The sequence below is a fragment of the Schistocerca cancellata genome, chromosome 1 (assembly GCF_023864275.1).
Source record: "Schistocerca cancellata isolate TAMUIC-IGC-003103 chromosome 1, iqSchCanc2.1, whole genome shotgun sequence".
Lineage (NCBI taxonomy): Eukaryota > Metazoa > Arthropoda > Insecta > Orthoptera > Acrididae > Schistocerca > Schistocerca cancellata.
This window is the reverse complement of record NC_064626.1, coordinates 1103347786-1103636143: the sequence shown is the minus strand read 5'-3', so window position 1 is coordinate 1103636143 and position 288358 is coordinate 1103347786.

Genomic DNA, 288358 nt, shown 5'->3' with positions numbered 1-288358 from the left:
TGGTAAATAAATAATGAGGTAAGAAATGTGTGAACAGAATACAGAAAGCATGCTTGGATAGAATTTTTTGGCTGGAGCAAATGTCGAAATAAGAGGAACGATCTATGGAATGAAGTTTTGGGTTGGACTGCAGTAGCAAATGTTACACTGAAAACAAACCCTGTCCTTTCCTTTTGTGTTATCCCACTATGTCTTTGTGTACCCTTATGTATTTGTTTTCTTCCTGTCTCTGTGTAGTTTCATAGAATTTCTTCTTCTTCTAATACTAAGCTACATTCACTATGATGAGGAATACTGTTATCCTCAAATATAATTTGCATTAATAATATGTTATTTTCTTTGTAAAGATGTTTAGACATTATTTATTCTGTTTTGTTTTAATGCTCATGTGTGAAGTTGATGTTTCAATAATTATTCTGATCTTTTATATATTTACTTATGTCATAATTCCTGTAACACTGATGTATATGTCTATTTCTATTCTTTTATAAAGCCTGTTTTACTACAAATGTTATCTGTATTGTTATGTTCTTTAATGATGTGTTTCGTACCTTTGTTATTGTATTCTTATGTTATAAAATTGGAATTGACACCAGTTCATCAAATTAAGTAAATTGTAAGTTACATTTCACTACACACATTTCTGTTGGTCATAGTACATGGACAATATGTGAGAAGTAGGGACTGATAGTGTTTGCACGTGTGTTAATAATTCAGCAAGGGACTGGATAACAGCATTGCTGGTTCAAAGGACATTTCAAAAAAAAAAAATTTGTGAGTGCACAGGTGGTGGTTATGGACTTGCTATATTATCCGCAAGACTCGTCGATGGTGATTTTGCACCTGCAAAGTCACAGCAGATGGCTGCTGGCCAACTCTACAAGGACTACAGTGGGTCTGCATCTTTGATGACCCACCAATACCATTATTTCTATAAGGACTGCAGTGGGTCTGCACCTCTGGTGGCCCACCAATACCGTAATCTCTACCAGGACTACAGTGGGTGTACTCTGTGATGATCTATCTACCAATATTCTTCAAAACGTCGAATGACTCTGCTGTGGGTTTGCTCTGTTGTGGCCCATTACCTATCAGCATGTCAAGAGTCAGCACTGTCTTTCACTTGGAAGGACAACACTACTTCTTCAAGACTGCATGGAAATCCACTACTTCTGTGTGCATTGTCTTTTACTGCTCAGACTTTGAGAAAAGAAACGGCAGTTTTACTGTGATGAATGATCAGGACTGTCTTTATGGACTGTGAGAAAATTTTAGCTTTTGACCAACACTGTATCGATAAGTGTGTGCATTTGATATCTTTCTTACTGTAATTATGAAAAATTTTTTTCGAATCTGTATTGACCAGTGCCCAAAACAATTTGTAAAATTTTTTGTGGGGAGCATGGGGGCTATGTAAGTAGGCTGTTTAGGTTCTTATATTGGTAACGCCGCCGCCACGTAGCGCTCTCTGTATGAAAATCACTGGCTGTGCTGTGTGCAGTCTGTGGCTAGTTTGCATTGTTGTCTGCTATTGTAGTGTTGGGCAGCTGGACGTGAACAGCGCGTAGCGTTGCGCAGTTGGAGGTGAGCCGCCAGCAGTGGTGGATGTGGGGAGAGAGATGGCGGAGTTTTGAAATTTGTAAAAATGGATGTCATGAACTACTGTATATATTATGACTTTTGATGACTATTAAGGTAAATACATTGTTTGTTCTCTATTAAAATCTTTCATTTGCTAACTATCCCTATCAGTAGTTAGTGACTTCCGTAGTTTGAATCTTTTATTTAGCTGGCAGTAGTGGCGCTCGCTGTATTGCAGTAGTTCGAGTAACGAAGATTTTTGGTGAGGTAAGTGATTTGTGAAAGGTACAGGTTAATGTTAGTCAGGGCCACTCCTTTGTAGGGATTTCTGAAAGATTGCGTTGCGCTAAAAATATTGTGTGTCAGTTTAAGCACAGTCGTATACAATTCTTCATAAGGGGACGTTTCAGACGTTACAAAAAATGTCGCCCATAACATGGGGCTCGATCACGAAGAAACCGTTACAATTGACGCATTAAACGCGAGGCTAGATCAAGAAGACACCTACAAGCGTCCTGTTACAAAAACCTGACGTCTGAAGCAGATTAAACTACAACGCAAGACAGGCGTAGGCGCCTGTTTTGCGCCCCATTCTCCACCGACGCAAAACTTTGAGTCGACGTCGCAGGACGCAGCCCGTCCCAACCTACAGCGACGCGCCGACTATGAGAGCGACGACGTGCGATGCCGTGAAGTCAACTCTTGTTTTGTGTGTGGTGTAGTATTGGAATCTTTGTACCATTGAGTATTGGCAGGATATTTTGTGCACCTACATAGACAACTGAATAAGTATTAGTAGATAAATAGGTTTTGTAAACTGGCATTTGTCGAGTATTATTGAAGATGTCTAAGAGAACCAAGAAAAGTAGATTAGAACCTGACAAAGAGGAATTCGATATTAGAGAAAACCCAGTGGAAGTCATAAATCAAAATGTACAAAACATTCCTTCTGTAGACCCTGAATTGAGTCAGTAGAACGAATGAATGAACTGAACATGCCCACAACTTCCAATGATGAAACTGAGAAAATTCCGGACGTTGTTGAAGCGCAGGTAACAGTAATATACGAACCAAGAGAAGCTTCTGGGGTGGCCGATGCTTCTCCCGCGCAGCACTTCCATATGAATATATTATTTAGTTCCATGTCGAAGTTGGAGGAAGATACACTCCTGGAAATTGAAATAAGAACACCGTGAATTCATTGTCCCAGGAAGGGGAAACTTAATTGACACATTCCTGGGGTCAGATACATCACATGATCACACTGACAGAACCACAGGCACATAGACACAGGCAACAGAGCATGCACAATGTCGGCACTAGGACAGTGTATATCCACCTTCCGCAGCAATGCAGGCTGCTATTCTCCCATGGAGACGATCGTAGAGATGCTGGATGTAGTCCTGTGGAACGGCTTGCCATGCCATTTCCACCTGGCGCCTCAGTTGGACCAGCGATCGTGCTGGATGTGCAGACCGCGTGAGACGACGCTTCATCCAGTCCCAAACATGCTCAATGGGGGACAGATCCGGAGATCTTGCTGGCCAGGGTAGTTGACTTACACCTTCTAGAGCACGTTGGGTGGCACGGGATACATGCGGACGTGCATTGTCCTGTTGGAACAGCAAGTTCCCTTGCCGGTCTAGGAATGGTAGAACGATGGGTTCGATGACGGTTTGGATGTACCGTGCACTATTCAGTGTCCCCTCGACGATCACCAGTGGTGTACGGCCAGTGTAGGAGATCGCTCCCCACACCATGATGCCGGGTGTTGGCCCTGTGTGCCTCGGTCGTATGCAGTCCTGATTGTGGCGCTCACCTGCACGGCGCCAAACACGCATACGACCATCATTGGCACCAAGGCAGAAGCGACTCTCATCGCTGAAGACGACACGTCTCCATTCGTCCCTCCATTCACGCCTGTCGCGACACCACTGGAGGCGGGCTGCACGATGTTGGGGCGTGAGCGGAAGACGGCCTAGCGGTGTGCGGGACCGTAGCCCAGCTTCATGGAGACGGTTGCGAATGGTCCTCGCCGATACCCCAGGAGCAACAGTGTCCCTAATTTGCTGGGAAGTGGCGGTGCGGTCCCCTACGGCACTGCGTAGGATCCTACGGTCTTGGCGTGCATCCGTGCGTCGCTGCGGTCCGGTCCCAGGTCGACGGGCACGTGCACCTTCCGCCGACCACTGGCGACAACATCGATGTACTGTGGAGACCTCACGCCCCACGTGTTGAGCAATTCGGCGGTACATCCACCCGGCCTCCCGCATGCCCACTATACGCCCTCGCTCAAAGTCCGTCAACTGCACATACGGTTCACGTCCACGCTGTCGCGGCATGCTACCAGTGTTAAAGACTGCGATGGAGCTCCGTATGCGACGGCAAACTGGCTGACACTGACGGCGGCGGTGCACAAATGCTGCGCAGCTAGCGCCATTCGACGGCCAACACCGCGGTTCCTGGTGTGTCCGCTGTGCCGTGCGTGTGATCATTGCTTGTACAGCCCTCTCGCAGTGTCTGGAGCAAGTATGGTGGGTCTGACACACCGGTGTCAATGTGTTCTTTTTTCCATTTCCAGGAGTGTATAAAACGGAGAGAATTAGAAAGCGAGGAAAATAGAAAGTTTAGGCTAGAAATGTTTGAATTACAATGAATTGGGCTCTTAAGTACAACCAAACGATAGAAAAGGTACAGAATGAGGTTAATAACTTAGCTAGTTCTGTTCAAACGCTAGAAGAGAATTTAACAGTAGTAAAGTCTACACAAGATTTAGTAGTGCTTCAAGCTGCGGACCTATCAGAAAAGGTGAACCTATTAGAACTAACTACTAAGCAGAATGTTGATTTGTTCTTAATGGCTCAAATGGCTCTGAGCACAATGGGACTCAACATCTTAGATCATAAGTCCCCTAGAACTTAGAACTACTTAAACCTAACTAACCTAAGGACATCACACACATCCATGCCCGAGGCAGGATTCGAACCTGCGACCATAGCAGCCTCGCGGTTCCGGACTGCAGCGCCAGAACCGCACGGCCACCGCGGCTTCGATTTGTTCTTAGTTAAAAGATCCAGCCAGTGGGCAAAGGAGATGTCCGACTTGATAGACGAGTAATCTGAAGAGATTAAAAAACGGGTGTATGATACGGCAGAACATAGATTAACTTCTATTAGTAATTCTAAATTAATTGTCTCTAATGTTGAAGACTTAGAACAGCTCAAAGAGGAGTTTCGTATTATTAAGAACAGAGGAGTCAACGAAATTCCAATAGAAATGGAGAGTAACGGTCGTTTTGATGCCGTTCTGAACGAAAGTGCAAAGGAGCGTAGCCGAAGCTGGCGGGAAATAGCCAGTAAAAGTCGAAACTATAACGTTTGCCCTGAAAAAAGATTACGTTACGAATCTAAAACAGCAGGAATTGATAGTGAGGAACGATCTTTGCCCGATACAAAATCGTTTACTCAAGGAACTGCATTGTCTTCGATTAAAATTGAAAATACTATGTTTAAAAGCAAACAATTCACAATATTTTCATGTGAAAAGAATACTATTCAGCCTAAGATTTTTATCAATAGTTTTAAGAGAATATTCCCCAAGGTGTGGACGGAATATGATAAGATCCAGTTCATAGTCTCTAAAATGCTCGGAGAGGCTTCACTCTGGGCCAGCGAGATTAGTGAAACTGTCATGAGTTTGAAAAACTGTTTGTAGCTAAGTATTGGTCCACTAGTAAACAGGAACGTTTCACAATCGCAAAAGGGGAACATTACGTTTTTTTATATTTTGAGAAATATATGAATGAAATTCGGTATTGGACGGAGCCGATATCACATCGCGAGGTTATTCGTATTTTGAAGTCAAGACTTCCTATTAATATCCGTGAGATGTTAGTTCATGCTCCGGATGATGACTGAACAATTTCTAGCTACAATAGACTTTATTGACATTGTACAGGAGGATTTCCGTCAGTTAAATAACAGAGAAATGTACAATAAGAATGGTAACAGTAATAATTACATCAATGGTAACCATTCTCAGAATAATACCAACAATCGGTGGAAAACTGATAACAAATATATACAGCGTAGAACTAACTTTAACAACCAAAATTTCCATGATCAAAATTATAATAACCAAAACAATAGAAATAAGTATAATAAGGACCAGCTTCACCGGAGGTGAATGTTACACGTTTTAATGAATCTAATATACAGAATCGAAAAAGAAAATTTAATGGTAGTAGACCGTATATAAGTCAAGAACCGAATAATACTGGAAATCAGAATCAGTCGTTCCAATGGGTTCCGACTCATTCTCGTTGTGTTAACCAAATGAACTCAGGTAATATTCCAAATTCTTCGTGTCAGAACGCTTCTGCGGCCATTCCCTTAGGAAATGGTGCAGCAGAGGTCCGAAATCCTGTGTATAATTCCCAAAACCATAATGTGCATGTTGTAGAGATTGTTGAAGAACCGCGTAGTGAATCTGTGAATCCAACAAACTAGGGCCAGCCAGCCCTAGACTTCCGAGGGTGGCTGGTACGAGCAATGGAGGTCATGACAATCATTGTGTAGGTTTGCTAAGATACGATGCAGGGCTAGATATCAGAGATGAACTGGTGAGTGAGGCAACCACGCAACGTTTGTTACGGGATGTACTGTTTCCGGTGCTTTTGGCCCTCCTGTTAAACTCATTAAAGCTCAAGTGATGGCGGAACTATGTACTCCGGAGGAAAGACTTAAAAATCACCTACCTGATCATTAAGAATTTATCCATACCATGCATTTCGATGTGGGATTATTTGGCCCACAACCGGGCAGTCATCGACATAAAAAAAGGAGTATGTACTTTACACACAGTCAGCGGAAATGTTAAACTGTCTCTATTGAAAGAAATGAGGGTTCCTGATAAATATTGTCAGAATCTATCAGTAGTATGTAATTATAGTAATGTAATATCGTGTGACACCGAGAACGTGGCAGTAGGTAATCCCAATCTAGATCTTGAACAGATTATACGAGATAAAGTAAGTGAATCAGAATCTTTGTCTAGCGTACAACGACAGGAACTATCAGAGTTGTTACATGAATATGCTCCAGTTTCTGATAGTCACCCTGATGTGATTAGAGGATTTAAATATAGAATGCGTGAGAGACCTCCTGACACCTATTGTAAGACAACATATTCTATACCCTGGTCAAAACGTGAAGCGGTTAGGATAGAAATTCAACGGATGTTGGAATGGGGTATCATTGAACCATCCAACTCTGAATACAGTAGTCCACTCTTAGCAGTAATAAAATCTAATGGAGATGTAAGACTGTACTTGTCGCCAGGAATATTAATACCTGCCCAAACAAGGTCAGAAAATCTAGATGAATTGTTACACCGTTTCTATGGTGTAAAGTATCTATCCTCCATAGACATCCGTAGTTAGTTTTGGCAGATCCCTTTAGATGAAGAATCTAGGAAGTATACAGCTTTTATTTTTATGGGTAAGAGTTATCACTTTAAAGTTATGCCTTTTGGTTTGAATACCAGTGGTGGAGTTTTTCATTTCCGCATTTGATACCGTGTTGAGCCCGGATTTGGTTAATGGAGTGACATTGTATGTTGATGATCTCCTAGTGGCTACAGATACATGGGAGCGTCAGTTGGAGTTGTTGCGACGAGTGTTTTGTAGGTTTCAGAATTATGGAGTAACGGTAAACCTTTCCAAATCTGAGTTCGGGGAAGAGAGAGTCAAATTTCTTGGTCATATTATCTCTCCTTTAGGCGTAACTCCAAATCCTAAGAAATTAAAAGCCATAAGTGAATGTCCATACCCTGGTAATCGTAAGCAGTTAAAATCATTTCTTGGACTAGCATCCTTCTTTAGAAAATTTTTGCCAGATCAGGTATTGAACCAGGATTGTTTGTTAAATTTGTTAAGGAAAAACAATTCGTGGCATTGGACACCTGAGTGCTGCGAAGCATTTGAAAAAATACGACACGCGTTATGAAATGCCCAAATACTACATCATCCTCAGATGGATAAGCAATTTTATATAGCTACTGACGCTTCAGACAGGGGTCTAGGGGCAACATTGTTTCAAATGGATATTTCTGAAGATATTAACACCATTAAAATTATGAGCTTCGCAAGTCACACGCTCACCAGTTGTGAAAGAATGTATACCACTACAGAGCTGGAAGTTTTAGCCTTAGCGTGGTCATTAAAAAAATTTAGGTATTTTATTTGCTGAGAGAGAGAGACGTTGATATTTGTCCCATTTCGGGTTATAGATTGTATGGATTTCCGATTCTTTGGGCTTATGAATCTGAAATGACCAACCAGTACCACTTGGATTTCGGATGGACTGAGCGTTTACCTGCATCCTGCGCCAATTTTGTTAGAAGCTTATTTTGTGTAATGTACTTAACCTCGCCTGTAATTTCTTTTCAGAGTCCTGTATAGTCACCTTGCTGTCAGCGAGAAGCATCGTAGGGACAAGGAGTTGACACCAGTAATAGCGATTAACCAGGGAGTGGGCAAAGCTGTAGCGCAGTATATCAGCAACACTGTTCAACACCTACATCGACGACTTCTTCAAGTAATGGATGAAAGAAAGAATACCTCAAGCTATAAGAGTTGAGACAGATACATTTCAAAATTTGTTGTTTCGTTGTCGGTGTATATTAGCGCCATTTTTAAGCGCTCCTGAGTAATAGTAATTTTAAGGATTGTTAAACTTGTAACCTGTATCGGCAGCCTCTTGTGCCATTAGTTGACATATTTTACTCCTTAAGCATTCTTGTGTGTAACCTTATTGCCGCAATTATTGTTCCCTTTTGATGTGTGTTGGCAGAGTAGCTTTGGCGGCAAACCACACATTCCTGTTCCCTGGGCCTGGAGCAGAGGCGTGTTTCCCTTTTGCCGCGGCGGCACTTCCGTCGCCGCACGACGTCTGTGTTGGCCAGCAGTCTGGTGCCCCTACCAGCGGTGTCGTGGGGGCTCGAGTTACGTAAGTTGATCTTTATAGTATGGGGCCCCTCCACGCCCACACCAACGTGGTGACCAAACCAAAAGTTCTACTGTCACCTCCGTATAACATGTTAGTTTTTGAATCAGGAGTCACAGGAGCGGGCTGTGATGTTATCCATGCATCTGGGTAAGATTACTCATTAACATGGTCCATCAGGAGATAGAGAGTGGACGAAAGCGATCGAAGGGTAGCGGTTGTAAGGGCAGAGGAAAAAAAGTGCCAAGGCTAGAGCCAAGGGAAAAAAAAACCTCTGCGACAGTAGGACGGGTAGTAAGGGCAGTAGCGGCTTGCTATCTGCGACAGTGCATGCAAGGTGTGGTTATGTTAGTTCGAGGTATCGTGCATCGTTACCTTTGTCGTTGTTGGAGCTTGTTGCGGCGCTTGCTGCAGTTGCTGCGTCCCTGCAACAGTTCAAGGTCGTTGTAGATTAGTGGGCGATCGGTTATAGATCGGCTCACAGACGGTGTAAGGGGTGTGTGTGGCTGGTTTGCGTGCTGTGTACAGTACGGTTTCCCTGCGGTTGCCTGTTTTTCGGCTGGTCGAACATCTGGGTTTCCAGTAATAACTGTGTTGCAGGGGCTCGCCAGTACTGTCGTGTTAGCGTTCTATGGACCATAGATGTTTAGTTCCTAGCCAGTAATGTCTTTGTTCTGTTATGCTTCCATCTATGGTTGTGGTCGTAGTTACTCAGAGAAAGGATAAACGGGTTGCGCGAGTGTCTCATGTTATTGTACAGTCGTGTGGAGAGTTTTTGGAATACCTGCAATATAGTATCTAGCCGGTATTCCCGGTAAAGGTCCGCGATGCGTGTGTAGCGCGGAGCGTTGCTTATGATTTTGACTACTTTGTTCTGTATGAGCTGCAGACGGCGAAGGCGAGTTGGCGCAGCGTATCCCCAGACAGGGGCTGCGTACGTCATCAGGGGTCTAATAAGTGTCATGTACATGGAACTAGACACCCTCCTGTTCAGTGTGCTACGCCTGTTAAGCATAGGGTAGATTTGTTTGAGCCTCTCGTTATCTTTGTTGGTCACGTGTTGAATGTGGTCCCCCCAGAGTAGTTTCCTGTCCAGTCAGACACCGAGGTATTTGACCTTCTCGCGGAAACGTATTGGGCGTGTGTGTAGTGTTATTGGGTTGCAGTGCTGATGTTTTCGCAGTTGCTTCGGTCTTCTAGTGAACAGAACGTCCTCGCACTTGTCGACGTTTACTCTAACACGCCATTTCACCAGCCAAGGCTCCGCCGTTCTGAGTGCAGTCTGTAGTCGTGAGTTAATGTTAGACGGCTTCCAATCTTGCGCAAGGATGGCGGTGTCATCCGCGTAGATTGCTACCGTCGTGTTGTGTGTAGCTGGGAGGTCGTTAATATAGAGGTTAAACAGTAAGGGCCCTAGGATACTTCCTTGGGTACTCCTGCCTGTATACCATGTCGTGTCGATTGTTTGCCCTGCACGTCGGTGTTGAAACTCCTGTCCGTGAGATATGAGTGTATGGGACGTACGAGCCCGTCGGGGAACCCTGCATCGCTAAGTTTGCGTATTAGGCCGTTGTGCCATAGACGATTGAAAGCCTTTTCGATGTCCAGGAACACCGCCCCAGTTGCTTTGTTTGTGTTGTATCCTTGTGTTATGTATTCAACGACGCGGAGGAGTTGTTGTGTTGTTGAGTGGTGATTCCTGAAACGGAATTGCTCCGGTCTCAGGTTGTCGTTTGTGATACTGTGCCTGGTGAATCGTTTTAATATTACCTTCTCAACGATCTTGCTGAGCGCGCTCAGCGGACTGATGGGTCGGTAATTTTGTGGGAGGGAGTGGTCTTTCCCCGGCTTCCTGAACATCAGGACCTTGGCCGTCTTCCAAAAGGCGGGGAAGTGTTGGTGCTTGAGTATGGCATTCTTGATGTGTGTTAGGTAGTCTACAGCTTTGTCCGTGAACTCCTGGAGGACACGGTTGTGAATGCCATCGTGACCAGGGGCCTTCCTAGCGGTGGTATGCATGATGGCCCATTTGACTTCAGCTGTACTAGCTTGTCGGATGATGTTGCGCGCTGGTTGGGCCAAGATGCGTGTGACCTCCTGGTCCGTAGCAAGTGTGAACGCTGGGTCTGAGGGATCCAGGTTCGGTGTAAATGACGCTGCGAGTGTGAGGGCCATCAGTTCCGCTTTTTCTTCCGCAGAATATGCTGGTCCGTCGGGCCCTTGTAACGTGGGGGTGTACAGTTTCTCCCTGGTGAAGTGTCGGGCTAGCTGCCACATGCCAGGTCGCGTGGTGTCCTGCCCTTCGAGTTTCTGGTCCCACTGTTGTGTCTTAAATGTTTTTATTTTTTCCCGGATTATACCCTGGAGCCTGTTAATGTGCTGTTTGAAGTGCTGGCGCCTGGTACGCTGCCAGTGTCTCCTGAGGCGGTTCCTCATTGAGATTAGGACCAGGATTTCCTGGGGCAGGGCAGTACTGTGTTGTTGTGGCGTGCGGATTGGTATGGTGTCGGCTATTGCGTCCTGGACGGCGCCGGTGAGGGTTTCAACTGCCTCGTCAATTTGGGCTGTCTCGTTAATCGCGTGGGTGGGTAGAATGCGACTGTCAAGCGTTTCCTTGAACTTGGTCCAATTCGCGCGCCTGTAGTCTAACATCCTGCGTTGTTCCATGTGCTGCAGTGTTTCTTCAATGTACAGAATAACGGGTTGGTGATTTGAGGGCAGATCGTTTTCAACGGCAACGTTGAGTGTCGTTGTTATGACCCTGATGAGGGCCATGTCTAACACGTCTGGCCTGTGTCCCCTCCGGTAGGGAATGTGCGTCGGTTCGGTCGGCGCTAGAGTCATGTAGTTTCGTCCTAGTGCGTGTTCGTACAGTTTCTTGCTGTTGGAGTTTCGTATTCGTGAGTTCCAGTCTGGGTGTTTTGCGTTAAGATCTCCAGCGGCTATTACGCGCGGTGATATGTTGAGTATTGTGCTGATGTCGCGTGTTTTAATGTTTTTAGGGCTGTTGTATACTGACACCAGTGTAGTGTAGGCTCCGTTGAACATGCCCCTGAAGGCGGTTGCCTCTAGTTTTTCAAGTTCAGGGTGCACTATGTTTGTGTGTTCTATGTCTTTGTGTATGATGATGGCTGTTCCGCCGTGACCGGAGCCGTCCGGTCGGTCGGTACGATAGACGCAGTAGCCGGTGAAGTTTAGGTGGTTGCGTGGTGTGAGCTTGGTTTCGCTCAGTAGTGCGATAAGGATACCCTTACGCTCCATGAGCGCGGCAATTTCCGCCCTTTTGTTGTTGATCCCGTCTGCATTCCAGAACAGGATCTGTATCAGTGTCTGGTTGTTTGCGATGGGGGCGGGGTGTGGCGTGTTATCCATGTATGGGTGTAAACAGTGTGGTGAACGCTGTTTGTATGGCGGCCCAGTACTACCCAGGTTGAGCAGTCATGAGCCGTGTGACGAGTGTGGTGACGGCCGCCGCGATCTTGTTCAAGATCTGAGCGGTCGTGTGATGGGGGAATATTGTTTCCAATAAACCCTCAAGTGTTGTGTTGGTGTTGTGCGTGTCGGCCTGTGGCTCGGTTGTGGTGTTGGCGGCCGCTGGTGCGGGTGTTGGCGTTATGTGTGGGATGGCGCTTGTGTTGTTGTTATGTGGAACATTTTGAGGTGCCTGTGTGTCAGACGTGGTGGGGGGGTATCACTGGCTTGCTGACTGTGTGTCTGTGTGTCAGTGTTTTGTTGTCGCTGTGTACTTTGTTGTGGTGCACGTGTGTTCCCGCTCCTGTTTCCGCGTGGTCGCCTACGCCTTCTCTTGGTTTTTGGTTCTGGGGTTCCTTGTGTGTGTCTTCCTGTGTGTCGTGTGTAGGTTCGCAGGCAGTGGCTTCAGGGGGTGGGGTTATGTTGTTTTTGGGGGCTGGTGTTGGTACCGGTGTGGTTGTAGTGTTGTGTGTTGGCTGAGACGACTGTGTTGTTGTCGCAGCGGTTGTTAGGTGCGTGTGCTGGGCGCAGAGGTTCCGCGGCCTGCTCCGCTCCTCCAGGGCGTGTAGCCATGGCGAACGACACTCCGTTCCTGACAGGGTTTGGTGCAGGCCTTGGACGTGTTATGACGTTGGGTGGCTTCGACTGTTGATTTTTGCGCCTCTGCTCCTCTTTGTACACGTCGCAGCCCCTGTAGTTGGTCGCATGGCCTTGGCCACAGTTGGCGCAACGGCGTATGTTTTCGTGGGTTAGTGTACATGCGTTGGATGCGTGTTTGCCAGCGCATCCGCGGCAACGGGGTGCCAGGTCGCAGCGGAGGCCCGAATGACCGAACCGCTGGCAGTTGTTATATTGTTGTGGGACCTGTGGCGGTTCGTATATCTCTGCCCTTACGTCCATCCGCAGAAGGCTTTTTATCTCAGGAGGCCGCGGGAGGCGGCCGTGTCGGCCATCTCGACCAGGTAGTGTGGTAGAAGGTGGTGGGAGCGGAAGCCCGTCATCCTGGAAGCACTTTTGCAGTCGAATCCTAGGAAGTTGAGCGCCGCTTGTACTGTGGTGTTCGGGGTACTGGGGTCCACTCCCTTTACCACGTACTGCTGTGTCCGTTCTTCGGCAGTCCTGTACGTATAATGTTCGATCCCCTTTTCTTTGAGGAAGATAAGGAGATCTTTATATTCATTGTTAGTTGATACGTACAGTGAGGCCCTATCCCCAGAGTACTTCGTGTGTAGCGTGCAAGGAGTATGCCTTTCCGCGAATGTTGTGTTGAGGACTCTGAGGTCCCCGTAGTTTTGTATTACGACTGGGGGAAAACCAGTCTTCTGTTGTGCGGGCGTAGCTGCGGTTGGTTCTCGTGTGGTGTTGCTGACCGCAGGTCGGATCGTGTTTGTTGTTGTGTTGGTGTTCCTAACCGGAAGTGCGGGTTTTGGTGTAGGCAGCAACGCCTTTCGGCTACCTTGCGAGTGTGGTTGCTCGCTTGTTTGCGTGATGTTTCTCTGTTTGCGTCGTGGGCCCTCCACCTGCCAGGGCCCAGTGTAGTGTTGTTCTGTGTCCGCATCTGCAGCTGCTGGTTCCGCCGTTAGAGTCAGCTGCCGCAGTGGGACGGTAGTGCATGAGTCACCAGTTGCAGGTGAATGTAGCGTGATGTGGAGGGTAATTGTCCGCGTGGGGGACTCACTTGGGCCGCAGAGGTCGGTTATCAGTCGACGCTGGCTCAGCAGTTCCTTGTCGGCCAACACCTCCTCAACGGCGGCAAGCGGGACGTTGACGTCGACGGGAACAGCCGACTCACGCGCCTCTTTAGCTGCAGCCTTGCTGCGGGTCAGGGTGGGGGAAACACCGGCGGAATCTGCCATCTTAGTGCTTTCAGGAGCTTTATTAGGTGTGGGGTAAGTTGATCGTTAGACGCACGCCACAGCGAGGCGTCGCCAATTAAATGGGAACCAGTAGTTTGAACTCTTAGGTGAATTTAATAAGCTCAGGAGGTTTAAGGTGTGTTTGCCAAGCCCGAAGTTCCTCTTCATTATATCTCTTTAACTAGTCATTTAAACCTTGCACTCGTATTACTATCTCTTAGAGCGTTAAATTTAAGACCTGTTTCTTATCAATATAAACTGTCGAAGTTTACCTTGGTGCACAATCATTAGCTAACTAAACTTATTGTGAAACTCGTTCCGTTGTTAGCTGTGATAGCTGTCTGCTGTAGCTCTCAGCTTACTTCGAATTTGGTCACTTGTATATTTATTAGATGTTATTTTCAACGTTTCTGTATTATTTGGAAGTACATTTCAATTGCATATACTCTCAACTTATTTTGAATTTTGGGCAGTTGTAGTAGGGTCGTTCAATAAGTAATGCCCCGCATTAAAAAAAAAAAAAAGCCACTAACACACATAGACATATATCCTTGTTGATGCTTCACATCTGATGTTTCTTCTGGGCGCCAGTGAAATTTCGAACTGTTCTGGCAGATGGTAGAGCCGTAGTACACCGTCAAAATGGCGTCTTCATACGACTCGCGTTACAAGCAGCGTGCTGTTATTGAATTCTTGTGTGAAACCGTGGTGAACATCCATAAACGTCTGTGTGTAGTTTGTGGCGACGCTGCAGCTGATAGGAGTACAGTTCGGTGATGGGTAAATAGAGTTACAGCCTCAGGAAATGCATAAAGCGAGCTCCGTGATAAGCCATGCTCTGGACGTCCTGTTACAGCCACTGCTCCAGACATGCTGAATCATGCGGATGCCATCATTCGTGCCGACCAGCGCAACATAACTCACAATTGGCTCTACAGTTGTCGGTCAGCACTGGAAGTGTGTATTCAATGATCGAGACTCTCGGGTATTCAAAGAGGTGCTCACGGTGGGTTCCCTGAATGCCCACAGAGGACCACAAGATCCAAAGAAAGGCAGTTTCATCTGGATTGTTGGAGCGTTTTGAGACCAAACGAAGAGGCCTTTCTGACACGGATCGTTACGGGGGACGAAAGCTGGGTGCACCACTTTGTGGCGGAAACAAAAAGGCAGTCCTTGGAGTGGCATCATCCTCATTCACCACAAAAGAAATCATTCCAGAGAACCCCCTCTGCGGGAAATTTCATGGTGACAGTCTTCTGCGATTGTGATGGCGTCATTCTCGTGGATGTGATGCCAAGAGGGTCAACTGTCAATTCAGAGGCATGCGTGAAGACTCTGAATGAACTCATGAACCGTTTCCGACGTGTTAGATCGGACAAGAATCCAGCAGAAATCTTGATCCAACTCGATGACGCATGCCCACACGCAAGTCTGAGAATCTGGGAACACATCGCGAAATTGGGTTGGACAGCATTGCCTCATCCACTGTACAGTCCAGGCGTGGCACCCTTAGACGTCTATATCTTCGGGCCGTTTGAAGATTCTCTATGGGGAACACACCTTGAAAGTGTCAGTCATGCAGTGAAAAGGACAAGAGCTTTTACCAGCGGGAATGCATGCTCTTCCACGAAGCTGGCGTACGGCCATAGAACGTGATGGAGACTACATAGAAAAATAGGACATTGACAGGACATGTTGATGCATATTGTCACCAAATTCTGACTCTTGACAACAAATATGCACTGAGAAAAAAATATGGGGCATTACCTATTGAACGGCTCTCGTTCACTAAGTTACTGTCGACGTTTCTGCTGGTTTGTAACAGTTGGAAGCACGTTTCAGTTGCATGTACTCCCAACTTATCTTGAATTTTGGGCAACTGTGTAACTATTAAAGATCATTTTCTAGGCTTGGTTGGAGTGAACCGGTTGGGATTTATATATAAACTATACCTTCTCAGTTTGTCTGGTTTGACGGACTGTTTATTTTATTGCTTAAGGGATTCTTTTATTAAGTCTTCGTACATCCATATTTAAATTGGGTGATGGTGGGACATCAGCTGGTATAATTTTTAAATTAAAAGTTAAACTCCTCCAGCTATACTTAAGATTTAATATTTATTTGGTTACTAGTTTTATTAAGAGTTGTACATTGCTAAGCGGCCATCCAACAGCTACAGTCAGTGGCGTGACTTGTGATCCTTCCTGTAGTTGGATGAATGTTATTCGATTGCGCAATGGTTACCTAAGATTGCAGATTGTTAGTGCATTTACTGGCTGTCATTATAAATAATTTGGTTAGTAAAATTGTTTGTTGAACCTACTTGCAGCCACGTACAGTTGGTGTGACCTTTTCTTGTTTTTGGAACTGTGTACTTCCGGTTTCAAGCCCTACTCTTAATGATATAGTTGTTAAAATTTGAGCCTATTCAAGTTTTGATTGTGAGAATTATGATTCCTTTAGTAAGTTTTTCTAATAGTAATGATAACATTGTTGTTAAGAAATAAAGTGAGCAACATGAAACAACAAATGACGAAATATGTGGGTCCACCTTTCATGTGTTTTCCTTAAAGCTATTCCAGCCCTAGTTTTGAGATATCAGTCCCATTCCTCCACTCTGACCTCTATACGGTACCTGGTGTGACAGGACGGTTGCCAACTGTTCGTTTTACCATCGCCCACGCATTGTCAGTGCACCCAAGATCTGGATAATTTGGGGCCATTCAGTTCCACTGTTTGTATGCTCCACTGGAGAGGCGTTCACACAATTGTGATGATGGGGGCGTGCATTGTCGTCCATCAGCATGATTCCTGCCCCAGTATGCTCACTCAATAGAGCCACAGTGCGTGCAAGAGTGCCGTCCAGATGCTTCACATTAGTCATCTTCCCATATATTGGCGGAAGGGGTCTCCTGCGACCATACACGATTTGTCCTCAAAACATGACTGGCAGACTATGATATAGCTGGGATGTAAACGTTGTCCTCGTTGCCTGCACCACGAATATCGGTACTGTCAGGGTGGAGGCTGATGCAGGTTTCATCAGAAAAGAGCGTTGTGTCCCACAGCTACCAGCCCACAAACAGTGGTATTGTGCTCATGCGACACGAGCCACTCTCTGAAACCGATTTAGAAGAGGAGCCCTGAGAGGTCTTTTGGCACGTAATCCCTGCTCACAGAACCTATTTTTTATCATTTGTGTTGATACCTGCACTCCTGTAACTGTTTGGAACTGCTACTGCAGACGTGTCGCATTATATTGAGGGTGTCTACTTGTTGTTATACACAAATATCGGTCCTGAAGGTCTATTGTTTTTCTTCCTCGGTCACTTATATGACGATCCTCAACTTGTTCCAAATTCTAGCGACATTACTTTGAGTCACCACTACATACATTACAAAGTCAGCCTATCTCATTCGCTGCCCCTTTTGTGACTACACGGAGCTTTTGGTTGACATTATTGTTGTCCAAACCGTCGCGATGCAACACAAACCTCATGATGATACACAGCAGAAGTACTGCAATGTTTGCGGATGACACGGTTGCCAAATACTGCATATACTGCCCCATGACGGCAGGAATATGGACTGTTTCCGCTATAATTACATGACAAACAAACCTATGCACTGACACCATAAAGCGTTTCTGGACGAAAACGTTCGGTTTCAAAATTTCGGCAATGTGCAACAAATGCAGGGTTATCCTAAATGATGGACCCATTCTGAAAACTTCGTATTTATTCAAGGACAAATCCAAAATGAACAAGCTTTATACCAATGAAAAGAGGAAGTTTCAAAGTAAAGTTAGTAATTTGTACTTAATTAGTTTTAATAATTATTTAATACTTAGAAATGTGATAAATTTATAAATGTTCAATGTGGCCACTGTTGGTTGCACGGCAAACATCGACGTGGTAGCCAAACTCGTCCCACACACGCGAAGCGTATCTGCTGTTACTGAGTGCATGGGAGCAGTGATTTAGTTCCGCAGATCGTTCAGAGTGGTTGGTAGTGGAGGGACGTGAACAGCTTCCTTCAAAGAACCCCATAAGAAATAGTCGCAGGATATGAGATCAGGACATCTCGGCGGCCAGAAGTGCAGAGCGAGGTCCTCAAGTCCCCTGCGACCGACGGAGAGCTGTGGAAGGGAGTCATTTAGAAAGCCTCGTACATCACGGTGTCAATGGGGCGGAGCTCCACCCTGTTGGAAAATGAAGTTCTGGGACTCTTCCATAACTTGAGGAAATAGCCACCGGTTCAACATGTATAGGTACGTGATTCCCGTCACAGTTCTTTCCGGAAAAAAAAAACGTTGCTCCACAAACCTTTGTACGGGATACAGCACGGAACACGTTTATCTTCGGTGAGTCTCTTTCGTTTTGCAATGGTGAATGTGGATTTTCCAAACCCCATATGCAAACACTGTGTCTGTTGACTTCTCCACTAAGGTGGAACGTTGAGTCAACACTAAAAATTACACGCTGTAGAAATGCGTCATCCTCCATCTTTGCTAGCACATTTCCACAAAATGCGTGACGCTTCTCTTTGTCATTGGGGTTGAGAGCCTGCAGAAGTTGTAATCGGTAGGGCTTGCACAGCAAACGCCAACTCAGAACTTTCCATACAGTTGGTTGGGGTATTCCAAGTTCTCGACTGGCTCTATTGGTAGACTTACTAGGACTGCGCGCAAAACTTTCTTGAATCCGTCGGACATCATCCCCTGACACACGCAGTCGGCCTGTGCTTTTTCCTTTGGACACACTCCCAGTCTGTTTAAATTGCTTAAACCAACGGTTAATGCCTTTGCGAGATGGTGGCTGAATACCGAATTTGGTACGAAATGCCCGCTGTACGGCAGTTTGCGACTCACTTTTCGCAAACTCAAGAACGCAGAAAACCTTGTGCTTCACATTCGCCATCTCACTCACAATTGAGAGTGAAACGGAATGACGGCCCTATTGCCGCGCGAACTCTACCGGCCGATTCTGAAACCATCACCGCCCGCCCGCCGCCGCCCGGCAAAATCTTTGAAACTTCCTCCTTTCATTAGTATAAAGCTTGTTCATTTTGGATTTTTACTTGAATACATACCAAGTTTTGAAAATGAGTCCACCATTTAGAATAACTATGTATTTTGACCACTGTATTTCACCAGGTGTGTTGGCTTTTTGTTGATGAAAATTGCTATTTGAACCCCCACTCCTCGTTCAGTTTTACTCCCGTCAGTGAACACTTCTATCAAAATATTATTTCTTTCATAAATGTAAATGTAAATGTCGTGTTACTAGGGCCTCCCGTCGGGTACATCGCTCGCCGGGTGCAAGTCTTTCGATTTTACGCCACTTCGGCGACTTGCTCTTAGATGGAGATGAAAACGATGATAATTAGGACAAGACAACATCCAGTTCCTGAGCACAGAAAACCTCCAATCCAGCCGAGAATCGAACCCAGGCCCTTAGAACTGACATTCTCTCGCGCTGATCACTCAGCTACTGTGCGTGGATATCTCTTTCCTTAAAACGATAATATCAACTGGACGAGACAAGTTTTTAAGTTTGCGCTTGTAATTCGGATATTTCTGTTTTTCTTTCATTTTTTTTTCTGTGCAGATGCACGACAGGCCGTCGAGTAGCTGGCGCCTCCTCTGCTAACAGACAAAAGCATCAGGTGCGCTGTGCGAGGTGGCGCGGGCGCAGAATCTCGTGCAGCGGGCGCGCGGCTGGCCCGCCCAGACTGAGAGGCGGCGCCGCAGATTGGATTTGTTCCGCTGCACAGTTTAAACTCGGGAACCCGCCGCGAGCCGCAGCTGCAGCGGGCCGCTTAGTCCGCCTCCGCAAAAGTTGCCCTCCGTTCGAGTGGGAACGCCCACAGCTCCCGCCAGACGCGTCTCCCGTAAACTTCCTTTGAAATTCGTTCTGCCGGAAAACCAATCACTTATGCATGAGCCCTGGGTCTCTAAGAGCCGCTTCTCAGCAACTGCACAAGTATTTCCTCTCTTTACTACTGCGCGGGACTACTGTTTCTAGACTATGCAGACCATAAAGTATATTTTGCTACCAGGGGAAAAGATTACGACTTCTGAAGTTGCTACTTTTGCTGTGGCCCTATTCATTGATTTCTATAGTGCCGGTACTTCAACAAACTAATAGTAAATGAAATGTGTGTCTTAAGTTGCTGCGACATTTTCGATTTGTTCTTGTCAGGCACCACTGTCTCGGTAAGCTGAATGAATGACTCTATAACCACTAGGACTGTTTACCTGGAGTGAATGCCTTATCCTGCACTACTATCTGGCAACAAATGCACCTGTAAGGCAATCACAAAAACTGTCAAAAGAGTAAATGTCTACAGAATGGAAATGACCGTAGGCCCCTAACATTATAACAAAACACAAACTATGGTATCGTGCAGACATCGCGGTGCCACACCACAGGCGGGCAATATGAATCGATACCACAGACACTATCGAGAGCTCGCTGCAATGGGAGACTCGCTTTACCCCGGAACGTAGAAACCCTCTCGCACTTAGGTCAGTTGAGTGTCGAGCATACAAGAGCTTAGGGCAGTTCGGGACATAGGATACGGCACTCAGCATCAGCGTCGTAGTGAATGACCAACGCGTTGTTACAGTTTCAGAGGAAATTGTACTGTTCTAAATGTCGACTACTGTACCTCAAGATAACAGTTTGCGATTGTATGCATCAGGCGATGCTTTCAGGGACGTTGAGAGTTGTGAATATTCTGCGCTGTACTGTGATAAAGAACAGTCTCAAGTTATGTTGTACCCTCCCCTTAGAAAAATTTATGAATTACTGTGCTGGTAAAATCCTTACGTTATTTGGTTGCCAAACAGCTGAGCAAAACAGAACGTACTCAGACATTTCTCTCTTTACTTATTCAGATCATCAATAAACTGACACACAATATTTTCAGTGCAACGCAATCTGACTTTCACTAATCCCTACAAAAGAATCGCCCTGACTAACAATAACCTATACCTTTCATGAATCAATTACCTCACAAAAATCTTCGTTACTCGAACTACTGCAATACAGCGAGCGCCAATACTGCCACCTAAATAAAAGATTCAAACTACTGAAGGCACTAACTACCGATAGTCATACTTAGCAAATGAAAGATTTTGATAGAGAACAAACAATGTATTTACCTTAATAGTTTTCAAAAATCATTATATATATCAGTTCATGACATCCAGTCTTACAAATATCCTTTTTCTGACGGACACACGTCCAGATCGTCCACTCTCAAAACTCTGCCATCTCTCTTCCCACATCCACCACTGCTGGTGGCTCACCTCCAACTGCGCAACGCTACGCGCTGTTCACATCCAACAGTCCAACACTACAATAGCAAATTTTCCAACAATGCAAACCAGCCACAGACTTCACACAGCACAGTCAGTGATTTTCTTATAGAGCATAAAAACCTAAACAGCCTACTTACATAGCCCCCATGCTCCCCACAAAAACTTTACAAATTGTTTTGGGCAGTGGCCAATACAGATTTGAAAAATTTTTCATAATTACAATAACAAAGATATCAAATGCACACACTTATTGAGACAATGTTGGTCAAAAGGAAAAATTTTCTCACAGTCCATAAAGACAGTTCTGATTATTCATCACAGTAGTAACTGCAGTTTTTTTTTCTCAATGTCTGAGCAGTAAAAGCACACAGAAGAAGTGGATTTCCATGCAGTCTTGAAGAAATAGTGTTGTCCTTCAAACGGAAAGACAGTGTTGACTCTTGACATACAGACAGGTAATGGGCCACAACAGAGCAAACCCACAGCAGAGTCAGTCGAAGTTTTGAAGAATATTGGTAGGTAGGTCATCACAGAGCAGACCCACTGTAGTCCTGGTAGAGACTATGGTAGTGGTGGGCCATCAAAGGTGCAGACCCACTGCAGTCCTTGTAGAGACGGCCACCAGCCATCCGTTGCGACTGTGCAGGTGCACAATCACCATCGAAGAGTCTTGCGGCAATATAGCAAGTCTACAAACCACCACTTGTGCACTCACAAAGTTTTTGGTATTGTCCTTATAACCAGCAATGCTGTTAACCAGTCCCTTGCTGAATTATCAACACACATGCAAACAGTAACGGTCCCAACTTCACATATATTGTGCATATACTATGACCAACAGCAATGTGTGCACTGAAATGAATGCTTACAAGTTACTTAATTTGATGACCTGGTGTCAATTACAATTTTATAACGTGAGAGTACAATTACAAAGGTGCAGAAAACATCATTAAAAACATAATAAATACACATAATATTTGTAGTAATACAGGCTTTACAAAAGAATAGAAATAAACATATACATCAGTGTTACAAGAATTATGACATAAGTAAATACGTAAAAGATCAGAATAGCTTTCGAAAATAATGTCTAAACGTCTTTACAAAGTAAATAACATATTATTAGAAAAACTCTACAGCATAACTCTTATCATATAAACACATAAAGACAGGAAAAACACAAATACACAAGGGTACACAAACACATAGCGGAATACCACAGAAGGAAAGGACAGAGTTTGTTTTACTGCAGTATTTTGCAAACAAAACTTTCTTTACTTCTTGGACCTCTCCCTTCGTTTATCATTACCCCCCAAAAGTCCTATCTATACCGGATTTCTCTATTCTATTCATATCCTGTTTCAAAATAATTATTCTTCATTGTACAGTACCTTTTTTTTACAAACTTTTTTCGTATAATTTCTCAATGCATTTCTTCCAATTCATTGCAACTCATTCTCTTATACAGCCTACCCCTCTTAAGTTAACTTAAATCTACTGAGCTCAGATATATATACTAAGGGACGACACAATGGAGCAGCCAAAAACAATTAACACAAACAGCAATAATAAAAAAAATGCAAATTGGCAAAGCAAGCAGCAGTATATCTAAATTAGCAAAGCAAATGCAATATTACAACTAATATAAGGCAATGTGCAGCAAACAAGAAAAATAAATCAGTAGTAAGACTGGCTTAACACAATAATACAAAGTGAAATTCAGTAGCACTATGCCTGGCAAACAACAGCAGCAAATGCAATGACTTATATCTAAACATGACAAACCCACAAGCAGAAAAAATAGTACACTAAAGATAACGATGCAGATAAGGGAAATGTATATTCACATCTTAATGTCTATATCAACAACAACTTATTCTACAAAAATTACCAAGTACTTGAAAAGAAAATTGTGGCGTCACCGCCAGACACCACACTTGCTAGGTGGTAGCCTTTAAATCGGCCGCGGTCCGCTAGTATACGTCGGACCCGCGTGTCGCCACTGTCAGTGACTGCAGTCCGAGCGCCGCCACACGGCAGGTCTAGTGAGACGTCCTAGCACTCGCCCCAGTTGTACAGACGACTTTGCTAGCGAAGCTACACTGACAAATACGCTCTCATTTGCCGAGACGATAGTTAGCATAGCCTTCAGCTACGTCATTTGCTACGACCTAGCAAGGCGCCATTACCAGTTTATATTGAGATTATATAATGTATCAATGAACCATGGACCTTGCCGCTGGTGGGGAGGCTTGCGTGCCTCAGCGATACAGATGGCCGTACCGTAGGTGCAACCACAACGGAGGGGTATCTGTTGAGAGGCCAGACAAACATGTGGTTCCTGAAGAGGGGCAGCAGCCTTTTCAGTAGTTGCAGGGGCAACAGTCTGGATGATTGACTGATCTGGCCTTGTAACATTAACCAAAACGGCCTTGCTGTACTGGTACTGCGAACGGCTGAAAGCAAGGGGAAACTACAGCCGTAATTTTTCCCGAGGACATGCAGCTCTACTGTATGATTAAATGATGATGGCGTCCTCTTGGGTAAAATATTCCGGAGGTAAAATAGTCCCCCATTCGGATCTCCGGGCGGGGACTACTCAGGAGGACGTCGTTATCAGGAGAAAGAAAACTGGCGTTCTACGGATCGGAGCGTGGAATGTCAGATCCCTTAATCGGGCAGGTAGGTTAGAAAATTTAAAAAGGGAAATGGATAGGTTAAAGTTAGATATAGTGGGAATTAGTGAAGTTCGGTGGCAGGAGGAACAAGACTTTTGGTCAGGTGATTACAGGGTTATAAATACAAAATCAAATAGGGGTAATGCAGGAGTAGGTTTAATAATGAATAAAAAAATAGGAGTGCGGGTTAGCTACTACAAACAGCATAGTGAACGCATTATTGTAGCCAAGATAGACACAAAGCCCATGCCTACTACAGTAGTACAAGTTTATATGCCAACTACCTCTGCAGATGATGAAGAAATAGATGAAATGTATGACGAGATAAAAGAAATTATTCAGGTAGTGAAAGGAGACGAAAATTTAATAGTCATGGGTGACTGGAATTCGTCAGTAGGAAAAGGGAGAGAAGGAAACATAGTAGGTGAATATGGATTGGGGGGAAGGAATGAAAGAGGAAGCCGCCTTGTAGAATTTTGCACAGAGCATAATTTAATCATAGCCAACACTTGGTTCAAGAATCATAAAAGAAGGTTGTATACCTGGAAGAATCCTGGAGATACTAGTAGGTATCAGATAGATTATATAATGGTAAGACAGAGATTTAGGAACCAGGTTTTAAATTGTAAGACATTTCCTGGGGCAGATGTGGATTCTGACCACAATCTATTGGTTATGAACTGCAGATTGAAACTGAAGAAACTGCAAAAAGGTGGGAATTTAAGGAGATGGGACCTGGATAAACTGAAAGAACCAGAGGTTGTAGAGAGTTTCAGGGAGAGCATAAGGGAACAATTGACAGGAATGGGGGAAAGAAATACAGTAGAAGAAGAATGGGTAGCTCTGAGGGATGAAGTAGTGAAGGCAGCAGAGGATCAAGTAGGTAAAAAGACGAGGGCTAATAGAAATCCTTGGGTAACAGAAGAAATATTGAATTTAATTGATGAAAGAAGAAAATACAAAAATGCAGTAAATGAAGCAGGCAAAAAGGAATACAGACGTCTCAAAAATGATATCGACAGGAAGTGCAAAATGGCTAAGCAGGGATGGCTAGAGGACAAATGTAAGGATGTAGAGGCTTGTCTCACTAGGGGTAAGATAGATACTGCCTACAGGAAAATTAAAGAGACCTTTGGAGAGAAGAGAACCACTTGTATGAATATCAAGAGCTCAGATGGCAACCCAGTTCTAAGCAAAGAAGGGAAGGCAGAAAGGTGGAAGGAGTATATAGAGGGTTTATACAAGGGCGATGTACTTGAGGACAATATTATGGAAATGGAAGAGGATGTAGATGAAGACGAAATGGGAGATAAGATACTGCGTGAAGAGTTTGACAGAGCACTGAAAGACCTGAGTCGAAACAAGGCCCCGGGAGTAGACAACATTCCAGTTGAACTACTGATGGCCTCGGGAGAGCCAGTCATGACAAAACTCTACCATCTGGTGAGCACGATGTATGAGACAGGCGAAATACCCTCAGACTTCAAGAAGAATATAATAATTCCAATCCCAAAGAAAGCAGGTGTTGACAGATGTGAAAATTACCGAACTATCAGTTTAATAAGTCACAGCTGCAAAATACTAACGCGAATTCTTTACAGACGAATGGAAAAACTGGTAGAAGCCGACCTCGGGGAAGATCAGTTTGGATTCCGTAGAAATGTTGGAACATGTGAGGCAATACTGACCTTACGACTTATCTTAGAAGAAAGATTAAGAAAAGGCAAACCTACGTTTCTAGCATTTGTAGACTTAGAGAAAGCTTTTGACAATGTTAACTGGAATACTCTCTTTCAAATTCTGAAGGTGGCAGGGGTAAAATACAGGGAGCGAAAGGCTATTTACAGTTTGTACAGAAACCAGATGGCAGTTATAAGAGTCGAGGGGCATCAAAGGGAAGCAGTGGTTGGGAAAGGAGTAAGACAGGGTTGTAGCCTCTCCCCGATGTTATTCAATCTGTATATTGAGCAAGCAGTAAAGGAAACAAAAGAAAAATTCGGAGTAGGTATTAAAATTCATGGAGAAGAAGTAAAAACTTTGAGGTTCGCCGATGACATTGTAATTCTGTCAGAGACAGCAAAGGACTTGGAACAGCAGTTGAATGGAATGGACAGTGTCTTGAAAGGAGGATATAAGATGAACATCAACAAAATCAAAACGAGGATAATGGAATGTAGTCATATTAAGTCGGGTGATGCTGAGGGAATTAGATTAGGAAATGAGACACTTAAAGTAGTAAAGGAGTTTTGCTATTTAGGGAGTAAAATAACCGATGATGGTAGAAGTAGAGAGGATATAAAATGTAGACTGGCAATGGCAAGGAAAGCGTTTCTCAAGAAGAGGAATTTGTTAACATCGAGTATAGATTTAAGTGTCAGGAAGTCGTTTCTGAAAGTATTTGTATGGAGTGTAGCCATGTATGGAAGTGAAACCTGGACGATAACTAGTTTGGACAAGAAGAGAATAGAAGCTTTCGAAATGTGGTGCTACAGAAGAATGCTGAAGATAAGGTGGGTAGATCACGTAACTAATGAGGAGGTATTGAATAGGATTGGGGAGAAGAGAAGTTTGTGGCACAACTTGACTAGAAGAAGGGATCGGTTGGTAGGACATGTTTTGAGGCATCAAGGGATCACAAATTTAGCATTGGAGGGCAGTGTGGAGGGTAAAAATCGTAGAGGGAGACCAAGAGATGAATACACTAAGCAGATTCAGAAGGATGTAGGTTGCAGTAGATACTGGGAGATGAAGAAGCTAGCACAGGATAGAGTAGCATGGAGAGCTGCATCAAACCAGTCTCAGGACTGAAGACCACAACAACAACAACAACAACAATGTATCAACAAGAGCGATGTTCACCAATTATGAAATAAAGTTAAGTATTACTTCAACTACGTACTTTATTTGCTATATTAATTACATTGTAATGTTCCAGACCTCACGCCAGTCTGCGGGAGCTTAACGCGTGCCTTTCGGCATCCTCGCATTGTGACTTGGCTGTCTTGCCAAGTCACAACAAAAATAATGTATGCAGTTACTGTTATTAGTCCCTTCTTATTGTTCTTTCCTATCCAAGTGCTCCTTTTTTGAAGAATTTGGATCATAAAATTATTATTTAACAGATCTGTTGACAGAAGTGTTCACATTAGCAAATGTATTTAATTTTATTTTATAAAACCAATGCTGCAACACAGCTGGAAAACAGATATCAAATGAAATAAGCAACTATGTACAAAGAAAAGCATAAAAACATCATTCAATAGCCATGTGGCATTTCATAAGTCAGTAGAAATTCTCTCAACTCCCATAGAAAGACACTTGTAATAATCAGGTATGCAGATGTAAGAATATTTCCCATCAGTTCATAAGCATTTCAGTTAGTAGCACAAAGTATGAGCTCCAAAGTGTAATCATATGTTTCCAAGTAATGAGCGTGTCGTATTTGTGATACTTTCTACAAAGGAATGTCAATAGCGAGGTTAATGGCCTCTTTTTTCTCCACTTGATGGCTTTTTTACCAGGCGACTGGCGCAGCTGGGCGTCCACAACGCATTACATCAAGGTCACTTAGCTTTCTTAGCGAAATATTTACGACAGCAGTTAGTGCTACAGTGACAGTCTCATATAAAAATATTTCACTGGTCGATAATTTGCGTTACAAATGTGTAGAAACAAAATCCTATAAAAATAACAGTGTCCAAAAAATTTTCGGCAGCATTATGATAGATTCACGCATGTACACACATTCCGTAACTCTTAAAGTACGTTTCTTGGTTTACAACATCCTTTTTCACAAATCAGAGTCCCTAACCACTACTCATTATTCCTTACCTTATTACAAATATACATATTTGTGGACACTTATTCAATATTTCATTATAATAAATATGTAGCATAATCAAATTCCTCATATAGCATCAGCTTATTGATCATAAACATACCTCAACAGCATAATACACATTGTCGTCGTAATAATAGCATCGTCACGGATCAATCACATCTCAAAATCGTCACAGCTTCTTTCAATAATTTCAAAACCTTGAATAAAGTCTTCTACCTCAAATGTACTTTAAAAATCATGATCCCTTACCAAATACAGCATTCAAAGCTCTCATAGTGTCACAATGGTTCTGAAAAAATATGAACAGTTCACAAAGTACAGACAAAATACAATTTCATAAGTGGGAAGTTATCCAACTGTGTAACTGCATAAACATCTGTCACTGACATAGTAAAAAAAATGTTTGTTTCTCTGTTAAATAATCAGAAAGCTGTGTAATTCTGTGTTGGTGAAATATGGTAGCGATGTGTAAAGTTGTATAAGCAAATACCACATTAGCTAGGGCTCCTAGCGATAACCACACGCTTAGCACAGAAAGCAGGCGTGTACCCCCTGAGGATTAATGTAATTATACCCTCAGGTGTCACAGATTACAGCAATGGAAGGAAATGTATCATGGAAAACCTTTGTATCTTTGTAATTCAAAAATCTTTAAAAATAAATGTTTTAAGTACAAAATTAATCACTCAAATGCGTCTCCTGTAGCGCTAAATATGCGTCTTGCTGTAAGATAATCTCTGTCGTTACTTAAGGGTAAAAATGTGCCAAGTGTCGTAATCATCGTCGTCCGTAAGCAAATTTCTGTAGAAGTCAATGTACTTACCTCATCATAAACAAAAGTGAAATGGTTTGCGTATAGATATCGTAGTTATTACGATTATTAATGTGATGAAGAACGTACTGTACTGCAACGTATTGTTGTGCTACAGAAGAGGCGGTCTCATTGTAGCTATACCACAAAAGTTATTACTAAAACATGTTTTACTTTCCGGAATAATTCAGAAAAACTGTGCAAACATGACACAGATACAGCTCAAAAGCAATAACATACATTGTGTCACTCATTAGTAGCATCGTGATATAATCGTGTAAAATAAAAATAAACTGTCAAATAAACTAGCCACTGTGTCATCTGATATCTCTCGGAAAGTACTTTAAATCCAGAACGTATTTTCAAGTAAACCAAAATGTTGCATTAAAATCTCATTAGCAGTACTGGTAAACGTTCTAAGTATGTGAGCCTTATAGTCGTTGCATGATCGTGCAACTAACAAACAAGAATGTACAAACACAATAACACTGTGTTGTCTGTTAACTATAACAATGCATTCGTAATTATTGTCTAAAGAAGTTACCTAAGTTCTTGACTGGATAGTTAACTTCAAACATTGTTGTATGTTAACAGTTTCTAAGTGTGACAAAGAGTACTAGTAACATGAAGTGAAAAATTTTATATCAAAGACTAAGTTAAAAAGAAGATTATCTCTCAATAAACGGTTTTACATGTGAAATGTGGTGCAGTCCTTTACCCTTCCTAGTATGCAGAGTTTCAACTTCAAAGCAATTATTATGTTGTAGACGTCGGTAAGGAATGCTAAAATTTTTCTCAAGGTTAGTGTCTATGTTATTTTTTTCTGGGCCAGCCGGCGCACATGACTGCCTGAGGTGCGAGTCATTGTCTGTCTCTTTGTTGGCGCGCATTGTCATTAGGATTAGGAGACCTAACTTCTACAAATTCACCTTCTCAAGAGGGCCCTGCCCTGGTTTAACCCCGCCAGTTCTGATTAAATTCTGGTCTTTTGTTAAGATTATATCAGCTCTCATCATGTTGGTAGTTTCTGTAATGTCATTCTTCTCGGTCACGTGGTGGAGAATTTCTCCCTGAATCGTAACTGCGCGCTGAACTGTTGCGTCTGAAGTTATTCTGTCTCCCTTGATAATAATTGTTTTGGTTCCCATATTGTCTATTTCTATGGTTATCTCTGTCATATTCATTATTACGGAAATGTAATGTTTCTCTGTAACTACTATTCTGCCAATGGTTGTCATATGGGTGGTGTCTGTTTTGGTCACGATTTGCGTTGTAAGAATAGCCTTGTTGTGTCCAGTTATTACTTCTGTCATTGCGGAATTGTGACGGATGTGACCTGTAACTTTTGTGTTCCTGTTTTCATGTCCCGTGATTATCAGTGTCAATTTCCAATTCTTGTAACAGTCCCTGAAAAGCTTAATTGTCGCCTTTGCAATTTACTGCCAAAATAATATGTCGTAAATGTTCAGGCAACTTGATTAAGCAAATGCGGATGAGTTCTGAGGGGCTGTATGGGTTTGACAGATACTGATTCTTATGCAACAGGTCTTCAAAATGTTTCACAAGAATGGAAAATTAAGATTGTTCGAAATGTTTCATCATTACGATGCTATCTTTTACGCGATCTTGAGTATCTTGAGACCAGTATGCTGAGAGGAAGGCATGATAAAGTTCTCCTTGACTGTGACAATCGTGAATGACCGATCGCATTCTTACAGTTGGTTCATTCTCTAAATAGCCACACATAAATTCTAATCTGTGCTCTAATGACCAGTTGGGAGGAAAGCAATGAGAGAATTGATGAAGTCACGCTTGTGGATGAATATCGTGACCAGAATTCTTAAATGTTTTGAATTTACGTGTTGTAATGAAAAGCTTATAGTCAAAATCATCGTTTTGGCGAGTCGCATATCGTTCACAGTTACGTCGCGTCGGCAGTTCCATCTCAAACTTCGGTGCACCTTGCCAATTACTTTCATACTTTCCAAAATGCCCTGTGTTATTATTTTGTGGCTTTTCCGTATTTCTAAGTCCCTCTTCCCGTGTTGAAGCGCGAGTGTCCTCTGAAATATGTAATTCTTGTATTACTTGTGCCAACTGATCTTGTACTCCCCGGATTTCTCTTTTGTGTTGCGTATTAATTTGATTTTGATTTTGTTTAAATTTCTTAATTTGTTCATACTCTTCTGTGTCAGTGAAGGCTACGGGTCTTGTGTCTTTCAGATCATCATCTACCTTTGTAGATAAGTTAATGAACTGATCCGAAAGTTCGGCTACTTTCTTCGATAATGAACTGATTTCCTCAGTGTGTTTTTCTGAACCAAGTTTCAGAGTGCCCATTTGTGTTGAAAACGTATCTACTGTGTCCTTTAAGTTTTCCTGAGTTTTTGCAAGTTTCATAACCGAATCGGTAGATGCAACTCAGTCAGTTTTAGCTTGCAAGGTGTCGTGATTTTCATGAACAATAGTTTGCAGCTCCTTTATGGCTCCTTCGTGATGCTGCAATGCATTTTCATGATGCACAAAAATAGGTTGGAAATGCTCACAAATTTGTGTTTTTACATCATTACAGACTTTTTGACATTTCGATTCGATTTTAAGTAACTCAGCAGTTAAGCCTTTACGTGTTTGTTCAAGTGTGGTCTCTCACTTTTGAAGCTGTTGCTGTGTTTGTCTCTGGTGTTGTTCCATTGTGTCTAACTTTTGAAGCTTTTGTCCCATTTCTTGCATTAATTGTAATAACAATGCACCGGTGCGTGAAACATGTTCTTCAGTGCTATTTGGCAGTGCATTTGAACCGGCAATATTCGCATTCTGAAAAGCAGAAAATGTGGCTTGACTTATTTGAGAAAACGGTGAGGAGGACGCAAAACCTGAATCTACAGTATTTGCAAGATTGTGTCCTGTCATTTCTGATTCCTGAGGGTGAGCTGTTGCCGCCTGATCGATCGATAATGCTTCCCTGTTCAGTAATTGTTTCACTGTCTACACCTTTATTTGCCGCCTGGTCCATTTCCCTATGCACAATTACCAAATAACAATGTTGAACATTAGTTAATTCATTACACAGTGGCGCTGACACACTACTCTCGTCTTCACTGTTTTTTCTCATTTTACTTTGGAGCCTAGTATTACGTTTTTCACATGCCATAATTGTCACAATATTACACACGGTAACACAGAAAAGCACAATTTGAAGAATAAAGTAAGAGAACACATTAAAATAGCACTGAAAATAATATCTAATTAATTGCAAGCACAGCTGTGAAATACTTGGTGCAAATCTACATGCATGCCACATCTGTTTTACTGTACAACTGTGAAAAACTACAACTACAAAGGAAATTCTCTCCACAATTATGCTCTAGCAATTAACAATAGCTATACTAATTACACAAACTACAAGAAAAAATAAGAAGATTCCAGTGAGGTATCCTGACAGGGTCGCCATATGTAACCTCCCCTTCGAAAAATTTGTGAATTACTGTGCTGGTAAACCCCTTACGTTATATGATTTTCAAACAGCTGAGCAAAACAGAACATACTCAGACATTTCTCTCTTTACATATTCTGATCATGAATAAACTGACACACAATATTTTTAGTGCAGCGCAATCTGACTTTCAATAATACCTACAAAAGAATGGCCCTGACTAACAATAACCTATACCTTTCATGAATCACTTACCTCACAAAAATCTTCGTTAATCGAACTACTGCAATACAGCGAGCGCCAATACTGCCAGCTAAATAAAAGATTCTAACTACTGAAGGCACTAACTACCAATAGGCATACTTAGCAAATGAAAGATTTGGTAGAGAACAAACAATGTATTTACCTTAATAGTGTTCAAAAATCATAATATATATATCAGTTCATGGCATCCAGTCTTACAAATATCCTTTTTCTGACGGACACACGTCCAGATCGTCCACTCTCAAAACTCTGCCATCTCTCTTCCCACATCCACCACTGATGGTGGCTCACCTCCAACTGCGCAACGCTACGCGCTGTTCACATCCAACTGCCGAACGCTACAATAGCAAATATTTCAACAATGCAGACCAGCCACAGACTTCACACAGCACAGTCAGTGATTTTCATATAGAGCGCTACGTGGCGTTACCAACATAGAAACCTAAACAGCCTACTTGCAATGTAAATGTTTTTAAGTGAATTAACTTTTCATCTGTCGTAGTTAAAAATGTCTCAGAGCACTGAAAGAACCCGCAGTTGTGGCTGGACGATTAAAATTTCGTCTGGTCACTAGATAAACAGTGCTTGTGGACACATGTTTACTCAAAAAATAGCATCCTGAAGTAAAGCGATGTGTCATATTCATGCAGAGGTAGACACAGAATATACCTTCGCAACCATTGTATTTACATTATGACATTACTGTTTCCTCTGAAAATTTTTAATAAGCGTTAAACTTTAGAGTTAAAATAGTCCATTTCGTTTCTGAACACGGAATTACCATTGGTAATTATCGCTGGAATGTCTTAAACTACCAATTGTAATCCAAGCGTGTTATTTACTAGCTGGTGTTCGTAATTCCGCACATTTGACTTTTGTGGTCAAAGTCCTTTTGAAAAATTTTCATTAAAAATGGTGCTCAGCGCATAAAATAATTTATTTTCTTTGTTTTAAAAGGTGATCGCTCCTCACACAAATCGAAAGCGATCACCTTTTGAAATTGAAAAAAAAATATGCGTTCAATTTAATTTTAATTAAAAACTTAAAATTTTTTATTAGTGTTTTCCGACTGCTGCTGTTTCCAAGAACTATACTTCAAAAAAATTTTAAGAGCCTTTATTAGTTTTTTTTTACATTTTCCCAGTCTTAATAGAGCACACACATAATCTGAGATGGAAGATCTCTAAACACACTATTACAGCCCACGACTTAAAGGCACAGCTTCATACAACGAATTACTCATCGCTGTAGCAAGTCAGAACAACTCCCTAACCCTTGAGTTAAAGCATACTTTCGTGCAATGCCTTAACAATAACATCAGTTGTTTTTGCGAATTATGCAGTTATCCGCTATGAAGTACTGACAGAAATGCTGGACATATACTTAGCCAGACCATGATAACATTTCAGAATGGTGTCAAGATCACCAACCTCATTTAAATGTTGAGAAGAGAAGCTTTGAGGACGGGGCGTGTCTCGTGCTTGTGTAGCTCAGATGGCAGAGCACTTGCCCGTGAAAGGAAAAGGTCCCTAGCTCGAGTCTCGGTCCGGCACACAGTTCTAATCTGCCAGGAAGTTTCATATCAGCGCACACTCCGCTGCGGAGTGAAAATCTCATTTTTCAGAAATGTACATCTGGGCACTTCACAAAAGGAAAACAGATAGTTTCTATGACTATAATACCAGTAAATCACAACTGGAATCGATCAACTCGTATAAATACCTGGGTATAACGATTTGTGTAGACAAGAAATGGAATGATCATACACATTGTCATAGAAAAAAACAAGTGGCAGATTTGAGTTTATTGGAAGAATACCGGGAAAACGTTATGAGTCAACAAATAACATTGCTCCTGGAATGAACGTAAGAATAGTTGCCACTGGACGCAAATAATTTGATTTGTGACTAGTTTCGTTCGTCAGACGCGAGCATCCTAGAACAGTGGTCAAGTCTGTGGGACCCATTGGAAATACGACTGACTAACGATATTGGACGTATACGTAAAATGGTCACAGTTTGTTTGACCCTCGGGAGAGACGCACCAAGGTAGTGTTAAACCTGAACTGGCAGACAGTTGAAAATGGGCTGACAATCCCGCGAAAGCCCAGTTACAGAGTTTAGAGAACCAGCACTAGGAATATGCTAGTGGCCCCTATGAATCGCTCCTGTAGGGACTGCAAAAACAGCATTAGACGAAGTACAAGTCGCATAGTACACGGAAGAGCCAAAGAAACTGGTACACTTCCTTACTATGGTGTAGGGCCGCCGTGAGCACACTGAAGTGCCGCAACAAGAGGTTTCATGGACTCGACTAATGTCTGATATAGTGCTGAAGGGAACTGACAAGATGAGTCCTGCAGGGTTGTCCATAAATCCATAAGAGTAAGATGGGGTAGAGGTCTCCTCTGAACAGCACGTTGCAAGGCATCTCAAATATGCTCAATAATGTTCCTGTCTGGGGACTTTGGTGGCCAGCGGAAGGGTTTAAACTCGGAAGAGTGTTCCTGAAGCCACTCTCTAGCAATTCTGGACCCGTGGGAAGTCACATTGTCATGCTGGAATTGCCCAAGTCTGTCGGAATGCACAATGGACACGGATGGATGCAAGTGATCAGACAGGATGCTTTACGTACGTGTCACTGGTCAGAGTCATATCTAGACGCATCAGGGGTCCCATACAGCTCCAACTGCACACGCCCCATACCACTACAGAACCTCCACCGGCTTGAACAGTCCCCTACTGACATTCAGGATCCATGGATTCATTAGGTTGTCTCCATACCCGTACACATCCATCCGGTCGATACAATTTGAAACTAGACTCGCCCGACCAGGCAACATGCTTCCAGTCATCACCAGTCCATTGTCGGTGTTGACGGGCCCAGGCATGCGTAAACCTTTGTGTCGTGCAGTCATCAACGGTACACGAATGGGCTTTCGGCTTCGAAAGACCATGTCGATGACGTTTCGTTGAAAGGTTCGAACGCTGACATTTGTTGATGGCCCTGCACTGAAACCTGCAGCAATCTGCGGACGGGTTGCGCTTCTGTTACGTCAAAAGATTCTCTTCAGACGTCGTTGGTGCCTTTCTTGCAGGATCTTTTTCCGGCCGCGGCGATGTTGAAGATTTGATGTTATACCGGAAACTTGATATTCACGGTACACCCGTGAAATTGTCGCACGGGAAAATCGCCACTTCATCGCTACCTCGGAGATGCTGTGGCCCTTTGCTCGAGCGCCGACTATAACACCACGTTCAACCTCACTTAAATCTTGATAACCTGTCATTGTAGCAGCAGTAATCGATGTGACAATTACGCCAGACACTTGCTGTCTTATAGAGGCTCTGCCGACCGCAGCACCGTATTCTGTCTCTTTACGTAGCTATGAATTTGAATACGCATGTCTATACCAATTTCTTTCGCGTTCTAGTGTATCATTTAAGCATTCTCTGTTCCCGCAATCCATACGTCAATGAAACGCGAGGGATGCTTACTACGTGGCGCTGCGGAAAGCTGCCTCTGCTACCCAGTTCCAGTGATTTGGAAAGTAGAGAGTAGATGTCTGCGTCCGGTCTATATAACAAAATTCAGATCCAAAGGAAATTGCTGCACGAAAGAGATGTGAAGCAATGTGTCGATTTCACTTTGTGATGTTAATGAACGATAGAAGTACTACCGAGAATACTCCACTCTAAGGTAGTTTTGAAGTTACGAAAGAGCTCTGTTTGATAATTGAATCATTATCTACTACTGTACGGAAATGGCCAACGCAACCCGTCACGTAATTTTGCTAATTACTTAGTCAATCTGGAAACGGACATTGAAGTGGTTGAAGTGTTCCACTCGAGACGAGTAATCTACAAGTGTTATCATTATTTGGTGCTCTCTTCAGTAGCTCGCACTTCAGAAATGGAAATTAAATATGGTAAGAGTCCTATGTAAATGTTTCACTTTCTGTTTCCATTTATTCGACTTAAAAGTGTGTTTCTGATGTAGAAAATGGATGTGAAACTGTGGCACAAAAGATGCAACATGTGTAAGACATGTGATAACCTCTTAGAGCAATACAATAAATTCAGTAGAGTTCTTTACGATTACTGGTTGAGCTCTGTTGGAGGTGAAGATTCTTCTTCCAAGGACCTGCTAGCAGCAACATGTCTCTTCAGAGTATATTAAGCATGTTCTGTAGGGTTTATATTGGAAAATCAAGTTGTAGAATCCATGTCAAAGCCATTATGAAGCTCTACAGGCGATCGACATTATCACTATAGGTGAGTGAGGAATTGATGTATAAAATTATCCACGTGCCAAATTGTTTGGCGTTGATGATATATGCATAAATATATTAACTTATAAAGACAGATAAGGTTCTTCCTTCTTCCAAGGACCTGCTAGCAGCAACATGTCTCTTCAGAGTATATTAAGCATGTTCTGTAGGGTTTATATTGGAAAATCAAGTTGTAGAATCCATGTCAAAGCCATTATGAAGCTCTACAGGCGATCGACATTATCACTATAGGTGAGTGAGGAATTGATGTATAAAATTATCCACGTGCCAAATTGTTTGGCGTTGATGATATATCCATAAATATATTAACTTATAAAGACAGATAAGGTTCTTCCTTCTTCCAAGGACCTGCTAGCAGCAACATGTCTCTTCAGAGTATATTAAGCATGTTCTGTAGGGTTTATATTGGAAAATCAAGTTGTAGAATCCATGTCAAAGCCATTATGAAGCTCTACAGGCGATCGACATTATCACTATAGGTGAGTGAGGAATTGATGTATAAAATTATCCACGTGCCAAATTGTTTGGCCTTGATGATATATCCATAAATATATTAACTTGTAAAGACAGATAAGGTTCGTTACAAACAGTTTTCTGCTCGCAGCGTGTGAGGTGTCTGGTCACACCATGCGGACATCCTTTTATTTACATATGAATAAATTAAACAAAGGAAACATTTTTATGGGTTAGGGAGAATAACAGTGTTAAATCAGTATACCTTGGCATGATTACGCCACGACCACTCCTGATAAGACAGACAGTTGTATAAAGGGCAGTCAAATGAAAACGAGACAGATGGACAATGTAAGTAAACTGTTTATTATTTCAAACGTAATCGGCATAAACGTTAATAAATTTATCCTACTGTGAGACAAGACGGTTAATGCCTGCATGGTAAAACGTCTGCGGTTGCCTATGGAACCATGATTGTACCCAGCAGTGCACCTCTTCGTCCGAAGCAAATCGACGGCCACGAATATCCCTGTTCAGGGCTTCAAAAATATGGAAATCAGACGGGGAGAAATCAGGACTGTGTGGAGGATGTGCAAGGGCTTGCCAGCGAAACCTCTGCAATATGTGGGCTACGACTATGATACAGAAGTTTCTCTGCATATCCTCCACACAGTCCCGATTTCTCCCCGTGTGACTTCCGTATTTTTGAAGCCCTGAACAAGGATATTCGTGGCCGTCGATTTGCTTCGGACGAAGAGGTGCACTGCTGGGTACAGTCGTCATTCCCTAGGAAACCGCAACCATTTTTCCTTGAAGCCAGCAACCGTCTTGTCTCACAATGGGATAAACGTATTATCAGTTACGACGATTACTTTTGAAATAATAAAGAATTTACTTACTTTTTTTCTATCTGTCTCGTTTTCATCTGGCTGCCCTTTATACTTGAGGCATGTGGATGTCTCACAGATGAGCGAGAAACCTGGCTTTCAGGTGCGTGGCAAAGCAATGGTTCTACATATTACATCCAATTCGGTCAGATAATTTACAATAAACATTAACAATAGTATACAGTTCAGTTGTTGACGCGCTGCACTGTATCTAGGCTTCACGTCTTATTTTGTTTTGATGATGACTATGACGGAAACACGCCATAACGAATCATAAATCCACTGCAGCATAGACAAATTCTGTGTGCGCCAAGATTGACCGCAAGCGTTTATTAAGATCTTCTATCCTGAGTTATGAAAATCTCCACTGACTGAGCCAAGCTGAACATCGGAGACAGAGTGGAATTCTTGATGACCAAACTATGTAACTGGAACGGCTTTCACTAACGAAGACATAACAGGGGCGTATGATTTGTTTCATCCAAGTACTACCGGCTGCCGTATAAAGACTGAAACCTGTGTATGGTCTAGGGGTGGAGGTTTTCAGTAGTAACTACAACGTGTTGAGTGCTAGATTCGATCCTAGTCACTCCTTATATCAGAAAGTTTCAATTCTATGGCCATGAAGTCTAAAATCGGCATGACAATCAGCAAAATCGCCGTGAGCATTGAGGGAATCATACCTCCGATGCAACAGGTTGAAGATAGCCGTTTGGTAAAACACCGTGTCGTGCTGCATGAACAAGTCCGTAACTGCCTGATGCACTTCCTCGTCCGACAGGAATAGTCGACCTTTTAAGGCTTTTTTAACGAACCATAGGCGTGATTAACGCATGGATAGATATCAGGACTACAGGGCGGTTGCTCAAGGTCTCCCACTTCTGAGAAACTCCCAGATCGACTGGCGCCTTGTGTCCAATCGCGACGAGCACGGAACCTGGCTCACCATTCCACAACGGTGGTTTTCGATAGACATGCTGCTCCATACACATTCTTCACTCTCCGATTGACGTCTACCGGTGTTTGTTCTTTGGCAGCCAGGAAGAGAATAACAGAATGTTGGTCCTGTGTGGACGCATTCGCTAACAACGTCGCCACAGTACACGTTTCCGCAATTAATGCACGCACGTTGGAAAAACACACACGCCACAAATCCCTTTCCTACATATTGGTGCTTATATGCCAGCGTCGGAGTAGCGCTACATTGCATACAAGCTGCAGCAACGCCCTCAAAAGGAAACTTTTTGTTCGTTCCTTACATTTTGAACAAAAATGATCAGCAATGGCGGCCGAAGACTTGCATATAAAGAATGAATATGTGAAACATGCATCCATCGAAATTGGCGCCCAACCAGAAATCTGTTAAGTTTGCGCCCAGTATTCCAGGAAACCACCTGCTCCCTCCGTCATGGCCTACCTTCGCCCCAAGTACTCGTCCGCCCGAAAAATGGTTCAAATGGCTCTGAGCACTATGGGACTTGACATCTGTGGTCATCAGTCCCCTAGAACTTAGAACTACTTAAACCTAACTAACCTAACGACATCACACACATCAATGCCCGAGGCAGGATTCGAACCTACGACCGTAGTGGTCGCGCGGTTCCAGACTGTAGCGCCTAGAACCACTCGGCCACCTCGGCCGGCCGTCCGCCCGACACAGTCCTCGTCCTCCCGAAAGTCTCATTATGCCCCAGTGATTGCGTTGTGCCGCCATGTCTGCCGGAAGAAGAGCAAGAGCGCCACCAATTCATAAGATTCTAAAATATATGTAAACTGAAGGTGGAGGGGGGAGAAAGATAAGGAAAGGGAAGAGATTATTAATGTCAGCTGGATCGGGACATTACGCGGATTCCGCGGGGCGTGTATTCTTACAGACATATCCGAAGCTCAAGGACGAAGTCTGCATACAAATTCATGACGTTCCCAGACGATTTTAAACAACGTATTTTTGCAAAATATGCGGCAACAGTCAAGGGATCTGTGGATGCTATTCATTTTTTGGCTTCGTTACTTGTTATACTACTTACGCCATTGCTAAGCACCTATAATTATGAATCTGCAATTGCCATTCATTGTGTGAATTTGTTACTTGGAACACTATTGACACGATTGTTAAGTACGTATAATTTCTACTCTGCATTCTGCGGGCTAATTATTTTGTAATGTATTGATTATGACATGACGTCCGCTGGAAATCAATAGAGAGACGAGAGGTATTTAGACCCGCCAGGGTAGCCGAGAGCGCTAACGCGCTCCTTCCTCCCCGGATCGAATCCGCCCGGCGGACTAACGACGAGAGCCGGTGTGCCAGCCAGTCTGGATGTGGTTTTTAGGCGGTTTTCCACGTCCTGCTAGGTGAATATCGGGCTGGTATCCACGTTCCGCCTCAGTTACACGGCTCGCAGGCATCCGAACACATTCACACTATTTCATGGATTCCACTAGACGCAGACAGTTGGGGTACACTGATTTCGTTCTGGGGGGTACGGGGTGGCGGCAGGAAGGGCATCCGGCCACCCGTTAAATTAACATGCCAATTCCGATTAACCATGGCCGACCCTGCGTAACCGCGTGGACAAGGCGCCAGTGATAGAATAGACGAGAGGTATTTAATAAGTAATGAAACACATTCTTCTCTTGCCCAGTTTCAGTTGCAAAAATGCGGAATTTGTTGTGGGACATCATGGAATATTCGCACTTCGCCCTATTGTTTCATGAGGTTCCGATAGGCGCTGGCGCTATACGTAGCCTTCAAAATGGGGTCTGTAACGGAGATGCTGTCCAAGCAGAGAGCTGGCATTTCATATCTTTTGGCGGAAAATCTGAGCATTGCAGATATTAAAGGCGCTTGCAGAATGTCTACAGAGACGTGTCAGTGAACAAAAGCAAGGTGAGTCGTTGGGCGAGGCTTCCGTCATCATCACGCAGTACGTGGATGGTGGGGACTACATTGATACAGCAAGACGTTGGCTTCGACGGCCATCAGTAGACTGGTACCATGCGGACGTACAGGCCCTCCCAGTAAGGTAGTGTCAACCTGTTGCATTGAACGGAGATTATGTTGAAAAATGTGTTTTGTAGCCAAGAGAGTGGGGAATAATATGGTGTACTAGAATTCAACCAACTTGCTTTCAGAAACAAAATACGTTGCATTACTTATTTAAAGCCTGTCATACATTCATTCTAATCTGCTACCGACTAAGTCCGCCCTGCGTTTTGTTCTCAACTATTGCTTGAATCACAGACATTAGCAAATATGCTGTTTTGTGAAGAGTAAGGATACATCGTAGGACCCTATGTTGGCGATATTATTGTGATCCATTGTTTTTCGTATGTATTTTGATTAATCACGAGACACAAATATTTATTTCGTCATTTTTCGTCTTCGCATTAAATATGTGCCTGGATGTACCCATTACAGCTTTATATAGGGCGAAATTAATACCTTGTATAATTTATTGTTCTGCATCTCTTTTTAATCTCTTTTTATTCAGTCTCCCGTGTACCTGAAACGCATTAATATGACCAGCCATTATGAGGTACGAAATGTCACGTCTTTGTCTCAAACGAGCGAATGTGCAAATAAAAGTACTCCGCGATTGTAAATACACTCCTGGAAATTGAAATAAGAACACCGTGAATTCATTGTCCCAGGAAGGGGAAACTTTATTGACACATTCCTGGGGTCACATACATCACATGATCACACTGACAGAACCACAGGCACATAGACACAGGCAACAGAGCATGCACAATGTCGGCACTAGTACAGTGTATATCCACCTTTCGCAGCAATGCAGGCTGCTATTCTCCCATGGAGACGATCGTAGAGATGCTGGATGTAGTCCTGTGGAACGGTTTGCCATGCCATTTCCACCTGGCGCCTCAGTTGGACCAGCGTTCATGCTGGACGTGCAGACCGCGTGAGACGACGCTTCATCCAGTCCCAAACATGCTCAATGGGGGACAGATCCGGAGATCTTGCTGGCCAGGGTAGTTGACTTACACCTTCTAGAGCACGTTGGGTGGCACGGGATACATGCGGACGTGCATTGTCCTGTTGGAACAGCAAGTTCCCTTGCCGGTCTAGGAATGGTAGAACGATGGGTTCGATGACGGTTTGGATGTACCGTGCACTATTCAGTGTCCCCTCGACGATCACCAGTGGTGTACGGCCAGTGTAGGAGATCGCTCCCCACACCATGATGCCGGGTGTTGGCCCTGTGTGCCTCGGTCGTATGCAGTCCTGATTGTGGCGCTCACCTGCACGGCGCCAAACACGCATACGACCATCATTGGCACCAAGGCAGAAGCGACTCTTATCGCTGAAGACGACACGTCTCCATTCGTCCCTCCATTCACGCCTGTCGCGACACCACTGGAGGCGGGCTGCACGATGTTGGGGCGTGAGCGGAAGACGGCCTAACGGTGTGCGGGACCGTAGCCCAGCTTCATGGAGACGGTTGCGAATGGTCCTCGCCGATACCCCAGGAGCAACAGTGTCCCTAATTTGCTGGGAAGTGGCGGTGCGGTCCCCTACGGCACTGCGTAGGATCCTACGGTCTTGGCGTGCATCCGTGCGTCGCTGCGGTCCGGTCCCAGGTCGACGGGCACGTGCACCTTCCGCCGACCACTGGCGACAACATCGATGTACTGTGGAGACCTCACGCCCCACGTGTTGAGCAATTCGGCGGTACGTCCACCCGGCCTCCCGGATGCCCACTATACGCCCTCGCTCAAAGTCCGTCAACTGCACATACGGTTCACGTCCACGCTGTCGCGGCATGCTACCAGTGTTAAAGACTGCGATGGAGCTCCGTATGCCACGGCAAACTGGCTGACACTGACGGCGGCGGTGCACAAATGCTGCGCAGCTAGCGCCATTCGACGGCCAACACCGCGGTTCCTGGTGTGTCCGCTGTGCCGTGCGTGTGATCATTGCTTGTACAGCCCTCTCGCAGTGTCCGGAGCAAGTATGGTGGGTCTGACACACCGGTGTCAATGTGTTCTTTTTTCCATTTCCAGGAGTGTATAAGCAATTGACTGAAGCTACAAATGCATGCCATTATAATCATTAATTAATAAATTAAATTAAAATATGCGGGAAGATACGGATGGCTAGTTTACATCTGTACACATACATAGATCTAAGCTGAAATACTCTTTGAAGGAACCTCATCCCTTATCTCAAAATACAGTATTTACTAGGTAATAGCTATTCACTATATACTTTCCGTGTTCTTTCATGGTATCACCACAAGAAAACCTCGCAGGAAGCTCTCGTTATAATTTTAAAACTAAAGAAAAGAAGCTTAGGGCTCCGTTCCTCTTTGTGAAGCTAATGAAGGTCTAGCGACCTTTCGCGGAAAGTTTCTGATTCATTAGCTGCAAGCTACAGAACTGCAATCGTTGGATCCTCTATAATACCACTTACCCCTCTCTCTTTCCGTTTCTTTTGAGTTTATTTAAATGTCGGGCATATAGGTTCGTTCACAAGCTATAATATAAGGTCGAAATTCAAATATTAAGTACTGAAACAGGAACTCAGATTACACTATTACTTAAAAAATTACTCACCGATTTATTCAAAGAATGTTGCGCACAATTCTAATATGGTCTGTTAGCGACTATTTCCGTCGAATTGATATTGTCGTGAAGGCCATATACCGATTGCGAGAATCGTACGTTCCATGCTAAGAACGCATCTCTGTGTCTTACGGAACCAAAGATTTGTTTTGGGGAATCTTTGTGAAGGAAATGGAGAGATCGGACGTGTGAGAGGAGGAGAGAGATTGTGTTGTTGTGAGACGCCACTAGGGTATATAGTAAATGTTCAAATAGTTTTTTTGCACAAAATGAAATCCAATAAGTAACATCAACTGTTCAAGGTGTGTATATCTCCATACGGAAACTAATTAAGTATCACGGTACAGATATTACGAGACGTAGAATACCCAGAGGTGAAGTTTGGAACGGTAGTGCGAACCTGCATTTTTCACGGTCAGAATTCGTCGAGAGACTATCTCCAAATTAATAAACCTTAACTTGCTAAATTGTGCCGAACGATCTGCGTAGTGAGTAAAGGTTTTAGAGATTTCAGGTGGAGCAGATAACGACGAGGAAATTCTGCTATATCGCCGCTGCGGAATACACCTCTTGCTCTCCTGCGGTATTTAAAACGAAATATTTATATTTTCCAGGTTTTCAGGGAAGTAAAAATAAAAGGAAATAAGGAACTAAGCTTGAAAGGTCTCTGTTGGATTCCTTCATGTTAATTTCTTAAATCAGTTGTCATTTACGGCATAAATTCCTCTTCTAAATTTACTGTGGTGTTTCTGACTATCTGGGAGGAGACTGAGCAGTGAAACGTGTTACTTTTACACATAAACAAGAACGATCTGTCACACTACTACACTTTAAATTCATGTCACACAGTCTCATACGGAACCTACATCCGCTTTCTTTTATATACTGTATATGATAAGATACTGTCATCCCCCTTTCCTTCTGTGTGAGAGGATGAATGAGCAAATGTATTTCTAGTTGCATGCTTGATGGTAGCAGACAAGCCTGTCTGCTAGAGAACAGTAGGACCAACGTCGGAACAGGTAGCTATGCTTTCTAGAAGCAAAGAGGTTTCTATCCTTAGTATGGTCCTGTCCGTCCCTTGTCATGTTGGTATAGGAAGCTGCCCCTCTGGCCACTTCCATTTGTATTTGTGAACCACCCTCAGGAAGGGACCACGGCAGTCTGTCCGCGGCGAGCGTCTTAAGTGGTAAGATCTCCGGCTAAGCGCGTGTCTGCTAAGTCCGTAGGACAATGGATTTCTTAAGATCAGCCTAACTGAAAATTTAATCACCTTTATTTAAGTTTAGCTCTAAAATATCTAATGTTATCTTAAATTGCAATGCAGTGTAATTCGAGTGTGAAGTTCAGAATATATTCCGGTAGTTGCTTTGTCACTACTTTGTGAGTAAAGTGGAACCACGTGTTGATAGTAACTCTAACTAAGATCATCAATCTAAAATTCGAATGTGCGTGAGATTATAACGTCTCGTCTTGACAATATTTTTCAATATAGCAACTTTTCTTTATGTTCAACCCACGTGGGGTGTACTTTGTGAGACCAGTACCACATGCTTATACAATTGTTTGACCCATCAGGTTAATAGTAAGACAATAGTAACCAGTTCGAGGTTTTTCTTTTGTAAATTGCTTTTCGATCTAATTTATTTTAATTATCAAAATTATTGTGGAGTTACACTCTTTGTAAAACCAAGTTGAGAACGTGAAGCATGTGGTGTAATCATCAAAGTAGCCCTTAGCTATTCTTTTCGGGAAGATTTCACAGAGAGTTAGTATGAATTTAGTATACCAGTGTGTGGTAATTACATGACGGACAGGATTGCGCTAAGAACGTAACTTCTTTGGGTGAAAATTGAATCGGCTGGTTGTGGTTAATTTCCTCTTGTATATGTTTCAACGTTCTTCGTGTGTTTTTTATGAATGCAGTGTTGTATGCAGTCTCCCAATCTTGACTCCATATTTGATGTGTTCCATAAGATTACAATCTCACATTTTCACAATCCTAAATAAGGCACCAGTTTAGTTATGAATCAAGTTTAATATGCTGAAATTTCAATGATCAATGTTAAAATAAATTTCCAAATATAAACTGATTTATTTCTTTTTATTTAAATTCTCTTTTTTGTATATATATATTACCGGTTGTCGTATGACTATTAAAAGATTATAATTAATGTTAGTCTGGTTGGGAATTTGGTAAGCTGGACTGGATACCTGGTGAAACAGTTGCGCAGTAATGCAAGGTTAACTTTCTCAGATAGCTCACAGCTTTTAACCCGCTTTTATTGAATATGAGCACCGCTTACACCTCAAATTAATGCAACGACATTACAAGCTGAAGCAACTAAAATCAATAACTAAATCAACAATTAAAATAAAAGCACACCTAAAAATATTTTTTATAATAATAAGTAAGTATGTGACTGTAGGCTTTCCCGGCATAAACTATTGATGAAGGTTTCTCGGGTCTCCAGCCGGGTGGTAGCGTTGATATCTCGCGACGTTTCGGGAAGTGGTCATCCGCCCACGTCAGGGAGCCGAAAGCAAGATCGACCTTCCTAGCTTCCTCAAGACACGGCATGGGTGCTTGCACTCCAGAAGATGGTGGGCAGCATCTGTCCTGCATCTCGGCATCCGATTTTGCCACTGTAGATATATGTGGTTTGTCCTCAGTTTCGTTCGATGGTGCCACACTGCAGCAAATGGCGGCTGCCTCTGTGGTAGCGTCGTCATTGAAGGTGGAATCGTCATCCTCTGGAGGCTGTGTCGCATCCCGTTCGGAAGTTGCTCTACGCCTCCGCTTCGCCAGAAGATGGGTAGTATGACACTTCCCGAAACGTTGCGAGATATCAACGCTACCATCCGGCTGGAGGCCCGAGAAACCTTCATCAATAAATAAGTAAATAATATTTTTAATTAACCAACCAAATAATAAAATATTAAGACACACAAACACACACGTTGTTACGAGGGCTCTTGGGTGTGTAAGGGGCGTGAAAAGCGTCAGTTGTTGAGTGACCACTATGAAGGAGACAGAGATGCCACAGATTAGTGTGAGACAGCATTCTCATCATCTGACCGAGTTTGAGAGAAGCCTCATTTCTCTTCTCCATTTAGCCGGGTGATTGAATCGTACCATATCCAGATTTGTGGAGCAATCTGATGTGACGGTGGTCATATATAAGACTACATGGGAACGTGAGCGGAGGCATACTCGTCATCAAGTTTCTGGTCGACCACGTTTGACCATATCAAGGGGTGGGGGTGGGGGGTGTTGCCTTATTGTGCAGCAAGCATATCGTAACCCCTCCCCATCTGTGCCTGCCATCCGAGAACAAGTAATGTGTACTCCCTGTAGCTTTTTGTGTCAAAAATGGTTCAAATGGCTCTAAGCACTATGGGACTTAACATCTGAGGTCATGTCCCCTAGACTTAGAACTACTTAAACGTGACTGACCTAAGGACACCACACACATCCATGCCCGAGGCAGGTTTCGAACCTGCGACCGTAACAGCAGCGCAGATCGGGACTGAATCGCCTAGAACCGCTCGGCCACAGCGGCCGGCTATTCTGTGTCATCTCGCATCTTTGGTCAGAGACTAGTCGCAACCCAAGTGAGGAATTAACGTCCCATGCGTAGGGTGTCGTTAAGTCGCTTCACAAACCCCTTCGTTTGCAGTGATGGGGTGACCGGGAAGCGTCGACTGTTGACGCATGGCGTGGCAATGTGTCCAGCGATGAATCGTGCTTCAGCAATATAGTCTGTTGATCATAAGAATAAAGCTGATGTAAACATTGCACTATGTATTCTTCCGCGTTTGCTGGAGCCTCATTGGGTTTCCGTTTGACTTGGGACTGCAGACAAGCTGTCTCGAGTACTGCCAAGTACGATAATAAGGGTACGTTTTGTGCTGTGCGTTACTCGCACTTCAACTTAGCGACAATACAGGACAACAGCTATGCCGGCACATTTAACTTGGACAGTACTGGCCGGTCAGCTGATACAGCTAGCCTATAGTGACGTGGCCGGCTGTAGTTCACACTTAAAAATAGACGAGGAGAGGAGCAATATAACTTCGAATGTCATTTAATTTTTAGGCAGAATGAAATAATACACTGATAATCTCCCACAATACGCTCCTTAGACGACTAAACGAAAACCGCAACACGTTATCGGTTTTAGCTAACGTACTATTGCAATTAAAGACAAGAATTATGTAAATTCCTGTCTTCACCACAGGGTAATTTTTCCACATAAGCTGTGTGTAACGTAAGAGAATACTGAAGGATTTCACCGTATAATTAAATACTGAAGCCACTGAAGTATTACTTACAGTCAGTCGTCTGGTAATCTCTTAGCTCCTTCCTTATCCGAATCCGAGAAATACATTTCAGTTCTGGAAGTGTCACCTGCAACGTTGATAACGAGCCTATCAACAACAGAATCCACGAAGCCAGCCAGGTCCAGAATTTTCTCTTCGCAGTGACGTGTGAAAAACCTGCGTGCTTTAGTACCAGTACGTCTCGCAGTTTAACAGTGTTGTTACTTCTCGGGCCGAATCCCGCAGTTTGGCTTCAGATCAGTTCTGTTGGGCTCATATTGTAATGGTAAAGTAGCAAATGTAAAAATGCAGCATTTGTATGATGTGCTCACTGGTCGGAGTGGCCGTGCGGTTCTAGGCGCTACAGTCTGGAACCGAGCGACCGCTACGGTCGCAGGTTCGAATCCTGCCTCGATCATGGATGTGTGTGATGTCCTTAGGTTGGTTAGGTTTAATTAGTTCTAAGTTCTAGGCGACTGATGACCTCAGAAGTTAAGTCGCATAGTGCTCAGAGCCATTTGAACCATTTTTATGATGAGCTCGATGCTGTGAATATGAATGTTTTTCATGTTTTTACGATACTTATCTACTTCTATGGAACAAACCGAAAGAGAATTTGGTTTATTTTTGCCTTAAAAATTAAATTGTTGTGTTTTCTTAATTTAAACAACTTTTGTCAACAGTCTTCCATAAAACATCGATAATTAAGATTATGTATTTGAAATGGAAACAGGTTCGCGTCCAATATGCAATTAGAAACAAAAAGACGTACATTATTCATAAAAAATGATGGTGAGTTTTATAATTACGAGATGTAGGTATTTCAAATCGAACGAGGAAAAAAAATAGTGTGAAGATTTGAGCCAACGCACTAATATCCGGGGGAGGTACACAGTCCTTTACGCTACCGGCTGTGCCACACGTGTTTTGTATTCGTCATAGTTATCTTCATTTTATACAGCAGTGGGAAGACTTCAGAGTCGATTATTCCGGTACATTTATGAAAAATATCAAGAACAGCTTGTTTCTCGGCACATTTTAACAGTGTTCCACACTCGTGTTTCACTATGGACCAGAAAGCAGCCTAAGCCATTGTCACACTGCGCATTAACAGCGATACAACGATAGCACAACGACGCAAAGGCTGTGACCGTACACTATTTTTGAAATAAAAACTACGTAGTTAAAGCGTGATTAAGAAAAATGTTTATGGCTGTTAATACATTTGAATATGTTAAAGATTCATTTAACGTAATTTAGTAGTAAGTTATCTAATACATAAGTAGGACCTACTTCCAAGCGCGTAACAACACGAGTGTACGTATGCTACGGCTTCTGACCAATCATCGCGTTTGTGTTTGTTTACATCAGGTTTATTCTTATGATGAACGCATTATACCACCGATGACTATCGTCGGCGAGTACCGCGGCGACATGGGGAGATGTCCAATTTTCCCAAAAGTTATGGAGAAGTACAGCGGTGTCATGTTATGTCAGCCATCAACTGGGAGTGACAAAGGGAACTCTGACTGGACAGCAGAATGTTACCTCACGGACATCCTGTTCCTCGTGTTACCTCTCACACAACAGTATCGTGTTGACATTTTTCAGCAGGGCAGTGCTTGTTACACATGACACGTATCTCTAAGAACTGTCTACGTAACGTTACACAATCTCGTGGCCAGAAAACTCCCTGGCTCTGTCACTCATAGAATATGTGTGGTACTTGCTCAGACGTCAACTCCGTGCTACTGTTAGTAGCCAAGGCATCAAGTACCATTTACAACAGCTGTGGACCAGCTTGCAGTAGGTGACTATACAACGGCTTCACGACATTCTTGAGCAAACCAAATTTAGGTCCTCCTTCCCAACCGAATCAGTGGCTGCATCCAGGCCGGTTCGGTGCAGCGGCATGATGATACGTGGGCTCATACTGCCACATTCTTGGTAAATTTGACTCGATTTTGTAGTCACTGCAACAACGTCGCATATGCTTTTAGTACGTGAAGTTTCATTTAGTTTCCTCCTCCCTTTCTGGGAGCTGTACTTGTTTTGTTAGGCAGTGTATGGAGAATGACAACATTTCAAAGTCAAAGACAATTCCGTGTTTGCGAGCTTCAACTTTCTCCAGCGTTGTGCGTGATTCCTACCATTTGATGATACTGGTCTTATTACAAATAACAGACTGCATTCATATTCCATCTCATCTAAGTTTATTCTTGCCTCTGTGTCGTGTCAACCATGTGTCTTTTCTGAGTATTTGGGAGCCCGAGAGTATATATATATATATATATATATATATATATGTGTGTGTGTGTGTGTGTGTGTGTGTAAATTTGCACATACTCTCGGGCTCCCAAATACTCAGAAAGAGTATATATAATTAAACAAATTGCTTGTTTACTCTTGGCATATTTGATTTTTTATGAGTTTTTGCAGGGAATAAATTGTCTTTCGTTTTTAATTCATAAATCTCGTAAATTGTGAACCAGTCGTGTCCTGAACTTAACTTCTGGTGTCCTTGGTTATATTCATCTTCTTCCGCCATAAGTATTTATGTGTTGACTGTGTCTATAACAGTTCTTAATCGGGCTTCTTCTTCCGACACTGAGATGATGCGCGGAAGAAAGGAAAACTTGCGTGGTTTTGCACAAATAATAATTATTATTCAAACAACACAAATGGCTACCACACACATCTTACAAAAATACGTCTTCTCCACTCGAGAACTAAAGACAGAGTGTCTCTATTAATTGACAAAAAAATTGAATGAGGTTTCCCCCAATTGTTACCACCTTCCATCATAGTAAAATACATCTTTTGCTGACGCGTAGAACGGTAGCGCTAATGTTTTTGTCACTGATTTTCTTACGTACCAATACAAGTAGTTCAAGAATATGAGACGTTTATTGCGTCTTTTTTCCACATTATGGATGTGGACAGAATAGGAATGTAAAACTGAGCAAAACATGACACGTAGCCACGCAAATGGATGTTAGACGGAACAAAGAATTTTGTGAATTCGAGGACACAAGGAAAAACCGAGACGACGACCTGCTGGAAGATGACATTAGAAAACACGCAAAAGCAATATGATTGCGTGTGACTGAACAACGTATTGCGGAAAGATATTACAAGCTGACCTTATTCAGCAGCGAATGTGAGACGGGAGATGACGAAGATTAAATACCTACTCGTCAGCTATAGAGAGAGCATCTCACTACCGTTAGGTTAAGCAAGCAAGCAGTACCTATGTACGACTACGTTTTACGCAAAGAAATAATCAAAACAGCCACGTAAAACATGCCACCGAGCAAAACAATAATTGCAGGCTTAGTTAAGTAATTTTCCGTTCAGCTGTTTCAGGAATACGGACTATTTCAGTGCCCCTTACTTTGTGGTTCCTTCCTTTCGTCCAGTATTCGATCAACTGTGTGATTTTTTTCTTTCCACTTCGAACCAGCTGTTCCAGTTTCCCTCTGCTTCCAACTTGCAATTCTTCTATTTTACTGACAGTAATACTTTGTATTACTTCCATTTGTCTTCTATTGTTTCTTTACTGCTTCAGTTCAAGTTGCTCTTCAGTCCGGAACCGCGCGACTGCTACGGTCGCAGGTTCGAATCCTGCCTCGGGCATGGATGTGTTTGATGTCCTTAGGTTAGTTAGGTTTAAGTAGTTCTAAGTTCTAGAGGACTGATGACCTCAGATGTTAAGTCCCATAGTGCTCAGAGCCATAAGAACTATTTTTTTCAAGTTGCTGCATTCTTCCTATAAAAATTTTAAAATTTGTCTGGTCAGTTTGTTGATAACCGTTTTACACAGATATGTATATATCAACCGTCTCTTCCATATTCTTTTATATTCGTATGACAACTTTATTTTCGGCTGCAAATTATTAAGTTTCACCAACACAGTTTCATTTACGAACAGTTTATTGACATAAACACAAAACTAAACTATTCAGTAACGGAGGGAATTACAAGTACATAAAAGAGGATATTTTACCGTTACAACGGGATCGCACTTTACAGCGGACACTGAAACATTTTTCCTTTATTACAACACTTTGTCCAAAAGGAAATTTCAGCCAAATAAACAAAGAATATTTGGCATTGTGCACGCCGGTCACTGCGCATAACGAATTAAATCGAACTAGTTCAAATGGCTTCGTCAGAAGGTGAGCCAACTGATTCTTGCCATCTATATGTTCCATTATGATTTCACCACTCGCAAATCTTTAAGGAGCCTCCATATGTTTTGATTGTATATGATATGCAGGGGTTTTGTTAGTTTTCATGCACTGGCATTATCAATGTAAAGTGACATTTCTACTAATTCACTTAGAAATTGACGCTACCAAATTAATTCTTTGCCTCTTTCACTTACTAATATTATTTCTGTTTCATTTGTAGACGTAGCTACTAACTTCTACAACTGACTTGTCCGTGATAGATGCTCCACCTGATTATTTTGCCTCAATGCTAGTTGTTGAACGCCTTGTCTTTTTGTTCCTGGCAAATCAGCATCACTGTGAATTCTCAAATCTTCTTCTCTGTCATAAATAATACCGTAGCTTAAGGTGCCTTTCAGATATCGGAATGTGCGTATCGCGCGATTCCATTCCTCAGTAGCTGGTTTTTATTCAGAGAAAAAGTTATGTCTTGACGAGATTGAAAGATACGTGACATACCTAATCTCCTCCCAATACGAGACGGAGAACAGAACTGCATCAGTCTGAGTGTTCGCTTCACGTCCAGTGGGTGCTGATATCGTACTGGATTTTACCATTAGAAATCTTTACAATATTTGTTTCGTGTTTCTTTCTTGACATCATAATCGCTCCATCTCCGTTTTGATTTATTTTTATGCTACGGAAACCATCAACGAAACCAACTGTTATAACAAATTCATGTTCTAAAGTGTTTAGAAAAGCTGTAATTTCTTCCTTGTCGCTGCTGCTCAGAACTGGGCTATCATCATCGTAAATTGCTAGACATAGTCTATGTTATGTTTGCGATAAAACAAGGATCTGCAGCACTATTTTGAAAAACCGCTTTCTCCGTGAAACGTTTATTCCAGCAACGTAGTGCTTGGTTGAGTCCACATAAATTTCGTTGCAAGACACACACTCGCTCTGTATCATGTTAGAACACTAGCAAAGCTCGAATGGTGCCATAACGCGCACCAAGATGCATCTTCAGAATCAATTCTTGTTTCCTGAACTTCCCCTTTAGCAACTAATGTCTTTGAAGCGAGTACTTCCATCAGTTGCAACTTTTAGACGTAGAACAGAGCGATTCTGCAGTATTTTGGCATTCGTAGGACAGTCAAATTACCACCCACATATTAAGTGGTTCAGTATCTTCATTAGTAGCTTGCATCCATGCTCCCTTCTCCTTTCAGTGTGATCCTTCCGAAAGAGAGTTTGGATCTTTATGTTCTTCAGTACCAAATTTCAGTATCATCAAGAATTCACCACTTTCCATCCACGTTGGTTTCCTCAATTATTGACAGTATTCTACGCATCTTTCCTAACGCACAACCAACACAACATTCATCCTTACAATCTCCTCTATTGATATTAGTTTCCTTCTACGTGTTCTTGATTTAGATAACCGAATTTTTCATAGCATACATCCAATCTTGAAGGGTGTCCGTTGATCAACTCGATCACTCTTACTTGGTTTGACAACACGTATAATACAGGAAGTGTTGTTTTTCTTTCTTTTTTTTTTATACTTCACAACACAGCATCACCGATCTATTGCGGTCTAACTGTGTTGGTGAGGCAGTAAATTTATCCACAGGGCAGTACTGCGTCACTGCAATTCACTTTGGAGGTGTTGCGGTTGGATTTGTAGTTCCGTACCACCTTCTGACGGTGACAGTACTACATCAGTCGGCAGAAAAATTTAGCCTAACGTGGGCAGGTAGAGGGTGGGAAAGTATTGGACGTAGAATGGGGGCTAGTCCCGCCAAAGGATGCATCCGTGGTGGGCGTGCCAGGCCTATCGTTAGCCATGGTCGAAATCCGTTTCCTCTAGGATGGTTAGGGGAACCGGATGTCGCTACCAGCGGCGTGGAAGTGTGGTCCCAACGTGGCGTAACCCATGGAAAGTGTCCCGCAAGCCATCCACTTTCTCATAGAGCCGCCGCGCGTTGTTGCGTATGGTCGTCTTTAGAGGGACGATATCTACATCTACATCTACATGATTACTCTGCAATTCACATTTAAGTGCTTGGCAGAGTGTTCATCGAACCACAATCATACTATCTGTCTACCATCCCACTCCCGAACAACGCGCGGGAAAAACGAACACCTAAACCTTTCTGTTCGAGCTCTGATTTCTCTTATTTTATTTTGATGGTCATTCCTACCTATGTAGGTTGGCCTCAACAAAATATTTTCGCATTCGGAAGAGAAAGTTGGTGACTGAAATTTCGTAAATAGATCTCGCCGCGACGATAAACGTCTTTGCTTTAATGACTTCCATCCCAACTCGCGTGTCATATCTGCCACACTCTCTCCCCTATTACGTGATAATACAAAACGAGCTGCCATTTTTTGCACCCTTTCGATGTCCTCCGTCAATTCCACCTGGTAAGGATCCCACACCGCGCAGCAATATTCTAACAGAGGACGAACGAGTGTAGTCTAAGCTGTCTTTTTAGTGGGCTTGTTAATCTTCTAAGTGTCCTGCCAATGAAACGCAACCTTTGGCTCGCCTTCCCTACAATATTATCTATGTGGTCTTTCCAACTGAAGTTGTTCGTAATTTTAACACCCAGGTACTTAGTTGAATTGACAGCTTTGAGAATTGTACTATTCACGGAGTAATCGAATTCCAACGGATTTCTTTTGGAACTCATGTGGATCACCTCACACTTTTTGTTATTTAGCGTCAACTGCCACCTGCCACACCATACAGAAATCTTTTCTAAATCGCTTTGCAACTGATGCTGGTCTTCGGATGACCTTCCTAGACGGTAAATTACATCATCATCAAATGCGAACAACCTAAGAGAACTGCTCAGATTGTCACCCAGGTCATTTATATAGATCAGGAACAGCAGAGGTCCCAGGACGCTTCCCTGGGGAACACCTGATATCACTCCAATTTTACTCGATGATTTGCCGTCTATTACTACGAACTGCGACCTTCCTGACAGGAAATCACGAATCCAGTCGCACAACTGAGACGATACCCCATAGGCCCGCAGCTTGATTAGAAGTCGCTTGTGAGGAACGGTGTCAAAAGCTTTCCGGAAATCTAGAAATGGAATCAACTTGAGATCCCCTGTCGACAGCGGCCATTACTTCGTGCAAATAAAGAGCTAGCTGCGTTGCACAAGAACGATGTTTTCTGAAACCATGTTGATTACATAGCAATAGATCGTTCCCTTCGAGGTGATTCATAGTGTTTGAATACAATATATGCTCCAAAACCGTACTGCAAACCGACGTCAATGATATAGGTCTGTAGTTCGATGGATTACTCCTACTAGCTTTCTTAAACACTGGTGCGACCTGCGCAATTTTCCAATCTGTAAGTACAGATCTATCGGTGAGCGAGCGGTTGTATATGATTGCTAAGTAGGAAGCTATTGCATCAGCGTAATCTGAAAGGAATCTAATCGGTATACAATCTGGACCTGAAGACTTGCCCGTATCAAGCGATTTGAGTTGCTTCGCAACCCCTAAGGTATCTACTTCTAAGAAACTCATGCTAGCAGCTGTTCGTATTTCAAATTCTGGAATGTTCCATTCGTCTTCCCTGATGAATGAATTTCGGAAAACTGCGTTCAATAACTCCGCTTTAGCGGTACAGTCTTCGGTAACAGTACCATCGGCACTGCGCAGCGAAGGTATTGACTGCGTCTTGCCGCTAGTGTACTTTAGATACGACCAGAATTTCTTCGGATTTTCTACCAAATTTCGAGACAATGTTTCGTTGTGGAACCTATTAAAGGCATCTCGCATAAGTCCGTGCCAAATTTCGCGCGCCTGTAAATTTTAGCCAATCTTCCGAATTTCGCGTTCTTCTGAATTTCGCATGCTTTTTCCGTTGCCTCTGAAACAGTGTTCGGACCTGCTTTGTGTACCATGGGGGATCAGTTCCATCTCTTACCAATTTATGAGGTATGAATCTCTCAATTGCTGTTGCTACTATATCTTTGAATTTGAGCCACATCTGCCGGCCGCGGTGGTCTAGCGGTTCTGGCGCTGCAGTCCGGAACCGCAGGACTGCTACGGTCGCAGGTTCGAATCCTGCCTCGGGCATGGGTGTGTGTGATGTCCTTAGGTTTAAGTAGTTCTAAGTTCTAGGGGACTTATGACCTAAGATGTTGAGTCCCATAGTGCTCAGAGCCATTTGAACCATTTTTTGAGCCACATCTCGTCTACATTTGCATAGTCAGTTCGGAAGGAATGGAGATTGTCTCTTAGGAAGGGTTCTAGTGACACTTTATCCGCTTTTTTAAATAAAATTATTTTGCGTTTGTTTCTGGTGGATTTGGAAGAAACGGTATTGAGCCTAGCTACAACGATCTTGTGATCACTAATCCCTGTATCAGTCATGATGCTCTCTATTAGCTCTGGATTGTTTGTGGCTAAGAGGTCAAGTGTGTTTTCGCAACCATTTACAATTCGCGTGAGTTCGTGGACTAACTGCTCGAAATAATTTTCGGAGAAAGCATTTAGGACAATCTCTGAAGATGTTTTCTGCCTACCACCGATTTTGAACAAGTATTTTTGCCAACATATCGAGGGAAGGTTGAAGTCCCCACCAACGATAACCGTATGAGTGGGGTATTTATTTGTTACGAGACTCAAATTTTCTCTGAACTGTTCAGCAACTATATCATCGGAGTCTGGGGGTCGGTAGAAGGAGCCAATTATTAACTTAGTTCGGCTGTTAAGTATAACCTCCACCCATACCAATTCACACGGAGTATCTACTTCGACTTCACTACAAGATAAACCACTACTGACAGACACAAACACTCCACCACCAATTCTGCCTAATCTATCTTTCCTGAACACCGTCTGAGACTTCGTAAAAATTTCTGCAGAACTTATTTCAGGCTTTAGCCAGTTTTCTGTACATATAACGATTTCAGCTTCTGTGCTTTCTATTAGCGCTTGAAGCTCAGGGACTTTCCCAGCACAACTACAACAATTTACAACTACAATTCCGACTGTTCCTTGATCCAAGCACGTCCTGTATTTGCCATGCACCCTTTGAGATTGCAGCCCACCCCGTACTTTCCCGAGGCCTTCTAACCTAAAAAACCACCCAGTCCACGCCACACAGCCTCCGCTACCCGTGTAGCCGCCAGCTAAGTGTAGTGAACTCCTGACCTATTCAGCGGAACCCGAAACCCCACCACCCTATGGCGCAAGTCAAGGAATCTGCAGCCAACACGGTCGCAAAACCGTCTGAGCCTCTGATTCAGACCCTCCACCCGGCTCTGCACCAAAGGTCTGCAGTCAGTTCTGTCAACGATGCTGCAGATGGTGAGCTCTGCCTTCATCTCGTAAGCAAGACCGGCAGCCTTCACCAGATCAGATAGCCGCTGGAAGAGAGAATTTCCTCAGATCCAAAGCGACACACGTCATTAGTGAAGACATGTGCCACCACCTGCAGCTTGCTTCACCCTGTGCTCTTCATGGCATCCGGAAGGACCCTTTCCACATCAGGAATGACTCCACCCGGAAAGCACACGGAGTGTACACTGGATTTCTTCCCCTCCTTAGCCGCCATATCCCTAAGGGGCCTCATTACGCGCCTAACATTGGAGCTCCCAACTACCAATAAGCCCACCCTCTGCGATTGCCCAGACCTTGAAGGCTGAGAATCATTCTCTGAAACAGGGCAGGCAGCTGAATCTGGCTCAGCCAGAGACAGTACCTGAAACCTGTTTGTTAGACGCACCGGGGAGGCTTTCTGATCAGCTTCCGGGGACGTCTTTCGCTGCCTGCCACGCCTTGGAATGACCTCCCAATCAACCACAGGCGAGGGCTCAGCCCCACTGCAGGCTGGTGGAGAGTGACAATTCTCGTGAATGGCGGGGCGTGCGGGCTCCACCTGAGCATCTTGTTCTGCAGGTGCTGCAACGTCCGCATCCTGGTGACTTTAATCGTGGCCCATGCAGCAGTTCCATACGTGAGGGCAGGCAGGATAACTGTTTGGTAAATGCAGAGCTTGGTATGCAGGTTAAGTTCCCTACTGCGGGAGAGTGGGTACAAAGCACTGGTTAGCTTATGCCCCTTGTTGGTGACATACTCCGCATGACAGAGGAAGAGCAACTTGTGGTCCATCTGGACCCCGAGATAGGTGGTTGCCTTGTACCAGGGCACCTACACGTCTGCAATCAAAATATTGAGGCGGAGGACTGGGCGCCGTTTCATGAAGTAGACTGCCATAGTTTTGGCGGAATTGAGAGCTATTTTGTTTGTCTAGCACCAGGTGATGGTGGCGTCCACCTGTCGCTGGAGGCGGGCGACGACGGCGTCAGTAGGGTATAGTCTGTGTCGTCAGCATATTGTGCAAGGTGGCACTCGGGGATGACCGGCATATCATTTACATAGATATTAAAGAGGATGGTTGATAGCACCAATCCTTGTGGAGTGCCTGCCGACAATTGGCGAATGCCAGAACGCATTCCCCGTTGAGCCACTAGGAAAGTCCTACCACGGAGGAAGTCATCCACGACCTTGATTTACATATCTGGTATAGGGGTCTGTATCAGCATCTTGTGTACGAGGTTGTCTTGCCAGATCTTGTCGTAGGCATTTTGCAAGTCCAGAAAAACGGCAGCTGTCGACTTGGCGGTGTTGAAGCCTTAGCAGATGTGTTCAGTGATCCGTAGGACCTGAAGTTCGGCAGAGAGGTGTGAAGTGAATCCAAACTGTTCAGGATGGATCGTCCCAGCTGCCGCAAGAGGTGTGGAAAGTCAGTGAAGGATCACAGATTCAAGGACCTTCGCCATAGTATTTAGGAGGCTGATGGGCCTGTTGTTGGTGGGGATGGTAGGGTCCTTGAACCTCTTGGGGATCGCAGTCAGCTTGGCTTGTTTCCACTGAGGGGGGAAAAGGCCAGACATGAGACAACAGTTTAAAATCTTGGTGAACAAGATGAGTGGTGTGTGGGGAAGGCGGCAAAGATCTCCATTTAAAATTCCGTCCAATCCAGGGGCTGACCGGCCACATTTCCGTCGAAGGATGCGTTGAATATCTGACATGGACGTAAGAAGGGGAGCAGACTGGGGTGGACGGTTGCGGAAAGCACCAACAGCCTTCGGGACTTCACGTTCTTCCTGTAGTTTGTTCGGAGAATGGTCCTAGACAAGAGGGCGGTTTTGGGCCTCGAACGCATCTGCCAGCGTTTCCACAATTTGGAGGGTATCATACAACAAGCCTGCTGCCGTGCGAATAGGATGGGCAATCGCTGGCATAGAACGCCGCAGGGTGCGATTGACAGCCCAGTCAGATTTTTTGTGGAGTAGGAAAGCGGACATTCTGTCCTCCCATTGTTTGGACCTCCAGTCGGCGAGCCGGTGGCAGAATTCGCGCAGGAGGCGTATCATTTGGCGTTTATCCTGAGGGTCACGAAACTGCTTCCACCGCCGGCGGTAGCGGTTCTTTTGCAGCTTCCGCTCTCGTAACAAAGGGGGCAAGTCGTCCAGGGGGGGTTAAATTCCGAGGTGGAGTGGAGGTGGAGAGTTTCACTAGTGTTTTGGCGGTAAGGTAATCCTCAGCACAGACTATATTGGCTGGTGTTGTCAAATCGAGGTCCTGTCGAGTGGTGTTATTAAGTACCCTGGCAAACTTGTCCCAACTGATGAGAGTGACAGTGGAATGAACATCAAATGAAAGGGCAGCATTTTAGAGGCGCAAGAGTACTGGTTCATGGTCAGAAGCCAGTTCATAAGGGACGTGGGGACCATAGACCAATAGTGCTAAAGTATCCTACTGGTCAAGGAGGAGCCAGCCTTTGGGGTTAGAGACACGAGAATGCCAAGCTGGGTGCTTGGCATTGAGATCTGCCCCAATGATGGGCCTGTCGAAGGATGACAATGTGCGGAGGTCTGTTTCTAGCAGTGGCTTGTTTGGGCTCAAATACGCTGCTGCAAAGGTAATGGCACCAAGGTGTGCCTCTATGTGTTCCATTGGTGGAGAGTCTCTTGGGTATGGACAAGAGCTTTGTTGAGGAACACAGCTGTGCCTCCACCACGGCGGTCGAGGCGGTCAGAGCGGTAACACACCATGTTGCGAAGGGGAAATCGTCTGCTGGTCATGGAGGAAGGTGTTCAATTCCGTCTTCACCCGTTTTATGCCATTGACATTAAAAATGCAGGTGACAAGATCCCAAGGGGGCTGGTGGTGGTGTGGAGGTCCATTCGCCATTACAACAATATTTGGCTAAGCCCTTCCACTAGGGCGATGACCTTGGAGAGCCCGTCCTCCGACCGACGGATTTTTTGTGCAGTGTCACGAATAACAGACCGAATGTGGGGTTTCGTGAAAAAGGAGATGACCTGGAGGATTTCGCGTATGTCTGCCTGAAAGGACGCATCAGTCTCCACCACTGGGGGAGGGTCTCATGTGGTCTGCTTGCCCCTACGGCGAGCAGGTGCATATGTAGTAGTAGGCAGAGTGGGGGTAGGGGCAGAGGGCTGGGATAGAGCCACAGATGGACTGGAGGTAGCTGCAGCTGGCTCCTGTAGTTGGTGAGCAGTGGGAGCAGTCACAGAAGATGGACAATGAGGAGGAGACCGGGCTGTAGCAGCAAAGGATGTCGTGGGAGTCTGGGCAGGAAGGGGCACAGGTGCCACCGAACCATCTGGTGCCTGAGTGGCTGATACCAGAATGGCTGCTGAGGACAGTGCACCAGGCTGACCCTGCAAAACAGGATAGTTGGTCATGTCCCGTAGTGGTGGGGGAGGTCGATTTGTTCTCGGTTTCTTTTTGGAAGTACGAGACGACTTCAGTGCCTTCTGGTAAACAGGGCACCCCCTCCAGGATGCCATGTGGTGGGGATCGTGAGTTGTTCCCAAACATCTGGCACAGGTAGGTTTCTCCAAAGCAGGGAGTGTGCATTTCTCCACTAAATGTGGGCCAGCACACTTAACACACCACAACGGCAGGGAGCAGTAATTCCCAGTATGTCGTAAACGCTGGCATTTGGGACAGATGGCTGGCCCGTTGCGGCCCTCGTAAGATTCAATCCGGACTTTCGTGTACAGAAGATACCGGATTTGGTAAATCCGCTCTATGTCCTCCCTCTGGGAAAGGGAGACGATGTGGGTAGGGCAGGGGATCAATGCCCTGGTCTCAGGATCCCTTTTGCTATATTGGTGGACCAAAGGATCTTCGAAATCGAGTCGAAGCAGTTCCTCCTTGACCTCCTCTGCCGTAACCTCTGGTGGCAAGTCCTTGATCACGATTTTGGTGCGGCGATTACCCGACGTCTGGTGGGTAAAGTAAGGCATCGCCTTTGATTTTACGAAATCGAGAATGGTAAGGTAGTCTTCCCAGCTGTCAAGCAGGTATTTCACATGACCTTTTTGGTAAACAGATCTCAATTGGCCGACGATGAGCCGCTGGAACTCAGTGTTCAGTTTCGTATAATTAGTGACATTATGTACCACAATGGGGGGTATCTTCTCTTTCGTCACAGGGCTTGACGGGATCTCTTGAGAAGGAGGGTCGGCAGCATGAGCCATTTCCTCATCCACAGGACCATCCTGTGCGGCGTCCCCCGGCAGGGGGGTATTGGAACACGATCCGCTGCCACACAGCCCGCGTGGGCGGAGGAGCGTCTGGAGCGATGGTCAGAGTACTTTATGACTGGGTCAGGGTGTCCAGAAAACTCGCCACGGTGGCGGGACGGCGTAGAAAGAGGTGCGGGAACAGCCAGGTGGTGGTTAGACAGAGCCGATGAGTTCGCCGCCTCACTACGAGAAAGATCAATTACTAGGCGATCAGGTGAATCGTCGGACGGTGACGACGACACGGATGAACGGACCCTGACACGCGACGGTGGAGAATCTTCATGATGATCGGTTTCAGTGCCGGTGGTATCCATCGGCGATTTGTGGCGGATGGCGCGATTCAAGCGATCCTTCGCCCGTTGCGAGGTGGGCGGAGCATTATGCGCGACGGGAGGCCGGGACGGGCGGTGTTTCCGACGCGGCTCTCCCCGAAAGGCGGCGCTACAAGAGTCGGAGGGTCGCGAGGGCTGCTCCGCGAGCCTCTCCATGGTGGACGCGGGTCCGCCTGATATAGCCAAGGGCCCGGCACGAGAGGACTACGCACACCAAAAGCTTCCCAGCTATCCGGGTGATAACTTCTAAGATACCAACGCCAAAGTAGCAGGTATACCAACGCTAATATGTGGTGTATAACTACTGCGATACGACTCGGAAACGCACTCGTATTAGAAAACACAATCAGGGATCCAACCTGAATCACAACTGACATTTCTATTTTATTTTGTGATGTGCTACAATACAGCATCATCGGTCTGATTGCAAGTGTTTGTGCGACGAATTGATATTGTGGTGAACTGCATAGTCCGACTGCGAGAATCGGACGTTCCGTGCTACGAACGTCTCTCTTTGTCTTACCGAACCAAAGAGTTTGTTTTACAGACTCTTCGTGAAGAAACTGAAGAGATCAGACGTGTGAGAGGAGTAGGGAGATGGTATTGTTGTGGAACGACATTACGGTATATAGTATGTGTTCAAATAGTTTTTTTTTGCAAAAAATAAAATCAAGTAACTAACATCAAGTAATCAAGGTGTGTATATCTCTATACCGAAATCAGTTAATTATCACGGCACAGATATTTCGAGACGTAGATCTCTCGGAGATGAAGTTTGCAACGATAGCGCGAATTTTAGTTTTCCACGGTCGGAGATACCAGGTATTACAGAAGTGAGAGAGGTAGCTTTTCATGAAAATGAATCGCACTCGGAAAAACTAATACCGATCGAATCGTAGGAGCGGTCGATGAAAGGCATAGGGACTATGGGCAGAGACTTCGTTTGATGAGACATAAGAGGGAAAGTTATTGGAAGAGGAGCTTTGTGCTGATACAACCAAATGCACAGAAGAATACTTATCAGAACCCATATCTGCAATTGAAGTTATAATAGAGGGTATTCCAGTGACAGTAGTTTTGGATACGGGTGCACCGGTAAATGTTGTACCTATGAACCTATTTAATAAATTATTGAAGAAGACCCAATTACCGACTTTTCCTGCACAATATTGCAAAATACTACCAGCGTTTGGCACGCCATCCCGACCCGTGAGGATGCAGATGATGCTAAAACTGAATCTAGGAAATGCAGCGCTAATATGTGCGTTCCTAGTAGTTGATAAATTAATAGTCGACTGTGTTCCTGGATTAGAGAATCCGGGAGAAGGACGCAGAAGTAGACTTCTCTACCGGGGAGGTAAATCTCTGTATCGACGGAGCCCGAGCCCTGGCAGACATGCTAAGGAAAGAGGGAGAACATGGAATATACTGCCGAGGGGAAAGTTACAATTAATAATAAAAGAGCACCGCCAATTCAAAACAAGTTCGATTAGAATAATGGAAGTAGCAGAAGTATCCAAGCAGATACAACAATAGTTAAGTGAGCCAGAGCACCTTAAGGAAGAGCAAAGGACACTATTGTCTGCTCTATTATGCAGGTATATGAGAGTATTCGAAGAGCAACCAGGTATCATCAAGGGTTGTACATGTCGTCTGAACGTCAAGCTACATAGAACATACTGCCATAGTTTCTATCCCGTTCCTTGGAAACAGCGCAATGCAGTGGACCAAGAAATATAGGGGATGTTAGACTGGAATCTGACTGCACCTTCAAACAGTCTTTGCTGCAGTCCACCGCTCGTTGTGCCAAAACCAAGTGGAAAAGTACGTCTAACACTCGATGCTCATGAAATTAATACAATTATTGTACCAGTATGTCCTCACCCAGAAAATATAGATGATCTGATTCAAAAGTTCAATAGAGTGAAGTATTTTACAACAATTGATTTACATGCTTCACACTGGCAAGATAAGATTAGAACAGCATTAGTAAATCGCACCGAAAAGGCAAGGAAAAGGAAGATAGATTTTGACAAGAGGATATTACGAAGACAGTCCTTTTACATTGGGGATAGAGTATTGCTACGTACACATCCACGTGCATCATTACTAAACAAAACAAATAAGAAATGGCACTTATGTATGAAGGACCATTTGAGGTAATTAGGATACCTAACCCATGAGCATATCTATTAGTGCATCCTGAAACAAGAAATATAAAGGGATTATGTTCCCATTACGATTTGAAAAAGATTTATTCCTGAAGGAACGGGAGACAAAGAAAATAATTTTAACTAAGAATTATATAAGCAATTTTTTTTATAATTTCAGATAAGCTTATGTTAATTCAGTAGACATGCACAAGAGATGATTCATAGTGATTATTTAAATATACAGGGTGTTTCAAAAATGACCGGTATATTTGAAACGGCAATAAAAACTAAACGAGCAGCGATAGAAATACACCGTTTGTTGCAATATGCTTGGGACAACAGTACATTTTCAGGCAGACAAACTTTCGAAATTACAATAGTTACAATTTTCAACAACAGATGGCGCTGCGGTCTGGGAAACTCTATAGTACGATATTTTCCACATATCCACCATGCGTAGCAATAATATGGCGTAGTCTCTGAATGAAATCACCCGGAACCTTTGACAACGTGTCTGGCGGAATGGCTTCACATGCAGATGAGATGTACTGCTTCAGCTGTTCAATTGTTTCTGGATTCTGGCGGTACACCTGGTCTTTCAAGTGTCCCCACAGAAAGAAGTCACAGGGGTTCATGTCTGGCGAATAGGGAGGCCAATCCACGCCGCCTCCTGTATATTTCGGATAGCCCAAAGCAATCACACGATCATCGAAATATTCATTCAGGAAATTAAAGACGTCGGCCGTGCGATGTGGCCGGGCACCATCTTGCATAAACCACGAGGTGTTCGCAGTGTCGTCTAAGGCAGTTTGTACCGCCACAAATTCACGAAGAATGTCCAGATAGCGTGATGCAGTAATCGTTTCGGATCTGAAAAATGGGCCAATGATTCCTTTGGAAGAAATGGCGGCCCAGACCAGTACTTTTTGAGGATGCAGGGACGATGGGACTGCAACATGGGGCTTTTCGGTTCCCCATATGCGCCAGTTCTGTTTATTGACGAAGCCGTCCAGGTAAAAATAAGCTTCGTCAGTAAACCAAATGCTGCCCACATGCATATCGCCGTCATAAATCCTGTGCACTATATCGTTAGTGAATGTCTCTCGTGCAGCAATGGTAGCGGCGCTGAGGGGCTTCCGCGTTTGAATTTTGTATGGATGGAGGTGTAAACTCTGGCGCATGAGACGACACGTGGACGTTGGGGTCATTTGGACCGCAGCTGCAACACGGCGAACGGAAACCCGAGGCCGCTGTTGGATCACCTGCTGCACTAGCTGCGCGTTGCCCTCTGTGGTTGCCGTACGCGGTCGCCCTACCTTTCCAGCACGTTCATCCGTCACGTTCCCAGTCCGTTGAAATTTTTCAAACAGATCCTTTATTGTATCGCTTTTCGGTCCTTTGGTTACATTAAACCTCCGTTGAAAACTTCGTCTTGTTGCAACAACACTGTGTTCTAGGCGGTGGAATTCCAACACCAGAAATATCCTCTGTTCTAAGGAATAAACCATGTTGTCTACAGCACACTTGCACGTTGTGAACAGCACACGTTTACAGCAGAAAGACGAGGTACAGAATGGCGCACCCACAGACTGCGTTGTCTTCTATATCTTTCACATCACTTGCAGCGCCATCTGTTGTTGAAAATTGTAACTACTGTAATTTCGAAAGTTTGTCCGCCTGAAAATGTACTGTTGTCCCAAGCATATTGTAACAAACGGTGTATTTCTATCGCTGCTCGTTTAGTTTTTATTGCCGTTTCAAATATACCAGTCATTTTTGAAACACCCTGTATGTGTTTTGTTTCTGCAACATGATTTTTAGTTTTTATTAAGGAAAAGTTAATTATGATGTTTCTTAATTTCAGTTAGTGGGTATGAAAATGTTAATATTAGGTTGGTGAGAATACACATTATGATCAGTAGCGAGTGATTATGATAGTGCTTCATCAAACAGAATTTACACCCAGCAGGAGTAATATCATATTTCATCGTGTGAGAATCAAAGGATTTTTTTTTTTTTTTTTTATATGTTACAATACAGCATCACCGGTCTATTGCGGTCTAACTGTGTTGGTGAGGCAGTAAATTTATCCACAGGGCAGTGACTGCGTCACTGCAATTCACTTTGGAGGTGTGGCGGTGGGACTTGTAGTCCCGTACCACCCTCTGACGGTGACAGTACTACATGAGTCAGGCAGAAAAATTTAGCTTAACATGGGCCAGTATGATTGGAAAGTATTGGACGTAGAATGGGGGCTAGTCCCGCCAAATGATGCGTCCGTGGTGGGCGTGCCAGACCTATCGTTAGCCATGGTCGGAATCCGATTCCTCTAGGATGGTTAGGGGAACCGGATGTCGATGCCAGCGGCGTGGAAGTGTGGTCCCAACGTGGCGTAACCTATGGACAGTGTCCCGCAAGGCATCCACTTTCTCATAGAGCCGCCGCGCGTTGTTGCGTATGGTCGTCTTTAGGGGGACGATATGAGCTTCCTCGTGGAGAGTGACAATTCTCGTGAGTGGCGGGGCGTGCAGACTCCACCTGAGCACCTTGTTCTGTAGGCGCTGCAATGTCCGCATCCTGGTGACACTAATCGTGGCCCATACAGCAGATCCATACGTGAGGGCAGGCAGGATAACTGTTCGGTAAATGCGGAGCTTGGTATGCAGGTTAAGTTCCCTACTGCGTAAGAGCGGGTACAAAGCCCTGGTTAGCTTTTGCCCCTTGTTGGTGACATACTCCGCATGACAGTGGAAGAGCAACTTGTGGTCCATCTGGACCCCGAGATAGGTGGTTGTCGGGGACCAGGGCACCTGCACACCTGCAATCGAGATATTGCGGCGGAGGACTGGGCGCCGTTTCGTGAAGTAAACTGCCGTAGTTTTGGCGGCATTGAGAGCTATTTTGTTTGTCCGGCACCAGGTGATAGTGGCGTCCACCTGTCGCTGGAGGCGGGCGACGATGGCCTCAGTAATGCGGCCAGTGGTGTATAGTGCTGTGTCGTCAGCGTATTGTGCAAGGTGGCACTCGGGGATGACTGGCATATCATAGACATAGATATTAAAAGGATGGGAGATAGCACCGATCCTTGTGGAGTGTCTGCCGACAATTGGCGAATGCCAGAACGCATTCCCCGTTGAGCCACTAGGACTGTCCTGCCACGGAGGAAGTCATCAACGATCTTGACATAAATATCCGGTATAGGGGTCTGTGTCAGCATCTTGTGTACGAGGTTGTCTTGCCAGATTTTGTCGTAGGCGTTTTGCAAGTCCAGAAAAACGGCAGCTGTCGACTTGGCAGTGTTGAAGCCTTTACTGATATGTTGAGTGATCCGTAGGACCTGAAGTTCAGCAGAGAGGTGCGAAGTGAATCCAAACTGTTCAGGACGGATCGTCCCAGCTGCTGCAAGAGGTTGGGAAAGTCGGTGAAGGATCACAGATTCAAGGACCTTCGCCATAGTGTTTAGGAGGCTGATGGGCCTGTTGTTGGTGGGGACTGTAGGGTCCTTGAACCTCTTGGGGATCGCAATTAGCTTGGCTTGTTTCCACTGAGGGGGGAAAAGGCCAGATGTGAGACAACAGTTTAAAATCTTGGTGAACAAGATGAGTGGTGTGCGGGGAAGGTGGCAAAGATGTTCATTTAAAATTCCGTCCAATCCAGGGGCCGACCGGCCACGTTTCCGTCGAAGGATGCGCTGAATTTCTGCCATGGACGTAAGACGGGGAGCAGACTGGGGTGGGTGGTTGCGGAAAGCAGCAACAGCTGTCAGGACTTCATGTTCTTCCTGTAGCTCGTTCGGAGAAAGGTCCTAGACCAGAGGGCGGTTTTGGGCCTCGAACGCATCTGCCAGCATTTCCACAATTTGCAGGGTATCATAAGACAAGCCCGCTGCTGTGCGAATAGGATGGGCAGTCGCTGGCTTAGAACGCAGCAGGGTGCGAATGACAGCCCAGTCAGATTTTTGGTGGAGTAGGAAAGTGGACATCCTGTCCTCCCACTGTTCAGACCTCCATTCGGCGAGCCGGTGGCTGAATTCGCGTTGGAGGCGTCTCATTTGGCGTTTATCCTGAGGGTCACGAAACTGCTTCCACCTCCGGCGGTAGCGGTTCTTCTGCACCTTCAGCTCTCGTAACAGAGGGGGCAAGTCCTCCAGGGGTGTTAAATTTCGAGGTGCAGTGGAGGTGGAGAGTTTCACTGCTTTCTGTATTTTGGCAGTAAGGTAGTCCACAGCACGGACTATATTGGCCGGTGTTGTCAAATTGAGGTCGTGTCGAGTGGTGTTATTTAGTACCCTGGCAAACTTGTCCCAATTGGTGAGGGTCGCAGTGGAACGAACATCAAATGAAAGGGAAGCATTGGTGAGGTGCAAGAGTACTGGCTCATGGTCAGAGGCCAGTTCGTGGAGAACTTCCAGTGAAAACTGAGCGGTGATGTTTTTGAAGATGGCCACATCCAGAACGTCTGGCTGGCAGTTAGTACGGACTGGGATATGGGTAGGTTCGTGGGGGCCATAGACTGATAGTGCTAAAGTATCCTCCAGGTCAAGGAGGAGCCGGCCTTTGGGGTTAGACATGCGAGAATGCCAAGCTGGGTGCTTGGCATTGAGATCTGCCCCAATGATGAGCCTGTCGAAGGATGACAATGTGCGGAGGTCTGCTTCCAGCAGCGGCTTGTTTGGGTACAAATACGCTGCTGCAAAGGTAATGGCACCAAGGCGTGTGGAGATGGTAACTGCTGTGGCCTCTATGTGTTCCATTGGCTGGAGGGGCTCTTGGGTATGGACAAGAGCTTTGTTGAGGAATACAGCTGTGCCTCCACCACGGCGGTCGTGGCGGTCAGAGCGGTAACATACCATGTTGCGAAGGCGGAAATCGTCTGCCGGTTTCAGGTGTGTTTCTGTGACCAGTAAAACATCCACACGATAGTCATGGAGGAAGATGTTCAATTCCGTCTTCATATGTTTTATGCCATTGGCATTAAAAATGCAAGTGACAAGATCCCGAGGGGGCTGGTGGTGGTGTGGAGGTCCATTCGCCATTACAACAATATTTGACTAAGCCCTTCCACTAGGGCGATTACCTTGGAGAGCCAGTCCTCCGACTGACGGATTTTTTGTGCAGTGTCACGAATAACAGCCCGGATGTGGGGTTTCGTGACAAAGGAGATGACCTGGAGGATTTCGCGCATGTCCGCCCGAAAAGACGCATCAGTCTCCACCACTGGGGGAGAGTCCCAGGTGGTCTGCTTGCCCCTACGGCGCGCAGGTTCAGGTGTAGTAGTAGGCAGAGTGGAGGTAGGGGCCGAGGGCTGAGATAGAGCCACAGATGGACTGGAGGGAGCTGCAGCTCGCTCCTGTAGTTGGTGAGCAGTGGGAGCTGTCACGGAAGACAGACAATGAGGAGGAGACCGGGCTGCAGCAGCAAAGGATGTCGTGGCAGTCCGGGCAGGAAGCGGCACAGGAGCCACCGAGCCATCTGGTGCCTGAGTGGCTGGTACCAGAATGGCTGCTGAGGACAGTGCACCAGGCTGACCCCGCAAAACAGGATAGTTGGTCATGTCCCGTAGCGGTGGGGGAGGTCGATTTGTTCTCGGTTTCTTTTTGGGCGGACGAGAAGACTTCAGTGCCTTCTGGTAAACAGGGCACCCCCTCCAGGATGCCATGTGGTGGGGATCGTGCGTCGTTCCCAAACATCTGGCACAGGTAGGTTTCTCCAAAGCAGGGAGTGTGCAGTTCTCCACTAAATGTGGGCCAGCACACTTAACACACCGCAACGGCAGGGAGCAGTAATTCCCAGTATGTCGTAAACGTTGGCATTTGCGACAGATGGCTGGCCCGTTGCGGCCCTCGTACGATTCAATCCGGACTTTCGTGTATAGAAGATACCGGATTTGGTAAATCCGCTCTATGTCCTCCCTCCGGGAAAGGGAGACGACGTGGGTAGGGCAGGGGATCAATGCCCTGGTCTCAGGATTCCTCTTGCTATACTGGTGGACCAAAGGATCTTCGAAATCGAGTCGAAGCAGTTCCTCCTTGACCTCCTCAGCCGTAACCTCTGGTGGCAAGTCCTTGATCACGTTTTTGGTGCGGCGATTACCCGACGTCTGGTGGGTAAAGTAAGGCATCGCCTTTGATTTTACGAAATCGAGAATGGTAAGATAGTCGTCCCTACTGTCAAGCAGGTATTTCACATGATCTTTTTGGTAAACAGCTCTCAATTGGCCGACAATGAGCCGCTGGAGCTCAGTGTCCAGTTTCGTATAATTAGTGACATTATATACCACAATGGGGGGTATCTTCTCTTTCTTCAGAGAGCTTGACGGGATCTCTTGAGAAGGACGGTCGTTAGCATGAGCCATTTCCTCATCCACAGGACTATCCGGTGCGGCGTCCCCCGGCATGGGGGTATCGGAACACGATCCGCTGCCACACAGCCCGCGTGGGCGGAGGGGCGTCTGGAGCGACGGCCAGAGGACTTTCCGACTGGGTCAGGGTGACCAGAGGACTCGCCACAGTGGCGGGACGGCGTAGAGCGAGGTGCAGGTACAGCCGGGTGGTGGTCAGACAGAGCTGATGTGTTCGCCGCCTCACTACGTGAGAGGTCAATTACTAGGCGGTCAGATGAATCGTCGGACGACGACGACGACGCGGATGAACGGATCCTGACACGCGACGGAGGACAGTCTTCATGATGATCGGTTTCAGTGCCGGTGGTATCAACCGGCGATTTGTGGCGGTTGGCGCGATTCAAGCGATCCTTCGCGCGTTGTGAAGTGGGCGGAGCATTGTGCGCGACGGGAGGCCGGGACGAGCGGCGTATCCGACGCGTTTCTCCCCGAAGAGCGGCGGTACAGGAGTCGGAGGGTCACGAAGGCTGCTCCGCGAGCCTCTCCATAGTAGACTCGGGTCCGCCTGGCATGGCCAGGGGCCCGGCACGAGAGGACTACGCACACCAAAAATTTCCCAGCTATCCTGGGATAATAACTACTAAGACACCAACGCCGAAATGTCAAATATACCAACGCTGTTACGCGGTGTAAAACTGTAACGATACGACACGGCAACGCACTCGTATTAAATAACACTTTCAGGGATCCAACCTGAAGCATATGTCAAAGAAGTTGGGTGCGACGAATTGATATTGTAATGAACGGCATAGAACGACTGCGAGAATCGGACTTACCGTACTAAGAACTTCATATATTCAAGGCAATGGCATATGTCTACAGAGGATTGAATATTTTAAAGACAAAAGTCAGTTCACTTGGTGGAGGTTTTACATTTGCTTGAGATAGATTATTAACGAGGATATTAGGAAGGACAATGCTGGAACAGGTTTAGCGAGATATGTGTGATGGTTGTAGGGTGTTTGAAATTAAATTGTCAGTATTTAAAGTAAGAGTTATGACAACAAATTAAGAGAACCGACTGGGCTGAATTTATGTAGATTCGGGGTTAGTAAATAAATTTGTAACTGAATTTAGTAGAAGTTAGAATCAGTTTTGAAGACTGACAGAAGTGCGGATTAGTGACGTATACTGTGAAAAACAACGAACTTCCAATGAAGTGTTGTGTGTTATTAGGTGCGAAATAAGTTACGAAGACGTGCTAGTGCAGTGTCATAAAAATAAACTAGTGAAGAGACGCAAAAGTGATTATCTAAGTGCTAAAGAGCAAATATATACTCAAGTTCGGCATTTACGGTAACGATTATTTTGCTTCATTAAAATAATATGTGAAGACACTAAAGTGATTTATCACCAGAGTTTACCACGGACAACGTGAGTGTGTTGATATGGTACCCTGACATTCATAAGTGACTATATAAAGCCAAAAATTGGTAGATGTGACGAAACATTACCCGAATTCTGAGTAATAATTCTTCCGAATCTCCGAATTCAGACCAGTAGCGTGAGAATGAAAAGTATATGTACTAAACCTTTCTCTGAAAGCGCTTTTCCATCAGTAATGATTAGTTTTGATACTTGTTGCGGGGTATGTTACATGTTCACACATCACCACCCTGTGAATGGCGATATGAGATCTGATGCAGCTCTTTTTCTACCTGAAGGCCAACCCTGTTCCTGTCCATCCTACACAGAGTAGCAAGAGGATCATCCTCCGTCTCTCCCCACCATTAATACACTTTTAGATCTGTCAGTTTGAATTTTAAATAAATTTTGTAAATTATTGGGTGGAACGTCATGTTAAATTAGTCTTGATGCAGATTTCCCATGGTTTCCCTTAGGAACACTCGCCCGAATGGCAAGGCAATTCTGATCGGAAGTCCATGGCCACATTGGCCGTTAACGAGTTGCTTTAAAAGTTCATATCAAACTATTTAACATTATGTTCAGTAGTGAGTGATTAAGATTGGCCTTCAAGAATTAGAATTCGCACCCGGTAGGGGTAATATCATATTTCATAGCATGAAATATCACTTATGTTGGGTGCGACGAATTGATATTGTAGTGAACGGCATAGACCGACTGCGAGAATCGGACTTTACGTGCTACGAACGCATCTTTGTGTCTTAGAGAACTAAAGAGTTTGTTTTAGAGACTCTTTGTGAAGGAAATGGAGAAATCGGACGTGTGAGAGGAGGAGAAAGATTGTATTGTTGTGACACGCCATTAGGGTATATAGTAAATGTTCAAATAGTTTTTTGCACAAAATGACATCCAATATACACTCCTGGAAATGGAAAAAAGAACACATTGACACCGGTGTGTCAGACCCACCATACTTGCTCCGGACACTGCGAGAGGGCTGTACAAGCAATGATCACACGCACGGCACAGCGGACACACCAGGAACCGCGGTGTTGGCCGTCGAATGGCGCTAGCTGCGCAGCATTTGTGCACCGCCGCCGTCAGTGTCAGCCAGTTTGCCGTGGCATACGGAGCTCCATCGCAGTCTTTAACACTGGTAGCATGCCGCGACAGCGTGGACGTGAACCGTATGTGCAGTTGACGGACTTTGAGCGAGGGCGTATAGTGGGCATGCGGGAGGCCGGGTGGACGTACCGCCGAATTGCTCAACACGTGGGGCGTGAGGTCTCCACAGTACATCGATGTTGTCGCCGGTGGTCGGCGGAAGGTGCACGTGCCCGTCGACCTGGGACCGGACCGCAGCGACGCACGGATGCACGCCAAGACCATAGGATCCTACGCAGTGCCGTAGGGGACCGCACCGCCACTTCCCAGCAAATTAGGGACACTGTTGCTCCTGGGGTATCGGCGAGGGCCATTCGCAACCGTCTCCATGAAGCTGGGCTACGGTCCCGCACACCGTTAGGCCGTCTTCCGCTCACGCCCCAACATCGTGCAGCCCGCCTCCAGTGGTGTCGCGACAGGCGTGAATGGAGGGACGAATGGAGACGTGTCGTCTTCAGCGATGAGAGTCGCTTCTGCCTTGGTGCCAATGATGGTCGTATGCGTGTTTGGCGCCGTGCCGGTGAGCGCCACAATCAGGACTGCATACGACCGAGGCACACAAGGCCAACACCCGGCATCATGGTGTTGGGAGCGATCTCCTACACTGGCCGTACACCACTGGTGATCGTCGAGGGGACACTGAATAGTGCACGGTACATCCAAACCGTCATCGAACCCATCGTTCTACCTTTCCTAACCGGCAAGGGAACTTGCTGTTCCAACAGGACAATGCACGTCCGCATGTATCCCGTGCCACCCAACGTGCTCTAGAAGGTGTAAGTCAACTACCCTGGCCAGCAAGATCTCCGGATCTGTCCCCCATTGAGCATGTTTGGGACTGGATGAAGCGTCGTCTCACGCGATCTGCACGTCCAGCACGAACGCTGGTCCAGCTGAGGCGCCAGGTGGAAATGGCATGGCAAGCCGTTCCACAGGACTACATCCAGCATCTCTACGATCGTCTCCATGGGAGAACAGCAGCCTGCATTGCTGCGAAAGGTGGATATACACTGTACTAGTGCCGACATTGTGCATGCTCTGTTGCCTGTGTCTATGTGCCTGTGGTTCTGTCAGTGTGATCATGTGATGTATCTGACCCCAGGAATGTGTCAATAAAGTTTCCCCTTCCTGGGACAATGAATTCACGGTGTTCTTATTTCAATTTCCAGGAGTGTATAACACCAAGTATTCAAGAGTGTATATCTCCATACGGAAATTAGTTAATTATCACGGTACAGATATTACGAGACGTAGATTACTCTGAGCTGAAGTTTGGAACGGTAGTGCAAACCTGCATTTTCCACGGGCAGAATTCGTCGAGAGGTTATCTCCGAATTAATAAAGTTTAACTTGCTAAATTGTTGGACCTATGATCCAGACTCCCCAAACAACACAGCACACAGTTTTGCCGAACGATCTGCGTAGCGGGTAAAGGTTTTAGTGATATCAGGTGGAGCAGATATCTACCAGAAATTTCCGCGCCGCTGCGGAATACATCTCTTACTCTCCTGTGGTATTTAAAACGAAATATTTATATTTTACAGGTTTTCAGGAAAAGGAACTAAGCGAAACCAACTGAAACCAATAATTAAAATAAAAGCACACATAAAGATTAGTTATTTAAAGTAATAAATAAATTAAGAATATTTTTAATTAACTAACCAACAATAATTCCATTGTATTCTACTCACGCGATTCAGTGGCAGATAGCTTTCCAATAAGTAAATTCAGACTCTGATTTTCTAATGGTGTTGTGTGGCAGAGATCTCTAAAATTATGGTATTTTTTTCCCAGTGTAGATAAAATTCGACCATTTAATGTTCTTTCAGACAAAGTAGTCTCTTTATGTTTGGTTAATTCTTGACTGAGATCCACAAATAACTTGTGCAGCTTAGCTACACGTGGACTAATACATTGACAGAAAGAGTCGCAGCACGAAAAAATAATTAGCGTAGTGTAGGTCCAGCGTGTCTAGCGTGCAGACAGGCCCTCAACTGGCCTCCACCCTGTCCGCCAAAGAGCTCACTTTTGACACCACTGAGGCTCTGTTCATCCACTGCTTTCATGGGACAGCGGTAGTCAAGTATTTAACAATGAAAATCGCCAACAGCTTTGGAGTTGAGACGTTATTTTATTTTATTTTTACTACTAGTTTGTGCATTCCATTACGCCATCTTGGGGCCCCATATGCCCCTCTCAAAACTAAACGCTGTTTGCATACTGGGCCATATGTTCTTGCAAGTCATGAATTCTAAAAGGTATCCCAAATGCTTCCTTCGAAGACCTGATTGCAACTCGGTTTGTGTCTGAAGATGGCATAATGGAACGGCGAAACTGATAGTGAAAATAAAATATCAGCTCAACTGTACGGCTGTTGGCGAATTTCATTGTTAAATGACATCACTGAAGACGCAAATCAGCGGTTTGGGGTAAGTGGAATGCACGCTACAGATCGTCTGGCTCGGAGCAGTCCTTGAAGTAACCTATTTGTAACAGTTCTTGTATCATTGCGGTGGCAACCGCCGCTAAAATTGATGTTTGAGATGCTGTACGATGCCCCAGAGCCACACACCAAACACGATGGTCTTCCCTCTCTGCAGTGCCACGTGGCCGGCCAGAGGTCATACATTGTCGTGACCACCGCTGCCAGCAACCCTGTGCAGTGGTTACATTCCTGCCAAGTCTTTCAGAAATATCGCAGAAGGAACATGCAGCTCCTCGTAGCCCTATTACACAACGTCGTTCAAACTCAGTGAGGTGTTAGAAATGGCGTCTTTGTCGCCTTAGGCATTCTTGACTAACATCAACTTACCACGACCAATCTCAAAGGTAACTAACGCTCACGACCATTATCGCGTGTATTTAAAGCAAACCTGATTTGGATCTTCATAGTGGTGCTACTGGCGCAAAATTTGAATAGACATCGTCTTACAGATGTAGACACACGCCGACCAATTTTGCTTTATATCGCAGAACTCCTTTTTGGTGTTGTGGTTTTTGTTCCGTCAGTGTTTCAGATAACGTGTTTGAACGATGTGTGCTTCTGCGTTCAACTCGTGCACGTAGTTTGTCCCATACTTTTCTATCATTTTTGCACATCAGCACAAGTTCAGCAACTGGTTTGCTTCGCGCGCTCGATGGCAGACTTGCTGCTTTCGCATCTTTGCCTACGCTGCCTTTTGTTCACTTGCCTGTGCGTTCGCGCCTACCGTTAATAATATCTTCGATTTCATAAGAACGAAACTGCATAGAGATGTGCCATTTGCAATCGTCAGGACCTCCAAGCTTATCGGTATGCACTTTATAATAGCTGTTGGTAGCCATGTTGTTATGGAAGGTTCCCGTTATTGTACGATTTGTTTTAGGGAGAAAATTTTTTCTAGTAGGACTCACTGGGCTGAATCAGTCTTCTTCTAAAACTACGTATTGTTTATTTTGACGTGGTCAGGCCTACAAGCTGTTGTAAATTAATAAATTCAACCAACGCAGTTTTCATCTTGATTAATCGGGTTTCTGCCGACAATCGGAAAACTGAACTTCTAGCACTGCTTGGACGCCATTCACAACTTAATTCAGCTGTATTGACAACGGATAATAACCACATAGTACGTGTACAGCGTTCGGAACAGCCGTGGCTAGAAGAAAATGCTGCAGCCGTTGTTATTGGTCGGCGCACACCACGGACAGAGCGCCAAACACGGCGCGGACCGCAGAGGGAACGCCTAGCACAGCCTAGCCATAAATACCGGACTCGTTCCACACAGGAATCAGAATCAGACAGCACCTGAGTCACGCAGTTGAAATATCGCGCAGGAAAGACGCGAATAACCGGCAGAAACCCGATTAGTCAAGGTGACTACGCCTCACCGGGAAAGCTTGAAGAATTACAACGCAGTTTTATTTACGAACGGTTTATTCACAGGATACAAAATTGAACTAATCAGTATCAGATGAATCAGAAAGAGTTTTAAAAGAAAGCAAGGATATTTAAAAAATACTACAGAATAGCACCCTCAAACATTTTTCCTTTTACACAGCATTTTTTAATTTCAGGAGTTTTACTGTCGTTAATACATGTAATAGATTGCTTACAATGTTCTTCCAAATTTAACTACCTTCGGAACTAGATTTTCGTTTATAAATACTGTTATTGTGATGTTTTAACTTAAGGTCTTTAAAACAGCGTCTTTTTCTGGACATATCCCTAGTTATCCCATACATACATCTCTAACCCGATATCTTGAATTATTTCTCTCAAATGTTCAGAGTAATTTACCTTCTGTAGACGACCTATTACAATGGAGCGTGTTTTAAATTCGCAATGAGCTTGGATATCTTTGCATACATAATTAAGTCAGTTTCTTTCCAAAAGAGTAATTTATAGCAGATTCGGAAGAATGGCTCTCCACAGTCTACTCATTTCGCTAAAACTGTCTTACACATTACTACACATATGGTTAACCATATTAAATAGTTTCATCCCAGCAGTTTCCTTAGCCATTCATCAAAGCGTTATGAGGATTAAGGTCTGCCTATTATGCAAACAGCTGTTCTTCGAATGCCCAAAAATGTTTCAGCACATTTGTACCATCAGCCGTGAGTTGGTTTACTCAGTTTTTATTTTTCTACCTCTACGTCAATACTCCGCAAGCACTTGACGGTGTGTGGTGGAGGGTACTTCTGATACCACTAACCGACCTCCCCTTCGCCGTTCCACTAGCGAATGACGCGTGGGAAGAATGATTGTCGGTAAGCCTCAGTATCGGGTCTAATTTCTCGAATTTTCTCGTAGTAGTCATTTCGCGAGATGTATGCGGGAAGAAGTAATATGATGTCCAACTCTTACCGCGAAGCACTCTCTCAAAGTTTCAATAGTAAACCTCTCCGGGATTCATAACGCCTCTTTTGTAGCGTCTGCCACTAGAGTTTGTTGAGTATGTTGAGTTGTAACGGTCTCGCACCGACCAAACGATCTCGTGACGAAACCCGCCTATCTTCCTTGGATGTTTTCTATAAGTCCTAGCTGATAAGAGTCTCAGAGTGACGAAGATACACTACAATCGGTCTAACAAGCCATTTCCGTCATGGATAAGTTACATTCCCTTAAGATTCTTCCTATGAATCTCAGTCTGCCACCTGCTTTTCCTGCTATTTGTTTTATGTGGTCATTCCAATGAAGGTCGCTTTTACGGTAGATATTGTTTCCAGCAAGTTGGCAGCAGTAGCTTAATTGTACTGTAGTTTTTAGAAGATTATGTTCCGCATGGCCTTCTTTAAACTGCTGTGTGGGTATTTTTTTCCTGATTTGCATGCTCATCTGTCGCGCAAATAAGAAGAAACACATTACATGTTTTTGAAAATCATCACTTGCAAGTTACAAATCTGAATTTTGCGAAACACATTGTTTATGTTGCTGCTTGTATAATAAATTTATTGATGTCCGCTCAGTTATGAGAGATGATTATTCGGAAAGGTTATTACTTATATGGACACAGTTTCTCTACAAATGATGCTCTTTTTATAGTTATAATAGATGCACATATCCCTGTTATTAAGTTTTATGGAAACAATGTAATTATACCTGATGTTAACAGACTGTCGGATATGTTCATAGTCGTGGTAGCAAAATAAGTTCGTCATTTAATGTTCAATTCAAATTAGATGAAAATTCACGTCAACATTTGCAGTAGCGACCTAATCTCCATGATAATGGTATTGTTTGCAACTTCCACGTGGTATCTTCAGCTTAATTTTAACAATTTTAGCAAAACAGCGAGGTCATCGGTCCCAAAATCTTTCTTTCAGCTACAAGGAAAGCCTAAGTCTGAGTAAAATTTTTAAGTGTTCTCATAAAATTGTACCAATTACTTAATATTTACGAAATTTTCACTTTTAACATTTATATATTGTAGTTGTATAGCTTTTTAACATTAATGATATCTTCAATACAATAAGCTTACACTGGAAATTTAGGTCAAATAATAAGAAATAATTACTTTATCTAATATAATGCCTGATCCTTCTACTGTGATTAGTAAATTGTCTTCAGTGCTAATTGCACTGAACACCAAAAAATATTTTTTCAGTTACAGCAATATACAATGTTTCAGGAAGATAATTCGCCCCTGAATCCAGATCTATTTTCAAAATTCCTGCAGCGGACTCAGTTTTCACACAATAACACCATTTATAAATCCTCACAGCAACCTATGCGTTATATGTACTAGTACGTGGCAGAACGACACTCTCTCGCGACGAAACTTCCAAATGCAAACAGAAAAAAAACCTTTCAGCACACAAAGGAGTCAAAGGATGAATAAGATAAGAATAAGAAAAGCTATATAAGCTAAAAATATTTCCTTCTCGATTACCTGCAGTGCTTTTTCTCAGGGCCGTCGTTTTGTAAGAACCGTCAGAAGTCGGACTACACTACACCGTTTGCCTTGATAACACTTTTCCATTTGAGGAACTTCTAAATGTCCGTTATTAACGGTTCCCAGAATTATCCGGGAAGGATTTTAAATTATCATTCAAGAAACGTAGTTTAAGTGATACTTTATATCCCATAAAATGATCTCAGCAGTTCTTGTACAATGTCGGGACAGTTCTCTGTCGTACAATCGTCTAAAAGAGCCTCGCAGAAACTTGTGAAACACTTGACATTCGTTCAACAACTCAAGGAAATGTTCATCGGACATTAATGCCTTAGTTTTCAGTCTTACAAATATTCCTTCCTTTGTTTTTATTTCACTGATCCTTAGAAACTTCTCTCCTGGAATTTTGCCCATGGGTTGCACAAAACTCTCGACGACCCTCAGTTTAATTTGCAGGAGAGATGGATATACATTTTTTTGTTCGACAAAAGAAATATTCAGCATTTTTTTCTGTCCAGACAATCTTTCATTCCGAGCAAGCCATTTTTTAATAGAGATTTTTTCCCTGTCTTTGATATCCCACTTGAAAAAAAAAGGAGCTGTGTTTTTACTACCCGAGCTGCATGGCTAGAGAAACTGCAATGAGGTTGAGATCTCTACACATACACTATTTATAATTCTCACACTGGGTAAGTATGAGTAGCAGTTTCAAGTTCCCGTAAGTCTCCTTCAAATCAATTGCAGGAGCAACCACAACACAATGAAATTTGTTCCCAACTTGTTCTGCTTTCAGACTAACTTTGCTGAAATCATGACCAAGGATCCTTTTAACCGACTAGACATAATTTCCATCTTTCCTTGGAGAAAAATTCAAAGACACACAAACCTTCACGAACTTGGAACAAAAAGAAGTCACATCCAACAATAGTCAGTGTTCTCAACGGAGAGGTGCAAGTGGCAAAATAGAAAACATGATCCTGTGTGTTCAAGCATGTCTCATAGGTCAGTAACAGCTTAAAGTCGAAATGGTTCAAATGGCTCTGAGCACTATGGGACTTAACTTCTGAGGTCATCAGTCCCCTAGAACTTAGAACTACTTAAACCTAACTAACCTAAGGACATCACACACATCCATGCCCGAGGCAGGATTCGAACCTGCGACCGTAGCAGTCGCGCGGCTCCGGGCTGAAGCGCTTAGAACAGCTCGGCCACCGTGGCCGGCGCTTAAAGTCGACTTTTTGACATTGTCTCCATTTTTTTTCTCGTCATTGTATTCCAGTGTAAATCCTACTGTGTTGGAGTACGACCTTTGAACAAAACCAGTCACTTACTAAAGCACACTTTTAATTGCATCTTACAGAGCTAAACGACGGCAGTTTTGGTAACTGAATAAGTTCGACTAGAAATTGTAGAATGTCCTGAACATTCGGAAATGAATCCCTGAGACAGAAATATTTATCTTGGAGCAGTAATTGCGTGTGTGACAAGCTGATTGCTCTTGAGGGATTTCTTGGAGAGTACAGGAGTGTTTTTGCTCGTTAGGGGGGAGCGTGGTGGGCGTGGTTCGCGGTGAGGACAAAGCGGCTGGCCTCATGTGTGTGCTGTGACGTATGGCTTCCGGTGGGTGTGTCTGCGAAGCCTTTCCGCTGTCCGGCGTGAACCATGTAACACCCGCGTCACATCCACACATGATCATCAAACTGAACGAGTGACTGCGCAGTTCGCGGTTCCCTGCTATTTAACAACCTGCCGTTCATAGGGTCAGCACTGCTCTCGTATTGATTGTTTTCCTGAATGCAAAAAAGTATCATTGTTAGACGACTGAAAGGGACTGAAGAATGACTTGGTCTTAGTAGTAGTAGTAGTAGTAGTAGTAGCAGCTTTATTCATCCGTAGATCCCTTTTTACAAGGATATAGGACATGTCAAAGTATTTACAACTTTAGACCAATTTAAAATAAGCTAATTCGTATACACATATAATTACAGGCTTCTAGTTAGAGGCAATCATTAGACTTACTCCTGGTATACAATACTTTTTTTTACAAATAACTTATTTAATAACGTAATGCCACACTGTTCACTCATATCTCACCATCAGTCACTGCACGAACTATACCCACATTGTTTCATAACACTTCACTCACTACACAAACACACACACACACACACACACACATTGGTGATGTCTGGGCCATTTTCTGTACCGCAACTTCCCATTTGCTATCCCGAAAAACTCCATAATGAGTGAGGTGTTGAGCTCAGAAAGAGGAAGAAGTGTTAGTATTGTACTATGCATAGCTTGGGGGTAAGTATTTCTAGGAAGGAAAAAAAGAAGGAAAAAAACATACAGTGAAGGAGTTACAAGAAATCACATTCCTGTGTAGGCTTTTATTTGGAAACTAGCTTTTTGCCTGCAGCTTCACCTGCGTACGCGTATGTTTTATAGTAGATTGACCACCATTTCGTTTGAGATGTATCACCAATTATTCTCTTGTCCGTTCGACAAAAAGGACTGTTGTTAGTAATTGTAGGACTGGACAAACGATACTCGCAATCGACCGTGAATTCTCGATTCGCTGTAGAGTTCGATACGACATCGAACCTGCTCGAAGAATCGCGTCGCATGGCCTGAGTGAAACTGATGCGAAAGAACAGAAAAGAAAAGATCAGAGCACAAGAAGACTTACACCTCGTCTTAAAAATTCGTGAAACACAGGCGGAAACAGAATTAAAGCATTAAGTCGTACACCCATACAAACTTGTGTCGTGTTTGAACAAATTTGCAGAAAGAGTTCTCACACAGTATTGGTGGATACATAAATTTTTTTAAGTAAAGGTGAAAAAATTAGCATTTTGAACACATTTCTTGACTCTGAAACCAGTACAATATTTTATATGGTTATCAGAGGCTACGATGATTTTCCAAGTGAGTTGCATATGACCATTACAGTTTCTGTTCGCATGTAAGAACAATGGAGAAAAGTTACTAGCTTAAAGGAGTTTGAAAACAGTATGTTAACATAAAACTAGCTCGCTGGGTATAGTGGGACAGCAGCTTATTTTTAGATTCTGATGCAAATAGAGACAGCGACAGTTGCAATGAAAGCCGATCACCGACCAAATAAACATCCATTTTAGTTGCAACTCTGGCTGTCTCTTTTTGCATCACAGTACGGTAACACTTGTCCGCGAAAGGCAAAGGTTCCGATTTTTAGTTTCGATACGGCACACATTTCTAATCAGTCAGGAAGTTGCACATCAGTGCACATTTCGCTGTAGAGCGAAAATTTTATTCTGTAAACATTACCCCGGCTGTGGGGAAGCCATGTCTCTGCAGCAGCCTTTCTTCCAGAAATTGTAGTTCAAGTGTTGCAGGAGAGCTTCTATTAAGTTTGGAAGGCAGGAAATGAGGTGCTGGGGGAAGTGTAACTGCATATATTGGTGCAGTTTCTGTATTTCGAAGTACCTGTATAGTTCTGTGTAACGATCCTTAGGGCATGAATGCATGTCCGAAGGAAGAGACGCTCCCGACGATCGATAGCTGTGTTAAATCATGAGGTGCATTTGCAAATTGCGGATCCGGTACCGCAACAGCTATACAGTTTACTGAAAACACACGAAAGTTTGTGTTGGAACGGGACTCGAACTCGAAATTCCTGCTGGCGCTTGTCGCGAGCGGCCGCCTTAACTACTTCGGCTATCCGTGCACGCTTGGAGGAACACCCCCAACTCTCCATGCGTACCATGCCTGTCTGAAGGAAAACTGCATCGAACTATACAGACACTGCCAAATACAGACACTGCACTAATGTATTTCATGCCAAAGCCAAGGCAACCTGACGAGAAAAATAAATGTGTCTACCTGTGAGGGACCCACTTAATTGGGCGAGCGCTAACGAAGAAGACACTGGAACATATGGAGATTGGGGCCAGTCGTCGAACCGTGCTCAAATAGCCGAAGTAGTTAAGCCAACCTCTCGCGACAAGCGAAAGCGGGATATCCGGCTTCGAGTCCTAATCCGGCACAAATTTTCGTATGTTTCCAGTAAATTGTATAGCTGTTGTCGTACCGGATTCGCGATTTGCGAATGCATTTCAGGAAGTGAAGCAGTGAGAGCGGGTCTTGAGTCGTCCTTGGACAGTTCAGTAAGCTATGGGACCGCTAGATTTACATATGAACATAAGTATAGGATGATGAGAAGCTTTCAACATCAAAACGGTCTGCCACGCATACGCAGATGATGTAACGTTCTTGTCAACACGAACCAAGAGATCGAAACAATTCGTGATATTATTACGGCTTACGCCATCGCCTGCGGTGTGGAGTTAAATGAAAAAAAAAATCAAAGATTTTGACCATAGGAGTCACCACTGATGATATGAAAACATCTTGGCTAAATAGTATTGACAAAGTGAACCAGTTCGGAATGAACTTCACATCGATTACACATGACTTGCTTACGTTAAACTACGAGCATACACTGAGGTGACAAAAGTCATGGGTTTAACTCCTAATATCGTGTCGGCCCTCCTTTTGCCCGGGGTAGTGCAGCAACTCGACGTGGCATGGACTCAACAAGTCCCTTGCAGAAATATTGAGCCATGTTTCCAATATCAACTCAATTTAGAAAGTGTTGACAGTGCAGGCTTTTGCGCACGAACTGACCGCTCGATTATGTTCCATAGTTGTTCGACGGGACTCATATTGAGCGATCAAGGTGGCCAAATCAGTTGCTTGAATTGTCCAGAATGTTTTAAAAACCAAACGCGAACATTTGTGATCCGATTACGAGACATCGCTGTTTGGGAACTTGAGGTCCATGAATGCCAGCAAAAGGTCTCCAAGTAGCCGAACATAGCCATTTCCAGCCAATGATCGGTTTAGTTGGACGAGAGGACCCAGTCCGTTTCATGTAAAGGACAGCAATGCCATCATGGAGCCACCACGAGTTTGGGTCCATGGCTTAGTAGGGTCTGCGTCACACTCGAACCCTACCATCAGCTCTTATCAACTGAAATCGGAACTCACCTGTCTAGGCATCGGTTTTCCAGTCGTCTAGAGTGCAACCGATATGGTCACGAGCCCAGCGCTGCAGGTGATATCGTACAGTTAGTAAAGGCAGTCGCGTCGGTTAACCACTGTAGACCATTAACACCAAATTTAGCAGCACTGTCCTAAGATATATGTCCTTCGTACCGGCTACATTGATTTCGGCAGTTATTTCACACAGTGTTGCTTGTCTGTTAGCACTGACAACTCTACGCTAACGTCGCTGCTCTCGGTCGTTGAGTGAATGACGTTGGCCACTGCGTTGTCCGTGGTCAAAGGCAAATTTGATGTTCTCGGCACACTCTTGATACTGTGGATCTCGGAATATTGAATTCCCGATCGATTTTCAAAATGGAATGTCCCATATGTTTAGCTCCAACTACCATCCCGCGTTCAGTGTGATAACTCCCGTAGTGCGGACATAATCACGTCGGAAACCTTTTCACATGAATCGCCTGTGTACAAATGACCGTTCCGCCAATGCTCTGCCCTTTTATAAGCTCAGTGCGTTAAGAGCCACGCTAAAAGACAACAGAAACTGGTCACTAAATCGTTTGTAAAGAGCCCTGTTGATCAATACTTACATTCTCTGCAAGACGTACCACTAGACAGTTGGGCTACCAATTTCCTTTGAGACTGTACAAAAAATTTTGACGGCCTTATGCTGGTATTTGTGGAGAGGCAACATATTCAAACGCTCGCTTCGTACGATGACTTTGGCTCGCACTGAGAACAGTTTAGGTGTTTTTAGGACGTCCATTCAGAGTGTACTACAATGCATATAAAAAAACTTCTAAAATGATGCAGAACAACCAAAGTGGTATGACCGTACTGTGGTCTTAGCGAATCCCTTTTCAACCACAGGCACCAGTAATACATGAGACACATTAATGGAGAACTGGCGCTTGTTTGTAAATATCATACGAAACTGAGTTGTCTACAAGAAGACCTCACCAGTATACTACTTCGCAGTTATACAGCTTGCTGATAAATACAAATCCCTATAGAGATGAAATATGCAACTGAAAACCGGAAAAATATCTGGAAGAACATAAATAACAATATCCTCAGGTCAGTTGTGATATCTCTATGGTATGACATTGTCAATGAGGAAACTGTAAGGGTAGAAAAGCTGAACAAGATTAAATCTGTAGCCTGGCCTAAAAAGTGACCACTGCCTTCTGGTAGACAAACTAGCATATAACTTTGTTTGCAGAGATCTCATTAAGATCTGGAACTGGAAACGAAAAAAACTAGCAGTTATCAAGAGGACATCGGAAACTACAATATCTATACAGGAAGTTCTCTGTGCAGACTGGGTTTTATACACCATCACAAAGCACCGTTTCATGTAAAGGACAGCAATGCCATCATGGAGCCACCACGAGTTTGGGTCCATGGCTTAGTAGGGTCTGCGTCACACTCGAACCCTACCATCAGCTCTTATCAACTGAAATCGGAACTCACCTGTCTAGGCATCGGTTTTCCAGTCGTCTAGAGTGCAACCGATATGGTCACGAGCCCAGCGCTGCAGGTGATATCGTACAGTTAGTAAAGGCAGTCGCGTCGGTTAACCACTGTAGACCATTAACACCAAATTTAGCAGCACTGTCCTAAGATATATGTCCTTCGTACCGGCTACATTGATTTCGGCAGTTATTTCACACAGTGTTGCTTGTCTGTTAGCACTGACAACTCTACGCTAACGTCGCTGCTCTCGGTCGTTGAGTGAATGACGTTGGCCACTGCGTTGTCCGTGGTCAAAGGCAAATTTGATGTTCTCGGCACACTCTTGATACTGTGGATCTCGGAATATTGAATTCCCGATCGATTTTCAAAATGGAATGTCCCATATGTTTAGCTCCAACTACCATCCCGCGTTCAGTGTGATAACTCCCGTAGTGCGGACATAATCACGTCGGAAACCTTTTCACATGAATCGCCTGTGTACAAATGACCGTTCCGCCAATGCTCTGCCCTTTTATAAGCTCAGTGCGTTAAGAGCCACGCTAAAAGACAACAGAAACTGGTCACTAAATCGTTTGTAAAGAGCCCTGTTGATCAATACTTACATTCTCTGCAAGACGTACCACTAGACAGTTGGGCTACCAATTTCCTTTGAGACTGTACAAAAAATTTTGACGGCCTTATGCTGGTATTTGTGGAGAGGCAACATATTCAAACGCTCGCTTCGTACGATGACTTTGGCTCGCACTGAGAACAGTTTAGGTGTTTTTAGGACGTCCATTCAGAGTGTACTACAATGCATATAAAAAAACTTCTAAAATGATGCAGAACAACCAAAGTGGTATGACCGTACTGTGGTCTTAGCGAATCCCTTTTCAACCACAGGCACCAGTAATACATGAGACACATTAATGGAGAACTGGCGCTTGTTTGTAAATATCATACGAAACTGAGTTGTCTACAAGAAGACCTCACCAGTATACTACTTCGCAGTTATACAGCTTGCTGATAAATACAAATCCCTATAGAGATGAAATATGCAACTGAAAACCGGAAAAATATCTGGAAGAACATAAATAACAATATCCTCAGGTCAGTTGTGATATCTCTATGGTATGACATTGTCAATGAGGAAACTGTAAGGGTAGAAAAGCTGAACAAGATTAAATCTGTAGCCTGGCCTAAAAAGTGACCACTGCCTTCTGGTAGACAAACTAGCATATAACTTTGTTTGCAGAGATCTCATTAAGATCTGGAACTGGAAACGAAAAAAACTAGCAGTTATCAAGAGGACATCGGAAACTACAATATCTATACAGGAAGTTCTCTGTGCAGACTGGGTTTTATACACCATCACAAAGCACAGCAGCTTTGCTGATTGAAAAATTTGCGGACTGTGTCATTAGAAACAAAGTTTCAACATTAGAAGATTTTGTGTTTTATATGGCAGAACAACACTTTAAGTTAAAGTAATTTTATAAATACAAAGTGTTTTCAAAACTTCCTTCTTTATACTTTGCCATGAGAATGTGAATGAGTCGCAATGACTTGGGATAGCAGAAGCATGTTAAACTTGTATTCATAAATTTTACTTTAGTAATACCGTCACCTGGTTTGTCTCCAGGAGTATAGGAAGACACGTCCAACAAAAAAATAATACTTTATTGTTGTACTTTTCTTGAGAAGAACTCAGCTACGTTCAAGAAACTGATGAGAGTCTCACAGAAGTAGATGTAGACAGGGCTCAACAAGCTTTCAGAAACAAATTGAATAAGAATGTAGGGAAGTCTGCAAAGAGAAAGAAAGTCTTGTAGCTAGGTAGTTCGCATGCTAGGGGTGTGGGCCAACTTTTGCAGGATGAATTAGGGTTAGAATACCAGGTCACAAGTTTTTTCAAACCTAGTGCTGGACTGGGGCAGGTTACAGAGGATTTAGGTTCACTATGTAGAGGCTTTACTAAGGAAGATACCATGGTTATTGTGGGTGGGCTGGTCAACAGTATTGACAGAGATCTGGGGTACAGCATAGAGTGTGACCTGGCAAAGATTGCATCAACATCGAGTCATACTAGTGTTGGGTTTGTGTCGGATCAGTGTCCAGTGAGAAACTCAGCCAGGCAAGTACTAAAGATGTAAAAGAAGATCAAAATACTCACAAAAGTAAAGTGAAAAATAATGTTAGTGTATGTCATCGAAATATTGGGGGGTTGAAGAATAAAATTGATGAGCTTCTGCTTTGTTTAGAAGATATAGAAACTGAGAATGTAATAGTTGTACTATGCCTGTCTGAGCATCACATTGTCACTGATATGCAAAAGGTTAGCATCAATGGGTACAAATTAGCTGCACAAGTAAGTAGAGATAATATGATGAGAGGAGGAGTTGCCATATATGTCAAAAGCTTCCACAGTGTAAAAGATTTAGAAACTAAAAAAATTTGTGTGGAGCAACATATGGAAGCATGTGCCACTGAACTTATTCTAAATGATGGCACTTTCGTAAATGTAACAGTGTATATGTCCCCCTCAGGGAATTTCCAGCTTTTTCTAGAAAACCTGGATGCTTTGTTGTGCTATCTGTCAGACAGGGAGAAGCAAATTATCATTTGTGGGGATTTCAATGTTGATTCCCTGAAAGAGTATAATAGGAAGAATGACCTTGTAGTATTACTCAGTTCCTTCACTTTGAGCTCCATCATTGATTTTCCTACTTGGATAACAAAGAACAGCAGTACATTGATAGATAACTTTTTTATAGACCAAGACAAGTTTAAGGACATAAATGCTTATCCTGTTGAGAATGGTCTTTCAGATCATGGTGCACAGCTAGTTACAGGACATGACATAGCTCCATGCAGTATACCAAATCAGACCTTCAAAGCAGTACGTTCAATTAACAATATAAATATTGCAAACTTTAGGGAAAGCCTACAGCAGCTAGACTGGGATGAAGTGTATAAGGAACCCGATGCAAACTTAAAATATAACTTATTTCACGATACATTTTTAAGGGTATTTGAAAATTGTTTTCCCAAGAAAATAGTTAAACATAATTCCAAGAAAACATATAAAAAACCTTGGATAACTAAAGGAATAAGAATATCTTGCACCATAAAAGAGAACTGTAGCTAACAGCAAGAGGGAGTACTGACCCCGAAATTGTTCAATATTATAAAAACTATTGTGAGGTACTAAGAAAAGTTATTAAAAAGTCCAGAAGCATGTGTATCATGTCTGAGATCAGTAACTCTGATAATAAAATTAAAGCAATTTGGAATATTATTGAAAGGGAAACAGGGCAACCAAGAGCACAGGAAGACTTTAGTGCCATAAAACTGAATGACAAGTGTACTAACAAGCAATCAGAAATTGAAAATATTTTTAATAATCATTTTTTTAAATGTTGTGGAGAAAATAGGATCTAGATCTTCACTAGAAGAGGCAAGGCTACTAATAGAAGAGGCCATAGCTGTGCAGTTTGAAACAACTGTAATTCCACCAACCTCTCCTTCTGAAATCAGTAAAATAATAAACTCACTGATAAGTAAAAGCTCTTACAGAATTGATGGCATTTCCAGCAAGGTACTTACAGCTTGCTCCCCACAGATAAGTAGGATTATCTGCCACATATGTAATAGCTCTTTGGAGCATGGTGTTTTCCCCGATAGACTGAAATATGCCATTGTAAAACCATTGCATAAAAAGGGGGATACGTTGGATGTCAACAACTACCGCCCAATCTCTCTTCTGACAGCTCTATCAAAAATGTTTGAGAAAGTAATGTATTCAAGAGTAGCCTCCCATATTTGTAAAAATAAAATACTAGCAAAATGTCAGTTTGGTTTTCAGAAAGGCTTTTCAACAGAAAATGCTATATATGCTTTCACTGATCAAATATTAAATGCTCTGATAACCGGACATCTCCCATTGGTGTTTTTTGTGATCTCTCAAAGGCCTTTGATTGTGTAAATCATGGAATTCTTTTAGATAAGCTAAATCATTATGGTTTGAGTGGGGCAGTGCACAAATGGTTTAATTCATACTTAACTGGAAGAGTGCAGAAAGTTGAAATAAGTGGTTCATGTAATGATAAAACAACAGCTGATTCCTCAAATTGGGGGCCTAACAAGTACAGGGTCCCACAGGGTTCGGTCTTAGGTCCTTTACTGTTCTTGATATACATTAATGACTTACCATTCCACATTGATGAAGATGCAAAGTTAGTTCTTTTTGCTGATGATTCAAGTATAGTAATAACATTCAAAAACCAAGAACTAAGTGATGTAATTGCAAATTATGTTTTTCACAAAATTATTAAGTGGTTCTCAGCAAATGGACTCTTTTTAAATTTTGATAAAACACAGTATATACAGTTCCGTACAGTAAATGGCACAACTCCAGTAATAAATATAGACTTTGAACAGAGCTAAGGTTGAATTTTCAAAATTTTTAGGTGTGTCCATTGATGAGAGGTTAAACTAGAAGCAACACCTTGATGGTCTGCTGAAACGTCTGAGTTCAGCTATGTATGCTATTAGGGTTATTGCAAATTTTGGTGATAAGAATCTCAGTATATTAGCTTACTATGCCTACTTTCATTCACTGCTTTTGTATGACATCATATTCTGGGGTAATTCATCGTTGAGTAGAAAAGTATTCATTGCTCAAAAACGTGTAATCCGAATAATTGCTGGAGCCTGCCCACGGTCATCCTGCAGACATCTATTTAAGGATCTAGGGATCCTCACAGTAACCTCACAGTATGTATATTCACTTATGAAATTTGTTGTTAATAATCCAACCCAGTTCAAAAGTAATGGCAGTGTGCATAGCTATAACACCAGGAGAAAGGATGATCTTCACTATACAGGGTTAAATCTGACTTTGGCACAGAAAGGGGTAAATTATGCTGCCACAAAAGTCTTTGGTCACCTACCAAACAGCATCAAAAGCCTGACAGATAGCCAACTAACATTTAAAAATAAATTGAAAGAATTTCTAGATGACAACTCCTTCTACTCATTGGCTGAATTTTTAGATATAAATTAAGGGAAAAAAACCAACTTAAACATTAGTGTCCTGCAATATTTTGTGTAATGTAATATCTTGTACAGACATCTTTTATTAACCTGACATGTTCCACATCATTATGAAGTGTCGCATTCATGATCTATGGAACAAATATTAATCTGATCTAATCTAAGACTAATTCATTAATTTATTTGTATTCCAGTCTGTCTACTACTTCTTGCCACATCTGAACGACACACTGGCAAAATAACTGCACGTCACTTACAAAACGGAAAAAAAGACTGGTAAAGAATGTTGAGTTCTTAAATTCGGTTATTACAATAAGAATATTATCTCTAGAATTTGAATTATGAATGAGAATTTCCATTTCTTCCATGGTAGCCATTCTTCGATTTTAAATGTGTGTCCTGGGGGTGCCTGCAAAGTGTGTTTCCACTGCTGATTTGTTACATTTATCCAGTCTGCAGCAGTCTAAATTTTTTTTAACTCAAATTATGAAATTTATGCCTGTGTGATGTATATAATATTTGTTATATTGGTTGCAGGTAATTTTGTAAATGCCAGATGTGTCAAGATTTGTATCTGACGCTTTTGTGTTGGGAATGAGCTTTCTGCTTAGGTTTTTGTTGGTGCTGAAGGTTATTTCTACATCTTTGTTTTTCAATAGCCTTACTAATTTGTCAGACACTATAGAAAGATACAGCATTTTTATATGTTTAACAGCTGGGGCGTTGTCAGTTGTGTGTATAGTTTGAAGTTGTTTGTTTCATTCATTTTTATCTGTTGTGACATTGTATGAATGATCATATATTGTTTACTGCAGTATATATTATGGTTTCTGTTTCTTGTTGAAGTTCTTTGTGTTGAAGTGGAAATTTGTATGCTCTTTATAGCATTGATTTATATGCAGCTTTTTATGAGATACGGGATGTGTGGGGCAGTTTGGTGTGTTGGTGTCTGTACCACTGCAGGGGCAAAAAAGCAATCAGTGGTGGTGGGGAGTCGTAGCACCTTGCACAGCAAACCAAAAACACTTTGCCAAGCTCTGTCAGCTAGATGTAATATACTTGACATTTTTTGCGATGTTAAAGGAGCCTTATTTGTAAATTTCATGAAACGGGGAATGACGATGAACTTGAACCATATAATGAAACTAAGAAAACTGAGAAGAGAAATACCAAAGAGGGAACACAGTCTGTCGGTTACTGGTGTTACGTTTTTGCACGAAAATGCTCGGCCACACCCTGTCCTACGACTGTGATGGGTGCCTGATGAAGGCTGATTGCAGCAGCACCCGAAACATCTCTCAAATACTAGGAAGGATCTTACTGAAACAATATTTCCTAGAGGTATGTTCCATCTGTGTGACTAAATGAAAGGCAGTTTGCTTTTTACCATACACTTTGCGCTTCTTTTGATTATGAAGCATCTTCAGTGGCCTGTAAATACATGATTGTTTTTATGTATATGATAATGCATTATGCAGCAGTTACAAGTATGTCACTATGTTACGTTTTCTCATGTTATTCTTTGTTTTCCAGGTCAGAAACAATGTTAACAGCACAGGTTTCATGAGGTTTAATTATCGTTTGGTGTTACTTATGATTTACAACGTTGATGGTCCATGTGTGTCGTCCTGGAGATGTGTTTCCTTGGTCTCCATACTCCAGATGGCTAAATTTCGGCGTTTTTCACCTACAGTGATTATATCACTTCACTTGCACTTTTAGTTGTGTGTTGAACATGTGTGTGTGTCTAAAGTATGTAGTGTTGCTGACTGCCACTGTGTGTTTAGGGTGTATTTATCTTTCATCTTTCGTTTGTGTTGTACATGTATGGTAGGATATTTGTTCCTTTATTTGTGTTTTGTTATGTGTGAATGTGTTATTCAATGTGTACATGTGTGTGTGTTTGAGAGAGAGAGAGGTTTTTAATTACTTATTCTGGTTGTATGTTACTTTCCGTATGTTATTGGTTTAGTAGCCAATGTGAGCAATGAGTTATTGCTGATGTTGATTTGGTCATCAACTACTTTCTTCTTCAAAGCAAAGGCTCTTTTTGCATGAAAGTTTTCCCACAATGTCAGGAGATTTTTGTTGTAATTGTTCTCTCTAATAAGTTTCATTTCTTGTTCATGTTGAATGGTTGATATCTATGTTTTATCAAGTGTTCAGCAAAGATAGAATGGCTGTTTAAATAATTCCAGGTGCTTGTATGTTATGTATACCTAGTTTTGAAATTCCTGCCTCTTACTCCCAGATACACTGATTCACAGTCTTGTCATTCTAACTGGTATATAGTTGCTTACTGGAATTTATCAGAATTGTCTATTGTTGTTCATAAATATGACTGGAGTACTGTAAGCAATGTGTAATGCTTGTTTCTGTAGTACATTTGCTGTTCTGTTTGTTAATTTGTGTTTTTTACATTTACATGTAAAATTTCTTTGTCTTAGTCATGTGATGAGTTGTACTGTTTTATGTTTCTTTGTTTCTGTATTGTTTGTTGGGTTCTTTAGTGTTTGTATTCTCTGCTTGTTTTGATTTTTCTTTAGTTCTCTTTTTATTTTATGGTTGAGTCTTTGTGCTATATGGGTGTTATAGCCATCGTTTATGGCTATGAGTTTTGTCGTTTGTAATTCTTTTTCATGGTTTTCTTTGCTGAGTGGGATAAGTTTTAGTGTCTGTGACATGTGTTGCAGACCGCTAATTATAGATTTTGTAGGTGGTTGGACGTGGCATATGCAATTGTGTCTGTGTCTGTTGGCTGAACACCTGATAAACCATGGACATGAACCATTTAACATAGATCAGGACATGAAAATTATTAGAGTGAGCAGTCACAACAAAAAACGTCTGACTTCACAGGAAAACTTTCTTGTACAAAGAGTCTTTGAAATGAAAAGCAAAGTAATTACTGAGCAAATCAATGCAAACAATAACTCATTGATTATCATCAATAGCAAACAGAAATGTAAAACACAACCAGAATTAAAAAATAATCATCACTTTCACATCCCCCCCCTCTCTCTCTTTCTCTCTCTTACACACACACAACAAGGAACTAATAGGAAACCACACAGACATAACATTAAGAAAGGACGAGAGATAAACATACAGAAACAGTTAGCAACACAAATATGTTCTACACACAGCCAAAAGTACCAGTAAAGCGTTGTAATCAATGTGGTTAAAAATAGGAGAAAATCGGTCGTCTGGAGTATGGAGACCGAGTAAACACATCTCCTGGACGACATACGTGGACTAGCAACACTGGAAATCATGAATAACACCAAATGATAACTTAATCTCAAAACGTGTGCTGCAAAAGTTGTTTCTAACCTGGAAAACAAAGAATAAAATGAGAGAACGAAACAGAGTAATATGCTCATAACTAGCACATAATGCATTATCGTACATATAAGAATACCTCTTTGAATTATGAAGTAACTAAGGAATGACGGAAAACGGAATAAAATTTAAGGTTAACTATTAGTAACTTTACGTGCACCACCGTAGCGCAGAGGTAGTGTTACTGTCTACCACGCAATGGGGCCTGGGTTCGATTCCCGGCAGGGAACTGGATGTTGTGTGTCCTTCTGTTAGGAGATTATAGTCCGTGTAGATCACACTTATTTTTATTACTGGTCCCGACTCTCGCAGAATGTCATTTTCGGTTCGAAAAGGTCACTGCAAAATGTAGTTCGCTGGAAAGTTTAATACTTTATGGCATACATAGAAATACAGTAAACTCCAGATTATCCGGCTTGCAGATTGCTCGTGTGTAGTTCATAGAAGCCGTAAACGTCTGCGGGTTATTAAAGAGCGACGCCTGTGAACCAGGATTTGATCATCTAAGTGACGAAAATACGGTGGAAGACTGCGAGGATGAAGGTACCGGGTAACTCGGAAGCTGTTCATCATGCACAGTTAGGAATTGAAATACGAAGGTCTGTAATGAGATTATGAAGGACGAAATCCGTTTGATTATATCGATGATTAGACTTTCCAGAAAATGAGAACCGTTGGCAAAATTACTGAGAAACAGAAGCCGAAAGGAAAGAATGTCTATCGTCCGAAGGTGAATGAAAGAAAGTGTAATTTTACTTACACTTTGTCAGTTTCCGGCGAGTAACGGGGAAGTAATTCAGTGCGTTTTCAGATTTGACAAGCAGCTCGCTTTGTGGATACAGTAAATGGCAGATTTCCAAACAACTTGTGTATTTTGGATTAGCCGTATTTGTCGGTTATTTGAGCAGTCTCGGGTCTGTGCTAACCCAGATAATTCTGAAGATGATTCTATTTGATAGTTGAAACACGTGTTCAGTAACATTGTTGTGTTACCAAGATAATCATCCTATAATAAATTCCGGTATGGCTATGATTTGCCAACACCACCACATCATATAAAAGAATTTATCATTTACTGCTTCCAGGGCATAGTTATTGTTCTGTGACGATTTGGAAAATTGACAAAAATGCTTTGAATACCTAATTATATTGGTGTTGTATGACAAAATATCCTAAAAATACGAAGCAGTAAGTGCTTAAGTAGTTATCACAACAGCTAATGCGTTTAAGACTGAAAAATGGAACGCAGCGGTGCTTTAAAAGACTACATAAATCATGCTTTTTACGCTATTGGCGTAAATGTCTGAGTGGGGCCTTTACGAGGAAGGCTGGTAAAGTTCTTAACGAGCTTCCAGGGGCGATGCAGAAGCAGTTTATTCCATGTGAAGTTACCGGGAGGCCTGCTTTGAACACAGTTACCAGCACACGGCACAGAATATCACGAGCAAAGCGAATGTGGCGTCGGATGGCGCCTCTGCAGCTGAAAATTTGACTTTTAGTGCACATATGCTTTGCCCGAAGCACAGTTGTACAGAGAATCGACTGAGTTATCGGATACAGGTAATAACACAAACTATGTTGTTTCTGTACCTTGTTACTTTTTTTTAGATATGTGGTGATTTATCTTGCTGCTATGTGTGCCCCCCTTGGTCTTACATGATGTCTCTTCTATGGTAAGGTAAATACGAGCATATATAAATAATCACCAGTCAGTTGCATAAAAGAAATTTAATTTCTTAACCAGTCTTAGGCACTTAATCCCTTACCTCAGAGGGTTATAACTATCGCATTATCTGCGGGTGTCATCAGAAAGATACATGCAGCATATTGCTGTGATCACGTGCATGCACCATTTTTGTACAGGCGCTACGAATTACATGACCACAGCAATATACTGTATGCATTTTATTCTTGAGATTTGCAAGTAATACGATAGTTATAACTTTCTGAAGAAGGGCACTAAGAGCTTGAAACCGGTTAAGAAATTAAATTTCTTTTATGCAACTAGGTGCTGATTATTTCGATATGTGCAGCTACAATTGATGAAGATGGATAAACTACTAAGCTAGGTAATCAGTCTCTTACTTGCACAGCTTTATTATGCATCTACAGGATGGGCAAGAAGTCCCCATACCCCCGTAGCATCAAATGCTAATTGATTTGATTTGCTTTAGCACAATTACTTACGCATTTAGTGTGCAGCATATTGGTATGTTCCCCATCATGCTGTAAACACGTTTCCATACCCCTCAATGTTCATCTTGACATATTTTTTAGCATGTGTGGTGTTATAGTGGGAAATGTATCCTCAACAGCATTGCGCAGTTCTTTGTTTGTAGCACCCAATGACGTGTAGATACATGCGCCTTAATGACTCCCCATAATGAGTTGCCAGGTGTGCCAAGGTCAGAATTCCATGGTGGTCGTTATAAGAAAGTTGTTTTTGCCGATAACCTCGACCTATCCACCGTCCTGGAAAGCGTTTGTTTAGGAACAGGTCCCTTTCTAATACAAGTGTATAATGAAGAATCTGTTTGGTCCAAGCGACAATAATTCTAGCACGTGAGTTGCGCTAAATGGCACATTCATCAGGCAAGATAATCTTGATACGGTTCACTGCATTTGGAAATTGAGTAGGCAAAGCATGGCATGCTCGTTCCGATTTGTATCCGACAACCCGTTTACTAACGTTGGTCGAAAGGGTCTGTCTGACCTTAAGGTCTTTTTCATGTGATCTCGCATTGTTGTCCTCGGTATACCGAGTTCCGATGCACGCATACGTGTCGATTTCGTAGGAGACTGTTCGATCGAAGCAGAGACTGTGGACCATGTTTTTTTTGTGGTAACATTGCCAAAACCAAAAGCACGTCTTACCCAATCCAGAAGGGTTGCTTTTCGCTGTGGAGAATTATTAAATCGTTCCTGGTATGCTCCCGTAATATGTCTCATCGTCTGCTCTGTATGTTGTCGCCCGTGCACCCACACACTTGTCACTAAGTGCTCCTCAGTAGTGTAACTATGACCAATCAGATGTGCAATGGTTACAAATAAAAACCCGTCTGTGGCTGAGAAAACGTGTCACCATGAATTACAACCATGGATTCCTACAATGGATAAGAAGTAACACTACTACCATCCTGTGGAATGGCAAATCCGGGCGTGCTACCTTACTGGGTAATAAACCAGGGAGAAGGAAGGGTTGGTCCAAGGTATACAGGATGATGATATAAACCACCCAGGTTAGCCGAGAGCATTAATGTGCTGATTCGTTGGCTCAGGTAGATGCTTCAGCCTCGGATCGAATCCACGCGGCAGATTACCGATGAGGGCCGGTGTGCCAGGCAGCCTGGTTGTGAGTTTTAGGCAGTTATCCACATCTCACTAGGTGAATACTGGGCTGATCCCCACGTCCACCTCAATTACATGAATTGCAGACATATGAAAATGTTCACACTATTTCATGGCTTACACTAGATGCAGACAGCTGGGGTACACTAATTCTGTCCCAGGGGGTACAGGGTGGCGACAGGAAAGGCATCTGGCCATCCTCTGACACTAAGATCGCCAGATCCATAGTAACAATGCCGACCCCACGTTGAAGTGGAAAAAGGCCCAAATAAAATGATATACATGGTGATAATAACTAAAGTTAAGCTTTCAAAACGCTGTAGAAATAACACCACTGGTCACAGTGACATCAAATTGCAACAGAATATTATCGGAGAAGGGGGAAAACGCATGGTAGAAGAAAAAAATAGTGTGAAAATTGATCGATAGATGGCGCTGTATGTGTCAGAATACATAAATGAAAACGTCTGTCATGTGCACAACCTATTGAAGTTGGTATAAACGCACCTGGTACATGGGTTTTCCTCCTTTTGGGTCTGCAGCGTTCGCCTTGAGTGTCTCAATGCAGGATCGCACTCTGCTTGTAAAGCTATATTACAAGAATGATGACTGTGCACATGTTGTTATGCAGAAGTTCTGGACACTGAAGGATTTGAAAAAAGGCGTAGGTCCAATTACTGCCGTGAGTCTGGAGAAAATGATTTGGAACTTCGAAAAGACGGGTTCTTTTGGTGTGCAACCTGGTAGAGGGAGAAAACGAATTGATTCAAATTAGTGGAAGCATTGGCCACAGCAGTGCCGGAGGAGACAAGCGGTAGTATGCAAATTTGTAGAACATGGAGAATCGCTCGAGCATTGGATATACCAGTGACCACAGTGCATAAAATCCTACAAAACATCCTTCTTTACTGTCCATTCAACGTTACCCACATACACGAGTTACTTCCTGTTGACTTGCCAGCAAGAGAGACCCTTGCTTTAGACTTTCTTGGTCGCATGGATGTGGACAATGATTGGCTGTGGAAGATTTTGTGGACAGACGAAGCCCACTTCCATCTGACTAGATGTGTCAATACACAGAATTGTCGAATAGGGGCAGCAGAAAATCCGTACGCATATAAACCAGAACCATTTGATCCTGAAAAGGTCACTGTGTGGCACGGGTTGACGGCATCATTTACCATAGGGCCATATTTTTTCGAAGAGACAGATGCTTCCGGTCCTGTTACCCCCTTTTTTTAGGGGGTGGTGCTTCCACCCAAATGCCAGCAGTGGCGCCGCAACGCCCCCTAATCTAGCAGCAACAGTTACAAAACTTAACACAACATTGACAAATTGGGATGACAAGGACGAAAATTCAAACACGAATGATCCATCACGACTCAACCTGCATAGTAACATTTGATAATAGACAGGGGTTTCAGGGGTATGGAGACTTCTCGCCCATGGTGCTTCACTAGCGTGTTAGTACTTACACATGATCATCGAAATAGTGGTAACACAATGTCTGTGTGATGTGCTAAAATTCGACAGTCATTTGTCATTAGAATTGTGCAAGTTAGTCTGCTGCCTGGATGGCTTCCTGTTGTTTCCTTATCTTCCTAGTGCATCGAGGCTGAGTAGTTACTATGTAGCAAAGCGAACTGAAGACTTGGCTCAGGTGGCAGTATCACCATGGTTACGCCAGGAAAGTGGGGAGAGGGTGGGGAAGGGGCTAGTAATATTGTGCACTGCAGTTTTTTTTACGAAGGGAGAGTTGTTACAGGCTGTTAATCTTAAATTTATCATCTAGAAGTAATAAAACTTTTTCACCATATTTAATTGGTAAAATTTCAGCTTTTGAAAGGATGTAAGATTTATGTTTTTTTCAGCTCTGATAATTTAGTGAACACTTCTGCAGAACTCTTACAATAATCATTAAGTTCAGTTAACAGATTTTCACCACTTCAATTCATATAAATTTTGTTTTGTTTTTATTTATACTGAATAAAATTTTAAGTTTTCATTTCAATTTTTCAAAAATTAAAACATTTAATGGGTGGATCATTTTCCTTAAATGTTTTAATTTTTGAAAATCTGAAGTTTTCAGTTTTTATCATCTATAGTTTCTTGAGAATGTTAGAAAAGGAAATGAAAACATGAATTTAAAAGCATTCTATTTGTGAATCAAAGTCAAATTTTTTTACCATTCATAATAACATATGTAGTCATATCATTTGGTCTATTTTCCCTTCAAGACTGCACATAATTTCATTGTTGTTTTTGCGTAGTTACAAATTTATTCTTCTTGACGTATTTATGTCACAGGTAGGATAATTTTGTATAAAATTAGATGGACTTACAGTCAGATCATTATTTAATTAAGTTATTCCAATAAAGTCTCTAAAAGCATTGTAAGATTTAAGAAGGTATTTGGTGGATCAAGATTCCATAATTCTTCAGAAAGAATTTGATTTCTTGTGCTTTGTCATAAATATTTCGTATTTATACATAATCAAATAAAGAAGATTTGTTTAGCTGATAATGGTTTTAAAACTATTAAGTATGAATTATAAGTTATATGACATTTTAAATTTAATAAATGAACATTTTTGGAAACAAGTTATATTTAATCTCAATAGTGATTTAAAAAAAAGAGTGATATTCATTCATTAACCTAAAGAGCAAGTGCAGTTTTTCACTGCTACTTCAAAATTTTCAATCTAAATTCGAGAATATTCGATTATAAGTAGGCTCAAAAAATCATATAGTTAAAGAATTACCGAAAACAATTAAGTTCCATTTGTAAAGTAACTTGATGCTATATTGCTTTTAAAAGTAAAGGAATGGGAATATAAACTATCCAATAGATGAAAAAGATGTAGTGAACAAACAGTATTTAGATAATGAGTTAATAAATCTTGTTACAAAACCTGTATGCAGCAAGTTTACCACTGAATTAAAGCAAAGAAAGGGATAAATGAGAGTATCATGGAACATCATAATAAAGAAATAAATAACACATAAGCAAGTCCCTATCAGGCACTAGACAAAATAGTTCTACTAGAAAGTAAACTTAAGTTATTGGATTCAAAAATTAATAATTTAGACATGAAAATTGATAAAGGTTTACAAGTACTGTAGACTTAAGAATCAAACAATTACAAGGAAATTAATAAATTCTCATTGTATATAAATCAAGAATGATAATCACATTTACTGTATGAAGTTCACAAAATTTGCAGTAACACATCATCCTCATAGATAAATAACTAAAAATGGAAGACTAGAATGGAAAGTCTTTATGCAATATGTAGAAGAGAAAAGAGTAAATTAATTAAAATCATTTTGTAGGTGATAGTCTAAATATCTGTGCGTAAATTATGTAAAACTCTCTCTCTCTCCCCCCCCCATAGGGTTGGGTTTGAGAGAGAGGAATTAAGAGTTTTACAAATGTTGACCCAAATATTTTATCTATAGTTAGGGAGTGGGTTAGTCTTTTCCTCAGTTAGTCTTTTACTTTGTTTACTCTGTGAGTTAATGAGTTCACTCATTAGTAAGTAGTATATTTCATTAGTTAGTTAACTAGTCATATGATTTTTTTGAAAATTAAAAGTTTGTGGCCTCATGAGCACGAAACAAACAAAACTTATCCAAATCTGTGGAAAACATTAATATTTGAGTTAACATTTGTAAAACTCTAATTCGTCTCTCTCAAACCCCACCCTATGGGGAATGAGGTAGAGTTTTAGTATTAGCAATTCAAAGTAAATAAGTATTTTTTATTTATCCATAACTATTTTCCATGCAAAAATGAGAACGGATTTTCTCATATTACAGCGCCAACTACCAAGAATCAAAATAAATGTTTAAGACAAAATGTGCATATCTTTTTATGAAGAACCTGATTCTGCAATAAAACATGGGGGGTTCCCACATGCAATTTAAAGTTGCCTCCTGGTCCACCCCTAGGGGACTGAGGTGGCTGGCTACTTTTAGCACCAGCAGATGTCAACCTTGAAAATAATCAACTTTGGATTCTACACATTTTTCGAGTAATTCTGGTTTCTCAACTTAAAATTTACACGCTGTATACAATCAATACAATCTGTTTTTGAAAGCACATTCTGTTCTGTTATTTTAATTTATTTTTAGATTTCTTTTTTTATTGCACAATGGACAAATCAGTTGTTTCATTTTCCATTTATAAAGAAAAATAAATTTGATTAAAAAAATTTGTTAAATTTTATTATATACAATTGGAGTTTTAAAACAAAAAATGTAGCTCCAATTTTACAATATAAAGACTCAGAACAAGCTGTTAGAAAAAAATGTTGACAAAGATGATTCAATGTTATTAGAAAATTTTAAAAATCCCCCTAAAAAAGAAATGAAAAATCCGCCATAGAATGTAGAGAAATAAAATATGACATATAAAAGAACTTGTTAATGAATGGCATAATAAAACATTTACTTGTGAAAAATTTAAGAAGAAGTTAAAAATTCTTCTAGATGTATTCATTATTGTGGCCTTTATTTCTCGAAAACATAAAGATAGAGATTATCAAAAAGTTAAACTTTTAGTGGAAAATTTTTTTGTAAAATGTGTTTGGAAACACATCGAAAATTTCCATTTCATGAAACAATATTATGAACTGGCCAAAAATTTATTTTATTTAATCTTCTATGCAGTTATTTAAATCTCATAAGAAATAATTTTTATCATAATTTATACAGCTGTTTAATTCACATATGAAATTATTTTTGTTATTTTCCATACCACTATGTAATTCTCATAAGAAATCATAGCTATCATGTTTTATTTTATTTGGGTTTAATTTATAATGACCACATGGTAATTGTTTAATTCTATCTTCAGATTTTTTGTCTTCTTTAGTGGCAGCTTTATAAGAATACTTTTTTGATCTTAAACTGATGCACTGTAACAATTTTCTCCAATTTTCATGTTTCATTTTCCTAAGACTTCCTATTTATTTGCTGAATTCCATAAATGTCTTGGATGGTCGTTTGTGTCAAATTCGTTTGTCATTGATATCATAACTTTATAGAATTCTTTAGTTCTTATATCATGAATGAAAGAATCAGTATCCATATAATATAAATCAACAATTTCACCATATTTTTGTTTCATAACATTATAATGAAATCACACATTTTTATTTTTAAAACATCTAGAATACTCATTCCTATGTAAATTTGTTTATTGAAATTATTTTCACATGAATTGCTGCTAGATTTTCTGAAAATAATCTTTGTTTTAAAACAAAACTCATATATTTTTCACAAATCTGTTATTATTTGATTATTTTGACTATTTCTAATTTTTCTATTCTTTTTCCAAGTACTAAATTATTCATTACTTGTAAAATCATTTTCAAAATCATTACTTTCCTTTTTTCCAATTTCTGTATTAAAATCAACGTATTTATTCAACCAATCTGATAGTTTAAATGATGATTCTATGAATTTCCTTTGATTTTAATCCAAAATTATAGGTTGTTTAAGGTTTCTGGAATGTAAAATATGTTTTTCATTATTTTTTAATGTTGTTAATACAGCACTAATAGTAAATCTTTATGAACGTCATATAATTTTTTTAGATATTCTAAATCAATATCTAAAATAGAACTATCAAATATTTTAAGAATTTTTTTGAAAGTAAAAGATTTTCTTTCTAATCAACTGAAATCTTTAAATGGTAAAAACTGAGACGTTGGCGACCATATCAATTATCTGCGTTTAAATATGCATATAATTCGATTTTTTTTGGCATAAAATTTTTTATATATTTTTTAATTGATTTAGGTTATGTTTTAATACTTTGAGACTTTCCATCTCGAATCCCTTTCTCAAGAAATAAAACTATATCATGATTGTTCATTGAATCTAATCCAGCTTATGAAATTTTTAATACGGAATTCCAAGTTAATCTCTGATCTGTAAAATAGCAACATGGATTGAGTTAATACATATATCCCTAAAACTTTCCAAAATATCTGCCTAAATTAAAACATCAGATTTATTATTTTATTTTGTATATTCATATAAATTTTTAATATTCAATTTTTTCAAACTCATTTTGCATTATAATAGAAGTATTATCTTTATTAAGTCTTGAATAAAAAAATTCATTCTTAGATAATTTAGTTTCTTGATTTTCTTCAGAACCCATATAGTCATAAGGATGAACTCGTTTTGTAATTATTATATCAAATTGTTCATCCAGAAAATTTTTTGCTGTTTCTCTAGATTTTTCTTTTATGATTTTAGATGATTATTTATCAGTACTAGAAGCCATCAACTTAAGCATATAAAAAATCTTTATTTTAATACATCTTCAACATACTTTCTAACTGAAATATATTTGTGTTGATTAATTGGAACAGCATCAGTAACTTTATTACCTGTTGCTGATTCTCTGATAAAAAAATGACAAGCATAATTTGTTAAATTATGAATTTAAACTGGAATATATTTAGGATTGTGATAGTTAAGATTGCAATTTTCATGTGCAGATCTTCGATATTTTCCTGTTGAATGCCTGTGATACCTTACTTTCTTTTCCCCTTTAGTAAATTTCTTTTCACAATTGTAACAAGTTATTAAATTTATATAATTTATTTTAATTTCATTTGTCATTATCATTGGAATATTTCATCCATATATTTCAGCACTTTCCCTTGATTCTTCTTTTAATTTGCCACTGCATCTTCACCAATTTATGTAACAGGGTTTTTATAATCTCCATTAGAATATTTAACATTATAATGAATGAAATGTTTAAATGTTATTGGCATTTATTAATATTTGGATTTTCAGAATTTGGTTGACTAGTTTGAATACCTTTTAATAAACAGTCTAAATCTGCACAGATTACAATAGGTACCGTACTTGAATGAATGTAAATTTCAAATTCAATTTTTTGACCTCTTACAGGAATATATACTTTTACTTCTTTGTGTTCTTTGCAATCATTTCGATGACTGTCTAATTCTTTTTGTGAATAAAAACGTCTTAAACATCGATGACATAGATAAATTTGACGGGGATTTCAGTTGCTTGTGAATTAATTAATCTTTATATTATTGAACAATAAAGTGAATTAAATTAAAAGAAGATTCTTTGATAATATTTTGAATCTTAAAGAGGACATTCAGTAATTGGTCCTTCTTTATCATTATTTTCAAATGCATGAACTTTGAATGCAATACCTGACTTCTTTTCAAATTTTGGAATATGTGTTATCTGAACAGGAAAAATTAATTTTCTCTTTTTCTAAACTTACATCTAATAGGAATCCAGTATTTTTATAATTATTAACTCCTTCTGAATGTTTACATATAATATATAATGCAGATTTTTTAGCTGCAGAAAACATTTTTGATCTGTGTTTTTTTACATTAATCACAGTTTTTTATCTTTAATACCTGTTGGTAAAACGATAACTGAAGAACCAAATTTGGCTTGTGTCTACTATCACTTAATTCCAAACTACATGCATAAAATAACGACCAACCAGATTATTTCCTTTTCATTTCTTCAGTTTCAGTTAATAGTTTATTTGTTCACTTTTTGATAATAACGTTCTAAATCAGTTGTTCTTAATAAACCTTGAGTACTTGTTTTAAAATTAAATTCTTGTATTTCATTTTGTCTTTTAAAATTACAGTAAAATTGGATGTTAGTTTTCTTTGTATTAAAACATTCTTTAATTTTGGGATTATTTATTCTTTCATTTGATTAAAAATTATTTTGGGTCAGCAACATAATTATTATTATTAGTTCCATAAGTAATTATTCTTGATTTAAAAGCAGAAGCTTTTCTATAAATTCGTTTAGGATATCTAAAAATTCACCATAATATAGAAAATAAATTTTTCTAATAATTTTTTGTTTATTTTTTATATTTATTTACTAGAAGCTTTTGAAAATATTTCTCACTATCGATTTTGTCAATTTTACTACTCAGATCTATTGATAAGATCAAGTAACTGTTGTTTACTAAGATTAGAATAAATTTTTCAGTTATTCATTTTACACATTTTATGAAGAACATCTAAATATTTTTTACTCGTATCATTATTATTTTTAATTTATCCTTCAGATCGTTTGATAAGGGCGATTAATTGCCTTTTTCAAGTTTAGAATAATTCTTTATTTTTTCGTTTAACAGATTGCATGAAGACCTTTTACAGATTTTTTCTTCAATGCGTTATTGTCAATAGGACTTACAATGAGATCGATTAATTCTTTTATGAAGTTTGGAATAATTCTTTCAATTTTCTGTTTTGCAAATTAAATAAAATTCCTTTTTTATTCTTATACCTTAGTTCTCTAATCTTCATTTCTTTCTTATTCAAATAATCAATAAATTCCATTCAATCTTTTTTTTAAATTATTGTAAGTTAAGCCATATGTTCCTTTACTATACTTTTACTAGTTTTGAAATAGCTCAGTTTTGGTGTTCGTTTTGTTTCAGATTCATTTATAAAGAAAAAATATAAATTTTCAAAATTAAAATGTTGATGGTTGAAATGTACCTATGACTTTTTAATTTTAAATTTAAATCGATGTTATAGATAGACAAGGTTTAACAGATTGTATTTATAAATAATTTATTAGATTTTTATTTTTTAAATAAACCACAATTTGTCTGGTGGGTGGAGATAGATGAGGTTCGATGTGTCTTATTTGTAAAGAATAAAATTTATTAGATTTTTAAATTTTAAATGAGAATTTTGTTTTTGTGCATGGATAGATGTGGTTTGGTGGCTATTGTTTATAAATAATAAATTTTATCAGATTTTTAAATTTTAAATAAGAATTTGATTGTTTCAATGAAGATATATTTTGGGATAGGGATACTGAAAAATTAGAAACTTGATTTATATCCTCTACTTTTCAATCAAATATGCTCTTTGAGCCAGAATCAGCATTCATATACTATGGCTGAGGTTTGGAAAAGTTTGAAAAATAATAGAGCACAGCCTTAAAACTCAGCAGTGTCTTTACAGCACCTACACAGATGTCGGATATATGCCACCAGTTATTTTTTCGGTGAAGAGTACTACCCCTTTATATACAATAGCCAATAATGTTGAGATGCCACTAATGAAGCTGAGTCTGAGTCGTAGTGGTGTGCCAATCAGAAGACTGTATAAATAAAATAAAATGCGTGATCCATACTGCATTGTCTTGACACTTCATTCGGCGCCAATTTCTCGGCCACAACCCCTCCCTTAGATGTTGACCTCAATGCTCACTGAACCCTTCTGTCCATATATCTGTATGCAGAGCACCCCACTGACACTCGTCTACCTTTTGAGAATGCCTCAAGGACCGGTTACAGGGGATAGCAGCATGTGAGCTTTTTCCCTTCAAGCAGGGATTCGTAATGAAACTGGTTAAGATGATTTCCATAGATCCTACATAACGTAGCTAAACAATTTCCCAGGCCAGTCAACGCGTAGGGCTCTACAGAGAATTATAACACATTCTTTTTGGCATTTGTCGTCATGATACATCTGTGTTATGAAATATTTTCATCGCCGTGCGCCAGTTAGCATGTGTCCAGTCACCATGCATCAGGAGCTGTATGAGGAGTAGTTTTCAAGCCATCTATATACTGGATAATTCTGTGATTATGTTACAAACTTTCAGGGGGTGGAGAGAGCAGATGTATCAATTTAAAGCTAGGGATCCTGCTCTGTAAATGACCGAGTCGACAGTTACAAGCAGGAAATCGTTCTGATATCTCTGGCAGTAGAGCTCTTCTACTGCAAGCTCTTTGTTTTTATATTTTTGGAGGTGGTAGTATAGACAAAAACAAGAAAAAGGTCCAGTAAAATACGAGCTCTAAAATGTATACCTTAAGAGCTGTGGGCACTTCTGTAATGGAGGAGATGCATTTCACAGAGCCGAAAATGAACTAACGCCCGTAGCCTTTAAGGATGAATTTGAGAGCCTATGATTCCTAGACAGTTTCTTCCTTGTTTTGGTCCATGCTACCATAGCTGAAAGTTGCCTACCTTACAGTCTAGCTGCATGAGTATCAGTACAGCTATTCCACTGTCAGATTTACCACAACGATTTCCGCTCATAACTTTTGACTTGATCATTTCCGGACGAGGGTTCCTTACCTCAGATTAATACATGTACCCTTCTCCATCGTCCCTGAAAGTTTTTAATATCATCACGGCATTACCCTATATACTGTGAAGAGCAATGATCGTATATTTCGCCGGGCAAAATCCAAGGAATTGTCATAAAATCATAATGTAAACGATCTAATGGATAATGTCGGAAGCTCCATGAGGCTTTTCGCGGATGCTGATGTTGTACACAGAGAATCTGCAACGCTAGAAAATTGCAGCGATATGAAAGAAGGCCTGCTCAGGAACAACGCGTGGGGCACGGATTGGCATTTGATCCATAAAATGTAAACAAGTATACAAAACAAAAGTGTAACATATGCTCATAAGTAGGCAGAAAGACCCAATATTGGATGATTACGCGATTGTACAACAATCGATGAAAGGAGTCACATCCATAAAACATTTAGAAGTAGCGGTTTAAAGCGGAATAACCACATGAAACTAATCGCAGGTAAGGCAGATGTCAGAGTGAGATTAATTGGAAGAATCCTCAGCACATGCAGACTGAAGTGACGAATGGAAATTTGTACCAATGCCAGAGTTCGATTCCGGTCCTGCTAAGTTGGCAGATGCGCTGCCCATTACGTATTCCTGGCACAGTGGCTTTAGACAACTGCATGAACTATTCTCACACACCTCCCTCCTCACTACAAATTCTCATTCACGCCTCAGTCCTCTTGGTATTCCTCCTAAACCCGAAAAACACTGCAGAGGCTCTCCAGCTGTGTAATAGTACCTCAGCATCGAACGAAACGGGGAATTCCGCCTGAAACTAAGGCATAGGTGCTTTAGTCAAATAGAACTACATGGTTTCAGAGACATTTTCAAGTCCAAAACATTTATGATATTTGTGTACGCCTCCCCGGCACAGTGGTTTTGCATAACTAAATCGACTACTCTAGCACAGCTCGCTCCTCAGTCAAAATTCCTTGGTACAAATTTTCGTTCCTCGCTTTTGTCTGCATATATAACTGTACATCATATATTGTCTCGTTTGACCTATACTTCAGTATCGCTCATTAGTCTCTGATCTGTAATAGATAGGACTAACTGAGAAAATAGAGATGATTCTATGAAGAGCAGTGCGTTTCATTAGAGTTTCAATTAAGAAGCACGAAAGCGTCACAGGGATGATCAACCAGCTTCGGCAGCAGACGCTGCAGGAGAAGCGTTCTGCACTACGGTGTGGTGTTCCGTTCCGGGGGCGTACGTTCTCAAAAAAAGTCAACCAATATAGCTCTTTTTCTCCTACGTTCAAATGGCTCTGAGAACTATGGGATTAACTTCTAAGGTCATCAGTCCCCTAGAACTTAGAACTACTTAAACCTAACTAACCTAAGGACATCACACACATCCATGCCAGAGGCAGGATTCGAACCTGCGACCGTAGCGGTCGCTCGGTACCAGACTGTAGCGCCTAGAACCGCTCGGCCAGCCCGGCCGGCTTCCTACTACGTACCAGGTGATCAAAAAGTCAGTATAAATTTGAAAACTTAATAAACCACGGAATAATGTAGATAGAAAGGTAAAAATTGACACCCATGCTTGGAATGACATGGGGTTTTATTAGAACAAAAAAAAAGTATTGCTAGACGCGTGAAAGATCTCTTGCGCGCGTCGTTTGGTGATGATCGTGTGCTCAGCCGCCACTTTCGTCATGCTTGGCCTCCCAGGTCCCCAGACATCAGTCCGTGCGATTATTGACTTTGGGGTTACCTGAAGTCGCAAGTGCATCGTCATCGACCGACATCACTAGGGATGCTGAAAGACAACATCCGACGCCAGTGCCTCACCATAACTCCCGGACATGCTTTACAGTGAGGTTCGCAACCTTATTCCTCGACTACAGCTATTGTTGAGGAATGATGGTGGACATATTGAGTATTTCCTCTAAAGAACATCATCTTTGCTTTGTCTTACTTTGTTACGCTAATTATTGTTATTCTGATCAGATGAAGCGCCATCTGTCGGACAATTTTTGAACGTTTGTATTTTTTTGGTTCTAATAAAACCCCATGTCATTCCAAGCACGTGTGTCAATTTGTACCTCTCTATCTACATTATTCCGTGATTTATTCAATTTTCAAATTTATATTGACTTTTTGATCACCCGGTATATCTCGCGAACATACCTTGAAGATAAAATTAGAGAGTTTGGAAACACACGGAGCTTTACCAACAATCGTTATCGTTCTTTCCGAGAAGCACTCGCTAAAGGAACAGAAAAGGGAGGAAGTGATAGAAGAATAGCTCCTACATCACACTATAACCTGGGTTGCTGAGTACAAATATAGAAGAAGATGTAGACAGTCCTCTGCTTTCTTTGGCCACACCAGTATGTCTGTAGACTTTCATGTGGCCTCTGAGTCGGCACTAGCTTCAGGCACCAGTGGCACATGAACCTGAACGTTCTTGGGACGGGTATCCTCTATGACAGGGTTAATGCACTGAAAAGACGCTTTCGCGATATGGCTACTTAATGGTTCGCAAAATTGTCAGTTTCTTAAATACTGTTGCTGTTACCCTAAAGTCGGGGACAAACATTTTAATAACTCGCCGTGTAGTCCTTCAGCCATCACTGTAGTGGACGAAATGCGCAAAGAATAATCGCCGGTCGTATTACCTACCTCTTTACCAGAACTTTATCACTTACGATCTCCGAGTATTTTGGTGATAATGTCACTCGACAGTGGAAGTTGTAGCAGTGACGGGTATGATAAGGAGAAAGTATACCTAAGGAAGGTGCAAGGTTGCGCGCGAAAACCATCCCCGAGTACAGAAAGCTCTCCATTTCCGCACGAATTGTTGCCGACCACAAGCAGACACATCGACAAATAGATAAAAATGTAATAATTACAAAATAAAGAAGTAACAAATAAGCTAATGCAAGGGTTTGTATTAACTAAATTGCCTATTACATTATGTTAGGTGCTAAAAATGACCTCCTTGTACTTCAATGCACTTTTGCGCGCGGTCAGACATGTGAATGTACGCTTTGCGCAACTCTGTTTCAGTGATCAAAATTTCATTACGAATATTGTCCTTCAGGTTTCTAAATTGTGCTCGTTGTCTAGGTTCAAAATGGCTCTGAGCACTATGGGACTCAACTTCTGTGGTCATTAGTCCCCTAGAACTTAGAACTAGTTAAACCTAACTAACCTAAGGACATCACACACATCCATGCCCGAGGCAGGATTCGAACCTGCGACCGTAGCGGTCTCGCGGTTCCTGACTGCAGCGCCAGAACCGCACGGCCACTTCGGCCGGCCGTTGTCTAGGAACAGAGTATTTCAATAGTAATGAAAACGTCTTCGGTCTCGGATCCGAACCCGACACCTCTTAGATTTTGAATAAAAATCATCAGTAATGGCGGCCGAATGCTTCGGCATACGAAGTAATCCTCATTCAGCCAACGGTCTCGTCAAAGAAGGTGTAGGAGTGGTGAGAGGTTCAGGACATTCTCTTGTCCTTGGAATGGGACACTACCGCTAAAGGCGAAAGAATCAGCAATGATCAACGGAATGGGGATGCAAAAGACAATGGAAACCACTGCATTAAAGACACGTTATGTGTATATGCGATTGCAGTCTTTCTCGGCGTATTCCACTGATGAATTCTTCTCGGGTTATCAGCCGAGTGGTGGCGTCGTCTTGTCGCAACGTTCCAATTCATCAGTGGAATACGCCGAGAAAGACTGCAATCGCATATACACATAACGTGTCTTTAATGCAGTGGTTTCCATTGTCTTTTGGCCAGAAGATGATGGTTACGAAACTCATTGAAACGTTGCGACAAGACGACGCCACCACTCAGCTGATAACTCGAGAAGAATTCATCAACGTTATGTGTATCCACAGGACACGTGGCCTGTGATTGAGAAAGTATCTTGATAATCTGGCCACTGGCAAAAGATGCCGGACTAGTCTCCCATTAGAATACCCGGAGAGGATTGCCAAGGGCGAGGTGACTACGAGGAAAAGATTGAATAACCATCGAAAGGATCATGTTCTACGGGTCGGCGCGTCGAATGTCAGAAGTTCGAACGTGGTAGGGAAGCTAGAAAATCTGAAAAGGGAAACCAATCTGGATATAGTGGTGCTCAGTGACGTGAAATGGAAAGAAGGCAAGGATTTATGGTCGAGCGGTTATAGGGCAATATCAACAGCTGCAGAAAATGATATAACGAGAGTAGGATTCGTCATGAATAGGATGGTAGGACAGGGAATGATTTAGTGTGACCACCTTAGTGATATTAGTGATACGGTAGTTATCATCAGAACAGCCTGCAGACCAACACTGACAACAATATTTCAGGCATACATGCCGACGTCGCAAGCAGAGGATGAAGAGACAGAGAAAGTACATGAGGATACTGTACAGGTAATTCAGTTCGTGAAGTGAGATGAAAATTTAATAGTCACGGGGGATTGGAATGCGGGGGGGCTTGGTAACAGAAACGAGAGAGGAGAAAGATTGAGTTCTACAATAAATTTCAGCTGGTAAAAGCGAATACTTTATTCAAGAATCACAAGAGGAGGAAGTAATACTTGGAAACGGCCTTGAGACAGGGGAAGACTTCTGTTAGATTACATCGTGGTCAGGCACAGATTCCGAAATCAGATATTGGATTGGAAGGCGGACCCAGGAGCAGATATAGAATCAGATAATAATTTAGTAATGATTAAGAATAGGCTGAAGTTTAAGAGACTAGTCAGGAAGAATGAGTATGCGCGAAGGCATGCAGCTTCACTGTGTGATTAAATGATGATGGCATCCTCTTGGGTAAAATATTCCGGAGGTAAAATAGTCCCCCATTCGGATCTCCGGGCGGGGACTACTCAAGAGGACGTCGTTATAAGAGTTTGACAGAGCACTGAAAGACCTGAGTCGAAACAAGGCCCCTGGAATAGACAACATTCCATTAGAACTACTGAGGGCCATGGGAGAACCATTCCTGACAAAATTCTACCATCTGGTGAGCAAGATGTATGAGACAGGCGAAATTCCCTCAGACTTCAAGAAGAATATAGTAATTCCAATCCCAAAGAAAGCAGGTGTTGACAGATATGAAAATTACCGAACTATCAGTTTAATAAGTCACAGCTGCAAAATACTAACGCGAATTCCTTACAGACGAATGGAAAAACTGGCAGAAGCCGACGTCGGGGAAGATCAGTTTGGTTTCCGTAGAAATGTTGGAACACGTGAGGCAATACTGACCCTACGACTTATTTTAGAAGAAAGATTAAGGAAAGGCAAACCTACATTTCTAGCATTTGTAGACTTAGAGAAAACTTTTGACAATGTTGACTGGAATACTCTCTTTCAAATCCTAAAGTTGGCAGGGGTAAAGTATAGGGAGCGAAAGGCTATTTACAATTTGTACAGAAACCAGATGGCAGTTATAAGAGTCGAGGGGCATGAAAGGGAAGCAGTGGTTGGGAAGGGAGTGAGACAGGGTTGTTGCCTCTCCCCGATGTTATTCAATCTGTATATTGAGCAAGCAATAAAGGAAACAAAAGAAAAATTCGTAGTAGGTATTAAAATCCATGGAGAAGATATAAAAACTTTGAGGTTCGCCGATGACATTGTAATTCTGTCAGAGACAGCAAAGGACTTGGAAGAGCAGTTGAACGGAATGGACAGTGTCTTGAAAGGAGGATATAAGATGAACATCAACAAAAGCAAAACGAGGATAATGGAATGTAGTCGAATTAAGTCGGGTGATGCTGAGGGAATTAGATAAGGAAATGAGACACTTAAAGTAGTAAAGGAGTTTTGCTATTTGGGGAGCAAAATAACTGATGATGGTCGAAGTAGAGAGGATATAAAATGTAGACTGGCAATGGCAAGGAAAGCGTTTATGAAGAAGAGAAATGTGTTAACATCGAGTATAGATTTAAGAGTTAGGAAGTCGTTTCTGAAAGTATTTGTATGGAGTGTAGCCATGTATGGAAGTGAAACATGGATGATTAATAGTTTGGACAAGAAGAGAAAGAAGCTTTCGAAATGTGGTGCTACAGAAGAATTCTGAAGAATAGATGGGTAGATCACATAACTAATGAGGAGGTACTGAATAGGATTGGGGAGAAGAGCAGTTTGTGGCACAACTTGACCAGAAGAAGGGATCGGTTGGTAGGACATGTTCTGAGGCATCAAGGGATCACCGATTTAGTATTGGAGGGCAGCGTGGAGGGTAAAAATCGTAGAGGGAGACCAAGAGATGAAGCAGATTCAGAAGGATATAGGCTGTAGTAGGTACTAGGAGATGAAGCAGCTTGCACAGGATAGAGTAGCACGGAGAGCTGCATCAAACCAGTCTCAGGACTGAAGACCACAACAACAACAAAGGAATGAAGAGATACGCTTGAAGTTCTCTGAGACATAGACATTGCGATAATGAATAGCTCAGTAGGTAGTTCAGTTTAGTAGGACTAGACATCTCTGAACTGGGCAATCAAAGAAGCCGGAAGGAAAACAGTAGGTACATGGAAGGCAATTGCGAAGATATCATGAATAAAAGATAAAATTCTTTAGCTGATCGACAAAAGAAGAAAGCACAAAAATGTTCAGGGAAATTTTGGAACACAGAAATACAAGTCAGCTAGGAACGAAATAAATAGTAAGTGTGAGGAAACTAAGTCAAAATGGCTGCAGGAAAAATGCGAAGCAATCTAAAAAGAACTGATTGTCGGAAGGACGTATTCAGCATATAGAAAAGTCAAAACAATCTTCGATGAAATTAAAAGCAAGGGCGGTAACTTTACGCGTTCAAGGGGTATTCCACTGTTAAATGAAGGGGAAGGAGCGGATAGGTGGAAAGAGTACACTGAAGGTCGCTACGAGGGGAAGACGTGTCTGATGACATGATAGAGGAAGATAGAAGAAAATCATGATTTAAGAGAGCTTTAGAAGACTTAAGATCAAATAAGGCAGAAGGGGTAGCTAACATTACATCGCAATTTCCTAAATCATTGGCGGAAGTGGCAACAAAACACTATTCACGTTCGTGTGTAGAATGTATGAGACTACCGATATAGCATCAGACATTCGGAAAAACACCATCCACACAATTTCGAAGAGAGCAAGAGCCGGTGAAGTGCGAGAACTACGGTACAATCAGGGTAACAATTCATGCGTCCAAATTGCTGACAAGAACAATTTTCAGAAGAATGGAACAGAAAATTGAAGGTGTGTTACGTGACGATCAGTTTGGCTTTAGGAGAGATAAAGCCAGCAGAGAGGCAGTTCTAACGTTGCGGTTGATAATGGAAGCAAGACTAAAGAAAAATTGATACATGTTCATTGGATTTGTCGATCGGAAAAAAGTGTTCGACGATGTAAAATGGTGCAAGATGTTCGGTATTCTGAGAAAAATAGGGATGAGGTATAGAAAGGCGCGTAATATACGATATGTACAAAAACAAAGAGGGAACATTAAGACTGGAAGACCAAGAAGAAATTAGATTAAAAATGGTGCGAGGCAGGTACGTAGTCTTTCGCCCCAGGTGTTCTGTCTGTACATCGAAGAAGCAATGATGGAAATAAAAGATATATTCAATATCATAATGCAGAATGAAATGTTATCAATGATCCGACTCATTGACGAGATTGATATCCTCAGTGAAAGTGAAGAAGGATTGAAGGATGTATTGATTGCAATGAATAATGAGTGCAGAATATGGATTGAGAGATTTCGCAGAAATCTGATAGTAATGAGAAGTAGCAAAAATGAGAACAGCAAGGAACTTAACTTGAGAACTGGTGAAGACGAATTGGACGAAGTTACGGTTGCTATCAAGGCAGCAAAGTAACCCATGACGGACGCAGCACGGAGGACATAAAAAGCAGACTATCACTGACGAAAAAGGCATTCCTGCCCAAGAGAAGAATTAAAAATAGTTCTTGGAGTGAGGAAGAAATTTCTGAGAATGTACGTCTGGAGCACTGCACTCTATGGTAGTGAAACATGGATTGTGGGAAAATCAGGACAGAAGAGAATCGAAGCCTTTGAGATGTGGTGCTGCAAAACAATGTTGAAAAGTAGGTGGACGGATGAGTTAAGGAATGAGGAGGTTCTCCGCAAAATTGGAGAGGAAAGGAATATATGGAAAACACTGACAAGAAAAATGTTCAAATGTGTGTGAAACCTTATGGGACTTAACTGCTAAGATCATTAGTCCCTAAGCTTACACACTACTTAACCTAAATTATCCTAAGGACAAACACACACACCCATACCCGGGGGAGGACTCGAACCTCGGCCGGGACCAGCCGCACAGTCCATGACTGCAGCGCCTGAGACCGCTCGGCTAATCCCGCGCGGCCACTGACAAAAAGAAAGGGCAGTATGATAGGACGTCCGTTAAACCATCAGGGAGTAACTTCCATGGTACTTGAGGGAGCTGAAGAGGGTAGAAACTGTAGAGGAAGAAAGAGATTGGAATACATCCGGCATATAATTGAGAACGTACAGTGAAAATGCTACTGCGAGGTGAAAAGATTGGCGAAGGAGAGGAATTCGTGGCGAAACGCACCAAACTAGTCAGAAGACTGATGACGCAAAGAAAAGTATTCTAACGGTATTCGGTTATTTGCATCACCTTTCCCTTTAGACTGCTACACAGGTGAAAGTCACATTTCTTGCCTGACGGCCCTTTCTTCTGTGAATCTTTCATGAATACACGATACTGACTCGCGTGAAGTGAGATCGCTCCATCCTGCTAAAAGACAGCATCTTTAAAGATTGGCATATAAACAGCAGTGTTTGCTGTTGTTTCAAAAAATATGGGACCTACAATCCGACTTACTGGCACGGCACAATACACCATCATTTTTTCACCATGATGAGGGTCTTCATTAATCATATAGGTATTGTATGTTGACCAGTTTCTGATGCTCAGGAAGTTCACATGTCCTGTCAGATGGAATCAGGCTTTATCACTCACGAAATAAAGCAGCGGATCCAACACTCCACTCTCAATTGTTTGACAAAGCCATGTGCAGTAATTCACACTTTTTTCCCTTGTCTTCCTCCTTCAGTTCTAGGACATGTCGTTTCGCAGGCGTCATCTCTGTATGGTGTAAAACACGTTTAGAAGACCTACGCGAAAAGTTCACTTGTTGCGACAGTTCAGGTGTTCACTTCTTTGACCTCTAGATCACTCATGCTCGAGTATTCGCGGTCAAGCATGTGTACGAACGGTTGGAGCTCGATTATTTTTTCGTTTGCAACTGACCCTTTAATGCGCCAGTTTGTCACCAAATCCCGTCTATTCCTCTCTACTGGTATGAAAACGCCAGGAAACTTCTTTGCAAACACTTTCCGCGTTTCCTTAAATGAACCGGTAAACACATTTGCCTCCACTATTGCGATTCTTTCTTGAAGAGGATACATCTCGCTGAGATACTTCACACGTCTTAACCAAGTGCAACTGCATTTGTACTGTATCCGCAAACTAGTTGGCACTAGGCGCGGTGGCTATTGGGAGCGACTGCAAAGGCATTTCCCATATGCAGTCACTCCCATCACACACTGTGCCGATTTTCGAATTCGTTTGCGCATATGTTACTAATAAAAACATAGTCTCAACAGCTTCGAAACAACAGATGACAATTTGCGGGCGACAAGGAGTAGGCAAGTTATCCGGGCTGATTTTTCGTGGGCACATTGAACTTTGTTTATTTCCTCAAATTGGAAAAGAATAATTCGCGTCCTTCGGAACTCTGTAACAGAAAATGCTGAACAATGGTTTTTGTAACTGCTTTCGGGATGAACACTATTATGTCTGCCATGGAAAGAAGACAGCAATTTAATTCGGTTTTTCTAGGCTTTCGAAATGACTGATTTAACAACCATCGAAAGTTCCTAAAATTGATAAGCAGGACGCGGTAAGTTATCTTGTAAAGACTGGCAACTAGCACTTAAATGCAGAAAAATTCAAAATAGTGCACCTCACTGTGCGTAAGGCCGAGTCCTACATTGGCGACAGAAGCGAGCGACAGGCGCGACAGCTTCAGGCGACAAAACACAACCACAGGTGTAGTTACTGAAGTGTCCTACGTGAGCAACATCTGTGTCGCTGCCTGCCTCCCGCTGCAACTGGTGACGTTTGAATTGAAACGTATTTGAATCTTGTCGTTGCACCACGCGCGACAGAGAGCAACAGCCACATGTCTTCTTGGCAAAGTAGTGGAGCGGACGCAATGGCAGCTACGAATTACTTAACATCCGATTTTAAGAAAACTATTCGGCTAAAGAATTTGATTTGTCCGCAACCTATAGCTTTATATCTTTCAACGATAAAGGTCTGAAATTATTTTCGTTATTCGTCATAGTTACTGTGCTGCACGAAATTTTTAAGAATTTGCAGAGGTAAAATCACACTGTGTAGACTTTCCGTATAGTTCATTTAAGGCCATGCATTATTGCGTATGAAATGTAGCAAATATATCTAAATTATATTTAAAGTAGAAATCGGAATCATATCTCTTTTCATTCTTGAGATATTGGTTGTTATATCCGCGGACGGGTCGCTCGCGGCACGTCCTAACCTTTCCTGCGCTTCGGGAAACAAGGGTCATAAAAATCGTCGTATCTCATAAAAGGTTCAATATATCGAAACGACGAATTTTGGAAATGACAGCACGCAGAAAGGACTATGTTATCATATGATTAACACTCGATACGTTTTTGTAAACGCGTGAGCAGAACGAAAACAAGACTCCCTATAACTTACATCATTAGGTTTTGTCCAAATTTTCATACCCAAACAAGGGAGAGAAACAGGTAAACGGTGTATCAAAGTGACCAGCATGAGGTCTAGTTTGGGGTGAAAATATTTAACTGCTCGAAAGTAAACAGGGTAATTAACGAAAACTTAAATAATAGGCTGAGGAAAAATTGAAATACTTCACGAAAAGCTGCTGTAAATGAAGTGTCAAAAATTTCGTCTGTTCAAGACCTAGCTATTTTGCACATGAATACATTGGCGCCGTATCTAAATGTCAAAAAGGCTTCGTTCCAATCAAGTACGTTAGGAAGGCAAATGAGGAGTCAGTAAGATCATGCTTTCTGAATAAAACTTGAAATTTAAAAATGAAAGAAATCAGTCAAGTATTTTATGAAATGATTTGTGTAAAAAAATTAAGTACATCAGAAAAAAGTTCTACGTGCCTTTCAATGATGCTCGAAATTGTGAACAGATAATTAGGTGCACCAAATGTTTCCCCAATAATTTTTTATTTCATACTTATAGACAAATCATTACACAAAACGTTTGACTTTCTTTTCAAAAATTTTGTAAGCTTTACTTTTACAGACTATTTAGAGCAATGGAAACGCTTGGCCTTAACATTGACTTCGCAACATCAAATATCTGTAAAATTTCATCATTCATTGCAATTTACTAGGAATTAAATGTGTGTGATATACTGGGATAGGAGTGAAGATCAAGTTCTTTGGCAATCCGTTAAAAACATGCAGAGTAAACTGTATAAATAAAACTTAGTATACAGAATTGTAACTGGCACAGTAAAAATGTAACAACCATCCAGAATCGAACGCAGGGCCTTTACCTAACATGCAATCAGAAAATGTATACGCTACCCCTCACTACAGCTAGCTTTTGTTTGGAGCTATCAGTGTGTACTTACGTTTGTATTTAGTGTAGTTAGTCATGTCGTTGCCATTCCTTCGCATTTATTGGCTGTTAAAAGTTCTCTATCACGTAAAAAAAAACATTCGTATTTAATTTGTTAATGAGATAGTCTAATGCTTCTCTGCCCATTCTGGTGTATTCGAAGAATTTCATGATCTTCGTAGTTGATGATATTTATGAAATTCTCCATGGAGATTACTCCCATTCTAAATTTCATTCACAGCATTCCTTTTCGCTTTATTTTCTTAAGTAAACCTAATTCTGTAGCCTTACTCTCCAGCTACAGTATTCTACAGGTTAGGGACGCGGTTTTGTAGAAACAGCTGGTTGGCTCTAAGCAGCCATATTTGTAGCGCGACATAGTCGCTCGCATGCAGGACACCCAAGCTTTCCGCCCGATGCTGCTGCTTGTTGCTGGAGTGTCGCGTATCCAGAAGTCTCTCGCTGTCGCTCGCTTCTGTAGCTCATGTTGGACACGGCCTAGTAGGGAAGTCTCCTTTAAGTACAGTATTAATGTGGCGGAACTAGTGCCAATCGTTTCGCAGCTATATGAGTAAACCTGTGTAACGATATACAGTGGAAAATACCACGATGCTCAGTTGTACGACTCATTGGAAGGATGCTTGGTAACTGCAGTTTTTCTGCAGTCTGCATACAGAACACTTGTACTGCCAGTACTGCTCAGGTGTGAGGAACACGTCACAGGTCGAACTAAGAGGAAACATTGAAAGCAGACAAGGGAGGTCTCAGGCTTTTCTGACTGGTGAAAGATGGTGAAAGAGTGTAGCAGAAACGCCGTACACAGAGTGAGAACCTGCTTACACCATTTCAAGATCTGTGTTTTAGGGCAGATACTGCAGATTTTCTTCATCCTGTACGTATAGTTGAGTTCATGCAGATAAAGCAATGCAAGTAAAATTTATCCAAAGATCCATCTATCGATAGAACGAGAAAAATGCTTAATGTGTGGGACGATTAAAAATTCCTTCTGCACGCGCTTCAAAATATTCAATTTTGACAAGGTTTACCATATATGAAGTCTTCACGGGTTGTCAGCCGAGTAGCATCGTCGTCGTTGCTACGAGACGACGATGCTACTCGGCTGACAATCCGTGAAGACTTCATATATGAAATTCGATGAGAAAGCCTGAACTCGCATATAGGTTTACCATATTATCTATTTTTACCGGGGGCCACCCGTTTTAGACCCTTCTCTGACCCCGACGCCACGAAATTTATCACAATTTTAGCACTTGTTTTGTAAATGTAGTTTGCTATGATTTATTGCTCTCCAACAGGTCTTCACTGAACTCTGCTTATAGTTTACAACACCGTGCCTCTTTACTCTTCGTTTTCTCTTCACTTTTGTGAAGACGCGGAAAACAAGAGATGGTTCACGTTTTCAGTGGAGAGGAATAAGCTCACTATCGCAAATGTAAAGCTGTTGTTGATTTACTTTACTATGACATTATCACCTGTAAAAACATGTCCTTGAAGCGTTCACAGAAATTGAGAAATATTTGAAAAATCACATTATTTGAATTCCCCCAGTTTTTGAACATTAAAGTATGATATCAGTCATCTAGGATCTCACAATATAAGGAGGGGCACCAGAGTGGCTCCCCATAATGTTGACTGTTTCATACGAAGCGACCATCTATAGTCGAGTCGCCGTAAGACGATCTCTGACAGTTGCAGTGGGCTGGGTACAGCAGCGTCGCGGGCCTACTGCAGCCAATCACATGACGCAATTGTAAACATCTCCATGGCAACGCGTCATTATTGCGTAATCTCTATAAAAGGCTACTGTTCCCGCATGCAGCCGTTTGCACTTTACATTTGAAAGCTGGCAGCAGCAATGCGAGCAGTTGGGGATCAACTTAACGCCGACTCGACTAAAGTCACTTGCTGCTGGGCACATAATAGTGATTTATGTATGTCCCCAGCACGTGTCGGTTATTCTCTGCAGCCGGAAGCATTGTTACTGAATGTACTGACATGGACACTATGGGGAAGACAGCCAAGCTGATACAGATGCTTGTGGTCCTTGTGATTTTAGTGTCATCAGAAGTGTTAAAGGATGAAGACAGTGATGGAACAGGTAAGTACTCAGCATACATTGTGAACAGCTATTGCGCACTATCTGTATAGGCAAGTGCTCTCTCTCTCACCGAATATTAGGAGGGAGGGATTTTAAGGATGTGCTCTTTCACGTGAGAGAATGGATGTGATATACATACGAAAAATGTTGGTAATTTAACAAGATCACAAATTTAAATACATATCCTGTGTCTGGCCTTTCAGACATGTCCAGAAGAACAGACACCATTTTGATCCTGTAACCACTGTGATTCAAGAAGAAAAGAAATTAAAGATATTAGCTGTCAGAGGGCATTGTTTTACATCAATGGGAGAAGTTGAAAATTTGTGCTGGATTCGAATCCAGGTCTTCTGCTGACTAGGCAGTTGTACTGACCACTATGCCATCCCAACACGGGACCGCATGGACTACCCTAGCATGCCTTCTGTCAGATCGAAATCAACATGGACACTACATCAGCAGTGTGTGGTGTAAGTTGAGAATTTGAGTGTGATGAGAGGCATGCAAGGGTAGTCCATGCGGTTGTGGTGACCTCTGTGCTCAGATGGAATAGTAGCCAACGCCTCTGTCTTGTAAGCATGAGACCTGGGTTCGAATACTGGTCTGGCGCAAATTTTCAAATCCCCCTTTGATATAAATCATTGTCCAATGGCAGCTAGTGTTTTTAATTCCTTTGCGTGAGAAATTTAAAATCTGGACTGCCACTTGTTTCTGACACATGAGTGAGTTATGACTGTATAAGAAGCCCTTCGCATTTATCAATTCTCGTGGATGTGCTAGTCTCGTACCAGGTCGGAAGAGAAGGTAGTTTAGGATAGAATGGAAAGGAACTAATTGCAAGCAGGCCTAGGATGACCCTGAAGATTGGATTGTCTGGTTCTAGAAGAGATACTTGTGAATCACGTATGTGAGAATTTGATAACCAGCGAAATTCTACTCGTATATTCTCTCAAGTGAAAAGACAAGTTTTTTTCCTTTTCATTATTGACTGAAATCTAGCTTACTACAGCAGGAATCGGTGACGGAAGAATTGTAGCATTTAATCGAAAAAGTTACGTTTCAAATACGTCTCTACTGTTGTTGTTGTGGTCTTCAGTCCAGCCCCTCACTTTCCTACAATACAAAATTTGTGATGCCTTGATATCTCAGAATGTGTCCTATCAAGCGATCTCTTTTGTGCCACAAATTTCTTGTCTTCCCAATTCTGTTCAGACACCCCTCTTTAAATACATGATCTACCCATCTAATCTTCAGCATTCTTCTATAGCACTACATATCACAAGTTTCTATTCTCTTCATGTCTAAACTGATTATCGTGCATATTTCACTTCCATACATGGCTGCAATCCAGACAAATACCTTCAGGAATGCTTCCTTACACTTAAACCTATGTCTGATGTTAACAAATTTCTCTTCTTCAGAAACGCTTTTCCTGCCATCGCCAGTCTACGTATTATGTCCTCTCTGCTTCAGCCGTCATCAGTTATTTTGCTGCCCTAATAGCAAACCTCATCTACTACTTTCAGGGTCTCGTTTCCTATCTAATGCCCCCAGCATCACCTTATTTAATTCGACTGCATTCCATTATTCTTGTTTTGCTTCTGTTCATGTTCATCTTATAACCTCCTTTCAAGACACTTCATTTCAAATGCTAGTCCAAGTCCTTTGCTGTCTCTGACAGAATTACAATGACATCAGCAAACCTTGAGGTTTTTATTTCTTCTCCCTGGACTTTAGTTCTCGAAATTTTTCTTTTGTTTCCTTTACGGCTTGCTCAGTGTACAGAATGAATTACATTGGCGATAAACTACAACTCTGCCTCACTCTCTTCTCAACCACTGCTTCCCTTTCGTGCCCCTCGAGTCTTATAACAGAGATCTAGTTACTGTGCAAGTAGTAACTGGCCTTTCGCTCCCTATTTTTTACCGCTGCTACCATCAGAGTTTCAAAGAGAACATTCCAGTCAACTTTGACAAAAGCTTTCTCTATGTCTGCAAATGCTATAAACATAGGTTTGTCACTTCTTAACCTATCTTCTACGACATTTCTATTGAATAGGACAATATTTTACCAGAAATTGTCGTCCCGTAGCCACACATAGGTAGTTATCCTCTCGTAAACGGCTCGTTTGTGGCCACTTATTTACTGGGAAGTTTTTACTTCTATTGTCGCATACTTTTTGTCGGGTCAGTTTCCGCTATTAATTGCTATACGTGATGTACACATTTCTTGTATTTTTAAAATGTTGACACGCACTGAAAAACACATTTTTCTTTGGTTCCATTTGACAATGACTAGATAGCCGTAATTACAATTGTGAATTTTAAAAGTAAGTAATTTTAGTGTCAGAAGAGATCATGATGTATCGTGCTGATTCTAGTTCAAAATGGCTAAAAGACCATAACAGGAATAGTGAATTTTATAAATAAATGGTTTTAATAGACAAAGGCGAAGCTGGTGTCTTTAAAGAAGTGGTTACCTATTATTAGTCTGTGATACCACATCAGCCTAGAGAAGGGCACATATACGTAGGGGTTTCAGAAAGTAGATTACACGTGTTGTCACACGCTAGCAGCATTGCGCAACAAGAGTTGCCGCATTGTCAGAAAAGAGTACATGTTGCAGGTTCTCTGCAGACGCAGTTATTCTGCGGTATGGATAACACGTCTTCACAAGGTGGCAGTGAAATGACGCGGCAACTTTAATCGTTGAAGTATGCACTATAGTACGATTTTTTGTGGACAAAACGCCTGAACTGTACACAAATTCACCAAGAAATTCTTGTGATGTATGAATTACAGTATATGCAGTTTCTCGTCCAGCAGCTGTCAATTGGTGCCAACAACTTGACCAAGGCCGTTCAGAAGTGGATACTGCTAAGATGGCTATTAACATCAATCACAGACGAGAATGTCCAGGCAGTAGACAATCTTAATCTGCAGCAATCATAGGTTTCCCAACTTGAGGAAGGTGACACATCTGTTCTCGAGTGGCTAAATGACATGAACAAGGAGTGGGTTTCTATTGTTGAGGAATACAACGATTGTTAGAACGTTCCGACCATTGTTTACAGAGACTTGGCAGCTATGTTTAAAATTGTGTTAAAAGCTTAGAGTAAAACATAAACTCGTGTTTGTGAGTGTGTGGTTGGTATGTGAGAAATGTATATAACTTATTTTGATATCGAAATGCGTAGACTTCGGTGCAGGGCAACAGAACAATGTATTTAATTTTGAATGGAAATATGTGAAGCGCACGCTACACGATGCGAAATCCACACTAGCCGGTACGTGAAACAATTCGCCTGCGAGAAAGCAATCCGTTTTCAATGAAATTTGCGTGTGCTATCTGACTGCAAAACAAATAGCTCAGATTACAATGTTTGCTCTGAATATAGCTAATCTTTATCTTTAGTCTTGCAAACAATCACTGTACAAGAATTGTTATTGTAATTACACAGCAAACGAACATAAAAATTGACACATTTGACTTTCTGAAAAGGCTACTTGAAAAGTCACGTCATACCACCTTACTGAAATCTTTTACTGATATTAAGCCTTTGAACTGATATGACATTATTTTCACTAATACATTATGAAAATTACTGTGCCTTATATTGGACATGAACCTTGATGGTAATTAAATTCATTGGTCTAGTTGTGCGCACCAAACGCTCGTCTTTTCTGCAACCTGTTACTATTAAGGGAGTGATGAGACTGTCAAAATCAAATTTCATTTGCCGTACTTGCGATGTGCAAGAGAAAGACGGTATCATACCATTTTTTATAAAAATGCTTCTCAATACGCAATTCGCTATGTGCAATGCGAGTATGCAAACACACTCATGAAAGTAAAGAATGGAAAATGAGAAACTAATCTTAACGACTGATAAATGAGAACAAAGATTCCAAGTATAACTATGTTTCATCAAGCCATAACAACAATATACACTTTCATAAAGTTCTCACAGCTTGGCAAGCTACCAAAAATATTTCTATCCTCGAGTGGGCGCACCTGTGTATAAAGAGCTCCAACTGCAAATAACATTGTCATGCACAGTTCCATTGTTGTTTAGACTGGCAAGCCCCTACCTACTCTTGCATTATTGTTTCAGCTAGCACAATGAGAAGTTGTGTTGTCATAGGTTCACGTGAGCTGGAGTAATTTAAAATAAACTGCGAGTGTGCCATCTTAGTGTACAAAGTACGCCACGCGCCTGGTCATGTAAGTAATTTTTCCTTCACTTTTATTTTGTTCCTTTGTAATCGAATTAAAAGATAACACGTAACGAGCGGGTATATCACTGTGCAGGGCGAGATCAAAGCTGACAGGCAACGATTGTAATTGTAACAGACAATGAAAACCATTATGACTCTCAAGAAGAGAAATTTATCACACGAAGTGACCACGATTCAGATTCTGATCAAGTCCACGATTCAGATGAAGACTGTGAAGAGTCACTCTCCACTCGTGGTATTTTTATTGGGAGGGAGAAAACAAAAAGGAAGAATATTGTGAAAATATTCCCTGGGTCTACATGTGATGCCAGAGTGTTCGCAAGTTAAACAGAGGCTTTATGGACAATACTTAGCCTGGAAATGATTGATGAAATTGTAAAATGCAAGAACATATATATTTTCATTCCAAGAAAGAATGTGTACAATATACCAGAGAAAGGGACGCTAAGGAAACTACAAGGTGTGAAATAACGGCATTGTTGAGATTGCTGTATCTCATCGGGACTACGAAAGCAAACCACACAAATATCATTGAACTGTGGACAGCAGATGGTAGAGGTATGGAGACTACGAGAGCTGTGATGAGCTACAGATGATTTCTGTTCCTTTTACGATGTACCTGTTTTGACGACAAGAGTACAAGGCAAGAAAGGAGAGTGACTGATAAACTTACTGCAATAAGGAAAATATTGGATGCCTTTGCGGTGAACTGCAAGAACGCTTATAGCGTAGGACAATTTGTGGCAGTAGACAAAAGTTGCAAGCTTTTTTTCAGTATATCCCGAACAAACCAGTGAAGTATAGAACAAAGATTTTTGTTTTAGCAGATGCTAAAACATTCTGCACTAGTAATATTGAAGCATATTGTGGAAAAGATCCTAAAGGACCATACGATGTTTCTATTTCTCCCTGTGATATTGTAGGGAGTCCAGTCACTCACACTGAAGGCTCAGGAAGAAACGTTACAATGGATAATTGGTACACTAGCTATTCCTTGGCCAATTTCATTTTGAAAAAGCGACTAACATGCATCGGCACATTGAGAAGAAACAAACGCGAGATCCCACAAGAATTTTTACCAGGGAAATGCAGGGCTATCCACTCCTCTTTATTTGGTTTTCAGAATGATATCAGGCTAGTTTCGTATGTGCCGAAACAAAACAAGGCATTTACATTACTTTCAACTAAGCACGATTTCGGAACCACTGACGAAATTACAGGTGAACCAGACATAGTTTTGGATTACAATATAACAAAAGGAGGAGTCGACACAGTCGATCAACTGGGAGGTGCGTATTCTGTCGCACGGGTCACAAGAAGATGGCCATTGGTTGTATCCTATGCTCTAATGGATATAGCAGGAATCAATGCTCAAATAATTTTTCCTGCAAATGATTCATATCAAAAAAAGAAGAGAAGAAAATTTTTTTGAGAGATTTAGCACCGTGTCTTATGAAGCCCCGACTAGTGGAAAGAGCTAATACTCCTTCACTTCCTGCCGATATTGCAACTTCACTCGTGAAATACAGAGATCAAGGTGCTGAAAAAACTGAGGAGCCTACCACCAAGAAAAGAGGTTGGTGTGTGACATGTGGACGAGCAGGAAACACATCTACTACCATAAGGTGTAATTCACATGATACCTTTGTTTGTAAGGGACATAAAAACAGTGCATACATATGAGAAGTGTAAAGCATTTCCCGAAAATGTGAAAGACAATTAACTGTGTAGATGGAAGGAACTTTGTGACAACTGATACTTCTTCAATATATGAAGCCTTTGTTCTTTTATATTGCAAAGAAAGAGTGTTTTTGTTCAGTATGTGATTAAAAAAGTGTTGGAGTAGATTGATGTGTCAGCTGCTGAAATAGGATGATATGAAAGTTTCGTATTTGTTTAATCAAGTAGTAAATTAGCGATCTAATATAAGTTTATTGTATTGTTGTTTAAATAAACTAAAATTAAACTGTGATTTGGTTCATACATGTTTCCCTTGATGGCATAATGACAGCTTTTGACTGCGTGCGTACAAAGTGCGCCGCGCTCCCGCTCGTGTTACGAAAATCGGAGCTCCTGCTGGAGGGTTAATAACTGTCTTCTGTACAATCGTTTTCCTTGACACTTGTTTCAACTGTCAGACAATTCCATGTACTTCACTATAAAATTTTTACAGCAAACTTTAACCATACACAGTGTTCTAAGAATAACAAACTACACATTACATATACATTAAAAAAAACTTACTTGCCTTAATTTCCCTTTCGACATTCTTGGATTCATGTAATATCAGTTCCACAAAATTTTTCATCAAAATATATTTTTACAAAATCCTTTTTATACGATGCTGCCTCCACTCACGGCAGGCCACGTTCCATCCTTTCAAACCAAGTGCATAGCCAGACTGTCCAAGACACACTACATACTGCTACTCTCTAACTTACTCTAACATCTTTGGTCTCAAAACACAGAGTTACAAAGAATTCTACAAAGATTGAGTACATTTATCAAATTCACAACTTCCTTTACATTTATGCTCAAAACTTCTTGAAAATTGCAATAGCAAATAAGACAGCTACGTTTCTCTGTCACATCATAAAGTGTAACTTGTTTCTTGAAGTCCTCTAGTAGCCAAAATAAAATCTACAGTGAGTTTCGAAGGTGCTAGTAGCCCTTAAAGAAGCTGATATGAAATGTGTTATTCAGAGAAAGACAGGAAACCGACAGTGATAAACCAAAGGAAACTGGAACACAGGCAAACTTTACCAAAATACGTTATTGCACGGCGAAACCGAGTCTACACCACATCATGCAAAATAGTTGTTCACACCTAAAGTTCTCTGTGACTTTGTAACCTTCGAAGCGAAAGTGTTTTATGCAACAGCAAGCAGCATTCCAAAATTTAACGACAAAATTCAATTAGTAAACACGAATTCTCGGCGTCAACGCAAAAATCACGTTGAAACAGCAAATCGCAAGAGAACAGGTGACGCATAGGAACAGGCACAATGTCAACAGTTTTGACTTTGTGTTTGATAATGTAAGCATAACTGAAGAAACATCGAAATGTTCATAGCATCTGTCGATCTAGAAAAACCGCTCGACAATGTAAAATGGTGCAAGAAGTTCGAAATTCTGAGAAAAATGGGCGTAAGGTAGAGGGAACAATAAGACTGGAAGATCAAGAACGAAGTTAGTGTGGGCAGAGGTCATTGTTGGCAACCGAAATAAAATAATAATTATATCCTTTTACCGATCTCTGAGTTCAGATGATACAGCTGCTGAAATGTTCAAAGAAAACTTGAGTTTGATTTCAAGCACGTTCCCGACTTATACGATTTTAGTTGGTGGTGACTTCAATTTGCCCTCGATACGTTGGCGTAAATACATGTTTAATTCCGGAAGTACGCATAAAACGTCACTCGAAATTGTGCTAAACGCTTTCTCTGAAATTTATTTCGATCAGTTACTTCATGAGCCCACGCGAATAGTAAACGGTTGTGAAAACACACTTGACCTCTTAGGAACAAATAATCCTGAGTTAATAACGAGCATCGAAACGGATATAGGGATTAGTGAACACAGGGTTGTTGTAGCGAGATTGAATGTTATAAGCCCCAAATCCTCCAAAAATAAACGAAAAATATACCTTTTCAAAAAATCAGGTAAAAATTCACTTGACGCCTTCCTGAGAGACAATTTCCACTCCTTCCAAATTAATGATATAAGTGTAGACCAGATGTGGCTTGAATTCAGAGAAATAGTATCGGATAACAAATAAATTAACAAATGACGGAGCTGATCCTCCTTGGTACACAAAACGGGTCAGGACACTGTTGCAGAAACAACGAAACAAACATGCCAAATTTAAACACGCAAAATCCACAAGATTGGCGATCTTTTAGAGAAGATCGAAATTGAGTGCGGACTTCAATGAGAGATGCTTATAACAGTTCCCACAACGAAACTTTGTCTCTAAACCTGGCAGAAAATCCAAAGAGATTCTGATCGTATGTGAAGTATGTTAGCGGCAAGAAACGATCAATGCCTTCTCTGCACGATAGCAATGGAGATACTATCGAAGACAGTGCTACCAAAGCAGAGTTAGTAAACACAGACTTACGAAATGCCTTCACAGCAGAAGACGAGGTAAATATTCCAGAATTCGAGTCAAGAACAGCTGCCAACATGAGTAACGTAGAAGTAAATGTCCTCGGAGTAGTGAAGTAACTTAAATCACCTAATAAAAGCATGTCTTCTGGTCCAGACTGTATACCAATTAGGGTCCTTTCAGAGTATGCTGATACATTAGCTCCATACTTAACGATCATATTCAACATTTGCTCGATGAAAGATCCGTACACAAAGATTGGAAAGTTGCACAGATCACATCAATATTCAAGAAAGGTAGTAGGAGTTATCCACTTAATTACAGGCCCATATCATTAAGGTCGATATGCAGCAGGATTCTGGAACATTTATTGTGTTCGACCATAATTAATTACCTCGAAAAAGACCCTCCATTAACACACAGTCAACATGGGTTTAGAAAACATCGTGCTTGTGAAACACAACTAGCTCTTCATTCGCATGAAGTGTTGAGTGCTATCGACAAGGGATTTCAGATCGATTCCGTGTTTCTGGACTTCCGAAAGGCTTTTGACAGTATGCCACACAAGCGGCTTGCAGTGAAATTGTGTCCTTACGAGATATCGTCTCAGCTATGTGATTTCTTGTCAGAGAGGTCACAGTTCGTGTAATTGACAGAAAGTCATCAAGTAAAACGGAAGTGATTTCTGGCGTTCCCCAAGGTGGTGTTATAGGCCCTTTGCCGTTCCTTATCTATATAAACGATTTGGGAGACAATCTGAGCAGCCGTCTTAGGTTGTTTGCAGATGACGCTGTCGTTTATCGATTAATAATGTCATCAGAATATCAAAACAAATTGCAAAATTATTTAGAAAGTTATCTGAATGGTGTGAAAATTTGTATTTGACCCTAAATAACGAAAAGTGTAAGGTCATCAACATGAGTGCTAAAAGAAATCCGTTAAACTTCACTCACATGATAAATCAGTCAAATCTAAAGGCCGTAAATACCTAGGAATTACTATTACGATCAACTTAAATTGGAAGGAACGCGTAGAAAATGTTTGGGAAAGACTAACCCAAAACTGCGTTTTATTGACAGGACACTTAGAAAATGTGACAGATCTACTAAGGAGACTGCCTACACTACGCTTGTCCGTTTTCTTTTAGAATACTGCTGCACGGTGTAGGATCCTTACCAGATAGGACTGACGGAGTACATCGAAAAAGTTCAAAGAAGGGCAGCACGTTTCGCATTACCTTGAAATATGGGAGAGAGTGTCACTGAAATGGTACAGGCTTTGGGCTGGACATCATTAAAAGAAACACGTGTTTCGTTGGGACGGAATCCTTATAACACCATAGCTCTTATGCTGTACGGATTTATTTTACTTTTGTTTTATTTAATATTATATCGTTGAGCTTCTGTAAATATTGTTTGATTGAATCGATAACACAGAATTGTATACTCCTTTCTTTGTACAAACTTTGAGTCATGGTCTGATTCTATACAAAGTAGTGTATCTGTAATTTAAAATCTTTGTCCCATTTGAAGGGAACAAAACTTACTGCATATAATTGTAATTTCTGTGTGAATAATTTTTTGTAGAAATGTCAATATGTGCAAATGTTCTGTTTTATTTAATGTATTTGTTTGCTGTTATGTAAACTGCTGATCCTCACTTATGGTTGTTAGTTAATTTGTATGTAAAAGTTGTTGTGGTTCCCCTCGAGAACGGAACTTTGTAGCGCGCGCAAATTGTGGTTGGCTACGTAGAAAAGGTGGAACTGATAGTCAGTCGGGGACGAGCTACGAGTCGGAGACGAGCTACGAGTCCGTGCACTGCCATGTAAAAGATGCATATTGTGCTGATTCCGAGAGAGGCTTTTCCTGCTTCTTTCCGAGGCCTCGGATGGATGGATAAATAGCTGGAACTATTCTGGATTTTGTATCTATCATCGCCACCAAGAAATGACAGAGTCCAGCAATTCTGCCTACAATTCCACCTACCAACATGCAGTTGCCACCACATTGCGCAATCATTGCAATGTAATACTATAATGATGTACAGTGAAGGATCAGCTTAATGGACGTGCTAATGTGCTGAAATATATGGTAATTTGTATCTGAATTTATGTACCTACCTTGATTTTTCTCCTCATCATAACACCTCTCAGGTTCCTCTCCGTTTGAGCTAAAGTGATATCCGAGTGTCCTTACTAAAAGAAATTAAAGCCTAGAGTTTTGCTAATTAATGCCTCTTGAACTTAGTAAAAAGAAAGTTAAAGTTAATGTGGCAATAGAGTGAGTTAAAGTAAATGGTATTTGCTCAAAATAATTTTCCTATTAAAACTGCTATTTAAAGTGCTGTTGCTAACTTCAATATTAAAAGTTCTTAAGACTGAGGCTTATAAGGCAAATGATCACATTATTGTCTGTAGTAAATTCTAAAAGGTGAGTCAGTTTCTTGCAATTTGGTCAGTATTGTGTTTCGCTGTAGTAAAAGTGAGAAAGCTGCAGTTGTGGAACATTATATATTCATGTTTGCTAAGTGTTTGTGTATCTTGTGTATTAGAAGTGCATGTTAATAGTAATGTTATAAAGACCATTCACTTTATGTAAGCCTGAAAGTAATAGGGTGTTTCGGTATCTCTTATAATTTTGCAAATAGTTTGTGCTGCTCCAGTTATTAGCTTCAATCTTAAAACATATGTGTGTCAGAGTTCATTGCACTCGCGTGTGGCTAAGTCTAGGTTGTGTTTGTCCGTTATAGTTACTTATACCTACTTTCTTAAACGAGAACGGTAATCTTTCTCTTGCCTAATTAGGCTGGCGACCGTTTCCCTCATTCTATAAACAGTATAGCTAGGCAAAATTTTGTTTGTTACTATTCAAATATTTACGAAATTCTGACTTTCATTTCTGATAAGCCACCTCCGTTAGGAACATCACGGTCAACCTAGTAAAATTCCTCTCAGAGGGTAACACTGTTCTGTTGCTTTGTGCCATAGTTGCTCTTACAAAATAGTTTTATGTCACAACCTATTTCTAGCATTGAGGTTATGGTACAGTAGTAGCAGACAGGAGTGTTATATCCTCTCACGAAATTCCAATCACCAACTTTCTCCTCCGAATACGAAAATATTTTTTGACACAGACCTACATAGGTAGAAACGATCACCAAAATAAAATAAGGCTAATCAAAGCTCTTACGGAAAGATATAGGTGTTCGTTCTTTCTGCGCGCTATACGGGATTCGAATAGTAGAGAATTCTGAAGGTGGTTCGATGAACCCTCTGCCAGGCACTTAAATGTGATTTGCTGAGTATCCATGTAGATGTAGATATAGATGTGAAAATTCAGGGTAAAAGGATATAATGATCCAATTCGTTGATGAGTTTGATATCCTGAGTGAAAATGAACAAGAATTACTGAATCTATTTAATGGCATGAACAGTCTGAGTAAAGAATACGGATTGTGAGTATACTGTAAAAATTCGGAAGTAATGAGAAATAACAGAAATGAGAATGACGAGAAACTTAACATCAAAATTGGTGGTCACGAAGTAGACGAAGTTAATGAATTCTACCTAGGAAGCAAAGTAACACATAGCAGACGAAGCAACTGACGACTTCAAAAGGAGTCTAGCTCAGGCAAAGAGGGCGTTCCTGGTTAAGAGAAGTCTACTGGCAGGAAATATGGACCTTAATTTGAGAAAGAAATTTCTGGGTATGTAAGTTTGGAGCACAGCTTTGTATGTTAGTGTATCATGGACAGTGGGAAAACCGAAACAGAAGAGAATCTAAGCGTCTGAGATGCGGTGCTACAGAGGAACGCTGAAAATCAGGTGGACTGATAAGATAAGTATGACGGGGTTCAACGCAGAATCGGTGAACTAAGTAACATATGGAAAACACCGACAAGAAGATGGGACAGAATGATGTAACACGTGTTAAGGCACCAGAGAATGACCTCCATGGTACTAGAAGTGTCTGTGGAGGACAAAACGGTAGGGGAAGACAGAGACTGGATTATAACCAACATATAATTGAAGATGTAGGCTAGAAGTGCTACACTCAAGTGAAGAGGTCATCGCAGGAGAGGAATTCGCGACAGGCCGCATCAGATCAGTCAGAAGACTAAAAAACACTGTGTAGTGCGAACAGAAATACATGCAGACAAGCTGAAGATGACAGATGATGGTGAGTCTGAGGGCAGACAAGAAAGAGCACATGGGTATGAGATCACAACAGTCGTAAAATGTCATATCTAGCAAGTGAAGAGACTTCAGTTGTATTCATACTTCCATCCTCAAAAATATAAGAATGAATGTGCTACAGACCGATGATGACTGAATAGTGGGTAATATTTATGTGAAATATTGTAAATGATACCTCAGAGGAAGTAAGGTTACGTGCCGGGAATAAAGGAGGTTTGCACAAAGTATTACTAGCAGAGACTTCGAACCAAATGACAAACATACAATTTCTTAAAAAACATATACTCACATTTATTCGAGTTAAACATTACCTGTAAGGTTAACAGACAATAAAGGCTTGTACTAACTGCTTTAACTAAATAACTTTTTCTTAACAAATATAACGAGATTCTTCTCGTTCACTGCTGTTTACATTATCAGTTCACTGAAGCTTAGGAATAGTAATAACAATTCTTCACGACAATAGGTAATGCAGAACTATAACAGACAGAAAGGAACCCCATGAAAATGAGTATTTAGAACATCAAAACAAAAGTTCAAACAAATAATAAATAGTGTCAAAAAACAAGGGATGTGTTAATTATAAACTCTGAAACATTTAAAAATAACTGCAAGAATATACAGCAGAATTATGGTTAAGCGCTGCAGAAACTATGTTCTGCATTGACACTCTTAAAATTATTATATAACTTAAGAAAAGCGCTGTTACTGTAAAAAGTCCCCAGTTGAGATTTAATACAGTATTCTCCCGTTAGCATTCGACCGAAAGACAGAGAAAGAAAATGCCAACAGCCACAGTAAATTAGCCGGCCGGTGTGGCCAAGCGGTTAAAGGCGCTACAGTCTGGGACCGCGTGACCGCTACGGTCGCAGGTTCGAATCCTGCCTCGGGCATGGATGTGTGTGATGTCCTTAGGTTATTTAGGTTTAAGTAGTTCTAAGTTCTAGGGGACTGATGACCTTAGAAGTTAAGCCCCATAGTGCTCAGAGCCATTTGAATCATTTTGAACCACAGTAAATTAAATTAATAAATACGTACTTTAAATAAACTATAAAACAAAAAATAAGACGCACCGCGCAGGAAAAATCCAAGTGGATCCAAAATCGGTAAATGTGATGTACATGAATACACAAACAAATGATCACAATTTCAGAGAAGTTGGATGATTTAGTCAAGAGGAAGAGCATCACAAAGTGAGCAAGCCAATTACGTACTGGTCCACCTCTGACTTTTATGCAAACAGTTATACAGCTTGGAAGTGATTGACAGAGTTTTTGATGTCCTCCTGAGGTGCCAAATTGTGTCCAACTGACGTGTTAGATTGTCAAAAATCTCGAGTTGGTTCGAAAGCCCTGCCCATAATGCCCTAAACGTTCTGGGGGTGATAGATCCTGTGACCTTGCTGGCCAAGGTAAGATTTGGCAAGCACGAAGACATGCGGTAGAAACTCTCGTTGTGTGCGGACGGGCATTATATTGCTGAAATATATGCTCAGGTTGGCTTGCCATGAAGGGTAAAACAACTGGACGTAGAAAATCGCCGACGTACCGCTGTGCTGTAAGGGCGTAACAGATGACAACCAATGGAGCCCTCTATGAAACAAAATGGCTGCCCAGATGATCACTAATGGTTACTGGGGGTGTATGGTGGGCAATATTCAGGTTGGTACCCCACCGCTGTCCGAAGCGTCTCCAGACACGTCTTTGGCCAGAAATATCACTGACTAAAGTAGAATTTTCTTCCGTGACGAGCCTCGCTGGGAAATGAGTCTCGATGACCAGCGAAGGTGTGTCTGGAGACTGCCAGGAGAGTGATGGAATACCGACAGACCTGACTTTCACCCGTCATACGGCACGGCAGCCAGAATGATGATCTGGGGCGCCATTTCATTGAAATGACCCTTGGTTGTCATCCGCGGCACACTTACAGTACAGCGGTACGTCTACGATATTCTACGCTCCGTTTTGTTGCCCTTCATGGCAAACCATCCTCGGCTTACATTTCAGCAGGATAATGCCCGCCTGCACGCTGTGAGAGTTTCCACTGCTTGTCTTCATGCGTGCCAAACCCTATCTTGGCCAGCAAGGTCGCCGGATCTTTTCCCAGTTGAGAACGTTTGGAGCATTATTGGCAGGGCCTTCCAACCAGCTCTGGATTTTGACGTTTGAAACACGTATGTAACATAGCAGCGATGGTGAGGCACGTTAAAATCTTTGACCAGAGAGCCTATAATCGTAGTTAGTCTGCGCTTGACCGCGCGAGTGTTGCGAGCAGTACTCTGTCAGTAGTCGTTGAGAGCAGTACAGTTCGGTTGTAGTCGTCGTGCAGTACTCTGTTAGTAGTCGTTGAGAGCAGTTCTGTAGTAGTCGTCATGCAGAGCGGTCGGTCAGTAGTAGCAGCCCAGTGCGGTTGTGTGATGTAGTCTGTCGGCAACACTGGTCAAGATGCTGAATGAGGTATATTGTTAATTAAGGTAATCATCAGATAATTTAAAGTTCATTTATTGTAATTAATTTCCAACAAGTGCCACAATAATAATTATGATTTCAAAAGCAATTTTATTGAGCTAAATTTCGTTCCACTTCCCTTAAACAAATTTCAGTTAAATTAAAAAAAAAGGAATATTATTATTTGCAATGCAGTTCCTCCAAGCTGTGCGCAAGAATAAGAGCAGAAATTTGACTAGCAGTTACAATGAGGTAAGAATTTAATTCTGATTTTTGCACAGGGCCAAAGACCGATATTTCGGTTTAATTGAATTTTCATTATCACTGAGATTTTCTTATCACTGAATGGACTTTAATTTTTTGTGAGGAGCTTATAGTTGGGTCAGATTGCGATTGTCACATTTTTATTGTCATTATATTTAATTGCTAGGGAGGTTACGCTTGGCTCCCATTTTTATTAAATATTGTCTTTTCCTTTAAAATTTTTGTGGGGAGGTTACACTTGGCGACACCCAGTCCAGGATCGTATTTCGTTGAGAGTCTTTTGAACAACAGTCAGATATCTGCTCTTATTTGCTTAGATATAATTAGGATTTGGCGCAACGCTTTTATTAACTTGTGACTTTCTTTCTACAGGTCAACGGCAATTCGTTGCTCTGTTGTATTTGTTTGTTGCCCTTTTGCATTTGTGCTTATTTGTTTTGTGAATATTTGTGACTATTGTGAAAATGCCGCGAAAGACTGTGAATAGTGTATCGCGAAGTATTATGAATGAAATTACCGACTCAAACAACTTTACCGATAGGACTTGTGACGCGCAGTGTAATGATGATAATCGTGCGTTCACTAACAATCAGTGTATTCCAACCACTAATGATGACTTTTGTCTTAATGATGAACGAACGAACTCGATTGTGTCTTCTGTTGATTTGACGACAATCGATGATGCGGAACGCTCTATTGTAATGAGCAATGCCCAGTCTAACATACCCGATTTGGAAAATTCAAGTAACGTACAGACAAATTTGTCTAATGAAAATGAACAGGATACTGAAAGTACGACGGATCCATTTAATTCCGAAATAGTGTCCAACAGTGTACATTTGACTGGCAAACCTTTTTGTGAGTCCCAGAATAACCAAATGGTTACAGAAAGCGAAACAATTTCAGATCCACCATTAAACAGCACAGATAATAGAAATGCTAATTTAGGCTCGGATCCAATTTTGGCAATACTGCTACAATTTAGGGAAGATTTCAAACAACAGAATGAAAGACAAGACAAAAATCACAAAGAACTTAGTGAACAGATTAGAGCCGTTGCCGCGCAGTGCCATGACACTAAGGAACAGTTGCGCGTGGAAATTGAGGCTTGTTCACCAAAAAATAGCGAAGAAATTAAGTCTGTTGCGCAAGAATTAAGGGAAATGCAAACAGCCGCAACAGAAACACTCAGAGACGAAATTAGCGGAGTCGCTAAACAATGCTCTGAAAAAGCTACACAATTACGCGACGAGTTTAAAGCAATGACAGCAGAACTTTCGCGTACAGTGGACGCAAAGATAGACGCGAAATTCGACCAACAGAACACTCAGATTGACGAACGCTTTAATCAGCACATACAGAACAGTGATACGCGTTTCCGCAAATTTATTCAAGATCAAAACAAAGTAAAACGACAAGTCATGGAAACAATCACGGCTCAGAGACAAGAAGACAAACGTAAAATGTTCGCGAAAGCGAAGACATACGTAGACAACAATATTGCCTCAGTGTCCGACGAAATTAATTCCATCAAACAGTCGAACACAGAATTACGTGACGAAATTTCTGATCTTAAATCAAAAATAGATACACACACAGTAAATATTCAAACAGTGACAGACAGATTCGAACAATTAGAACTAACACAGGATTGCGATGTCATCAAAGCTGATGTTAAAAAACTGAGCGAAACTACGCGTAAGTTGCAAAAACAGATTAATGCGTCCGATTCTAAAACCGATGATCAGGCAAAAATACTGACTGAAAAATATGATGAATTGGCCAGTCGTATTGATGCTATCGAAAGTGCTAATGATAATAAATCAGATGATACTGCACCGGTTTCCTTTAACCAAACACCAGAATTTCAGAATTTACAGCAGACAATTAATGAGATCGATTTATCTAACAACACGTTACGTAGGAAGTTGTCAAATTTACAACAAGAGGTAACAGAGATTAAAAATATTTCAGTTAATAACATACCACAACAGACGCCACTTTATGAACATTTGTCAGACTCACGCAGCGCGTATAATTTGAGTAATCTACAGAGAGTACGGGACTTAGATTCCGAACAACCACAGTTCAATAGATACTCTTACGATCCCGAACCTGTTCCATCACACAGAGATGATAATTTCGATTACAAACATTTTCTGTCAGTGAGAAAGTTTAAAGTTTTTAAAAACGATAGAACGCAGATTCACCCACTAGATTGGATTCAACAATTTAGCTTTGCTCTTCCACCGAGTTGGCCTGTTACGCATAAACTTGAATTTATTTGCAGCTTTTTGGAAGGCGAACCGGCAACTCGTATGAGACCGATCGCGAGGCAATGCTATTCAGTAGAAAAATTTCAGAATGCTTTTCTGTCAGCGTACTGGTCGAAGACGACACAGCGCGGAATTAAAGACCAACTAATTAGTTTGCCAAACTATGAAAACTCAAATTTTCCCAGTGTAACGCAATTTTTTGAGCACATGGTACAACAAAACCAGTACCTGAGTGAACCGTACAGTGAATCTGCACTTATACAATTATGCATTTCCAAATTACCACGGTCATTACGAGTGTCACTTCTAACGGGCCAACAAAAAGAAAACATTTCAGCATTCAGGGATCTTTTGCAGCTTTTAGAAGTACAGCAATCTGATTATTCTTTCGTAAACAAAAACTTTTCGTATAATAACCAAGGTCAACAAAAGTACAGGAATTATGATCAGACACGTAATTTCAATAGAAAAGATAACAGACGCTTTAGAAACGACAACTATCAGAACTTAAATCACAGACAAAATTCAGATTGTCGATATCGTCAAAATTTTCAGCAACAGGAACCACACTTTAGTAACAATAGAGGTATTTCACAACAACAACATCAAAACCAGCCGGTTAGCATACCAAACCAACAATGGAATGCACAAGGTCAACCAGGCTTTAATGTTCCGCCGCGTGCACATATAGTCACAGATCCAACAAATAGTAACGTACGACAGCAAGGAAACAACTACGTACAAAGAAGACAATATTTCAATTCCTATCGCAATGTACCGTATAGGAATGACTATCACGACAGACGTAAAAACGATGAACACAATTATCAGCGTACATATAATAACAGTCGGTCTTACCAGCAACAAAGTAATCAACAAGAACATATTCTCATGAATGAACCCGACAGTAGGTACCATCCTAATAATAGTAACACGTCAGACAGAATCTGACTAGATAATGTACAGATCGCATCTTCCAATAACACAAGCACTACGTTTGACAAGCAAAATGTTGTTCACGAAAATGTAATTACTTTTGACGATATCAGAGACACTCTCTTGCAGGAAAGACCATTTGTTCAGAAAACTATTTCACATCCTGTCATCGAAATTAAAATTGGTTCATCAAAATTCTCAGCAGTAATTGATTCCGGATCACCTATATCAGTAATAAATGAAGAGACTTTTAACGAGTGCAACGAAGAGAATACTTATCCAACATTACCATTAGGCAAAACAAAGGTGAAAGGAGCAGTATCGAGTAAAGGAGTAGACGTTAAATTACAGACGCATTTATCATTTTGTATTGGAGGTCATACTTTCCACTCTAATTTTTGGATTGTTCCTTTATTGACAACAGACGTAATTTTAGGTACGAATTTTCTGGTACAACACGACGCAGTTATCGATTTTCAAAATTCTTATTTAATGCTAAAGGATGAAGATGTACAATTGGCTTTAGAATTTCAGCACTCATTATCTGCGGAAGAACAAACAATTAACCGCACAGAGGTCATTTCCATGTCACGTAGCATAGACAGTAATCCCACATTGTTCACGGATACGTACGTACACAACTATAATACTCCAGACGAAGTTGACTACGACGTAATGCAAATGATTTCCGATAAAGTTAGACAGAGCAGTGCAACTACAGACGACGAACGTACGCAATTACACAAAATTCTTTTACAGCAAGCTCCAGTTTTTGACAATATTCCTGGTACTATGTCCGGATTTATGTATGAATTTCAAGTGAAACAGCACGACACATTTAAAGCAAAGCATTATCCCATTCCATATATTCACAGAGAACAAGTTAAGAAAGAACTGCAGGATATGCTTGATCAAGGAATTATAGAACCAGCAGTTAGTCCGTACATAAACCCGCTACATATTGTTAAGAAAAAAGATGGCTCACTTCGCCTTGTACTTGATTCACGTCACATTAATGACATTATTATTAATGAAACAGATCGACCACAGACACTAGAGGAACTTTTACAGAAATTTCACGGTACTGCTATTTATTCTACATTAGATTTGAAATCGGGATTTTGGCAAATTCAACTTCATCCAAATTGCAGAAAATATACAGCTTTTCTCTGTTTCGGCGACTGTTATCAATTTTGTAAATTACCATTCGGCTTAACTATTTCTTCTGCAGCTTTTATTCGCGGTTTGAACACAATACTTCCGACAGAACTTAAGGACAGAATTACGACGTATGTAGACGACATTCTTATCGCAGAAGCTAACTGGTCTGATCACAATCTGATTCTTGAACAACTGTTACAAACTTTCCATGCACAAGGACTTACAGTTAATCTTAGTAAATCGCACTTTGGCAAAACTTCTATAAAATTTCTTGGACACGTAATTTCAGCGGAAGGCATTGCACCTGATCCGGAAAAACTTCAAGCTCTACGTGACATTACTGTTCCTACGACAAAAAAGCAATTACGCAGTTTTTTGGGCTTAATTAATTTTTTTCGTAAATTTATTCATCACTCTGCTTTAGACACACCCAGACTATGCCAATTAACAGGTAAAAACACTATTTGGTCTTGGGATAAGCAAGCACATTCTGAATTTGTGAACCTGAAACATGCTTTGTTGAATGCTCCACTTTTATCGCACCCAGATCTTACCAGAAATTTTTCCATTGCCACTGACAGTTCCAACACTGCTTTAGGCGTACACATTTTCCAGGAAATTGAAGAAGATGGTTCGATAGTAATTAAAAACATCGCATTTGCAAGCTGCATTTTGTCACCTGCTGAACGAAATTACTCAGTTACAGAATTGGAAACATTATGTGTTGTATGGGCTTTTACGAGATTTCGGCACTTTCTTTATGGCAGACATACCACCGTGTACACAGACCACAGAGCGATACAATTTTTACTTTCAGCCAAATTCACGCACGACAGATTAAGCAGATGGAAACTTTATTTACAGGAATTTAATTTTACAATAGTTCACATTCCCGGTTCGCAAAATGTTATAGCAGACGCACTATCGCGTTCTCTCGGCAACAATCAGCAAGACGTAGCAACCAACTTCTGCAAAACAAATTTCAGTGTCATGTACATTCAGCAAGTAGCATTTGAAAATTTTATTTCATCGTCATTACAGGACATAGCACAAGAACAAAATAAAGACAATGTGTGGAAAGAAATTAAACACCTTTGGCAAGATAGGAAAAATGTTACGATTAGGAACCACTACACTGTACGCAATGACATTCTGTTTCGCCGTTCTCATCCTGACAGCAACAATTGGTTATTATGCATCCCTGGCGAACTTGTTAACAAATTAATCTGGTACACTCATTTAAGTTACGCACATTACGGAGCAAGAAAATGTTTTCTTATACTGAGACAGAACTGTTATTTTAACAACATGGAGAAACGTATTCGACGAGTTTTAGCGTCATGTAAAATTTGCCAGAAAGCTAAGTCAGACACAACTTCACATATTCCTCCATTATATCCCATTATACCTGTTAAATTAAGACATATGGCCGCAGTAGACATTTTTGGTCCGATTCCGAGAACTAACAGAGGTTTTTGCTACATCTTTGTCGCTGTTGAGCTCACTTCAAAATTTGTTACTTTCACTCCGTTACGCAAAGCTACTGCTAAAACTGTTTCGAAAGCATTTGTAAAACATTTTCTATTTCATGTAGGGCATGTGATGAGAGTAATTTCTGACAATGGATCACAATTTCGTAGTAGCGTATGGACACGCATGTTACGAGCCAGAAACATTTCTCCGATCTATATATCCAAGTACCACGCTTCTTCGAACCCCTGTGAAAGATTAATGAAAGAAACTGGTAAGCTGTGCCGAATATACTGCCACAAAAGACATATTGATTGGGATACATACATACTCTCATTCCAAGATGTAATTAATTCCATTCCAAATGAATCCACTATGCTATCTCCGTCTGTTATACTGAAAAACGTTGAACCACCAAACAAAATTAAAGAATTTGTAAATTTTCCTACATCTCGTCGCTTACGACACCACGAAATAATTGACATTGCGCTGAACAACATCAAACGTGCCGCAGAGCGCCGGAGAAGACAGCAAAAACAGGTTTGTACACGCCGCGACTTTCACGTTGGACAGAAAATATTAGTACGTACACACTATTTATCCAGCAAATTAAAAGGTAAGTGCAGTAAATTTGAACTTCTATACGCAGGTCCATATCGGATTCGCAGCATCCCTCACCCCAATGTTGTACACGTCGAAACTTTGAGAACCAGAAAATCGAAAGGCAATCACCATATCTCAAACATTAAACCGTTTATTGAATGAAATCACTTTATGATGTAACATGCTATGATGCCATTTACTAATGAAATTATTTCACCTGACTAATTACTGATGATTATCGTATTTTTTCTTGGCAAGTGCCCGGCAAGGTAAGGTTAGCAGGTCGCTTTTCTTGTCGTTACACATCAGACCATGCACATTTTCCACTTTTTTATGTACGATTGTATTCCAGTTTTGTCTATATGCACTGTGAAATAGTTAAGATATAACACACACCAGTCGACTTTGACATTTTTTGGCCTTATGACATCTCAACATCGTGACTTTTACATTTTTTTTTTTTTTTTTGCTGCTGCATTGTGATATTCTCTGTACATTTTGGCTTTGAACACTGTCAATGTCTTTGATATATTACGTTGTCTGTAATGTTATGCTGTATGGTTAATTGTGTCACCATAAACCAGTCATTATTTAGTGGGTATATGATTTAAATGCAAGACGTTAATCTCTGTTCATCAATTTCAGAAAGAAATGATGCGTGTAAGAAATAAATTCAACAGAAATGGGAATTTCACCTACGGAATAAACGATAGAAGATGCAATAACTTTATGAGGAAGAGTAAATGGATCAGGATTAACAAGCATTAACAAGAATATACTATACTCATCGCAGAATAGCAGTCTTAACTAATTTTTTCTTTCAGAATACAAGGTGATTGATGCAGGCTGTCGGACAGAACTACACATCTTAGTTTTAGTGATGAAATATGCTAGAGATAAGGAATAGTTGTATAATGAGTAATGAAGTGATATTTTTGCAGATGATAATGAATACTGATGAATAATGATGAAGGTGATGATAATAATGAAGTTATGATAATATGGATAATGAAGTGATTGATAATGAAGTTTTTTCTTTACAGATGAGGATAATGTTGAAGTTATGTATTTATGCTACGTAGTTATTTAAGTATTTGTTGCAGTTTGTTTTGACAGCAGGTGTTATATTGCATAGTAGGATGACGGAAAGTTTTGGAAAGGACAGCTATGGAACACATGTTTATACACATTTCACTACTTGTTAATTCGAAGTTCACTACTTTTCAGCATAGTGTGCGTTTCTTCTTTCAGGTCAATAATCCATTTTGTATTTTTTCCAGGAGAAGTTTTTCATGATACTTACTAAACCTGTTACTTATTATACCTGTTCTAGTACTTGCATTTTTATTTTTTAACCCATTTGTGTTTATCATTTATAAATGTGATCACATTACTGCCTTGTTTCACAACCTTGCTACAGCTGACTCATGACGAATGACGTTACACATTTTTCATTTACAGGAACAACCCAGAACCAATTTTTTTTCTTTTTCTCTTCTTGCTTTCCCTTATAATAACTCCACTGTTTATTGTAATGAGACTACTTATAATGTGTATGATTATTAATGCTATGACTGTAATTATCTGATTTTTAATAATGACTTCGTAATGATCTGAATGTCACTCAATGAATTGTTATTACTTCGTAATGATCTGAATAATACTGAATGATGAACAATGTTTTATTCTATTCAATACTTGATGGCCACTGAGTGCCAATAATTAATGTCACTCAATGAATTATGTTATTAATTATGCCATTAATTAGCTCTTATTTTCAATGTTGATACTTTGTAACTGGAAAAGTATATGATTCTTACTATATTGAAATGACAAATGATTAACTATGCTTTATAATTGGGAAAGAATGTGATTGTTTAATAATGCTTTGTAATTAGGAGAAGGCTAATGATTATTACTATTGGAATGACCAATGATTAATTAACGATGCCATACTTTGTAACTGGAAAAGAATGCGATTGCTTCATAATGCTTTGTAATTAGGAGAAGGCTAGTGATAAATACTATTGGAATGACCAATGATTAATTAACTATGGTATACTTTGTAACTGAAAAAGAATGCGATTATTTAATAATGCTTTGTAACCAGGAAAAGAAGGATACTGATTCTATGTAAAACAATTTATGAACATTTTTCTGTAATACTACATACTTGGTACAGAAATGTTCAATCACTGGGCTATGAATGCCCCAAACTACTAATGAAAACTGCAATTGTCAATATTATGTGACTTAATGTCCTTCACCTCATGAGCTAACTACCCTGAATTACTGCAATGTCCATTTGTCCTGTCTATCCTAGTGATCATGGAGCACTATCTTTGGTTTTGCACTAATTCTACGTTGGTGTGCCTTGTAAGAGGGTGGTGTTGACACGACATGCTGTCCACCACCGTGAGCGATGAAGACGTTATTACGGTCCCACTGTTTGGTGTACCTAGTGTACTGCCAAAATGAGAACATGGAACATTAGTACGACAGTTCAGTGTCTTGGCTACACTGATAAATTCTGATGGGAAAAGAACTTCAAATTGTGTCACTTGGTGTTGTATTTCTGTGGAAAGATATGGACTTTCAGAACAGCTGTGTGCAATCTAAAGTGCTACAACCATGATGCAATCCTTCCCTTTCCTATCCTAATTCTTGTCACATAGTGAAAATCATTTTTTTGCTAACATTATTTATGTTCATGAGTTATACATTTTTTTTTTTTGATTCGCTGAACTCCAGTGCGAGTACACTTATGTCACTTGTCGATATGATTTTTGCCATTATGTTTATTTATTGCAAAAATGCCTAAGACATTTTTTTCGATTTGTTCTCAAGTACAGTATGTGCACTCTTGTCTTTAATATTGTATATACATTTTTTTATTTTTTTATTTTATTTTAATGATATGTTCTGAACTACAGTGCATGTGCACTTATGTTGTGTGTTAATATGTTTTCTACTGAACTTCAGTGCCTGTGCACTTTTCTCATTTTTCAATATGATTTGTACTCATTCTGTATATTCAATACTTCAGTACGTATGCACTTATGTCATTTGTTACTAATTGTATATACATTTCGTAAATTGCTAATATGTTCTCAACTCCAGTGCATGTACACTCATGTCACTTATCAACACGATTTTCTGCCATTCTGTTCTGAAAATGCTAAAGAATTTTGTCAGTGCGTGTGCACTTTGCTATCTGTCAAATAATTTGTATATACATTTTTCTGATTTGCTACTATGTTTTGCACTCACATCCTGCCTTTGTCTGATATATTTTGTACTCGGTGCATGTGCACAACATTTAATTTATGTACTGAATTTGAATATTCTGTAAATTGTAAAAATTTCTTGCGATGGCAAGTCCAAATGACTCACCATCGCTGCCAAATTTTTGCCCCCCCAGTGGAGGGTTATGAAACACGTATGTAACATAGCAGCGATGGTGAGGCACGTTAAAATCTTTGACCAGAGAGCCTATAATCGTAGTTAGTCTGCGCTTGACCGCGCGAGTGTTGCGAGCAGTACTCTGTCAGTAGTCGTTGAGAGCAGTACAGTTCGGTTGTAGTCGTGCAGTACTCTGTTAGTAGTCGTTGAGAGCAGTTCTGTAGTAGTCGTCATGCAGAGCGGTCGGTCAGTAGTAGCAGCCCAGTGCGGTTGTGTGATGTAGTCTGTCGGCAACACTGGTCAAGATGCTGAATGAGGTATATTGTTAATTAAGGTAATCATCAGATAATTTAAAGTTCATTTATTGTAATTAATTTCCAACAAGTGCCACAATAATAATTATGATTTCAAAAGCAATTTTATTGAGCTAAATTTCGTTCCACTTCCCTTAAACAAATTTCAGTTAAATTAAAAAAAAAAGGAATATTATTATTTGCAATGCAGTTCCTCCAAGCTGTGCGCAAGAATAAGAGCAGAAATTTGACTAGCAGTTACAATGAGGTAAGCATTTAATTCTGATTTTTGCACAGGGCCAAAGACCGATATTTCGGTTTAATTGAATTTTCATTATCACTGAGATTTTCTTATCACTGAATGGACTTTAATTTTTTGTGAGGAGCTTATAGTTGGGTCAGATGGCGATTGTCACATTTTTATTGTCATTATATTTAATTGCTAGGGAGGTTACGCTTGGCTCCCATTTTTATTAAATATTGTCATTTCCTTTAAAATTTTTGTGGGGAGGTTACACGTTCTAAAGTACCGGTTGGACAGACTTTGGCACGATATCCCTCCGGAGGACGTCCAACAACTCTATCAATCAATACTAAGCCGAATAACCTCTTATATAAGGGACAGAGGTGGACCAACGAGTTATTGACATGCTCAGTTTGTAAAGCTCTTTGTTTAGAATAAGTCGTCCAATTTTTCTAAAATTGTAATCATTTGTTTGTCTGTACGTGCACATCACATCTACAGATTTCGGTCCCATTCGTGTTGCGTATTTGTTTGTCTTAGACTGTATTAATCGTGGTAAGCAGCGTCAACGACCCTGCCGAGATGGATACATCGGTTCTCGTCGGATCACCGAAGTTAAGCACCGTCGGGCGTTGCCAGTATTTGGATGGGTGACCGGCAGGTACGCCGCTGTTGACATTTTACCCTTTGCCTTTGTAGTGGAGAGGACAGGAGGGGTGCTGGCGTAAAGTCCTATTCACCAGTCTTTGCGCCAAATGTCCTGAATTCAGTTCCAAACATCCCCGTGGTGTCTCATGAGGTGAGGGCGAGCAACACTGTTGATGGTAATCCGCAAGTCAGGTGGAGACGTTAAGCTTGGCTGTGCACTTGGTGTTCTTCGAAAAGTGTAGATTATGTGCAACATCAAGTTTCACACTCTATCTTTGCGCATCGCCGCCAGCACGAACACGACACTGCACTACAAGCACACATCCATCACAGTCGCGTACACGTAATACATACACTTAACCTACACACCTCTCATACTTCACGAAAGTGCCTACAGGCGCGAAGGATAGGAAGAACCTTACCAATGAGGAGGATGAACCTGCCCTTCGGAGGCTTCCAGCCATTCATGGCATATTACTGTACTTTACTTTATGGTAAGCTGCAGTAAGTTAACATTGATGCCAATTTTCTGGTGACATCCACAGAGACAATTTTAGTATAAAGTTCTCACCAAATAATATTTTGCTTTGTGATCGTCCTGGAATAACGGTTTCATGGTCCTCGATGTTGTGTGCCCGAAATTGATCCACTTAGACTAAATACCTTCTTAAGACGCTTTTTGGAGTTAATAGCCGGGCTTGGGCTGTAGGAACCGCACCGGAAGTAGAAGGCGCCAAGCAGAACATTCCCAGTCGGCCGCAACATGGAATGATAATGCATAATAGCGGCTGTAGTACATCACTGGCGTAAATGTTCCAACTAACTCCAGTACACGACTGTCTACAAGCGTGACTGACCCGCTCATGTCGGTGAAGCACCTCCTGCCCTGTGGGGGTTACGCAAAGAAAAATTTTGGCCAAAAACCACGGTTAAAGTTCTTGTAAGACACTAATGAACCGTTGTAACTACATTCGTTCAGAATTTAACTGCAGGGTAATTTTAGATTACGCGAGGCTCAAGGGAAACAGAACATCAGAATTTAAAAATTTGTATGAGCATAGTTCGTCAGAATTGGAGACTGTGGGTCAATAGGCCATTATCTGCACATTCTAGCATGGGCTCTGGAAGCAGTTACTCTGGAGAGGTTTTAGGCTTCTTTGCATTTCGTCAGTGCATGTCACTGTGGTTATGGCTTACGAAGAGACTTAAGAAGACCGTACACGCAGCATAATGGTTTGTGGCAGAGAGTAGCAGTCGCGAACAGCTAATGAGCTGCTCGGCTGGCAAATGTATGAAACACCTTAACAGTTCGTGTCAATTATTTATTTCTAATTTCTGCTACCAGTCACTTTTTATTTTATGTTTTATCTAACATAATACAACGCGTTTCGAACATTTTCTGTTCATCTTCGGGCGTTTACGCATAAATACATACATATAGAGAAATGTTACTTGTAAAGAAACAGTCTTAAACTAGATTAATCTAGAACTCTTTGTCCATTGTTTGTTACTGTAGCTGTTGGTGTGGCATTTGGGGGGGGGGGGGGTGAGTGTATGCCTAGAAATCGAAATCTGTGATGTCTTCTGCTGGTTTTCTTCCTTGTGGTTGACTATGTATGATATCACAGCCTGTATAGGATGCAGATAGATTTGAATCAGTTGTGTGTTACGAAAATAGTGTGAAAGGCTTTTGTATGACGGTTGGTCACTTACGATTTCATCGTCTTGCTGCTTCACTTGCATCACTGGTGTAATGGTGGAGCTGTTGATTGACATTATGGCCGAAAATAATTATAGTTCGTATCAAGTTTTAAGCAGTTTCAAAATGCTACCCCTGTTAATTGCACAAACCGGTGTAGTTTGCGTGGCGCTGAGTTGTGTGATAAAAATACATGTCTATTAGTTTTCATTTCTTCATCTCAGGAGGTTTTCAGTTTATTTGAAGAAGCTATCCGGGGTATTGCATTGCTGCAGTTGTGGCTCTCAGATAAAGTTGCCTTTCTGTTCATAAGTAAGCAAGAAGTAGGAAGCCAGTTGCTTGAAATGGAGTGAAAGTGATGAAGGCTGATGCAAAGGAGAACTGCAGTCTGCCGTAAATTGAAGAATACACCGCAGCAGAAGTGGGACAAAATGAAAGAAGCGGGGAGTACAACTACCACAGCAATTCCAATAAACGGATTAGTCGATGAAAATTTTATTTTACAGAGAAGTTTTACTGTTACAATTTATTGACGTGGACTCGGGCAGAAGTTCCTGTAACAACGACGGCTATTCGGAAAGTACTGTCCGACTGGTCGCGAAATGAAAACCACTGCGAAAATCCAAAACTTTTCATTTTCCACTGTTAGCTACACCTTCCAGCTACTTCTCTACATAGCCCCAACTTCGACTTATGGTTCAAATGGCTCTGAGGACTATGGGACTTAACATTTGAGGTCATCAGTCCCCTAGAACTTAGAACTACTTAAACGTAACTAACCTAAGGACATCACACACATCCATGCTCGAGGCAGGATTCGAACCTGCGACCGTAGCAGTCGCGCGGTTCCGGACTGAAGCGCCTAGAACCTCTCGTCCACCGCGGCCGGCCACTTCGACTTAGACATTTATCGTAGAGTAATGCAAACTTTCCAGTACCACTTGCCAATTCGATACGGTCGTCTATAGCTCGTTTTCTGCGCCAGAATGTTGTTTTCATAGCGAATGGTTAATGCGAACAGAGGTTAAACTCAAGAGGGGGCCAACGCTACAGGAGCCTCTTTATTTCCCCTGCAGAGTGCGCCTGAGAATTTTCTTGAGGAAGGAAACGCATTACATTTATGTTAGGTGGGCTGCATGCGATCAGGCGAATTCTCGCACCAGACCCTCATACTTGATGGGAGACACTATTTATCCAGGCATCTTTACGCGCTCACTGTGCACTCAGAACTGAAAATAGCGGTGCGACGTGATCAACGGGCAAACTAAAGACACTGTCCAACACATCTGTGCAAACCTTCATCAGATTTTCATTATAGTTTCCATTTAGTGCTTGACTAGACTTCACTTTCCAAATAGCTCTGATGTATTGAATCGTCCTCTATCGACACCAGGACATGGGAAGGCAGGAGAAGATGTACCGGAAACATTGAAATGTTACCTCGTAAAATTAAGACATACAATAAAGAAATACTGCAAAGAACAGGAGGAGAAAGAAGCATATGGCGAGCAGGTGGCAGAGGAAGTGGCTCGTTAATTTTCCATTCTAAAATTGTTAACTAGTACTGGAATGAACGGAATTGGGCCAAATGGTACGGTCGTGAAAGGCTTCATTGTGTAAACACATGTTAGCTAGTACGGAACTGAGCTGCAGTTCAGAAAATACGAATTCCAAGTCACGGCACACGGTTATTGACATTACCCAGTTTCAGCCGATTGAAGGCAGTTTCGGAGCGGCAGGAATCTGGTATTATATTTTGTGGTAATTTATTAAAACGGAAGATATTTATTTATATTCTTTTTGTGCAGGTCCGAAGGGTGTGCCCGAAGACTACAGATGCGTTCCGGGGAAGACTTTCCGGATGGAATGCAACTCGTGCGTGTGCTTTGGCGACGGGGATACGCGGAACGCGGGATGCACTAGGAGACTCTGTCCCCCAGGCTGTGAGTCAAATGTTCCCTAAAAGGGTTTCTATACACGATCAAAGTTACACCTAATACGTGAGTAACAGTGTCTTATTTGAGAAGCAGCGCTACAAGAATTTGACGAAAAAGCTAGGATACAGCTAAAATTTTGGCAAGTCAAAAATTCTCGTACTGTTTTGCATGATTTTATGTACTACACTCATGCTCATAAATTAAGGATAATGCTGATACATAGTGAGACAACGTTCTGGCGGGAGCTTTGCGGGTTTAAATCCCCTCGAGGTATGAGCATGAGATGCATTTGAACTGCGGTCGTCGCACAGTGTCGCTGGCAGCAGTCCATTATATGCAGAGGTGTGTTGGTGCATGTTATAGTACGGTGCAGCGAGTAAGTGTGCAGACGTTTTCAAACGTGCTAATGGTGACTGTGTGTTGAAAATGGCTCAAAGAACACATATTGATGACGTTATGAGGGGTGGAATACTAGGGTGACTGGCGGCTGCTCAAACACAGCAAGTCGTAGCACGGACCCTCTGTGTGCCACAAAGTTTGATGTCAAGATTATGGCAACGATTCCAGTAGACAGGGAACTTGTCCAGGCGCTACAGTACTGGATGTCCACTGTGTACAACACCACAAGAAGACCGATATCTCACTATCAGTGCCCACAGACGGCCACGGAGTACTGCATCTAGCCTTTCTCCGGACCTTACCGCAGTCACTAGAACAGATGTCTCCCGAGACACAGTCTACAGATGACTGAACAGATATGGTTTATTCGCCCGGAGGCCTGCAAGGTGCATTCCACTGACCCCTGGTCACAGGAGAGCCCGTAAAGCCTGGTGTCAAGAACACAGTACGTGGTCATTGGAACAGTGGTCCCAGGTTATGTTCACGGACGAGTCCAGGTATAGTCTGAAGAGAGATTCTCGTCGGGTTTTCATCTTGCGTGAACCATAAACCAGATACCAAACCATTAATGTCCTTGAAAGGGACCTGTATGGAGGTCGTGGCTTGATGGTGTGGGGTGGGATTGTGATTAGTGCACGTACACCCATGCATATGTTTGACAGAGGAACTGTAACAGGTCAGGTGTATCGGGACGTCATTTTGCACCAGTATGTGCGCTTTTTCAGGGATGAAGTTGGCCCCATTTACCTCCTGATGGATGATAACGCACGGCTCCACCGAGCTGCCATCGTGGAGGAGTACCTTGAAACAGAAGATATCAGGCGAGTAGTACACAGTCTACAGACGACTGAACAGACATGGTTTAACATGGTTTATTCGCCCGGAGGCCTGCAAGGTGCATTCCACTGACCCCTGGTCACAGGAGAGCCCGTAAAGCCTGGTGTCAAGAACACCCGTTCTCCAGACCCAAACCCCAGTGAGCACGTTGTGAGGCCTGTGTACGTGTGCATGGTGATCATATCCCATATTGATGTCGGGGTACCAATACCGTAGACTTGCAGATCCGTGTCGTGTGTGTTTCCTATGTGCCTATGCTATTAGCGCCAGTTTCGTGTAGTGCCACGTTGTGTGGCACCACATTCTGCAATTATCCTTAATTTATGGGCATGAGTGTATGTGAATGAAGATAGTAACTTGGAGTGAATATTAACTTGAAAATATGAATAAAGAGTATTTACGAGGTTTCTTTTTTTTCTTTTTTTCAAGGCCAGATTGATCGCGAAATGGAAATCACAGCGAAAAACAAAGAAATTTTATTTGCAACATTTAGGTACAGTTTCTGGCTACTTCTCTACATACTCGCCGCTCTGACTTAGACATTTGTCGTAGCGTTGTAGCAACTTTCTAATACACTTGTCATAGAAGACAGGTGCTTGAGCTTTCCACGGTTTCTCTCCATTGGTCTGCAGTTCGTTGACTGTGTCAAAATGCTGTCCTCAGAGGTAGGGGTTCATGTGAGCAAAGAGGTGAAAATCAGAGGGTGCCAAGACCGGGCTGTGTGGTGGGTGATCAAACACTTGCCATAGGAAAGCGCTACAGAAGCGCCTTGGTTGCAGCAGCAGTGTGCGGCCGAGCACTGTCATGAAGAAGCACAACGCTTGACGACAACACTCCTCTCCGTTCCTTCTGAATCGCCCCTCGAATTGCCGGATCTACTCGCTGAACGAGGTCATCGGTTGACATTCGCTTTCTTCCCTCTCCGCCTGCATGATGAACGTCTGCACGTCCTGCTTCAAAGTTCCTGCACCAATGCCACACTTTGTCACGCGTGACAGTTACAGTGCATGCGCCGATTGAAATCAGGCGGAACCCCTACAGCATCAAGACATCGAAAGAAAGCACACATTTCAAGGATCGCGGGAGACTCTATAGTCCTAGACACCTTTACATGCTCACTGTGCGCTCAGGACCGAAAAGTGGGACGTGGCGCGATCGACGGGCATGCTACAGACCCCACTGCCCAACATCTCTGTGAAAAGGATCATCGGATTTTCACTGTGGTTTCCATTTCACGACCGACTGCACCTTGAAAAGAAAATAGCCAGGTTTGACAAGTTTTCATTAATTTACATACACTCTTGAGGCACTTTTTGTGCCTACCTTTTGTATCAAAATTTTCATTTACCTTTCACAACTGTTCAATTTGTCCTACAAGCACAACAGACATCAGACATTAGTCAGATTTGTCCCATACTTTTGGGAGTATGTCTCGAGTTATGGAATTCATTGCTGTGCTACTGCAATCGAACTGCTTTTATGTGTCGTGGTTTTCCCTAACGTGTCGGATGGGGAGGCATACAGAAGGAGTCCTTCACACATTTTCACAAAAAAATCACTTGGAACCAGATCAGGAGATCTGGAACGGCAATGACGCAATCTGAGCTCCGTATGCTACTTACAGCCGACGCATTATTGAGGAAGCTTATAGTTCAGATATGGTGTTAAAATCAAGTGCTATTGTGGCGGTGCTCCGTCCTGTTGGAAAAAAAAAATCAGCACGTCCTCGCAGTTGAGGAAAAAGATGAATAGCCAACATGATTCATGTAAAGAGATTCATGGAGTCGTCCTTTCCGCATAATAGAATGGGCCTTACATCTTTTCTGTGGGAAACGCACCACATAAGAAGCTTGGAACAGTCCCTGTTATACTCCCTTACAGCACGTGGCTGCTGTAGTTTCCATATTCCTACGGTGTCGCGGTTTACTTTTTGACTTAAATGGAACATTACCTCACCACTAAACAAAAGGAAACATAAACTCACCACTAAACACTAAACCTGAAAAGATCCAGTTCTCTTTCATCTCCATGTCCAGGATGGGTTTACAAAGTCTACATTTTCTTGTTTATCAGGATCACGAAGGAATTGTAGCAATTGAATCTCGTATAGTCTATCTGTATACGAAAGTGTACCAGTTTATAACAGGCACTTGCCTGACTGCATCCATTACTGCATCTCAAGCTGCTCTCTCGACACAACGTGTACCATACTTTGTCGTATAAGACAGGTGAATATAATTCTGCTTCATCCATTATACAATGGAAAGTCAGAGATCTTTTCCACGACCGATATTTTGGAAAATGAAATCTTCTATTGCAGCTGGATTATTTATTGCTTTCGGCGCGTCTTGTACGTTAATTTTCATCAGAATGTCAATAGCAATGTGTCTTGGGACTAAAGCTGTGTTCTTTTTCCTCGATTTTCGTATGTTTAAAGCGAAGACGAAGTTCAGATTCATATGGTAGAAAAGAGTTGCAGATAATATTAGCGCATATAGTTATGCCTTCCATAAACTTTGTAGAAGCAACTACGAGGACATTCTGAAAAGAAGTGCCTCCGAATTTTTTATTCTGTTCTCAATACCAGTTGAGGTATTATTAGTCGTGTATACAAGGTGATTCAAAAAGAATACCACAACTTTAGGAATTTAAAACTCTGCAACGACAAAAGGCAGAGCTAAGCATTATCTGTCGGCGAATTAAGGGAGCTATAAAGTTTCATTTAGTTGTACATTTGTTCGCTTGAGGCGCTGTTGACTAGGCGTCAGCGTCAGTTGATGCTAAGATGGCGACCGCTCAACGAAAGCTTTTTGTGTTATTGAGTACGGCAGAAGTGAATCGACGACAGTTTTTCAGCGTGCATTTCGAATGAAGTATGGTGTTAAACCTCCTGATAGGTGGTGTATTAAACGTTGGTATAAACAGTTTACAGAGAATGGGTGTTTGTGCAAAGGGAAAAGTTCTGGACGGCCGAGAACGAGTGATGAAAATGTAGCACGCATCCAGCAAGCATTTGTTCGCAGCCCAGGAAAATCGACTCGCAGAGCTAGCAAATTCCACAATCAACTGTATGGAGAGTCCTACGAAAAAGGTTAGTTATGAAACCTTATCGTCTGAAATTGGTTCAAGCACTGTCTGCAGCTGATAAGATTAAAAGAATCGATTTCTGTGATTTTATCCTTGCTCAAATGGAAACAGATGAATCTTTCGTTTAAAAGATTATGTTTAGTGATGAAGCAACTTTCCACAGTAACGGGAAAGTCAACCGTCACAATGTCTGTATATGGGGCACTGAGAATCCGCGGGAAACAACTCAGTATGAACGTGACTCGCCTAAGGTGAACGTTTTCTTTGCCATTTCAGCCAATAAAGTTTTTGGTCCCTTTTTCTTCGAAGGTGCTACTGTAACTGGACTACAGTATCTGGAGATGTTAGAGAATTGGCTGTTCCCTCAGCTCGAACAAGAAGCACAACAATTCATATTTCAGCAGGATGGAGCGCCACCACATTGGCACTTATCTGTCCGTAACTACCTGAACGTCAACTACCCGAGGCGATGGATCGGCCGCCAGGCAGCCCGTGACAGAGCACTTCATCACTGGCCTCCAAGAAGCCCTGATCTTACCCCCTGCGATTGTTTCTTATGGGGGTATGTTAAGGATATGTTAAGGATTGATGATTTGAAACGAGAAATAACAGCAGCTATCCAAACTGTTAGGCCTGATATGCTACAGAGAGTGTGGAACGAGTTGGAGTATCGGGTTGATATTGCTCGAGTGTCTGGAGGGGGCCATATTGAACATCTCTGAACTTGGTTTTGAGTGAAAAAAAACCTTTTTAAATACTCTTTGTAATGATGTATAACAGAAGGTTATATTATGTTTCTTTCATTAAACACACATTTTTAAAGTTGTGGTATTCTTTTTGAATCACCCTGTATTATTCAGTCGGCATTCCCCCACTTCGCTGACGCAAGTTCCAACCATCTGCCGGTAGAGGGCTCCAGTGAGAAACAGCCTGCTCTAATAAACTTTCTAAGTGCAGATAACTTGCCTCCAAATGAAATCCATAAAAGGTTGATAGCTGTTTACGGTGATAATTGTATCGGTGTAAGTAATGTGGGACGTTTGGTTGTTCGTGGTCGCAATGAAGGGAACGGTGGTCTTAAACTCAACGTATGTGACAGAGCTTGGAATGTTCCCAGAACTTAAAAACTTAAAGAGCATCCTTGTGAACTTTACTCTGGTAATGATGAAACTGTGCAAGCAGAGGTAAGGTTGTGGCTCTGCCAGCAGAGACAACCATTACACATGATTCTCCTTCGTTGGGAGAAATGTGTTCGTCTCCAGGGTGACTACATTGCCAGATAAATATGTAAACGTGAAGAATGAAGATGAATAATGTCAATAATAATTGTTTAATTTAAAAAGCTGTAAGTTGTGAAACATTCGGAGGTATTACTTTTCAGCATGCCCACATAGGAAATGAGGAAGTTTTTTGCAATATCTGTAGGGTAAGGAATATTTGGAAAATATTAGTAGAAGGGACAGGATGATAAGACACATGTTAAGATATCAGATAATAGCATTCATAGTACTGGAGAGAGCCGTAGAGGACATAGGGAAATTCCAGATTAGAATGCAGTAACACTATCGAATCAAGAGTAGCTGCCACATGAGTAACTTAGAAGTAGATATCCTCGAAGCAGTGAAGCAACATAAATCACTTCATAAAAGCATGTCCTAAGGTCAGGACTCTATACCAATTAGGTTCCTTTGAGAGTATTCTGATGAAATGGAAATCATATACAACCACTCGCTCGACGAAATATCCGTACCCAAAGAAAAGAAAGTTGCACAGATTACACCAATATTCAAGAAAGGTAGTAGGAGTAATCCACTAAATTACAGGCCCATATCATTAACGTCGATATGCAACAGGATTTTGGAACATGTATTGCTTCGGAGCATTATGAATTACCTCCAAGAGAACGATCTATTGACACGGGGTCAACACGCATTTAGAAGACATCGTTCTTGTGAAACACAATTAGCTCTTTACTCGCATGAAGTGTTGAGTGCTACTGACAAAGGATTTCAAATTGACTCCGTATTTTTAGATATCCAGAAGGCTTTTGATACTGTACCACACAAGCGGCTTGTAGTTTAATTGCAACTGGATTCGTGATTTCCTGTCAGATAGGTCACAGTTCGTAGGAATTGACGGAAGGTCATCAAGTAAGACAGAAGTGATTTCTCGCGTTCCCCAAGGTAGTGCAATAGCCCTATACTTGACAATCTATACAGCCGCTTGCTGGACGAAATATCCGCACCCAAAGAAAGGAAAGTTGCACAGATCACATCAATATTCCAGAAAGGTAGTAGCAGTAATCCATGAAATTACAGGCCCATATCATTAATGTCGATATGCAGCAGGATTTTGGAACATATATTGTTTTCGACCATTTTTGAATTACCTCCAAGAGGACGATCTATTGACACACAGCCAACACACAGGCCCTCTGCTGTTCCTTATCTACACTCCTGGAAATGGAAAAAAGAACACATTGACACCGGTGTGTCAGACCCACCATACTTGCTCCGGACACTGCGAGAGGGCTGCACAAGCAATGATCACACGCACGGCACAGCGGACACACCAGGAACCGCGGTGTTGGCCGTCGAATGGCGCTAGCTGCGCAGCATTTGTGCACCGCCGCCGTCAGTGTCAGCCAGTTTGCCGTGGCATACGGAGCTCCATCGCAGTCTTTAACACTGGTAGCATGCCGCGACAGCGTGGACGTGAACCGTATGTGCAGTTGACGGACTTTGAGCGAGGGCGTATAGTGGGCATGCGGGAGGCCGGGTGGACGTACCGCCGAATTGCTCAACACGTGGGGCGTGAGGTCTCCACAGTACATCGATGTTGTCGCCAGTGGTCGGCGGAAGGTGCACGTGCCCGTCGACCTGGGACCGGACCGCAGCGACGCACGGATGCACGCCAAGACCGTAGGATCCTACGCAGTGCCGTAGGGGACCGCACCGCCACTTCCCAGCAAATTAGGGACACTGTTGCTCCTGGGGTATCGGCGAGGACCATTCGCAACCGTCTCCATGAAGCTGGGCTACGGTCCCGCACACCGTTAGGCCGTCTTCCGCTCACGCCCCAACATCGTGCAGCCCGCCTCCAGTGGTGTCGCGACAGGCGTGAATGGAGGGACGAATGGAGACGTGTCGTCTTCAGCGATGAGAGTCGCTTCTGCCTTGGTGCCAATGATGGTCGTATGCGTGTTTGGCGCCGTGCAGGTGAGCGCCACAATCAGGACTGCATACGACCGAGGCACACAGGGCCAACACCCGGCATCATGGTGTGGGGAGCGATCTCCTACACTGGCCGTACACCACTGGTGATCGTGGAGGGGACACTGAATAGTGCACGGTACATCCAAACCGTTATCGAACCCATCGTTCTACCATTCCTAGACCGGCAAGGGAACTTGCTGTTCCAACAGGACAATGCACGTCCGCATGTATCCCGTGCCACCCAACGTGCTCTAGAAGGTGTAAGTCAACTACCCTGGCCAGCAAGATCTCCGGATCTGTCCCCCATTGAGCATGTTTGGGACTGGATGAAGCGTCGTCTCACGCGGTCTGCACGTCCAGCACGAACGCTGGTCCAACTGAGGCGCCAGGTGGAAATGGCATGGCAAGCCGTTCCACAGGACTACATCCAGCATCTCTACGATCGTCTCCATGGGAGAATAGCAGCCTGCGTTGATGCGAAAGGTGGATATACACTGTACTAGTGCCGACATTGTGCATGCTCTGTTGCCTGTGTCTATGTGCCTGTGGTTCTGTCAGTGTGATCATGTGATGTATCTGACCCCAGGAATGTGTCATTAAAGTTTCCCCTTCCTGGGACAATGAATTCACGGTGTTCTTATTTCAATTTCCAGGAGTGTATATAAACGATTTAGGAGACAATCCGAGCAGCAGTCTTAGAGTCTTAGTTTGTTTTCATTTGATGCTGTCGCTTATCGTAGTAAAGTCGTCAGAAGATCAAAACAAACTGCGAAACGATTTCGAAGAGAGATCTGTCTGGTGCAAAAACTGGCAATTGGCCCTAAATAATGAAAAATTTGAGGTTATCCGTATGAGTGGTAAAGGTAATCCCACTAAACTTCGGTTACACGAGAAATCAATAAATTATAAAGGTCGTTAATTCAACTAAATACCTAGGAATTACAATTACGAAGAACTAAAGTTGGAAGAACACATAGCAACTGTTGTGGGGAAGATGAATCAAAGATGTGAATTATTGGCAGAACACTTAGAAGATGCAACACGTCTTCTAAAGAGACTACCTATACTACATTCTTCATTTGTGTGGGAATAGTGTCCGTAGTTACTTTTTAATTCTTGAGGGTATATTTGTTATGTCGTTGCAACTACAAAAATGCATGATTTTTTCACTAGACGCGTTTCGCTTTATTGAGGTAAAGTATTATCAGTGGTCTGTAATTAAGTTATTTACATTTTGATTTGCTTTTAGATCGAAAAACAGTTCGATAAGAATAGGTAAATCGAAGAAAGACGAAGGTAACGAGAAGTAGTAGAAATGAGAACAGAGTGAAACTTAACATCAGAATTGATGATAACGAAGTAGATAAAGTTAAGGAACTCCGCTACCTAGGCAGTAAAATAACCAGTGACGGGCGGAGCAAGGAGGACATCAAAAGCAATGGCAAAAAGGGCATTCCTGGCCAAGAGAAGTCTACTAATTTCAAATATCTACCTTAATTTAATGAAGAAATTTCTGAGAATGTACGTCTGGACTACAGCATTGTATGATAGTGAATTATGGACTGTCGGAGAAGCGGCGGAGAATCGAAGCATTTGAGATGTTGTGCTACAGACGAGTGTTGAAAATTAGGTGGACTGATAAGGTAAGGAATGCGGAGGCTCTGCACAGAATCGGAGAGGAAAGGAACATGTGGAAAACATTGATAAAGAGGAGGGATAGGATCATAGGACATCTGTTAAGACATTAAGGAATGACTGCTATGGTAATAGAGGGAGCTGTAGGGGGCAAAAACTGCTGGGGAAGACAGAGACTGGCATGCATCTAGCAAATAATTGAGAACGTAGGTTGCTAGTTTAGCACAGGAGAGGGATTCGTGGTGGACCGCATCAAACCACTCAGAAGACAAAAAAAGAAAAAGGTTGATCTGCTTTATGGTGATTTTTCGGCTGAGTTCTCGCTTACATTGGGAAATGTCATCTGCTAGCACATAGTTATTTTTCTGTGTTAGACACTGATAATTTTGGTCAAATTTTTAGATGTTCTGCAGCACTGTGCATTTCTTATGCTTTTTCACAACACACTTTTATGCACACCACTGTATTCTGTTTGTTTTTGTACTTCAAGTATGTGGTGTTGTTTATGTTTTGTAGTGTTGCCAACATTAACTTTCCACTTCTTTGTCTTTGACCTACAATATTTTCCTTGAACAGAATAAAGCAACTACACAAAAACAAAAGTTCACAACAGACGAAGAACAAGAAAACATACTCAACTTTTTAGACATAACCATAAGAAAAGAAAATAATAAACACAATTTGACATTTACAGAAAACCCACAACAAGTGACATTATCTTAAATACAACTTCAAACTACCCAAAGAACCACAAACAAGCAGCAGTCAGATACATGTTAAACAGGCTGAACAGTATCCCCCTAAAATCTTCTAATTACCAGAAAGATTTAGTCATTATAAAACAAATAGCATTAAAAATGGATACAAAGAAACAGTGGTAGACAAACTAGACAAAAAATAAAGAGACAAATAGTGAAAAAATCCAACCAAACTACCCTAATTCGAACAATTTACACTACAACAAAAAATGACATACAATGACCTACCTCAACAAATTCACTCATAAAATAGATAACATATCCAAAAACAAGGCATAAATATTGCTTACAAAACGAACAATTCCATCCCAAAGCGCATCCCAGGACTGAAAACAAAACCGCACAGATACCAACATTGTGGTATCTATCAGCTCAGTTGCAGAGATTGTGAGAAGATATACATCGGAATGACTGTGAGGACATTCGACACAAGGTATAAAGAACACATCAGTGCATTTAAATACGGTACAAATCATTCAAAATTTGCAGATCATCTAAAAGAATGGCGCCATAGACCAGAAAATACTGAAAACGATATGAATATCACAAAAATCAATAAAGACAGACACCATCTCCCTTTCCAAGAAAATTTCCATATACAAAAAGCATTAACACAAAATAAACAGTTGCTCAATGACCAGATAAATATTAGAAACGAGACTCTATGTAGAATAATTGATGAAATTACATGAAAAAGAAAAGAGCCTTTTCCATCCCTGACCCCCTCCCCTCACGGTTTCATTTCGCTTCTCGCTCCTCACCTTCTCCTCTAACTCACACTCCATCACGCTGCTATAGGCTTATGTCCCCTCATCATGGATTCCCCCACCCCTAAAAAAATAAAAAACCTGCATCGCTATTCCTTCTCTACTCTTACACTGTACATAAATACACAGAAACATAATTAAATAGAATTACACATATACACTAAGCTAATTTAAGAAAATGTTGTACGTCAAGGACAAAGTAGTGAAAAGGTTATGTTCGCAACACTGCAAAACACGAACAACAACACATACTTGAAGTACAAAAACAAACAGAATACAGGGGTGTGCATAAAAGTGTGTCGTGAAAAATATAAGAAATGCATAGTGCTGCAGAACATCTAAAAATTAGACCAAAATTATCAGTGTCTAACACAGAAAAACAACGATGTGCTAACAGACGGCATTTCCCGATGTAAGCGAGAAATCAGCCGAAAAATCACCGTAAGTTCAAATCAACCTATTCTCAACGAACTGTTTTTCGATCGAAAAGCAAATCAGAATGTAAATAACTTAATTACATACCACTGATGATGCTTTACCTCAATAAAGCGAAACGCGTCTGGTGAAAAAAATCACGCATTTTTGTAGTTGCAACGACAGAACAAAAATACCGTCAATAATACATACACTTGTCCGTCCTCCTTCGGGGTACAGCTGCGCAGTGTGGGATCGTTACCAGGTAGAGTTACCGGAGTACATCAAAAATGTTCAGAGACGGGCAGTACTTTTTGTATAATCGAGAAATAGGAGTGAGAGCGTCATGGGTATGATACAGTATTTGCTGTGCACATCATTAAAACAAAGGCGTTCTTCGTTGCGGCGGGATCTTCTCAAGAATTTTCAGTCATCAACTTTCTCCTCCGAATGAGAAAATATTTTGCTGATGCCGACATACATTGGGAGAAACTATCATAATAATAAATTAACGGAAATCAGATCTCGCACCGAAAGATATAGGTGATCGTTTCTACTGCGCGCTGTTCGAGCGTGGAATAATAGAGCATTATTTTGAAGGTGGTTCGATTAACCCTTTGCCAGGCACTTGAGTGGGATTTGCAGAGTACCCATGTAGATGAAACAATTTACAACGCTGGGTACAGGTGCTACTCTAAGATATAATGTCGCAGCAGGACAAGCAAAATAATATGAGTGATTTATGATAACTTCATATGAAAGAGGACCATTAAGAGTCAGTATAGGTGTTACATTGCTATGAATATGGGATATATTTTTATTAGTAAATGTGTTAACTTATTCCCTCTTTCACTCTCATTTATTCTCAAATATATCTTAATTAGCAGTTTTTTGTGTTACCTTAGGGTTCGTACTGTTGATAACTCCAGTATTTTACTTATTATCATTATTACTAGGTCGTGATTATAAATATATCAAGCTCAGATCTTTAATGTAATATATATTTTATGTGATGCGCTAGTTGCGTATATGAAAGGTTTTTGGGCAGTAAACAAATACGTGAAACACGAATAAACTGCATCTTTGTATAATGCACTTTCTATCTACAAAGCCCTCTTAAGACATATACGTAAATAAAATCTGTACACTTATTCGCTAGTTCTTTGAAAGTCTTCTGTTGGCGTTTGTGTAACCGATAACGAATTTATGACCGCATGTCCTGAGAAATAGTTCGTAGTGACGTAAAAACGCCATAAAACGGGACATTAGTGTTCAGTAAACTCCTGTGTCGTTAAATATCGCTTAAGTAGCAATATTATTTTATTAGATCGTGAATGGGGCCTTTTGGGATTTACGTTGTTGTCGCGACTGCTGAAGTTTTCTGCCTGAGGGATGAGTGCCGTTTCAAAGCAGAACAGATAGGTAGATGATTAATGTGTTGCGGAGTTGCATAAGGACGTGCTGAAAAGTAATGCCTCCAAACTTTTATGTGAGTACTCTTAGAGCTCTTTAAATAAAACAAGCCGGCCGCGGTGGTCTCGCGGTTAAGGCGCTCAGTCCGGAACCGCGGGACTGCTACGGTCGCAGGTTCGAATCCTGCCTCGGGCATGGATGTGTGTGATGTCCTTAGGTTAGTTAGGTTTAAGTAGTTCTAAGTTCTAGGGGACTGATGACCACAGAAGTTAAGTCCCATAGTGCTCAGAGCCATTTGAACCATTTTTTGAAATAAAACAAACGTTACAGTCCTTCTACATCTTCATGTGTACATAGTTGCAGCCATCTGCCGTGTGAGGGCTCGGAACTGTAATGTGTAACATGGAGGTGTGTAAAATAACTACGTAGATGTGTGAAAAACAGCGTGCTGTAATCGAGTTTCGGATTAGAAGGGTCCGTCCACACATAGAGTATCCTCTCCTTCAGCGTGACAATGTCAGACCACACACGAGCGCTGCGACATCTGCAATAATCCAATGCCTTCGGTTCACTGCCATCCATCATCCTCCATACAATCCCGACTTGTCCTATTCCGATTTTCAACTGCTTTCAAAACGTAAGGAACACCTTCAACTACTACACTTTTACGAGGGTGAGTCAAATGAAAACCTTAAATTTGTAATAACAAATAGAAATTTCGCGCCGTTATCATGCATGTTGGTAAGCGTACTACAAACAGCGTGCCGAATTGCCTGTGGGTGGCAGCATAGTGCAGATGCACACATACCGTCGCAGTATCAGTATAAAGATGCCCGCCCCACTTGCGACTTGCACCAGGGAAGAACAGCATTCTGTTATTCGGTTTTTGCGTAGTGAAGGTGTGAAACCTATTGAAATTCATCGACGAATGAAGGTTCAGTACGGTGATGCATGTTTGTCACAACAGCAAGTCTACGAATGGAGTAGGAAGTTCGCAAATGGTGTGATTTCAATGGAAGATGCTCCTCGTCCAGGTCAGGCAGAACGAGTGTAAGTAGGCTGTTTATGTTTTCTTTATGTAAGTAGGCTGTTTATGTTTTCTTATTGGCAACGTTACGTAGCGCTCTGTATGAAAATCACTGGCTGTGCTGTGTGCAGCCTGTGGCTAGTTTGCATTGTTGTCTGCCATTGTAGTGTTGGGCAGCGGCAGCTGGATGTGAACAGCGCGTAGCGTTGCGCAGTTAGAGGTGAGCCGCCAGCAGTGGTGGATGTGTGGAAGGAAATGGCGGAGTTTTGAAATTACATATATTATGACTTTTGATGATATTAAGCTGGCAGTAGTGGCGCTCGCTGTATTGCAGTAGTTTCACTAACGAAGACTTTTGTGAGGTAAGTGAATTGTGAAAGGTATAGGTTAATGTTAGTCAGGGCCATTCTTTTGTAGGGATTTTTGAAAGTCAGATTGCGTTGCGATAATACTATTGTGTGTCAGTTTAAGCACAGTCATGTATAAATTGTTCTAAGGGGACGTTTCATATGTCGACCCTTAGCCTAGGATACCTCACTGGAATCTTCTGATTTTTTCTTGTAGTTTGTGTATTTAGTGTAGCTTTTGTTTATTGCTAGCGCGTAATTATAGAGAGAATTTCCTTGGTAGTTGTGGTTTTTCATTGTTGCACAGTAAAACAGTTGTGGCATGCATGTAGATTTGCACCAAGTATTTCGAAGCTGCGCTTGCAATTAACTAGATATTATTTTCAGTTCTATGTTAATGTGTTCTCTTATTTTTGCTCTTCAAATTGTGTTTTTTTTGTGTTGTCGTGTGAAATATTGTGACAATAATGGCGTGTGAAAAACGTAATACTAGGCTCCAAAGTAAACTGAGAAATGACAGTGAAGACGAAAGCAGTGTGTTAGCGCCACCGAGTAATGAATTAACTAATGTTGAAAGTAGTAATTTGGTAATTGTACATAGGGAAATGGAGCGGGCTGCAAACAGTGGTGTAGACAGTGAAACAATTAGTCAACAGGGAAGCATTATCGATCGATCGGTCGGCAACAGCTCCCCTCAGGAATCCGAAATGACAGAACACAATATTGCAAATACTGTAGACTTAGGTTTTGGGTCCTCACCGTTTTCTCAAATGAGTCAAGACACATTTTCTGCTTGTCAAAATGTGAATGTTGCTGGTGCAAATGCACTGCCGAAAAGCATAGAGGAACAGATTCCTGACACTAATGCATTGTTATTACAATTAATGCAACAAATGGGACAAAATCTTCAAAAGTTAGACACAATGGAACAAAATCAGAGACAAATGGGACAAAGGCTTCAAAAGTTAGACACAATGGAACAAAATCAGAGACAAACACAGCAAAAGCTTCAAAAGTTAGACACAATGGAACAAAATCAGAGACAAACACAGCAAAAGTTAGACACAATGGAACAAAATCTTCAAAAGTTAGACACAATGGAACAAAATCTTCAAAAGTTAGACACCACACTTGAACAAACACGTGAAGATTTAACCACTGAGTTACATAACATCGAATCGAAATGTCAAAAGGTCTGTAATGACGTAAAAACACAAATTTGTGAGCATTTCCAACCTATTTTTTCGCGTCATGAAAATGCATTACAGAATCACGAAGCAGCCATAAAAGAACTGCAAACTATTGTTCATCAAAATCATGAGACCTTGCAAGCTAAAACTGACTCAGTTGCATCTACCGATTCAGTTACGCAACTGGCAAAAACTCAGGAAAACTTAAAGGACACAGTAGATACCCTGAAAATTGGTTCAGAAAGACACATGGAGGAAATAAGTACACTATCGGAGAAAGTAGCCGAACTTTCGGATCAGGTCACTAACTTATCTACAAAGGTAGATGATGATCTGAATGACACAAGACCTGTAGCCTTCACTGACACAGAAGAGTATGAACAAATAAGAAAATTCAAACAAAATCATAATCAAATCAATACACAGTACAAAAGAGAAATCCGGGAAGTACAAGATCAGTTGACGCAGGTAATACAAGGATTACATATTTCAGAGGACACTCACACTCCAACATGGGAAGAGGAACTTAGAAATACGGAAAAGCCACAAAATAATAACACAGGGCATTTCGGTAATTATGAAAGAAATTGGCAAGGTACACCGAATTTTGAGATGGAAGCGCCGACACGACGTAACAATGACCGATATGCTACTCGTCGACACGATGATTTTGACTATAAGCTGTTCATTACTACATGTAAATTCAAAACATTTAAGAATTCTGCCAACGACATTCATCCACAAGCGTGGCTCCATCAATTCTCTCGTTGTTTCCCTCCTAACTGGTCATTGGAGCACAGGTTAGAATTTATGTGTGGCTACTTAGAGAATGATCCAGCTGTAAGAATGCGATCGGTCATTCACGATTGTCACAGTGAAGGAGAATTTTACCATGCCTTCCTCTCAGCATATTGGTCTCAAGCCACACAAGACCGAGTAAAACATGGCATCATAATGATGAAACATTTCGAACAATCGGAATTTTCCAGTCTTGTGAAATATTTTGAAGACATGTTGCACAAGAATCAGTACCTGTCAAACCCATACAGCCCCTCAGAACTCATCCGCATTTGCTTAATCAAACTGCCTGAACATTTACGACATATTATTTTAGCAGGACGTTGCAAAGACGACATTGAAGCTTTTCAGGGACTGTTACAAGAACTAGAAATTGACACTGACAATCGCGTAACGCGAAAACAGGAACACAACAACTACAGGTCACATCCGTCGCAATTCCACGATGAAAGAAATAATAACTGGACACGACAAGGCTATTCTCACAACACAAATCGTGACCAAAACAGACACCACCTGTATGACAACCGTTGGCAGAGTAGTAATAATTACAGGGAAAGATCACCTCTCCGCGGTAATGACTATCACAGAGTCAATCAGAGAAACAGACAATATGGGAACCAAAACTATTATTATCAAGGGAGACAGAATAACTTTAGACGCAACGGTCCAGCGCGCAGTTACGACTCAGGGAGAAATTCTCCACCACGTGACTGACAACAAAGAAACTATGGAATCTACCGACATGACGACAGACGATATGATCGTAACGACAGACCTGAACTGCATCAGAACTGGCGGGATTCTCGTCACGGTGAATTTGTAGAAGTTAGGTCTCCAAATCCCAATAACGACGCGCGCCAACAAAGGAACAGACAATGACTCGCACCGCAGGCTGCAGCGTGCGCCCGCTGGCTTAGGGAAAAATAACATTGACGCTAACCTTGAGCAAAATTCCAGTATTCTTTATGGACGAATACCGCATGATAATTGCATTCAAGTTGAAACTCTGTGTACTGAGAAGAGCAAAGGTTTACACCACATTTCACATGTAAAACCGTTTATTGAAAGATAATCTGCTTTTTAACTTAGTCTTTGCCATAAAAATTTTTCACTTTACATTACTAGTATGCTTTGTCAGACTTAGAATCTGTTAATATACAACAGTGATTGAAGTTAAATATCCAGTCAAGAACCAAGAGAACTTATTTAAACAGAAATTACGAATGCATTGTTATAGTGAACAGATGACACAGTGTTGTATTTGGACATTCTTGCTTGTTAGTTGCACGATTACGTAACGACTATAAGGCTCACATACTTAGAACATTTACCAGTACTGCTAATGAGATTTTAATGCAACATTTTGGTGTACTTGAAAATACATTCTGAATTAAAGTACTTTCTGGGAGATACCAGATGAGACAGTGGTTAGTTTATGTGACAGCTACACGATTTTATCACGACGCTACTAATGAGTGACAATTTACAATGTTGCTTTTGCGGTGTTTCTGTTTCATATCTGGACAGTTTTTCTGTATTATTCTGGAAAGTAAAACATGTTTTAATAGTAACTTTTGTGGTATAGCTACAATGACACAGCCTTTTCCGTAGCACAACAATACGTTACAGCACAGTACTTTCTTCATCATGGCAATAAGCGTAATAAGTAAGATATCTATACGCAATGCATTTCACTTTTGTTTATCATGAGGTCAGTACATTGACTTCTGCAGAACTTAGCTTTTAGAGGACAATAACTATGACACTTCCACAGAGATTATCTTACAGCAAGACGCACATTTAGCGCTACAGGACACGTATTTGAGTGATTAATTTTGTACTTAAAACATTTATTTTTAAAGATATTTGAAGTACAATGCTACAAAGGTTTTCTGTTATACATTTCATTCCATTGCTGTAATTTGTAACACCTGAGGGTATAATTACATTAATCCTCAGGGGGGTACACGCTTGCTTTGTGTACCATGTGTTTGGCAAGCACAAGGAGCCCTAGCTAATATGGTATTTGCTTATACAACTTTACACATTGGTACCATATTTCTTTAACACATAATTACACAGCTATCTGATCATTTAACTGAGAGAGACAAACTTTTTTATTACGTCAGTGACACATGTTTACGCAATTACAGAGTTGGATTACTTCACACTTACGAAACTGTATTTTGTCTGTACTTTGTGAACTGTTCATATTTTTTCGGACCCATTGTGATATTATGAGATCTTTGAATGATACATTTGGTATGGGATCACGATTTTTAAAGTACGTTTGAGGCAGATGACACTTTTGGCATGAGCAGAGAATTTTTTTATTTATTTTAGGAAGCTACGACGATTTTGAGAGTTGACTGAGGTGTTATGATGTTATTATCATGATGACGATGTGTATTATGCTGCTGAGGTATGTTTATGATTAATAAGCTGATGCTATATGAGGAATTTATTACAATGAAATATTGAAGAAATGTCGACGAATATGTGTATGGGTAATAAGGTAAGGAATAATGAGTAGTGGTTAGGGACTCTGATTTGTGAAAAAGGATGTTGGAAACCAAGAAACATACTTTAAGAGTTATGAAATGTATGTAAATGCGTGAATGTAGCACAATGCCGATGAAAATTTTTTGGACACTGTTATATCAATAGCATTTGGTTTCTACACATTTGTAATGCTAATTCTTGACCTGTGAAATATTTTTATATGAGACTGTCACTGTAGCGGAAACTGCTGTCGTAAATATTTCGGTAAGAAAGATAAGTGACCACCTGCACGTAATGCGTTGTGGGCACCCAGCTGAGAGGTAGTCGTCTGACAAAAGAAAGCCATTAGGTGAAGAAAAAAAAGAGGCCATTAACCTCGCTGTTGACATTCCTTTGTAGAAAGCATCGCAAAAACGACATGGTCGAACTTGAAAACATATGATTACACTGTGGAGCTCTTAATTTATGATATTTACTGAAATACCTAATGAAATGACGAGAAATATTTTTATGTCCATACACCTGATTAATACTACTGTCTCTCTAGTTGAGAGATTTTTCTACTAACTTATGAAATGCCTCATGACTACTGAATGATTTTCTTATGTTTTACTTTGTACATATTTGCTCATTTTCTTTAATATCTAGTTTCTAGCTGCACTGCAGCATTGGTTAAAATAAAATTTAATATATGTACTAATATAGTTATTTTATGCCTACAGATCCAGTCAATAAGAAATTTATGATTTACTTCCAAGAAAACGAGGGCACATAAATAGACATTTCCCTTCACAGGAATTGCATAAATAATTTCTTTCCGAATTGGTAACTTATCTGCTAGTGTAAGTTCTCGTGATGCATCACTCTAGTGTTACGATGTGACATAGGTATTAAACATGGCCATTTTTACTGTAATATTTTTCTGCTTGAGCGTTGTCATGTTTAGATATAATTTATTGCTTTTGCCTCTGCTGTTTGCTAGGCATAGTGTTACTGAATTTGACTTTGTGTTACTCTTCTAAGCTAGTTTTACTACTGATTTATTTTTCTTGTTGTTGCACATTGGCTCATATTAGTTGTAATGTTGCATTTTCTCTGTTAATTTAGATTTACTGCTGCTTGCATTGCTGTTTGTGTTAATTGTTTTGTGTCGCTGCATTGCCTAGTCCCTTAGTTTAGCATCTGAGCTCAGTAGATTTAAGTTAGCTTAAGAAGGGGTAGACTATATAAGAAACCAACTATGATGAATTGGAAGAAAGGCATTAAGAAGCTATAAGAAAATAGTTCGGCAAAAAAGTAGTGCACAGTGGAGAAAAACTATTTTTGAAAGAGGATGTGAACAGAATACAGAAAGCATGCTTGGATAGGATGTTTTTTTGGCTGGAGCAAATGTTGAAATAAGAGGGACGACATATGGAATGAAGTTTTGGGTTGGACTGCAGTACCAAATATTACACTGAAAACGAACCCTGTCCTTTCCTTTTGTGTTATCCCACTATGTGTTTGTGTACCCTTGTGTATTTGTTTTCTTCCTGTCTCTGTGTAGTTTCATAGAATTTTTCTACTTCTAATACTAAGCTATATTCACTATGATGAGGAATACTGTTATCCTCAAATATACTTTGCATTAATAATATGGTATTTTCTTTGTAAAGATGTTTAGACATTATGTATTCTGTTCTGTTTTAATGCTCATGTGTGAAGTTGATGTTTCGAAAGTGATTCTGATCTTTTATTTTTGTACTCATGTCATAATTCCTGTAACACTGATGTATATGTTATTTCTATTCTTTTGTAAAGCCTGTATTACTACAAATGTTATCTGTATTGTTATGTTCTTTAATGATGTATTTTGTGCCTTTGTTATTGTATTTTTATGTTATAAAATTGTAATTGACACCAGTTCATCAAATTAAGTAACTTGTAAGTTCCATTTCACTGCACACGTTTCTGTTGGTCATACTATATGGACAATATGTGAGAAGTAGGGACTGTTAGTGTTTGCATGTGTGTTAATAATTCAGCAAGGGACTGGATAACAGCATTGCTGGTTGTAAGGACAATTCCAAAAACTTCGTGAGTGTACAAGTGGTGGTTTATGAACTTGCTATATTGTCTGCAAGACTTCTAAGGACAATTCCAAAAACTTTGTGCGTGCACAAGTGGTGGTTTATGGACTTGCTATCTTCTCTGCAAGACTCTTAGATGGTGATTGTGCACCTGCACAGTCACAGCAGATGGCTGCTGGTCATCTCTACATGGACTACAGTGGGTCTGCACCTCTGGTGGCCCACCAATACCACAATCTCTACCAGGACTACAGTGGGTCTACACCTTTGATGACCCACCAATACCATTATTTCTACAAGGACTACAGTGGGCCTACACCTTTGCTGACTCACCAGTAACATTATTTCTACGAGGACTGCAGTTTGTCTGCACCTCTGGTGGCCCACCAATACCATTATTTCTACAAGGACTACAGTGGGTCTGCACCTCTGGTGGCCCACCAATACCACAATCTCTACCAGGACTACAGTGGGCCTGTCCACAATTTCTACAAGGGTCTGCACCTCTGGTGGCCCACCAATACCATACTCTCTACCAGGACTATAGTGGGTCTGCTCTGTGATGACCTACCTACCAATATTCTTCAAAAGTTCGAATGACTCTGCTGTGGGTTTGCTCTGTTGTGGCCCGTTACCTGTCTGCATGTCAAGAGTCAACACTGTCTTTCTGTTGGAAGGACAACACTACTTCTTCAAGACTGCATGGAAATCCACTACTTCCGTGTACATTGTCTTTTACTGCTCAGACTTTGAAAAAAAAAAAAGCACTGCAATTTTACTGTGATGAACAATCTGGACTGTCTTTATGGACTGTGAGAAAATTTTAGCTTTTGACCAACATTGTATAAATAAGTGTGTGCATTTGATATCTTTGTCATTGTAATTATGAAAAATTTTATCAAATCATTATTGGCCAATGCCCAAAACTATTTTGTAAAATTTTTTGTATGAAAATCACTGGCTGTGCTGTGTGCAGCCTGTGGCTAGTTTGCATTGTTGTCTGCCATTGTAGTGTTGGGCAGCGGCAGCTGGATGTGAACAGCGCGTAGCGTTGCGCAGTTAGAGGTGAGCCGCCAGCAGTGGTGGATGTGTGGAAGGAAATGGCGGAGTTTTGAAATTACATATATTATGACTTTTGATGAGATTAAGCTGGCAGTAGTGGCGCTCGCTGTATTGCAGTAGTTCCAGTAACGAAGATTTTTGTGAGGTAAGTGAATTGTGAAAGGTATAGGTTAATGTTAGTCAGGACCATTCTTTTGTAGGGATTTTTGAAAGTCAGATTGCGTTGCGCTAAATAATATTGTGTGTCAGTTTAAGCACAGTCATGTATAAATTGTTCTAAGGGGACGTTTCACGAGTTGTGACTCCACAGAACATTGCAGCAGTTGAAGCCATAATGAAGAAAAGCACCCTGTGAGACTGAACGACATTGCAGCATGTTTACAGATTAGTCATGGGTCAGCACACCACATTGTGCATGATGTGCTCCAGTTTCACAAAGTGTCTGCAAGGTGGGTGCCACGGCAGCTGACTTCTGAAGTGAGAGAACGACGTGTTGATGCTTGTGAAGAACTTCTTCGGCGTTTTGAACGAGAAGGTGATGGCTTCCTTCCAAGAATCGTTACTGGGGACGAAACTTGGGATCACTTCCACCAACCGGAAACGAAGAGAGCGAACAAGGAATGGCGCCATTCCTCATCACCAAAACCAAAGAAGTTTCGAACCTTAAGTGATTTCCATATGTTTGTACCACTCAAAGACGCAATGGGAGGAAAGAAGTTCCGTTCTGATGAAGAGGTACGCCACGCGGCGCATGAGTGATTGAGCGGACTACGAAAATAATTTTTTCCTAAAGTAATTTATGCACTTTGTAAGCGCTGGAGGACTTGCACTGAGCGTGGGGGACATTATGTTGGAAAGTGATACAGCTTAACTGCTGCAGCCGGCCGTGTTGGCAGAACGGTTCTAGGCACTACAGTCTGGAACCGCGCGACCGCTATGGTCGCAGGTTCGAATCCTGCCTCGGGCATGGATATGTGTGATGTCCTTAGGTTAGTTAGGTTTAAGTGGTTCTAAGTTCTAGGGGACTGATGACCTCAGCAGTTAAGTCCCATAGTGCTCAGGGCCATTTGAACCACTTCTGCACAATAAATGATATTTTAAAAAATATTTAAGGTTTTCATTTGACTCACCCTCGTAATAGCAGTGAAGCGGAACAAGCAGAGGTGAGGCTGTGGCTCGTAATCAAACACACATTCCATAGTGACGGTAGCAACAAAATGGTCTCTCATTGGGATAAGTGGGTTCGTTTTCGGGGTGGCTATGTTGAGAAATAAAGACGTAGGATATTACCAACGTTCGTTTTACTTCAAAAGCTCTGCGAGCTTTTACATGCAAAATTCGGAGACATTACTTTTCAGCTTGCCCTCGTAGTAACTGAGCTGTAACATAACAATGAAGCGTTTCCGGACACATGTCCGTACAACATACACCATTGGCCATTAAAATTGCTACACCAAGAAGAAATGCAGATGATAAACGGATATTCATTGCACAAATATATTATACTAGAATTGACATGTGATTACATTTTCACGCAATTTGGGTGAATAGATCCTGAGAAATCAGTACCCAGAATAACCACCTCTGGTCGTAATAACGGTCTTGATACGTCTGGGCATTGAGTCAAACAGAGCTTGGATGGTGTGTACGGGTACAGCTGCCCAAGAAGCGTCAATACGGTACCACAGTTCATCAAGAGTAGTGACTGGCGTATTGTGACGAGCCAGTTGCTCGGCCACCATTGACCAGACGTTTCCAATTGGTAAGAGATCTGGAGATTGTGCTGGCCAGGGCAGCAGTCGAACATTTTCTGTATCCAGAAAGGCCCCTACAGGACCGGCAACATGCGGTCGTGCATTATCCTGCTGAAATGTAGGGTTTCGCAGGGATCGAATGAAGGGTAGAGCCACTGGTCGTAACACATCTGAAATGTAACGTCCACTGTTCAAAGTGCCGTCAATGCGAACAATAGGTGACCGAGACGTGTAACAAATGGCACCCCATACCATCACGCCTGATGATACGCCAGTACGGCGATGACGAATACACGCTTCCAATGTACGTTCACTACGATGTCGAACACGGATGCGACCATCATGATGCTGTAAACATAACCTGGATTCATCTTAAAAAAATGACGTTTTGCCATTCGTGCACCCAGGTTCGTCGTTGAGTACACCATCGCAGACACTCCTGTCTGTGATGCAGCGTCAAGGGTAACCGCAGCCATGGTCTCGGAGCTGATAGTCCATGCTGCTGGAAACGTCGTCGAACTGTTCGTGCAGATGGTTGTCGTCTTGTAAACGTCCCCATCTGTTGACTCAGGGATCGAGACGTGGCTGCACGATCCGTTACAGCCATGCGGATAAGATGCCTGTCATCTCGACTGCCAGTGGTACGGGGCCGTTGGGATCCAGCACGGCGTTCCGTATTACCATCCTGAACCCACCGATTCCATATTCTGCTAACAGTCATTGGATCCCGACCAACGCGAGCAGAAATGTCGCGATACGATAAACCGCAATTGCGATAGGCTACAATCCGAGCTTTATCAAAGTCGGAAACGTGATGGTACGCATTTCTCCTCCTTACACGAGGCATCACAACAACGTTTCATCAGGCAACGCCGGTCAACTGCTGTTTGTGTAAGAGAAATCGGTTGGAAACTTTCCTCCTGTCGGCACGTTGTAGGTGTCGCCACCGGTGCCAACCTTGTCTGAATGCTCTGAAGAGCTAATCATTTGCATATCACAGCATCTTCTTCCTGTCGGTTAAATTTCGCGTGTGTAGCACGTCATCTTCGTGGTGTAGCAATTTTAATGGCCATTAGTGTACTTTCTTCCTGTACGTGTTAGGAATGTTTCCAGTAAGTTTGGTCATAACTTTTTGTTCCTCTGTACATAATTTTTAGAAACGAGATTTACTGACTCCGCTAGTGAGAGCTATTTCCTTAGGAGACTGTGGACGTTTGCCTCACGCAAGACTTTCGAAAACTTTTACAACAGACTGAGGGTATAGCCTTGCCGAAGCTGAATCTGAGTCTCATGAGGCGAATGTCTCTGATGCTCAATAACTGTCTCAGCTGAGGGTGCTGAGGAGTAACTCTACAGAATAAAATGTGAATTTACGCTGTTTTAATATAGGTTGTAAAATAAATCGGTAGGAGGAGATACAGAGACTGAGACGCGGGCGAGGCAAGTGGCAGAATTAGGTTAATTGGCACGATGTTACGAAAATTTTTATATTTGGCAGTATTGCGCAGAACAAGGACCCAGACTGAAAAAATATGTTTGTCCAGCTCTAATATAACACTTATGTTATAATACTTATGTTGTCTTTGTTAAAGTTTGTGTTGACAATTTCGACATTCAGATGTTGTGTAGTAAGGCATACCGAGGAGCATATATAGACTCGTATCACAATGCAGTCTTGATGAAGAGTAGACTAAAGGTTCAGAGAATCGTATGAAGAATGAGTGTGGAAGGAGGTGGGGTGCTGAAGTACTGAGGAAGAATGAGACGCATTTTAGCTTCTCTAATGACAAGGAGACTGCGATAAGCAATACCTGAGTAGATATTTCAGTTGAAGAGGAGTGACATCTTTAAAAAGGGCAACCACTGCTGCTGGACAGACGAGCAAAGGTAAAGGGAAGGTAACAGGGAATAAATCTTGGGGAATAGAAGAAATGCTGAAATTGATCGACGAAAGAAGAGAGTACGAAAATGTTCAGGTAATGAGTGAAATACAGCATTTCAAATCATTTGGACATCATTACTGGAAAAATGTGAAGAAATCGAAAAAGAAATGATCGTCGGTAGGACTGGCTCAGCAAAACAACCTTTAGTGAAATCAAAATCAAGTGTTACAGCATTAAGAGCCCAGTGAGACTTCCACTGTTAAACGCAGAGGTGAGAGTGGATAGATGGAAAGAGTAAACTGAAAGCCTCTATGAGGGGAAGGACTTGTCTGAAGGCATAATAGAAAAAAGGAATTGTAGGCGGTGTGGAAGACAGTGGGGATCCAGTAACAGAATTAGTATTGAAAAGAGCTCTGGAAGATTTGAGATCAAATAAAGCAGAAGGGATGGATAACATTTCATCGGAATTATTAAAACAATTGCGGGTAAGTTGGTGTGTGTAGTCCATGAGACTGGCTATACGTAACATCAGAGTTTCGGGAAAATGTCATTCACACTACTCCGAAGATATCAAGAGTCGACAAGTGCGAGAACTATCGCACAATCAACTTAACAGCTCATGCATCCAAGCTGCTTACAAAAATAATATACATAAGAATGGAATTGAAAAGTAATTACCTGTTATATCACGATCAGTTTAGCTTTGGGAAAGTTAAAGGTCCCAGAGAGGCAGGTGATAGTTCAAATGGCTCTAAGCACTGTGGGACTTAACATCTGAGGTCATCAATCCCATACACTTAGAACTACTTAAACCTAAGTAACCTAAGGACATTACACACACCCATGCTCGAGGCAAGATTCGAACCTGCGACTGTAGCAGCAGCGCGGCTCCGGACTGAAGCGCCTACAACTACTCGGCCACAGCGGTCGGCGAGGCAGGTGACGTTGTGGTTAATAATGGAAGCAAGACAAGCAAAATCAAGACACGTTAATAGGATTTGTAGACCTAAAAGACGCAATCCACAATTTGGAACGGTGCAAGACATCCGAATTTGAGAAAAATTGCCGTAAGCATTAGGGAAAGACAGGTAGTATTCAATGCGTACAGGAACCAAAAGGGAAAACTAAGAACACAAAAAACGAAGAACAAGGGACAGACGGGACAGGATGACGGGACACGTGTTAGGACATCAGGGGATAACTTCCACGGTACTAGAGGGAGCAGCAGAGTAAGACATGGGAAAACATGCAGCAAATTATTGAGGACGTGGGGTGCAAGTGCTACTTTGAGGTAATATTGGAGCAGAAGTCTTAATTTTGTGAAAATGTGAGCAAAATCTTGCGTTATATGCGTGTCCATAAGGTAACAGTCATCTGTATGGTGCTGCTGCAATGTCACAGGCAGCTCTTCCGTTAAGCCATTTTAAAATCAAACAATCCCATCTTCTTTGTTATGGTCAGAGAATTTTTATAATTTCTCGAAATGGATTCCAGTGTTCCCTTCTCGACTTTTTCCATTATGCATCTTGCTGTCACATTGTCGTACCTGCCTAGGCCTTGGTGCCACGTTCCACAGAGATGGACTTGAGGAATTTACCTGGTAGGTAATTCTTAAATGCATCACTCTTTTCCTTCTTTAATTCTGCAGGCCGTCTGCTCTGTTATTGTTTTGGGCTTTCCCCAGTTTACAGATTTTAAACACTATAATATTGCCACAAAACACTTTTGTAATGGGATTAAGCACATTTATATTTGCTAAGACAGTGACATTTTTGATGTAACTTGTTACCAGTATCTTCAACAAGAATTTCCAGTTATCACTATAAACCAAAGCGCCCATCGATTGGCCTCATATTCTTCCCTGGCAGCTGAGTGTTATTTAACTGTTTGGAGGAAGTCATGGTGAGCTGTCCACTAACGCAGTAAATTTGCAGATATCTAAGCTTTTTATATCCTCCAATGGTCTGAAATGGCGCGCGCATGTGTGTGTTTGTGTTTCTTTGTGTGTGTGTGTTTGTGTGTGTGTGTGTGTGTGTGTGTGTGTGTGTGTGTGTGTGTGTGTGTGTGTTTGTGCATGCGTCCTCCATCGTTAATTTGATGACTGTTTCCATGTGGTTGTGAGCGCTAGGCAGCTACCGTCTGTCAGTCAACATTGTCCCTCATGGAATACACACGTATGACTCTCGTGACTGTTGAATTTTTCTAAATCAAGTGGAACCCTGTGCAGATACTTCTCACTCTGCACAACAGTTAAAATTCCTTTCGTCCCAAAATATATGTCATAGGAATTATAGTGTGCCTGTGCGGTTACTGTTATTATAATGTGCCAATCCTGCCTAAAGCGTATGCGCCATAATTTAATCCATGCGTTTCGATCGATTGCTTGTGAGCGTACATTGTGTTTTATGGGTGTGTGACAGGAAATCACGAGTGGCTGCGATGTTTTTGTGGTTTAACGAATTTGTGTTAACGAAATGCACAGTTAGTGGCAGATTGAGGTTAAGACAGCTTGTTAGCTAATGGAATGGTACCATGGCATCTGATTGGAATTAATATGGGAGTGGCATTCTTGCTATATGTGTCTGAGGATGTGTGTGTGTGTGTGTGTGTGTGTGTGTGTGTGTGTGTGTGTGTGTGTATGTACCTGAACTGTACTGTTGCGTTGCAAAGGATATAGATCAGTATTATTGCAACTGCTTAGGGCTGTATTTAAATAGCTACTACAACCCTACTGTATAAATGATTAACATTTAGCGATCAAATGTGCACCAAATTTTTAAAATACATAGTGGTTCCAGTTTGATTACAGACATGGTGCAGATGTATATTTTTGAACCAAACCTTTATTCCCTTCTTCAAAAAACGTCTGCTTATGAATGAAATTTCGTGTCGTATGTTTATTAAAATACAGGTATGTGACCTCACTTCACAACTACACTGTTCATCCTTGCACAGTAAAGCGATAGATACTGCAAAATCCCATGGATTTGCCACATTTCTGATGACTGTGTGATTCACCTTCTCATGTGGTGCATTATCTGTCACGCATAAATGCATAGGGTACATGGCAGGCGTGTGTGTAGGATGGTTAGAAGTAGTGGAGGAAGCTTGTAAGGGTGTTGCAGGATAAGTTGTTCTGAGAAATAACGGTTAAAAAAAGACGATACATTGCGCCGTTGCCTAGTTAGTTAACATCATAGTTAGTCAATTGGGCCATTAAGAGCGCAAATGCAAGCTGTCCGCCAGATACAATTACTGTCAGTTGTTCTCGTGGCGTAGATGATAGCGCACGAGACTGCGCAGTCTTTTTCTCGGGTTCGATCCTTACTACCGTCCCATGTCCAGTTTTTGTGTAGCTCATAATTATTTCTCGGCGTAACCTATCCTGCGACTCCGCTACAAGCGTTTCAGACTGTTTCTGACCACTTTATATACACAGCAGCATCAACTACAAGCATTCTTGGATTTCAGAGTGTATAACAAGCCTTACCCATGAGTACCCACTAGGTTTTGCCTAACAAGAAAGTGCATTTTGCAGAAAAAATATGAACACGTGTATAGGCATACGATATGTTAAATCTGTTTTGATAAAGGTGGTAGCTGTGGTTTTATTGTATGGCTTGAGATATTCGCTTTCAACGTCGGCAACAAATTAAAATCATTCGCCATCTGTTGGCTGTGTAATGAATTACAATGTCAGGAGACACTTCGGATGGAAGTGAGTACCGGTGTCCCAGTGTTTTCTAGTGAGGTACACTGATGGTGGTTTTCATTCGTGGACGTTGTGTTCAGCCTAGGATATGCAATACGACATCTTAAGTTGAAAGGGCGGTCTGTTTGAGTCAGAAAGGATGGACTTCCGGTCGTGCTGCTACAGATGACTGTGCCTCACGATGTGTCATCGGCCGGCCGGTGTGGCCGAGCGGTTCTAGGCGCTTCAGTCTGGAACCGCGCGACCGCTACGGTCGCAGGTTCGAATCCTGCCTCGGGCATGGATGTGTGTGAAGTCCTTAGGTTAGTTAGGTTTAAGTAGTTCTAAGTTCTAGGGGACTGATGACCTCAGCTGTTAAGTCCCATAGTGCTCAGAGCCATTTGAACTATTTTTGATGTGTCATCCACAGGTTGTGGACGCGCTGCAAGGAGGCAAGTCACTACACAAGGTGCGTTAGACAAGGTCGCCGACGCATTACGGCCCCACGTAAAGACCGATATCTGGCCATCTCTGCATTACGGCGTCGTATAGAGCACTGCAAGGCGATCTCAGAAAGGCCACTGGAGATGCTGCGTCCCATCAGACTGTAATGAACAAGTTACGAGAAACTACCTTACGACGCAGACGTCCTGTTCGGGTACGCCGGTTAACACCTCACTCGCCTTCAGTACTGCCATTCCCATATGAACTGGCAGCTTCGCCGGTCATGAAATGTGTTGTTCGCAGACGAGTCCAGATATCATTTGACGCAAGGTGATGACCGTGTTCGTGTGCTGAGACCCTTGGTGAGAGGTACCTACCAAATGTTGTCCAGGAAATCGACAGATTTTCGAGGTTCTGTGATGTTGTGGATAGGCTTCAGTGTTTGCAGCCATACGGATCTTGTTGTGGTCCATGGTCCCCTTATCACCACGAAATACATCGAACTGATCCTGTTGGACCATGTAGTTACTGCTGCATACTGTAGTGGCGCTGAATTTCTTCTAACGCCAGGGCCTATGTGGCGGGCGTCAGCAGGGATGACTTGCGAAGCCTGGACACTGAAGTAATGGAATAGCCGGATGCGAAGTCCCTGCCTAAAGCCCATCGTGGGTGTGCGGGACTTGCCTGACAGACGTGTTCGCAGTCGTCCTGTCTCACTGAAGGTTGGGAGCGGTTACTACATGGTGACCTCTATAGATTTACGCGGAGCATGCCACACAGGTATCAGGCAGTGATGAACGCTCACAGAGGGTGAATACGTTACTGAAGCTCTCAAAGTCCAATGAAAAGCACCAAGAATGACGAGATGAATGATTATTTCCACTTCGTTTTGACACCTGTTGGACATTTCAGTAATGAAGTTTTATTGTCTGCTTAATTTTTGGAAGATAACATACCCAGACTTCAATTATTGCTCAGCCGAGTAATGCAGACGCCCAAAAATCATGTTCCCTTAATTCTTTTGAGCAATGTCTTTTTCCATGGGAGCACGCAGCACAAAATCATAGTCTTTTCTATAGACATGCAGAAGAGGTGTGCAAAGTTTCGTCTGTAGTACTGGATGAATGCCATAGACGTTACATGTGGACGAAATATCATGTAAAAAATAGTGCAAAATTTCTTTAATAAATTATTGCTTTCCTTATATTTTGCCTACACATACACTATGTAACGATTTTTAACTCTGTGGAACTAGGGTTGACATCATTCAGCAGCCTTCCAAATTTAGGAGGTATAAGTGGAAGCGATGCGATCCCAAAGACAAAGGACCAAGTGTTACCCTCCATTCAGAGGCTGTTGCACGCAGCGACTTTTATTTTTACTTGTAAATAATAGATTTCAGCTATCAGTCGTCCTTTGGAATTTTTATTGGTAGATCTAGATTTAAGCTAGAAACTAGCCATTCTCAATGCACTGTCATTTTTGATCAATGCATGTAATGCCTATTGGTCGGGTTTCATCCACAGTTCATTGAATACTCAAGAGGGTTATTCATGAAATGCCAGGGGGTCCATGGGTACAGCGGGTGTTGGAGGCTCCCTCCGTGGAGTCAAGGGGGCAGCGGAAGGGCTGCAGAGGTGGGGGCGCGTGCCGGGTGCGATAGGATGGTGGGTGCTAGGGGTGGGGAAATTGTTTAAACATTAACTTCGTGGTAAAATGATTAACACAAAGAAAATTGAACATGGTGGGACTCGAACCCAGAACATTCCGGCTCCAATTATAAATTAACTTAGAACATTTTTTGTAACTATTTATAGGTGGTTTTAAATTCGTTAAATGTAAACAATTTTTTTTAAAAACTGGCTGAATGTGGTGGCGGGGATGGTGTGGGTGATAAGGGGTTAGGTGTGGAAGTATGACAACTGCTTGGATGTGAAAGTAGGTCGAGTAATTATCTAGGACAAGTGGCCAGATGTGAAAGTGGGTCGACGTTATTACTAGGAGACCTACTTTCGCGCCAGAATGTCCTTTCTCTCCTACTGCCAAAGCATGTAGGGATCCTATTAACTGTCTTTCAAGCATGTTGCGATTGTTCAATAGTTGGCCGGCCTTGTACCAGGTCTTACTCTGATATTCCGCTTTTCTGATCTCTTCCTGTTCATGCTGAAATCCACTGCTTGCAGTGATTCTGCCTATGTGATGGGTGAGTACCTGGATTCTAATTGGCTCATTTTAAGTGCAAGCACATCGTAATGAATTGCATTCTCTTTCCGCCGATCTGGTGGTGCAATGTGGCTTGAAAACGGTAACCACTGAATAGAAGTAGACGTGATGCATCCTGTTATTATCCTTATTTCTACATTTGGGCGAACATGGATTTTTCTCACATATGATCTGTTAAGCCATACTGAGGTACAGTATTCGGCAGCAGAGTAGACGAGTCCTGTGAAAGAGCAATCTAGTGTTGTAGCTCTTGCGTACGATGAGGTACCTCTACGGATGTGTATGATATTATTGCACGATCTCAGCTGTATTGCATGTTTTCTTAGTGTTTCTTGTAGGAAAAGATTCTATCATGAATTACACATAAATAATTTCGGATGTCTTGGTGGTGGAAGACTTGAGCATTAAATATGATATTTAGCTTTGCACTGGCCATTCTATCGTTGAAATGAAAGAAACGAACTTCGGTCTTGGTTGTATTGATACATTTTACTTAGACCTGCAAAGATTACGCCTTCACCAGCTTCAAGACCTCTCTGTTGTGTTACTAAAGCCAGAGCGTTTGCGTAAATCACTTTCCTCGATTCTGTTACAGGGAGAACGGATGGATCAAGTTCAAGTGGCTCTGAGCACTATGGGACTTAACATCTGAGGTCATCAGTCCCCTAGAACTTAGAACCACTTAAACGTAACTAACCTAAGGACAGCACACACATCCATGCCCGAGGATTCGAACCTGTGACCGTAGCGGTCGCGTGGTTCCAGACTGTAGCGCATAGAACCGTTCGGCCACTCCGGCGAGAGCGGATGCATATGACTTGAACAGATTTGGTGGCAAGACCATTATTAAATTTCTTCTATCAGCTAAATACTCCCAGGAGATAATTTAAATCGGCCGGCAACATTTTTAAAGAGGCCATGTCGACCACGGCACAATTTAATATCTTTCTGTTTATGGTTATAAGCTTTGCTGCACAAGTTTTGTGGAGGAATCACTGTCTTCTCTGCTCCTACCGTCTCTGGCAGCTCATTATTTTATCTTCAGAGCGCAATACCGATGCAGTAAATAAAGTTAGCGAATTCGTAAAGACACTGCACCGTTATAGCTGGAAAGCGATGGAACAGAATTTTTAGCAAACGTACATTCAGTCCTTACTGGTGATTGCTAATCCTGCTGAGAATAAAATATACAAGGAAATACAAGCATGCCTCTGTAATGAAGAAGCCACTATTAGCAACACTCTGCACAACTCTCTTATGAAAATTTCTACACAACCACTTTGTATAGTTTTGCAGCATAGTATCGGAAAATGAGATAAATATCCTGAAGGGACAGGGAAGTTCTCATGAATCGAAAAGACCTTCATCTTTGTGGAGGTATCGAAAGATTGCCAATTACTTTGAATATGGCAAATAACCGTGAAGAGATCGTTCGTTAGTTAAATGGGAGACCGTCTAGATGCAAAATGCTCGTAATGATCTCTTTGAGAGGATGGGTCTCGACCGCGAATGGCTGCCCTTCCAGCACTGTGGTAAAGCGGCTCTGGAAGTAATTAACATCAGCGTGGTGAAAGGTGAAGAGCGAGAGGCTCTTAAAAGGCGTGACCTGTCGGGCCCCGCCACTGGGTCCCTTTGTGCTGCCTAAATGAATCTCATTCGCACTCTGATTCTGTACTTCTGTGTGGTACTATTCTCTCGTAACAACCCCACGTTGTCTGCGGCATCTCAAAGATGCGCCATTTCAAGATGCCCTTTATGAAAATTTTTATTAAGTGAAATGGTTTGTTATCCTCGCGTTTACCTACAGCTCCTTAAGGGGCTTTCCCTTTTTTTCGTTATTAAAAGATAAGAGGGAGGTTTTAGTAATATTATAATCAGCCTACAAACAATAAAACTTTACGATATTTGTGTTTTCTAAGTTTTCCCATTATTAGCAGATTTGTGTGTGGTATCAAGTTGTATGCGAAAATTGTATGGATAGGCATTTCTCAATCAGTAAACCAATCCTTACCCTTTACGCAGACTTATCTATAATTAGGAACTGTTTATACAAAACTTCATGGCGATTAAAATCGTGTGCCGGACCGAGAGTCGAATTCGCAAGTTTTGTAAAACTTCTGCGAAGTTTAGAATGTAGGAGACAAAGTACCGGCAGAAATAAAGTCGTGTTTGGATAGCTCATTTGGTAGAGCCCTTGCCCCTGAAAGGCAAAGGTCCCGAGTTCGAGACTTGATCCGGCACAAATTATTAATCTGCCAGGAAGTTTCGGTTCAGCGTACACTCCACTGCAGAGTGAAAATTCATTCTGGAAACATCCCCAAGGTTGTGGCAGTATCCTTTTTCCCTTAAAGCTAGTCCAGCAAGTTTCGTAAGAGAACTTCTGTAAAGGTGCGGAAGGTGCGGGACGGTGTACTGGCGGAAAAAGCTATAAGGACGGCTCGTGAGTCGTGTTTGGGTAACTCAGTTGGCGTAGTTCGGCTCTCGTTGCAGGGAGGTGCGGACATCTGCTTGCGACGCATCTGTCATAGAGTGCGCGGGCGTGATTCTGATTTACTTCTCGCCGCGGTTTCGTCTATTGCGTCCCTCTTACGGCGAGCGAAGGCACACACTTACCGCCGGGCAACGATCAAGGTCGCATTTCAAGCAGAAAATGCTCCACCACGAGCCTTTGAAATACAATGCGGGGTGATCTTCACCTGGACCCACAGGATGTAATTGGCATTCACTTTTCCATCTCTGGAAAAGTTGTATATATATCAAGATATGCACCGAAAACGTGTACCGAAATTATGAGCCGCCATGCGCAGGACCTCAAATTTAACACTAGCAGGACCGCACCCGTCATTTTGAGGGGTATTCTACGTCTGTAGAGTCATTTCTCCTAAATGCATTCTTGCATTAACCTTGTTTATAGTTATGGCAGTATTTGAAAGTTGTTTGAAACAATGCTGCTTTGTTTTCATGTTGTGTCACATATAGACCCACTAATTAGTTAAGGTGGTGGGTTTTGTTGTATCATTATGTTGTACATTGTATTGTATTAAATAAAGATTTTTTTTAAAAAGTGCATTCTTCTGCTGGTCCCATTTTCTATGACTTTTCGTAAATATTTGTTAGGTAGACGTCTGCAAAGAATTTACCCAGTACGTCAATTCTGAAAAGTGTCCCAGACAGCTCATACTATAAGGACCGAAATCCGTAATGTGAAAAATAGCTTTCGGACATTTCCAAACTGTTGTTGTGTACCACCCTAATTTGATCACTGTCTTCTGTGGACCCATTGCCCATGAGCAATGAAGGTTTGTTGCTCATGTGGCGCAGTTTCTGTTGTCCACATTTCAGTTATTTGGCATTGGCGGTTCAAAGACGCAGTTTGTCTCACGAAGAAATTTTAAAATATTTGATGTCAATGTCAGATGGTGAATCCGAAGGAGAAGATCGGCGTGATGCTTGTGGAGCTGATGAATTACGAGAAGATGACGCTGCAAGATGATGAGGAATATATCCCTCCAATCAACGAAATCAGTGACTCTTCAGACAGCGATGTTGCACCTACTGGACAAGAGCAAGCCGAGAAGTTGCAAACCAATGTTGTTTTACCTATAGCAGGTACGTTTGTATTGCCATTGTACACTCCTGGAAATTGAAATAAGAACACCGTGAATTCATTGTCCCAGGAAGGGGAAACTTTATTGACACATTCCTGGGGTCAGATACATCACATGATCACACTGACAGAACCACAGGCACATAGACACAGGCAACAGAGCATGCACAATGTCGGCACTAGTACAGTGTATATCCACCTTTCGCAGCAATGCAGGCTGCTATTCTCCCATGGAGACGATCGTAGAGATGCTGGATGTAGTCCTGTGGAACGGCTTGCCATGCCATTTCCACCTGGCGCCTCAGTTGGACCAGCGTTCGTGCTGGACGTGCAGACCGCGTGAGACGACGCTTCATCCAGTCCCAAACATGCTCAATGGGGGACAGATCCGGAGATCTTGCTGGCCAGGGTAGTTGACTTACACCTTCTAGAGCACGTTGGGTGGCACGGGATACATGCGGACGTGCATTGTCCTGTTGGAACAGCAAGTTCCCTTGCCGGTCTAGGAATGGTAGAACGATGGGTTCGATGACGGTTTGGATGTACCGTGCACTATTCAGTGTCCCCTCGACGATCACCAGTGGTGTACGGCCAGTGTAGGAGATCGCTCCCCACACCATGATGCCGGGTGTTGGCCCTGTGTGCCTCGGTCGTATGCAGTCCTGATTGTGGCGCTCACCTGCACGGCGCCAAACACGCATACGACCATCATTGGCACCAAGGCAGAAGCGACTCTCATCGCTGAAGACGACACGTCTCCATTCGTCCCTCCATTCACGCCTGTCGCGACACCACTGGAGGCGGGCTGCACGATGTTGGGGTGTGAGCGGAAGACGGCCTAACGGTGTGCGGGACCGTAGCCCAGCTTCATGGAGACGGTTGCGATGGTCCTCGCCGATACCCCAGGAGCAACAGTGTCCCTAATTTGCTGGGAAGTGGCGGTGCGGTCCCCTACGGCACTGCGTAGGGTCCTACGGTCTTGGCGTGCATCCGTGCGTCGCTGGGGTCCGGTCCCAGGTCGACGGGCACCTGCACCTTCCGCCGACCACTGGCGACAACATCGATGTACTGTGGAGACCTCACGCCCCACGTGTTGAGCAATTCGGCGGTACGTCCACCCGGCCTCCCGCATGCCCACTATACGCCCTCGCTCAAAGTCCGTCAACTGCACATACGGTTCACGTCCACGCTGTCGCGGCATGCTACCAGTGTTAAAGACTGCGATGGAGCTCCGTATGCCACGGCAAACTGGCTGACACTGACGGCGGCGGTGCACAAATGCTGCGCAGCTAGCGCCATTCGACGGCCAACACCGCGGTTCCTGGTGTGTCCGCTGTGCCGTGCGTGTGATCATTGCTTGTACAGCCCTCTCGCAGTGTCCGGAGCAAGTATGGTGGGTCTGACACACCGGTGTCAATGTGTTCTTTTTTCCATTTCCAGGAGTGTATTATTATTTTATATTTTATCGCAACTGCTATTTCAGCAACCATTATAAATGTTTTCTGTTTTCCTGTATTATAATTTGAAATTCATTGCTTTTGTTGATACTGAATTATTCTGTTATATACTATATATTCAAGTACGTCAAGCAACAGTGTGCACTTACCTCCAGCTAACAGCACTAGAGGCGTTGGTGGCAGAGTGAAAGGAAACATTCAGGTGGTAGCAGATCCTCCCATTTGGAGTAGTTAGACAGCTAATGACGGAACAACGTGGACTGTTACACCTACGAAAGCTGTTCCTGGAAGACGTCAGAACATCTTGAAGGTAGCACCGGGATCCGGGCTCTACAGGCTATGTGAAGAAGTTTGTGAGGAAAGGTACATATTCTAGTGCATGGACATTACTAATTGATGACAGCATGTTTCAGAATATAAAGTGTACAGAAAATAGAGCACGTCAAGAGCTACATGATGATGATTGGACCATTAACGTCGATACAATAAAAACTGCAAAATCACTTTGTATTTACGAGACTGGAGCAAAAAACTTTCCATTGAAGCTGTTATGGTCGAATATATGTGACCAGCATTTTTTCGGAATACAATGAGCAGAAATAAGTTCACCGAAATTTTGCGATTTATGGGATTTGATGAAAAGAGCACATGTTCACATAGACTGGAGACACATCGTTTTGCACCTACTACCCTTGTGTGGAATACTTTCATTGCCAATTCCCTGCTGTGTTATATTCCAGGTGAAAATATCAATGTGAGGAGCAACTGTTTCCATGCAAGGCTAGATGCTCTTTCATTAAATAAATGACCAGTAAACCAGACAAATTTGGAATAAAGTTTTGCCTTGCAGTTGATACGAATTCTAAATACCTGTTGAATGTTTTTAGTTACCTAGGCAAGGGCGAGCAGCGTCCCACAGGTGTCCCTTTACAGAGCATGTTGTAACGTGTCTTATGCAGCCCTTCGTTTCCGCAGGAAGAAACAAAGACTGCGACAATTTTTTCACACGAAATGCCTGGCAGAAAATTTAAAACGTAAGAGTACAAGCATTGTAGGCACAGTGAAGAAATCTAGAAAGGAAATCCCTCGATCAGCAAAATCTGCTATAGCACCTTTGCACACAACTATCCTTTATAAGTCAGGTGACATGACTCTAACGTGCTATTAGGGGAAAAAGAACAAAAATGTGCTTATTTTGAGTTCGATTCACGACGCAATAACTATCGATGAACGACATACTAAAACGCTATCAGAGTCAGTGTCATACTACAATAACACCAAGTATGGCGTTGACGTAATCGATCAAATGGCTCGACTTTACATTGTGAAGTATGGATGCCGCAGATGCCCCATTCACGTTTTTGTCAGTGTCTTGGACTTAGCAGCAATAAATGCTTGGGTAAGGAAGTAACATCGGAAGAATTAAGCAGGCGTCAGTTTACATACAAATTGGCAGAAGAGTTGGCTTCAGCATATATGGCCACAAGGGTACAAAATACTCTTCCTAATACAGTATCACAAAATTGCAACATTCGGAAGGCTTGTCAAATTGGAGGGTGTAGGGGTAAGAATAGAAGCAAGAATTTATGTATAAAGCTTGGCAAATATGTTTTCGGACCATGTTTAGGTAATGCTGAATACACCTGTGTGAGGTATGACGACGCAGCAAGTGGTTTTGAATTGAGTAAAGCAGGTTTATAAATGTTTTCTCTAAAATATATTGTGCTTTTCAGATTTTTGTGTTAAAACACATGGTTTTCTTTTCTGCGGAAAGTTGTCCGTTCCACATTTTGTTACATAATGTTTTGATTAAGTTTTAGGTATAAAATGTTCATTGTACCATTTAATTCCACAGAAAAAATAAAACAGTATCCTGGTAAACTGTGCAACTTGGCTGAAATAAATTGATTTATCTTAAAATGTGTTTACTTTTTTAAAAACGGCAAATGGAACTGTACCTTTCAAAATGACACGTATGTCCTTCTAGGTAGATTGAAATCCCCGGTCCTTCTAGTGTTGAGAACCCCGGCCGACACGCAGGTGCCATCGGGATTGAACACTGCGGTTTCGGCCTGCGTACGGCGGGGTCTTCGAGCTTCCGATCGAGGTCTCGCCGGACGAAAAATGGCAAACCTTTGACACATACCCAATTCTCAACGGCGTCCGTGAAATAGAAACTGAATTAGTCAAGCATGTGCCATCATACCTCGTTACAGGTGGATGCAGGGCCATCATCATGTATGACGGGAGCCCCGTACCTACACTGGCAGCGGCCAAGAAGGACATACTGTCTCCGACGCTGGCTTGCACAGAAACCGCTCTACGATACCCCCCTGCACCGCCCACAGTCCTTCCTGTCACCGAGGCCGCTGTCACCGCATCAACAGCCGATCTTCCACACGATCCACGCAACCCGCCAAAGACGACGACTGCCTTCGCAAAGGCTGATCAGCCACTTGTCACATCACTGGAACCAGAGGAAGACACTCGTCTGCCTAGCTCCGATGAGCGGTCGCGAAATGGAAACCACTGTGAAAATTCGACGAGGCTTTTCACAGACGTTTTGGACAGTGTCTCTAGTATGCCCGTCGATCGCATCAAGACACTCTTTTCAGTTGTAAGAGCACTCTGAGCGATTAAAGACGCCTAGAACAACAATGTCTCCCGCCAAGTAGGAGGGCCCGCTGAGAGGCTTCGCCTTAATGAATGCAGCCCACCTAACACATCTGCCACGCACTTCCTTCTTCATGGCAATTCTCAGCCACACTCTGCAGGGGCAGTGATGACGCTCCAGCAGCCTTTTGGATGGGAACACAGCCCTAACTGGCTCATCCTGAGTATCATCTCTGTTCACATGAAGTGCCGGATACGAAGACAACACCTGGGCGCAGGCTGTGCGCTATAGGCCAGTGTAGAGAATTATTGGAAAGATCAGGTGGCTGCCTTCTATGACGATCGTGTTGGAAATTTGGTACAATGCTCTTGACAAAAGTCTAAGTCGGAGTGGCGACTATGTAGAGAAGTACCTGGAAGGTGTAGCTAAATGTGCAAAGAAAACAGTTTTGATCGTTCCTTACTTTCCCAACAAGCCTCGTACATGGCGACAGCGAAAGTTTCACGCAATATACCATTGTGCAGGCTACACGACCCGCTAAAATATGGCTTTTCCAACCATGGTGCCTTCGTATACAGTGTCAACTTGTGACTCGACATGGTATAGCATGAGCGAGGCCTCTGGAAATATTCGCCCGAATGCCGACAGCTCGTGGAGGCAACGTTGATATCCTGTGTCCGTCGGCGAGGGGCACACCGCACTCACTTGGTGGCTGCTATGTAGCAAGCTGGCTCTTAGGAAGGCGCTGATTGAAGGCGCGGGGAGGTCGAAGCATAGAGGCGTCAATCACTGGTTTTTTATTACCGTATTACGCGTGGTTGTCCCGCGATGCCGCACTCACCTGGCTATCAGCAAGCAATGAACCATGCAAAAGCACAGGTCAGGACACTCACGAGGGACGATTGTTCGTGCGCGCATCATGGATACAATGGACTACGAAGGGCCGTCGGTGTAACACATCATCGTCACTGCAGTCAACTGTTCGCAGACCACCTTCATCCCGCGGACGCGATTAAAGAGATCTCCCGTCTTATATATGGCACGCTACCGCTTTGTGGTCTTCTACAATCAGGCGTCTTTAGGAGGCTATCACATCATCCAGGCTGCATTATGTCGATAGCGTGACTTGATCGCGCTTGAGCAGACACGGCGCATGCCGGGCGGCCTGGCCTCCCTTGATTACTTGCGTCTGCTCCGGAGCACGACATCTCAATCCTGTAAAATGGTCATCTTAAGCCACCCATCTTGGTGCAACGATCAGTGCGTCAAGGAAGTCCTCTTTCGGCAATCTTGTACGAATTCGCCATGGAACCGTTGATTTGCGTCCTTTGCCAACACCTCACCGGGATGACACTTGGAGACCACATTTTTTGTTGTGTAGCCTACGGGGACGACCTGGTCCTCCTCCTGCGCAATGGCACCGAAGTTCAGGCAGTATTGGAGTGAGTGGGCAGCGTCATTAACATTCGCAAATCTAGCACGCCGTCTACAGGACGTGAGCTGCCCGATAAATGCGTCGTTCCCCTGCGGGTCTACGACGTGATAAGATGTCTGGGCATTCATTTTACAGCCGAACTGCGGCGATCTGTGATCCTTAAACGGTAGGTGCTTATTACGCCGGATCCGGCGGAGCTCCTTGACTATCGATTCAGAACCCTGGATATGCTGCAACGAACCCGGTCGCTCCAACGTTTATGTCCCGTCGCGAATCCCGCACTTTGCCCCTCCTCCTCACATCCCGCCGTCAATGGCAAGATGCATGGTGGCCACATTGGTTCCCTTCTGAGTCAAGGCGTGTTATTTAAGGTCAACTCTTAGTCTTTACCCTTGGTCTTTGAATAGTAATTAAAACTCCCTAAACCCCGGGTTTGAACCCCACCACCGTTTAAATTTTGAATAAAAATCATTAGCAATGACGGCCAAGGACTTCCGGCATAAGAAGTCACCCTCATTCACTCAGCCAATGGCCTTGTCAAAGAGGGCGGAGAAGTGGGCAGAGATTCAGGGCACTCTCTTCCCCTTGGGGTGGGAAACTTTCTCTAAAGGCGGAAGAATCAGCAATGATCAAGAGCATGAGGATGCAGAGGGCAATGGAAACTTCTGAATTAAAGACACAGAAGGTATCATGTAAATGAAAAGGTATCATGACGATCTCTGCACTGGCAAAAGATTCCAGAATACTCCCCCACTTGGATCTCCGGGAGGGGACTGCAAAGGTGGACATGACCATGAGAAAAAGACTGAATAATTAACGAAAGGATAACATTCCACATATCTGGGCGTGGAATGTCAGAAGTCTGAACTTGGTAGGAAAGCTAGAAAATCTGGAAAGGGAAATGCTACGGCTCAAACTACACACAGTAATGGTCAGTGAATTAAAATGAAATAGAAACAAGGATTTCTGGTCAGATGAGTATAGGATAATATCAAAAGGAGCAGAACATCGTATAACAGGGGTATGAATCGTCATGAATAAACAGGAGGGCAGAGAGTGAGTTATTGTGAACAGTTAAGTGAGATGGTTGTTCTCGTCAGAATCGACAGCAAATTAACACCAACAATAGTGGTACAATATACATGCCGACGTGGCGAACAGAAGGTGTAGAGACAGAGAAAGTATATGAGGATATTGAACTGGTAATTCAGTAAGTAAAAAGAGATGAAAATCTAATAGACATGTGAGATCGAAATGCAGTTGTATGGGGAGGCGTAGATGAAAGGGTTACGGGACAATATAGGCTTGGTAGTAGGACTGAGAGAGGAGAAAGACTCAATGTGTTCTGCGATAATTTCACCTAGTAATAGCGAATACTCTACTCCAGAATCACAAGACGCAGAGGTGTCCTTGGGAAATGCCGGGAGATATGGAAGGATTTCAGTTAGATTACATCATGATCAGGCAGAGATTCCGAACTCAGATACTGAATTGTAAGGCGGACCCAGGAGCAGATATAGACTCAGATCACAATTTAGTAATGATTAAGAATAGGCTGAAGTTTAAGAGACTAGTCAGGAAGGATCAGAGCGCGAAGAAGTGGGAAACGGAAGTACTAGGGAATGAAGAAATACACTCCAAGTTCTCAGAGGCTGTAGATACTGCGATAAGGAATAGCTCACTTGGCAGTTCAGCTGAAGACAATGAGACAAGAGGCAGTCACAGAAGTCGGAAAGGAAACCGTAGGTACAAAGAAGCAAATTGCCAAGAAACCATGGATAAGACAATAAATACTCCTGGCGATCGATGAAAAAAGTAATTATAAAAGTGTTCAGGGAAATTCAGGAAAACAGAAGTACAGGTTACTTAGGAATCAAATAAATATGAAGTGCAGGGAAGCAAGGCGAAATGGCTGCGGGAGAAATGTGAAGTAATCGAAAAAGAAATGATTGTTGGAAGGACTGAGTCAAACTTTCGATGAAATTAATGACACGGGTGGTAACATTAAAAATGAAAAGGGAATTCTACTTTAAATGCAGAGGAGAGGGCGGATGGATGAAAAGAGTACACTGAAGACCGCTATGAGAGGAAAACTTGTCTCATTATGTGATAGAACAGGAGTCGATATATAAGAGATAGGGGATTCAGGATTAGAATAAGAATTTAAAAGAGAATTAGAAGACTTACGATCGAATAACGCAGAGGATATATATAACATTCCATCGGAATTTCTCAAATCCTTGGGGGAAGTGGCAGCAAAACGACCATTGGTGTTGGTATGTAGACTGTATGAATCTGTCGATATAGCATCTGACTATCGGAAAAACATCATCCACACAATTCCGAAGGTTGCAAATTGTATCCTCTGTGAAGTGAAGAAGAATTACAGGACCTATGGAAGGGAATGATGAGTTTAATGAGTACGGAATATGGACTGAGGGTAAATCGAAGATCGACGAAAGTAACGAGTAACTGAAATGAGAACAACGAAAAACTTAACATCAGGATTGGTAATCACGAAGTAGATGAAGTTAAGGAATTCTGCTACCTAGGCAGCAAAGCTACACACGTCGGACAGGGCAAAGGGGACGTAAAGAACAGACTATCAATGACAAAAATGGTATTCCTGATCAAGAGAAGCCTACTGGTATCAAACATAGTCCTTAATTTGGGGAAGAAGTTTTTGAGAATGTACGTTTGGAGCACAGCATTGTGCGGTAGTGAAACATGGACTGCAGGAAAACCGGAAATGAAGAGAATCAAAGCATTTGAGATATAGTGTCATAGAAGAATGTTGGAAACGAGGAGGACTGATAAATAAGGAGTGAGGAGTTCTCTAGAGAATAGGCGAGGAAAGGAACAAATGGAAACACTGACAAGAAGTAAGGGAAGAGGGGGAGGAAATGTTGTTCTAATGGTACAATTCACTAGAGTTATACAACAAATGCAATAACATTGAAATTAGAACAGAACTGACCATGTTCTCTTTTCAGTACATTATTATCTTTCAATATAGGCCATTATGCTGAAACCTCCTGGATAAGTTTACAAGTATAGGAAAGTCATCACAGCATATATCTGGGAGGGGAAGGGGGGTAGGATGGGAAGGGGAAAAGAGGAGAAGGAGGGAATGAAAAATGCAATATGCAGAACATAAAATTATTCAAATACAATGTGCCACAATGTGACATTACTCAATATATATTATTTGAAGAGGAAATGTCTGCATAACCCACATATAATAGGAAGGATGTGTACACTTAAGTTTGAATTAAAATGTAAAATGAATTTCAAAGCTAAAACCTACTGAGACCAAAGATGGGACACTTCTAGAGGATAGGACATCACAAATAACAAACTTTACAAACGTGTTGGGGAGGGAAGAGGTCGGGGGTATGGATAGGTGTAGGAGGGTGAGGAATGGCACTGAGGGCAGGGAAGGGGACAGGTGAGACAGATGTTGAATTAATTGAGGGAGTGATGAAATAGGCAGAAGGGAGGGGGTGTGGGTGTTGTAGGCCCAAGGAACTGGAGCTGTGTCAGAGCATATTACTGGTAGGGCGGCAGGGGAGGGAAGGGGGCAAGAAAAGTTGTAGCAATATAGGAAAGTTAAACCAGTATAGAAACACATAACAATCAAATACAACAAGTAACTATATAAGATAATCCATATATCCATAAACTATTTAAAGGTGAGTACAGTATGCATGATCCATAGGTAATAGAAGAGAAATTATACGTGTTAGATAGGAATATAATTATTTAGATGGACTACAAGCTGCAACCTCACGACTATTTTTTACTTTTTATTCATGTGTAACATCATTAGAACATGCTACAGAGTTCTCAGAGGGGGGGGGGGAGAGGTGCTTATACAAGTTACGTGACCAAGTTTAAAACCCCTAACCAATCATAGAATATAGGTGTACTTAAAATCACTGATGAATCCAACAAAGTAAGGGGCCAGTATTGCAAGTTATACAAGTAGTTTTAGAAAATGTATTAAAAACTATAGGCCTTCGATGCAACAATTTCATTGAATAAATTAAAGATTAAGGAGGTGTTGGGGTGGGGGGGAGGGGGAGGAAAGGGGAACAGGTTAAAAATGACAAGTACATGACTGAAAACCATGAACTACTTATACTCTTTCAATGTATCCTCAAATAATTCAAAATACCACTTTCTATTAAACATCCGTTGCCCACTTAACATACAATGGTGCTCACAAATCCAATGTGTATAGGTCTCAAGTTCCTCCATACTATCCAAAAATAGACACGTAGAGGTAACTCGATACCTCTGTACCATCGTTGATCTGACGCAATTTCTGTCCTTCTTTCTGCACGTGCTGCCACAATGCACTGGCATTTCGTGCGTAGCTCTGCTCCCTATATTGTTTGCAGAAGTCCCTCCCTGTCTTGGCAATATAACACTTATCGCATTCAGCACATTGTATCTTATAAAAACCAGATTTTATAACTAGGTCCCTCTCTTTATATCGCATGCATTTGTTTGCGTTTTAAAAGCCACCTTGATATTCACCTTTTTTAAAATATTAGCTTTTTTTCTCAATTTGGTCCATTCAAAATGAGGATGATACATTTGCTTTGACCTCATTAGCTTTAGCTTACTTCTTACTTTTTATAGCTCCGGACATCTTAAGGATACCACGCCCTGAATATCCAGTAGCAATCCCTATTTTAAAAAACTTTTCAAAAGCCTTTGAATGACTGAACGAAAATAAGTACATTTATAAGTTCGTGGATGCTATGAATCGTTATTAATAATAATATTGGTACTAGTTAGTTTCCTAAAGATGGAGAGTGCTTTGTGATCATCTTGCCTCACAGTTGTGAGATCTAGACAATTTCTTGAACAGTTAACTTCCTGTTCTATTGTGAAACTAACACTTGGATGTAGTGCGTTAAACGAAGAATTAAGATTTGCTAATTCAACCTCAGTCTCGGCAAAAATTAACAAAATATCGCCCACATAACGATAATATGCTACAATTTTTGGTACCAGGGACACGTCAGACGGTAAAATTCCACATTCCAAATTATTTATAAAAATCTGTGCCAGTGTGACCGCAAGAGAATTAACACATCGCCAGTCCATTTTCTTTGGTATAGAAGTTGCCATTGAAAATAAAGGAGTTAAAACAAAAGGCGATATGCAATAGTTCAAAAAGTTCAATTGATTCCCCCATACTACGTTTTTTACGGCGCAATAAATAGTTGCGAATCATATTAAGTTTCATCTATTGGAACATTGGTACAAAGATTAACGATATATAATGACACCAGTCGTGCACTATGTAGTAGTTCAATCGCTTTTAGTTTCTCCACCAGGTCTTGTGAGTTTTCTATGTTATACACTTTTGTGAATGTACAATACTCTTTGCGTTTATTGTTAAGGAACCGACTCATTTCATAATTTGGACTCGAACACTTGTTTACTGTCGGACATACCGGGTAACTCTGCTTGTGTGACTTTACTTGAGATGGTGATCCATCATCATGACACATTTCTTAGCATGTGTCGTTAGGAACAAGAAATTACACTGATTGGCACAGTTTTTAAAATTCTCTTGAAGTATCGAAAGAACACATGGTTTTACAAATATAATCATCATCTGAAATAATGATAAATGAACTACCTTTATCTGCTTTCATTATTGATGCTTTCTCGTTTTGTGGTTTGGCGATTATAATTTTCAGTACCTTACTACTGTTTAATCAGTTGTCTGTTCACTCGTGGGGGCACCTGTGTATGAGTCCTTTATTTAAAATATTCATTTCGTCTCTTCTGTAAAGACAATGTTGGTAAGATCAACAACCTTGGATGCAAAGTTACACTTTTTCGCATCAGTGCAGCCTGCATCTTTAGTAGAGTTCCTTAACTTCATGAGCTGCCGTTCTTGCCTGCAGAATGTATCATATTATCTCTTTCAGTAATGGTAGAAAGCATAGCAGTCACCTCTTGTAACACTGTACGTGGTAGCAGTTGAATCATTGAATCATTAATGCATTTTTAACCATAAGGGATATAATTCTATAACCATCATGCACTTCACATTTCGCTCTCGCCATATCAGACCTACATATTATTCTGAGAAAGTTCTTGGAGTTGCTCTTACACTTTATCGTAGCATAATTTGGAATCACAATGAATGAAATGCACCTCTTGTTAAAACGAACTTCCATAAAAGCATGCATAACTTTCCCTAGTGCTGAAAAAGAAGAAAAGGAAGGGCAATAGGACATCTCTTAAGACATCAGGAAGCAATTCCTATGGTACTAGGGGGACTGCAGAGGATAAAAACTGTAGAGGAAGACACAGATTGGAATACATCCAGCAAATAATTGGGGACGTAGATTGCAAGTGCCACTCTCAGATTTGAAGAGGTTGCCACAGGAGAGGAATTCGTGGCGAACTGCATCAAAGCAGTCAAAAGACTGATGACAAAAAAAAATCCTTATTGACAGGGGATAACGTATGAAGTGGTGGAGATTTCTTTGGGAGCTTCTTATTTAGTTAGGTATATTGAGGAAAGTGAGGATATTAGTAGGAAAAAAAAGTTAGTAGAGCACTTGCTCGTGGAAGGGAAAGGTTCCGAGTCTGAGACTCGGTCCAGCACACAGTTTCAATCTGTCAGGAAGTGCTGTATCAGCGCACGATCTACTGAGGAGTGAAAATTCCTTCTTTACTGTTTATATGCTTTATGTACAACCTTGTTTTAATGAAAAGACGTGAATACAGTGAAAATAAATAGATCAAATTGTACTAAAAGCCTGTTCATTGCCTACAATGCAATTTCAATCAACTGGCAATTGGCAGGCTTGGCGGACGGTCGCAGTCCAAGTTCTCTAGTATAAACATCAGCAGTTGCAAAACGCTACGCATTTTTGGGTACATTCCAGAGTTTTCTATAAGATCTGGATAATATCAGCTTAACACTGTTCTTACAGATATCGTATGTTTTCGAGTTTTCATTCGTTTTGCGTCTTCTGTCGCGTAAAACTTACGTTCAGGTTTGTGGAGGTTTGACAGCACCATGACCAGCCCTGGGTTAACACAGATTTTAGTCGTATTAACAAAAAGCTGATGAGATTGCTTTCACTGAAACAAGTTCTCATTTCTGTGCCATTACCATTGTTGCAATTGGGAGATGAGGATACACAAATCATGACCAGCACCTGACTATATGGGGGAAGAAAAGATTAGCTGAGCATCTTGCAGAAAGTGTAGGGGGAGTCAAAGCACCCAAGACAAAATCGCTTTGCTTACTGGAGTCAAAGAGACGCTTTTTTATGCTAGAGTTAGGTCATAGACAGATAGTGTTGAAAGAAATCAGAGCACAACAAAACCATAATGTATGTAACACATTCCGGAAAAACAAAATTAATTTGTATCAGCAGAACATTATAGAGTGGAAAACAAAATAGATGAGCTTCTCGTATGCCTAGAAAATGTAGAAAATTCTGCAGCTAGAGGTGTTCTGTGCCTCTCTCAACACAAAGTAGCCACAGGGATGGAGAAGTTAACTATCAGAAATTGTAGACTAGAATCATTTTTGTGTAGAGTTAACATGGAAAGAGAAGGAGTTGCAGCATATGCAAAAGTTGGACATAAGGTTAAAAAAAATTTAAAGAAACAGTTTTTGTGTTGATCAGTTGTTATTAGAACACTTCTGATAACTGTAAGAATCAACTGATACCCTTTACGAAAATTTCAACTATTTATTGGAAATGTAGACACATTATTGAGCTGCCTGTGTAGATTTGTGAAAGGATACTGACAGGAAAAATGAACTAGAACCTTTATTTTGCTGTTTCAATCTACTTTTAGTAGCCAGTTTTCCAATTTGCGTGCAGCAAGATACTAGGACTCCCAGTGACAACATTTTTATAGACAATGCTTGGCTCAAACAATTAATGTGTACCCAGTTCTTATGGTCTATCTGATCATGATGCACATTTAATGGAAATAAAAAATTAGGCAACCTAGAGGCCACAGCAGGTTTATACAAAGCAGTGAGGTTTATTAATGAGAACAGGGTACAATGTTTTAAGAGTAAGATAAGAGATGATGTGGAATGATTTATGTATGAAAAAGATGATAATGTCAAATTAATTTATTCTATGTTAAAGTTATATGAATATTGGATAGTTGCTTCTGTAAAAAGGCATCTAGAAGTTCTTTTAAAAAAGGAGTAAGCTGTGGATAACTAAGAAAATGAGAATCTCCTGTAAGACGAAGAGGGAAATTTATATAATGGCCAAAGTAAGTGAAGATGCAACATAACTTGAATGCTACAAAAAATACTATGGTATTTTAAGAAAAGTCATTAAAATTTCCAGATGTACACATGTCCTGAGAGAAATAAATAATAAGATTAAAACTGTATGAGATAATGTGAAACATGAATCAGTCAGTGTATAAAATACCATAACAATTAAACTACATGGCAATATTGTGACAGATAATGCACAAGTTGCTTGTACTTCAAACAACTGCTTTCTAAATATAGCAAGAAATCTAGTATTAAATGATTCACCTGAAGAAGCAGCAGAATATATCAGAAATGTCATTACACGAAACTTTAAGAAACTAGAAGTAGCACAAACCTTCTCCACTGAAATTAATGGAATTAGAAAAATTCCAAAAAAGAAAAGCCATTGTAGTGCTGATGAAACACCAAAAAGAATTCTAAAAAGTTGTTCCAGTTTAGTAAGTAATGTCCTTAGTGCTAAATGTAATGCATCACTGGCACAGGGAATTTTTACAGACAGATTAAAATAAGCAAATTTAGACCTTTTCCTAAGAAAGGTGAAAAGACAGATTTAAACAATTGTCGTCCAGTTTCCTTAATGACATCTTTTTCCAAATTATTTGAGAAACTAGTGTATCAAGAGTAGCCACACCATTATGTAGAAACAATTTTCTTAGAATATAACAGTCTGGATACCAGAAGGGTTGGTCAACTGAGGATGCTATTTACACATTTACCTATCAAATGCACAGTACAAGCTCTGAACAACAGAATATCGTCAGTTGATATTTCTTGTGATTCTCCCAATGCTTTTGACTGAGATGTGTTGATGTTAGTCTCTTAGAAAAACTCAAGTTTTATGCAGTTGATGGCTTTATGTACAGCTGGTTTAAATCATACTTAACAAACAGAAGGCAAAAAGGTTCTGGTGAATAATTCAAAAAATTTGGAAAATTAGAAAATTTTAGTGATGGGGAGAAATCACAAAGGAAATTCCACTGGGTTCAAATTTGGGTTATCTGTCTATTCGTTAGAAATGTGCAAAACTTTCCATTTAATATTTAACAAGCAAAATTTTTAGAGATGAAACCAGTGTTATAGTAAATCCCATTAGAGAGAAAGCAAAAGAAGAGATGGTAAGTGATGTTTTCCAAATAATTTAAAAATGATTATCAAGAAAAGGGTTCCTCCCTAATTAAAAAAACACTTTATTCAGTTCTAATGAACATTACCATACCAAGAATTGATATAGCCTACAAACAGTAGTCAGTAAATATGCTGGAATGCTCCAAGTTTTTTGGTGTATATATTGATTAAAAAGTGAATTGGAAGAACTTCTCAAACAATTAAGTTTAGCTACTTTTGCTCTTCCTATTATTGCTAATCTTGGAAACAAATGAACTGACAGTTTTCCAGTGATGCTGATCGGTTGAGGATGACACGGTGGTTGGCCAGTACCACTGGGCCTTCAGAATCTTGTTTGGAAAGAGTTTGGTTTAGTTTTTTTAGTTTTTATTGGATATCAATTAGGGAATTGGAGAGATATCAGTAAAAGTTTTGCTTCAGAAGTAGATGATTGAGAACCATCAGGAAGAGCTTGATCCACTGTGAGTTATACGGCATTTTGACTACTGGTTGGATTCAATTGTATCGAAAATCAAGAGAAACTCAGGTATCTTTTCGATTATTCTTCTATAGCTTGTATCAAATAAATAAATTACTGGAGCTCTGTGTGAAGGAAATTGTGAAATGAGGTGACTATCACGTTACTATAATACAGAAATTTCCACAACAATGTCTATTTATACAGCTTGCTACAAAATTAATAATACTGTGAAATTTATTTAAATGTGGGGAATCGATTGCACTTGATCTCATTCAACACACACACCACTACTCCAGTCTGACATTGCGCACTAACGCATTGAGAATATATTTTCAGAGCAAATACATGCAACACTACGGTGAATTACAGATTTTACTAACAGATTCAGATGAAAATAGATCAGTAATAACTATATGGGTACCTTCTTATTTTCTGCCTTTAGAAAGTAACATCAAACTGACCAATTTTATTTGCCTCACACTGAAGCATTTCACAGCTAAAATGATGCCTGTTTTCCTGTAAGTGTTTCTTGCTTATAGGAAGTAGAAGAGAACCGCTAAAATTGGAAGCCGTCATGTTTAGCGCGAGTTTCCAATAGAAGATTACTATGGCTCCCCCTCCCCCCATAATTTGTAGAGCTGAATTTCAGCTATCATCGACCACAGATATTAGACGAAGAGTCGCAGTACCTGTAGCATTAAAAAGTAATGTCTTTTCTTCATCAAATCGATGTTCTTTACAGTAACCAGAAATGTTTCAGGAAACGTTTCATACAGGAAACACATACACAAGTTATTGGAAACCAGGTGAATTCCTATCGAAAACTATTTAATTCAGTAATTTTACAAAGGAAGCAATGTGTATACAACTTGTCTACCAAGACATCTTAAGGAAATGAGCATTTTTATCATCGATGTTGAGGTATCTTCACACAGAAACACTGCCTGAGGTATGCGCGATTCAAGATAGTAGACAGCTGCTATTAGTACTGCTTGTTAAGGATCTGAAAGATAATTTTATACACTTTGTGCAAACTAGACTGACATTAGGTGTAGTGGCTGATGGGAGTGACGGTAAAAGCCGTTCCCATTTATAGGAGCTCCCATCAGTCACTACAATGAGTACCGACATAGTTTGCTCGGGTAGTATACAAACTAAGGTTTTATACATACTGCGCAGCTAGTTGCATCACTCTAAATACGGGACTAAGTGTTTTCAGAAGGTAATGCATTCAGTTGGATGAACTTGTACCTGGAAAGTTGTCACTTCGCTGTATGTAGTGCCTGTCCTTATTGATGTACAGCTTCTTTTAATGTTACTGGTAATAAGTAAAGGAAATAAACTGAGATGGGGGAATTTACAGTTTACTGATGAGAAGAGCACAAAATTCGGCGTAACTGGTGATTGTCGGTCAGTCGTTAATAAAGTGATACATGATCTCCAGAAGTCAAATAAGCATTTCTATGCCAATATTGGCCTTGTGGAAAAATGTCTCTTAAAAATCGTATCGGACTTGGTAATGAAAATTTAAAGTGAAGGTAGATTCTATCACTGATCATGCAATGTGTAATTAAAGCTGTGACAATGATGACTGATCAATAGGCTCACTGTGTTAAAACGACCAGTCTCATTCACACACTCCAATGATTTTTGCTGTAAAAACATTAAGAAAATAATTTTGCAGAAGGAAACGTTTAAAATAATATGTAATTACCATGTGCATGCATTAAGTTTATAATTATCATATAACAGAAAACAAAGAATGACACCACATTCAGTCTAACATGCACTTCGGAGTAGTGCCAAGAAACGGAAGGGAGAAAAATAAATGTTTGTGGAACTCAAGTGTATAGGCGAACTGCATCTCATTTGTCAGAATCGTTTTTTAACAAAGTGTCAACATCCTATACTTCCTGTGAAAAGGTAATGCGCCCATTTTATGTTATGATATATTAATTAATATTTAACATTATATTTATTATTTATATTACTTTACAAAATTCTGATATGTAGTCTAGTGACACTTGCGTCTTTTGAAAGTTGTCAAGTTCGTAATTAACACGGAGCTAGAATAATAACATAAAGAGCAAATACTAAATGCTTCAACATACAGTTATGACCTATCCAAACACTTCATGGTTCACGTTATCATCATTTTAGTAAGCATATTCTGTGGCTTGAAGTTAAGATATACAGCTGATACATCTGCGATTATGAAGTATTACTACATGATATAGATGCTAAATTGTGATGTCAATCTTAGATAAAGACTGAGCAGCGTAGAGCAACAAAATTATGTTTTGTGCTTTGGGCCTGTGTGGAGATGGATATCCGAAAAATCAGTGAGACAGCTTTTCATGGATGTTCATATACACGGCGTGGGGCTACAGGTAAAGATAAAGCAAGTTCACAATAAGATCAATAGATGTACAGAGCATGCATACATGCCAGAACCTCTGAATCGATGACGGTGTGCCTTAGGCCACTATGGTTCTCAGCGCCTTAAATATGTTATTATCATTGCGTATGCAGATGATCTTTTAGTATCTAGATACTAAAAGGTATCAGATAGATTATATAATGGTAAGACAGAGATTTAGGAACCAGGTTTTAAATTGTAAGACATTTCCAGGGGTAGATGTGGACTCTGACCACAATCTATTGGTTATGACCTGTAGATTAAAACTGAAGAAACTGCAAAAAGGTGGGAATTTAAGGAGATGGGACCTGGATAAACTGACTAAACCAGAGGTTGTACAGAGTTTCAGGGAGAGCATAAGGGAACAATTGACAGGAATGGGGGAAAGAAATACAGTAGAAGAAGAATGGGTAGCTTTGAGGGATGAAGTAGTGAAGGCAGCAAAGGATCAAGTAGGTAAAAAGACGAGGGCTAGTAGAAATCCTTGGGTAACAGAAGAAATATTGAATTTAATTGATGAAAGGAGAAAATATAAAAATGCAGTAAATGAAGCAGGCAAAAAGGAATACAAACGTCTCAAAAATGAGATCGACAGGAAGTGCAAAATGGCTAAGCAGGGATGGCTAGAGGACAAATGTAAGGATGTAGAGGCTTATCTCACTAGGGGTAAGATAGATACTGCCTACAGGAAAATTAAAGAGACCTTTGGAGATAAGAGAACCACTTGTATGAACATCAAGAGCTCAGATGGAAACCCAGTTCTAAGCAAAGAAGGGAAAGCAGAAAGGTGGAAGGAGTATATAGAGGGTCTATACAAGGGCGATGTACTTGAGGACAATATTATGGAAATGGAAGACGATGTAGATGAAGATGAAATGGGAGATATGATACTGCGTGAAGAGTTTGACAGAGCACTGAAAGACCTGAGTCGAAACAAGGCCCCCGGAGTAGACAACATTCCATTGGAACTACTGACGGCCTTGGGAGAGCCAGTCCTGACAAAACTCTACCATCTGGTGAGCAAGATGTATGATACAGGCGAAATACCCTCAGACTTCAAGAAGAATATAATAATTCCAATCCCAAAGAAAGCAGGTGTTGACAGATGTGAAAATTACCGAACAATCAGTTTGATAAGCCACAGCTGCAAAATACTAACACGAATTCTTTACAGACGAATGGAAAAACTAGTAGAAGCCGACCTCGGGGAAGATCAGTTTGGATTCCGTAGAAATACTGGAACACGTGAGGCAATACTGACCTTACGACTTATCTTAGAAGAAAGATTAAGGAAAGGCAAACCTACGTTTCTAGCATTTGTAGACTTAGAGAAAGCTTTTGACAATGTTGACTGGAATACTCTCTTTCAAATTCTAAAGGTGGCAGGGGTAAAATACAGGGAGCGAAAGGCTATTTACAATTTGTACAGAAACCAGATGGCAGTTATAAGAGTCGAGGGACATAAAAGGGAAGCAGTGGTTGGGAAGGGAGTGAGACAGGATTGTAGCCTCTCCCCAATGTTATTCAATCTGTATACTGAGCAAGCAGGAAAGGAAACAAAAGAAAAATTCGGAGTAGGTATTAAAATCCATGGAGAAGAAATAAAAACCTTGAGGTTTGCCGATGACATTGTAATTCTGTCAGAGACAGCAAAGGACCTGGAAGAGCAGTTGAACGGAATGGACAGTGTCTTGAAAGGAGGATATAAAATGAACATCAACAAAAGCAAAACGAGGATATTGGAATGTAGCCGAATCAAGTCGGGTGATGCTGAGGGAATTAGATGAGGAAATGAGACACTTAAAGTAGTAAAGGAGTTTTGCTATTTGGGGAGCAAAATAACTGATGATGGTCGAAGTAGAGAGGATATAAAATGTAGACTGGCAATGGCAAGGAAAGCGTTTCTGAAGAAGAGAAATTTGTTAACATCGAGTATAGATTTAAGTGTCAGGAAGTCATTTCTGAAAGTATTTGTATGGAGTGTAGCCATGTATGGAAGTGAAACATGGACGGTAAATAGTTTGGACAAGAAGAGAATAGAAGCTTTCGAAATGTGGTGCTACAGAAGAATGCTGAAGATTAGATGGGTAGATCACATAACTAATGAGGAAGTATTGAATAGGATTGGGGAGAAGAGAAGTTTGTGGCACAACTTGACCAGGAGAAGGGATCGGTTGGTAGGACATGTTCTGAGGCATCAAGGGATCACCAATTTAGTATTGGAGGGCAGTGTGGAGGGTAAAAATCGTAGGGGGAGACCAAGAGATGAATACTCTAAGCAGATTCAGAAGGATGTTGGTTGCAGTAGGTACTGGGAGATGAAGAAGCTTGCACAGGATAGAGTAGCATGGAGAGCTGCATCAAACCAGTCTCAGGACTGAAGACCACAACAACAACAACATGCAGATGATGTAACAGTTTTGCAACAAAGTGAAGATGAGCTACAAGAATCAGTGTACAAACTACATCATTTATATCAATAAAGAAATCTAAAATCAGAGCTAATCATGGGAAATGTCCCATCCACTCAAAAAACAATAAATAGTACCTCACAAATGTAGGCCATCAGCTTTAATTTCTGAGAATGCGGTATAAACTATAATATGGACAAAAATATAGAAAATAAGATTTACTAATGCCAACCAACCTGAAGAGATAAACAAAACTCACCAAAACAAAATATCATCGTACTTTGTGAATAGTCATTTATACATTTTGTTCTAACTTCTCTGTGATACTTCATAATTTCCAGTCTCATGATGGCAAATAATCGCTGTTGTAGGGGAGTTAAGGTCGCTGGCCATATCGAACTTATTCCAGAGAAGAAGGCAATGCATGAAAACCTGGCTTTACACTCGTATTTCTGTAATCTGTAATGTCACAACAAGAATACCTTGTGTCTCCTGAAGGCAGAATGTCTAATTTAGAAACAATGACTGGCCTTGGAGCAACTCAGGTAAGAATTGAGTCAACTGTGTAGGACATGTAGGTACGGCGTGCAGTAGTTGCCCCTCAGGATATGCAAGACCTGAGGACTGCAAATTTTGCAGGATTCGCTTCTCAATGTAGAGTTTTGAGTGTAGAAGTTTATGTACTCAGGTAGTGGATACCAAGAAATGAGTTATTCATTAATATGTAGTAAGCTTTAGGATAACAATAAGGTACAAGTGAAATATATATAAAGAAGTTAGTGCTGATTCAGCACTACATATGTAGTAAGCAATTATTATCAATCTATGAAAGTAATGTGATACTGCCTTGAAAATTTTTTGCTGAATTATTTATATTACAAGTAGAGTTAGCCTTTATAGCAACCAAATGCCTTGTTTGAGAATGTAGATGGCATAACAATTATGCTCAGAAGGCAATGAAAGCGGTAAAAAATGCTGTGTTGTCAGAAACGTTTCGAACTGATCATTTTTCTTTGTTCATTTTATTTTTCATTATGAATATGTGATACATTTTAATACATCAGACTTTATTTCAGCATGGCGCAGGCGATGAAATTCCTATCCATGGGCTCTTCATGACTGCTATGGTGTTCGGTTGGTGGTTCAGTGCGTCTTCCATGAAGTGTCAAGCTTTGTTCTCCAGTCTAAAACACACGAAAAACTGGATAATATTTCAATATGTAGAGAGAATTCATTTGTTGGAGCTTGAGTGTTTACCTTTATTCAGCTTCTGAACGCTTAACACTAGTCTATTTGTGAATGTTCATCTTGCTTTGTAGAGGGGCAGTGACCTGGTACACATAGGTATGGACTGAATTCCAGAAAGAAAGAAATTATTTTAATGTACAAGAACTAAGAATAGTATCATGAATACGATACATGGAGACTGTAAAAGTATGCAAGTAGTAAAAGTGAATTATACAAACCAAATATTTGGTGGAAGTTGGACGTTAATAGAGAGGAAAACAATGGCTCATTCTAAGTTATTTTTTTCTTGTAGTGGTCACTGATTTAAATAACTGCTAACTTTATTATGTGTATTAATTTTTTCGCAATATCATCCTACAATTTACACGTTAAAGCTTTGGAGAACGTCACTCTGTACATGTTACAAGCTGTAAATGGTCTTTTGTATTATATGAATTAGAGATATGATTCAAGCAGCATTATTTCAATGCAAGAAAAAAGCAATAAGTATGAATATAAGCAATACAAAAACTTAGTTTCAAACATTTTAGCGTTTGTTTTTCCTTCCCGTGTATGTGCATGCATACATAAACATTGTGGTAAGTGGCTCGTGAAACAAATGAGGAGCTGCTCAAAGGTAAAGAAAGTGATTAAAATGATTGAATGGTAATTATTATTTATTACTTCTCATAACGTTTACAATCCAGCAGACTAATACTACCTGCTCACTTTCTAGTAACCAAATATGGCAGCTCATAATTTTTTATTATTTTCCGTTTCTTCCATCTCTGGTGGTCTCACATTTTTCCTATTATAGCAACACCTTATTATATTTGGAATTCCTAACGGCCTCGAAACATGCACTCTGATGCTCTTTCCAGTAGCATTTTAATCTTTCTTTGATGCCCCACCGCTGCACAAGTGTAGAAACAATTTTTCAGCAGTGTTAACATGAAAGCACATCAAGAATTAAACATTTTGAATATGGGTCGATAATTGCATGGGTCATAGCATACCGGGGATTAGAATTAGGGTTTCTGAGCGTTAATGTCCAGTATCACAGTGTTTCCACACACGTAAAGCACCTCACAGGCTGCCCACAAGTGTTTGCTAAACAGATGTCACATCGTCTCCACAGCAATCCACTGTGGGGCATCAGGAAACGATTTCCAGCAAGACTGCATGGAGACAAATACATTGCACAGACCTCAGCAGCTGATGTCACAATGTCTTCTGATGGCGTCTGGCCATTTAGCGTAAGTAGTAGCGAAAGGAGAGTTTGAGCACAGGCTGCATTATGGCCAGATTACAGATGACATCATCATTGGCATCAGCCTATAACATCATGAAATGTTGCCAGATTTCTCCCTCATTCCTCTCAAGACGCAGTGGACCTAGCTCAATAGTTCTAGATACAAAAGGGCATATTTGATATTGGTGCAAGGCTTACTATTGGTGAGAACTTTAAACATGACAGAAGTCGAGCTACACGAACTGTGTTTACATTTAGTAGAATGTTATATTACCATACGTTCATGACCAAGTGGGACTTTATTTGGCTTTCACAGTATAGCATCCATGCTCCTATTTTATAGCTGATAAAAACATTTTTCATTTTTTTTTTAGTATGAGATATTGTGAGATACAAGTGTGTTGTCAGAGATACAGTTTGGTTTTGCTAGTGCAGAGACAGTGTAATAGTATCTTCACAAGTCACAGAAAATAGACTGAAAACAATGATATCTTATAATTATAAGAACAATTATTATTACCATTGATTTTTTTGTTTCATTCTTTCTTCTTGTTTGAGTAGCCACGATAGTAGCAAGATGCACTTTTATCTCCCACCTATGATAAAGTCTGGTGTTATTACTATTATGGAAACCACCTATTGTAAATTATTGGAGAAAATTAGAGAGTAATTTTATTCAAGTTTATCTCATAATTTCTGTAAGAATATTACTAATCTTGATCCTCTGCATTCCATCTTTGCTTCACTGCAGACGACCTGCAACACAGCCATTAGCTGTAATATATTTATATGATTTTATTGGCAAGAGATATAGTTTTATTTCAGATTGAAAATGCTGAGAACAATTGTTTAATGCTGATTAATGTTTTTTAAAATCGAATTAAGTCAGTTATTTTCATGTAATCGGAAGAGATCGATTCTGTGATCAATGATGTTCATTTCTCTGCCGCCATTTCATGAAAGCTTTATGTGGCGAGTTTAAATTGCTGAATAATTCAGACATACATATTTGCCATTGTAAAATGAATCCACGTAACTTGATCCACGTAACTTGATTGCATATCAAAATCTATGCTATGAGAAACAATTTTAACTTCTACCATTCTTTGTTGGTGTTAGAGCATAAAGCTTTCTTTGCTAAAGCTCAGAAATCATTTCAGTGAAATTCGCCGATTCTAATGTTTAGTGTCTCTGTGTTATAAAAGTGAACTTATATTCAAGAGTGAACTAAGTTTTTATGAAAGTAGTCAACAAACGTAATTGAATAATTTTAAACAGATACACTTCTTTACAGACAACTTACTGATGGTAATGTAGATTCTGATGCAGTATCAGAGAGTCAAAGCGAACAAATAGAGCACACTTCAGTACAATTATTTGGACATATGTCAGTAATTAATGACAAAATTTTAACAGAATTACCAAACGAAAATGAAGTCAAGGATCAGTCTGAAATAACAGACAACCCTGAGACAAAAGTTGCCAATATGACAGAGTTACATAACAGAGCAGGGGCAGTTCTTGTTACTTTGTCAACTCCAACCCAGTCTGATACTAACTTAATAAAACTTCTGTTCCACAGACTTAATGTTATGCAACAAGAACATAGGGAAACTAGGACTCTAAAAGAGCAAAAGCGAAACGAGAAAGAGATATTAAGGGAAAAACAACGTGAGCTCAAAGAGCAAGAACAAGAAAGAGAATTTGTAGATTCAATAAATAAAACATTTGTTGAGAGAGATAAAGATATAGCAGATAAATTCAGTCAAATGGTGGTTGAATGGGACAAGGCTATTGTCGAACAGTTCAACAAAGAAATTGATATTGTCTAAAGCACTATTAAAGCTCTGGAAGATGTTCCAGTTCAGAGTGATACTATGCAACAGGAAGTTAATAACTTAGATAAGCATTTTAAGAGCTTGACCATTACTTGTGATTCTATACAGGACAATATGCAAAAATTCGGATCCCAAGTTCGTAAGGAAGTGGCTCAAGCGTTATGTTTAGAAAACCAGAATATTGAAATGCCAGCAATGCGATATATATGAAACAACATGCATTGAGGATTCACACAATGTATCAAATTCACCAGCCAGCTATTCAGAGACACCTAGGGAATGGAGTTATGGCAACCAACGTGTTCTACTGCAACACATTACACTATAACATTGGCCAAATTCGGAAACTGATTGTATGTGCTATCATGAGGGTGCAGCACAGGTTAACAATAATAGTACAGTTAAACGAAATGATGCATGATGTAAGCCTTATTAAGCACTGGCCATATTATGTATTCAGTGAAGACAATAAATGGAATATCCACCTAGTAGTTTTCATTCGAAACTTTAAGAATATACTACCAAAAACTTGGGCAGATCAACAAAAGTTACAGTATGTAATCGCTCATATTACTGGAGATGCTTCTTCTCTGTAGGCGCTCGTTGCCGCTGCAACATCAAGAGTTTTGACGAATTTGAAAAGGAATTTTTAGAGCAATTTTTGTCTGCGTCTATCGAAGAATGATTACGCAAGACAGTGTACAGTGGCGAAATGTATAACCCAAAGATGGGTACGCTAAGCAAATACTTTGAAAAATATATAAATATGGCCCATCACTGCGATGAGCCTAGAGTTTTGTTGAGAGTTATGAAAGCAAGACTACCAGTCACTATTCGATAACAGTTATTTAATGTCCCTGATACTGATGTAAAGGAGTTTCTTAACATAATTGACTCCTTAGATTTAGTACAAGAGGATGTAACAAAATCTACTGAAGGAATTGCCAATGGTAATAATAATAATAATAATAATAATAATAACGGAAAACTATCATGGAATGGGAACACATCGAATAAGGGCGATGACAGTCCTAGGAAAAATAAAAGTAAACAGTTCAATAATGGAGGTTATAATAATAATAAAATGAATTATGGATCAATGGTGGAATACAAGAGTAACAACAGCAATCAAAACCAACCTGTATCAAATAATAATCACCGACAGGGTGATAACAAAAATGTAAAAAACCATTTTAATCGTAAAAGGTGAACCGAAAATGGACAAATTCAAGCAGGAATAACTGCAATTATAAGCGATGTGACCACCACTGCACTACTCGGTACTGGAGCGAGTGTATCAGTTATGAATATGCAGTTCTATAAAAGGGTCTTACAGATTAGAAAATTACCAGTTTGCCTGTTTCAAACTGCAAAATTGTTGGTGCACTATGACAGAAGCCACAAACAATCAAGATTCAGACTCAAGCCAAGATTTGAACGGAAACTGGAGCCAAATTGTGCACATTCCTTTTAGTAGAGAATCTTTGGGTACCGGTCTTACTAGGACTAGATTTTATGTGGCAGAAGTAGGCAATAACAGACCTTGCCTGTCGGACCTTCACATTTGAATACTGTCAACAGCAGATGATTATGAAGATCTACTGTGAATTTGATGCAGCTCATTCGCTGACAAGGAATTTGATTTTCTCTGTCAGTGTTCCAAAACTGCTCACGTTAGAGTATGAACAAATGAAATTCTGTTATACCCATCAGGATAATGATGTACTCAATTCCAAGACTATCAATGACACTATCAAGGAGGAGGTAAATGAAGCAACAAACATTGAGGAATTTCAAGCTAAACAATGGACAGTTATTATCTAAATACCCTGCAGTATTTGCAGATAAGCGTGGTATCATGAAAGGATATGTCTATGATATGCAGGTATATCCACATAAGACATATTGTCGATGTTCCCTGGACAAAAAAGGAAGAGGTCATGAAAGAGATGAGGAAGATGGTGGGCTAGGCTATAATTGAGACATCCAATTCCCCTTGTAGTAGTCCTTTGCTAGCAATAAGTAATGCACATAAAAGTATTAGACTGGTTCATGATGCACAGAACATTAACAAAATGATCGTGCCTATGCAAATGAAACCCAAAAATTTAGATGAGCAGATCCAGAAGTTTTATGGCAAAATATACTTAAGCTCATTACATAGTAGATCGTCATTCTGACAAATCTTGTTGTCAAAGCAATCCAGACAATATACAGCATTTGTATTTGGAGGGCGAAGTTATCAATTTTGTGTCCTTCCCTTTGGCTTAAATATAAGCACTAGAGTAGGCTATATATTGCGGCACTTGACAATGTTTTAGGACCATAGTTGCGCGATCGAGTCGCAGCGTACATTGATGATCTCTTACTAGCAACAGAGACATGGGTCGAGCACATTAATCTAGTGCAAGATGTTCTAAGTAAATTTGCCAAAAGGGGAGTCATAGTAAATTTAAAGAAATCAAAATTTGCTCGAAAGAAGATTAAATTTCTAGGACATATTATTTCACCTGAGGTTATCAGACCAGGTCCTACTAAGATGGCAGCAATTGTTAACTTCCCTTAGTCCAAAACTAAGGGACAATTAAAGAGTTTAATTGGTTTGGCGTCCTTCTTAAGGCGTTTTCTACCCACTCAACAGTTAAACAGTGAGGCATTACTGGGAGTATTGAAAAAGATAGCTCAATGTTTCTGGACCAGTCAGTGCAGAGAAGATTTTGATGGGATTAAAGTAGTATTAGTTAATGCGCCTATCTTGCACCAGCCAGATATGTCAAAAGACTTTTTTATTGCTACTGATGCAACAAGCTATGGTTTAGGTGCATGTCTGTTCCCAACTGAACAACAAGGAAACGGACTGGACATAAGAATGATAGGATTCGCCAGTTGTATGTTGATGAAATGTGGATGGGCGTATATTGTGACAGAACTGGAAGCATTGGCCGTTGTCTTCACATTTTAAAAAATCTGTTTGTATGTCTGTGGGAAGCACGTGAATGTTCTATGCGACCATCAGGCATTAAGTTTCATGCTTTCTTGTAACTTGCTACACAGACGTTTAACTAGATGGACTCTGGCACTACAAGACTATGCTTTTGAGATAAGACACGTCCACAGGCCAGATAACGTTGTTGCGGATACTCTTTCGAGATTGCCACAAGGAATGTCAGAATCCAAAGCAATAGTTGAGAATTCTACGGAATTTAAAGTTTTATAAATAAAAGACTTGACATATCGAAAATGGTACATGGAAATGTGGAAAAAATTGGAAAAGTCACAGGAAAATGATCCTATGTGGGAAAACATTAGGGACATCCTCAAACAACAATAAGATAGTTTCTTACATCAATGTTACCAGTTACATGATAAGACTTTATTCTATAAAACGAAGGAGCCTAACAGTGGAGGGTGTGTGTGCATCCCTAAAGACCAACTCGAAGATTTAATCTGGTTTACCTGCCGAGCTTGGGGACATTTTGGAACTGTCAAAACTACACTTAAAATTAAACAATATTGTTATTTCCCAAACCTGAAAAAGTGCTGTAAAAGTGAAGTAATACTCAAGAGTGACCTATGTTTGTATGAAAGTAGTCAACGAACATAATTGAATAATTTTAAATAGATGCACTTCCTTACAGACAACATATGAAAACAGTTGTGTGTTTCAATTGAGTTCGCATTCATGCTCATGTCATATTCTAGCCTGGCAATGCAGGAATTGAATGACAATTTAGAACTGTAGACATTATTTAAATATTTATGTTGGACGCTGCTAAATGTACGCATTCACAACACGGTTGAAAAGACAGCACAACAGTTATGACTGAATAAAATTATAGCCAGTTTCTTCATTATTTACGAAAATTTTTACCGTTTTTTGGCAATTATTGTTTCTTTGGGGTTCATTACCAAATTCTGACATCGTTTCTTTAATGAACTTCTGAAGTAAAACTTCCTTTCTTTTGAGTCCAAATAAATAAAATTTAATTAATCACTCTATTCTAGATGAAGTTATTAAATAAATTTAAGGTCTTAGAACCGTTTTCTTGAAGTGTGGGTAACTTTCGTGATACAACTAAGTCACATACTTCACATGGCATCATTCTGCATGATACCATTTAGTGTACGCCGCTGGCCTCACATCCCATCAATGGCCAGGCACACCCACATGACGCGTGTCTATACCTGCACGAACGCAGTTTGGAATGTAGACATATGCTCGTCACCTTTGTCCACTGTGGGCGGTGCACTCCACCACAGCCGGCGGACTTTAATACGAATTCAAAGGCCTTAACCCCGCTCTCATTTTAAAACTGGTTGGTGACATGAAGTAACAGGATGCAGCATACTGTACCAATTAACTGCAATGTCCCAAGGAAGTTTCTGTAACGTTTATGGGAGATATTTAAAGCCTCTTAGTTATCTCAGTTGCAATGTTCTTAGAATTCCATTGTAAAAAATTAGGCTATTTCCAGCACATAACCTAGTTTCACCCGTGCCATTCCTAGCAACTGTTTTCTGCATAGAGCTCCTCATAAAATAACTGAAGATTTTAATGGTATGAAATTGCTGTGCAATAATGGCCAGTGACTGCAACAACCACACAGTGAAGAATTACAGTATTGTTCTTTAACTGATACTTATTTTTGCCATGGTAGACTTTGGTGCGATAGAAATTTGACAGCAGTCGTACTCAAGGAGATTTACAGTTGGACAGTATGGGAATCACAACTGAAAACCCGCTTATAACGTCCTAGTCCATCTTTGCACCCAGTATACTGTCGATTCTGTGTTACATGAGTTGGGTAAGTATTTGATAATTTTCTTGAGGTGTTTACCAAATACCCGTCCGATATCGATTCGGCATTGCACCTTGAATAGCTGGGAAATAGGTGCCAGTGCTTCTTGGAGAGCAACACTGATTGCATGATAGTAGGAAACTAGTACCTGTATTTGACTGTTTGACGAGGACACAAGATTGAAAATTCCACTCTCAGTTTGGATATGAGAATGAGAACACCCAAGTGATGAAATGTAGCTTGTGTGTACATGATTAGAAGGTGTACGAAGTTGTGATCCCTTTCAAGCAATACTGGATGACGTATGTTACATGAAATTCAATGAACCTGAAACATCCTACGATTCTGATAACGGTATCCTGAAGAAAGAGAGTGAAGGTATTTTTTTCTTTTCTTTTCTTTTTTTTTTTTTTTTTTTAAAGCAGTAAGTCATTCTTTATTCTTCTTAAGTGAAATAGTACAGTGAAAACTATCCTTGTTGAATCAGCAAGATTCACAATGAAATGTTAGCAGTGCATGGAGCTGGGAGCGGGAGGGCTAGCCCATAAAATATACAATTGCTTCAAGAGGTATGAACAAAGGAAATTTGGACTATTTACAAGAAAAATCTTGAATGTGAACTTAAAGAAACAACAAAAATCATTATTTCCCAAATTACACCTTTAAATTTTTCAAAATTAACAAATATAAGAAAAATTACCTTCTCTGCAACAAGATAGCCGATCAAAGAGCTTAATACATTGTTCAGAGCCTTTCAAATCATTCACGCCTAATTGTATAACTTACTAATTCCGTCACGAAAAGCCAAACAAGCAGCTCAATTTACTACAATATACGAGAGCAGAGTTAAAAAATAGTAACGTAAATGATTACACAAACTGAAATCCCCTCAGTTGATTAGTATTGAAAATGAAAATTCCTGCCAAAAATCATTACAGCGTAAGCAATACTCGGCATCCAATTGGCCATGTAACTCATTATGTATATTAGACGGTGAATGTTCACGAAACGACTTACATCAAAACAAGTTTTGGCCCTTAGATCTTTAAACATCCTATGAGCCTCAGCAGAAGAACACCTTAAAATAGCTAAAATAAGATTGTTCTCATCCCATCAAAGTACCTATATGAAACGTATTTATGTCCTCTACCGCAGTTACTTTTCTTTGACTTCTCCAAAGCCCGGCCAGATGTATTTCAAGACAATGAATTTGTAATGAAACATGATTGGTTGAAATTCAACAACCTTCAAGCTCATCATATTCAATAAGGTCCATGTACGTGGGATAAAACCTATAAAGTAATCTTAGAAACTAAGTTTCCTCCACACGGCATGCCGAACACCCACAGGGCTTCTTCCAGAATTTGAAAATGAGGGACTGAGGGCCACTCGGCTGTAGACTTTTGTCGACTGGCCATGGACCGCACACAATGGTTACAGGTAGCAAGCCAGCAACCATAGCAAATGCAATGCGGACTGTTATCGCTGGAAAACCAGGACGCCACCACTGCAAGTGCTACTCTCGCTGTCTAGCGGCGCTCCAATCGACAACATGAGACCAGGTGCTTGGTAAAAGTCCACACCTCGGCAGTACTTTGGATGGCGCATGGCCTCCGAGAAGTCAGCTGACAGTCAGCAGTACTCAGCATAGCGACGTCTCAGCAGGAGGACGTGTGCAGAGATTCGGGTCTGCACGCCGGTGGAGCTCGTGTTGCGACTACCGAAGCAGACGATTGTGCTTTGGACGTGGCTTCGACCACGTGCACGCTTGTCTTGGCCAACCAGCAACTGACAGGCTTTGGTCGTCGAAAGTCACAGCCGGTCACGGCCCTAGCGACGAATGAGGACGATGGCATGGACATCTCTAAGGAATAGGGATATTCCAGCACTAATGATGGACTTGCTATGGTAATGGGTCTAATCATGAATCCTGTGGTTCTCACGTGGAAGCAGAAAGCCTGCAACACGAGAACATCAGCCGGAAACGCCTGCTACAGACAGACAGTCGCGTAAGTACTATTGAACACGTTTTCTGAAAAATGTCTTGAGCACTAGGTTGGCAGCCCACCCACAATGGAAATATCTTAGACCTTGTAGCTAGAATCAGCAAATAGCTTATCGAAAGCCTCAGTATAGGAATGGGGATTAGTGATGATGACATTATAGCAAATATGGCTAACGAAAGTTAATAAACCATTCAAGAAGGCTAGGAGAGAATTTCACATAACTAGCTGTTAGCTTCACGCTTAGCCAGTGAACTGACATCACTTAGTTCCATTAAGATGGATGCAGAGGAATTATGAGCATATCTTATGCTGATTGTAGATCGTGGCCTGGAGAGTTATGTACTAGTAAGTGGATTAAGGACGGAAAAGACCCATCAGGGTTTAACAATGAAATTGGAAAAATGCTGAGGAAGCAGAAGCTGTTGCACCTTCGGTTCAAAAGAAAACACGCAAATGACGACAAGCAAAGGTTAGTAGAGGTTCGTGTGCCTGTTAAAAGATCTAATCGCGTCATACCTTAGCAAAAGATTTGGCAGGGAACCAAAGAAAATTGTTATCCTGTGAAAAATCGCTAAGCGGGTCCAAGGTTTCCAGTCAGTAACTCGTAGGCCAGTCTGGTGTGTCTGATGAAGTTAGCAATACGAAAACTAAACTTTTAAATTTATTGTTTAAGAACTCATTCACACAGAAGAATCGTACAAACAAACCGTCGTTTGACCATGGAACAGACTTCATGGGGCGGCGGGTAATAACCAAATGGTCAATACATAGTACGAATCATTGCTAAATTCGAATACGTGGTACTAGTTAGTAATGAAATTGTCTTGTTACCAGAAACAAGCTATTCTGTTTTCGCAAAAGAGAAAACAAACAACACGACGGTATAAATATTATTGAATGACTATCCCGGAATGGAATAATACCGTAACATATTGCTAACCACCGGATACGTCGTCATCTCATTGCAACAATTATTCTATTAATACAAGGACTTACGCCTGGCACATGGTTTAGACAATTTTTTTTTCACGTTACTCCGAAGAAAAAACAGCCGAAGGGATGACAAACGAAACCTGCAGAAATTTGTTAACACAAACGATTCTCTTCTTCCTCTGTCTAAAACAAGAAACGTGATTTGGAAGAAAGAATAATTATTACGCTGTTCTGGCACGCAGTTTTCATATGCACAAAGTTAATCAGCGCCCAAGCTACAGATTGATAAGTTATTTTCTGGTTAGTGGTAAACATTGGAAGCTTTGCGTAAGGAATGTGGTAGCTGTGCCAATACATTATCGTAGCAAGAAACAATGCAATGGTCAAAATAGGAATTATTATAGAAAGAAAGCTTTCTTTAAAATGGGAAGCAATATTAATGAAGTTTTGATCAATGAAGAAATAGTATTTTAAAAATAACATTATTGAACTAGAAACGTCCCCTTAGAACAATTATACATGACTGACACACAATATTTTTACCGCAACGCAATCTGACTTTCAGAAATCCCTACAAAAGAATGGCCCTGACTAACATTAACCTATGCGTTTCACAAATCGCTTACCTCACAAAAATCTTGGTTACTCGAACTACTGCAATACAGCGAGCGCCACTACTGCCAGCTAAATAAAAGATTCAAACTGCGGAAGGCGCTAGTTAGCAAATGAAAGATTTTGATAGAGAACAAACAATGTATTTACCTTAATAGTGTTGAAAAATGGTAATATACATAGCAGTTCATAATATCCAGTATTACAAATTTCAAAACTCCGCCATCTCTCTCCCCACATCCACCACTGCTGGCAGCTCACCTCCAACTGCGCAACGCTACGCCCTGTTCACGTCCAGCTGCCGCTGCCCAACACTACAATGGCAGACAACAATGCAAACTAGCGACAGACTGCACACAGCACAGCCAGTGATTTTCATACAGAGAGCGCTACGTGGCGGCGGCGTTACCAATATAAGAACCTAAACAGCCTACTTACATAGACCGCATGTTCCCCACAAAAAATTTTACAAATTGTTTTGGGCACTGGGCATTACATATTTGTTAAAATTTTTCATAATCGTAATTACAATAACAAAGAAATTAAATGCACACACTTATTGATACAATGTTGGTCAAAAGCTAAAATTTTCTCACAGTCCATAGAGATAGTCCTGATCATTCATCATAATAGTAATTACTGTTTTTTTTTCACAAAGTCTCATTAGTAAAAGAAATTGCACACAGAAGTAGTGGATTTCCATGCAGTCTTGAAGAAGTAGTGTTGTCCTTCCAACGGAAAGACAGTGCTGACTCTTGACATGCAGACAGGTAATGGGCCACAACAGAGCAAACCCACAGCAGAGTCAGTCGAAGTTTTGAAGAATATTGGTAGGTAGGTCATCACAGAGTAGACCCACTTTAGTCCTGGTAGAGATTATGGCATTGGTGGGCCACCAGAGGTGCAGACCCACTGCAGTCCTTGTAGAAATAATGGTATTGGTGGGTCATCAAAGGTGTTGACCCACTGGAGTCCTTGTAGAGATGGCCAGCAGCCATCTGCTGCGACTGTGCAGGTGCACAATCACCATCGAAGAGTCTTACAGAGAAGATAGCAAGTCCATAAACCACCACTTGAGCACACACAAAGTTTTTGGAATTGTCCTTAGAAGTCTTGCAGACAATATAGCAAGTCCATAAACCACCACTTGTACACTCAAGAAGTTTTTGGAATTGTCCTTAGAACCAGCAATGCTGTTATCCAGTCCCTTGCTGAATTAGTAACACACGTGCAAACACTAACAGTCCCAACTTCTCACATATTGTGCATTACTATGACCAACAGAAATGTGTGCAGTGAAATGAATGCTTACAAGTTACTTAATTTGATGAACTGGTGTCAATTACAATATTATAACATGAGAATACAATTACAAAGGTACAAAATACATCATTAAAACATAACAATACAGATAACATTTGTAGTAATACAGGCTTTACAAAAGAATAGAAATAACATATACATCAGTGTTACAGGAATTATGACATGAGTACATACATAAAAGATCAGAATAACTTTCGAAACATCAACTTCACACATGAGCATTAAAACAAAACAGAATAAATAATGTCTAAGCATATTTACAAGGGAAATAACATATTATTAATGCCAATTACATTTGAGGATAACAGTATTCCTCATCATAGTGAATGTAGCTTAGTATTAGAATAAGAAAAAATTCTATGAAACTACACAGAGACAGGAAGAAAACAAATACACAAGGGTACACAAACACATAGTGGGATAACACAAAAGGAAAGGACAGGGTTTGTTTCCAGTGTAACATTTGGTACTGCAGTCCAACCCAAAACTTCATTCCATAGATCTTTGGTCTTATTTCAACCTCTGCTTCCACCAAAAAAAAATCCTATCCAAGCATGCTTTCTGTATTTTTCTCGTATAACCTCTCAGTGCATTTCTTCAAATTCATCGCAACTCTTTCTCTTATAGGCTACCCCCTCTTCAGCTAACTTAAATCTACTGAGCTCAGATGCTAAACTAAGGGACGAGGCAATGCAGCAGCACAAAACAATTAACGCAAACAGCAATGAAAAAAAATGCAGATTTGCGAAGCAAGCAGCATTATAGAAATTAGCAAAGCAATTGCAATATTACAACTAATATAAGGCAATGTGCAGCAAACAAGAAAAATAAATCAGTAGTAAACTGGCTTAGAAGAGTAACACAAATTCAGTAACACTATGCCTGGCAAACAGCAGCAGCAAATGAAATAACTTATATCTAAACATGACATAGCTCAAGCAAAAAAAAAAAAAAAACATTACACTAAGGACAATAATGCAGACAAGGGAAACGTATATTCACATCTTAATGTCTTTGTAATTAAAGTGGTGCACCACAAAAACTAATTCTACAAAAAATTACCAAGTTCTTGAAAAGAAAATTATATATGCAGTTATTGTTATCAGTTTCCTTCCTATTGTTCTTTCCATTCCAAGAGCTCCTTTTTCGAAGAATGTGGATCATAAAATAATTATTTAATAGATCTGTTGTTCACATTAGCAAATGCATCGAAGTTTATTTTATAAAACTAATGCTGCAACACAGCTGGAAACCACATATTAAACAAAATGAGTAATCTCTCAACTACAAAGACAATGGATGTAAAATGTTTCACATCATTTCATTAGGCATTTTAGTAAATATCATAAATTACGAGCTCCACAGTATGCTTTCAACAAATGTCAATAGCGAGGATAATGGCCTCCCCTTTCTTTTTTTCTACCTGTGCCTCTGAAAAGGCACACACTAATGGCTTGTTCTCCAGGTGTCTGACACAGCTGGGTGCCCACGACGCTTTATGTGCAGGTGGTCACTTAACTTTCTTACGGAAATATTTACGACAGCAATTTCCGCTACAGTGACAGTCTTATATAAAAATATTTCACAGGTCAAGAATTTGCGTTGCAAATGTGTAGAAACAAAATCCTATGAATATAACATTGTCCAAAAAATTTTCGTCGGTATTGTAATACATTCACGCATTTACATACATTTCATAACTCTTAGAGTACGATTCTTGGTTTCCAACATCCTTTTCATAAATCATAGTCCCTAACCACTACTCCTTATTCCTTACGTTACTACACATATACATATTCGTTGACACTTCTTCAATATTTCATCTTAATAAATATGTAGCATAATCAAATTCCTCATATAACATTGGCTTATTGATCATAAATATACCTCAACAGCATAATACATATCGTCGTCGTAAAAATAATATCATAACACCTCAGTCAAATCTCAAAAACGTCGTTGCATTCTGCAATAATTTCAAAAACTAAAGAAAATTCTCTGTTCATTTCAATAGTGTCATCTACCTCAAATGTACTTTAAAAATCACGATCCCATACTAAACACATCATTCAAAGCTTTCATAGTATCACAATGGTTCCAAAAAAATATGAACAATTCGCAAAGTACAGACAAAATACAATTTCATAAGTGTGAAGTTACCCAACTGTGTAATTGTGTAAACATGTGTCACTGATGTAGTAAAAAAAATGTTTATCTCTCAGTTAAATGATCAGATAGCTGTGTAATTCTGTGTTAGAGAAATATGATACCGATGTGTAAAGTTGTATAAGCAAATACCATATTAGCTAGGGCTCCTTGTGCTTGCCAAACACATGATACACAAAGTAGGCGTGTACCCCCCCGAGGATTAATGTAATTATACCCTCAGGTGTTACAGATTACAACAATGGAATTAAATGCATCGTGGAAAACCTTTGTATCATTGTACTTCAAATATCTTTAAAAATAAATGTTTTAAGTACAAAATTAATCACTCAAATACGTGTACTGTAGCGCTAAATGTGCGTCTTGTTGTAAGATAATCTCTGTGGAAGTGTCGTAGTTATCGTCCTCCGAAAGCTAAGATCTGCAGAAGCCAATGTACTTACCTCATGATACACAAAAGTGAAATGCTTTGCGTATATATATCTTAGTTATTACGCTTATTGCCGTGACAAAGAAAGTACTGTGCTGTAACGTATTGTTGTGCTATGGAAAAGGCTGTCTCCTTGTAGCCATAGCACAAAAGTCACCACTAAAACATGTCTCACTTTACAGAAGAATTCAGAAAAAACTGTGCAGATATAAAACAGATATACCGCAAAAGCAACATTGTAAATTGTCACTCATTAGCAGCGTCGTGATAAAATCGTGTAGCTGTCACACAAACCAACCACTGTGTCATCTGGCATTTCACAGAAAGCACCTCAAATCCAGATCCACTCTCAAGCAAACCAAAATGTTGTATGAAAATCTCATTAGCAGGGCCGATATATGTTCCAAGTATGTGAGCCTCATAGTCGTTATGCGATCGTGCAACTAACAAGCAAGAATGTACAAACAACAACACTGCATTGTCCGTTCACTATAACAATGCATTCGTAATTTCTGTTTAAATAAGTTCTCTTGGTTCTTGACTGGATATTTAACTTCAAACACTGTTGCATGTTAACAGATACTAAGTCTGACAAAGCATACTGGTAATGTAAAGTGAAAAGTTATATGGCAAAGACAAAGTTAAAAAGCAGATTATCTTTCAATAAACGGTTTTACATGTGAAATGTAGTGTAAACCTTTACTCTTCCTAGTACGCAGAGTTTCAACTTCAACGCAATTATCATGTGGTATACGTCGGTAAGGAATGCTAAAATTTGCTCAAGGTTAGCGTCTATGTTATTTTTCTCTGAGCCAGCTGGCGCACGTGGCTGCCTGCGGTGCGAGTCATTGTCTGTTTCTTTGTTGGCGCACGTCGTTCCTGGGATTTGGAGACCTAACTTCTACAAATTCACCTTGCTGAGAGGGCCCTGCCCTGTTTAAATCCCACCAGTTCTGATGCAATTCAGGTCTGTCGTTATGATCACATTGTCTGTCTTCATGTTGGTAGTTCCTGTAGTTTCTTTCTTGTCGGTTAAGTGGTGGAGAATTTCTCCCTGAATGGTAACTGCGCGCTGAACTGTTGCGTCTGAAGTTATTCTGTCTCCCTTGATAATAATTGTTTTGGTTCCCATATTATCTGTTTCTATGGTTGTCTCTGTGATAGTCATTACCGTGGAGAGGTGATCTTTCCCTGTAATTATTACTACTCTGCCAACGGTTGTCATACGGATGGTGTCTATTTTGGTCATGATTTGTGTTGTGACAATAGCCTTGTCGCGTCCAGTTATTATTTCTTTCATCACGGAATTGCGGCGGTGTGACCTGTAATTGTTGTGTTCCTGTTTTCGCGTTCCGCGATTGTCAGTGTCAATTTCTAATTCTTGTAAGAGTCCCTGAAAAGCTTCAATGTCGTCTTTGCAACGTTCTGCAAAAATAATATGTCGTAAATGTTCAGGCAATTTGATTAAGCAAATGCGGATGAGTTCTGAGGGGCTGTATGGGTTTGACAGGTACTGATTTTTGTGCAACATATCTTCAAAATATTTCATAAGACTGGATAATTCAGATTGTTCGAAATGTTTCATCATTATGATGCTATGTTTTACTCGGTCTTGTGTGGCTTGAGACCAATATGCTGAGAGGAAGGCATGGTAAAATTCTCCTTTACTGTGGCAATCGTGAATGACCGATCGCATTCTTACAGCTGGTTCATTCTCTAAATAGCCACACATAAATTCTAATCTGTGTTCTAATGACCAGTTGGGAGGAAAACAATGAGAGAATTGATGGAGCCACGCTTGTGGATGAATGTCGTTGGCAGAATTCTTAAACGTTTTGAATTTACGTGTAGTAATGAACAGCTTATAGTCAAAATCATCATGTTGGCGAGTCACACGTTGGTCATTGTTACGTCGTTTCGACGGTTCCATCTCAAAATTCGGTATACCTTGCCAATTTCTTTCATAATTTCCGAAGTGCCCTGTGTTATTATTTTGTGGCTGTTCCGTATTTCTGTGTCCCTCTTCCCGTATTGGGGCGCGAGTGTCCTCTGAAATACGTAATTCTTGTATTACCTGTGTCAGCTGATCTTGTACTTCCCGGATTTCTCTTTGGTGTTGCGTATTAATTTGATTCAGATTTTGTTTCAGTTTCCTAATTTGTTCGCACTCTTCTGTGTCATTAAAGACTACCGGTTTTGTGTCATTCAGATTATCATCTACCTTCGTAGATAAATTATTTAGCTGATCTGAAAGTTCAACTACTTTCTCTGATAATGAACTAATTTCCTCCATGTGTCTTTCTGAACCAATTTTCAGAGTATCTACTGTGTCCTTTAAGTTTTCTTGAGTTTTTGCAAGTTGCGTAACTGAATCGGTAGATGCAACTGAGTCAATTTTAGCTTGCAGGGTCTCATGATTTTCATGAACAATAGTTTGCAGTTCTTTTATGGCTGCTTCATGATTCTGTAATGCATTTTCATGCCGCGAAAAAATAGGTTGAAAATGCTCACAAATTTGTGTTTTTACGTCATTACAGACTTTTTGACATTACGATTCAATGTTATGTAACTCAGTAGTTAAATCTTCACGTGTTTGTTCAAGTGTGGTGTCTAACTTTTTAAGCTTTTGCTGTGTTTGTCTCTGATTTTGTTCCATTGTGTCTAACTTCTGAAGATTTTGTTCCATTGTGTCTAACTTTTTCTGTGTTTGTCTCTGATTTTGTTCCATTGTGTCTAACTTTTGAAGATTTTGTTCCATTGTGTCTAACTTTTGAAGCTCTTGCTGTGTTTGTCTCTGATTTTGTTCCACTGTGTCTAACTTTTGAAGCTTTTCTGTGTTTGTCTCTGATTTTGTTCCATTGTGTCTAACTTTTGAAGCTTTTGTCCCATTTGTTGCATTAATTGTAATAACAATGGACTGGTGTCTGAAACATGTTCCTCAGTGTTATTCGGCAATGCATTTGAACCCGCAATATTCGCAGTTTGAAAAGCAGGAAATGTGTCTTGACTTATTTGAGAAAAGGGTGAGGACGCAAAACCTGAATCTACAGCATTTGCAAGATTGTGTCCTGTCATTTCGGATTCCTGAGGCAAGCTGTTGCCGACCGATCGATCGATAATGCTTCCCTGTTCACTAATTGTTTCACTGTCTACACCATCGTTTGCAGCCTGCTCCATTTCCCTACGTACAATTACCAAATTACTACTTTGAACATTAGTTAATTCATTACTCGGTGGCGCTAACACACTGCTTTCGTCTTCACTGTCATTTCTGTTTACTTTGGAGCCTAGTATTACGTTTTTCACACGCCTTTATTGTCACAATATTTCACACGATAACACAGAAAAACACAATTTGAAGAGCAACAATAAGAGAACACATTAACATAGCACTGAAAATAATATCTCGTTAATTGCAAGCGCAGCTGCGAAATACTTGGTGCAAATCTACATGCATGCCACAACTGTTTTACTGTACAACAATGAAAGGCTGCAACTACAAAGGAGATTCTCTCTACAATTACGCACTAGCAATAAACAAAATCTACACTAATTACACAAACTACAAGAAAAAATCAGAAGATTCCAGTGAAGTATCCTCGGCTAAGGGTCGACATATGAAACGTCCCCTTAGAACAATTATACATGACTGTCAAACTGACACACAATATTTTTAGCGCAACGCAATCTGACTTTCAGAAATTCCTACAAAAGAATGGCCCTGACTAACATTAACCTATGCGTTTCACAAATCGCTTACCTCACAAAAATCTTGGTTACTCCAACTACTGAAATACAGCGAGCGCCACTACTGCCAGCTAAATAAAAGATTCAAACTACGGAAGGCACTAACTACTGATAGGCATAGTTAGCAAATGAAAGATTTTGATAGAGAACAAACAATGTATTTACCTTAATAGTGTTGAAAAATGGTAATATACATAGCAGTTCATAATATCCAGGATTACAAATTTCAAAACTCCGCCATCTCTCTCCCCACATCCACCACTGCTGGCGGCTCACCTCCAACTGCGCAACGCTACGCGCTGTTCACGTCCAGCTGCCGCTGCCCAACCCTACAATGGCAGACAACAACGCAAACTAGCCACAGACTGCACACAGCACAGCCAGTGATTTTCATACAGAGAGCGCTACGTGGCGGCGGCGTTACCAATATAAGAACCTAAACAACCTACTTACAAACTATTTTATTGCACAACAAGAAATTGTAATTTACATTTGTGATGTGCGTTTTCGAGTGTTTACTTTTGCTGAGAGCTATTTCAAACCTGGCTAGTAGCTGGTGAGCGTACTTCATGCAAGTTCACATAAATGTTCATCAGATAGTACAGGTCGACATCTAGATTCGATAAGCTTGAGTGTTGAGTACAGTGATTCACATATGCAAGTGGTCCCAAAAGTAATCAGTTTCTTGACACACTCTCGTGTTAGCGGATATTTCTCTTCTGGAACCTTCTTCCAAAATTCAACACTTTAACAACCGCTATGTTTCAACCTTTTAGGTCTTCATTCTCTTAATGTTCCAGTAGATACAACTGTACAGCTGTTGAATCCTTAATAACTGGCGCTGAAGCCGGAGAGACATCTTCCACAATGCGGACAAGGAAAGGATTCTCCAAGAATGAAAATCTGGTATTTATTTCTTCAGCAAGGGCAGGCATTCTTCTGAAATAATGTTTTATTTGCACTTGAACTAAAGGCAGCTTTTTAGTAGTTTTCTTCGTTCATATGAAATGAGCAAATGTTTTAGTTTTAAGGTCTTTCTAAACACGTCTTAATCTGTTACGAAATCTGAACACAAATTGCCGCAAATGAGAAGTAAGTTTATGATGTATTTCATGTTTGTAAACGGAGAACATTAGTGAAAAACACTAATTATAACAGCCACTGTTGCTCATCCACCTGAAGAAAAGATTTTTCCTTCTTCTTGCAGAAATTGCTTGATTGCGTCCAGTAGTTGAAAAAACCTGTCTAGAACATTACCTACTGATAGCCATCTTACGTAGCAATACCGAAACACATAATCAGGAAAGTGGTCACTGGTGATTTCTCCTACGATTTGAACTGTGGATGTCCTTCAGCATTCGAGCGAATGCAGCTCACAAATGTTAGCACCACCTGCATAACGTGTGGGTACTGAAAATATTTAGTGATAAATGTTCTCTATGAATACTGCAGTAGACAGATAGAAAAAAAAAAATGATCTGTAAATCCAGGGTCTGAAGTGTCAGCAGTTAAGAGCCCCACGTGGCCTTGTTTTTTACCTGTCATAGACGGTGCGTCATCTATACCAATACTGACAATCTTCCTAGTATGCGCTGAAAATTTTCCTAAAACAGCTCCAAGGGTTTATTAAGTGTCACAACCTCGAGTAGTATCCTTTAATGTAACGAGCTCTAAGAGCTCTTCAACCAACTCCAAGTCATTTGATATACATCTCACAAATATAGCAACTTGCGGTTTGTTCTGGATATGTGTAGACTCATCCAAAGCCACGCTCATTGCTGAGCAGTCACTTACATTTTTTTGGAAGTTACTTACATCATCGTCATCAATAGCAGAAACTTGCCTTTATTGTATGTCTAGAAGCGGGAATTTGGTCAAACTTCTTTTGCACTTTCGTATTTTAGGAGTCTAAAATTAAAACAAATTCTGAAATATTGGCCTTTACGCACTCCTCCCTCTGTGTAAGGTTTCCTTGGATCTGCAATATTCAAGGCCAGGACGAAGGCTGTTAAATCTGCTCCGCTAGTAAAAAGGGTCACAACAGTGCTTTGTCCTTGAAATGTTTCCTTCAAAGACGAAATGATGTCATTCAGCTTTCCTGAGAACCAAGAGGAAAGTCCTGTGTTTGGTGTCATGATGGCGTTTGAAACAAAAAACACATTAGTTCACCATTCCTTTCTACAAAGAGGAGTTGCCCTGCCGTTCTTTATTAAACATTTTGTTGTCTTCTTCATAATTACGCTTGTTAGATAACTTTGCAACTGTTAGGATATCAGAAATAATCACATTTTTTCTTAAGGGGAGACAGAAGGCAAGTGCGCTTCATAAATTCGATATTTATATTCTAGCATATTTGAAATGCCTGGTCTTTCCTGCGTGAAACAGTTTTTGTGTTACATAAATACGACAATTTTTTCGTGAGATATCATGGTTTTCCTGACGCTCTGTGCTATCTGGCATTTAAATGCCACGCCTTCCTTTTTGCGCCAAGCAGAGATAATGCACAGCATTCTTATACTCCTTGTATATTATTTCATGCTTCTATTGTTTTATCGCTTCAATGTTTCCTACCCTGTATCTACGATCGATATACTTGTCTGTTAGCATTCACAACTTTACGCATACGTCGCTGCTCTCGATCATTAAGTGCAGGCCGTCGGCCATTGCGTTGTCCTGGTGAGAGGTAATGCCTGAAACTTGGTATCCTCGGCTTGGCCATAAGAAGAAATGTAGGGAATTTAGAAAACATGAAAAAAGTTGTGTTGGCTATCTTTTTCCCTAAACTTTCCACAAATGAAAATCATGAAAAAAGCTGTGTGGGCTATTTTTTTCCATAAGCTTTCCAACAAATGAAAATCCAGTGCACAGTCTTTGGCCGAATGATCCTGACACTTGATGCAAGTACAAGAGAAGTGCCAGATATGACCACATTCTTTACCTGCATCACTGATGAATGAAATTGAAACCATATTTAGAGACGTTTGTAAAGATACCTTGTTGAAGAAATGTCTTCATGGGGGAACACAAAATTTAAATACATGTGTGAATTCTGTCATTTGGAACCGGTTACCGAACACTGTATTTGTTCAGCTTACAAAACTCAAATTTGGTGTTTATGATGCTATTTTACGCTTCAATGATGGTGTAATTATAAAACTTGATGTTTTCGAATTATTGGACATAAAATCTAGTGGAAATACTGCAAAATCCTTGGAGCAAATAGATAAAGAGAGAATCCGCAAAGTAGATATTGCTAATTTAGGATGCACAAAGGAAGCCAGACAGAAAAGAAGAGGAATCAAGAGAAGAAAAGAAGATCAGTATGATTCAGATGATGCTCAGTACGGTGCAGGAAAATATTAGTGGTAAGTGATTCTCATCATTAACTATACTTGAATTGCAATACTAAACTTTAAATGGATTTTTCTCATAACTAATTTTTTTTGCTTTCAGGTACCATTATTTCATAAACTATGGGGTTAGAAACATTAAATTTGTTCAATTTGTACTGCAGATGGTAATAAATTATAACAAGTTCAAAATGTTCAAATGTGTGTGAAATCTTTTGGGAGTTAACTGCTAAGGTCATCAGTCCCTAAGCTTACACACTACTTAACCTAAATTATCCTAAAGACAAACACACACACCCATGCCCGAGGGAGGACTCGAACCTCCGCCGGAACCAGCCGCACAGTCCATGACTGCAGCGCCTCAGACCGCTCGGCTAATCCCGTGCCGCTTATAACAAGTAAATTGAGAACCACCAAACAATCAGAAACTGTTTTGTAATAATTAATGTACAAAAAAGTTAAATTTTACTTATGAAAGAATATAATTGAAACTTCCTGGCAGATTAAAACTGTGTGCCCCACCGAGACTCGAACTCGGGGCCTTTGCCTTAAGCGGGCAAGTGCTCTACCATCTGAGCTACCGAAACACGACTCACGGCCGGTACTCACAGCTTTACTTCTGCCAGTATCTCCTACCTTCCCAACTTTACAGAAGCTCTCCTGCAAACCTTGCAGAACTAGCACTCCTGAAAGAAAGGATACTGTGGAGACATGGCTTAGCCACAGCCTGGGGATGTTTCCGGAATGAGATTTTCACTCTGCAGCGGAGTGTGCGCTGATATGAAACTTCCTGGCAGATTAAAACTGTGTGCCGAGTCCGAGTGTCGGTCGGGCACACAGTTTTTATCTGCCAGGAAGTTTCATATCAGCGCACACTCCGCTGCAGAGTGAAAATCTCATTCTGGAAGAATATAATTGTTTCTTCTTCAAAACAATAAGAGTTATTATGTTCATTTTACTTGTAGAATGAGGCATATACGTTATATATGCAATAAAAATTTTATTGTTTTATCACTTATAGTTCTTTTGAAAAGTGTACCTATTCAAAGGGTAAAATAGCATTGGCAGAATAGGGATAAAAGTTGTCTCCCGTCTCCCCTTAACCAATGTCAGTGCACGGAGAAAAGGAACCAGCTAAATAGCTACAAATGTGGCCGGCTACTGACTTTCACACTTCGATCCGTGCAGCCATGTGACCGGTGCGGCGCGGCATTGTCAAGTCGACAAGAAGGTTTCACTGTCGTGAATTCGAGCAAGGAGTTCATTTGTATTAAGCCACGACGACACCGGCCGCGCCGCGCTGCGCAGAATCAACGAAGGCGCGTCATGTGTGGACGGCAAACCGCGCCGCTTTGCGCAACAACGAGTAAGTTCCGCGTATTGACGATAAATCGAGGGAAATTGTACGTTCGTGCGTGGCGCTGTTTGGACGGCATTTCTCGCTTTTCAGTTTTAACGACGCGCGCGCGCATACTGGAACACACCAAATAACACACTGCTCTAACATGAGACTGCTGCTCTGCCCCGTTGCGTGCTCCTATGCTGCTGGACCGGCGTTACCTAGGCGCGTATCTTTTTTCTTCTTTCTATAATTCTGAAACGACGTTATATAGGTATGCATCATTTTTTTACTTACTAAGATTTTCGACAGGCCTTATATAGGTCTGTGTCATTTCTCTCCTTTCTAAAATTTTGCTATTTTTATACTTATATATTTTATTTCAAGAGCCGCACTACACTGAAGCAAGAGACGCACGTGGACTGCGATCGTTGTTATGACCACCCGTGGTTTAGTTAGTTTGGTGTGAAGATATGTACATGTCCATCACCTTTTAAAGCGCTACTCCGCTTCTAACAGATTACAGATGAGTCACAAGGTCTTTCACTGTTTCCCTCAAGTGGGAGGAAAGGGCCTATGTTCTTTATTCAAGCATTTACTTGCTGTTTTCATTTTTCAGTTCAGACGCCGCTCAGGATGTTCAGTAAGTTACAGTCCTTATGGCAAATCGGTTTTTTAAATTTTAGTAAATGATACTCGAGGTTTAAAATTTTGTTACGTCCACCTGATGACTGAAAATAATGTAAGCTCTCTAAGAAGACTCAGTATAAGTCATACCAGCCTTATTTTTCATTTATTCTCTGAAAGATTTCAACAGTATCTTAAAAAGAGGTAACAGACTTTCGTTTGTATGTTTTATCATTCAGCAAGTGAATAAATTGTACAAATAAGGATCAGTAATTACATCCTTATTGGTGAGTTTCGCAAGTATATATCACTGTAGATATCTCCAGTTAACACTAATTTTCTAAAACAAATGCATCTACATCTACATCTACATCTACATCTACATCTACATCTACATCTACATCTACATGGATATTCTGCAAATCACATGTAAGTGCCTGGCAGAGGGTTCATCGAACCACCTTCACAATTCTCTATTATTCCAATCTCATATAGCGCGCGGAAAGAATGCACACCTTTATCTTTCCGTACGAGCTCTGATTTCCCTTATTTTATCGTGGCGATCGTTCCTCCCTATGTAGGTCGGTGTCAACAAAATATTTTCGCATTCGCAGAAGAAAGTTGGTGATTGGAATTTCGTGAGAAGATACCGTCGCAACGAAAAACGCCTTTCTTTTAATGATGTCCAGCCCAAATCCTGCATCATTTCTGTGACACTCTCTCCCATATTTCGCGATAATACAAACGTGCTGCCTTTCTGTGAACTTTTTCGATGTACTGCTTCAGCCCTATCTGGTAAGGATCCCACACCGCTAAGCAGTATTCTAAAAGAGGACGGACAAGCGTAGTGTAGGCAGTCTCCTTAACAGGTCTGTTACATTTTCTAAGTGTCCTGCCAATAAAACGCAGTCTTTGGTTAGCCATCCCCACAACATTTTCTGTGTGTTCTTTCCAATATACGTTGTTCGTAATTGTAATACCTAGGTATTGTGTTGAATTTATTGCTTTTACATTAAACTGATTTATCATGTAACCGAAGTTTAACGAGTTCCTTTTAGCACTCATGTGGATGAATTCACACTTGTCGTTATTTAGAGTCAACTACCACATTTCACACCATTCAGATAGCTTTTCTAAATCGTTTTGCAGTTTGTTTTTATCTTCTGTTGGCTTTATTAGTCGATAAACGACAGCGTAATCTGCAAAGAATCCTTGACAGTTCCTCCGATTGTCTCCCAAATCGTTAATATTGATAAGGAACAGCAAGGGGCCTATAACATTTAACACTACCTTGGGGAACGCCAGAAATCACTTCTGTCTTACTCGATGACTTTCAGTTAATTACTACGAACTGTGACCTCTCTGACAGCAAATCATAAATCCCGTCACATAACTAAGACGATATTCCATAAGCACGCAATTTCACTACGAGCCGCTTGTGTGGTACTGTGTCAAAAACCTTTCCGAAATCCAGAAACACGGAATCGATATCAATTCCCTTGTCAATAGTACTCAACACTTTATGTGAATAAAGAGCTAATTGTGTTTCACAGGAACGATGTTTTCGAAACCCATGTTGACCTTGTGTCAATAGACCGTTTTCTTCGAGGTAATTCATAATGTTCGAACACAATGTACAAGGGTCACTCCAAAACAAATGCACACAATTTTTCTAAAAAAGCAGTTTTCATTCTGCATTTGTGAAAGTTTTACAGTGTGCAGATAAATCCTTCCCACTTGTTTTCAAACTTAGTTCAACCTGTTCCCGTGATTGGCGCCGTCACAGCATGTCTGCAAGATGGCTGCTACACTTGACGTTCGTCAGAAGCAATGTGCTGTCGTAGCATTCCTGTGCTGTGAAAATGAGACAGTGAGAAACATCCGCTGTCGATCGCAGTACAGTTAGTCGGTGGGCAAGCAGGTTACGTGAGGAAAGCGGGCACGGCAACATTGAGGATTGTCCTCGCAGCGGCAGGCCTCGTACTGCACTCACTCCAGACAATGTGCAGAGAGTTAACGAATTGGTGACTGCTGGCAGACGCATCACAGTGAAGGAATTGTCACGCTAAGTTGCGATAGGGGAAGGAAGTGTTTGCTGAATACTGAAAGTGTTGGCGCTAGAAAAGGTTTGTGCCAGGTGGGTTTCCACAATGTTGACAGTGGCTCAAAAAGAAACAAGAAAAAAGGTATGCAACGATCTTTTGGAACAGTACGAGAATGGTGGAGATGAATTTCTTGGAAGAATTGTGAAAGGTGATAAAACATGGCTCCATCATTTTTCATCAGAGCCGAAGAGACATCATGCAAATTCACCCAAGGAAAACCACACCTTCTGCTGGAAAAGTTACGGTGTTTTTCGATTCCGAAGGACTCTTGCTTGTGGACATCATGCCAAGTGGAACCACCATAAATTCTGATGCACATGTGACGACACTGAAGAAACTTCAAGCTCCACTGAGTCGTGTTCGACCACATCGGCAAAAGCAGGATGTTTTGCTGTTGCACGACAATGCACGGCCACATGTCACTGAAAAAACCATGGAAGCGATCACAAAACTCGGATGAACAACACTGAAACACCCGCCTTACAGTCCTGACCTGGCTCCATGTGACTATCATCTCTTTGGGAAACTGAAAGACTCTCTTTGTGGAACACGGTTTGAAGATGATGACTGCCTTGTGCACGCTGCCGAACATTGGCTCCGACTGGTTGGTCCAGAATTTTGCCGTGCGGGTATACAGGCGCTGGTTCCAAGACGTCGTAAGGCAGTTGAGAGGGATGGAAATTATGTGTAGAAATGAAAATATTGTTCCTAAAGGATGTATCTACACACTGTAAAACTTTCAAACATGTAGAATAAAAGATGGATTTAAAAAAATAGTGCGTATTTCTTTTGGAATGACCCTCATATGTTACAGAATCCTGCTGCATATCGACGTTAACGATATGGGCCTGTAATTTAGCGGATTACTCCTACTACCTTTCTTGAATATTGGTGTGACCTGTGCAACTTTCCAGTCTTTGGGTACGGATCTTTCGTCGAGCGAACGTTTGTATATGATTGTTAAGTATGGAACTAATGCATCAGCATACTCTGAAAGGAACCTAAGTGGTATACAGTCTGGACCAGAAGACTCGCTTTTATTAAGTGATTTAAATTGCTTCACTACTCCGGATATTTGTAAAATTTTATGATCAGGCGGGCGCGCTGTTGTAAAAAGTCAACAGCAGCGGTTTTAATGTCTTACTGGTGCCTTAACCTTGAATTGTTGCGCCAACACTGCATTATACCCCATTGTTGAGACTTACTCGACAGTGTCAAAACAGCTCAAGTTTTATGTTAAACTTTCTCAGTTAGTTTTCTGAATTGTCAGCAATGAGGTGTTGAATGCTGTAAAAAGAATAATGCCCACCTGCTGTAGTAACAGTTGCACGTTTTACGAAAATCTTATCAGAAGAAACTAGAAGGGCTAAGGTTTCTTTCATAATATATTAAATACTTTGCACAGCACAGTCTTGATTTTATTTCAAAATGTACGTGTTGTAAACTTTAAAACGCGCGTCTGCTCATGTGACAACATAAGGCCTACCTTCCGGAAGGTAATTATCGAGGTAAAGTTTCTTTCATGATAGGTGATGACAGTGGGTGTGAACAGTTTTATTAAATATATTTAATAGTTTGTTCAGCACAGACATGTTTTTACTTAAAAAATATCCATCTTGTAAGCTTTAAACCGTGCTTCTGCTCTTGTAACAACATTAGGCATATTTGCCGAAGGGTTAAACCTTAGCCTTTTTTAGATAGTGGAATTAAATCTGACTTTTATAGACGTACTGTATTCGACTGCCGTGACAATGACCAGTTCTTCCTAGCACTGTCATCTTTATTCTCTAAACCTATCTGCTCACTGTCTTTTCGTACAAAATTCATTGTATTCGTGTTGCTGATTTTAAATTCTTTATTTTAAGTTATCCAAAAGCTCTGCTGCGTTTCTTGAGTGCCGCGCTGATTCGACAAATTATAATCAATTTTGTCGTTTCCTTGCATATCTCGTAACCCCGTTGACTGTTATTCTGTGTATTTTGTTAATTTCATTTGCAACTCGTTCAGATTGATTATTTCCATTAAATTTTTCACTTCTTCGTTCTGATATTTTCCCACTGCTTCCACCACTATTACACTTATTATTATTATTTTTTTACGTTATCATCTTGGCCCACTCAAATTTCGCAGCAGTCTCACTCCATGTTTTATCCATGGAAATGAATTAGTTTCACTCTGTGACATATAGAGCATACAGCCAACACCAGGATTGCAGCTGCGATACGCTATTTTCCGCTGTGAACGAGTGACCGCTGGCAACAGGAAACTACGGGGTGTGGAAGATTGGAATCACGTCTAAGAAATTCCGAGTGAACATTCCTTTCTCAGGGTTTTAGACTTTCCATGTCACTGCGGTGCACAATCTGATGGAGGAAGTTTGTGCCTAGTAGACAGCCAACAAATTGCCTCTTTATTTTCTATTGCCTTTTTCGCTCTCTTTGAGAAGAATAAACTTTTTCAACTTGAAGCAGCAGTGTTCTTGTGTTATCACTGCCACGGTCTCAGTGGCGATGTCACTGTTTCCCCGCTCCAGGCTGTAAGTATCTTCAACTTTCAAAATTTTCCTCTCTGTTTACTTTTACTTGTTTTTGGTGATGGTATAGGGAAAGTACCTTGAAACCGCTACACCTAAAGAAATTTAAAGTACTGTGCTTCGTAAAAGTAGTATGTTAGTAATCCTTAACTAAACTGTTAAATTATGGCATTAGCTCTCCCTCTTCCCCCTTCTTAGTTTGTTTTGCAATGAGTAGAGGAGTAAAATCATTAGAGCTATTTAACCTGAGTTAGCGGTAGAAGTGCACTTTTAATATGACGGAAAGACGACTTACGAAACTCTCGTGATCTTTGCTAGCTACTTGGCGGCGATTCCGAAGAAATGCAAAGATATTTAGAAATGAATTACTGGATTAGTATTCTTTCTTTTATTTCAGTTGATGATGTAAGAGATATATGGATTTGCCCTGTCGGAAGTCCAGTAATGTTATGCGGTCTATGTTTCCAGGCAGTTGGCGTAGCGTTAGTTACTACAATTCAGTAGTTGCATTTCCTGACCTCATTTCTACTTGTTTTGTCGATATGCTTGATTGGGAACTGCCTTTCTGTTAATATATCGGTGCAGTAGTAATTGCTAGCTAAGCTGAAATGCTAAAGTGTTTAATATTTTATTCAAACTACTGCCACTAGCCTTAAAGCATCGTACTTATTCTAACCACTTCTACAACCTGATTTCTTACATTCTTTCCCCATGTGAATATTTCCTATCTGTGTTTCAATCTCACGTCATTGAGTCGAATCGAAACATTCACGATTGTCTATTTGTTTAATTTTTTATAAAATGTACCTGGCATCAGCAAATGTTCTGAAAATAACAGAACCATTGCTTTCCACTCACAAGCTTTAACTGCAGGTCTGTACTGGCTCATACAGCAGTTCCTCGTCATTTATTTTGTTGCAGCTTGTCCAGTGTTCGAATGTGTAAATGTCTACACTTATTGCTCTTGAAGGTTTCGTTTTTAACTTAATGAGTTAGAGAGTGTGGTATTCCTTAACTGCCACGGTTTAGATAATTTATGTGTATTACTTATTACGCAAAGTAAAAAATAAAAAAAAAATCTTTTGAAATTAGACGAGTCAGGTTAGCGAAAACGGAACTGTCACCATCGACAGACTCGCCCTTTAGTAATCACGGTGCTGTGGAATGGGCAATCCTTATGTCTCAGTGGAAAATGGTTGATGAAAACAACGGTTGCCTTGAAGTTCAACATGCAGAGTACTGATTTTCTCGAGTTACGAAGTCATAGTCCTTGAGATACTGATAAAAATGTTGATACGAAAAGCTGAATTAGATCTGGAAAGAAATCACCAGGACGTCAGGGAAGTGTGCGTCATCCGCAGTGTGCCGTGGATGTAGGTACTTCATCTTACATCACTGCGGCACTCATTTGGATAAGAAAGAAACTATTAACTTCATCGCCAGAGTGACAGTCACATTTTTTTATGAAAATTTAAATTTTCATCTGTATATGCCGAAAATCAAATAAAAGCTGAAAGATTGCGATTCTGCCAACAACTAAAGGGAAAAATAAACAGCAGTTGAATGTTTCAAGTGATGTCCTGTTTTCTCAGCTTACGTAAATAAGCAATCGACGGTCAATACACACACAGCACCACCAATGAACTGTTTCGTTACAGTGAAACTAAACAGTGGTTCAAATGGCTCTGAGCACTATGGGACTTAACATCTATGGTCATCAGTCCCCTAGAACTTAGAACTACTTAAACCTAACTAACCTAAGGACATCACACAACACCCAGTCAAAACTACACAGTGTATTTAAAATACGAGTACTTCTGCCACGGAAATTTGCGTACCTTTTTCTGTGCCCAACAGAGAAACAATATTAGACTTGGACGTGCGTGCGCGGCTCGGAGAGGCTAAAAACACGTAGAACCATCTACACTATGTAATCAAAAGTATCCGGACACCTCCAAAAACATAATTTCTTCGTATTAGATGCATTGTGATGCCACCTACTGCCAGGCACTCCGTATCAGTGACTCAGTAGTCACTAGACATCGTGAGAGAGCAGAATGGGGCGCTCCGCGGAACTCACGGACTTCGAACGTGGTCAGGTGACTGGATGTCACTTGTGTCATACTTCTGTACGCGAGATTTCCAAACTCTTAAACATCCCTTGGTCCACTGCTTCCAATGTGATAATGAAGTGGGAGCTGTGAAGGGACACATACAGCACAAAAGTGTACAGGTCGACGTCGTCTGTTTACTGACAGAGACAGTTGACAGTTGAAGAGAGTCGTAATGTGTAACTATCCAGACCATCACACAGGAATTCCAAACTGCATCAGGATCCACTGCAAGTACTATGAAAATTAGGTGGGAGGTGAGAAAACTTAGATTTCATGGTCGAGCGGCTGCTCATAAGCGACACATCACGCCGGTAAATGCAAAACGACGCCTCGCTTGGTGTAAGGAGCGTAAACATTGTACGATTGAACGGTGGAAAAACGTTGTGCGGAGTGTCGAATCACGGTACACAATGTGGCGATCCAATGGCAGAGTGTGAGAATGGCGAATGCCCGGTGAACGTCATCTGCCAGCATGAGTAGTGCCAAAACTAAAATTTTGAGGTGGTGGTGTTATGGTGTGGTCGGGTTTTCCATGGAGGGGGCATGCACCTCTTGTTGTTTTGCGTGGCTCTATAACAGCAAAGGCCTACATTGATGTTTTAAGCACCTTATTGCATCCCACTGTTGAAGAGCAAATCTGGGATGGCGATTGCATCTTTCAACACGATCGAGCACCTGTTCATAATGCACGGCATGTGGCGGTATGGTTACATGACAATAACATCCATCTAATAGACTACTAATAGACTACAGGACACCTTTGGGATGTTTTGGAACGCCGACTTCGTGCCAGGCCTCACCGACTTACATCGATACCTCTTCTCAGGGCAGCACTCCGTGAAGAATGGGCTGCCATTCCCCAAGAAACCTTCCAGCACCTGATTGAACGCATGTCTGCAAGACTGGAAGCTGTCTTCAAGGCTAAGGATGGGCCAACACCATACTGAATTCCAGCATTATCGATGGAGGGCGCCACGAACTTTTAAGTCATTTTCAGCCAAGTGTCCGGATACTTTTGATCACATAGTGTATTAATCACGGTTCTGATACATGGTATCAAGGCCATCCTGCAATAGCGGTATAGTAGATTTGGATAGTTTTGAACAGAAAAGCTTCAGGAACAAAGGCAGTTGGTGCTGAGCTGTCTAACGAACGGTACGTATGCCAGTCTTCGCAATTGCTTTGAGGATCTAGGCTGGCAACATGCTAGACGTGTTACCATGTCCAGAATATGAATGTTAGTTATGTTTGCAAGAAATCCTTTTCTAATGAAATTCTAGTCACCAAAACGAACCAGTAATCTCCAAACAATCAAACTATGCACTTCCACCGTTAGAATAAGCAACCGAACACAAAAATAAGTATGTATGGCTACTGAGCAGATGCTCATTCTTACATTTCTGGTGATTAGTATCTGTTCATTTGCATGTACCTTAAAATGTGTGGGAACTGGTCGAGAACTTTACAGTTCTGAAGAAACAGTGCAGAGCTGGTTACTTTACGGGCAACGTCCGTCAGAGAAAAACGATACTTTTTCAGTAATCCGACGGTCTTGCTGTGGGAAATCCCTTAGCTGGTATTCTTGCAGGTATTTTCTTCAACTCCCTAGAAGAAAAGTTTTTAACCGTTTTTCAGCTATATCACTAGGTATTCTTTCCTATTTCAGGTACGTTGATGATGTTGTAGTCATCTACAAGGGACCTGATGATGGCATTGACTGTATCTAAAATCTTTTCAATGAACTTCATGAGAAAATATCTTTCAGCATCGAACTTGAAAACGAGGCCCACCAATTAAACTTTCTTGACTTGACGATTACAATAGAAGAAAGTAAAATCTCATTCAATATTTTTCGTAAGGAAACATATACTGATCAGATCGTTCCTGCGTCTTCCATGCATCCACAATCTCATAAAAACGCCTTTTTTCACTCTGCCATTCACGGAGCTACTTCCATTCCACTTCCAAAACAAAAGTTCAACGACGAAACCAATTTACTCAAAACGATAGCAGTTAATAATGAGTATAAACCGAACATAGTAGATGACATCCTCAGAAAGAAAACTGGTAAAAGAGTTACTACCCTAGGCACCTCTATCACTGAATCTAACCCAAAAAATTATTTTTCTGTTCCTTTCTTGATGCCCATCTCCTATCAGATCCAACGTCTTCTGCGTAGTAAATATAACTGCAACATTGCCTTTTCTACCAATAATAACCTGAAAAAAACTTAATTCATAATTTATAATCGACTCGTTCCCCTTTAGAAAGTTCTGGCGTTTATAAAATTTTCTGCGGTACCTGCTCTTCCTACTACTTAGGACAAACAGGACGTGCTTTTACAACCAGATATGAAGAACGCCATTTAAGAAAAAATGGCACTAGCCCTCAAAATTCATCTTTTGCTGACCATCTTCTGACTACAGATCACGCGCCTAAAACTATTTCCGATAGCAACATCTTGCACACCGAAAAGAAGGAGCGTAAATTCTTGAAGAATTAGAGATTTTTAAACACATTTCTCGAAATGATGGCCTCATTGTCAATGAGCAGCTGCAGTTGTGTAACAAAAATTTCTTTAACGGTGTAAAGCCGTTACTTGACATTCAATTTCGGGTCTCCTCGTGCAGTTCACCGAAGTGTTCTTTTCCATCTAAGCCATCGCATAATTTTTCATTTATTAAAAGGTTTATTGGCTGTACTTCATGTCATATCGTTTTCTACAAGCTATGCTATTCATCCCTTTCTGTATGTTATATAATGACGTCTTTATGCTTCAAATTGTACCTCTAAGATATGTTGTAGACAAAATGTTACTGTATCGTTCGCTGTTAAACGAAATATTGGCCTTTATATTATATACCGAACAGTATGCATTATAATTTTCGCCCGTCTGCATTTGAATATTAAGTAGCCAAGTTATACTTGCGGCTACTAGATGGCGCTCTCGCTGCGCTGTCATATTCCTTGCCGCAATTGTTAACGTGGGCGCCTCAGCCCACTGCAACCTCTGGCTCGTCTTCACACATTCGTTTTGAATTTTTGTGACTAAAGCCGTTCTGGCTTGTTATTTATGTTATACTGTCTCTGTCTAGTATTGTTAGTCAGTACTTACACTTTTTTATATTTAAAATTTATTTTTCCATAAATTTGTAATTATGTTATAAACCACTTTGTATGTCTAAATTCTGATGAAGGCACTTTTAAAGGTGTTGAAGCATGGTCAATGAGACTAAAAAAAGTGTGACCGAGGGCTCATTTGTTTCATTTTCAATTTATAAACTGTCACTGAACCAAGAAGCAATGTTCAAAACTTTTTCAGTAAGTTGGTGAAATTGTTAAAGCAAATGCCCTTGATGTGTATACTAACGTATATAATGTCATATTTACAGGGTGTCCATAGTTAAAGTGCTAGTCTCAAAACGCCGTGGAAAGAGAACCACTGCTCAGACTGACGTCAAATTCACGCAGGGGAAACGCCACTGAAAAAAAAAAGACGAATGGATGGTGCTGTAAGCGTCAGGATATGCACACCAACAAAAGCGCGGGGCACGGCTGTTCGTCAGGTTGCTTCCGAGACACCCAACATGACTGTCTCCATGAAATACCATGCGCTGCTGGTAAAGCTCTTTTACAAGAACGGTGATTATGCACTAGTAGTTTTCCAGCAGTTCCGGGCACTCAGGGCTATGAAAAAAAAAGCACCGGCCCATTGTCTCCTAAGGGTTTGGAGAAAATGATTACAGAATTCGAAAAAACTTGTACTTCTGAAGTGCATTGCGGCAGAGGGAGGAAGGCAATTGATCCGGCGTCTGTCGAAGATGTGGCCACAGAATTGCAGGAGGGGTCGAGCGGTGTTGGGCAAACACTCTGAGCACGCGGAATTGTCCGAACGTTGGGCATGCATGCGAGCACGGTGCATGAAACCCTACGAAACATCCTGGATTGCTATCCTTACAAAATCACCCACGTTCAGGAGTTGCTTCCTGCTGACCTGCCAACAAGGAAAACATTCGCTCTGTAATGTCTTGCTTGCAAGGAAGTGGACAATAAATGGTTATGGAACATTTTATGGACAGAGGAAACATACACTCCTGGAAATTGAAATAAGAACACCGTGAATTCATTGTCCCAGGAAGGGGAAACTTTATTGACACATTCCTGGGGTCAGATACATCACATGATCACACTGACAGAACCACAGGCACATAGACACAGGCAACAGAGTATGCACAATGTCGGCACTAGTACAGTGTATATCCACCTTTCGCAGCAATGCAGGCTGCTATTCTCCCATTGAGACGATCGTAGAGATGCTGGATGTAGTCCTGTGGAACGGCTTGCCATGCCATTTCCACCTGGCGCCTCAGTTGGACCAGCGTTCGTGCTGGACGTGCAGACCGCGTGAGACGACGCTTCATCCAGTCCCAAACATGCTCAATGGGGGACAGATCCGGAGATCTTGCTGGCCAGGGTAGTTGACTTACACCTTCTAGAGCACGTTGGGTGGCACGGGATACATGCAGACGTGCATTGTCCTGTTGGAACAGCAAGTTCCCTTGCCGGTCTAGGAATGGTAGAACGATGGGTTCGATGACGGTTTGGATGTACCGTGCACTATTCAGTGTCCCCTCGACGATCACCAGTGGTGTACGGCCAGTGTAGGAGATCGCTCCCCACACCATGATGCCGGGTGTTGGCCCTGTGTGCCTCGGTCGTATGCAGTCCTGATTGTGGCGCTCACCTGCACGGCGCCAAACACGCATACGACCATCATTGGCACCAAGGCAGAAGCGACTCTCATCGCTGAAGACGACACGTCTCCATTCGTCCCTCCATTCACGCCTGTCGCTACACCACTGGAGGCGGGCTGCACGATGTTGGGGCGTGAGCGGAAGACGGCCTAACGGTGTGCGGGACCGTAGCCCAGCTTCATGGAGACGGTTGCGAATGGTCCTCGCCGATACCCCAGGAGCAACAGTGTCCCTAATTTGCTGGGAAGTGGCGGTGCGGTCCCCTACGGCACTGCGTAGGATCCTACGGTCTTGGCGTGCATCCGTGCGTCGCTGCGTTCCGGTCCCAGGTCGACGGGCACGTGCACCTTCCGCCGACCACTGGCGACAACATCGATGTACTGTGGAGACCTCACGCCCCACGTGTTGAGCAATTCGGCGGTACGTCCACCCGGCCTCCCGCATGCCCACTATACGCCCTCGCTCAAAGTCCGTCAACTGCACATACGGTTCACGTCCACGCTGTCGCGGCATGCTACCAGTGTTAAAGACTGCGATGGAGCTCCGTATGCCACGGCAAACTGGCTGACACTGACGGCGGCGGTGCACAAATGCTGCGCAGCTAGCGCCATTCGACGGCCAACACCGCGGTTCCTTGGTGTGTCCGCTGTGCCGTGCGTGTGATCATTGCTTGTACAGCCCTCTCGCAGTGTCCGGAGCAAGTATGGTGGGTCTGACACACCGGTGTCAATGTGTTCTTTTTTCCATTTCCAGGAGTGTATGTCCGTATCCAAGGACAATTCAGTAAGAAGAGCTGCACTATATGGGTAGTGGAAAATCAACACACACGCCAACCGGTACCACTTCATTCTGCAAAGGTAACGGTGTGGTGCGGCTTGTTGACATCGTTTACTATAGTGCCATATTTCTTTCGAGGAGATGAGTCTTGCAGGCCCTGTTACCTATTCCATCACTGGTAAACGCTATGAGAATCTTCGGCGCACCGCCGTCATTGCAGCCCTTCAACAGTGTATATGTATGGGTAGGATTATTTTCAAAGCGAAATGGAGCGTCTCCCTACATTGCACAGCCAGTGAAGCAGCTGCTGCAGAAGCATTTCCGATAAGCTAGAATTATCAGCCGTCATTTACATACAGTCCGGCTGTGCAAATCACCTCGGTCCGGCACACTGTTTTAACCTGCCACGAAGTTTCATATCAGTGCACACTCCACTGCAGAGTGAAAATCTCATTCTGGAAACTTCTCCCATGCTGCCTAAGCCATGTCTCCGCAATATTCTTTCTTCCAGGAGTGCTAGTTCGGCAAGGTTCGCAGAAGAGCTTCTGTGAAGTTTTGAAGGTAGGAGACGAGGTACTGGCAGAATTGAAGGTGTGAAGACGAGTCGTGAATCGTGTTTGGGTAGCTCAGATGGTAGCGCACTTGCCCGCGAAAGGCAAAAGGTCCCGAGTTCGCGTCTCGGTCCGGCACACAGTTTTAATCTGTCAGGAAATTTCACCTGATTTAGATTCATATGACTTCCGGCTTTTGGGCTGTCTAAAACCTATTGCGTTCAGTTCTCCAATTACGCACGTAGATGAACTTAAGGCACATACTGCGCAACGCATTCTCAACGTGATCCCGGAGACACCTCGATCTGCTGTGGAACGTGCTTTTGCTTGATTTCAACTTTTGGCGGGAAACCGCGGGTAGCATATTGAACATGTCTTGCGCCAGTCTCACGACAATTAGAAACCGATGTCATTTTGCTTTTATGTGGGTTTTGTCCCCAGGACAATAAAAAAAAACCGATGTTATTTAGCTTTCTATGTTGTTTTTGGCCTTGGACAATTAAAAACCAGTTTTCCTCATCCGGTGTGATACAATCTTGCTGTCATGGATGGGCATAGCTAACGGTGTCACAACTGTTCTCTGCCGACCTTGTACAGTCATGCACATTGATGGTGGCTGAGCGGTTCTAGGCACTACAGTCTGGAACCGCGAGACCGCTACGGTCGCAGGTTCGAATACTGCCTCGGGCATGGATGTGTGTGATGTCCTTAGGTTAGTTAGGTTTAAGTAGTTCTCAGTTCTAGGTGACTGATGACCTTAGAAGTTAAGTCCCATAGTGCTCAGAGCCATTTTTGCCCGTTGGTGTAATGTGCGACTCAAACTGTAGCCGTCGCATTGCGATTTATCTGTCATTTGTAGCCAACACCATTTACGTTAAGGCGCTTAGAGTACTGTGTATTAGTAAAATTTTCTTTCAGTTTTTTTGTTCTATGACTTGTATCTTTCCTTCTCTAATGACCTCGATGTCGACGGGGCGTTAAACCCAAACTTACTTTCTTTCCTTCCTTACTTCTATCTCGCACACAGGTGGTTTGCGGATCAGTGTTTACTGGAAGATTGTTGCTTTTATTATCGTACACTTCAATCAGTGTCAATTTTTGCTATTAATTAAGATATACACAGTATACACAGCAGCGCACAACAGCTACTCAATAAATTTAATAATGAAGATGAGATAATACGCTCTGTGGAATGACGATCTATTGTTGGTGCATCCGTGTGTTGTGTAGCCGTCTTGCCTTTCGTCCTGGTGCTGGCCTACTAGCAGACAGGCTGCAAGCGAAGAGAGTCTTCTCCTGCCGCCGGGCAATAAAGAGCTGTTAAACAATGAGAACGGCTCTGAGGCCAATGGCGACAAGTGGACGTCGTAAAGCCAACTAGGAGGTTGCCAGGGGCAGCCGCTAGCTGCCAGAGAAGCAGCCGACAGCGCGCAGCGTGTTATCTGTCGTATACGTCTGCGGAAATATGCTCTGTATACGTATGATCACCACATACAGTATCTTACACCGCTTTCTTCCTCTTCGGTTTCGGCCATTTCGCTTAACGGAGTAAAGGCATATTCAACTTCTTTCCCCACTTATTTTAAGATTTTTCCAGTATTTCTCTATACGCTTTGTTTAGAACGTGATATTGCACTGCTTCGCGAAGAACTGAATGTTTTAAGAAAGTATTTTCATTTAATGCCAAATTTCGTCGCAATTCCCTACCTTCAGAATGAAAAAAGTCACACAAACGTTCTTTTGTAAATACACTACTGGCCATTATAATTGCTACACGAAGAAGAAATGCAGATGATAAACGGGTATTGATTGGACAAATACATTAAACTAGAACTGACATATGATTATATTTTCACGCAATTTGGGTGCATAAATCCTGAGAAATCAGTACACAAAACAAGCACCTCTGGCCGTAATAACGGCCTTGATACGCCTGGGCATTGAGTCAAACAAAGCTTGGATGGCATGTACAGGTACAGCTGCCCATGCAGCTTCAACATGATACCACAGTTCATCAACAGTAGTGACTGGCGTATTGTGACGAGCCAGTTGCTCGGCCACCATTGACCAGACGTTTTCAATTGGTGAGAGATATGGAGAATGTGCTGGCCAGGGCAGCAGTCGAACATTGCCTGTATCCAGAAAGGCCCGTACAGGACCTGCAACATGCGGTCGTGCATTATCCTGCTGAAATCTAGGGTTCCACGGGGATCGAATGAAGGGTAGAGCCACGGCTCGTAACACATATGAAATGTAATATCCACTGTTCAAAGTGCCGTCAATGCGAACAAGAGGTGACCGAGACGTGTAACCAATGGCACCCCAAACCATCACGCCGGGTGATACGACAGTATGGCGATGACAAATACACGCTTCCAATGTGCGTTCACCGCGATGTCACCAAACACGGATGCAACCATGATAATGCTGTAAACAGAACCTGGATTCATCCGAAAAAATGACTGTTTGCCATTCGTGCACCCAGTTTCGTCGTTGAGTACGCCATCGCAGCTGCTCCTGTCTATGATGCAGCGTCAAGGATAACCGCAGCCTTGGTCTCCGAGCTGATAGCCCATGCTGTTGCAAACGTCGTCGAACTGTTCGTGCAGATGGTTGTTTTTTGCAAACGTCCCCATCTGTTGACTCAGGGATCGAGACGTGTCTGCACGATCCGTTACAGCCATGCGGATAAGATGCCTGTCATCTCGACTGCTAGTGACACGAGGCCGTTGGGATCCAGCACGGCGTTCCGTATTATCCTCCTAAATCCACCGATTCCATATTCTGCTAACAGTCATTGGATCTCGACCAACGCGAGCAGCAATGTTGCGATACGATAAACGTCAATCGCGATAGGCTACAATCCGAGCTTTATCAAAGTCGGAAACGTGATGGTACGCGTTTCTCCTCCTTACACGAGGCATCACAACAACGTTTCACCAGGCAACGCCGGTCAGCTGCTGTTTGTGTATGAGAAATCGGTTGGATTCAAATTGTTCAAATGGCTTTGAGCACTATGGGACTTAACATCTGAAGTCATCAGTCCCCTAAAACTTAGAACTACTTAAACCTAACTAACCTAAGGGCATCACACACATCCATGCCCGAGGCAGGATTCGAACCTGCGACCGTAGCGGTCGCGCGGTTCCAGACTGAAGCGCCTAGAACCGCTCGGGCACACCGACCGGCAAACGGCTGGAAACTTTCCTCATGTCAGCACGTTGTAGGTCTCGCCACCGGAGCCAATGTTGTGTGAATGCTCTGAAAAGCTAATCATTTGCATATCACAGTATCTTCTTCCTGTCGGTTAAATTTTGCGTCTGTAGCACGTCATCTTCGCGGTGTAGCAATTTTAATGGCCAGTAGTGTAGAAGGATATGTCCACCGAATTGGAATTTTTTTCTGCCTTCCATAATATCTTATGCCTTCTTGAAAGAGTCGAAAAGTGCGTGTTGGTAATGAAACTGGTCATTCAATCCCTGACCCGCTCTACCTACTCATGGAGCTCAATCGAAGTTTCATGAGAACATGGCTATCATAATGCTTAATTTAATCTCTACCGGTCACGCCTACTATTCCAAAACGTCACAATCGTTCTACTGCTACCGCTACCTTAGAAGGTATTTCGTAAAATTCTGGGTTTGTAAAGTTTCCAAATACACACCACTCGTGAAATAAATTTTAAGGAGAGCATCACTGATATTGATAGGTGTTTGTAAAATGTCTATGGAGACCTCGCAGTGAATAAAAGCATGTTGAGTCGTAGGGCGAGGCGTCTGTCATCAGCACAACAAGGTCGCGCAAACATGTAGTGCCACCATTAGCAAATTGAACGACTTTAGGGTGTTCATCACCACATCCACCAAAACAAGAGTAACAGGTTTCAGATATTATGAAATTTTTGTAAAACGTGTTCGGCATCTTTTCCTTCGGATTCAGATTCCAATTTCTTGAGAACTGATGTCCAAATGCTGCTGTAACTTGCTTCTCATTTGATCTGTGGTTATTCATTAAGGAACTTCTTCGAACACTGATAGTGTTTACAGGCAATGGGCGTGAAACAAATATTCCATGAGACTTATTTCTGACAACTATAAACATAGTCTAGGTACTTGGTACTTATGATGGGCAAGTTTCATGTATCTGCATTCCAAAAAATGTGTTAGTAAGCTTTAATGAAGTATATATATAAATATATATATATATATATATATATATATATATATATATATATATATATATATACACGTTTTTTGTATGTTGGACTATATATATATATATATATATATATATGAACTTCATGAAAGCTTACTAACACATTTTTTGGAATGAGGATATATGAAACTTGCCCATCATAAGTACCAAGTACGTAGACTATGTTTATAGTTGTCAGAAATAAGTCTCATGGTATATACACTCCTGGAAATGGAAAAAAGAACACATTGACACCGGTGTGTCAGACCCACCATACTTGCTCCGGACACTGCGAGAGGGCTATACAAGCAATGATCACATGCACGGCACAGCGGACACACCAGGAACCGCGGTGTTGGCCGTCGAATGGCGCTAGCTGCGCAGCATTTGTGCACCGCCGCCGTCAGTGTCAGCCAGTTTGCCGTGGCATACGGAGCTCCATCGCAGTCTTTAACACTGGTAGCATGCCGCGACAGCGTGGACGTGAACCGTATGTGCAGTTGACGGACTTTGAGCGAGGGCGTATAGTGGGCATGCGGGAGGCCGGGTGGACGTACCGCCGAATTGCTCAACACGTGGGGCGTGAGGTCTCCACAGTACATCGATGTTGTCGCCAGTGGTCGGCGGAAGGTGCACGTGCCCGTCGACCTGGGACCGGACCACAGCGACACACGGATGCACGCCAAGACCGTAGGATCCTACGCAGTGCCGTAGGGGACCGCACCGCTACTTCCCAGCAAATTAGGGACACTGTTGCTCCTGGGGTATCGGCGAGGACCATTCGCAACCGTCTCCATGAAGCTGGACTACGGTCCCGCACACCGTTAGGCCGTCTTCCGCTCACGCCCCAACATCGTGCAGCCCGCCTCCAGTGGTGTCGCGACAGGCGTGAATGGAGGGACGAATGGAGACGTGTCGTCTTCAGCGATGAGAGTCGCTTCTGCCTTGGTGCCAATGATGGTCGTATGCGTGTTTGGCGCCGTGCAGGTGAGCGCCACAATCAGGACTGCATACGACCGAGGCACACAGGGCCAACACCCGGCATCATGGTGTGGGGAGCGATCTCCTACACTGGCGGTACACCACTGGTGATCGTCGAGGGGACACTGAATAGTGCACGGTACATCCAAACCGTCATCGAACCCATCGTTCTACCATTCCTAGACCGGCAAGGGAACTTGCTGTTCCAACAGGACAAAGCACATCCGCATGTATTCCGTGCCACCCAACGTGCTCTAGAAGGTGTAAGTCAACTACCCTGGCCAGCAAGATCTCCGGATCTGTCCCCCATTGAGCATGTTTGGGACTGGATGAAGCGTCGTCTCACGCGGTCTGCACGACCAGCACGAACGCTGGTCCAACTGAGGCGCCAGGTGGAAATGGCATGGCAAGCCGTTCCACAGGACTACATCCAGCATCTCTACGATCGTCTCAATGGGAGAATAGCAGCCTGCATTGCTGCGAAAGGTGGATATACACTGTACTAGTGCCGACATTGTGCATGCTCTGTTGCCTGTGTCTATGTGCCTGTGGTTCTGTCAGTGTGATCATGTGATGTATCTGACCCCAGGAATGTGTCAATAAAGTTTCCCCTTCCTGGGACAATGAATTCACGGTGTTCTTATTTCAATTTCCAGGAGTATATATATATATATATATATATATATATATATATATATATATATATATATATATATATATATATAAAGCTTTGGCGTCGAATTTTGGGTTCTAAAATGAAATTATCCAAAATACATTTGAGTATAAGGCTGAAACTTGAAATAGTCATGCGGACTGAAATACCCTCACAATGGTTGCGAAAAGCTCAGTCTCTGTCCTCCTAACGGGCAGTCGCTAGCGATATGGGCCGCCTTCATGACATGCAGCTCGTCTATCAACAGTTATGTGTGGGACACTGCCTCGGCGCGAGATGGTTTTCTAATCACTTTAATGCACCCTACAAGGGACATTCAATAAAAAATGCAACACTTTTTCCTTGGCCAATTTCATCTGAAACAATGCCGAATTTGTTGTGGGAAGGCGTGAAATATTGTCGTTGTAGCTCCTATAGTTTCATGAAATTCCGATAGGTGGAAAGGCTATAGGTAGCCTTCAAAATGGCGTCTATAACGGAGGTGCGTTCCAAGCAGAGCGCTATCACTGAATTTCTTTTGGTGGAAAATCAGAGCATCGCAGATATTCATTGGCGCTTGCAGAATGGCTACGGAGACCTGGCAATTTAAAAAGAGCACGGGCGAGGAGTCTACCATATCCTAACAAGGTCGCGCAAACTTGACGTGCTACCCTCAAGAAATTGAAGAAACGACTTCAGCGTGTTCGTCACCAAAAGAAAACGCAGGCGAAAGTCTCCTGCCCCGTGACAACGCAAGGTCCCAAACGAGTCTGCGCACCCGAGAGAAGCTCACAAAACTTCACTGGACCGTTCTTCGTTATCCACCCTACAGCCCGGATCTCACACTTTCCGACTTCATCTGTTTGCCTAAAGAAGGATGCACCGCGTGGGAAGCAGTACGTGGATGGCGGGGAGGTTATTGAGGCAGCAAGGCGTTGGCTCCGACATCGAACAGTTGAGCGAGCGGTACCATCCTGTTATAAAGGCCCTCCCAGTAAAGTGGCATAAGGGCGTTGCGTTGAAAGATCACGCTGAAAAACAGGATTTCGTATCCAAAACAGTGAGAAATAATATGGTCTGTTGGAATTCTGTATAAAACCGAGCTGCTCTCATAAAAAAATGTGTTGAGTTACCTTTAGAAAGCCGCTCGTATGAATAGTACTTTTTGCAGTGACAATTGTGTAGATCTCGATGCCAGTAAGCAAATCAGACAATACAGATTCTACAGACAATGACTTGTGGCTGCAAAACAAGTTTCGTAATATCACTGATGGTTTTTAATTCGTATGTCAAAGTCTCTTTAACAGCCCCGTAGATTATTTTTCTGCTCTATACTTATGCAGAAGGACGTCCTTAAATACACGCTAAAATATTTGAATCCGTTTCTCTACAGTTTTGGACCACATTATAATTGGTCAGAACTTGAAGTGAACGGTCCAAAAATTTCAGACAAAGCCTTTACTCTGTAGTGAAATGTTCGCTTTAATGAAATTATCAAGCCGAGATTGAATCCTGGACCACAACCTTTCTCATCCAACGCACTTTCCGAAAGAGCTACCCTGTGCGTCCCACGGACCTTACTCAGAGCTGTGGCTAAGTCATTCTCTGATATACTGTTTCTCGCGGGAGCGCCAATCCATGAAGGTAAGCAATAGTGTGATTGGGGAGCTGGTAATGTAAAAGAGGTGGAATCTCTAAATTGGACAGTGAGGCATACCTGCTTACCTCAGACGCTAAGATCCTTTCCCTTAAAGGGCAATATCCAGGTTCGATTTGCAGAGAAGTGTTCAGCTTTAATGTGTTAGAAATTATCCCGGTAAAAGTTATTTCCAGTTTATATACGGAGCATGGTGATTGACGAAGATGGCTCTTTTCACTTCCATTTGCGTTTCACGTATGTCTAGTTGTCGCCTGGACGAGCTGAATTAATGCAAAGAGGCAGCAATAAGATCGGTGGAGGGAATCGTTTGCCTAGTCCTATTACATGAAGGCAGTGCACTTCTGTACTAAACAGCATCACGTTTCTATTAGGAAAATAAATCAAATGAATCTGTACTGAAAAAGTAGCGTACGTAAATGATAAAAAACGAGTGTAATAAATACCCAAAATGAGAATGATGGAAAACTTAAGTATTACTAGGTAGTAGAAAACGTGAAGCAATGCATGACAGTCGAAACAAGGAGGATGCAAGAAAAATACTGTCACACAAAAAGTGTGCATTCCTTGCTAAAATAATTCTATTTCTAACACGCATGAGCTGTGTCGTGACACACCGCCTGTTATTACACAATCCAGCACGCGCTTGCTGTGGGCAAATGAGGGACCGTTAGCTGCTCAAATTTCACGTTACCCCGTCATGATCATATACGATCTGTCCTTTGATCACTATTTCAATGTATGGAGACCCCGCTACTGTTACTCATGGTATGACGGGCGCGTTCTATATTGTTTTATGTTTGACGTCCTTTACGTAGCGTGGAATGCATATCCCTTAATCGGGCAGGTAGGTTAGAAAATTTAAAAAGGGAAATGGATAGGTTAAAGTTAGATATAATGACAGTCAGCGAAGTTCGGTGCCAGGAGGAACAGGACTTCTGGTCAGGTGATACAGGGTTGTAAATACAACATCAAATAGCGGTAGTGCAAGAGTAGATTTAATAACGAATAAAAAAAGTAGGAACGCTTATAAGCTACTACGAACAGCATATTTAACGCATTATTATAGCCAAGATAGACACGAAGCCCACATACACTTCAGTATTTAAAGTCTATCCGCCAACTAGCTCCGCCGATGAAGAGACTGAAGAAATGTATGATGAGGTGAAATAAATTATTTAGATAGCTAAGGGAGACGAAAATTTAATAGTCATGGCGGACTGGAATTCGATAGTAGGAAAAGGAAGAGAGGGGGAAGTAGGAGGTGAATACGAACTGGTGGACAGGAATGAAATATGAAGCCGCTTGGTAGAAATTTGCACAGAGAATATTTTAATCATAGCTAACACTTAGTTTAAGAATAATGAATGGAGACTATATGTGGAAGAGACCTGGAGACGCCGGAAGTTCTGAATAGTCGCCTAATTTTTTAATTTTTTGCAGGAGGAGAATGAAATTTTTTGTGAACATACTTGGAACATTTAGCTATACATTGAGCCTACTCAATGTAGACTCTAACAGCTGTGATGCATCTGGCCCAACGTTCTTTCCATGATGTAAATACACTTCGGTAAAATTCTGGGGAGTGACGTTTACATCATCGCTTGTCACAGGAAATAAGGTCTTTCTCACTATCGAATGTTTTACGAGCAGGTGGGCCTTCAGACGACCAAAGAGGTAAAAATCAGACGGAGCCAAGTCCGGACTGTAGGGGGGATGAGCAACAATTTTCCAACCCATTTTCCTGATTTTCTCCTGCATCATAAGGGTTGTAAGGAGTTTGGTATTGACAGAGTGTAGTCTGATGAGCTGACCGTAGAGCTGCGGTCTGTGGGTCTTGATGGCACGTCGCAGCTTGTTTAGATTAGATTAGATTAATACTAGTTCCATGGAACATGAATACGATATTTCGTAATGATGTGGAACGAGTCAAGTTTTCCAATACATGACTTAATTAAGTTAATTTAACAACATAATTAAGTTAATATAACAACTTTCTTATTTTCTGTTTTTTAAGTTTTTTATAACTTTTTTTTGTTTTTTTGTTTTTTTTCTTAATTTATATCTAAAAATTCCTCTATGGAGTAGAAGAAGTTGTCATTCAGAAATTCTTTTAATTTCTTTTTAAATACTTGTTGGTTATCTGTCAGACTTTTGATACTATTTGGTAAGTGACCAAAGACTTTAGTGGCAGTATAATTCACCCCTTTCTGTGCCAAATTTAGACTTAATCTTGAATAGTGGAGATAATCCTTTCTACTAGTATTGTAGTTATGCACACTGCTATTACTTTTGAATTGGGTTTGATTGTTAATAACAAATTTCATAAGAGAGTATATATACTGAGAAGATACTGCGAATATCCCTAGATCCTTAAATAAATGTCTGCAGGATGATCTTGGGTGGACTCCAGCTATTATTCTGATTACACGCTTTTGTGCAATAAATACTTTATTCCTCAGTGATGAATTACCCCAAAATATGATGCCATATGCAAGCAATGAGTGAAAATAAGCGTAGTAATTTACTAAGATGTTAATCACCAAAATTTGCAATGGCCCTTATTGCATAAGTAGCTGAACTCAAACGTTTCAGCAGATCATCAATGTGTTTCTTCCAATTTAATCTCTCATCAATGGACACACCTAAAAATTTTGAATATTCTACCTTAGCTATATGCTTCTGATTAAGGTCTATATTTATTAATGTATGTACTGTGTCTTATCAAAATTCAGTCAGAGTCCATTTACAAGGAACCACTTAGTAATTTTCTGAAAGACATTATTGACAATTTCATCAGTTAATTCTTGTTTGTCAGGTGTGATTACTATACTTGTATCATAAGCAAAGAGAACTATCTTTGCCTATTCATGAATATAGAATGGAAAGTCATAAATATATATTAAGAACAACAAAGGACCCCAGACCGACCCTTGTGGAACCCCATTCTTGATAGTTCCCCAGTTTGAGGAATGTGCTGATCTTTGCATATTATGAGAACTGCTTATTTCAACATTCTGCACTCTTGTCCGATGGCAAACAGTAATGTTCCCGGTTAATTGTGGGCCAAGTTCCAAAAAGTCAATGAAAATGACACCACACTGTTCCCAGAAGAAGGAGGCCATCACCTTTCGGCCTGCTGTTTGTGAAAGTCTTGGTTTCTTCTTCCGAGGGAAACCCGGATGACGCCACTCCATGGATTGGGTTTTGCTCTCAGGTTCAGACAGATACAACCACGTTTCATCCTGGGTAATGACGCTGTCAAACCACTGCTTCCACTCTTCAGTAAAGGTCTTCATGAGACCATCTCACACATTCTTCCTCATCGTTTTCATTCCTCTTGTCAATAATCTAGGCACTCAACGTGCACAGATTTTTCTGTACCCTATTGACTGTACCATTGATACCACCCCACCCAATGACAAACAAGTCATTTCAGCAAGCTGTCTTGTCGTCACACATCTGTCGTTTTGGATGATTTGATCAATGGTCTCCTTACTCACATCACTCACTGGCGTCGATAGTCTACTGCATCGTGGATTGTCCAGTAGAGAGGAATTACTTTTTTTAAACCTCTGCAACCACCGCTGGATGCTGCTGCGATCAACTGTGTCCTCCCCATAAACAGGGAGCAACTTCCTGTGAATCGATGTGGCAGAGTCATCGCCGGTGCTGAAGAGGAACTCCATCAACGAACGTTGTCGCAACCTGACAACTACTTCACGGTCCATTATGGCTCACCTGAAAATAAAAGAAAATACTTTTATGTACCAACTTACAGTTAAATGTTTCAAGTATGTTCACAAAAAATTTCGTTCTCCTCCTGGAAAAAATAAAAAAATTAGAGACGACTGTGCACAACTTTTTGAACGCTCTTTGTACAAAGTATAATGGTGAGACAGAGGTTTCGGAACCAGATATTAAATTTTAAGACATTTCCAGGGGCAGACTTTGGCCACAATTTATTGCTTATGGACAGTAGATTAAAACCCAAGAAACTACAACAAGGTAGGAATTTAAGGAGGTGGAACGTGGATAAACTGAAAGAACCAGAGATTGTAAATAGTTTCAGAGTGACCATTAGGGAATTACTGACAAGAAAAGAGGAATGGGGTGCAGCAGAAGAAGAAGAATGGGTAGCTTTGAAAGATGGAATAGCGAAGGCACCAGAGGATCAAGTAGGTTAAATGACGAGGGCTAGTAGAAATCCTCCAGCAACGCAAAAGATACTGAATTTAACTGATGAAAGGAGAAAATATAAAAATGCAGTAAATGAAGCAGACGAAAGGGAATACAAACGTCTAAAAAATGAGACTGACAGAAGTGCAAAATGGGCAAGCAGGAATGGCTAGAAGCCAAATGTAAGGATTTAGAAGCACATATGACTAGGGGGTTGTATACATGGAAGAACCCTGGAGATACTAAAAGGTATCAGATAGATTATATAATGATAAGACAGAGATTTAGGAACCAGGTTTTAAATTGTAAGACATTTCCAGGGGCAGATGTGGACTCTGACCACAATCTATTGGTTATGACCTGTAGATTAAAACTGAAGAAACTGCAAAAAGGTGGGAATTTAAGGAGATGGGACCTGGATAAACTGAAAGAACCAGAGGTTGTACAGAGTTTCAGGGAGAGCATAAGGGAACAATTGACAGGAATGTGGGAAAGAAATACAGTAGAAGAAGCTTTGAGGGATGAAGTAGTGAAGGCAGCAGAGGATCAAGTAGGTAAAAAGACGAGGGCTAGTAGAAATCCTTGGGTAACAGAAGAAATATTGAATTTAATTGATGAAAGGAGAAAATATAAAAATGCAGTAAATGAAGCAGGCAAAAAGGAATACAAACGTCTCAAAAATGAAATCGACAGGAAGTGCAAAATGGCTAAGCAGGGATGGCTAGAGGACAAATGTAAGGATGTAGAGGCTTATCTCACTAGGGGTAAGATAGATACTGCCTACAGGAAAATTAAAGAGACCTTTGGAGATAAGAGAACCACGTGTATGAACATCAAGAGCTCAGATGGAAACCCAGTTCTAAGCAAAGAAGGGAAAGCAGAAAGGTGGAAGGAGTATACAGAGGGTCTATACAAGGGCGATGTACTTGAGGACAATATTATGGAAATGGAAGAGGATGTAGATGAAGATGAAATGGGAGATACGATACTGCGTGAAGAGTTTGACAGAGCACTGAAGGACCTGAGTCGAAACAAGGCCCCCGGAGTAGACAACATTCCAGTAGAACTACTAACGGCCTTGGGAGAGCCAGTCTTGACAAAACTCTACCATCTGGTGAGCAAGATGTATGAAACAGGCGAAATACCCTCAGACTTCAAGAAGAATATAATCATTCCAATCCCAAAGAAAGCAGGTGTTGACAGATGTGAAAATTACCGAACAATCAATTTAATAAGCCACAGCTGCAAAATACTAACACGAATTCTTTACAGACGAATGGAAAAACTAGTAGAAGCCGATCTCGGGGAAGATCAGTTTGGATTCCGTAGAAATACTGGAACACGTGAGGCAATACTGACCTTACGACTTATCTTAGAATAAAGATTAAGGAAAGGCAAACCTACGTTTCTAGCATTTGTAGACTTAGAGAAAGCTTTTGACAATGTTGACTGGAATACTCTCTTTCAAATTCTAAAGGTGGCAGGGGTAAAATACAGGGAGCGAAAGGCTATTTACAATTTGTACAGAAACCAGATGGCAGTGATAAGAGTCGAGGTTCATGAGAGGGAAGCAGCGGTTGGGAAGGGAGTGAGACAGGGTTGCAGCCTCTCCCCAATGTTATTAAATCTGTATATTGAGCAAGCAGTAAAGGAAACAAAAGAAAAATTTGGAGTAGGTATTAAAATCCATGGAGAAGAAATAAAAACTTTGAGGTTCGCCGATGACATTGTAATGGCTCTGAGCACTATGGGACTTAACATCTATGGTCATTAGTCCCCTAGAACTTAGAACTACTTAAACCTAACTAACCTAAGGACATCACACACATCCATGCCCGAGGCAGGATTCGAACCTGCGACCGTAGCAGTCGCTCGGTTCCGGACTGCGCGCCTAGAACCGCTAGACCACCGCGGCCGGCGACATTGTAATTCTGTCAGAGACAGCAAAGGACTTGGAAGAGCAGTTGAACGGAATGGATGGTGTCTTGAAGGGAGGATATAAGATGAACATCAACAAAAGCAAAACGAGGATAATGGAATGTAGTCGAATTAAGTCGGGTGATGCTGAGGGTATTAGATTAGGAAATGAGACACTTAAAGTAGTAAAGGAGTTTTGCTATTTGGGGAGCAAAATAACTGATGATGGTCGAAGTAGAGAGGATATAAAATGTAGTCTGGCAATGGCAAAGAAAGCGTTTCTGAAGAAGAGAAATTTGTTAACATCGAGTATAGATTTAAGTGTCAGGAAGTCATTTCTGAAAGTATTTGTATGGAGTGTAGCCATGTATGGAAGTGAAACATGGACGGTAAATAGTTTGGACAAGAAGAGAATAGAAGCTTTCGAAATGTGGTGCTACAGAAGAATGCTGAAGATTAGATGGGTAGATCACATAACTAATGAGGAAGTATTGAATAGGATTGGGGAGAAGAGAAGTTTGTGGCATAACTTGACCAGAAGAAGGGATCGGTTGGTAGGACATGTTCTGAGGCATCAAGGGATCACCAATTTAGTATTGGAAGGCAGCGTGGAGGGTAAAAATCGTAGGGGGAGACCAAGAGATGAATACACTAAGCTGATTCAGAAGGATGTAGGTTGCAGTAGGTACTGGGAGATGAAGAAGCTTGCACAGGATAGAGTAGCATGGAGAGCTGCATCAAACCAGTCACAGGACTGAAGACAACAACAACAACATGACTAGGGGAAGATAGATGTCGCCTACAGGAAAATTAAAGAGATATTTGGAGAAAAGAGAACCACTTCTATGAATATCAAGAGCTCAAATGGAAAACCATTTCTAAGCAAAGAAGGGAAAGCAGAAAGATGGAAGGAGAATATAGAGGGTATATACAAGGGGGAAGTACTTGAGGGCAATGTTATGGAAATGGGACGCAGATGAAGATGATATGTGAAATATGATACAGTGTGAAGAATTTGACAGAGCACTGACAGACCGAAGTCGAATCAAGGCCCAGGGAGGATACAACATTCCGTTAGAACTACTGATAACCTTGGAAGAGCCATCCTCGACAAAACTTTTCCATCTTTGAGCAAGACGTATGAAACGGACGAGGTACCCTCAGACGTCAAGAAGAATATAATAATTCCAATTATAAATAAAACAGGTGCTGACAGGTGTGAAAATGACCGAAATAATAGTTTAATAAGTCATTGTTACAAAATACTAATACGAATTCTTTACAGCGGAATGGGAGAAAATTGAAGAAGTCGACCTCGGGGAAGATCAATTTGGATTCCGGAGAAATGTAGGAAAACGCTAGGCAATATTGACCCTACGACTTGTCATCGAGATGATTTAAAGAAAGGCAAACCTACGTTTACAGCATTTGTAGACTTAGAGAATGCTTCGGTAATGTTAACTGGAAAACTCTCTTTCACATTCTAACGGTGGAAGTGTGCGAAAGGCTATTTGCACTCTTACAGAAACCAGACGGCAGTTGTAAGAGTCGAGGGACATGAAAGGGAAGCAGTGGTTGAGAAGGGAGTGAGACAGGGTTGTAATCTATCCCCGATGTTATTCAATTTGTATGTTGAACAAGCAGTAAAGGAAACAAAAGAAAATTTTAGAGTGGGAATTAAAGCCCAGAGAGAAGAATTAATAACTTTGAGGTTTGCCGATGACATCGTAATTCTGTCAGTGATAGCAAAGGAATTGGAAGAGCAGTTGAACGGAATGCACAAAGTCTTGAAAGTAGGATATAAGATGCACATCAGCAAAAGCAAAACGAAGGTAATAAAATGTAGTCGAATTAAATGAGGTAATGCTGAGGGTATTAGATTAGGAAATGAGATAATTAAAGTAGCAGATGAGTTTTGTTATTTGGGCTGCAAAATGAGTTATGACGGCTGACGTAAAGATGGCATAAAATGTAGACTGACAATGGCAAGAATAGCGTTTCTGAAGAAGAGAAATTTGCTAACGTCACTTATAGATTTAAGTATTAGCTAGTCTTTTTTGAAAGTATTTGTTTGGGTGTAGCCATGTATCGAAGTGAAAAATGGACGATAAACAGTTTAGACAAGAATAGAAGCTTTTGAAATGTGATGTTATAGAAGAATGATGAAGATTAGATGGATAGATCGCGTAATTACTGAGGACGAACTGAATAGAATTGGGGAGAAAAAATGTGGCACAGCCTGAGTAGAAGAACATATCCGTTGGTAGGACATATTCTGAGACGTCAAGAGATCACCAATTTAGTACTGGAGAGAAGCGTTGGGGATAAAGATCGTACAGGGAGACCAAGAGATGAATACAGTAAGCAGATTCAGAAGGATGAAGGTTGCAGTAGTTACTGGGCGATGAAGTTTGCAAGGATAGAGTAGCATGGAGAGCTGCATCAAATCAGTCTTCGAACCGAAGACCACAACGACAAGAACTTGGCGCAAAATTGCTGATGATAACGCCGAGGGATCCTATTCAGTTTTCTCGAACTGAACATGAGTTGATTTTATTGCACCTGATGGAGCAGCTAAAATGCTGCGAAATTGGTCGTGCCAACAAATAAATCACTTACAGCTAAAGCGGTTTTATCTTTTCAAAATGATATACGTTGGGTGTGGCTGTACTTATTTCGAAGTCTGCTTCGTAACATACATAACCTTAATTAGTGGATGAAATTACTGAGTGTACGTCTGGTGCACAGTATTACATGGAAGTGTGTCATAGACTATGGGAAAAGCGAAAAGGAACAGAATCGAAGCGTTTGAAATGTGCTGTTACAGAAGAATACTGGAAATTAAGTGACTGATAAAATAACAAATTACGAGGTTTTAGATGTATAATCGGCAAAGAAAGACTGAGGGAAAACGCAAAAGATGACTAGAAGCGGAACGGGGAGGATGACAACCTGAAGACTGATGAGAAACTCCCACGAAAAAGAAGGAAAAAACTAGTTCTTTCTTTCTTTGCATTTTTACCCACATGCATTTTTTAAGTCGTCGGAGAGAACTAAACCAAATATAAGCAACACATTCAAAAGTACGGAACTTTACGTATAGCTTCGATTTTACGAATTAGTGGAGAAGAGTGGATTTTCTCTTAAATTTCAATTGATGTACTGTTTCGTTTTTAATGCACTGTTTTCTGAAGACTTGGTGAGAACGAATGAAATCACGGCGTTATTGGCTACTAGGGATAGAAGTAGAGTTAGATTGTTTCTCCAGCAGCAAACGCAAGAGTACAGCACGAAGAGCACGATGTAACAAGACCTAACTCTGCAGATGGGCGTCCCCGAAGCTTCGCAAGACTGCCGCGATAAAAGCTTTGCGTGCCAGGTCGATTCCAGACCCGACATCGCCATCTGATCAGATCAGCAGCGTTTATTCGATTCCGCTCCCAGAAGACGCGGCTCCGCCGTCTTCTTCACGTTCCTTCCTCGCACGACTAAAGGAAACGTATCCACATGGGAAAAGCAGATCCGCTGTTTTCACTTGGCAAAACTGTCCCGTTCTTATTCAGCAGAATGAAAGGTGGGTAAAATAAAAATATCCTGTGGAACCGCAACTGGTGAGTCACTGCAGGATGAAAATTTGCTTAGGTTACAAATTTAGGCACGAAAGTGTGATCAACGTTTTGTTATTAAACTTCATAAACTGTAACGCACTTCAAGTGTCAGTGCAGCGGTACACTAATACTGATGTGTATTAAGTCTACAAAACCTACGTTTAGGTGCAGGTGAAATTGAACAGGTATACATGTGGGTACGGGCAACATAAATACAGGACAGCATAAGGTGGTGAACCTATGAACAAAACCGTGCCAGAGGATATTAACTACTAAAATAAATTTTGCACGACCCGCATATCTGGAGAAGTATATGGACTTAGATAATGGGGAAAAAAGACCGAAAGAATAAGATTTATGAAATTAAAAGACTAACTTAAAAAATCTAAATTTCCAGCGGTGTCTTTACTTTGTCAGTGTACCATTCGAAGTACAGCCTCATCATCGGCGCTTCAGTTGGTTATCGAAGGCTCTTGACTGTGATGTCGACACATCGGAAAAGTGCATGTATAAATTTCATGCTCGTCGTCTCGTCATCGTGTAGTGCGTCTCAAGCGACAGTCTTCACTTGCACATTAGATCGATTTACAAGTATTCTGGTGAAATGGGTAATCGATAAGGATCTGCCCGAACAGATATGCGGTTTGACAACATATTTATTAGGAAATAGAACTTGAAAGAGGACACTAAATTTAAACGTTAACCTGTGACGGTTTCTGGCCCCGTTTTTAATGCACTCCACCTTTCCCCATTACATAAAATGTAACCCACAAAAGGGAAATGAGCGTATGGCGTCAGTGGCCGGGAATTCCCAGGCAGGAAGTTCGGCGGCCAAGTGCAAGTTTTATTGAGTGTGACGCCACATTGGGCGACTTGCACGTGATGATGAGGACAGACAACACCCAGTCCCTGAGGAGAGAAAACCTCCCACCGCTGCCGAGAATCGAACCCGGGCCCCCACGCATGGCATTCCAACGCGCTGACCGTTCAGCTAATGGGGCGGACTTGTAACCCGCAAATGAACAATAAACGCGATCTGACTATGATTAATTAATATTTTGTAGCGAATCAACTTTCCCATAGCTCAACGGAATAAAAAACGGTATCTGATATAATTTACATAAAGGAAAATTGCAACCAAAATCTTCAGCTGATCTAAGGCAACCTATCAATGTTAGTAGAGATATCACTGCGAGCTGACATCCCACAGATGTTCGGGCTCACATGCGGTTCCTCTTCGTCGAAATGTCTTGGCTGAAACTCGTCTAGGGGTTGAACCGCAAGTGTCGCATTACACGCCCTGAATTAAACACTTGTGACCCTTCGGTTAAATTGTCTGGCTTTTGGCAAGTTTGCGAAATACGAAGTTAACATATAACAACAGCAACAATATTATCGGGAGGTAAATTAACAAACCATAAATGATGTAGGCCACACAGTTGCGATTTGGTTAGAATAATGTTTATTCAGAAAGCAAACTAATAGCGGAAGTGGTAGTATTTAGAGTTACTGTTACACTAGAGCGCATTTCCATTTGACACAGTTCGATCATTCACAATCTCATCGCGAAATATCTCATAATGTTAGTGTTCACACCAGGCGCGCGGCTGCTCACCGCTCAGAGATTAAGTTAAATTCCGCGATACCACACAACGCGAAATTTTCTAAGTCGTTTCACTTCCTAGCTACCTAAAGACCGACTGTCCGCTTTCGCGGCTCACTCGAAGTGTACCCTTTGGTGTCTCCAGCCGAACTGTCCGTTTTCGCGTCTCCATCCGCACTGTCCCCTTCGGTGTCTCGATCAGAACTGTCCCTTCCGTGTTTGCACCAGCACTGTCCTCTCTCCGTATCCGACCATGTTTCCGCCGTGCCGAGCACCGTCGCTCAATTGACTAGAGCAGTTCCATTTCCGGAGGCCGTCCAATGATGGGCTACAGCTCATTCTTCATTATTTTACATTTTAATGTATTTAAATAATCAAAGCCTGACCACTTTCACGTTCTAAATAAAGTAACAATAATATCCATTACATAGTAAACGTTAAATTCTTTTATAAAACCAATACAATGTCTTTCTTAACTTTTAATGTCACGGGTAGTAGCGTTGCACCAATGCGCTTATTGATAAATAAATAAAGAACAAAAGAAACTATTATGCATTAAATTTTACAACAAATATTCAATTACCTAATGATTCAATAAGATGTCATGCTGTCATCGTTGAATGTGTTTTGTGTGGAGGAAATGATGACCTGATGCTTAACTGAAAATACTGTTAATTTAAATGTACTATACCTTTTAAACAAATGTTACAGAGTTGATATTTACATTTGTCATTTTGATGATGCGCTTCTATATGAAATGTCGATCGTTAAGATCGACTAAAGCGCTCAGATTTTAGCATTCAGGTCTTTGTTACAAAACTTGTGAACTTCACTTTAACAGTAAATCCTAAACTATAATAGAGAAGATCAATATTCAAGTTTCATTGAGATCACCATGAAACTGTATTGAGGATGGCAGATTAAAATTACTGTGGATCATTCCCTGAATTACTACAGAATTAAACAGTTTCCATAAATGTTTCCCTTTGTGGCCGATCTTAGGTTCTCCATATTTAACTCTGCTACGTATCCCTGGCCACAAAAGCCTTCTACTGGGTTTCCCTATGACGTAGGTTCTCGTCTGTCTCACTCTCACATTACAGCGCTTAGGCCTCAATAGACAATAGACGCCTGTGAGAGTCCCCATCTCGTGGTGAATTGCGCCCTTTGTGGCACGGGGTCCTGGACGACAAGGTTCGTTTCACAATTCCTGTAGGCTGACTATTTCGCCCATATATTTAAATGAGAGCGCAATGCTCGTTAACTCAAACCACGTACGTGCAGTGCAGTTAATCAACTCAAACTGAGTCATTTAAAGGTAAAGTCTCGAAGTATTTGTCGCTGCAGTACATTTTCCTGGAAGATCCACTGGAGTTCACACACGTTACTTAGCTAAAACGTTCGTTTACAATTACGGAATGCTGTTTCTCCTGAGGGAAATTCACGCACATTGCCGGCCGGAGTGGTCGAGCGGTTCTAGGCGCTACAGTCTGGAACCGCGCGATCACTACGGTCGCAGGTTCGAATTGTGCCTCGGGCATGGATGTGTGTGATGTCCTTAGGTTAGTTAGGTTTAATTAGTTCTAAGTTCTAATCGACTGATGACCTCAGCAGTTAAGTCCCATAGTGCTCAGAGCCATTTGAACCATTTAGTTAAGTCCCATAGTGCTCAGAGCCATTTTTTCACTCACATCACATTCAGACGTACTGCACTCTAGCGCTATTCTCTCATGAAGTAGGTTTACGACTTAGTTTCCAGCTAAATATAGTTCTACGGAACAGGGTACAAACAACAAATTAACATTCAAAATGCCTTTAGCTCAATGAAAAAGAAGTCAGTGCAACATAATTAACATTGGGCAACTACAGATACACTATGTAAACAAAAGTATCCAGAACCTGGCTGAAAAATTTACAAGTTCGTAGTGGCCTCCATCGGTAATACTGGAATTCAGCATGGTGCTGGCCCACCCTTAGCCTTGATGACAGCTTCCACTCTTGCAGGCATACTTTCAATCAGGTGCTGGAAGGTTTCTTGTGGAATGGCAACCCATTCTTCACGGAGTGCTGCACTGAAGATATGGTTGGTTTAAAAGAGGGGGGGGGGGGGGGGAATGGACCAAACTACGAGGTCATCGGTCCTTTGTTCCGAAGGAAACAATGTCACAAGGGTGAGAATAAGATAATGAGACTTACAACACAAAACGGTATGAAAGGAAAAACCGCAACAACAACTGAAGGGCAACAAACACTGAAATGGACAAAAGGGGACAAGAAAACCACAAAGACGCAAGAAACAGATAGAAGAGGTTAAAACAAGAAAGCAGGTTACCATGCCTGGCTCACCATGAGGATAAGAAGGAAAACCCAGCCACTCTGTAACACATTAAAACCCCCACTCTGAAAGCCCAAGGGTGGAGGACACACAAGGACAAAGGACATGCGCTATAACTTAGAGCAAATGAGAAAACTCGCCCTCACGAATAAAACGTAAAACTAAAGCTGCTGTTGAGGCATTGTCGCCCAACACAGAAGGTAATGTGCTGGGAAAGTTACAAGTCCGCCGCAGAGCGGCTAAAAGTGGGCAGTCCAACAAGAGATGGACGACCGTCATTCGTGAGCCACAGCGACACCGAGGTGGGTCCTTGCGATGGAGGAGGTAACCATGCATCACCCACGTATGGCCAATACGGATCCGACAGAGAACCACGGAGTCCCTGCGAGAGGCGCGCACGGAGGTCTTCCACACATTCGTAATTTCCTTAACGGCACGCAGCTTGTTGTGCGTATTGAGGTTATGACATTCCGTCTCCAAAGCCACAAGACCTTGAGGCGTAATACTGAACGCAGGTCAGTTTCAGGGAAGCCGATCTTCATAAGCGGTTTCTGCATAGCCTGTTTGGCCCGCCTGTCGGCAAGTTCGTTGCCTGGGATTCCAACATGACATGGGGTCCAGAGTGCACGGTTCCAGGGCACAGATGGACTCCTGGATGGTCGCTATCAAAAGATGACGAGGGTATCACTGGTCGATAGCTTGTAGGCTGCTCAAGGAGTCAGTACAAGGAGAAATGACTAGCCTGGGCATGATCGGATGTGCCCAAAAGCACCAGATATGGCCACCAGCTCTGCAGTGAAAACACTACAGCCATCTGGCAAGGAGTGCTGTTCTATATGTCCTCCGTGAAGCAACGTGACCATCAGTCATCGAGCCATCAGTGTAAACCACTTCATGGCCCCAGTACATGTCGAGAATCCAGAGGAAGGGACAGCAGAGAGTCGCAGGGATAACTGAGTCCTTTAGGCCATGTGAAAGGTCCAGGCCTAGGTGTACACCGTGGAGGTCTTTGTGAATGAACCTCAATTATAGGCGGTAAAGGCAACGACTCCAGTTCGAAGAGAAGGAGTCGCACACGAACTGCAATTGTAAGCCCTGACCTGAGCCGTCGATGAGGGAGATCAACCGCCGTGGGCGGTAAAAGGAGACGGTAATTCGGATGCACAGGAGAACTACGAACGTGTGCAACGCAACTGGAGAGCAACTGCGCAAGCCTAACCTGCAATGGAGGGACTCCGGCCTCCACCAGGACGCTGGTTACTGGACTCGTCCTAAAAGCTCCTGTCGCTAGTTGGACGCCTCAGTGGTGCTCTGGGTAGAGTAAACGCAACGCTGAGGGTACCGCCGGACCATAAACCACACTCCCATAGTCGAGGCGGGATTGAACAAGGGCTCTGTAGAGCTGCAGCAGCGTAGAGCCATCTGGACCCCAGTTGGTGTTGCTCAGGCAGTGGAGGGTATTGAGGTGCTGCCAGCACTTCCGCTTAAGCTGACGGAGGTGAGGAAGTCAAGTCAATCTGGCGTAAGAATCGATATGTCTCTACTATGGTGAGTGGATCATTAAGATAAAGTTCTGGTTCCGGATGAAAGATACGACGCCGTCAGAAGTGCATAACACACGACTTTGCGGCCAAAACGGAAACAGTCGGCTAGAGCCCATGACTGCGCCTTGTGGATGGCTCCCTGTAGGCGCCGCTCAGCAACACCAATACCGGTGGAGCAGTACGAAATGCAGAAGTCGTCTGCATACAAAGGAGGTGAGACATACGGCCCTACAGCTGCTGCTATACCATAAATGGCCACTAAAAATAGAGGTACACTCAATACGGAGCCCTGCGGGACCCTATTCACCTGGGTATGGGGGGAACTATGTGAGGCACCAACTTGGACACAGAAAGTACGAAGCGACAGGAAATTGTGGATAAAAATCGGGAGCGGGTCTCACAGTCCCCACTCGCATAATGTGGTAAGGATATGATGTCGCCAGGTCGTGTCATACGCTTTTCGTAAATAAAAAAAGACAGCAACCACCTGCTGGCGTCTGGAAAAGGCTCTTCGGATGGCAGACTCGAGGGACACAAGAATATCAGTGGTAGAGTGACCCTGGCGGAAGCCGCCCTGACATGGAGCCAGTAGGCCACGTGAGTCCAGGACCTAACCCAACCGCCGACACCATATTCATTCGAGCAGCTTACAAAGAACGTTGGTGAGGCTGACGGGCTGATAGCTAACTACATCAGGCGATTTTTTACCGGGTTTAGGCACCAGAATGATGGTGCTATTCCGCCATTGCGATGGAAAGACGCCATTGCAGCAGATCCGATTGAAGATGAAGAGCAGATGTCGCTTGTAGTCACATGTTTAAACATCTGACTATGGATCCGATCTGGCCAGGGAGCTGTGTCGTGGCAATGTTCAAGGTCACTGAGGAGCTCCCACTCTGTAAAACTGTGGCGTGTTGCGAACGAGAGGACTTTCCTTTCCATCCGCCGTTTGAGGGTGTGGAAGGCTGGGGGGTTGTTCTCTGATGCAGAGGCTCGAGCATGGTGGTCAGAAAAGTGCTCAGCAATCTCGTTTGCGTCGGTAGATAACACGCCATTGATGTTAATGCCAGGGACACCTGTTGGGGTCTGGTGCCCAAAAAGACGTCTGACCTTCATCCAGACTTGTGAAGGTGACATATGGCAGCCAATGGTCGAGACGTATCTCTCCCAACACTCCTGCTTCCGTCTTTTGATAAGCTGGCGAACATGGGCACGGAGCCATTTAAAGGCTATGAGGTGCTCCAGGGAAGGGTACCGCTTATGCCGCTGGTGAGCTCGCCGACGCTCTTTAATTTCCTCAGCGACTTCCAGCGACCACCACATCGACGTTACTATGTGGGGGAGAGTCAATGTGACGTCAGAGGTGAAAGTTTCCCAGTCTGCCTTGTTTAAAGCCAATCTGGGCAGGCGTCCATGGGCCTGACGCCAGGGCAGCGACAGGAAGATGGGGAAGTGGTCACTACCACACAGGTCGTCATGTGCTCTCCAGTGGACAGGTGGCAGAAGTCCTGGGCCGCAAACGGATAAATCAATGGCCGAGTGACTATCACGAGCCACACTGACATGTGTGGCGGCCCCAGTAATTTTTCGACCTCTCTGCCTCAGCCAGTAAGCATGGTGCTACCCCACAAGGGTTTATGGGCGTTAAAATCTCCCAAAAGTAGGAAAGGTTTAGGGAGATGATCAATCAGTGCAGCTAATACATTCAGGAGTACTGCGCCATCTGGAGGAAGGTATACACTGCAGACAGTTATTTCCTGTGTCGTCCTTATTCTGACATCCACAGCTTTGAAGGGGCACAGTTTCACTACAGAATGCAAACTCCACCTGACACTCGATTATAATCACTACATTTCCCGTAATATCCCTTACAGCTGCAGAGGGCAGGGGTCAGCATTGCTGGGAACCAGGTTTCCTGGAGGGCAATGCAGAAAGCAGGTGTAAAGCGTAAATTTGTTGTAGCTCAGCCAGGTTGTGGAAAAAACCGCCGCAATTCCACTGGAGGATGATGTCATCATGAGACTGGGAAGGCATGGAACGTTCAATGAGGTAGTTTACACCTTAGGGTCACCTGATGCCACTTACTTATTGCCTGAGCAGTCTATATCTATTGTGTCTGAGGGTCCGGCGAGATATAGGTCCTGAGAAGACGCCAGAATCTCCACTTAACCCCCAGATGCAGAGCTTGTAGGTAGTGGCGGTGTGGGTGCCATCGCAAAGTCCTTTGTCTTAGGGGTCTTCTTTTTTTACTTTTCTCGCAGCTCCTTGGGTTTCATTAGCTGGGAGGGCTTCACTGATTCAGTGTCTGGGACTGAGGATGATCATGAACCCATATGATCAACTGGTTTAGGTCACTTCAGCCACTGGCATGTGTCATCTTTCCCATTAGTAGAAACTTGGGAAGGGAGTCACCTATGGGACGCTTTCCAGCGACAGGAACCGAAGAAGACTTATACTTCTCCAGCTGAGTACTGGGGACTGGTGTCCCCAATGGCTGGGGGAGGGTCAGTGCTCCTGAGGTAGGTGGTGCAGGAGCAACGGGGGAAAGTGCCCCCAATGGGGCAGGTGTAGCTTTTCTGGCTCTGAGAGCTGACTGGAATTTTCGGAACTGATGGGGCTACAACTGTCCTCACAGTGGTGGTGTATTTTCTCTTAGCCTCAGTGTAGGTCAGTTGTTCCAGGGTCTCGTATTCCATGATTTTCCTGTGTTTCAGGTGAATATGCTCTCTTCAGTCAACACAGATGGGAGGTGGGGCACATGGATTATTGGGATGTGATGGACGTCTGCAACAGCGATATTTGACACTGGAAGTACTGCAGGAAGACATATGGCTGAACTTCCAGGACTTAAAACACTGCATAGGGGGACGGATATATGGCTTGACATCACAGTGGTAGACCTTTACCTTGACCTTCTCGGGTAAGGTGTCACCCTCGAAGGCCAAGATGAAGGCACCAGTGGCAACCTGATTATCCCTCGAACCCAGATGGATGTGCTGCATGAAATGAACGCCTCACTGCTCTAAGCTGGCACGCAGCTGATAGCCAGTTTGCAAAAGAAGGTCTCTGTGGAAGATAATACCTTGTACCATAATTAAGCTCTTATGTGGCGTGATGGTAACAGAAACATCCCCCAACTAGTTACAAGCGAGTAAAGTCTTTGACAGTGCAGAGGATGCTGTTTTTATCAAGACCGACCCAGGTCGCATTTTGGAAAAGCCCTCCACCTCCCCAATCTTGTCCTTTAAATGCTCTACAAAAAACTGTGGCTTCATTGAAACAAAGGAGTCCCAATCAGCTCTCGTACATATAAGGTACCGAGGTAAATGAGGTTCACTGCCATCCTTAGCCTGGCGTTCCTCCCATGGTGTGGCCAGGGAGGGGAATGATTTAGTGTCATACTTTCTTGCATTGTACTGAGATTTGGAATGCTTAGAGACTGCTGGTGTTTCGTCACCAGGAAGTGATGACGTGGTACGCTTTATTGTGCTTAATTTGCCATGATGCCACCCACTCCGACAAGGGGCCCTCCCCACGGGCGTTACCCAGCTGCAGCAAAGGCCATATGGCAGGATGGCCAGTGATGGGAGTCCCGATGCCCCAGAGTGAAGGGCATCTACTCCTTGGTATACATGGGGAGTTAACGGTGCAGGCATCATCAGAGCATTCCCTGTGTTGTCAGGTGGCTACAACCAACAGGTTACATGGCGGCCTCACCACGACAGACTGGCTACCGTGCTGGATGTGAGGTGCAAAGAAGTCCATGGTCATCGTCAGCGCAAAAAGCGACACTGCAGAGATGGAGAGTGAGCTGGACTGCAGTGCGACGACGAGAAAGTGGGCTAAGATCTAAATGCATGATGTACAGAATGCACCATGTAAGGTGGCCTTCCCCCAATTGTCTCGTTCTTCGGGAAAATTTTGAAAAATGGAGGTGAAACCCTACAGGCAACCATCACATAAAGGCCGAAAGGTGTGAGACTCCTTTTAGTCGCCTCTTACAACAGGCAGGAATACCTCGGGCCTATTCTAACTCCTGGGCCCACAGGGGGTCACTGAAGAGAGGTATCGATGTCGGTTGGTGAGGCCTGGCACGAAGTCGGCGTTCCAAGACATCCCAAAGGTGTTCTATAAGATGCAAGTCATGACTCTGTGCATGCCAGTCCATTACAGGTATGTTATTGTCGTGCAACCACTCCGCCACATGCCGTGCCTGATAGTGTTGAACATGCAATAGCCATCGTCAAATTGCTTTTCAACAGTGGTAAGCAAGAAGGTGCTTAAAACAACAAAGTAGGTCTGTGCTGTGATAGTGGCACGCAAAACAACAAGGAGATGCAAGCCCTCTCCATGCAAAACATGACCACACCATAACACCACTGCCTCCGAATTTTGCTGTTGACGCTTCAAATGCTGGCAGATGACGTTCACTGAGCATTCGTCATACCAACACTATGCCATTGGATCACCGCATTGTGTACCGTGATTCGTCACTCCACACAACATTTTTCCACTGTTCAGTCGTACAATGTTTACGCTCCTTACACCAAGCGAGGCGTCGTTTGGCATTTACCAGCGTGATGTGTGGCTTATGAGCAGCCACTCGCCCATGAAATCCAAGTTTTCTCACCTCCTGCCTAACTGTCGTAGTACTTGCAGTGGATCCTGATGCAGTTTGGAATTCCTGTTTGATGGTCTGGATAGATGTCTGACTATTACACAATACGACCCTCTTCAACTGTCAGCGGTCTCTCTCAGTCAACAGACGAGGACAGCCTGTACGCTTTTGTGCCCTACGTGTCCCTTCATGTTCCCACTATCACATTGGAAACAGTGGACCTAGGTATGTTTAGGAGTGTGGAAATCTCACGTACAGACATATGACACAAGTGACACCCAATCACCTGACCACATTCGAAGTACACGAGTTCCGCAGAGCGCCCCATTCTGCTCTCTCACTGTTATATCCTAGCCAGTAATGCCAACCGAGCCCGCTGCCAAAAGGTTGGCAGCATCAAAGTCCGGACGCCGTCCGCATAAGCAGCGCCAGCGATACAGGAAATCGCCGCAAGTCTGCGCGCGCCACCGCTGGCTTCTGGCTTCTTAAGCGCTGGAGTCGCGAGCGCTAGGACAGTTCTGTATTCGCCGCTCAGTTGTATATTCGCCACCGATTTGTGCACTTGCTAGTCAGTTGTGTGTTCATCGCAGCAGAGTTGTTGTTTGTCGTCAGCCGACGCTGACCTAGCCGCTCCGACTCGAACTAGACAGATTTCTGTAGACACGGAGTTCACTACTGTGTTTCTGTATCTTCGTTAATAAAGATAAGTACCGACTTTTATTTAATCAGAGTGTTTGGGTTTTCATCTTTCTGTTCACTGTTCCAGCGGACCGGTCGGCCCGCTATTAAAAGTGTGGCGGTGACTTCGTAAGCCGTTTCTACAGCGAAGTGTTTGTCGCTACGAACGCCGCCACAAAACTCACGATGTCTCCTGAGGTCGCTGATATGGAATACCTGGCAGTAGCTGACAGCACAATGCACCTAATATGAAAAACGTATGTTTTTGGGGGTGTCCGGATAGTTTTGATCACAGTGTACGACTAAAATACACAACCATTGGCTACAGACAGGAAAAAGAAAATATAGCTTTACACTGATCAGCCAGAATACTATGACCATCAGCCTAATAGCCGGTATGTCCATCTTCGGCATGGATAACAGAGGCGACGCGTCGTGGCATGGAAGCAATGAGGCCTTGGTAGGTCGCTGAAGAGTGTTGGCGCCACACCTGCGCGCACAGGTCACCTAAATCACGTATATTCAGGGGATGGGGATGTTGAGCTCTGACGCCATATTCAATCACATCCCAGATGTGTTCGATCTGACTCAGCGATTCTAGCGAACTGGGAGGGGCTAGAACATCAACTCGGACTCACCACTGTGTTCCTCGAACGATTCCTCACAATTCTGGCCTTGTGACTTGGCGCGTTATGTTGAGAAATGCCACTGCCGTCGGGAAACATGATCGTTATGAATGGGTGTATGTGGTCTGCAACCAGTGTACGGTACTCCTTGGCCGTCATGGTGCCTAACAAGAGTTGCTCTGGACCCATGGATGCCCAAGAAGTGAATGCTCCCAGAGCTTAATGGTACCGCCGCCAGCTTGCCTCTGTCTCGCAGTACAGGTGTCAAGGAGCTGTTCCCCTGAAAGACGACGAATTATCCAACAGACATGATGAAGAAGGTATCGGGATTCCTCAGACCATGCAACGCTCTGACTTTGCGCTAACGTCGAGTGCCGACGGTCACACGCCCTTTTCCGTCGTACTTGCCGATGTCGTGGTGATAACATTGGCATATTGCAAGGGTCGTCCGCTGCGAAGGCCCAGCGTCAGTCAGCGTTCGGTTCACTACGTGGTGAGACACGCTTGTACCTTGCCCAGCTTTAAAGTCCGATGTTAGTTCCACCACAGTTCACCGCCTCCTCTGTTTTATCAGCCTGCCCAGCCTACGACGTCCGACGTTTGTAATGAATGGTTGTTGCTCAACCCCACGACGTCTGTCGTAGCTTCACTTTGATTTCTGACGCTGGGATGACAGATTTACTTCAAACTTTGTGCACCTTTTGTAGGCTATTAAAACAAAATGTGCAAGTGGTAAGGTGCACTGCTCAGGCAGCTCCAAGAAAAGCGCAAGAGAAGTTTTACGCGTCTGTTATGTAACTGATGTATCTGTGCGAAGGTTCATATGCTTCAAATGGTTCTGAGTACTATGCTGAGTACTATGCTGAGGTCATCAGTCCGTAGCGGTCGCGCGGTTCCAGACGGTAGCGCCTAGAACCGCTCGGCCACTCCGGCCGGCCTGTGTGAAGGCGCTGGTCGTAAGAAGTTATCGTGATCAAGTGATAAGCGTTGGAGCTTCGTGAGATGAACGTGTACGAAACGATGGTTCGACTCTTGCTCAAACTTATTTATTGATATATTTTTTCATCACTGGTCATATTTAATTTGTATGATATTTGAGAGGCAATATGAAGGGAAAAAACCCACATATATTTGCATGAAGTTTCAATTTATGTTTTCCGTGTCTGTATGACAAATACCATTTTCCAACGTGTGATGTCGAGAGCACATCCGACGAGGATTTATACATTACTGTTCTGGTCTGGCACATTGTGACTTACTATACTACTGATTGTGAATAAGGTTTTTAACATGGCTGTCAAACAGCGACTGTTGTATAATACAAAATTTTGAAAAACGCAGCCCTCAGTCGCGAACACAATTAATTTGTGACCTAGGTTACAGCACAACGTACCAAAAAATACGAATGCTGCGGTCATACCTGACAGCGTCAGATAGTCAGAATTAAAATCAAATGCAACAGAGGTGCGAGCCACTTGGAGCTGCCATGTGTCCTCTGCCACAGTTCCTGCTTTCAGCGGAGGCTGGCGTTGTCACCCCATCATCTGTTCCACAAAAACCAAGGACCAGTCCAACCATCCGTGGATCGTCTGCTAATAATAAATTTAAGGAATCGGGAAGACTATACTTAACACGAACGGCCGAAATAAGGGGACATTACAGTAGAGATATCGTCAGTCTGGCCTCACACCCACACTTGGCTGGGGGGGTTCGTTACGTACAAGGAAACAATGGGTGAGCGGCGTATAACCAAAGCGTAAACGGCATAAAACAGTGGACTCCTTCCGAGAGGAGCGGAAAAAAGAGCGCCAAACTGCAGTAGAGTCCTTGATTGTGCGGAGTTTATTACTATGAGCACTAACGCTCCAGATGGCATTCCACTATTTGGTAAAGAGAGTTCTGATGTAGATCCGGATATCTGCAGCTAAAATCATGAAAGGAAATGGGGGATATGTATCTGCTTCTGTAGCCAAACGGTTACCCAATTCATTCCCTTGGATGCCCACATGACTTTGAACCCAGAAAAAGACTACTGAATAGGCGGCCCGCTCAAGGGCAGAGAGAAGGTAATGGATAGCAGAGACGAAAGGGTGACGAGAGTAGCATCGATCGATAGCCTTCAAGCTGCTTATGGAGTCTGAACAAATTAAAACACTGTGGAGGGATGCCTGAGAAACAAAAAGGAGGGCCCTGTGAATTACTAGAAGCTCTGCTGTGAACGCACTACTTGATCTGTATTTCTGCCAGAGAAAGGTAGTAGGGTAGGATGAGGATGGCGATGCTGTCACAAAAGGTGTCGCGAGGTGTTCTGCGAGAACCAATGGATCAATGCACAGAGCACCTTGGAGGTTCAGACCCTGGACCGTTGACTGTTGCTGGCGGCCCAGAAGGCTACAGAGCTTTGACCAAACCTCCAATGAAGAGGCATACATCCCATAGAAGGAAACATAGCGCTCGCAGCATTCCTTTTTACTCCGCTTAATAAGGTAACAAGCCTTAGCATGAAGATGCTTAAAATTGAGGAGGTTGGTCTGTGAAGGGTGTCGCTTAAATCGCTGCAGTGCTCGTCGGCGGTCCTGGACAGCAACTGCAACATCCTTGGTCCACCATGGTACTGGCCGACGACGAGGGGGACCTGTGGATAGGAGGACAGCAGTGCCAGCAGCTTGAAGAAGAGCGGCAGAGATGTCTTGCATTACTACATCGATGGAATAAAGTGGACATCAGACATATATAAAGGCTAATTGCCGCTGCGGAATGCCCAACATGGGGGCCTGTCTGTCTGGCGGCAGCAGGAGAATGATAGAATCACCGGAAAGTGGTCACTGTCACAAAGGTCATCATGGGATGACCAATGCAGGGAAGTCACAAGGGCAGGGTAGGTGGTCGTGCGATCAATAGCAGAGAAGGTGCCATGAGTGGCACTGCAGTGGGCAGGAGAAACATTATTGAGTAGACACAAATCGAGGTCTGTGATAAGTTGGTCAAGTGGGAACCCCATTAAAGTGACACTCCCCCATAATGGATGGTGGGCATTGAAGTCCCCAAGGAGCAGAAACGGGGGTGGGAGCTGCTGAATTACGGTAGACAGTGCAATGTAAGCAACTGGCCTACCTGGAGGGAGGTAGAGATTGCAAATGGTGATTGCCAGAGTCGTTTGCACTCGAACTGCTATCACTTCCAAGGTGACACGTAGGGGGATCCAGTCATTTATAAGATCAGAGCGAACCAAAGTGCAGACCTCACGAGATGCTACCCTGGAGCCAGCACAGTTCTGACAGAATGCCCGATAACCACAAAAAGTTGGAGAGTGGTCATCACAGAAATGAGTTTCTTGAAGAACAAGACAGAACACAGAATAAGAAGAGACAAGACGTTGTATTTCCGGTAGGTGATGATAGTATTTGTTGCAATTCTACTGGATGATCGTGTGGTGTGAGTCCAAGATAGGCATGAAGAAGCCGAGAAGGAGGTCAGGTCACTCGGTCAGTTGTTGTGACTGACAAGGACGGGTTGACATCCATAAATAAGATGTTAGACCCAGGTTGCTAGGGGGGAGATGGCACCTTCAGGGGCACTGGGGGCGCCTTGTCTTGGAATTTATGTTTCTTCTTCTTCTCTTTCTGTGGTGGAGGAGGGCAGGGCACAGGGGGAGCGCAGGCCTCTGCAAGATCAGGAACTGAAAGAGAGTGGGCGACCCTGGGGCGCACATATGGTGTGCCTTGTGGCCGAGTGGTGGGAACAGTCTTCTGGGTGAGAGACATGGGGGAGATGGTTTCAGGGGGGGGGGCAGTCACCAGCAGGTGCCGAAGAAGGGAACATGTCTTCGGCTGGGGAGGAGAGTGGCTCCCTGATGGGTGGTTGTGGGAACTGCAGGGCCGGGGGAGGTGAGAGTGGGATGGGGCTGGGGTAAGGATGGGGGAGGAGGATGAAAGGAAGTAACGGAGGCAAAAGTTGAAGATGGTGACACTGGATGGAGACTCTCATACTTTTAATGAGCCTCAGCGTAAGAAAGGTGATACAGGGTCTTGTCTTCTTGGACTTTTCTCTCTTGTAAGCCTGGCAATCCAGCGAGCGAGGGGAGTGGCGGTCAGCACAATTGACACACACAGGAGGCAGAACACAGGGGCTTCCCTCATCGAGTGGCCACAGTGACCACAGAAAGGGTCCGCCGTACAGTGGGAAGACACATGCCCAAAAAGGCAAGCAGCAAAAGCACTGCATAGGTGGAGGGATGTACGGCTTCACATCACATCTCTAGCATATAACCTTGACCTTCTCTGAGAGGGTATGCCCCTTGGAAGCCAGAATGAAGGACCCACTATCGGTGCGGTTGTCTTTGCGACCATTCTGCACACGATGAAGAAAATGAACTCCACGCCACTCCAGATTAGCCCGGAATTCCTCATCAGTTTGCAGGATGAGGTCCCGATGAAAAATTACAGAATCCAGTATTAGGTGTCAGTACTAGCACAGGACGCTGTGGTACATTATGCTTACTACCTGAGACCCATCTTACTGTGTTACTCGCTCCCGTGAACCGGAGCGCTTTATGCAGGTCTTGGAGTCACTCGCGTCCATCTAGAAAAGTTTTTACTGAGTTTAACGAAGGCGATGTTGGTCTGATGTACTCGACAATGCCCTTTGGCTACACTGTCTAATTGCTCGTTCTAAGAAATACCAAATTAAGATCAACCTGAAGATGCCTAAATAAGGCGAAACGCGTACCGGTAGTTGAAAAATTAAAAGAAATTGCAACCAAGACTGTTTTTAACCAATAATAGTATTACTCTTGATGTTTCACTATATTTTGCAGCAAATGGAAGGAGCTGCTCTACAGAAAACTGCAACTGGAAAGGAGCAGGGAACACCTCAGGTGGGAAAGCGGTGCTGCAGTCTCGGGAGTTTTCGCGTGATGGCAAGGCAGGGGAGGTTTGCGTTTGCCCGGAGTGGACGCCGCTTTGTGCGGACACGGTCGTTGCTTGTACTCGGCCGTCCCCCGCGGCCCCCAGCGGCTCGCTTTCAGCGTTTGCTCGCCTCTCTCTCGCCAACCGCTCCCTGGACCGCAGTTGGCGGAGCCAGTTGGCGACGTGTTTGCGCTGCTCTCGATGCGAGAACGCCTGCCGTGCGGACCACTTCGTCGCCCGGCGCTGAGGTGCGAGGAATTCGAGCGGATACGGGGAACCGCAATTTCCACAACTTCTGCCGTTACTGCCTTCACTTCGCTTGGATGACACCGTCCTCGTGGATGAATAACTTCACGTGCTTTCACTGTGCACGTAGTGCTGTGCTATTACGCAAAAATTCAGAACTACGACAACTATTAACGGTACAAATACCTCTTCAGCAAACCGTTGGAGTTAAATGTAAAATCTCAGAAGATGTCAGAAACGTATTCCATATTCCACGAAACTCATTAAAAAGCAGATCCTTGACAATTACTGTGCATCGAGTCTGATTAACAAATATGGAATATACATTAAAAGTATAGTTCATCTACGATGGCTGGAGAAATCTAACTGTAATTACTCCAGTGAGAACGAACTCCGAAACTGCAAACGCAGAAAATTCGTCACATGGATGAGTTATTTACCTGTAAGTAATCAAAAACCTGTCGCGTAATCCCCACCGCACACACTTTTTACTTTATATGCAGTCTATATCGCATACTATTTTAATTAATTTTATATTGCTTATTGTTGCGAGCACGACAGATAAAATACGATCCTCGCTATTAGTTTCTGCAGCTGAAAATATTTTAACTTTATGCACTTTGACCTATTATGTGGGGATACGCACAATACTGAAAGATTTCCTGCTGTGGACGTACGATCTTTAATTTGCAAGCTAGTTTTATATAACACTGATCTGGCTTGTTAGATAGGGAACATGGTATCATTACTGTAACTAATTATGGAATAAAAAAATGCCCTTCGCCACTTTCATCTCTTGAATGCACTGAAAATTACTCTTATTACGCCGGCTGGGGGGTCCGAGCGGTTCTAGGCGCTACAGTCTGGAACCGCGCCACCGCTACGGTCGCAGGTTTCAACCCTACCTCGAACATGGATGTGCGTGATGTTCTTAGGGTAGTTAGGTTTAAGTAGTTCTAAGATCTAGGGGACTGATGACCTCAGAAGTTAAGTCCCATATGAACACTATTGACTGCCACGACTAACATGAAAGCATGAAAAAAAAATGAAATTTGATTTTTATGTTATTAGCCAGAACAGGTTTTGCACAGCAGTCTTTGATCACACACAAGTAAAATTTTATCACTCATGAATTATTTACGTAACTGATAACATTATAGCAGCTGCCCATTTTCACCTGAAAATGACACAATAAAAATCCACAATTTCCCTCTTAAGTCTCCAGGAAGCTGAAAGAGAAAATTCTAATGTACCGTTACCTGCCCGCTATATTGCGCGAAAATTGCTTTCATTCAATTTAATTTGAATTTGCCGCGGCAGTGGTCCCCGCGATCGCTGCAGGCTCTGCGTCATGAAAAATTCCTAATAAGCTGAAAACGGCTAAGAATGTGAAATGAAATCTTGATCAAGATAGCAATAAATTATTATAGGTAATAATTTTAACAATTTCTATATTAAAAAATCAAAATAAATTGAAAGTACACACCTTTTACAAATATCAGCCTCCAATGGTGTCTTTCTCGATCAAAGGACAAACGAAGGCTACCTAAGCATCCAAGCGAGCGCCACAGGCTCTTACAACTTTAACGGCTACAAGAAGACAGAGACAGTAATTTTTTTAACCTCCACCATTTATAGGCAATTTAATACGCATCTTTGTAATTATTTCTAAATATCATTGGCTGCTTCGATACATACATTCGCCGACCACAGACGGTAATTGTGAAATATAAATACATAAATATTGCACAAACATAAAAATGAAAAATTGTCATTTCTTTTTATACATAATCTACAACCATTCATACAGTAATGAAATAATAATAATAATAATACAGATAAATGTTTATCATTTTTATTATTTTTTATATATTATAACGATTTTGTAAATGTCTTGCCAGGAGACGTCACAGGCCACTCCCATCTTCTCTTCCAAATTACATGCTGTTTCTCATGTATCGCCAACAAAACAGGAGCTCAGATGTATACAATAGTGTGAATTAAACTTATGGAGTAAGCTGCCGCACGCAAGAATTAGAGTCTACATTGAACTTCACTTCTAATGTTCGCTCCATATTCATTCACAACAACACAAGCAAAACCCTGTGCTCCGAAAGCACTCATCAAATCCATCCACATGACACAGATATAACATTGCAGCCTTGTTGGCAGAGGACAGAGAATACCACAGAACTATTTTAAGTAGAGGTTTTTCCTCGAATGCAGCGCGGGATAGTGCCATCACCCCTAAGATCATCACTGATCGAGGCAGTAATTAATTGTCTTTCTGTGTAGTCGGTAGCTTCGACACAAACTTGAGTGTCGGTCCTCGTATTGCGAAGTATTACGTAAAAAAATTTCCATTCCATTGTGGCAGGACGCTACGGGAAACGGTTTAGAATTAAACCAACCTAGACTGTTTTTATACTGAAAGTATTATGTTTTCAAAACTATCGATCGTGGCGCCACGCCTCGGTTAGTGGAGCAACGAATACATTGTCTAGTTCATATTCATAGCCGCTGGATGTCTTCTGTTTGCTTGGTTACCGTCAGATGTTGCAAAATAACTACGCTTCTGCAGAAATCATTTTGTGTTCTCGAGTTTGCGAAGTGTAATTTCGTGATTATGGTGCAATGACGTTATAGGTTGAGGTACTAAGCTGATCCACTGGATGTATGGAACATTCGTAGACGGCATCGACAGTTTGTATGTAAAGGAAAGAGTCCTCACCTGCCTCGTGTTTGCAAAGAATATGTCGCTTGAATTCAAACCGCTCTCTAACGTAGTCCTAATTCGTGGTGCCAGTCGGAATTTACAGCTCCCTACAACAAGAATTTGGCGTGTTTTTGGTTGTCTGTTGGTTCTGAAGTCGTAAAGTTACAGCTGTTACAGGTTCTACATCATGATGACAAACGCAAACGTATGAAATTTTCTGACGAGCTTCAGGATGCTATTGTTAACGATAAAACTTTCACACAACGCATCGTGTTCAGTGACGTAACGAGCTTCCACCTTAGTGGGAAAGTAAACAAACACAGTGTTCGGCGCCGGCCGCGGTGGTCTAGCGGTTCTGGCGCTGCAGTCCGGAACCGCGGGACTGCTACGGTCGCAGGTTCGAATCCTGCCTCGGGCATGGGTGTGTGTGATGTCCTTAGGTTAGTTAGGTTTAAGTAGTTCTAAGTTCTAGGGGAGTTATGACCTAAGCTGTTGAGTCCCATAGTGCTCAGAGCCATTTTTTGAACGGTGTTCGGCTATGCGGCCTACAGAGGCTCCAGACGAGTCAACACGTACAAGATTCATCCAAAGACAATGTGTTTTGTCGATATCCCACTCATCCATTTATGGCCGGTTCTTGTTTGATGGAAACACGGTTAAGGGACAAAAGTATCTTGCTACGTTACGAAACTGGTTGTTACCGAGGCTGGACGAGGACAGCATTTTTCAACAAGATTTAGATACTGTAAGTGGGATCGCCAAATGCGTGAATATCTGAATAAAACTTTACGTAACTGCTGGATTGGTCGTCAAACAGCTGGCGTTTTGGCACTTCTCAGCTGGTCTCCATGTCACCGGAATCGTAGTCGTGTGACTTCTTCCTGTGGGGTTTTATCAAGGCATCGTTTATTCAACAACATTACCACAGAATTTAGATGAGTTGAACTGGCACATCATTATCACATCCGAGTATGGGAGGAATTCGAGTATCGATGTGTCGCTGGTGGAGGAAGTAATATCTGTAATCACAACTTGAGAGATTCGTAAATGCATGACCCAAGTATCATGGTTGTATGTCTTACAGTTTAATAAATAAAGTGCATTCAAAATACAATGAAGAGTCAAAGAAACTGGTACACCTGCCTAATATCGTATAGGGCCACCGCGAGCAGGCAGAAATGCCGCAACACGATGTGGCATGGGCTCGATTAATGTCTCAAGTAGTGCTGGAGGGAACTCACGCTATGAATCCTGCAAGGCCAAATCCATAAGACTACGAGGAGCTCGAGATCTCTTCTGAACATTACATTGCAAGGCTTCGCAGATACTCTCAATAATACTCATGTCTGGGGACTTTGGTGGCCAGCGGGCGTATTAAACTCAGAAGAGCGTTCCTGGAGCTACTCTGTAGCAATTATGGACGTGTGGTGGGTTACATTGTCTGCCGGAATGCACATGTACATGAATGGATGCAGGTGATCAGACAGGATGCTTACGTACGTGTCACCTGTTAGACTCGTATCTGGGCGTATCAGGGGTCCCATATCACTCCAACTGCACACGCCCCATAACAATACAGAGCCTCCACCAGCTTGAACAGTCTCCTGCTGACATGATAGGTCCATGGATTCATGAGATTGTCTGCATTCCCCTACACGTCCATCCGCTCGATAAAGTTGGAAACGAGACTCGTCCGACCAGACAAGTTGTTCCCAGTCATCAACAGCCCAATGTCAGTGTTGAGGGGCTCAGGTGAGGCGTGAAGCTTTGTCTCGTGCAGCCAGAAAGGGTACGCAAGTGGGCCTTCGATGATGTTTCGTTGAATGGTTCGGACGCTTATACGTGTTGATGGCACAGCATTGAAAACTGCAGCAATCTGCGCAAGGGTTGCACTTCTGTCTCGTCGAACGATTCTCTTCAGTTCGTCGTTGGTCCCGTTCTTGCAGGATCTTTTTCCGGCCACAGCCATGTCGGAAATCTGATGTTTTATCAGATTTCTGATATTTACTGTACACTGGCGAACTGGTCGTACGGAAAAGTCCTCACTTCATCGCTGCCTCGAAGATGCTGTGTCCCATTGCTCGTGCGCCTACTATAGCACCACGTTCAAACTCACTTAACTCTACATAACCTGCCACTGTAGCAGCAGTAACCGATCTAACAACTACGTCAGACACTTGTCTTATATAGGCGTTGCCATCCGCTGCACCGTATTCTGCCTGTTTACATATCTCTCTATTTGAATACGTTTGCCTGTACCAATTTCTCTGGCACTTCAGTGTACGTTTATTCTGTTTGAAAAACCCCGTATTCTGATCTAAATCACAATCCAATTTCTGATGTCTAAATATCTGTCTCACCATGTACTAATCCATCTGGGATCTTCCAAAAAGCCATTTCCATCTATACCTCCTCTTGTGCTTGAGTACTTATTACGAGCTATTGCAGGCTGAAATTTATTGCAGAACCCGTTTTCACCCCTCTCTTTGCTACTACCGAGACCATATCCTCAAGTAACTCTTTTAACTCTTTCATTTATTCCTTTCATTACTGCAGCGTTCGAATCACTCACGATTATTAAATTCCATCCCCCTGAACAACAAGCATTACCCGTTCAATGTTGTTAAATACTTTCTCCCTGTCTCTTCATCTTCTGGTTGTGATATCGGCTTGTTATGAAACGTCCCCATAGAACAATTATACATGACTGTGCTTAAACTGACACAGAATATTTTTAGCGCAACGCAATCTGACTTCCAAAAATCCCTACAAAAGAATGGCCCTGACTAACATTAACCTATACCTTTAAAAAATCACTTACCTCACAAAAATCTTCGTTACTCAAGCTACAGCAATAAAGCGAGCGCCACTACTGCCAGCTAAATAAAAGATTCAAACTACGGAAGGCACTAACTACTAATAGGTATAGTTAGCAAATGAAAGATTTTAATAGAGAACAAACAATGTATTTACCTTAATAGTCATCAAAAGTCATAATATGTATAGCAGTTCATTCCATCCACTCTTACAAATTTCAAATCTCCGCCATTTCTCTCCCCACATCCACCACTGCTGGCGGCTCACCTCCAACTGCGCAACGCTATGCGCTGATCACATCCAGCTGCCCAACACTACAATGGCAGACAACAATGCAAACTAGCCACAGACTGCACACAGCACAGCCAGTGATATTTATACAGAGCGCTACGTGGCGTTACCAATGCGAAAACCTAAAGAAAAGCTAAACAGCCTACTTACATAGCCCCCATGCTCCCCACAAAAAATTTTACAAATTGTTACTGGCCAATACAGATTTGAAAAATTTTTTCATAATTACAGTAAGATAGATATCAAATACACACACTTATTAATACAATGTTGGTCAAAAGCTAAAATTTTCTCACAGTCCATAAAGACAGTCCTGATCATTCATCACAGTAAAACTGCCGTTTCTTTTCTCAAAGTCTGAGCAGTAAAAGACAATGCACACGGAAGTAGTGGATTTCCATGCAGTCTTGAAGAAGTAGTGTTGTCCTTCCAACGGAAAGACAGTGCTGACTCTTGACATGCAGACAGGTAATGGTCCACAACAGAGCAAACCTACAGCAGAGTCTGTCGCAGTTTTGAAGAATATTGGTAGGTAGGTCATCACAGAGTAGACCCACTGTAGTCCTGGTAGAGATTACGGTATTGGTGGGCCACCAGAGGTGCAGACCCAATGCAGTCCTTGTAGAAATAATGGTGTTGGTGGATCATCAAAGGTGCAGACCCACTTCAGTCCTTGTAGAGATGGCTAGCAACCATCTGTTGCGACTGTGCAGGTACACAATCATCATCGAAGAGTATTGCGGAGAATATAGCAAGTCCATAAACCACCACTCGTCCACTCACAAAAAATTTGTTTGAAATGTCCTTAGAACCAGCAACGCTGTTATCCAGTCCCTTGCTGAATTATTAACACACGTGCAAACACTATCAGTCCCTACTTCTCATATATTGTCCATATACTATGACCAACAGAAACGTGTGCAGTGAAATATAACTCACAAGTTACTTAATTTGATGAACTGGTGTCAATTACAATTTTATAACATGAGAATACAATTACAGAGCTACAGAAAACATCATTAAAACATAATAATACAGATAACATTTGTAGTAATACAGGCTTTACAAAAGAATAGAAATAAACATATACATCAGTGTTACAGGAATTATGACATAAGTAAATACATAAAAGATCAGAATAACTTTTGAAACATCAACTTCAGACATGAGCATTAAAACAGAACAGAATAAATAATGTCTAAACATCTTTACAAAGAAAATAACATATTATCAGAAAAGTTCTACAACATAACTCTTATTAGCTAAACACATTAAGACAGGGAAAACACAAATATGCAAGAGTACACAAACACATAGGGGGATAACACAATGGAAAGGATAGGGTTCGTTTTCAGTGTAACATTTGGTATTGCAGTCCAACCCAAAACTTCATTCCATATGTCGTCCCTCTTATTTCAACATTTGCTCCAGCCAAAAAAAAATCCTATCCAAGCATGCTTTCTGTATTCTGTTCACATCCTCTTTCAAAAATAGATTTTCTCCACTGTGCACTACTTTTTTGGCCAAACCATTTTCTTATAGCTTCTCAATGCATTTCTTCCACTTCATCATAGTTAGTTTCTTATATAGTCTACCCCCTCTTAAGCTAACTTAAATCTACTGAGCTCAGATATATATACCAATGGACGAGGCAATGCAGCAGCACATAAGAAATTAACACAAACCGCAAGGACAATAAAATGCAAATTAGCAAACCTAGATACAGTAAATCTAAATTACCAAGCAAATGCAACATTACAACTAATATGAGCCAATGTGCAACAACAAGAAAAATAAATCAGTCGTAAAACTGGCTTAACACAGAAATACAAAGTGAAATTCAGTAACACTATACCTGGCAAACAGCAGCAGCAAATGCAATAACTTATACCTAAACATGACATAGCTCAAGCAGAAAAAATATTACACTAAAGACAACAATGCAGACAAGGGAAATGTATATTCACATCTTAATGTCTGTGTAATTAAAGTGGTGCACCACAAAAACTAATTCTACAAAAAATTACCAAGTACTTGGAAAGAAAATTATATATGCAGTTACTGTTATTAGTCCCTTCTTATTGTTCTTTCCATTCCTAGAGCTCCTTTTTCGAAGAATGTGGATCAGAAAATAATTATTTAATAGATTGATGACAGAAAGTGTTCACATTAGCAAATGCATTTAATTTTATTTTATGAAACCAATGCTGCAAGACAGCTGGAAACCAGATATCAAATGAAATAAGCAACTATGTACAAAGTAAAGCATAAGAACATCATTCAGTAGTCATGAGGCATTTCATAAGTTAGTGGAAAAATCTCTCAAATACGTGTCCTGTAGCGTTAAATGTGCGTCTTGCTGTAAGATAATCTCTGTGGAAGTGTCGTAGCTATTGTCCTCTGAAAGCTAAGTTCTGCAGAAGTCAATGTACTTACCTCTTGATAAACAAAAGTGAAATACTTTGCATATAGATATCTTAGTTATTACGCTTATTGCCGTGATGAAGAAAGTACTGTGCTGTAACGTATTGTTGTGCTACTGAAAAGGCAGTCTCATTGTAGCTATACCACAAAAGTTACTACTAAAACATGTTTTACTTTCCAGAATAATACAGAAAAACTGTGCAGATATAAAACAGAAACACTGCAAAAGCAACATTGTAAATTGTCACTCATTAGTAGCGTCGTGATAAAATCGTGTAGCTGTCACATAAACTAACCACTGTGTCATCTGATCTCTCACAGGAAGTACTTTAAATCCAGAATGTATTTTCAAGTAAACCAAAATGTTGCATTAAAATCTCATTAGCAGTACTGGTAAATGTTCTAAGTATGTGAGTCTTATAGTCGTTATTTAATCGTGCAACTAACAAGCAAGAATGTACACACACAATAACGCTGTGTCGTCTGTTCACTATAACAATGCATTTGTAATTACTGTTTAAATAAGTTCTCTTGGTTCTTGACTGGATAGTTAACTTTAAAACAGAATTGCATGTTAACAGTTTCTAAAATTGAAAAAGAGTACTAGTAACGTGACGTGAAAAATTTTATAGCAAAGACTAAGTTAAAAAGCAGATTATCTCTCAATAAATGGTTTTACATGTGAAATGTCATGTAACCCTTTGCTCTTCCTAGTACACAGAGTTTCAACTTTAACGCAATTATCATGTGGTATACGTCGGTAAAGAATACTGGAATTTTTTTCAAGGTTAGCGTCTATGTTATTTTTCCCTGAGCCAGCGGGCGCACGTGGCTGCCTGCGGTGCGAGTCATTGTCTGTTTCTTTGTTGGCGCGCGTTGTTAGTGGGATTGGGAGACCTAACTTCTACAAATTCACTTTGTCGAGAGGGCCCTGCTCTGTTTGAATCCCGCCAGCTCTGATGCAATTCAGGTCTGTCGTTACAATCATATCGTCTGTCATAATGTCGGTAGATTCCATAGTTTCTTTCTTGTCGGTCACGTGGTGGAGAATTTCTCCCTGAATCGTAACTGCGCGCTGGACC